General features: G+C 49.5%; 2 protein-coding genes and 1 long non-coding RNA gene across 4 annotated transcripts; 1 reads left to right on the top strand and 2 right to left on the bottom strand.

The window, feature by feature from the left end:
* Positions 1–119,771: 119,771 nt before the first annotated feature.
* SLC39A10 (solute carrier family 39 member 10) lies at positions 119,772–192,552 on the top strand. 2 transcript variants are annotated; one of them, XM_048483700.1, is made up of 10 exons: positions 119,772–119,883; positions 160,516–161,573; positions 163,096–163,303; positions 172,549–172,718; positions 174,572–174,790; positions 177,946–178,066; positions 179,889–180,263; positions 181,730–181,810; positions 185,710–185,900; positions 189,117–192,552. In XM_048483700.1, the coding sequence occupies exons 2-10, from the start codon at positions 160,524–160,526 to the stop codon at positions 189,273–189,275; spliced, it is 2,574 nt and encodes an 857-aa protein (XP_048339657.1). In that variant the 5' UTR covers positions 119,772–119,883; positions 160,516–160,523; the 3' UTR covers positions 189,276–192,552. The 2 variants fall into 2 exon arrangements, with proteins under 2 accessions (XP_048339657.1, XP_048339656.1); XM_048483699.1 differs by lacking the exon at positions 119,772–119,883 and adding an exon at positions 120,019–120,354.
* LOC125425909 lies at positions 140,227–153,657 on the bottom strand. Its single transcript, XR_007243475.1, has 3 exons — positions 153,647–153,657; positions 142,015–142,018; positions 140,227–140,328 (listed from the first exon to the last, which is right to left on the bottom strand). It is a non-coding gene; the product is annotated as an uncharacterized LOC125425909 (long non-coding RNA).
* Positions 192,553–192,711: 159 nt separating the features above from the next.
* Positions 192,712–252,168, bottom strand: LOC125425873 (dynein axonemal heavy chain 7-like). Its single transcript, XM_048483604.1, has 14 exons — positions 252,081–252,168; positions 249,567–249,752; positions 243,625–243,788; positions 242,896–243,050; positions 236,881–237,071; positions 233,940–234,073; positions 232,515–232,850; positions 227,628–227,754; positions 225,342–225,536; positions 224,573–224,665; positions 220,835–221,011; positions 217,811–217,972; positions 216,731–216,811; positions 192,712–192,918 (listed from the first exon to the last, which is right to left on the bottom strand). Exons 4-14 carry the CDS (start codon positions 243,026–243,028, stop codon positions 192,712–192,714), a joined length of 1,836 nt encoding a protein of 611 aa, XP_048339561.1. The 5' UTR covers positions 243,029–243,050; positions 243,625–243,788; positions 249,567–249,752; positions 252,081–252,168.
* Between the last annotated feature and the right edge of the window lie 2,832 nt (positions 252,169–255,000).

The following is a 255,000-nucleotide window of genomic DNA, read 5'->3' as shown; positions in this document are numbered from 1 at the left end:
GTTTTTATATAATTGATGGACACCGCCCTGAGCCCTTCGGGGAAGGGCGGTATAGAAGTTTAATTAATTAATTAATTAATTAATTAATAATTAATTAATTAATTAATTAATTAATTAATTAATTAATAATTAATTAGTTAATATTGTTGTTGTTGTTGTTGTTGTTGTTGTTGTTGTTGTTGTTGTTATTATTATTATTATTATTATTATTATTATTATTATTATTATTAGGCATAAAACCGGTGCCAAGAATTTCAAATACAATAAAAAGGTCATTATTGCGCAACTTGCAGTACACAGAGTGAAAATTTAGCAACAGCTTCAGAGATTTCAACATTAGAGTTATTTAGAAGCTTAGCCATTTTTATTTTATCAGAAAGGAGCATAAATCCTGTTGGTCATACAGTTCTCAAATCAGTTCTGATGTTGTTGTATTTTGAACAATGAAGCAGAATATGAGAAAGTGTATCAGTTGTATCAGGACAAAATCGACAGCAACGCTCATTTTGTGGAATACCAGAGAAGTGACCTTGAAGATGTACTGACGGAAAAGAGTTACACCTTGCTCTAGTCATGACCCATCTGCAATTGTAATTAATAAATTGTTCCAGGTATATAGCGGGGCTAGATTTCTGAAGGATAATCCCAAAGAATATTGGAGAGCAAGAGCTTTGCGCTTTGCTCAGGAGAAATTGGTACTCTTGGTCAAATAATCTACACTTTAAGCGATGGTAAATCTCCGGAGCGGTGAGCATTTGTAGGGCCTCCCAAGAGAAGCCCAAGGAAAAGATCTTTTTTTCAATATGTAGCCACCATTTCGAAAGCTGAAGCTCTCTCATTTCTAACTGGGACAAACTGTTAGGGTCAGTGCAAAAACAAAGACGCAGCCAAAACTTAAAAGTTACAACCCATGCCCAAATAAATAAATATCCAAAGCCCTGCCAGGAGGCCAGCAATCCCCTATCAGAGCTAAGCCTTTAACCATGCCACTTATTTTCATTTTTTCCATTTGTTTCTCAGTGCATCTAATTTCCCCACCATTGCACTCACAGCTCCTAGTGACTCCCTCCGGAAACAGCCTCCTGCCTTTTGCAATTAAACATTCGCGACTTAGGCGACCCTCTTGTGTCTGTTTGGTTTTGCTCTCTCTTTGGTTCATCTCTTTTTGCAGACAATCCGGTTGCTCTTGCATATTCCATTCATTTTGCCACAGGGGTGAAATGGGGAGGGGGGGGGAGGGAAAAGATCTTTTATAGCGGAGAGTTTCACATTACCCATGACAGTGTCAGGGGAAAGGGGGAGGAATTTCTACAGTGTAGTAATTTAATCAATTAATTGGGTGCCGGAAGGCTAAATGACTCTAGCTTTGGAAACAAAACAAAAATTGGGATTTCAGCAGCAATTAATATCTAATCCCCCGCCTAGAACATTGTTAGCGAACCTCAGTTTTAGATTTTAGGACCAAACTAGATGTAACTTTGGGGAGGCCGCTGATGGCCCCCCGTAACATCTGTAACATCTGTAACATCAGTGGATCCTCCCCCCCCTCCTTCTGGTTTTTAGGGAATTGATAGTAGGTGCCACCTATTATGCTGATTTTAATATGCTGTGTTTTAATGGGGTGGGGTTATTTTATTTTATATAGAGCCAATTTAATTAATATCTAATGGATTTTAGTCTTTGGTTCATGTGAAAATTTGCTGTGCCCCGGGACTGTTCAATAACCAGACTCTGTATTCAGTTGATTTCTTTGTTGTGAAACAGCATCAGGAATAAACATCTAGACTTCCATTGCCAGAACTCAGCCTAGCCAGTATTGCAGCCACCGTTATACCCCACGTCACAGAATACCACCTCGGACTACCAGTTCCCAAGGGGGGATGTGTCAGGAGGGTGTTTATCTGAGTGAAGGGGAGGCAGTCTTGAGTCCAGGCAAGCAGCATTGTGTAACCATCCGAGACCTCCTTTGATATATGTAACCAACTCTGTTATATGGAACCAATGCCATCGATGCATTCTTTCCTTGACCCGTGCTTTATGGCTTTGCATGCTTTGTAGTGAAGTAGGCCTCCCCTGCCTCGCCTGTCCTGTGAGAAAAGAGTTAACTGTTATCTTGTTGTGGGCAGGAGACCAGGTGGCTCCTCTGCTTTCTGTTGCTGACCTTGGGGCAGTCTCGGTTCCTCTGGGAAGATGGGAATGGGGATCCTCGGGGGGATATATGAGACTGTAAATGCCAGCTTTATTAGCACTGGCTTTGTCAAGTATGGTGCTTGTATACCTAATCAATAAATGCAGCTGATTGTTACCTTGGAGTCCATTCATTGGCTTAAGGTTTCGAGACCTAACAGGATGGCACCCCTCCAGTCCCATGGTCCAGAGATGAAGCAGCTTCCCTCAAGGTCAAGACAGTCCACACTACTGACTAAACTACAACAGCAGGAATTTGGCCATACAACCCAGAAAACCCACAACATCCTAGTGATTCCAGCCATGAAAGCCTTCAACAATACATTTTGTTTCCAGCTTGAAAACATTTTAAATGCATCCTCAAGAATATTCTTCTGCTGGAACGTTTTCAAAACATTTTGACTTGCTGCGCAATTTCTTCAAGATGTTCCCCATACCTCTCTGCAGTCCCTGGACTTACTTACTTACTTACTTACTTACTTACTTACTTACTTACTTACTTACTTACTTACTTACTTACTTACTTACTTACTTACTTACTTTATTTATTTATTTATTTATTTATTTATTTATTTATTTATTTATTTATTTATTCTATTTTTATACCGCCCGATCCCCAAAGGGCTCCGGGCGGTGAACAACACAATTCAACATCAAACAGGAGCAAGTCATACACAAATATGGATACATAGGCTCCATCCCATAATCAACAATAAAACAACCTAAAAACTCATGGAAAGCAGCGAATAACAGTTAATACATAAATAAACAAGAGGCGTCCAGAAACCCCAATTTAAAACCTACCCCCAAAAAGGGGGCGGCGGGCCCCTCGATATGAGGGGACCCTGATGTAACAGCACCAGGGCAAAGAGCAGTAAGACTTCCTCCTCAGTAACATTTTCTGAACTCACTCTGTTCCATCCTGACTGCTTATTTTCATCAGCTCCGGGGTTTTTAAATTTTATTTGGGGGGATAAAATCTACAAAGCATCAATTACACAAACTATGGTGAATTTCAGCACCAAGCATTGAAGCACTGAAGCATCCATGAAGAATTTTTTTAAAAAAAACCCAAAAAACACCCACATAATGGCCACCAGGAAGCATTTTGAAGGAGTGAGTTGCAGACCAAACAGTGGAAATCAAAGACATTTTGCAAATGTTTTGGGGGGACTTTGCAAAAAGGACCACTTTGTTGTTTCAAATTTTTACACAAAGTCTGCTGTGGAGACACCGCCACATACATCACTTGCGGGAACTTCTGAGAAACTTGGGGGCAGAGTCTAGGGAGCATGGAATTTGGGGAAGGGTTCACCTAGAACAGTGATAGCGAACCTTTTCAAGACCGAGTGCCCAAATTGCAACCCAAAACCCACTTATTTATCGCAAAGTGCCAACATGGCAATTTAACCTGAATACTGAGGTTTTAGTTTAGAAAAAATGGTTGGCTCCGAGGCATGCGTTACTCGGGAGTAAGCTTGGTGGTAGTCGGTGGCTTTGCTTTGAAGCAACCGTGCAACTCTTCCAACGGGTGAATCACGACCCTAGGAGGGTTCACTCAGAAGCAAGCCCTATTGCCAGCAACTGAGCTTACTCTCAGGTAAAGGATCGCACTTTAGTTCTTCACAGGAAAATCAGTGGGGTTTAACAGCCCTTAACAGGGTTACCTATACTGCTTCCCCAAAACTAGGTCTTAGGTTTAATGCTAATAATCATGCCCAGCGGCCCAGGCCAGCCTAGATGTGTGTGTGTGGGGAGGGGGCGATTTTCCCTCCACACGACAAACTCTGTGCGTGCCCATAGAGAGGGCTCTGAGTGCCACCTCTGGCACCCGTGCCATAGGTTCGCCACCACTGACCTAGAATCTACAGTATGCCATAAAGTCTACCCTTTGAAGTTGCCATTTCTCCACGAGAATTTATCTCTGTATCCTGGAGACCAGCTGTAATTCTTGAAGAGTCAAGCTGCAGCCAGGAAGTTAGCGATCACCCTAAATAAACTATCGCACAGGACGGAAAGGGATCAATCCTGGGATTCCCTATTTGTGAGCTCTCCCTTTCCTAGCCGAGAAGTACCCAAACCGTTTGGGCTGAATAAAGCCCAGTTCACTGTCAACCTTCTGTCTCAACACCGTCCACTCTGCCATATTGTTCTGCAACGACAAGGTTTTCATTTGACCTTCTTGTATATAAATTCAGCTAACAGTGGACGGCTCTTCCCTTTGTGATGCACGTTAAAAATCAAATCCGGGGGGGGGGGGGGGGACCAAACCATTCCAGCGAGCCAATGATCTATTAAACTCTCCAGTTGGAAGCATCAGGTGGCTAATAGAGAAGGTAAATGGGAGCTGCCCTCATTTCCAAGGCCAACTTTCAGGAGATAGGCCAGGGTAGCCTATTTAAATCCAAAGAGCATCCAAATTTCCTTTCCTAAATAAGGGTGGTAGAATCCTTTCAGACCTGTCAGGTTTCTTTATTGCAAACATCTATTTCCCGCTGTCACCGAGACAAATCATCTGTGATCCGAACGTGGAGAAAGAGGGACACCAAGTGGCACAAAATCATATTCCTGACAGCGTTCTCATCAATATCATCTGGTTTTCAATAAACACGTTTTGTTTTTTAAAAGACAACAAAACATTCCCTAAGCCTATTCTCGTTCATTCATTTGCAAACGGGAATTTTTCTTAGGGGCTCACTAGGAATCGCCCACTTTGGCTGCCTGAATAAAAACAAAATTGATAACAATAATCCCTATGTTGCTGGGACTGCGAGGCCTCCTGTTGCTGTTAATACAAAATGTCTCATCCGTAGAAAATGATGATTCAGTCAAAGGAATTCTTTAACACAAGCTAGCAGGATGGGCAGAAACCTGTCCAAGCAAGTGACCCTCACAGTGTTGCCTGACATGGCGGGCAACAATTTGACATCACTCCTGACACGCCCAGAAATGAAGAGAAGAAGAAGAAGAGTTTGGATTTGGAGGAGGAGGAGGAGGAGAAGAGGAGGAGGAGGAGGAGGAGGAGGAGTTTGGATTTATATCCCCCCTTTCTCTCCTGCAGGAGGCTCAAAGGGGCTTACAATCTCCTTGCCCTTCCCCCCTCACAACAAACACCCTGTGAGGTAGGTGGGGCTGAGAGAGCTCCGAGAAGCTGTGACTAGCCCAAGGTCACCCAGCTGGCGTGTGTGGGAGTGCACAGGCTAATCTGAATTCCCCAGATAAGCCTCCACAGCTCAGGTGGCAGAGCTGGGAATCAAACCCGGTTCCTCCAGATTAGATACACGAGCTCTTAACCTCCTAGCCACTGCTGCTCCGGCAGAAGGGCACCTTTGCTTTTTAGATTCAAGAAGGGTAGGTAAAATGGTTTTGTTTCAAAGGGGATTTGGTGAAGGGCAGATTATTTTGGCAGATCTGAATATACTTTTTGCTGTTTGCCATTTTTTAAATCTGATTGTTGCTGTGGGTTGGAAGCAGACTACCGAGAGGGGGCGGGAGCAATTTCTTCAGCATCGCCCAGCTGCATGATGTCCCTTTTATTTATTATTATTTATTTGATTTAATATACCGCCCTATCCCCAAGGGGCTCAGCATTAAAACTGGAATCTGAGACCCACTTTTTATATCATGTTTTTAAACAGTAAGGTTTCAGTCCTAATGACACGAGCACGTGGTTGAATTCTTGTGCCACAGAATTTGATGCAGAATGTTTATATTTTGTTGAAGGATACACACAGCCTTCCATTGTGCTGCAGCCAGGGTGTTGACTGGAGTGGATCACAAGGACATTCCGCACAAGTCCTGAAAATCTTTTGCAAACATTTATCAAATCCCTCGTTTGTCCGTACTCACCCCTCAAAATGATTCCTGGCCGCCATTTTGTGGATGTTCCATTTCTTTTTTGAAAACTCTGTGGAACTGATGCCACAAGGCTTCAAATCACCTCTAGGGGTTGTGTCTTCAAATCTGCATAAACACAATCCCCCCAAATTTAAAAAAAACTGACAAAAATACAGCATCAGATCATGGCTAGCGTGAGCTCAGAAAATAACACTTAAATTCCCCAATCTCGAATGATACCATATAGATAAACGGAATAAATAAAGATAGATAGAGGGTGGGAGATAAAGAGAAGGTTGGGACGGGAAAAGAAAAAACAGAGGATTCAAATCACTGGTTTTCCTTTTGTTTATTACATCTGAGTTTGAAGAAAGGTTAGCCAAATAAGGTCAATTTTGACGGTAATATTAAGTTATTAAATCCGAATGGGAAGTCAAACTGAGAGAGAAAATTATTTGTATTAGATACTTAAAATTTTAGAAATACATTGGATAAATTAAGGTATTTATGTATCAAAAATGAAATTTTGTAATTGTTATGTTTTAACGATATTGAAATTAATAAACTTTATTAAAAAAAAATTTAAAGAAAAGAAAATAACACTGACAAGGAAGTCCAAGAGACATGGGAAACATCTTAAAGAGATCCCACAACATGTGAAAACATTTTCAAAATGTTCTCACAAAAGAATGGCTAGGGAACAGCATGCAAATAAAGTGTTTTCAAGCTCAAAATAACATGTTATGGGCTAAAAACATTGCGGAACTCTATGGAGGAAACGTTTTATTTTCTGCCTTAAAACATTTTATTTGTGCTGTGGGGAATGGATGCATATCGTTCCAGTCTTGGCCCATCTATACTATCTCCCAGTTTGCTCCTGGGTGTAACAAACTAGTAAAGTCCAGGCAAAAGCAACCATTATGAGTTCTTTATTGAGCTGGCATTCTTAGTCGGGAACAAGCAATGCGAGAACTGAAACTCAGATCTCGATCAACAGCTTTTACAGGGTAACAGACAGGCTCCCGCCCAAAGAGTATAAACAAGGCAGGATTTCACACAGGGTTTCACACAGACAAGCAAGCAAGTGAAAGATAACCAAAACAGCGAAATCCCCTTTCCCAGGCGTTAAGCCAAAAACCTCCGGCGGGAACCTTTTCAAGGTCGGACAGCACACACACACCACAACCTTACACTGGGCATAATTCAAGGTGCTGATATTGACCTTTAAAACCCTATATGGTTTGGGGACTAACCACCTGCTCCATTATGAATTTAGCTAACCACTACAATCATATTTGGAGGCCCTATTTCATGATTAGGTGGGTGGCTACTTGCAACAGAGCCTTTTCAGTCGTGGCACCGAAATCCTGGATTTTTCTCCCTAGGGAGATTCATCTATCCCCACCTGTTGCCATCTAACATCAGGGGGTGAATACTTCTGTTGTTGCTGTTACTGATGTTTGGAGTTCCCTCTGAAAACCCTCCTTTGTGGACATTTTAGCTGTTTTTAATTGCTTGAATGACATCTCTTGGGAGGGTTGGTTTCAATGGCTTTAAAATGTTATTGAAGTATATTTTAATTTGTACGGGGAGTTGCAGCCCCGGGACAACAGTGTGACAGACACGCTGCAGTCATGGGGGCAGTGCAGAACTGTTCAGGAGCAGCAGTGGCGTAGGAGGTTAAGAGCTCATGTATCTAATCTGGAGGAACCGGGTTTGATTCCCAGCTCTGCCGCCTGAGCTGTGGAGGCTTATCTGGGGAATTCAGATTAGCCTGTACACTCCCACACACGCCAGCTGGGTGACCTTGGGCTAGTGTCAGAATCTCAAAAACTCACAAAAACTGTTGTTGTAGAACAGCAGCTTTATTGGTTCGGGATCTACCTTGGCAAAGCCAGGACTGGAGAAATCCTGCGCAAACTGCAATAGAACTGGCAGCCCCCCCCCCCCCCCAGCCTGGGAAAGCCCGCCAGAAAGTAAGTGCAAGAAGATAACAGGAGATGGGCAGGCAATGACCTTGACGCCACCTGGTATCACTACACATTCGCAAATATATACAGTCAAACCAATACTGAAAGATATGAGGCCAGCCAAGCCTAAAAAAACAAGGACTGTATATATAGGGATACAAGGCAATGAGGTATAAGCAGTTAGTTTGAGTATAATTTCAACAGATACTTCATAAACCGTTCATAAAGATTATTCATAAAGATATATTGTGATTATTTAACTGGATAGAAAGGTAATAAACACACATATAATGAGAGCATGTCATAAACATTGTCCATGAGGCACGAAACCTGCAATAGTCATATCGCGTTCCAGTCAGTTGAAAGAGTCAGTATCTCCAAAATTCAATGAATCAAAAATATTAAGATGAATTGTGGTAGTAGACAGCAACAGCTCCAGCAAGTGATGAAGAAACTACGGCGACAGCAGCCACATTCGCAGAATGCGTGGCGCGCTAGTCCACGTTTTCAACAGAAATTTCTTCAGTGCGTTCAGGTAATTCTATTAGAAATAGCTGCATAAATATAAAAGATTGAATTCTCTTATTTTTGTGTTTAGCTAAGTAAAGCAGCATACAGCTTCTACATTCAGTGAATCATCTAGTTATTTATGCAGCTATTTCTAATAGAATTACCTGAACGCACTGAAGAAATTTCTGTTGAAAACGTGGACTAGCGCGCCACGCGTTCTGCGAATGTGGCTGCTGTCGCCGTAGTTTCTTCATCACTTGCTGGAGCTGTTGCTGTCTACTACCACAATTCACCTTAATATTTTTGATTCATTGAATTTTGGAGATAGAAATACAGTTAACCCCTACCAACCTCCCCCCAATGAAACGAAACAGCAGCACAAGCAAAGTCCCAAATACAGGCCTCCTGACAGCTAGTCACAGTTCTTCTGAGCTCTCTCAGCCCACCTCACAGGGTGTTTGTTGTGAGGGGGGAAGCGTAAGGAGATTTATTATTTATTTATTTATTTATTGTATTTGTATACCGCCCTCCCCGAAGGCTCAGGGCGGTTTCCAACAAAATAAAAATTTAAAACATCATATATATAAGTTAATTAAAATACATAAAATACATAAAATATTAAACTAGAGATGGCTTCAGCTATTCTATTCCCCCTTTTATGAACCCACGGGAGGCCAGATGTTTGCTTTTTATCGCGGTTGATATCATCCCGGCTGGCCAAACGCCTGGCGGAACAGGTCCGTTTTACAGGCCCTGCGGAAACTTTGTAAATCCCGCAGGGCCCTGATCTCACCTGGAAGCCTGTTCCACCAGGTAGGGGCCAGAGCCGTAAAAGCCCTGGCCCTTGTAGAGGCCAGCCGGATCGCCTTGGCGCCAGGGATTAACAGTAGGTCCGCCTCCGATGAACGGAGGGGCCTAGAAAGGCGATATAGGGAGAGACGGTCCCTTAGATATGCAGGGCCAAGGCCGTGAATGGCTTTAAAGGTCAAAACCAAAACTTTAAACATGACCCGGTACTCGATCGGCAGCCAGTGCAGTTGGTATAGGACCGGAGTAATCCGGTCCCTTGCTGTTGCTCTGGAAAGGAGTCTGGCTGCCGCATTCTGTACGAGTTTCAATTTCCGGATCATGGCCAAAGGTAAGCCCGCGTAGAGCGAGTTACAGTAGTCTAATCTAGAGGTGACCGTGGCATGGATCACAGTGGCCAGATCAGAACGGGAGAGATACGGGGCCAGTTGCCGTGCCTGCCGCAGATGGTAAAAAGCTGCCTGGGCTGTCTGGGTGACCTGGACCACCAATGATAGAGATGGATCCAGAGTCACCCCCAGGCTCTTGGCGGACAAAGTTAGTTTTAACATCTCGCCAAGAAGGGTAGGCAGGCCAAAGGCCACCGGACACTCCCCCCCGGCCCAGCCACAGGACCTCCGTCTTAGTGGGATTCAACTTCAGCCGACTTGCACTCAACCAACCAGCCACAGCATCAAGACAAGCGGCTGGAGAGCATCAGGGGCCGAGGTCGGGCTGCCCTCCATTGTGAACAAGAGCTGGGTGTCATCAGCGTATTGGTGACACCGCAGCCCAAAACTCCGAACTAGACTCGCCAGGGGGTGCATGTAGATATTAAAAAGCATCGGGGAGAGTATCGCTCCTTGCGGCACCCCACACATAATGGGGCGACGCTTGGAGATCTCACCCTCTGATGCCACCTGCTGTCCCCGATCTCGGAGGAACGAGATCAGCCAATTTAAGGCTGAATCTCGGACCCCGATACCAGCGAGGCGGTGGACCAAAAGGTCTACCATATCGAACGCTGCGGTGAGATCTAACAACACCAACAGCGCCGAACCGCCTCTGTCCAAGTGTAGTTGGAGGTCATCCACAACAGTGACCAGCACCGTCTCGGTCCCATGACCAGCGCGGAAGCCAGACTGGAAGGGATCCAGTACGTTTGTGTCATCCAGGAATCGCTGGAGCTGAGCCGCCACCGCTCGCTCAATTACCTTGCCCAAGAATGGTAAATTAGAAACTGGGCGGTAATTGGCTGGATCTCCAGGATCTAAGTGCGGTCTTTTTAGGAGCGGGCGGACCACTGCCTCTTTAAGCCGACCAGGGAAAACTCCTTGCTCAAGGGAGCAGTTGACTATATCCAACAGGTGGCTCCGAAGCTCCTCCCTGCCGGCTTTCACCAACCAGGAAGGGCACAGGTCAAAAGGACAAGTGGTAGATCGTACAGCATCCAGGATCCTGTCAACATTCGTTGGGTCAAGTAAGCTGAAGTGGTCCAAGAAAGGACCCAAAGACGGCCCAGGGGCCTCTAGTTCACATACCGTATCAATAGTGGCAGGGAGGGATTGGCGGAGGGTCAGGACTTTGTGTGTGAAGTAGTTCGCAAAAGCCTCACAGCCTAATGCCAAATCAGTCTCTTTTGGACCTATCGAAGAGGTCGTCAACGTCCAAATTACACGAAACAATTGTGCTGGGCGCGAACTAGCAGATTCAATAGTGGAAGCAAAATATGCCCGCTTCGTCTCCCTCACAGAACTCTCATAGGACTTCATAAACGATCGATATGAGTGTCTTTGAGTCTCCTACAGGAGAGAAAGGGGGGATATAAATCCAAACTCTTCTTCTTCTTCTTCATTGCATCAGGGCATTCCTCATGCCAACAGAGGAGCGATTTTGGTGCCCCCACGTGTCCCCAGACCCAGGTTTGGAGAGAACCCGGCATTAGACGCCATGATGGTAGACCCAAATGATCTGTTCCACACAATGAAGGGAGATTTGAACAGAAGTAACGGTGTCACACAAAGTCGAATCGTCAGTCAATCTAGCCCAGTAACATCTGCAAAACCGACCACTGTGAGTTTTATTCGTTTATTTAAAACCACAGCACAATCACCGGACTTTTAAATTAGCAGTGACAGCAATAAGCGGCTATGAACTTCTCACTGTGGAGACACTAAAGCAGGCAACATAACTGATTTGCCCATGAAGGTTAGTAGCTTTTCACATAAACATGGAGTCTATTTGCTTTTAGCGGGAAGAATTATTTATACCAGAAATAAAGAATGATGAAAGCAAGATTATAGAAAGAGTCTCTTGCAATGAACAAAGAAAAGAAACCTGACGCCATGTGAAATCTCTAACACAATTCTTTCTCCTTGTCATTGAAGAGTTTCTTTCAAATATAAGTCTCAGAGGAACTTTAGCTAAAGTAAATCCATCTGTCTAGGAGGGGGATCTTGACTGCCCATGTTTACTTGTTAATCAGGATCCTAATGAAACCTATCCTTACACATAATTGCCTAAGGCAGGGATGGCGAACCTTTTCGAGACCGAGTGCCCAAATTGCAACCCAAAACCCACTTATTTATCGCCAAGGGCCAACACGGCAATTTAACCTGAATACTGAGGTTTTAGTTTAGAAAAAGTGGTCGGCTCTGAGGCATGTGTTACTCAGGAGTAAGCTCGGTGGTAGTCAGTGGCTTTGCTTTGAAGCAACCGTGCAACTCTTCCAACAGGCGAATCACGCCCCTAGGAGGGTTTACTCAGAAGCAAGCCTCATAGACAGCGACCGAGCTTACTCCCAGGAGCAGCAGTGGCGTAGGAGGTTAAGAGTTCGTGTATCTAATCTGGAGGAACCGGGTTTGATTCCCAGCTCTGCCGCCTGAGCTGTGGAGGCTTATCTGGGGAATTCAGATTAGCCTGTACACTCCCACACACGCCAGCTGGGTGACCTTGGGCTAGTCACAGCTTCTCGGAGCTCTCTCAGCCCCACCTACCTCACAGGGTGTTTGTTGTGAGGGGGGAAGGGCAGGGAGATTGTAAGCCCCTTTGAGTCTCCTGCAGGAGAGAAAGGGGGGATATAAATCCAAACTCTTCTTCTTCTTCTTCTACTTCGCATGAAAATCAGTGGGGTTTAACAGCGCTTAACAGGGTTACCTACACTGCTTCCCCAAAACCAGGTCTTAGGTTTAATGCTAATAATCGAGCCCAACGGCCCAGGCCAGCCTAGATGGGGGGGGGGGCGACTCTGCTTGCGCGTGCCCACAGAGAGGGCTCTGAGTGCCACCTCTGGCACCCGTGCCATAGGTTCGCCAGCACTGGCCTAAGGGATGGAATGTCCAACGACGAACTCCCAGCCAATGGGTGCGTAGGACTCATGACATTCCATCCCATTCCCCACCAACCTTCCCACAACCCAGGAGCCTCCCCCACCCCAAACAATATAGACTGCTCTCCTGGAGGGGAGGAGGAGGAAGGGACCCCCCTCCCTCCCTGAGCCCACTTTATTTTAATTTAAAATGGGCTTTAGTGCTAGTTATTTTTCAACATGCCACAGAAATAAGGAAATAGTTGTGCCCATGGTCGATGAACATGGCCAGTTTCATAAACTGACACCAAAAAAAACCCCCTCTGCCCCCTGCTTTGGTTCATGAACATATGAAGCCAGCGTGGTATAGTAAAGAGCAGTGGACTCTAACATGGAGAACGGAGCGCAATTCCCCACTCCTCCACGTGAGCAGTGGACTCTTCTCCGGCGAACTGGATTTGTTTCCTCTCTCCTGCACATGAAGCCTGTTGGTTGACCTTGGGTCAGTCACAATCCTCTCAGGATTCTCTCAGCTCCACCTACCTCACAAGATCCCTGCTGTGGAAAAAAAGGAAGGGAAAGGAGTTAGTAAGCCACCTTGTGACTCATTACAGGAGAGAAAGGCAGGGGATAAATCCACAGGGTTTTTAGAAACGGGCTTGCACTCTGCAACGTTTATGATTGCCCACTGGAGATCTGGTTGACTGAGCAGATTCAAATATCAACATTTCAGTAGAAATGGCCACTGCAACATTGGTTTTATTCTCTCTCTCAGTCCTTTTTTTCCCAGGGCATTTTTAAAAAAATTACTGCTCTTCTCCCCAAGTTTCCTGTGGGAGTGCACCTATGTCTCTACCTTCTGTGGCTACCAGTGGTGTAGCTGCCTCAGGGACATGTGGGGACATGTGCCCAGGGCGCACGCCAATTAATTACATAAGGGGGCGCAAAATGCCCCCATGTGACTATGTCACTGAGCTTGGGAGCAGGAAGCAGCATGTTATGCTGCTTTCCATTCCCAGCCAAGGCTGGAGTGCCCCTCCCTCTCAGAGAGGGAGGGGCTGTCCAATCAGCCTTCAGTGTGCAGCCTGGGCACTTTTTTGAAAGCCGAGGTCTCTCTCATCTTACAAAAAAGCATCCAGCAGGCTGGAGCGCCCCTCCCTCTCTGAGTCCCCTGGTGCCTCTCTCTCTGCTCTTTTTGAGAACATAAGAACATAAGAACAAGCCAGCTGGATCAGACCAAAGTCCATCTAGTCCAGCTCTCTGCTCCTCGCAGTGGCCCACCAGGTGCCTTTGGGAGCTCACCTGCAGGATGTGAAAGCAATGGCCTTCTGCGGCTGCTGCTCCCGAGCACCTGGTCTGTTAAGGCATTTGCAATCTCAGATCAAGGAGGATCCAGATTGGTAGCCATAGATCGACTTCATAAATCTGTCCAAGCCCCTTTTAAAGCTCTCCAGGTTAGTGGCCACCACCACCTCCTGTGGCAGCATATTCCAAACACCAATCACACGTTGCGTGAAGAAGTGTTTCCTTTTATTAGTCCTAATTCTTCCCCCCAGCATTTTCAATGAATGCCCCCTGGTTCTAGTATTGTGAGAAAGAGAGAAAAATGTCTCTCTGTCAACATTTTCTACCCCATGCATCATTTTATAGACTTCAATCATATCCCCCCTCAGACGTCTCCTCTCCAAACTAAAGAGTCCCAAGAGGTAAGTAGAGTGTGGGGGGCTGTGATGGGGGTGCACAACCAGTGGTGGGATTCAAATAATTTAACAACTGATCGTTTACAAGCACCATTTTCACAACCGGTTCTGCTGAACTGGTGTGAACTTGCTGAATCCCACTACTGTGCACAACCCATGTGGGGGAGGGCGGGAAACCTAGAGCCCTAGGCGCCATTTTAATCAGCTGCGCCTCTGGTGGCTGCCATCTTGTGGTTGGCTCTTTCTCCCATGGTAGCCATTTTGTTATTGCTCCCACAACCCTGTGTCAAAATTGCAACAGTGTCCCCAGACCCAGGTTTGGAGAGAACCCGGCATTAGACGCCATGACGGTAGACCCAAATGATCTGTTCCACACGATGAAGGGAGATCTGAACAGAAGTAACGGTGTCACACAAAGTCGAATCGTCAGTCAATCTAGCCCAGTAACATCTGAATTAACTGGAAGTGGTTCTCCAGAGTTGAAGGCAGAGAAAAATCCCCCCCCAAACTTCCTGAGATGTTCTAGCTCCGTGGTGGTGAACCTTTGGCACTCCAGATGTTATGGACTACAATTCCCATCAGCCCCTGCCAGCATGGCCAATTGAAATTTTGATGTTGCTAGCTTTAAAAACGCGCCCCCTGCAGGCCAAAATGCAAAAAACACTTTAAAAATGGGGGGGAACCACAAAAACAACCCTGAAATTTTGGTGCCCCCACGTGACCAAATGGGGGCACCCAGGGACATGGGATACCCCTTGTCCCTGGGCAAATACACCACTGCCTGAAGTCCCTTAGTGCCTTCATTTCTATTTATCTTTATACTTTCAAAAGGAACCCAAAGTTACAACACTGTTCTCGTTTGCTTTGTTTTATCCTCCCAACAGCCCTGCAAGGTGAGTTAAGTTCAGAGGATGTAACTGGCTCAGGGTCATCCAGCCAGTTTCCACAGCAGACCAGTGATTCGAACCTGGGCCTCCAGGATACCCGCCTGACACGCTCACTACCACCCCGCACTGGTTCCTCACGACAAAGATGGAAGCTGAACAGAGGGTGCCGATGACTTACCTGCTCTGCATAGCAGCTCTGGAAATGCGACGCACGGTAGATCCAGCACGTTCCTGTGAGCTTTAATCCTTAATAACCCGCACTTAAAATATGCTGTTTTATATGTGCATTTTACCCTCACTTCAAAAATCATATGGTGATTCATGCGGCACATTGCGCTGTCCTGGGGTCAACAAGGAGCTTATCAAAGAGGCCCAGAACAACCGGGCTTCCTTGCGCTCTGCGCAGGAGGCAAGGGGCAAAGAATCCTGACAGTTTAAAGACGGCTTGATGGCTCTCCAAAATTTCATGGTTCCTCAGTCACGCCTGATTAGACGGGCCCGTCGTGGCAGCCGAGCGCATATTAAACCGCCCGTGGCCTTTTCACTATGCAGGAGAGAGAGATACCAAAAATGCTTGTCATTGATTTAGTCTCCGGTTCATTTTTGTATTTTAATAGCTTTGGTAGCTGTCAGAAAATAATTCCCGAGTGCCTTGTAGGTGAAGGCAGGCCTAGCAAAAGGGTGAGCTCAGCAGTAGCAGCGGAGAAGGAGCCACGAAGCGTCTCGAAATCTTAAAACTGGCTGTGTTTTTAAACAAACTCATTTGATTTGAAAGTGCAAAGTGACACATTAGTGAATTATATTCCCCTAATTGTTCCGTCGCTTGTGTCAGTGGCGTAGGAGGTTAAGAGCTCGTGTATCTAATCTGGAGGAACCGGGTTTGATTCCCAGCTCTGCCGCCTGAGCTGTGGAGGCTTATCACAAAAGAATTCAGATTAGCTACACTCCACACCGCGCCCAGCTGGGTGACCTTGGGCTAGTCACAGCTTCTTGGGGGGGGGGAATTTTGGGGTCACTAGATTTAAAAGTACACCCCTGACAGGCACCCCAAGAAATTTGCCCAAGATTCTTTATTTTGCAATACCTTAGCTTCATTGTAATGGGGAATTTCTGAGTGTGTGGGCAGGCTGCATTTTTGAACATGCGAGGGCACCAGACTTTGGTGGCTCAGGAGGAGCTCTCTAGTAATAGCATCCGGGACTTTACGGGACTGCAGGGTTCTGGTACGTTTATCGCAAAGGTGCGGCGGTTACGCCAGAACTTCAGCAGCCCACCACCCCAAAGCAAAAGCTCACCAAGCTTGGATCTTTATTACCAGGAGAACCTCTTGAGCCGCAGCGAAAGTCAGATTGCCTCTATCTTCAAAATGTGCGGCCAGTGCTTACACACTCTACAAAATTCCCAGAATCTGCCAGGCTCTTCAACAAGTTCTGTGGTGGGAAAAATTGCTTTCCATCATGAACTTCAGTGAGAACTTTCTGTTGCCCAGATGGCTCTGTGGTATAGGGTTTCAATGGGAGGCACTGTGGTAGGGGTCTTTGCTTTCTGGGTGGGGGCATTTCCTGTAGGGCTGCTGGTGTGAGTCTCTGAAAGAGCTGGCCAAATTTGCTAAAATAATGCGTGGGAGAGAAAATGCGTAGGCGCAAGTTGAAGGTGAACCTGATGCCCTGGCGTCGACCCTTCGAGCAGCGCGCACAAAGTTGGCTGGAAGACTCACCTGCTGCTCTATCACAGAGCAAGACCCGGGGGGGTGCTTCCCATTGAAACGCCTGAGAGACAAAGGAGCTTCGGTATGATGGCGTCTGCCCAGTTGTGTCCAGAGACGGGTGAGATCCTGTCTATCTCCGCGCCCCAGCCGCAGCCAGGAGGTTGCAATCTGCCTACTCAGAAGAGAGGAGATCTTGCTTACCGAGCCGAGGAAGGAAACTCTTTCGAAGAAATTTACTTATACGACAGTCATTTCACCGAGAAAACCCGGACATAAGCCCGGAAGTAAGCAGCGCCATGGCTTAGAAGCAGCTCTAACCGCTGGGAACACTTACCAGCGATGAGAAAGCGAAGAAACTACAAAAGCGGTTTAAGAATCTTCATGCGCCTTCACACAAAGCTAACCAAAAAAAAAAAATAAAGCGAATAAATACCTTCAGCTGGAGCTTGGCGAGGAATTAGCGTCAACTGAAAGAAAGAAGCCCGAGAAAGAACGGCATGGATAAACCGCAAGTGCATCGCAGAAGGGCATCGGGTTGGCTGACGTTGCGGACGTTTCGGCAGAGACGGTGATGTGGTGCGAATAGGCTGGGACGGAGGATGTGAAAGACCTACAGAACGCCAGCGCAAAGGTGTACTTTCAGCAGATAATATGAAATGACCCGACTGGGAAAACAGCGGGAAGGAAGCGGCATAAATGAATAGCGATTATAATACCCCAGCGGAGGATCATCACCGGAACCAAATTAACAATACATGGAAAGGAGAACGAAGTGAGTGGTGAACAGAAAGGAGGAGGAAAATTAACGGCGTAAAACCATACAAAACCCCTGTGGAACTTTTAAAGGAAAATAATAGCTGACTAGAAGCTACAGCAGCGATAATAAGAGCATCAAGGTAATGCTGGGAGCAAAAGCACTGCAACACCACAAAGAAAAACCAGCATGACCCAAATTAGGACAAATGATGGAAATAATGATAGAACCACAAAACGAAATTAAAGAGAACATTTGGGTCTGCTGAGACAGAGATAACCGAGATAAAGAAGAATATTGAATTTAAAAAATGAAGCGATACTGGAAACAGATTAAATCAACACTAATGAGAATGCCAAGGCATATCAACGCGAAGTAGAGGATAAGTGCAAAACTTGAAGGACCAGTTTACAAACCAGATGGATGGCATGGCAATGCTAGAACTTCACGACAAAACATTCTTACATTATAAAGAGGCCACCGCCAGAAGAAGAAAAAGAAATCTATTGGAGCGCTTCGTACCAATGCTAAATAGATTTGGAATATGGGAAGAGCAACTGCAAAGAATTAGTAGACTGTATGGGGCGAGCTCAAAATTGCTAGAGACAAGCTCGAGAGACATTGTGATTAGAGATTTGTGAAAAAAATCTCTTGAGATAAATATTAACCACAATCACTCCAAATCTAAATTGTGCATAGATGGCAATCCACTAATAATCCTGAAGGAGATTTCCTACAACGTCTGAGGAAGGAAAGAGGAAAAAAGATTATATGGGACTGGCAGACACTCATTATGAACAACATCGATTCACAGAGTGGAATCTGCCAGAAGGACTCTCCTTCTCAACGAGAAGCACAATGTAAACAGCGTACCCAAAGCCAGGAATTTCTATCCAAAGAAAACAAGATAAATACGGAAACTTGTTTAATGGTAAGAACAATAGCTATTTCACCTTTTTTTTGTTTTAACTCTTTGTACGCTAATCCTACTATTTGGATATTTTTATTTAAAGGAACTAAATTTCTGTTCATATTTAATTATGATACAATATGGCGTGTAAAATACTAACTTGGAACACAAATGGATTAAACAACCTAACAAAAGAAAAACCTCTTCCATCGAAAAGCAGACTTGGGAAATAATGGGTTGTCTGTCTCCAAGAAGGCGCTACATTAAAATCGGCCAATATCTGATAAACCCTAAATTAGGAAAACTGACCTTTCCGCAGCGGAAATGAAGAAAAAAAAAAAAGGGGGGGTAGCACATATATTCAGGAATATTTAAAACCAAATTTAGTCCATATAGACAAAGAAGCAAAGATTTACCTGGTGTGGAAATAGAATGGAATAGCGAAAGATGTCGATTGTGGGAATATATGCACCAAATACCAAAAATCCCAATTTGCATCAAAACTATACAAATATTTAATTACAATACACTATGATTGGATATTACACTAGGAGATCTGAAGGCAGAATAGTTGATCCTAGTAGAGATAAAAAATAAATGAAGAATAAAGTATGCAGCAGTGAGAAAGAGAGAATAGAAATTACCCAAAATATTTTTAAAGATGATGAAAGAATCTGGGATTAATGGATGTTTGGAAGGGGATGGCTGCATTAATTCTTTGGAATATACATTATTCAGCAAGACATAAGTCACACTCTGGGATGGAAACATGATCTGGGCACCCAAATCATTATATATTACAACAAATAAAAAATTGAAATAAAATGTAGAACAGTCTCTGACCACAACCGGTTTATTGGGAGAAATAGGACCAAAAAAAAAAATAACATATGGAAAATCAAAGATTGGATATTCAAAATAAAATATGCTGCTCTGAAATCAAAATGAATTGAAAACAATATTGGGAAATAAATGCTAATTGATAACAAATAAGGGTATAATTTGGAGACGCACATAAAAGCAGTTGCAAAAGGGTATACTACTAAATAAGGAAATAAAATGAATAAGCAAAGGAAAGAAAAGAAGAAACAATTAGAAACGAAATTAGAAAACAAGAAAAATATCTAGCAGCCAGGCGGCAACAAAAATACAAAATAAAAAATCCAGAATAATAAAAGACCAACTAAATATGTTAATTACAGAGGAAGCCACCAAACAAGCAATTTATATGAAGCAATATTATACCTGCAGCAATAAGCCAGATAAATGGTTAATATAAGATTGAACAAACAAACAAAAAAAAAGAGAGAAATTATAAACTTAAAAATGGTACTTGAATATTGTAAATCAAAACCTGAAATTGAACTCGTTGCAAACGTGCTGGTTCTCTATGCAAAAAAATATACAAATAAGCGGATATAGAAAACTATCTGAAAGATAAAGACCTATTACAATAACAAGGAGAGCAAGCCAAAAGAACTAAATAAGGAAATATCTAAACAAGAGAGAAGTAGCGATAATAACAAAATTAAAAAATATGCTCCTGGCTTAGGCGGCATTTCAGCTATATACTATAAAAAGCGTTAAAGATATCATTCTTGATCGTACCAGGAAATAGTGAGAGTCTTTTAAGTGCAATCATGGACACAATTTTCTCTAATTCCCAAAAAACAGAGAGGACATAAGAACCAAGCGTTTGAGCCCAATTTCATTGTAAATGTTGATTACAAAATATACTTAATCTTAGCAAACAAGACTGAAAATACTAAACACTTATCACAAAAAGAACAGACAGGTTTCTACCGGGAAGACATTATCTCAAAACATAAGGCTAGCACTAAATATAATTGAGAGCTAAATCGGCCCTCAAAACAATTAGCGATAATATGCCTGGATGCAGAAGAAGCGTTTGATCCAAGGTGGATGGGGAATTTTATGGTAGCATGTGAAAAATGTGGAATCACAGATAACTTTTAAAGGGTAATGAATATATATAAAACCAAAAGGAAGCTGCCGTAAAATCAATAATGATCAGTTAGAATTTATGCTTAGCAGTACAAGAGAAGGAACAAGACAAGGATGCCCTTGTCGTCCCCTTGTGTTTATTCACTTGTGGAACCACTTTTAAGAAATATTAATAAATAAACGAATAAAAAGAGGTAAAGCATCAAGGTAAAACTACAAATTAAATGCTTATGCAGATGACATAGCATGTTTCATAGAAGACACTTTAAATGCTAATAACCACCTCTAGAATCCCATCACAAAATTTAGGACAGAGTCACAGGTTTAAATTAACACCGTGAAAAACTGAAGTACTAACAAATAATATGAACCCCAAAAGAGAAATTAAACAATTAGAGACAGCGTTCCCCATTATAAGAAGCAAGAAAAACAATAAAATATCTCACCAGAGGTCTTTGATAGGAAATAATAATAACAATTTGATTAAAACTATCTAACAATATGAATTTAAAAATTAAGCGAAATTCAGAAAAAATGGGGAAATATGAATCTGTCGTTTTATGGAAAATTTCATTAATCAAAATGTCAATATTACCTAGTTAATGTTCCTGTTCCCAGAATTTACCATTAATAGGGTTCTAATAAAATATTTAAACAATGGCTTAGGCGTGAGAGGAATTCTTGTGGGAGGCAAATTAGTAAAATTTTAATAGACACAAAAGCCAGGAGAGCTATGCCGTTGCCTGACTTTCACTTATACCATGAAATTAAAAGCTGCTTGCTCATGGGTGAAAACATGGATAAATCTAACAGATGAGGAAATGTTAAATCAGTATAATAACAGCCTTGGCTGGCGCCTAACTTCTTTATGGCCTAAATCCCACATGTAATCAGGCAGGGAGACAAAATTTCGAAACTCATTTTATTAGAAGCGGCTTTTATTAAAATCTGGACAATAGAAGTATGGGAAGATATTTTATGCAAACTTCCTCAATATGGGTCTCCAAGAATGGAAAGCCTGCAAATAAAAGATTAAATGAGAACGAGATTGGATTAACTTATAAAACATTACAGTAATAAATCAGGGAAAATCCAACTAAGAACCAAGAAACTTAATAATGATAAAGGTCAACCTTGCCATTGGTTCACCTGCAACTAGCGAATGTAGTTGGAAAAGTGATATGAAACATTGGGGGGATCAATACTAGTCTGATAAACTTGGATAAAATCTAATAAGGGAAAACAAAAAAAAACTTATAAGCAAAATATATGATTGTCTCCTGCAACAAAAAACTGAAACAAGAAGAAGTAAAACAAAACATGGTAAAATGGGCCCAAAATATTAACACAGTAATCACATTGGAGACAATGGGAGAACCTATATAATACATGTATAGATTCACACCAGAAAATGCAGACTTATGGGAGCAGACTTAAGAATGTACTATAGAACCTATCTGACCCCCTTACTATCTCATTAATAAACAGAAAACTCACCCAATTGTAGATGCCATCAAGAAACAGGAGACAGCACACCACATCTGGTGGACCTGTAAAGAAGGCTCTACAAAAAAAAATTCTGTGGGCATTAATTCACAAACATATTAGAAATCATAGGCAAACAATTTAAAACATCCATTAATCTACCTTCTGAACAGTAATGATAGAAACAGGAATGGATAAGCCATGATACATTTGATATATCATTTGATCATAGCAGCTCGACTTGTCTTTGCCAAACAATGGAAACTAAGTAGCTTGCTCAACAATGGACGAATGGAAATCAAGAGTGCAACAGCTCTGTAAATGGACAAACAAGCTCACCAAGTGAAACAGTTGCCAGCTGAGAGTATACAGAAAAAAACTGGCAACCATGAGACACTTTGTGCCAAAAGAAACAATGTCACCATTCTCCCAGTTGATTATTGAAGAGCGATTATATAATTTCTTATATATTAATTTTAAGGTAATTACGACAAGAGGTTATATATGTTATGATGATAATAACATAAATGAAATATATAAAGTTGGTTAGTAACTAACAGCCAAATATAGACAATAAATATAACCTTGAAAAGGTCTTATTGATACACAAATGGTTAGCTTATATATGTTAGCAAATAGAAATCAAAGTTGAAAGATGAAGCCCCTATAAATAAGAATGTTTAGACAAAAAGGACAGGAAACACAATGTGTGTCTCTTGCTACCTCTATCTTTTTAACTCACTATCTTTTGCTCGCTGCTTTCTCTTAAACTCATACTTTATTAAGGCAAACTTTATAATGAATCCTTTCCCCCTTTCTTTTTTTTCTTCTTTCTCTTTTAATTTCTATTAGAGGGTAATTCTGTGCGACTAGGAAGAAATTCTGTAATTATGTTTTGTTGAGTAAAACTGTAATTGGATGCCTATTTTAACAATTCTAACTATCTTTCTGTAACTGTTGTTGAAATTAATAAAGCATTTATAAAAAAAAAAAAGAAACCTCTATACCACAGAGCCATCTGGGCATAACAGAAAGCCCCATTGAAGTCCATGGTGGGAAGGTAATTTTCCCACCACAGAACTACTGAGGAGCCTGGCAGATTCTGCCAGAATTTCTGAGTGTGTAAGCAGTGACCACACATTTTTGAAGATAGAGGCTCCAGACTTTCAAGGTGGCTCCAAGAGGTCTCCTGGTAATAGCATCCAAGCTTGGTGAGCTTTGATTTTGGGGGTGGGTGAGGGCACGAGTTGAGAGAGTTCTGAGAGAACTCAGCCAGCAAGCAGAAGGGGAAACAAAATAAGTCTTTGGGGGGGGGCCATAAAATTGAACCTCAGAAACAAAGGTATCAAGCCTGGATGCCATTACAAGAGGAGCCTCCTGAGCCACCTTGAAGAATAAATACCTCTATCTTCAAAATGTGCAGCCTGCCCACACTCAGTCCCCATTGGCTAATGAAGCCAAAGGCATTACAAAATAAAGAATCTTGGGCAAATTTCTTGGGGTGCCTGTCAGGGGTGTACTTTTAAAAACTAGTGACACCAAAAAATTTCAGGGAGTATCACCTGTTAACTATTCTTATGATACCACCCAAGTTTGGTGAAGTTGGTTTCAGGGGGGGCCAGAGTTATGGACCCTCAAATGGGTAGCCCCCATCTCACCAAACTTGGGTGGTACCATCAGGACAGTCTCTGGATGACATCTTGTAATTTTGGTACTGCTAGCTTTAAAATCATGCAGTGGCGAAAAACATCAAAAAATACCCAAAAAAAGTCCGAATACCTTGCATTTTGGATTCGTTTATAGACATATTTAGACAATTTTTTGTCCAAATATGCTAAGTCGCCAGATTCTGTCCCAAATCTGGTATTTGTTTCATCAATCTCAACCCTAGAAAGTGGTGCTTTTTTCGGGGAGGGGTCCACCCAAACAACATACTTTCAATTTTTACACAACAAGGACTGAAGATTCTCCCTTTAAAAGTTGGATTTAGAAGAAGAATCTGACCTCCTGGTTTAAACACCATTAAAAGTGATGCTGTTTGGGGGGGTGGATTCCATGTTTTGTGTGAAAGATGGTGCTGACATTTGTTTGGTAAATGTTTTGCTGGGGGTGATTTGTGAGAGATGTACATGCTTAATACCCACTTGCACTGGCTTGGCACTGTTTCTCTAGCTAACAACCTACCTCCTTAGGGTTGGTGTGAGGACAAGAATTAGGAAAAGAGAGTTGGTGGAGAGAAAAGACAAAATGTATGTTTAGCTGGGGGTGGTGATTTGTGAGAGATGATGCTGACATTTTGTTTGGTAAAATGTTTTTTGCTGGGGGTGTTGTAGAGATTTACGTAAGCAATATCCCTTGCACTGGCTTGGAGTTGTTTCTCGGGCTAACAACCTACCTCATAGGGTTGGTGTGAGAACAAAATTAGGAAAGAGAGTTGGTGGGGAGAGAGCCATGTTTTGCTGGGGGGTGGGAGGTGTTTTGGGAGCTGGTGAAAAAAATCATTGTTTGGTCATGGTGGGAGAGGGTGGCCGCCCATACTGGAGGGGGGGCGCCAGCTCAGGTTTTGTCCCTAGATTCACCTCTGACTTCAGGTGACACCCCCCCCCCGCGCGCAGCCTGCTATACCTCACAGGGCTATTGGCTGACAACTGGCAGGAAGGTTGTAAAGAGGGAAGTGCACCAAGAAAAAAAAGTTAGAAAGAAAAATAAGGCCTCATCTACTTACAGGATGTTCTTACCGTAATGTTTCTGGCACTTCCTGGAGTTGCCCTTTGCCACTTCCAGATCGCTCTAGGAATTGTAAGGAATTCTGTGGTTAGAACTTCCCCAGCGGTGGCAGGCAATGGGGCTGGCGATTCCCCGTGCCCACTCGGCAGCCCTTTGGGGTTGTTGCAAGGATAATTGAGATGGGGTGTCTGCAGCAATCTGAACTAATAGTTTCCAAAGGGCTGTGTAAATTATTAAAGAGGGCCGATATTTTAATCATGACCTGTCCTCCTCTCTGGCAACGAACAACTTGCAGCCATGGGAGCAGTGGAACAAAAGCCACCTTGATCTATTTTCTTTCTTTTGTTCGTTCCCCCAAGGGCAGTCTCTTTTATACAGACCGAGCCTCCGAGGATCTTCTATCACGCCCAGCCAGATGAGCAAAGTCCGTTTCCACTCGCTTGTGCCCACCAAAAAACCTGTGCGTCACTTCAATAATGTAAAATGTGCATTCCCAGTTTATTTTCCTCAGCAAACAAAGATCTAAAGATTCACTCCAGGCATGCTCAAAGTGCTCGGTTGTCCCGAGTGGGGGTCTTTTATTTTCCTTTGAATCACAGCCCTTTTCTGCTTCCTATAAACTGTTTCGAAAGCCACTACCAATTCCCCAGCAGAACCGATCCCCGTTAAGAGGCTTGTTAATCTACTGCAAAACTCGGATCTAGAGGCCATGCTTGCAACCAGCTCCAACAGACATCTTAAATACAATTCCTTCTTCCTCCTAGATTCCACCGGGATGCAGATGACGTCCTAGAGTTGCCAACTCCACACCGGGAAATTCCTGGAGATTTGAAGGTAGAGTACCTTGGCCAGGTCTTCCCTAGACAGCAGTGTGGGGAGGGGGTTAGGATTAGGTACAGGATTAGGCCCCCTTTATTCCCTGCTGAAAGGCCCCCTCCCTGTTTCCCAAGAATTTGTGAAAAACTGTCTTTGGAGCCAAGGCGTCCCAAGGTCGGCGGCAGATAATGAGAGAGCTTCCTGCCCCACAAGATAACAGATGTAATTATTTTCTAATGGGACAGAGGTGCCAGGGAAAGCCTAATTTCCCACAAACCGTGTGAAGCCATAAAGTAGAGATCAAGGAAAGAACGCACAGGTGGCAGTGGTTACATATAGCAGGCTGGTTACATTTATCTTTCGAGCAGCGTTGATTTGTTCTTTTAGGTAGTTACATGGAATAGGGAAAGCATCTTTGGCCCTTCGGACCTGCAGTGACTCAGGTTCGACTTCGTGTTTGAAATATCGTTACCTCAACTTGAGTCCTCCCGTTCCTCCGCACAGCAGCCGACTCGTGTCTCCGGAGCCGAGCTCAGAGGGTGGGACCACTTCCATGCGCTGCATTCCGATTGGTTGCTGAGTCCCCGCTTCTGCATGCCCAAAGCTTTTGGCGCGCCGCAGTCTCCCGCTTCTGCGTAGGAAATGCTTAGCTGTGATTGGCTACATGGCAGGAGTCGTGGCGGAGATTCGCGCTCGTCGACCCGGCTCGGCGCCAACGAGTCGCCAGTCGACTCAACTCCCGAAGTAGAGTCGAAATTCAATGCCGAGGTGAGTCGAAGCCAGACACTAGTCCGGCCTTCGTCTGTCTCGCGAGGAGGGACTGGTCGGATTCAAAGTCAATCTAAAGGTGGAAGCTCGGCTAAATGCGGAACATCCATCTGACACATCTATAAAAGGACATTCTCCCTCCCAAAAAAAGACAACCCTGTAAAAAGCCTTATTTATTTTTATTTGAGTATTCACTTCTCTATTGAAAAGGGATTTGGGAGAAACTGAATCTTCTGAGAACGGAGAGCAAGAAACCCTTTTCAGAATTGCGGGGCTGTCCCGTCTCTTAATGACATGCAGCCGCCGTGTTAAATTCAATTCCCCTCAATTAGGAATTAGTATCCCAACAAGTATGGCATTTCAAAATATCTATTGTGTATAAATCAACAGCTTAACCTCGGGGTGAATTCGAGGGGTAAGCCATTTTGGTGGCATGTTGCTAATTGACAAAACCTTAAGTGGCTACTCATTATTTTTTAATGAGGCGATTATGTATGAAGCTGAGGCAAATCACCCCATGAAGCAGACTGCGGCGCATATGCCAATGTTCAAGTTGCTTCTTAAGGGGGGGGGGGGGTCGGTGGGAATGACAAGAAATAAAACAGGCCTTCTAAAAAAGATGGAGAAAAAAAGGGGAAAGCACATCAGATCTCCTATTCTTCCGTAAAAGCACTCCCCACCACTATCCACAAACTACAGAACTGGTCAATATCCCTACCCCCTGGATAACAGTCTCAAATATTGCCAAAGGTACATACCTTTGGCGATATTTGAGGCTGTTATCCAGGGAGTAGGGATTTACAGAGCAGATAAAGTTGCCTACTCTTTAGGAGCAGCAGTGGCGTAGGAGGTTAAGAGCTCGCATTAGCTTGTACCCTCCCACACACGCCAGCTGGGTGACAACGGAGCTGATCTAGCTTCTCGAGACTCTCAGCCCACCACCTCACAGGGTGTTTGTTGTGAGGGGAAGAACCAAGGAGATTGTCATCCCTTTGCTAGTCTCTGAAGGGGGGATATAAATCCAAACTCTTCTTCTTCTTCTTCTTCTGCTCTGGAGATTTTAAGGTTGACCGTGGGGGAAGGCCGGGTTTGGGACGGGACGGACTGGAATGGGGCATAATGTCATAGAGTCCAAGGTAGCCATTTTCTCCACAGGAACTGACTGCCATAGTCTTCAAGCCCCACCTACATGTTGGCAACTTTGCTAATATTGATTTTTTTTAACCTGCTCCTTATAGAAGCCCAGAATCTAGTTTTGTTAAACTTTCCATGTTTGTATGAGGATAGAATTGAATTTTTGCCAGCAGATGTCTGTCTTTCTGTCTTTCTGTCTTTCTGTCTTTCTGTCTTTCTGTCTTTCTTTATTTATTTATTTATTTATTTATTATTTAAGAAGCCGTAGCCCATCCCGAGGGCTCTGGGCGATAATGCACAATCTCCGTACAAATAAATGTCCACTTATTACTTATACTGTTGCCTCTTATATCCTCTGTTAATATTAGTGAAATAATTACGATAATCTTGATGCACCTGTTTAATTATTTTAATTTTGTCTGACTTTTCCTACTAATTATAGGTATTTTGCTGCATGTTTAGTTTTGTATCTATTTTAGCCTGTATTTACGCTGGCTATCTTGTTATGGCCTATGGCTACAATAACCATGTTATTCCATTTACCCTTTATAAGTTTGACTGGAGCAGCAGATAAATAATACAGATGCTGAGGAACACAACAGCTTAGATAACCATAGGCCAGGGGTCTGCAACCTGCAGCTCTCCAGCCACGCTGGCAGGGGCTGATGGGATTTGTAGTCCATGAACATCTGGAGAGCCACAGGTTGCAGACCCATGCCATAGGCTGAACGGGAGACCTGTATCTATATGCCACTTAACCATTCCATAGTGGTTTTGGAAAGATGGGGAATAACCCCCCACCCGTGCCTAGTGTTGCTGCAATTATATTTGGGTGAGGGGCAAAGGACAGTCTTCAATCCCATTTATTATTATTATTATTATTATTATTATTATTATTATTATTAATTGTATTTATAATATAATACAATTGATGATGATGATGATGATGATGATGATGATGATGATGATGATGATGATGATGATGATGATGATAATAATAATAATAATAATAATAATAATAATAATAATAATAATAATAATAATAATAATAATAATAATAATAATAATAATAATTTAAAGCCAGCTGCCTTGATGTTCTGTTATAAAAATCCACTTTGGAATCCCTACCAGTTTTTTAGCCAAAACTGAATTCGGGGGAAAAATAAATTTCAACAGTTCACATATAAATATGGAGCAACTGTGATGAAAGGGTGCTCCCTCCAGCATTGCTCTGTAACCATGGTAACACACATTTAAAAATGCCCATCATAAATACATAAACCATCCATGAAGGAAAGGTTTCGTTGCACCAATGGCTGATTTGTGAATATTCCAATCATGAAAAATGCTTCTTGTTAAGCTGTTTATTTTTTATTTTTAAAATGCAGCTGTTTGCAATTTTTCATACCACCAGCTTTACTGTTTTCCTCTACTTGGTATAACTTCACTATTTTGGATGTGCAATTTCCCTTTTGATTAATAAGACTTAATACTCCAGTGTTCTCTGCTCTGTTAGCTTTCTTGCGAGTGTACTGTTGAAGAGACTAGCATTCCTCTTCTTGAAAAATGTGAGGTCCTGCAAGCTTCAGCTGCTGCTGTTAAGTTCAGATATGCAAGAAGGGCAGTGACTTTTCCTACCCTTTCAGAACTGATTAAGAGACTGGACAGTTGAGTATTTTTTAAAAGATCCTTATTCTTTCTTTTTTACACCTGACCTTAGGAAGGATGTGTTTCAATGGGATACTAGAGGGACCATAGCACAAAATGTGGTCAATCCTACTCTTATCCCACAGCTCAACGGAATAAATTGCCTTGTTGGTTTATTAAACTACTAGCGGGGCCCGGCCACGCGTTGCTGTGGCAATTGTCCTTCTCATCACAGTCTGCAACCCACACAGATGTCCGTGCAGGTCCAGTGATCCCCAGCATAGCCTTTTGGGAGCAGCAGTGGCATAGTGGCTAAAAGCAGGTGCACTCTGATCTGGAGGAACTGGGTTTGATTCCCAGCTCTGCAGCTTGAGTTGTGGAGGCTTATCTGGGGAATTCAGATTAGCCTGTGCACTCCCACACACACCAGCTGTGTGACCTTGGGATAGTCACAGATTTTTGAAGCTCTCTCAGCCCCACCCACCTCACAGGGTGTTTGTTGTGAGGGGTGAAGGGCAAGGAGGTTGTAAGCCCCTTTGAGTCTCCTACAGGAGAGAAAGGGGGGATATAAATCCAAACTACTACTACTCCTTTTCCTGTGACTAACCCAAGGTCACCCAGCAGGAATGTAGGAGTACGGAAACACATCTGGTTCACTAGATGGAGGAGTGGGGAATCAAATCCGGTTCTCCAGATTAGAATCCACCTGCTCTTAACCACTATACCAGGCTCTCTAATTCCTTATTCCTGTGCTGGCATCCTCTGATAAAAGTCCAGGGTTGGCTTGGGTCAGTATTTCAATGGGAGATCACCAAGAAATTCCACGGTTGCGACACAAAGGAAGCCGATGGCAAACAATTTCTGAATGTCTCTTGCTTGGAAACTGTACGAGTCACCACAGGTTGTCTGTGACTGGATAGCAAAAAAAAATTTCCTTGTGGCTCAAAGTTGAAACCTTCCTCTAATCCAGGGGTCTACAACCTGCGGCTCTCCAGATGTTCATGGACTACAATTCCCATCAGCCCCTGCCAGCATGGCCAATTGGGAATTGGGGCTGATGGGAATTGTAGTCCATGAATATCTGGAGAGCCACAGGTTGCAGACCCCTGCTCTAATCTAAGAAGACTTAAGAACATAAGAACAAGCCAGCTGGATCAGACCAGAGTCCATCTAGTCCAGCTCTCTGCTACTTGCAGTGGCCCACCAGGTGCCTTTGGGAGCTCACAGGCAGGAGGATGTGAAAGCAATGGCCTTCTGCGGCTATTGCTCCTGAGCACCTGGTCTGTTAAGGCATTTGCAATCTCAGATCAAGGAGGATCAAGATTGGTAGCCAGAGATCGACTTCTCCTCCATAAATCTGTCCAAGCCTATTTTAAAGCTATCCAGGTTAGCAGCCATCACCACCTCCTGCGGCAACATTTTCCAAACACCAATCACACGCTGCGTGAAAAAATGTTTCCCTTTATTAGTCCTTATTCTTCCCCCCAGCATTTTCAACGTATGCCCCCTGGTTCTAGCATTGTGAGAAAGAGAGAAAAATTTCTCTCTGTCAACATTGTCTACCCCATGCATAATTTTATAGACTTCAATCATATCCCCCCTCAGACGTCTCCTCTCCAAACTAAAGAGTCCTAAACGCTGCAGCCTCTCCTCATAGGGAAGGTGTTCCAATCCCTCAATCATCCTTGTTGCCCTTCTCTGTACTTTTTCTATCTCTTCAATATCCTTTTTGAGATGTGGCGACCAGAACTGAACACAGTGCGGTCGCACCACTGCTTTATATAAGGGCATGACAATCTTTGCAGTTTTATTATCAATTCCTTTCCTAATTATCTCCAGCATAGAGTTTGCCTTTTTCACAGCTGCCATGCATTGAGTTGACATTCCCATGGAACTATCAACTAAGACATCCAAATCCTTTTCCTGGTCTGTGACTGATAGCACTGACCCCTGTAGTGTGTATGTGAAGTTTGGATTTTTTGCCCCTATGTGCATCACTTCACATTTTGCTACATTGAACTGCATTTGCCATTTCTTAGCCCACTCACCCAATTTGCTTGGAGCTCTTCGCAATCCTCTTCGCACAGTGTGAAGGAAAGTTGGAGAATGGCTGGATCCACCCAATGAAAGCAGTGACTAAGTATGTTCTAATAAAGTCCTCAAAGGCCATTGCACAAATGTGTGAATAGCTTGCAAGCTTAGAGGTTAATTGTCATCATACACCAGTCCATCACATTCTTCAAAACCGCTCATATTTTCTTCCACCTCGTCAGCTAGAGCTTTGTGTTGTGTTATACACCTCCATTCTCCTCTCCCAAAGGATAAGGGACTTGCCAGGAAGCAAGATAGAAGCTGTCCTGAATTTCACAGATATATAAGAAGTATCCTGCCAAACCTTTGGCCACAGAGTTCCAGAATTGCCTCAGTTCCCTATTAATCTTTAACAATCTGGAAGATTTCCTCTCCGTGATCGAAGTCTTGACTGAGTCACCCTTGATTTATATAAATTCACCATAAAGTTCATTAAAGACTTCATTACTTTTCACCAATCTGTAAAAGTCTCGTCACTCCTGCTGTTCACTGACAGCTAATTAACTAGGTTTCATATTTTAATTGGGGGGCAACCAATCCACCTGCCCCATCACTGGCATTATACTAATTACAATTTGCTACAGAGAAAAGAAGATAGCTTTAATTTTTACCTGTCGGTTCCAGTCATTAGGACTCCATATTTAATGCTAGATGCTCACACAGATTTTTTTTCCTGCTTCGCAGATCCCCACTGGGCTATCTAGGCACAGTAATAGCAAAGAACCAGCACAAAAGGCATCTAGCCTAAAATGTAACACCAATTATAGCCTGCTCTCTGGAATGTATCTCTTGCCTTTCTCTCAAAACATTCACCAGTTCTGGAGTCAAGCTTGAGGAAAGAGTGGCCAAACTCAAATAGGACGAAGATGGGATAAGAGAAGCAAAATTGTATTGCTGAAGGCATTCCCAGCTAGCATCCACTTCTTATCATGACCTGCCTCTGACGATGCGAGTGAAACGTTAGGAGCAAATGTAACCTCAGCTTGTGGGTTCTGTGGGGCAGAACTTGGAATGAGTTTGCAACAACACATTTTAAAAAACAAAATGGTTTACTTTCTTAACATAGAACATCAAACATCAACATTTAACATCACACTTCAAGGCCCTGTTCAGGTTGCATTTTCAAGTCCTTCTATTTACAGTCTACTGATACTGCCAAGTCCAATTCTTCTTGGCAAGTGGGTTGGCTCCTGAAGACTCCAAGGGCTTGGTGAACAGGATTCAACATGATGAAGGTTTCCAGGAGAACTCTCACCCATTACAACCACAAAAAGAAACCCTGAAACAATAAACTCCAACATTTACAACATAGCAAAAATAAACAACTACCTTTCCAGTAGTTCCCAACAACATTGTAGTTACCTTAACAAGGTGTTAAGGGCTTATACCAACCAAGGTCCGAGTCTGGTAGCCTTGTCTCCTCCAAACTACATGAGCTCTGCAGCCTTCTCTTGCTGCTTTGAGTCTCCACCCCTTACTGGGTCAACCCATTCTGAGCATGGGGGTTACACAAACACCACCAGACCCACAGAAAACCAGGCCCGGAGCGAGGGGCAACTGCACTGGGGCATGCATGTGCCCTGCACCCCTGCTACACCCCGGAACACCCCTGCCACGCCCCCGCACCAGCACGCGCCTGGTGCGTCGCACCCCTCCCTGTCCCCTTGGTGCTACGCCACTGCAGAAAACCCACAACACCCAGGTGAAAAATTGTACACCGCTGGTGTCTTAGTTAAACCAGATGTTCAGCCTTTTGGCTTGCATACTTTGGTATAGTGGTTAGAGGGACAGACTGAGATCTGGGAGAGCCAGGTTCATACCCACACACTGCCATGAAAGCTCACTAAGGGGCTTTCCGCACTACAGAAGGGAGCTAAGGTCGACTCGGTTCCCTTAAGTGGGGGGCGATTCCAGGCTGTCCACACAGCAACTTACTTGGCCCCCTGGAACCGAGCTAAGTGGGCGGGATCATCTTGGTGCCTGTTTCGCTCCTCGATCGTGATTGGAGCTTGTGTTACCATGGGAAACGGGAGTGTTCTCTTTTTTTACAGTTTTTACAGTTTACAGTTTACAGTTACATGCCCGCCACGATTCTCCCGTTCTGCGCATGCCACAAAAGCGGCTCCTGATTGGTTGAACGGATGAGGTGTCATTTCGATGCATCCGCACTTCGAAGCTTCGAAGTGGTATCGACCTTGTTCCAGCAGAAAGGTGCAGTTCATAACTGCGACAGGGATGTCGCAGTTCTGAGGGGGGGATCTGAGACAAAACAACGTTGAGCTCAGTTGCAGGGGCTTTCCGCACTGACAGAGTTGTACTGGTTTCTATCTAGGTTCACCTCAGTGTATCCGCACTGCAACTGAGCTCAACGTTGTTTTGTCTCAGTTCTCCCAGTTCTCTCAGTTCTTTAAGAGACTCTCCTAATGATAACACCCAGGTTTGGTGAAGTTTGGTTCAGGGGGTCCAAAGTTATGGACCCTCAAAGGTGTAGCCCGCGTCTTCTATTAGCTCCCATTGGAAGCAATGGGGGATGGGGCACCCCCTTTGGGAGTCCATAACTTTGGACACCCTGGACCAAACTTCACAAAATCTGGGTGGTATCAGTAGGAGACTCTCCTGTTGATACCCCCCAGGTATGGTGAAGTTTAATTCATGGGGTCCAAAGTTATGAACCCTCAAACGTGTAGCCCCCATCTTCTATTAGCTCCCATTGGAAACAATGGGGGATGGGGCACCCCCTTTGGGAGTCCATAACTTTGGACCCCCTGGACCAAACCTTACCAAACCTGGGTAGTATCATCAGGAGAGTCTCCCAACAAATACCTGAAATTGTGGTGTTACTAGCCTAAAAATGCACCCCCTGGAGGCCAAAAACCAAAAAACACTAAAAAATACCAAAAACCCACAATCGGGGGGCGGAGTTTCGGACGTGTAATGGGGGGGTTGAACCCGAGAACCCCCCCCCTTACCTACGTCCTTGCCAACCACCAGCATTCAATCCAAGAAATAAAGAAACTTGATCAAAGTTAATTACAACTCAGTCGACAAATACGAACGGGAGGCAATGTAATCTCATACATATAAGACCGTGGCAGGTTCTCTTAAAAGGGCAAAAGCTAATCCTGAGAGGCAGAGTCGCCCACCTGCTGATATATTCCATTTCACAAATGTAATGAGAGACTTAAAAATGCACCAGAGATGCGGCACGGCTGCTTGGATGCCACTAAGAAGAGCGCCCAAAATAACAGAAGCAAGACCAAAAAGAAGAAAAGATGAGCCAAATTGGTGAGAGAAAGTCTAATTAAAACACAGTCACGCAAAAGGTACAATATCAGCTGTCTCCATTTAAGAAATGAGTTTGGATTTTTTTTTTTTCAAAAGAGGGGGATTTAGGCATGTCAGGTATTTATGATTGGGAGCAAGTATACAAGATTTTCAAAAATGGATTAGAAGGCTCTAACTACAGCCGGGGCGGGGGGGGGGGAGGAGGAGGAGGTGTAAGGTTGTGTCTTTGTTATAGTTGGGAGTTTGGCCTTGGAGAGGATTCCTAAGCTGCGCTGGGCTGAATGCCCTGTACATCTGTTATCACTTGCTTAACCTTGCTTTCTGTCTGCGTGATATAGCCCTGTGTGAAACTGCTTTTGGTTTGTTAGGTGGGAACGGCTAATTGTTTATGTTCAGCTCTTGGCGGGAATAGAGGCCCGTAAAAGCGGCTGTCCGAAAAAGGGGGGGTCGGAATCTGCATTGCCTGTAGTCGATCAATATAGCCAGCTCAATAAAGAACTATTAAAGGTTGCTTTTGGACTGGACCTTGCTGATTCCTTACATTAGGTTTGGATTTATACCTCAACTTTCTCTCCTGTAGAGAGACTCAAGGTGGCTTACAAGCTCCTTTCCCTTTCTCTCCCCACCCTTGTGGGTGGGGCTGAGAGAGTTCTGAGGAACTGTGACTAGCCCAAGGTCACCCAGCAGGAATGTAGGAGTGCAGAAACACATCTAGTTCACCAGATAAGCCTCTGCCACTCGGGTGGAGGAGTGGGGAATCAAACCCTGTTCTCCAGATTAGAATCCACGTGCTCTTTACCACTACACCAGGAGGTGGCCTGGTACTGCCTGATCTCACCAGATCTCAGAAGCTGAGCAGGGGTGGCACTTGAAAGAGAGACCACCAAGGAAGTTTCTGCAGAGGAGGGCAACAGCGAGCAACCTCTGCTTCTCACCAGGGTCGGCTCAAGGGACCGGCAAAGGAGGGCAAATGCCCTGCGTGGCATGCAGATGGGGACAGCAGCAATGAAGCACCTGTTAATTCCCCACACACATACACACACTGTTTCCTCACCTGTCCGCAGCCAAAAGGTGCCTTTCCCCAAAGCCAGCATGAGCCACCATTGCAGTCAGAAGATCAAACCAGAATCTTGGAGACCCAGATTGAAATCTCGATTTGAGCTGCTATTAAGAAGAAAAGAAAGGTATGAATGTGCCTTTGGGGTTCATTCGTGAGTTTCAAATAGGATGTCATCAATGCTGTTCCTTTCCAGATCTGTATTTTTTGTGTAGGCAGCAGGATGCGTAGGAGGTTAAGAGCTCGTGTATCTAATCTGGAGGAACCGGGTTTGATTCCCCGCTCTGCCGCCTGAGCTGTGGAGGCTTATCTGGGGAATTCAGATTAGCCTGTACACTCCCACACACGCCAGCTGGGTGACCTTGGGCTAGTCACAGCTTCTCGGAGCTCTCTCAGCCCCACCTACCTCACAGGGTGTTTGTTGTGAGGGGGGAAGGGCAAGGAGATTGTAAGCCCCTTTAAGTCTCCTGCAGGAGAGAAAGGAGGGAGATAAATCCAAACTCTTCTTCTTCTTCTTCTTCTTCTTCTTCTTCTTCTTCTTCTTCTTCTTCTTCTTCTTCTTCTTCTTCTTCTTGTATTGTTGCCTTTGTTATTGCATTGTCTTCCAATTCTTGCAGTTCAGCTTTCCAACTGCTTATGGTAAAGTATACTTGTATTTTATTGTTTTCCAGTTTTGTAATCTACTTTGGGTCTCAGTAGAGTTGCCATCTGCTCACCTAAGGCAAGCTTCTGTCCCTGAGCTCCACCCACCATGCTCAGTCAAAGCAGGAGAAAAAATGTCACAGACAATGTTACAGATGATGCGATGTCCAGGTGGCTGTCCTCTCCATTCTAGTAGAATGTCTCACTATTCTTAGAGTGATGAGGAGACTGTGGCATCACTTCTACGTGATAAACCAGAACATGTCATAGCCTCCCCCGATAGATAGGGTTCCCAGGCCTGGCCCAGCAATTAGCAGGAGGCCAGGAGAGAACACCATGGGGGGGGGGGGGATATCACACATTGTGATGATGTGATATCCCTTCAGAGAAAATCTAGAAGTGATATCATGTTTCTCTCGGAATTGCCTAGAGTGGAGTGGAGTTTTTTCTTGGAAGTGACATCACTAAAGTTTTTCTTTTTAATAAAGTTTATTTAATTCAGATGCTTTAAAAGGACCATATACAAAAATAAGTTCAGTTAACATTATACAAAATTTTCAGTCCATAATAAATTATAATTCCTAACAATATAATAATATACTTATCCATATTCCTTTCATTAATGTGACTTCACATTCGGATCTAACTGAAACAGTTTTCTCGTAAAGTTTAACTTTCTTTAACTAACCTCTCGTAAATACCCAAAAGTAATAACCAACCACAAAGATTTTTAAAATTCTATAAAAAGAAATTTGTTTTTCCCCTTATTTCTTTGTAAGCAGGATCAGAAGGTTCATATCTCTTTAGACTGATTTCATTTTATCTCTCCAATCCCTCCAAAAGGGAGGGTTTACCCCTTAAAAGATATTTCTTCTTCTTTCCCACTTCCTGCTATTCTACGCGGAGATTCGATCTCCCTATTTGGGTATTTATTGTCATATTCCGTATTTAAATTTAATATACAGCTGGGTGTATTGCTACATCGTACTCATCTAGGATGTGAGGGCGATCTGGCTGCGACATCTGTCACCCCATTGATCGCCAGGGTTGATTCGGCTGATCTGGCTGGCTAGGCGGGTGTCCCCTACCTCCCTCACCGCTCCATGTGCGTCCCTCCCGAAGCTGCGCGCTCGGTGGAAGAGGACGACCATCCCAGATAGGGTATACATTCCCAGATAGGTACCGTTCTTCGGTCAAGGGTATACGATAGCTGCGCTCCTCTGCTAGAACCTCCAAACAAGCTCAAGGTCCACTAAAGTTTTTATCAGCAGTGTAAAACAGGCGACTTACACAGGATTTTGCATACCCAGAACTGCGCTCCGTCTACTTCAGGTTTCCATTTGGGCATCACTCAATCCCATGTGACCGCCCATGGCCCACACTGTCATACTGGTGTATGAAAGTGATAAACCGTTTATCCGTTAGGGGAAAGTGTGAGAGTTTTTGTATTTTTACTCTGACCCTTTCACCCTGCACTTTTTTGCACATGCTCGTAACGGCTTGACGTGCCCTTTTCCACGTGAGAGATGATGCGTGTATTTCTCATACACAGACATTCGCCAGACTCTGTGCCCTTTCCTTGCCTCTTCTCCACATGGAGGAATTGACTAGGAATTCACATGAGCCTTCGGAAGTCTTTTCTGCATTAGATTTAAAGCTAGGTTCACGGGAGTGACAGCTCGGTCTATTAATCTACTGTGCCACATAACCTCATAATAACACAGACATTTCTTCAAAGAGCACTTTCCTTTGCTTTCACAAGGTTTTCTTTTCACTTTACTCAGTGTTCTTATGAATATTTTATGCCGGCTTATACCTGCAGTACACATATTATTTCCCCTGGGGCCCGGTGAGCCATTTATATGCCATTTATTTTTGCATGCATTTTACTCTGACTTGAGTAGATATACACATTTGTAAGTCACCTAAACATTTTCTGTTCAATATACTGTACTGCCCTGGGTTGCTCTTCTGCTGCAGACGCCCAGCTGCGGAGGGGGGCCACGCATCTAATTTTGGAAGGGCCGTTGTGGAAATATTTCCTGCATCTAAAGGTACAGATGCCATTCATTTTCTCATTCTTTATTTTACAAAATGGCTGCCCCATAAGATTTACTTTCCATGTAATGGATGAGTGTATATATCGCTTTTTGAATTACTCTCTGATGTTCCACAATTTTGAAACTTCTACGATAAAGAACAGGTATATAGTAAATGTCAAAGATAAACAAAAATACTGTCAAAGGCTTTCACAGCCGGAATCGCTCGGGTGCTGTGGGTTTGCTGGGTTGTATGGCCAGTAGCAGATGCCCGGTAGCATTTTCTCCTGACGTTTCGCCTGCAGCTGTGGCTGGCATCTTCAAAGGAACTGATGGTAGTAAAGCAGTTGGAGCAGTGGTGGGATCCAAAAATTTTAGTAAGAGGTTCCCTCGCCAGCCCCCCCTCAGCAAAGGGGGCAGAGGTGTACCTAGGCAAACCTGAGCCCTGGGCAAAACCTGAGTTGGATGCCCCCCCATGGGCAGCCACCCTACCACAACCCAAAAAAAATTTTTTTGCACCAGGTCATTTCTAAATCATCATCACATTATAGAAAATGCCCCAAACTCACAAATCTGAACACAGCAATGGTGAAACACACAGGTTCTTTGATAGAGACTGGTGAGATAAAAGGTACGAAAGGCTGAGAATCAATGAATTGCAGTACCTGAAAGGGATTAACCCAGTTCAGGGACTTACATTATTAGTCGCAATTGCTATATGGAACCTTCACGTTCAAAGGCAGGATGCCTCTCGGGGAGGCGAGGGCGTGGAGATGGAAAAGTGGACCCAAATAGTAACCCCCTCTCGGCACACACAAATAATTAGTAACCCACTCTCGGGAACTGGTGAGAACCTGCTGGATCCCACCTCTGAGTTGGAGTATATCTACCTCTGGAATGTCCACTGTAGGAGAGTGAACCATTTGAATTGGTTAAAAGTGTTAAGGGTGCAATTTGCGAGTGTAATTTGCATGGTTTAAGTGGAATCCACCCATTTTAGCATATGTATGTAATACTGAAGTTGCATAATCAATTAGGGGGGGTTGGACTTGATGGCCCTAGCGGTCTCTTCCAACTCTATGATTCTAGGATTCTAGGATTCACTATCATTTTACTGAGATCCAACGGCCATCGACATGCATTTATTTATTTGTAAAGTTTACATTCCACCCTCCTCAAGTGTACAAATATCACTAAAATCACATACAAAAATTCCAAAATAAATTAAAAAATTTAAAAGATTGTGCTGGTCCTTCTTTGGAATCAAATACTTGTCTGTCTGGCTTTACACACAACACAAGCCTTTATTGGCATATAGTCTGGCTTTACATCATTCCCAAAGCCAATGGCTGGCTGACTGGCTGTTCATCCACTTAACAGACTATAATGCCCTTGTGGGTAAAAAAAGACGAGAAAGAAATTGGCATCCTGAGGTGAAAAACAGGAGTAATTGGTACCTGCAGGTAAAATTCATTCAGTTGTGTAAGACCATGACTATATGAAGACGTATCAATGCAGTAATTGCTTCCAGTAATACGGTGCTATTAAAAATTAATTTGCCTGGTAACTGCAGTCAATAAGAGTATGTATTTCAAATTGAAATTCAACTAAGAGATGGAGGGGCTCTCCGCAGTACAGCGTGGTGGTCCCAAACGGCCCAGAACTGGCTGAGGAGTTTCTTTGGGCCCAATTAATTTCACCTTCCATTTCAATCCTTAAGATGGAAAAGTGGGTAGACCAGACGTCATGCCAGTCCAGGGAAGCTCATACCTGTAGGGCAGTCTGGGCAATTGTACATGGCCCTGCAGTGAGGGCATCCTAATGGAAGGTGCAGTGATAGGGGGGAAATGGTAGGAAATGGACAAAAGTTAAAATACGAGCTGCAGTACAATTTTGAAGAGGCATGCATTGTGCAAATTAGACACTTTCCTTCTTCGAGAATGTGGGAATCAACATGATGTTCTCAACATGATACCCCTACTGAATGCTCATTTTCAGCCACAAGAAGACTCCTAGTGTCATTGCCTCCCCTGATTAAGAACATAAGAACATAAGAACAAGCCAGCTGGATCAGACCAGAGTCCATCTAGTCCAGCTCTCTGCTACTCGCACTCTGCTACTCCCACCAGGTGCCTTTGGGAGCTCCCATGCAGGAGGTGAAAGCAATGGCCTTCTGCGGCTGTTGCTCCCGAGCACCTGGTTTGTTAAGGCATTTGCAATCTCAGATCAAGGAGGATCAAGACTGGTAGCCATAGATCGACTTCTCCTCCATAAATCTGTCCAAGCCCCTTTTAAAGCTATCCAGGTTAGTGGCCATCACCACCTCCTGTGGCAGCATATTCCAAACACCAATCAGACGTTGCATGAAGAAGTGTTTCCTTTTATTAGTCCTAATTCTTCCCCCCAGCATTTTCAATGGATGCCCCCTGGTTCTAGTATTGTGAGAAAGAGAGAAAAATTTCTCTCTGTCAACATTTTCTACTCCATGCATAATTTTATAGACTTCAATCATAACCCCCTCAGACCTCTCCAAACTAAAGAGTCCCAAACGCTGTAGCCTCCTCTCCTCATAAGGAAGGTGCTCCAGTCCCTCAATCATCCTCGTTGCCCTTCTCTGCACTTTTTCTATCTCCTCAATATCCTTTTTGAGATGCGGCAACCAGAACTGGACACAGTACTCCAAGTGCGGTCGCACCACTGCTTTATATAAGGGCATGACAATCTTTGCAGTTTTATTATCAATTCCTTTCCTAAAATGCCAGGTACAAGACTGATCCATACCAGGTGCCCACAAAGAACTTTCCTGTAGAATGCTAGAGAAGCACTCCATTACAAAAAATAAAGATACAAAGGCAATGTTCCAATAAGACAGGGCCTCATCCCATATCCTAGAATTAAATTAAACAACATGACAGGCTGCATATATTTCTTGGTTGCTTGACATTTGTTTCACAAAGTCTTGTGCTCTAGTTGGATTAAATCACAGGAAAGCAACAGGCTGTCAGGAATGGGGTCCACAATTAACATTGAATAACCGTCTTTACAAGCACCTTCTGTTGCTTCTGAGATGATGGAAGTAGTTGCCTTCTGACCATTATATAATTATTGGACTCCTAATTCCTTTATGGCCAGTAATATGCCTTTCAGCCTTTTCCCATCCACCGCTGCAGCTTTAATTGAGTTTAGTAAGGAAGTGAATTATGGACTTGTCAGTGAGACAGCTGACGTCCCCATTTTTCAGGTTCACAAACAGCTACTCATGCAAACAGCTGTGCTACCTGGCACAAGATACAAAGAAGACCTTACTATGTGTGTCGTTTCACTGTGACGGTACTTTGATTTTGTTTTAAAACAGACGTGGTTCCCGTGCATCGAGGTTTAAATATATTTTATTTCCAACTGATACTTTTTGTTGATGCTGTATTTAATTGATTGATTGATTGATGGATTTGGTTTTAATTGTTAGATTGTTATTTATCTTTTTATTGGTTTTTATCTGCCATACGCCACCCAGAGCCCTTTGAGGGTGGGCGGTATAACAAGTGTAATTAATAAAATAAACAAATAACTACTTCCTATTTTTGATTTTTGAGCTGAGGTAACCCATTACTCAATAGATGTATCCATTGTGTCGTGTCGATCCTTCAAAAGCAGAATAGCCAAATGACCTGGGTGCCCGATTTCGATTTTAAACTTTGTACTAACCGCTGTTTTTAATGGGGATTTAGTAATCTATTTATATTGGAACTTAATTGTTTAGTTTTGATTGTGTTTTGTTGTATTATGATTTAACTTTGTTGTACACCGCCCAGAGCCCTTCGGGGATAGGGCAGTATATAAAACTAAACAATAAATAAATAAATAAATAAATAAATAAATAAATAAATAAAAATACAACAAATACAAATACAATACCTTTAATGGCATATAAAAAGTGGTAAAATGCAAATTATGTATAAATAAAAATAAATCTTGGAGCAGCTGAGATTCCTCTTGAAAGCTCGAGAATGAACAAGTAACTGTCCATGGAATTAAGGGTTGGCTACCAGGCTGACCTCGTTAATATTGCTTCTGTTGGGCTGCTTTTCCCCCCACAGAGGTTGCTTAGGTATTATCCCATCCCTACATTTATGTGTAGTGGTGAAGGGGAAATTCACCTGTTAGAATGGCTGACACCATTTTTATCTTGCTATGAGCTAAGAATGAACTTTTGTACCCTAGGAGTTAATAGAATAACAGACACCCTTAGAAGCAGTTCAGCCTGTTGAAGAAGGAGGAGGAGGAGGAGGAGGAGGAGGAGGAGGAGGAGGAGGAGGAGGAGGAGGAGGAGGAGGAGGAGAGGAGGAGGAGGAGGAGGAGGAGGAGTTTGGATTTATATCCCCCCTTTCTCTCTGGTAGGAGATTCAAAGGGGCTTACAATCTCCTTGCCCTTCCCCCCTCACAACAAACACCCTGTGAGGTAGGTGGGGCTGAGAGAGCTCCGAGAAACTGTGACTAGCCCAAGGTCACCCAGCTGGCGTGTGTGGGAGTGCATAAACTAATCTGAATTCCCCAGATTAGCCTCCACAGTTCAGGCGGCAGAGCTGGGAACCAAACCCAGTTCCTCCAGATTAGATACACGAGCTCTTAACCTCCTACGCCACTGCTGCTTATCAGTAGCCGGAGCCATAACTTTGTAGAAAAACAAGTTTTATACATATGTAGTAGACCCGTGGTGGCGAACCTATGGCACTCCAGATGTTTGTGGACTACAATTCCCATCAGCCCCAATTGGCCATGCTGGCAGGGGCTGATGGGAATTGTAGTCCACGAACAACTGGAGTACCATTGGTTCGCCACCACTGTAGTAGACCATCACCTATGAAAGTGGGCTTTGGTAGATGATTGGATGTGTTATGTCACTATGTCATATTCGTGGTGGAGAACAAGATTGTGAGAGTTGTTGGGGGTTTTGTTTAACAAGGCCTCTGGTTGACAACTATTTAAAAAATAACATTAATTAACTGTCTGTGAATCAGGGCGCTGGAGACAGGAAGGTAGTAAATTAGGTCTTTGAAGTTAGGGAGATTGGGAGTTATTGATTTCAGTGTGGCCATCCAGAAACTGGTACCGACTGATAAGATTGGCCAAGCGCAGGACATTCCAAAGAGGAAAACTGTCACGAAAAACAACGGAACGCTCATCAAAAATCACACCTCTGGTAGGAATTTATTTAATTATTCTGCCCCATTGCATATTATTTATTTATTTATGTATTTATTTCATTTATTTAATGTTTTTATTTATATCCTGTCCTCTTCAACAGGGCTCAGGGATAGTAACTGCCAGTAGGCATGTGCAAACTGAGATAATGATGATAATCAATGCTGACCAAAAAGGAGGATGCTAGTAAATTATAAATGCATATGGAAAAAGTGGGATGATATATAACAGCAAGTCTGCTTTTGTGTAGCTGCTTCTGCCTTTTGCTGTGGTACATGCCTATTTGTGATCACAAATAAAAATTTGTTCACTCAATCCTTGGTGTGACTTTATTGGCTTGGGCGGTACCAAATCCCGAATTGGGCAGTGGTAGAGCTACAAGGAGATGGGGGTTGCGCCACATGCAACGCCCCCCTCCCCACACTTACGTTAGTTCAGCCTGAAAAACTGCAGGCTGGAAAAGCGGCCTGTTCACTTCAGGCTGAAAACGGCCTGGTGGGAACTACACTTCCCAGGAGATCTTGCGAGCCCCAAGGTCTCCCGGGAAGTGTGTATAGCTCTCAATCTGAGCTCCTAAAAAAACCCCAAACCACCCTGATCTGCTGGTCTGTTGTGTATATATGCTTTAACTATAGCACCCAGAACTGTCACAACAGTAGGAGCAAACAGAATCTCAGTCTGCCACTCTTTCCTCATATTGGTAATGTTTTGTCACAGCAAGGACTGATGGATGTTCCTAGGCCTTTCTGCCTTACTCTGAAGGTAAACAATATCTTGATTAGACAGAACTATGTTAGAAGAAGAAGAGGAGCAGGAGCAGGAGCAGGAGGAGGAGTTTGGATTTATATCCCCCCTTTCTCTCCTATAGGAGACTCAAAGGGGCTTACAATCTCCTTGCCCTTCCCCCCTCACGACAAACACCCTGTGAGGTGGGTGGGGCTGAGAGAGCTCTGTAGAGCTGTGACTAGCCCAAGGTCACCCAGTTGGCGTGTGTGGGAGTGTACAGGCTAATCTGAATTCCCCAGATAAGCCTCCACAACTCAAGCGGCAGAGCTGAAAATCAAACCCGGTTCCTCCAGATCAGAGTGCACCTGCTCTTAGCCACTGCTCTTAGCCACTACGCCACTGCTGCTGCCGGCAATTCATCACAGCAACCTTACAGCTGAAGCACGTGATCCGTTGTGCCCAGTGTTGTACCAGGGCTAAATTGTGCCCAGGGGCATGACCACCTCCCTCCCGCCAGACTGGCTCATCACGGTGGGCCCCTGTGCCCCACTTACAAGAGCCAGGGAGCCAGCAGGGAGGGCAGGGGAGGGGGAGGAGGGCGGAGCTCAGGGGTGAGGCTCAGACAGGAGCCGTGGTGGTAGGCCAACTCCTGGGCTGCCCACCACCCCCAGACTCTCAGCAGGCCACTTCCTGCCATCCCCAAGGCCTGGGGAGGGCAAAAGTCAACCTGCAGGGAGGCCGGGGGCGGAGCTCTATAGCAGGTGGCTCGGGTGGGCACTGCAGTGGTAGGCCAGCCACCTGCTCTCCTCAGCCTCCATGGGGGGGGGGCAGGAGCCAGCCTACATCCACGGCAAACAAGTCAGCCAGCGAGCAGTGCCCTGGCATGGGGGGAGCCGCCAAGTGCCGGCCAGGTCACCACACCATGGGAGAGGCTGAGCGCGGGGACCCGGCTCACATCTGGTGTTCCCCCACATGACAGAATGGCATGCGACCTGGGACATGGGACACCCCATGTCCCTATTAGCGGTACACCGCTGGTTGTGCCTCCACTGTGAATTTGAGGTTCGTTTTCAAGCCTCAATGATTGCAAACATTATTGTGGTTTGTACTAAGTGCATAAGTTAAGAAAATGGCGAGACTGAAGGGAATTTATAATAATATTGTTCCTAAAAAAGAAAAGAAAAATCATTAGACTAATTATACTAATTAGACCCATTATACTATTTTCTTATTATTCTTATCGATTTTATGTTGTACACTGCCCGGAGCCCCTCGGGGACGGGGCGATGTAAAAGTCGAATGAATGAATGAATGAATGAATGAATGAATGAATGAATGAATGAATGAATGAATGAATGAATGAATGAATACACAAATAAATAAATAAATAAATAAATAAATAAATAAATAAATAAATAAATAAATAAATAAATAAATAATCTAGACTTAGAATTGAATGTTGTGGCTTATTAACAAGTGAACTACAAAGCTGGGACAAGGACCTCTTTGGCAATGTGCGTGTTACAAAGGCAAATATTTCAGAAAAGTGTTGAGAGGCGTGAAGATGATCCTCCAGGTAAAACAAACAGAATCATAATGTGAATGACAGTTTTTTCAAAGAGAGAGAGAGAGAAGGTTTCACCTAAGGCTAAAAATGTGGCGTAAGCGGAATAAAACTGAAGTAATCTTCTTGGTCATTAATGTCCTAATTATGCATTTCATTATGTAAAGTTTTATTGCAAAGGAATTCATTAATAACAATTAGTCTGCCATCCACTTCTAATTTCCATGCACCTGTTCCTAATTACAGTGCTTCTGAATCAATATTGGAAAAGGCTTAACCCTTTCAAGCAGAACAACCATATTTAAATTCTATAAACATGGATGGAACTTAAGCATGTTTCAGTTTCTCTGGATTGTCGCCTTGGTACCTATACCAAGGAGAATGTAGTGGCAACCCTGGACTTCCTTGATGGTCTTGAAAGCTGTAGAATGAATGACGCTGCCATCAGAAAATAAACTAGGGTCCAGCCAGGATGTCCATGTGCATATGTACATTAGGAACAACAGTGTTTACTACCCTGGTCTCTGAGAACTTTTTGGCAGACCGAAGTTAGTTGGCAGACTGACCCACCTTCAGACAATCTCACTAACTACTGTTGATTTAGGACAGTGATGGCGAACCTTTTTGAGACCGAGTGCCCAAATTGCAACCCAAACTGCACTTATTTATCCCAAAGTGCCAACCCGGCAATTTAACCTGAATGCTGAGGTTTTAGTTTAGAAAAAACTGGTTGGCTCCCTCTTCCTCTGCCACACCCGCTTGAGCCAGGGCCAGCCTGCTGTAGCCTCCAGCAAGTCCCACGCACACCGCTCTGTGCCCCTCTAGCATCTCTGCTTCCTCTGCGCCCCCCCCCTCAGGCAGCAGCCACCCGGAGCACAGGCACCAGGCCCACCAGCCGAGCTCCCTGCTCATCGTGGTGCGCGCACATCATGCTCAGTGGCCTAGGCCAGCCTAGATGTCTGTGTGTGGGGGGGTGGTGATTTTCTGCCCCCCACATGACAAACTCTGTGTGCACGTGCCCACAGAGAGGGCTCCGAGTGCCGCCTCTGGCACCCGTGCCATAAGTTCACCATCACTGATTTAGGAAGACCAGAGGTCCCCAACATAGAACACTGGAACATTTCCTGGTGCCCACTGAGTGTTTTCACAAAGTGTGTGGGGCTGGAGGAGGCTTTGGCTCAGCAGGTCATCTGACTAGCTGTTAGACATCTGATTGGCTATGCAGATTAAAATAGAGTGCTTTCATCAGCAGCTGCCACCACAGCATTGGTTTTATTGTCATGTGGTCATGGTCTGGTAGTTTTTGCTCCTGACATTTCGCCCACATATATGGTCAAAACCATCAGACCACAGCCACACAGCCCAGAGAACCCACAACAGCCAGTTGATTCCGGTTTTATTCCCTCTCATGCCTCTTTCCCAGGGTATTTTGTAAAATTACCCCTCTTCTCCACTTGGGTTTTGGGTGTGCGTGTGGCTCCACCCCCAGGAGTCATTTTGTGGTTGTGCCACATTCCACTGGTGTCCCCCAAAGCCATTTTGTGGCTGTGACCAAATTCCCAATCTGGGCCCATAACCTGTTGAAACAGCGTATTTACTTGGAGTAGACCACCTTGCAGGACGCAATGTAAACAAGAACTGACAGACACACAGTCACCAGTGCAGTTCTATTTATTGCTATCTACTGACAAAGTGCTTCGCCAGACCACACATGGCACACATCACTCTGTTGTCTGTGCTATCTATATACATATGTGGTACCAATCAGGTGCCCTTACCTTATCAGGTTTTGCACACAGTACATGTTGTGCACTCAGTCCTAATTATGCACACGGCCACCTGCTAGAAGGTGGGTCCAGCTGTCATTTCGATTTTGCTCATCTAAACACATGTTCTGACAATACCCTGGGCTGAAAAAGGTTGGGGGCTCCTAAGCTAAACCATTGTTTCACGGTGACTTGAATCCAAGCCTTCTTTATCCAAATCCAACACACTTTCTCCTACATTACATTAACATTTCTTTCAAGAAGGAGCTCCGATTATATATTTTTAAAAAGATCTACTTAGCATTTCCTGTATTTGAATGCTTGACATTCAAAAGCATTCAAAGTACAGATTATGCATTGAATCACGCCACAAGAAACGTTTCTGCAAGATGAAAGGAGAGATCCTTTTGTGTTCCCATACACACGTCAACTGTAGCAATGACAGCTGGCCCCCAATTATTACAGCCGTGAAACATCCCAGATTATAGGTAAGAATCAATGAGTGGGGGGTAGCTATTTTAAAATCCTGTTAATTTAGTGAATCACACTTACTCCGAGACTAATAATCATATTATAAAAAAGCAATCAGAGCAATGTAAAAATCACCCATCATATAATATTCAGCATGTCAACTTTATTGCTACAATTACAGGAATTTAATAGAGAAATATGACACACGGAGGAATTGGCGGAGATAAAAGCACAGGGCACTTAATAAGGCACTGCATTAAGCAAGGAGATGCCATCATTCGCTCCAATACTTAACAACACCTGTTGGTCTCACTTACACAAAATAATTGTTTCATTAATAGACTAATGGAACTCAGAAAATCAATTCAGGGATCATTTCTGTATGCACGGATTGATAGATAACTCGAGGCACTGATTTCCATACAAGCGTATGAAATAGCATTGCGAAATTATCACAGATGAATGTGTGCGGAAACCTCGACACGGCTCTGGCGCCGGCCTGATGGAACACTCTCCCTCCAGCTGTCCGGGCCCTGCGGGACCTTGGGGATTTCTGCAGGGCCTGTAAGACTGAGTTGTTCCACCGGGCCTTTGGAGAGACCGGCCGCTGAGGGTGCCCCTGCCCCCTCCTCTTTACCCCCATTGGCCCTAATACCATCAGGACCCATTATTTCGCATTAGGAGGGTTTCGTAAGGACGCGGGCGATGCTTTAAGATATGACTGTTGTTTTAATTATATGTATGTTTTTAGCTGATGTTTTATCTGTACACCGCCCTGAGCCCTTTGGGGATAGAACAGTATTCTAAATTTAATAAATAAATAAATAAATAAATAACAACAACGATAACGATAACGATAACGATAATGATAAAGGCACCCATAGATGCAATTCTGTTAGGGTTGCCAGCACCAGGTTGCAAAATGCCTGGAAATGGGTGTATCTGGGGGAGGGGAGAAACTCCAATGGGGTATAATGCCGTAGAATCCACTTTCCAAAGCGGCCATTTTCTCCAAAGGACCTGATTTCTGCCACCTGGAGGTTTAGTTGCAGTCCCCAGAGATCTCCAGCCAACACCTATTTTCTATTTTTTCCCAATTTCTATACATTCATCCCCCACCCTTTCCCATGGTCTCTGGGTGGGTCACAATAAAAACCATTCAACCGTAAAACCACAGCAGTAAAAATCCAACAACAATAAAATCACAGTAAAACCCCATTCTAAAAAACCCAAACACAATCTGAAATCTCCCTCACTCATCCCATTCACCCACCCACAAAAAAGGAAGGGATGTACAGACATCTCAGGGTCCCCCTCCCAAAGCGGGGAGACAGCCAAATGCCCAAATGAATAGGATGGTCTTCTCCAGGCACTGAAACTCCAAGAGAATAGGTGCCTGGCGGGAGGGCATTCTGTGGTGTAGGGGTCACTGCAGAGAAGGTCCTCTGGGCTGCCCCCACATCTCTTACCTCCAAAGGGGGTAGGACAGCCATGTGGGCCTCCCCGTCCAATCTCAGCATCCAGACAGGAATACATGGGCAGATGCACTCTCTCAGGTACCCTGGACCAAAGCTGTATAGGGTTCCATCAACTTGGAGGATAGAAACTCTCATGCCACGGGGCAGTACCCTTAACACCTGTCTGGCCTTTTTCTGATAGAGGGCGTGGCCTTAATTAAGATAGGAAGGGCCATGCTTTACTTTACGTGGGTGGGTGGGTGGGTGGATGGATGGATGGATGGATTGTCCAGCCAGCTAGACATTTTTTTCAGGGCTTCCGTTTATCTGATCAGCTTCTCTGCCAAAACCTCTTCCTTCTCCTTCATCCCAATGTGGCTTCTCACATCTGGAAGGCTGACCACTATTGAATGGTGACTTCAGATGATGCATTAACTGTTAGATGTCCAGTTGTTCCTAGTCATTGGGACTACTTTTAATCGTGAATGGGCCAACTCTTGCTTTTTTTAATCTACTCTGCACCTCTCCTCACAACTTCAAAATCCCACATGAGCAAATGTGAGCCTCAAATGTCTGCACAGCAGTCAGAGGGCAAGGCTGTTGCCTCATAACCTTGGGTTGGCATAGACTAGCATACAAAATGCAAAAGAATAATTTTTGGTGCTGAACATTTTTTAAAGCATTAGCATAATGAAGACAAGAAATGCTTTGTAACGGGCGGAGGGATTTGTCAGTGTTTCGTAAACGATCCCATCCTCCCCTTGCTTCATTGGCCCTTAATAACATTTGCCTTTTGCAAAGAAATGAAATCATGTTAGCATGACAAACATTTGGAAAGGAATCTGTTCCCTGAATTACAAGAACGATTTGCAGGGGTTTTGGGGTCTGGTTCTGTTGAACGGCGCTTCATTCAAACAGCTGGGCAGAGTTTTCCTCCTCAGAGTTTCAAGGGTCATTTTTTAAAAAAAAAAGAGAGAGAGAGAAACTTCAAATGTCAAATTTAAGTGACTTTAAAGGATGGGGAAGAGCGAGAAAAGCCGAATCAGAAAAGGGAATGAGGTCATTTAGGAAAGGCTAAGGCACAGGTGTCAAACTCGCGGCCCTCCAGATGTTATGGACTACAGTTCCCATCATCCCCTGCCAGCATTGTGCTGGCAGGGGATGATGATGGAACCAGAAACTATGATGAACATATCTGGAGGGCCACCACAGCTTGCTTGACACCTATAAACTAGAAGCAGGGGTAGGTATCCCGCTGACTCTCCAGATGTTCAGGAACTACAATTCCCATCAGCCTCTGTCAGCATGGCCAATTGGCCATGCTGGTAGGGGCTGATGGGAATTGTAGTTCCTGAACATCTGGAGAGCCGCAGGTTCCCTACCCCTGGGCTAGGGGGTTCTTCAAGAATATCTATTTCTTGGGCCAGTCACACACTCTTAGCCTAACCTGAATTCCAAACTTGTTCTGAAAATTAAATGGCCCTTTCCACACAATCCCCATCTCTCTACAGGAGTGATGGCGAACCTATGGCACGGGTGCCAGAGGTGGCACTCAGAGCCCTCTCTGTGGGCACGCGTGCACAGAGTTCATCATGTGATAATAGTGTAATTATTTCAGGGAAAATATTAGCATTAAACCTAAGACCTAGTTTCGGGGAAGCAGTGTAGGTAACCCTGTTAAGTGCTGTTAAACCCTACTGATTTTCATGGGAAATAACTAAAGCATGATCCTTTACCTGGGAGTAAGCTCAGTTGCTGGCAATGGGGCTTGCTTCTGAGTGAACCCTCCTAGGGTCGTGATTCACCCTTTTGAAGCTGCTGTAACGGGTTGTTTCCAAAAGCAAAGCCACCGACAATACCGCCAAGCTTACTTCCCGAAAGTAACGCGACCTTTGGAGCCAACCATTTTTTTCTATACCTTCAAAACCCTCAATATTCAGGTTTAAATTCGCCGGGTTGGCACTTTGCAATATAATAAGTGCAGGCTTTGCCTTGCAGCTTGGAGTACTTTCCGGTCTCTCAAAAAAAGGTTCGCCCATCACTGCTTCTACGGGTACATGATGCGAGAAGTTGGGGAGGGACGTGGAGAGTGAGGGAAACAATATGGCAATAACGCTGACAACCTCAATTTCCAGCTAGAAACCTGGAAGTAATTTTGCTGCACTGTGCAACACTGCAGGAATTCCTCCGATCTCTATAACAATTACTGTAGAGTTCCGGAGAAGCCCAGGAGTGCCACGCTACATTATGACATCACTTCCAGGCACAGAGAGAGAAGCAGTGGCGAATTTGCCTAAGGATGAGGGGTACCCTCTAATCCCTGGCTCCCCTACTGCTTAAAATGCCGTTTTCGAGGGCCCTCGACTTCACCCACGCTGTCATCAACATGGGTAGGGTCAAGGGGTGCCCAGCTACATGCTCTCTTGCCCTGCTCCTGACTGGCAGTCAGCCCGCCGTCCTTCTGCCCTCCCACTCCTAGGGAGGCTGGTGAAGTACTGTTATCCCTTGTTCTTGAGACCCTGCTTTTATAGCACCGAGGTACTGGGGGGCAGGGCTTGAGAGGTATGGCCATATGTCGGCCCTGAGCCCTCACCCCAGCCTTCAGCTATAAAGCAGCTCTCGGAGGCCAAGAGACCGGGAGGACCAGCGGGAGGGCAGAAGGGACTGACAACTGCTGGCTGGGAGCCAGGCTTGTGGCAGCAGTTAGGGGGGCACCTAGAGACAACCGGCTTCATTTCCTCGATATCCTCTGCAGGAGAAGTGAGATGGTGGCGGTAACGCAACGCCATTTCACCAGGAATCTCCTGTCCCCACTCCCAGTCTCCGGCCAGTTGCCAACACTGGTCTGGCAATCCGAATCATTTAAGAAAGAGATCCCAATTATCGTAGGATTTGAGACCTCTGGAGAGAGCACTCCAGTGAGAAATCTACCCCTCTTCAAAGGGACAACTGTTTTTCTTGAGTCATGAGAATTGCTGGGGATCGGGAAAAAGGTGCGTCAGAGGGCGTTTCCCCACTCACAAGGATCCCCCATGTCGCGACGTCCGGTGTCCCCAGCAACCCTCGCAGACCCTCACAAGATCGTTAGCGCCATTTCTCTAACCGCCAGGGATGTTTTCGTCGCAGCCTCTGTCATGGGGAGTGCAGGGGGACCCCACGCTACTTGAGGAGTAGCACGGGCTTAAAGGTAAAAGTGGGGAAAGGCCCTGTGTTACATGGGTTCCCTTACTGGCTTAGCCTCACCAAATGCACAGGGCGCATTGGCCCCTGTGCATGCCAACGCATCTGCCAATCTTCAGCTCCTGCAAACTCAGCAAAAATGTCGCTCCCAAATTCTTTTCCAGACAGCGAGGCAACGAGGCTACATTTCTGACTACTGCCTGAATAACCCTTCCGTGAGCGTATAGATTTAGGAAAGAAGTATATTAAAGTATAGATTATTTCGCAAAATAGCCCGAGGCTTACCTATGGTAAAATAATTAAAGGACTGCTCCTTTCTTTAATGAAGCTGCGGCATTAATGGATTTTCCCTCTAGCTCCCCCGGGATTCGTTTCTCTCTATTTTCTCCTTCGCCATTGATCCTCCAGTCGCAGAGGGCTCTAATCCCGCCACCTTTTCAGTGCTTATTTCACAGAGGAGTAAATCACTGTTTGTACGCAAGGTGAGCTTACAGTCTAACATAATTAACGTTATTCTGAGAAACTTATTGGTGTGGGGGGGGAAAATCCTCAGAAGTATGAAAAGCATTTAGGCAGTAACTGCAGGAAGGGTTATCTTTCCCCCAAAATGAGAATGTATGGGTTGGGATGGGAGGAAGGAAGGAGAATTCCAGCAATTATTTACAAGTGCAACATCATTAAATAATTAGGCCATCAATAATAAATGTGCTTCTTTGGTACCTTTTTATTACTTTTGGAGGGAGGGGGGGGGGAAGGCAAATGCCTGCTTATTAAGCCATCGCTGAGTTCCAAATCACAGCAGATTTTATAGGGCACGAGGAACTGCCGTGTCTTTCGTTTTGACTGTCTGTGCACCTCGCTTTTCACTCGCGCGTTCCATTTGGGATCAGCGTTTTTTCTTTCCCAGCCTTCCAGAATTGAATGGCAAGAGGGTGTTCCAACTAGCAAGTGAATTTTTGTGTACCTCTGAAGGCACAGCAATATACCTCATTCATTAGCACAATCACTGGCCTCACTATGATTAAATGATCGTTCGGTCTAAATAAATGTGCTGCGAACAGCAAAGGACAAGGTTATGTTCCCAATAATCCTTAGACACATTTGAACAGCGAATAACGAACTCAACATCTCTCAGTGTTATGTCTATACTTATTTTATTTTTTTGGACTGATTCCACTGTTGTCTGTTCAAATCGCATCCCATAGCGTAAATTCAGATCTGCTATACGAGGGGAAATTACAGTACAAAAGTACAGTACTGTTAGGGACAGGGCAGGGCCCTGTTCTCAGAGCTAAAGCTCTCTCCGGTTACTCACAAATAACCATCCATAAGCTTCTTCAGTGTTCAGAGTTTTATTGTTTCAATTCTACGCAGAAGAGGGAACTCTCCCCTGTTAGCAACAGGGAGGGAGGTTCAAAGGGGCTGTTAGCTTGTGTAACATAATTTATAAATCTCTTACAAACATCCCTCCTTGTCTTCTTTTAACCATTGGCTAGATTTGGAATACGTACACATTGCCATTTGAATCTTCTACTCCTCTCTAGGGCCCACCTCGCTTTCTACAATTGGGCGTGTATTTCTTATGTCATCTCGGCCCGTTCAGAAGTCTCGGTTGCTATGGTACTTTGCCCTTATCTGTGTTCTTCTGTACGCTTATCTTTCTGGTGAGAGGCTGTACCCAAATTCCACAGCATGTGTATCAGACTTTACTGAAAAGTGCAGAAATCTCCTTCTAAGGCAAAAGCCTCTCTACTAATAAAATTACAGTTCTTTGTTTAACTAACAGCATCTTACTAATCTTTTATAAATTACCTCTAATATACTTTATATGATTAAATATATGGCTTAAAACATTACAAACTATTTGTTCATATCAGTACCATCACCCTTGTAAGTCCATTAAAGGCAAAGGGTCTAAAACTCTGCTAGCTTTCCAGATTAGAACTCCGTGGAACTCACTGAAAGCATCTTTCTGTTTGAGCCATCTTAGCCAGCATGGTGTAGTGATGATGATGATGATGATGTTGATGAAGAAGAAGAGGAGGAGGAGGAGGAGGAGGAGGAGGATTTATACCTGTAAGGATTCTTTCCTGTAAGGAGTCTCAAGGTGGCTCGCAAGTTCCTTTCCCTTCCTCTCCCCAGAAATCTTGTGAGGTAGGTGGAGCTGAGAGAGTTCAGAGAGAACTGTGACAAGCCCAAGGTCACCCAGCAGGAATGTAGGAGTGTGAAATGGGGGATATAAATCCAACTCTTCTTCTTCTAACAAATTTAGATAGCCAGCCCCTTAGGAGAGACTTTATGCTGGCCAGATGTGCAGCTATGCATCTGTGGTGTTAGAGGGAAAATATAAGAAAATTCCCTATTCTGAAAGATTACGTTCTGCGAAAATGGAGAAGTAGAGTCTTCCGATGAACCTTATATAAGGATGAACAGATAAAGCTCTTATATAAATATTTTTCTACCTTGGATAAGGCTGGTTTAGAAAAATTGTTAATTGGTGAAAATTCTAATGTTTCCAGACCTCTGGCAAAATTCTGTGCCTGTTATTAAATTCATTATTGGTTGAATTTGTAGGTTATTTTAGATTATAAATATTATTTGTAACTTAATTATAAAAGTTTGATGGTAAATGTTTGAGACAGTTTTTTATACCATGTGTTATATATTTGATTTTTAAAAATCTCATTTAGGATCTATTCTTTGATGGAATGATTAGCTGTACTTTGTACATCACTGTTTGTCGATGACCGTAAAATAAATAAATAAGTAAGTACCCAGGGTATAAAAAGACACACACACACACACCCCAAATGCTGCTTTTCTTCTTGAATTTGCTACTGGGGATTTGCAGACACATGTGGACAGTTTCCATCCGACCCAGCAGATGGCAGTCACGGAGCCCACATCTGTTCCTGCTACGTCATAAAACAGGGCAATTGAGAATACTGTGGTGAAGCCAAACATCAGGTATCAGGCAGGCCTGCAGAGGGAGTGGCTCACAGTGCTGTTACTGGCCCCTTCCGCACATGCAAAATAATGCGTTTTCAAACCACTTTCACAACTGTATTGTCAAAGGCTTTCACAGCTCGAATTTCCACTGGGGTGCTAGAGGTTTCGAAGCTGTCACCCGGCCGAATTTTCACCAGCAGTATTTTCTCGATGCGTATAGCCTGTATTTGTGGCTGGTGCATCTTCAGAAGGATCTCTCTGAAGATGCCAGCCACAGATGCAGGCGTAGACGCCAGGAGAGAATGTTACTAACGCCACATGTATGTCTCGAAACCACACAGCTCTGAAGCATTTTCAGCCACAGATGCAGAAGCTAAACGCCAGGAGAGAATGCTGCTAGAACACGACCATACAGCCCGAAACCAATACAGCACACTTTTCACAACTGCTTGGTAAAATTGGATTTTGCTATTCTGCACAGCTTCAAAGAGCACTGAAAGCAGCTTGAAAGTGCATTATTCGCATATCTTGGAATGAGCCACCGGACAGAAATAGCAATGGAAGAAGAATACAACACCCTCCTCCTTGTAAATTTCATTTCTCCTCGCGGCCCCACTCAAACTCGCCAGTCTCTATAACGTTTACATCCACTGTCCATAGACATGGCCATGAATTCCCATCAAAATACTTCCTTTGGCCCTTAGTCAGATGAGACTGGTGACATCTTAGGGCAGTGGTGGCGAACCTATGGCACGGGTGCCAGAGGTGGCACTCAGAGCCCTCTCTGTGGGCACGCATGCACAGAGTTCGTCATGTGATAATAGTGTAATTATTTCAGGGAGATTATTAGCATTAAACCTAAGCATGGTAACCTCGTTAAGCTTTCGTTAAACCCCAATTGATTTTCATTATGAAGAACTAAAGGATCTCTACCTGAGAGTAAGCTTGTTGCTGGCAATGAGGGTTTTGCTTTACTGAGTACGAACCCCTCCTAGGGTCACGATTCACCCGTCAAGAGTGTTGCACAGTTGCTTCAAAGCAATGCCACCGACTACCACCCAAAGCTTTACTCGAAAGTAACACGCTACTTGGAGCCAACCGTTTTTTCTATACTAAAACCTCAGTATTCAGGTTAAATTGCCATGTTGGCACTTTGTGATAAATAAGTGGGTTCTGGGTTGCAGTTTGGGCACTCGGTCTCGAAAAGGTTCGCCATCACTGTCTTAGGGGCTCCAGTAGTAGCATAAGCGAAGCAGAGCAAACCTGAACGAAACAAAGAAGGCAGGCAACGGCTAAGACTTATTCTTTGTTATCTTCCATCATCTCAGATGAAAACTAACACTGAATAAGCATTGAGGAGCTGTTACTTACTGTCTGTGGCTGGGGAGGCCAGCTGAAATTGGGGAATTAAGGGCAGACAGTTGACATATGGCCATGCTGGCAGGGGCTGATGGGAATTGTAATCCATGAACATCTGGAGCACCATAGGTTGGCCGCCCCTGGCCTAAGGGTACCAACTAAGCTCCAAGCTGCAAGATCAGTTCTCCTGGGGGAAATTATTCAAATGGTAGGTTTTACCCTCTCGGCTTCCATTCCTGCCTGCACTCTGCCCTCTCCAGGAACTGCCCCTCAAAATCTCCAGGGTTTCCACTCCCCAACCATAGTTGCCAACGCTTTTAGTGCCACAGACCTGTGGGTTCAGCTACAAAGGATAACAAGAAGGGTTGCTAACCTCTGGAGGTCTCCCAGAATAACAGAACAAATCTCCAGATAACAAAGATCGGTTCCCCAAAAATGGCTACTTTGGAAGGTGAGCTGTGTGGCATTTTACTCCAGAAGAAGAAGAAGAAGAACAAGAACAAGAACAAGAAGAACAAGAAGAACAAGAACAAGAACAAGAAGAACAAGAAGAACAAGAACAAGAACAAGAACAAGAACAAGAACAAGAAGAACAAGAAGAACAAGAACAAGAACAAGAACAAGAAGAACAAGAACAAGAACAAGAACAAGAACAAGAAGAACAAGAACAAGAACAAGAACAAGAACAAGAACAAGAAGAACAAGAAGAACAAGAAGAACAAGAAGAACAAGAACAAGAAGAACAAGAAGAACAAGAAGAACAAGAACAAGAACAAGAACAAGAACAAGAACAAGAGTTTGGATTTATATCCCCCCTTTCTCTCCTGCAGGAGACTCAAAGGGACTTACAATCTCCATTGCCGCTTCAAATTAAACATCAACACGCCTGTGAGGTAGGTGGGAGCTGAGAGCTCCGAAGCTGTGACTAGCCCAAAGGTCACCCAGCTGGCGTGGAGTGCAGTCTAATCTAATCTGAATTCCCCAGATAAGCCTTCCACAGCAGCTCGTGGCGGCAGAGCTGGGAATCAAACCCGGTTCCTCCAGATTAGATACACACGAGGCTCTTAACCTCCTGCTCCACTGCTGTATCCTGTCTCTCACCCAATCCTTGCCTTCCCCTCTTTCCCACTCTATGACCAGATGGCCCAAACCCCTTCCCTCTCTCCTCCCAGGGGTGGGTGGGCCACAACCAGCATTTGACGGTCCCCCCCGCCCCCCTTCCCTCTCTCCCTTCCTACCTCCCTAACCCTTCCTGCCTGGGTGGGGGACCATGACCAGATGACGGTGCCCTCCTTCCTCTCCCCCCCAGGTGAGTGGGACTTCATCCAGGTATCCATGACCCAAATTTCCAGGTATTTCTCAAGTGGGAGCTGCCAAACCTATCTTCACTGTGTGTCCCAAATTCACATTTGCATTCTAGTCAACTTTACAGCGATCAAGTTCAGGTGACCTGTAACTTCCATTCTTAAACCACACACTTTAATTAGCTGTATGGCTTTAAATGCTGTTGGCGCAAATATTATCTTTGGGGCATTGAATGAGCTTATAGGTGCGTTATTACATGACCCTTCAACTCATCAGCGTCGACCTCTGCCATCTTCTCCTGACTGCCAGTGCCCTTTTCAAGAGGATTTGGAAAGGAAATTCCCGTTAAAAATAATGAGAATACCACTCTAATTTGAAGCATTGGTGACAGGCCGCTTTTATTTCAACAACTCTTATATAACCTTTGAAGCACAGAAGAAGAATATAATCTGTCTTAATAGCAAGACCAAAAACAAGAGAAGGAATTGACTTGACATTCCCATTTGCAAGGAGACCACTCAACCTTTTTATTGGGGGAGGAGAGGTAATTCCAAGACCCGTTTGAAGGATCTTTGCTTGCAAGAGTGAATGGCGACACGTTTCATCTTCCTTCAGAGACAGCACTTCTGTGTGTGTTAAAAGTTTGCCCTTCTGAGAGAACTGTATTAGAGATCTAGAAAGGGAGGAAGTTTTCTCCGAAATTAAAAGCAAGCCTTTATTATTTGCATAGACAGCAGTACAACAATAATAAAAAATGGATTAAAAAGCATATACAAAACAGGAAATAAATGTTAGGTCGAAGGAAATCTACTGGCGTTTAGTAATTTCCAGGAGAAAGTCTGCCACTATCATACAGAGAGAAGGATCAGGGATTGTCCCAACAAGTAGCGTAATCTAATTAAATCAGGGAGATGGGGTAAACGTAAAGGAATAAGATTCACATACTTGGATCTGATTTCCTTTGAATCTGAGACAGTTAATGGTCGTGAATTGGTGTAATAGAGATTCCAACTGAAGCCGTTTGTTACATGGGCACAGTCTTTTTAGCCTTTTCTTGTGCTTATTAAATCTGCCATGCAACAAGGGCAGAAGGGCATAACATTAAACCTGGCTTTAGTATTATGGCTCTCCTTTGAACGGGGGTTTATTAAGCAATACAGGTAGCGTACCAAGTGGCCCCGCTCAAACGGGGAGAGAAAAATACAGGGGGGGAGCACGTTTTCTTGGCTGCGGTGATTAGCAGTGAGAACTCTCTATCCAATAGTTGACCTTTAATTTCTATAAGCTTCTGAATAGGACAAAGGGCAAAGCGAATCCACTGGACAGTCCAATAGAGGTAATTTTTTTCTTCAATTATGGAAAACCAGGGGATTCCTCCCCAGAATTAAAAATCACTTGTCTGGTTGGCAGTTGAATAGCTACCATTCAGGTTCAGTAGTAGTAGAAGAAGAGGCATTGTCAACGGAGTTGACAAAAAAGAGTTTGGCTTTATTCCCTGCTTTTCAACAGTGAGGAGTCTCCCCAAGTGGCTTGCAAATTCCTCCCCTCCCACCACACAGACTTGTTGTGAGGTAGGTTGGGGCTGAGAGAGTTCAAGAGTGAACTGGGACTGACCCAAGGTCACTCCAGCAGGCTTCATGTGGAGGACGGGAAAACAAACCTATGGGCAGTGCGAGTCAAACACAATCACCGGGCTGGCTGAAAGGTCCACCGATGAAACCCACGGCCATTTTTTTAAAAGTGGGGAAACGCCTAGGAAAAGTGTCAGACGCCATTCCTAGCAAAAACATAAGAGCCCCCTTTTCCTCACCAAAATCCAGCTCCCAGGCTAGAATTCCTGCCTGGGACACAAATACCTGTGCACCAAATACTACTCAATAATGCATTCTTGTGTTTCTTTGTTCAACTCTAATAAATCTCACAAGATCTCTACAGGAAATGAATTTGCGGCCAAGATATCCTTAAAAATCCAACTTCTACAATTAACTGGCCATTGTGGGTTTTCCAGGCTACATGGCCATGGTTGAGTAGTTTTTGTGTAACCTCAGCTTGTGGGTTCTGGTAGAACTTCTGAATGAGTTTTGCAACAACAAATTTAAAAAACAAAATGGTTCACCTTCTTAACATAGAACATCAACATTTAACATCACACTTCACGGGTCCTGTTCAGGTTGCATTTTCTAGTCCTTATATTTACAGCCTTACTGAAAACCAATCTTGAAGACCTGGTTTGAAATTGATTCAATATGGAAGTGTCGAACTCACCCACAAAGAAACCCTGAAACAATAACCCAACATTTCATACCATAAATAAACTACCACCTTCCAGAAATAATTTTAATCAAGAAACTGTCCGTTCGAAATCTCCAACTGTTCTTTGTTGCCCCAATTTTACTGTCAACCGCATCTGGCATTTTAATTTTGTCTCGCATCCGAAGGATCTCTTGATCGTCCCCCCCCCCCCCCCCCTGATCCTTATTCTGATACCTGAAGAAAAGACTTTTAAAAGAGCTTTGTACCGTGAAAATCTTAACGTGAAATGGACTCAACCTCCACATGTGACCTGTCTAAACCGTTAAGGACCTGGCTTCAGAACCTGAACCTGCCTCATTAATCTGTTTACTTCAGTCTCCACAACTTTATAACCACCTGCTTGTCGCCTGACCACGTTAAGGACTAACTGTAATCTGGTCGATTTTGAAAATGAAGATATTTAAAATTTGTGGTCAGCCCTGCAGTAACTTCCACCTGCTTTCCAAACCTTAATTCCACCTGATCACGTTCCACCGGAAATCTGGAAAAATCCAACGTTTCTGTTCCCTGTCAATCAAACAACTCTTGATTTTGAGTCGATTTCAATACCTTAATGGCATAGCTTAACACTGTAAGATAACAACAGCCTAACTTAAATAACCATTTAAAATCTTTAGCTTCACCGCCCAATCTCGCTTGAAAAGATATATAACCTGTTTATCTGGCTTTCCACTCCACGGTGGAAGGAATTATGTTCATTCCTTACAATCCAACAGCATATGATACCGTTTAATGAACCCATGTTAATCGGTTTTTTTTTTATCTGCCCAGCGAGCAGGAATACACCCAGCGGGATGTTTCACGCTTCACCGGCTCAGCCAGGAGATAAAGGTACCGGGCTACACCACCTATCCATTGGTATTCCTGAGATCGGAACAAGCCTTGAACACTACTGGCAGCCCTCACACACCTCACGTTCTGAGGCCAGCACAGGCTGGAATAGCAGCAACAGCATCTGGTCTGATCTCTGAAGCTTGCACCACCGCCACCTCGGCTCTGCCTGCCAGCATTCATGCTGCTTTGCGGCAATGCACCTGGCCGCGACACATCCACGCAGCTCAGCCCCACCAGACTGGCTTGTGCAAAACAGCACTTTAAACATGGAACAACTCCATAATTTTACCTGCTCTGTTTCAGCTAATTTATTTGTCTGACACACTGACAAGGACTGACACCCAGAACAACTTAATTAAATGTTATATTGCCTTCCTGACTTCCTCCCTCCCTTCTCCCTGCTCCCTCCCTGCTCCCTCCTCCCCCCCTCCTCCCTCCCTCCTTCCCATGACTTTCTCCTCCTCCCTCCCTTTTCCTCCTCTTCCTCCCTCCTTCTTTTTTCTTCTCCCTTCCTCCTCCCCTCTCCCTCCTCTTTTTCTTCCCTCCTTCCTCCAATCTCCTTCTTTTTCTCCTCCCTCCCTCCTCCTCCTCCTTCTTCTTCCTCCTCCTCCTCCTCTTTCTTCCTCCCTTCTTTCCCTCCCTCCCTCCTCCTTTACTTTTTATTTTTCTTCTCCTCCTCCTCCTTCTTTCCCTCCCTCCCTCCCTCCTCTTTTTTTTTTTTTCTATTTCTCCTCCTCCTCCCATTTCTTTTTAATTTTTTTTCCTCCCTTCCTCCCTCCCTCCTCCTTTCTTTCTTTCCTCCTCCCCTCCTCCCTCCCTCCCTCCTTCCTCCCTCCCTCCTTTCCTCCTACCTCCTTTTTCCTTTTTTTTTTCTTTTCCTCCCTCCCTCCCTTTCTTTCTCTCCCTCTTCTCCTTCCTCCTTTCTCCTTTCTCCTTCCTTCCTCCTTCCTTCCTTCCTTCCTTTTCCTTCCTCCTTCCTTCCTTCTTCCTTCCTTCCTTCCTTCCTTCTTCCTCCTTCCTCCTTCTCCTTCCTCCCTTCTTCTTCTTACTGTAATTCTCTTATGCATCCAACGACATCCACTGATATTGATTTTAAACTATTTAGGCAATTTGAGTAAATTGGTGGGGAGGAACTGGCATTCGATTCCAGGCAATATTAAAAAATACATCCATGCATAATAAAGTCAAGATCAAGTGGAAATCCCATCCACTCCAGGATCGCCGCACCCTAAGCTAGAAATGCCTGGGGGATTTGGGGTTGGCATGGGAGGAGAAGGCTTAGTGGCAGGAGTTGAAGCCCTCCAAGGCAGCCATTTCTCTCCAGAGGGACTATCGCTGATGTCTAGAGGTCAGTTGTAATTTGGCCCCACCTGAAGCTGGGGTAAGTTTACCTCCAATTACTTAGATATTTAAATTTAGAGATCAGGGGAGGGCTATGAACCCCACTCCCACCCCCCCCCCAAAAAAATCTTGTAAATGTTTCCAGAAGACTAACCTATTGTTCGTCCCAAACACGGACAGGGTGGTCTCAGGGCGGTGCCAAGACAGTGTCCTTAGTAAACAGGGCAGGGGGGATTACATCAACCCAGCAACATCTTTCATACCACACAATGGTTTTGGTAAAGCACCTTTCAAGCGCTCGGGCAGTGTTTCCAAATGCTTTTACTGGGTATTTGTCCTGCCGACGCCTCAGCTGCCACAAAGCCTATTCCGGCGTGAAATAGTGCACCGCACAGCCTTGGATTGGTAAAGCTGCCTCGCTTGGGAAGAAAGATTACCTCCGAGAGCCGGTCCATTTCCAAAGGGCTGTCGGATTTTATCGTGGAAGACAGCTTGCCTCAGCTTCCGTATGAGCATCTGCTCAAACCTCGTATCTTTGAAATGACTGCTGTGCTAAAACTGGAAATGTGCAGAAATACGCAACCTGGAATCGAGCCTCCAGGTATTTTAAGTGTGAAAGATTAAAGCTGCATCTGGCCCAGCATTCCCATCTCTACTTTTGGTTTCTGATTTTTTTAACCTCCTTGTTTTCTGAGCAAGTTTCTTTTTTGGACTTGCAGCCGGCGTAAAAGATCATTCAGCCATACTCTGCAAGAGGCAGCCCTAAAATGGAAGCTGTGGAGGGACTTAGTTCCAGCCTTCCAGTTTTCCTGTAAGTGAAGCCTCCAGAATATCCCGTCTACAGCAGAATCTCTCAACCAGCCGGTTGATGTAACCTCTATCTGTGGGTTCGCAGAACAATTGTTTTCAAAATCACAAATTTTAAAAACAAAATGGTTTACTTTCTGCAACAAATAACATATAACATCAACATTTAACGTCATACTTCGGTCCTGTTCAGGTTGTGCATTTTCAAGCCCCAGAGAAGTTACAGTCTACTGATACTGCCAAGTCCAATTCTTTTCTTGGTAAGAGGGTTATTCCTGAAGACCTAAGGGCTTTGATGCATCAGGATTCAACATGATGAAGGTTTCCAGGAGAACTCTCACCCATTACAACCAAGCACAAAAAAGAAACCCTGAAACAATAAAACTCCAACATTTACAAATATAGCAAAACAAAACTACCACCTTCCCGTAGTTCCCAAACAACATTGCAGTTACCTTTAACAAGGTGTTAAGGGCTTATAGAAATCAAGGTCCGAAGTCTGGTAGCCTTGTCTCCTCCAAACTACAAGAGCTCTGCAGCCTTGCTGCTTTGACTCTCCCATCCTAATGCACCCCATTCTGAGCATGGGGTTAAGCATTGACTCTTAATTCTGAACATTCCCTGTGATTACATTCCCTCAGACCACAAAGACCACTCTGGAGAAAAATGGCTGCTTTGGAGGGTGAGTTTACATTAGACATCCCTCCTCATCTTCTGTAAAACTCCTCTCCCCAGAGTCCATTTCCAAATCTCCGGAATTTCCTAACCCATCATTTGTGCACTAACTCTCGTTGTTGATTGCTTTTAAAGTTTTAGACATCTGCAGGATGCCTGGGATTCATTAGATAAGGGAAAGGACTATCTAAACGAAGTGCTCGAATTCATTTGTTACGAGGGCTGGATAGGACATAAATGTGGCTTGACAGGCTGGCCCGCTGGGTATTGGTTGCCTTTGGCTATCTCAAAACAGCACTGGTGCCAATCAGGAATCCAGGAGAGGGATTAGGCCTCTGCTAGCTAAAGCAAGAAGAAGAGGAAGAGGAAGAGGAAGAGGAAGAGGAAGAGGAAGAGGAAGAGGAGGAGGAGGAGGATTTATATCCCCCTTTCTCTCCTCTAAACTCCTTTCCCTTCCTCACACAACAAACATTCTGCAGGCCGAGCACCAGAAGAACTGTGATCAGCCCAAGGTCACCCAGCTGGCATGTGTGGAGTGCAAAGGCTAATATGAACACCTCCTCGAGATAAGCCTCCCACACTGGCATGGCGGAGCAGGGAATCAAACCCAGTTCCCAGATAGTATACACCTGCTCTTAACCACCACGCCATCTCAGCACTCCCAGCTGGCTCCTCGTGAGGCCTGCAGAGCCCCCCGGAAGGAACCAAAGCACCCCTCGTATGTTGACACCCCTGATCTAAACCGTGACAAACCTGCTCAAGAGATCTACTGTGGTAGATTGTCAGAATCAGAATGAACTGATCCTATCAGGGTTGGCTACAACGCAGTGATGGTAAGGTAAGATTTATTTACGGGTCTTTGACCAGCATTTTACCACAGTTATGGTGACTTCTTGGCTACAAATAGGGCCTTTCACGCAGGGGTTAAGACCAGTGTTTAAAATCTGTTTTGGCTGTTCGGGTTGCCAACTGGGTAGATGAAAGAATGTCTTGCCCCTTTATCTAGGAGCGCCAATGTCCAGGGCTAGCTAGAGTAATCCCTGGGATTCACAGGCAGGGTCTGAGGGTTTGCCACCCACCAGACCATGAAAGCTCGCTGGGCAACTGGGACCAATCACCCACACCTAGGCTAACCTACCTACAACTTCCAACATGCACCAGTTCCCGCCATCCTGGTCCCAATGTGGGAACGCGACAGCCAATGAGAGCCAAGGGCGGGGAAAAGGAAGAAGAAGAAGAAGGAGGAGGAGGAGGAGGAGGAGGAGGAGGAGTTTGGATTTATATCCCCTCACCCAGGAGACTCAAGGCTGACAATCTCTTGCCCTTCCCCTCACACAACAAACACCCTGTGAGGTAGGTGGGGCTGAGAGATTCGGTGAAGCTGTGACTAGCTCCAAGGTCACCCAGCTACGCGGTGTGGAGTACACAGGCTAATCTGAATTCCCCAGATAAGCCTCCACAGCTCAGGCAGCAGAGCTGGGAATCAAACCCAGTTCCTCCAGATTAGATATACGAGCTCTTAACCTCCTATGCCACTGCTGCTCCTTCAAGGAAGGAGCAGTGATTGGACCACCGCCATTTCAAACTCAGTATTAAATGCTGAACTGAGGACGGATCCTCAATTCCAGCACCCTGTAGCTAGGGCTGAGCCAAATAATAAAGTTTTCCTTCTAAGTAAACTTTGTTCGAGTGGGTTTCACTGCCTTTACAATAGGGTTAGTCGTGAAGAAACAGTGAGGAGAAGAGAACAATGTCAGCCACATTCCTGTCTCTACTGGGAAAAGGTGGGGTATAAATGAGGTCAATAGATGAAGTAAAACAAACATTATCAGGCTTTAAAAATAAATATACATTCAATCGCCCCCCCTGTTTCCAATCTTATCCTCTGGCCATCCCCCCCCCCCCCCCCGGCAAGAAAACTACCCTTTGATTGTTTGGGTGGGCTCCAAAGGAACAGGGGTGTAACAAGGCAAACCGGAGCCTCTGGGCAACCTGAGTAGGGGATGCCTCCATGGATCTGCCACCCCACCATGACCAAAATTTTTTTGCACCAAGTCATTGGTGCCTGTAGGGTGCATTTTAGATTATATCACCACCTCAAAATTTATCCATCAGTCCAACGAGCAGCATTCTCTCAGGTTTGGTGCAGTTTGGTTCATAAATAAAGTTATGGGACTCCCTCAAAAGTGTAGCCCCCATCTCCTATTAGCTCCCTATTGGAAACAATGGGGATGGGGTATCTTTGGGAGTCCATAACATTGGACTCCCCTGAACTAAACTGCAATTCAAACTTGGGGTAGCAAAAGGACAGTCTCCCTTGAAAATACGCTGAAATTTTGGTGCTGCTAGCCTAAAACTAGGAAAAAATCAAATAAAAATACCCAAAACTAACTCCTGCATTTTTGGTGCCCTCATTGCTGTGGTGCCCCTGGGCAGCTGCCTTACCTTGCCCAATAGGGCATTACTCTGCAAAGGAATCACTAGATTCTCGCGGCATATGTGCAGAGAAGGGAGTCCGCCACTGCTAAAGGGCAAGAGCCATCCATATCTGAAGGAGAGAAATTGAGGAATTAGCCTCTTCAAGGAAGAACAATGCGGCATTCAAAACCCCAATCACCTGGGGCTTTGGCGGCAGAAAATACTAACCGAAAGGAACGGCAGGAGGGGAAATGTCCATTTTATTGACTTTGTTTCAAAGCAAGTAAAATGAGTTCTTTAGGATGTTATCTTGCTGAAGGTCTCATACAGAACAATAAATGTTGGTTTTTAAAAGCTGCTACAGACATTTTCTTCCCTCTTAAGGACTCCAGCGCTGAAAAGAACCTGCATTTACAAAGGTGTTTTATAAGCCAAGCTGCTCAATCTGCTTTATGCTTCAAGCGTAGAGGAAACTGATTTAGAGCACATCCCAAACCCATCACATTTATTACAGTCTGTCTTAACCTGGATGGTCCAAGCTAGTTAGTCTCATAAGATCTCAGAAGTTAAGCAGGTTAGCCAGAGTATGAAGCAAGGGGGAAAGTGCCCGCTAAACTAGTGTGTCCTCCGGCTTCCATCCCACCCCGCAACACCTCGGCCTGAACCAAACTTCACCAATCCCGGTAGGTATCATCAGGAGAGTCCCTCAACACTCTTCGAAAGTTTGCGCTGCTAGCTCAAACAATGCGCTCTGCAGGCCACAAACCGAAAAAAGCACTAAAATGTTTTAAAACCCACAAACGAGGGGCTGAGCTTCGGACATGAATGGGGCTGCTTTCAAACCCGGTAGAAACCTCCCTCCTTACCGCCCACATGGAGGGAAGGTGTCCTGAGGTATAATTGCCTAGGGATGGAGTGCATGGCGATGACTCACTGCCAGCCAATTGACCGCATTCCATCAGGGCCCGGCGCTCCAGTCTCCTGCTGACCTTCCCCTCTGCCCCAAAGAAGCAGGACTCATCGGGGCAGCGGGCGGCAGTTAATTCTTGGCCAGGGCTGCGCTACTTCAATACATCGCGACACGCCAAGACAATACCACCACCTTGGAGCTACCCCCTCTGGGTCAGCCCTGGTTAGGACCTTTGAGGGAAGACATCCAAAGAAACCCGGATAGCTACTTACTCAAACCTTCTTGATTCAAAGGCAGAGTTTATTCCAAACTGCTAGTCATTGGGCAAAACGAACCTTCTGTCTAATCCTTCTGGACCTTCACAAAGCAGGGACCCAACATCATAGAGCAGTGGTGTGGCAAACCTTATGGCACGGGTGCCGAGGTGACACTTCAGCCCTCTCTGTGGGCACACGCAGTATTCACACTTACCACACTAAACACATCTAGGCTGGCTCAGCCACTGGGCTCCTCGATTATAAGCATTTCAAACTTCAGACTCAGTTGGGGGAAGCAGTGTAGGTAACCCTGTTAAGCGCTGTTCAACCCCACTGATTTTCATGCGAAGAACTAAACTGCAATCCTCTCAGGAAAATGTAAAGGCAGTCCAGACATAATGTGCTGGGTTGGGGGAAGTGATAGCTCCTTCTGCCCCCACTCCCATTTTTATTGCAAATTATGAACCATGTGGGCTGCTTACTGTGGAGTTCAAACTGGTTCATCTGTTAGAGATGCCAACCTCCAGGCGGGACCTTGAGATCTCAGCTATTACGATTGATCTCCAAAAAAACAGAGATCAGATCCACTGGAGAAAATGGCTGCTTTGGAAGAAGAAGAAGAGGAGGAGGAGGAGGAGTTTGGGCAGGGGAAGGACTCCATTGGTATATAATCCTATAGAGCAGTGGTTCTCAACCTTCCTAATGCCGTGACCCTTTAATACAGCTCCTCATGTTGTGGTGACCCCCAACCAGTGGTGGGATCCAAAAATTTTAGTAACAGGTTCCCTTGCCACCCCACCCCCACCCCCACCCCTCAGCAAAGGGCAGAGGTACCTAGCAAACCCTGAGCCCTGGGCAAAACTCCTGAGTTTCTTGGTGCCCCCCCCCCCACATGGCCACCCTTCCCCACCACACTCTACCAAACAATGATTTTTCCACCAGGTCATTTCTAAATCATTATCACATTATAGAAAAATGCCCCAACTCACAAATCGAACACAGCAATAGCCCATGCCACTCAGCAGAAATCAAAAATTTTGACAACATTCTCAAAATGCTTTTAAAATGTTTTTACTGTGAAAAGTGCTTTAGAAAATAACTTAATAACAATAACTTAGTCTTTGTAATTTAATAACTTAGGAGAACACTCAGAGTTAAACATTTGACAAACATGTCAGAAACCTGCTACATCAGGGGCACCTTCCTAGCTTTGCCACTGCAAATGTGTTGATGAGGTCTCTCAAGTTTGCTCTCACCCTTCTTTCTCACACTCCTAGCACCAAGGATTATAAGGGGTTCTGGGTTCAAAACCCCGCCCCCCCCCCATTCATGTCTGAAGTTCGCTTCACCCCTTTGTAGGTTTTAAACATTTTGCTTTTATTGTTGGCCTGCAGGCGACATAGGGATAGCAGCACCAAACTTTCAGAGATTGTTTGGGGAAGATGATGGCCAATTGGCCATGCTGGCAGGGGATGATGGGAATTGTAGTCCATGAACATCTGGAGAGCCACAGATTGCAGACCCCTGATAGTGTCTGGGAAACTCTGGTTTGAATCTGCACTTTGCCTTGGCCTTGAGTCAGCTATGGTTCTTTCGTGTTGTTCATCACACAGGGCTGTTGCTGGGAGAATAAAATGTAGAGTGAATTATTATGTTATAAACTGCTGTTGTGTCCCCCTGAGCCATGAGGTGACATCACATGGACCATGAAATGTGTAGCCCCCATCTTCTATTGGCTCCCATTGGAAACTCCCCCTTTGGGAGTCTATAACTTTGGACCCCCTGAACCAAACCTCACCAAACCTGGGTAGTATCATCAGGAGAGTCCCCCAAACAATCCCTGAAAGTTTGGTGCTGCTAGCCTAAACAATGCGCCCCCTGCAGGCCAAAAACCAAAAAACACTAAAATGTTTTTAAAACCCACAAACGGGTGGGCAGAGCTTCGGACATGAATGGGGGAGGGTCTGAACCCGAGGAAACCTCCCCCCCTTACCTACGTCCTTGAGGCAGACTATGTTTTGCCATTGCCTTCCCCAGTCATCCAAACTGTACCCCTAGCAAGCTAAGTACTCATTTTACCAACCTCGGAAGGATAGAAGGCGGAGTCAACCTTGAGCCGGCTATCTGAAACCGACTTCCGCAGGAATCAAACTCGGTCGTGAGCAGAGCTTGGTCGGCAGTGCTGCAGCGTATCACTCTGTGCCATGGGCTCCTCTGTGTCAAGGGCCCTCCCCTTACATCGCCCATCAGCAAAACGCTCAGTGGCATCAAAGGTTTAAAAGCTGCATCCACTGATTCCAGTAAGCATCTGGCTGAGAAGGAAGTTAGACTTCACAGAAAGTAGGGATGCCAACCTCCAGGTAGAATCTGGAGATCCCGCGGAATTACAGCTCATCTCCAGACAACCAAGATCAGTTCCCCTGGAGAAAACGGCTGCTTTGAGGGCGGGACTCCGGGCGACAGCTGTACCCCACTGAGGCCCCCGTCCTCCCCAGGCTCCGTCCCCTTCATCTAGGAGCAGCAGTGGCGAGGAGGTTAAGAGCTCGTGTATCTAATCTGAGGAACCGGGTTTGATTCCTTGCCTGCCGCCTGAGCTGTGGAGGTTTCTTGGGAATCGACAGTCTGTACACTCCACACAGGCCAGCTGGGTGACCTTGGTTAGTCACAGCTTCCTCGATTTCAGCCCCAACTTTCACAGGGTGTTTGTTGTGAGGGGAAGGGCAAGGGAGATTGTCAGCTCCTTTGAGTCCTTCCTGCAGGAGAGAAAGGAGGATATAAATCCAAACTCTTTCTTCTTCTTCTTCAGCCTGCATCTGGCAACCCTACTCCCTTCCGGTGGCCAGGGAGGACCTGGCTACCCTAGTAGCAAGCCCTGCCTTTCAGCATCATCTTTCTGGCATGGCACAGGAGACTGCTAGAACAATTGGCCAATTGGACATGCTGGCAGGGGCTGATGGGAATTGTAGTCCATGAACATCTGGAGAGCCGCAGGTTGTAGCCCCCTGTGCTAGAAGATGGGGAAGAAAGTTTGAAAAAAAAAAACCACTCTCCCAACCGCCTCCGCTACAGAAGCTCGATCCCTCTAGATATCGACATAAGTATTTCCTTTGTTCCCATTATTAAATTTTGGAGAGCAGCCTGTGGACATATTGTGCAGTCCACTCTGTGCCGAAAACTAAAGAGTCGGCCCAGTTGGCCTATCAGCCCAAGGAGTCCTTCGGCTTGGGGAAAACGACTTCCTGTCAGCAAAGCCAGCAAAACCACTTTTGGAGTGCTCTTTGTGGGTCTCATCGAGTGCCAAGAGCGTAGCGCATTTGTAACCGTGTGGCTGGATGTCCTGTAGCCACCCGGCTGCGTCCTTAAACTAATTGGTGTCGAGGAGCTGAAGAGTCAGGCATTTTTTCTGTGACATTTACGGCATTCGGCTTGTTCCTGCAAAAGCAATAAAGGAGTTCGGGCTGCTTCCTCTCATTATGCTAGAGGAGGGAGACCTGCAAGTTCACAGTAGGGGAGAGGCAGCTATTGCTCCGAACAACCCTGGGCATTGAAGGTGCTACATCAATTTAACTTTGCAGCTGGTGCATGACAAACCGCTCTCAACCTTGGTACGGCACTGTAGTTATTGCTATTGCGCCCACTGCAAAAGTGGCAGCGTCAAGAGTATGAAACAGAGGGGAGGCTATGAAAAGCAAGCATTGAAAGGCTAGGGGAATTGAAGAAATTATTTTTTGTATTGTCCTTCTATGATCTCTGAAGATGCCAGCCACAGATGCAGGCTAAACGTCAGGGAGGAGAATGCTAGAACACGGCCATACAGCCCGAAACCACACAGCACCCCAATGATTTATGTTTTATGTGGGGTTGCTATCAAGTCACAGAAGCTACTTTATGTATAAGTCATAGGTTCTTGAAGGCAAGAGACACTGGAGGCGGCTTCTGCCATTGCTCGCCTCTTTGTCATCATGACCTCTGGCATTCCTTGGTGGTTTCCCATCCAAATACTAGCCAGGGGCTGACCCCTGCTTAGCTTCAAACACCTGAACTCTCTGACTTCCAAGATCTGACTTCCCAATAGCCCCAACTATCTGTGTCAGAGAGCAATAGCCACTTATAAAGATATAAACCCTTTAGAGCAGCAGTGGCGTAGAGTTACCGTATCTAATCTGAGGAACTGGCTTGATTCCCAGCTCTGCCGCCTGAGCTGTGGAGGCTTATCTGGGAATTCAGATTAGCCTGTACACTCCGCACACGCCAGCTGGGTGACCTTGGGCTAGTCACAGCCGAGCCTTCAGCCCCCACCCAACTTTCACAGGGCAGGTGCTTGTTGCAGAGGGGGAAAGGCAAGGAGATTGTAAGTCTCCTTGAGTCTCCCAGGATATCATCCAAACTCCTCCTCCCTCCTCCTCCTCCCTCTTCTTCTTCTTTAAAATCTTTAAAATATTTAGGAGATTGTAAGCTGCGCATGATAAATAGATCCACTTTTATCATTCTTTGCAGTAATCCTAGCATCTGGGTCATTTCTAATCCTACTATATGGATGGGGAAATGAGGTTGAAGGTGACGTGTCAGCACGGGAATCTGATCCCACACCTTCCAATTTAGACTCGCTTGTTTATTTAAAAAATATACACACTGCCTCTGACTGAGGTGCTTTCAACAGTTAAAACAATAATGCACAAGTTAGGAAAAATAACCCGCTTAAAACTATCAGTATAAGCTGTAAAACAACCAAATACTCCATCAGGGATATAAAAAATGTTAAGCAGCCTAAAAAATCATAAATTCTTAAACACAGAGCCTAGCAAGGGGAATTGCGCCCGTGCGTCCCTGGCGGCTCCCTGCTCAGCCTGGCCGCATTCCCCTGCTATGTTCCGCATCTAAGTAAGATGCCCTGAATCTCTACCCCTGGCAGCTACACGTCCGTTTTAACAACCCACAGCCAAGAAGAAGACCTTCACAATAGCTTTAAAAAAGATGGAACCCCCCCAGTTGAAATTCAGAATATGCTGCCCTCGGAAACCATTGTTCAAGTCAAGTTTGATGAAACAAACAAACAAAAGATAAGATTATGCCAGCATACAATCCCATGGTATAAGCCAGAGGTGGGCACTTGGAGCTCTCTGCGCAACGCCGCGACACAGAGTTCATCATGGGGCGGAAAATCACCGCACACAATAATAATATCTAGACTGACCTGGGCTAATTGAGCACAACATGCGCGCATTCACGCGAGCAGGAGGACTCGGCCGGGCGGCCTGGTGCCTGTGCCCGTGGCTGCTGCACAGAGGAGGCAGAGATGCTAGAGGGGCACAGAGCGTAAAAGCGCCAGGACTTGATGGAGGTTAGAAAGCAGGCTGGCCCCTGCTCGAAATGGTGGGGCAAAGGAAGAGGGAGCCAATTGTTTTTCTAAACTAAAAAAACCCGTATTAAATTCGCTCGGGTTGGCACTTTGGCGCATAAATAAGTGGGGTTTGGGTTGCAATTTGGGCACTCGTCTCAAAAAAGCGCTCGGCCATCACTGGATTGGCGCTAAAGGTGGACCCAGAGAAACAGGATGCAGACAGTTAATGAATCAGGGCAAACCCTCTTTGCGACGGACATAGCCCCAAGTAATTGTCACCAACAACACCCAGGACGATAAGAGCCAGCAGGTGAAACATCTGGCGCTTATCACAAGGACAACTATCCAGAGAGATATTTCCTCACCAAAAGATAAGAGCTGGACGCCTGAGCAAGCTTGATGGCCCCGATGGTCTTTGTATTACATTGTATAATTCAATCTATGATTTACTATCAGAAGTCTGAACTTTCTTGTGTTCAGGGGGGCTTTGCCAGGCTTCAATCTAAAAAAACTCTTGACCGCGATTAAAACTTTATTTTATTTTTTCCTCACTTTGAATTTTGTGGCTTCAATTTCTTATTTGCTGCCAAGCTGAGATCTCTGAAATCACTATTAAAGCTGCCCGTGGCAGGGTAACACACGACGCGACGCGACGCGACATCGCAGCGCATGTAACTCTGTGTCAGGAATGGGGATGACCTTGTGCTGCGGAGTCTGAAAAGAAGCAGAAGGCTGCAGAACTCATGAGGTGGAAGAAGCAAGGCTACCAGGCTGACCTTGATTGATTTTTATTAAGCCCTTTAACAATCTTGTTTAAAAGTAACTGCAAAGTTGTTGGGAACTAGTGGGAAGGAGTTTATTTTTTGCCATATTGTAAATGTTAGAATTCTATTGCTTCAGGGTTTTGTGTATGTAAATGGTGAGAGTTTTCTGGGAACCTCCATCCTCTTTGAATCCTCGGGTTCACCTTTCCTGAAGTTCCTCAAAACCAACCACAGCAAAGAAAGAATTGACTTGGCAATATCAGTAGACTGTAAATATAAGGATTCTTGAAAAATGCAAACTTACCAGGACTGTAAAGCGCAAATGTTAAATGTGTTAAAAGTGCTATTTGTTAAGGAGAAGTAAGCGTTTTGTTTAAAATTCTTAGTTCTTTGCAACTCCTTCCAAGTACTGGCCCCACAGAACTCCCAGAAGAGGTTACACGCTACGTTATTACACGCACACACACACACGCTGTTACTACTGTTTGGCTCATAAAAGAGCTAAGCTCATGAGATATAACCACAAAATTGGCAAATTGGCAAAATTCTTGAAGCAAAAGAACATCTTCGTGCAGACTTGAATGGAAGGGCTTGCAAGCTGAAAAGAGGAGCACCTGAACAGAAAACCATCCACGCTTGTTTGAAGTACTTTAAACTGAACCAGGAACCCCAGAATAAAGCCTTTGCACCGTCAAGGCCCCCCCTCATTTTGGTGCTGGGCAGTATTGGCTGCATACATTTTTCTAGTGGGATCCAATATAGCTATATTCCCTCTCTGTTATCATGATCACTCTTTATTTCAGAATGGTATAATGCTGATCTTTAGAAAGGTTGAAGCCATTGGTTTCCCCTTGGAATCAATTCTCATGCCTGGCACAAAGTTGTGAAGCCTTCAGACCAGTTTAAGAATGGCTCTTGGATCTTGATTTTCATAATTTGACTCGCGGCCGCTTTTCAAGACAACCTGTTCTCCGACTACATTATTAATAAATTACAAGCGAAGCGCGAATTATGGCAGCATATCTTCGCTCGCTGATTAATCCCACCCAGAGTGAGAGCTTCGGCTACCGCAAGATGTCATAAAGCTGCCATCAGCTCTGCTGGAGGGAAGATTTAAGCAATATGGAACGTTCTAAAAAGAGTTTGTTCATGTGATATGACCAAGCGGCTGTTGAAACACTTGACCATTCCTCTGTTTCTAATGCCTAAATACAATAAGATAATGATGAAATACACGTAATCTCCATTTCTTGCAATGTTCTCAGTGGCATGAGTGTTATAAGATACCCGCAACCTCCTGAATGCAGCTCTGATGTGCTCTTTTGTGTACCCTGTGGCAAATTTTATACTGGAAATTAGTAATTTTAACTGCATTTCTTTAACCCTTGATTTTGTTTTTTTAAAATTTTGTTCTGTTTTATATTCCAATAAAGGCTTTTGTTGTTGTATTGTTGTTGCCATAAGTAGAAGCAATCAGCTACATTAAAAGCTAAAGGTTTCTGTTAATTTGCAGCTGATAGAGCTGGGATCTAAAAGATGTGTGTTTCAGCAATCCATCTTCAAGTGGGTAGATGTACCTCTTAAATGCAGTAATCTTTACTGCAGAGTTCATCTGTCACAACATCCAGCCGCTGGCTGGAGGGAAACCCTCCGATGAGGAAAGATAGCGCTCCCACTCTCTGGGCGGGGAGCTGTTTCCGCCAGAGCTACTGAGAAAAAAAAAATTCAAGGAGTAGAAAGGGAAGAAGAGAAAGCTTTATAGTATGCTGGTGTAGTCGCCTTTCTGCTGCATTCAAATATTCATTTGTTTCAGCCAATGAGCTGCAGCTGTTTGCAGAAATATGGTTATATCGACAAATGCTTCTCGGCTGGCAAAACTTTTATCTGTGTTTAATTCAGACGGGGAGGATGGAATAAACCCGGGTTGCGGCAGGAGTCGGGTGGAGGTGTACGCGAGAAAGAAGGAAACTTCATCTTAGCCAGAGAGTTTTTTAAAAGATGCACCTGTTTTCCTAATATGATGCAAGCCGCTTCTCTTTCCTGTGTATTTTGGCGAAGGCAAAGTCTTGAGGCACAGGAGATAACCCTGCGTATACGGGGAGAGCATCGTCTTGCCCACAGCTATATTATTATTGGGGTGAGGGGAGAGAGCAGAAATATGCAATCTATCACTACAGTGGGGAGAAATGAGCATCCCTTCCGGGATTGATTAGGGCAGGGTGGGGCTAAACAATTGGCCATGCTGGCAGGGGCTGATGGAATTGTAGTCCATGAACATCTGGAGCAATCAAGACGCTACACTCCTAGATTAGGGGAAACAAGGAAATGGTCCTTAAACGGCGCAAAATATATTACATTGGAGCATTTTGTAGATATATTACATTTGTATACTCTGGTTTCTCTTCAGATCGTGATACATTTTGTAGATATATTTGTAGATACATTTGTAGATATATTACATTATATATTACATTTTGTAGATATATTTGTAGATACATTTGTAGATATATTACATTATATATTACATTTGTAGAAATATGGTTATATCGACAAAATGTTTCTCGACTGGAAAAACTTTTATCTGTGTTAATCTTGACATTGCGGAGGATGAAATAAAACTCTGCCGTGGCAGGAGTCGAAAGTGGGAGGTGTACAAAGAGAAAGAAGGAAACTTCATCTTAGCCAGGAGAGAGTTTTAAAAAAAGTGCAACGGGTTTTTCTAAGATGTACGGCATGCAGCTTTTTTTTTTCCCTGTATTTTGCCAAGGGCAAAGTCTTGAGGCACAGGAGATAACCTTGGCACAGGAGAATGTCTTGTCCACGGGTTGTATTATTATGGGGGGTGGGGAGAGAGAGCAGGAAATATGCAACCTATCACTAGAGTGGGAGAATGAGCATCCTTCAGATTGATTAGGGCAGGGTACTAACCAATTGGCCGCCATGCTGGCAGGGCTGATGGGAATTGTAGTCCATGAACATCTGGAGTTAACCGTACGCTGGCCACCTCCTAGATTAGGGGGAAACAAGGAAATGGTCCGTGAAATTGGGCAAACATTGGAGCAGGAGGAGATCAGGTCCTTTATTCCTCGCGACATGCAGAATAACAATGCACTTTCAATCTCAAGCTTTCAGTGCTCTTTTGAAGTTGTAAGCTGAATGGCAAAATCCGGCTTGCAAACAGTTGTGGAAGTGGTTTGAAAACGCATTATTTTGGCGAAAGTGTGGAAGGGGCCTATGGCAGTCTGTACAAGCAACAGTAAATCTATTCCAGATGACTGTTAGCTACAAAATTGCCTGCTGTGATGGGTGAGTGGGTCGGTCAGGTATCTATGCTGTCTGAGGCCCGGAACAAAAAATAAAGCACTCCACCCCAGTCAATACTTGGAACTGTTGAAACATTAAAAAAGTATAAATATAAACCGTCGCAGAAAAGACCATTAGGATGCCGGGCATCCTGATGTTGTACCTCGGCATTACTCATACATTTTTTAATGAAATCAGATTGATCTTAATATTATTCATTGCTCCACGGACTAGATGCAAGAACCGGGCCATCAAAGTGTGCATTCTACTCAATGAGCCCAAGAGACTGATAATTTGAAGATGCTCTCATTCCCAACAGATTTCCATAAAGGCTGGCATGAATAAAACTTTGATAATTGGAACCTTCCCTGAAAAATGGGACAGGCGGCAGAGCCGGTACGTATGCTTCAACAGATTGCCGGAGCAGATTACCGATTTAAAATGAAAGCGTGCCATTTGAATTATTTGTGCTAGAAGAAGAAGAAGAAGAAGAAGAAGAAGAAGAAGGAGAAGGAGAAGGAGAAGGAGAAGGAGAAGAAGAAGAAGAAGAAGAAGAAGAAGAAGAAGAAGAAGAAGAAGAAGAAGAAGAAGAAGAAGAAGAAGAAGAAGGAGAAGGAGAAGAAGGAGAAGGAGAAGAAGGAGAAGGAGAAGGAGAAGAAGAAGAAGAAGAAGAAGGAGAAGGAGAAGGAGAAGAAGAAGAAGAAGAAGAAGGAGAAGAAGGAGAAGAAGGAGAAGAAGGAGAAGGAGAAGGAGAAGGAGAAGGAGAAGGAGAAGGAGAAGGAGAAGGAGAAGAAGAAGAAGAAGGAGAAGAAGAAGAAGAAGAAGAAGAAGAAGAAGAAGAAGGAGAAGAAGAAGAAGAAGAAGAAGAAGGAGAAGAAGAAGAAGAAGAAGAAGGAGAAGGAGAAGGAGAAGAAGAAGAAGAAGCAGCAGCAGCAGCAGCAGCAGCAGAGGAGTTTGGATTTATATCCCCCCTTTCTCTCCTGCAGGAGACTCAAAGGGGCTGACAATCTCCTTGCCCTTCCCCCCTCACAACAAACACCCTGTGAGGTAGGTGGGGCTGAGAGAGCTCCGAGAAGCTGTGATCAGCTCCAAGGTCACCCAACTGGAGCGCGGTGGAGTGTACAGGCTAATCTTGAATTCCCCAGATAAGCCTCCATTGAAGCTCAGGGCGGCAGAGCTGGGAATCAAACCCAGTTCCCTCCAGATTAGATACACGAGCTCTTAACCTCCTAATGCCACTACTGCTCCATGCTAAATGATTACAAGTGGGGAAAAATTATACCAGTAATTTTTTTTTTTTTAATGGTCAGATTACCAGAAAGGAAGTCCAAGGCAGGGAGATGCATTTTATTGATTCAGAGCACCCGGGCGTGAGAATCCAGCCTGTCACATACTCCTAATACCCGGCAAATGAATCGGATCCACAGTGATCCATCAGAAGAAGGAATGCAGATTTTTTGCCCTTTTCTCCCAACACATCATCTTTTCATTTCTAGGATTCTGCACTTAGATTGGGATTTGGGGTGAAGTATTGGGGGGGGGGGGATAAAACATTTATCAAGGGAAATAGAAACAACGCTATTTGAAAGTTCAGATGTTTGCATCTTTTAGCTGTTGCTGCACTCTCAGTTACATGTCAGCTTTGCAACTTTTCTGGATTTAGCTAAAAATTGTGCCTGCAGGGCAAATAGCCGAAGCTGATATGCTGCATCGCTCATTGCCAAGAACCATCTCCGCTGGAAACACAGGTGGTTGTGAAAATCCTTTGTTTCAAGCAGTCAACACAGCCTCTAGCCATCGAAGTTTTTAACACAGGCATAAAATGCTACTTAAGGACTGTGTGATCTCTTCAAAATGGAAATCATGCAATGATGTAAACTGTAGGCTTATAGCGATGCTCTGTTAAACAGCAAAGATTTCTTCTTGCCCCCCTCTTAGGCCCCTTCCAAGACACGCTAGGGCCATCATGCTTTCAAACCACTTTCTCGGCCAACTGTTTGCAAGTGGATTTTGCCATTCAAGACAGCTTCAAAAAAAGCACTGGAAAGCAGTTTGAAAGTGCATTATACCACATGTGCGAATGAGGCTTTACTTTCTTTCTGTAAAGGGGAGTTGGCAACCATAATGCAGCTGACCAAAGTAAAGATGCGAGGGCCTTAAGAATCTATTCTCCTTTTCCTGTTACTAGGCAAGCTTGATAGCCCAACAGAATGCCCCTTGTTCAGAGTCATACAGAATGTGCCAACTCAACTGTTTTAAGGTCTCACTGCTCCCTGACTAGATACCTTGAATTTGCTCTTCTTCTAGGAGACAGAAGAAAGAAACATGAAAATGTTTAGGCTTTGTCTAGGAAGAAGGGCAACAAAAGGCAAGAGATAAGAAAGAAACAGGCCCTAGTTCATCTCTTTAAAGTCAATGAATCAGGGGCCTTCCACACCTTCCAATAAGGGTCTTGGACAACCCCAAATGTTTTGGGGAAAAGCGGAAAATCTCCACCTTCTGTATGATTGATTGATGATGCGGTACTGGGGTGTATTCTTTTCTGCCATTTTGAATGTAACCTGCTATAATGCTATATAAAGTAGGAACACACTGCCATTTTGACTACCAGAAGCTTCCTAATATAAGACAGTGTCTTATATTAATTTTTGCTCCCAAAGATGCGCTATGTCTTATTTTCAGGGGATGTCTTTATTTTCTTGTGTTCTGTTCGCCAGGCATGCTTCCAAACAAAAATCCTTTGCTATGTCTTTACTTTCAGGGATGCCTTTATATTTTGCACTTCAGCAAAACCTCTACTATGTCTTTTATTTTTTTCGGGATGTCTTATATTAGGGGAAACAGGGTAGGCTCCTCTGATACTATTTTCTTGCCCCAGTTGGCTGAATAAAATTCAAACCGATTTTATTCCCAGATCGGCTTGAGCTTTGAGCTTCTCTTTACTTTATTGGTTAACCCATGTTAACATAACTCGTTTCAATCGCTTTAGTCGAGTATTAGAAGCCCAGATAACACACTTATCAGCTTACCAGCATGGCCAATTGGCCATGCTGACAGAGGCTGATGGGAATTGTAGTTCCTGAACATCTGGAGAGCCGCAGGTTCCCTACCCCTGGTCTATACAATACAACTGCATGAATCAGTCTTAAGATTCCAGACTGAAATCCTGGTTCGAGCACTTGGGAGGGTCTCCTTGCAGGGAACTCTTTTGTGCCTCTGTTTTGCCATGAAGGACAACAGAGGGGAATGGCAATAACTGCAGACGCAAGGAGCAAATGACCCTGCACCTGGCCAAATCAGAGGCAAGATGGATTGTAAGTACTTTGGTTAGAACCTTTCCTTTTGCATTGTCGAAGGCTTTCACAGCCGGAATCACTGGGGCGTTGTGGGGTTTCCGAGCTGTATGGCCGCATTTTAGTATTTTCTCCTGATGCTGCTTCCGTATCTGCTGGTTATTTTCAGAGGATCTGGTGGTAGTATCTACTCCACTTGCTTTACTACCATCAGATCCATTGATGATGCCAGCCACAGATGCAGGCCAAACATCAGGAGAAAATGCATTGTCAATAAGCCAACGTCGATCATTATGTTGTGGAGTTTAAGGGTATTTTCTCGATGCTTTTCTGGCTTGGCATCTTCAGAGATCCTCTGAAGATGCCAGCCACAGATCCAGCAATGTCAGGAGAGAATGCTGTAACACGCCATGCTGTTCGAAACCACAGCACCCATCAGGAGAAATGCTACCAGAACACGCCATACAGCCCGAAAACCACAATAACAGCCCAATTTTCCTTTGAAGAAGAAGAGAAGAGTTTGATTTATATCTTCTCCTGCAGGAGACTCAAAGGCTTACAATTTTTCGCCCTTCCCCTCACAACAAACACCCTGTGAGAGGTGGGTGGGGCTGAGAGAGCTCCGAGAAGTTGTGACTCAGCCCAAGGTCACCCAGCTGGCGTGTTTAAGTACGTACAGGCTAATCTTGAATTCCCAGATAAGCTCTCCACAAAGCTCAGGCGGCAGAGCTGGGAATCAAACCCGGTTCCTCCAGATTAGATACACGAGCTCTTAACCTCCTACACCACTGCTGCGCTTTTCCCCGCCGTGAGTTTCCCGTTCAGCGCATGCCCAAAACACTTATCTGTGGTTGGTTGAACGGGAGAATCACGGCGAGGAAGATCCCCCACTTCACCAGTTTCCACCTGAGTTCGACCAAAGTTGGCAGAAAAAACTGTACCTCCCTGGTGGTGTCAGAAATTTAACAGTAAGAAGGGACAGAGCTGGAACGAGCCCGGGTTTAACTCAGCGGATGTGGGGAGTTCCTAGGTCGAACTTAGGTCGATCCTAGGATGATTCCGCAAATGGGGACTCGACCAACATGACAGAAACCATGTCAATTAATTTGTCAGAGACCTAGTGTTTACTGGGATTTTCAGTAAATACGGTTGCCAATTTCTGGTTGAAAAATTCCTGGAGATTTGAGGGGGGAGGGAGAGCCTGGAAAGGGTGAGGGTTGGGAGGAATCTCAGCAGGGCATAATACTATACAGTCCACCCCACAGAATAGCCATTTACTCCAGGGGGAACTGATCTCTGCAGTCTGGAGATCAGTTGTAATTCTGAGAGATCTCCAGGCTGGCAACCTTGGGTCACTGTCAGGACTACAACTCCCAGCATGCAACGGCTCCCGCCTTTTTCCAACAAGAGCGGGAAAACAAACTGAGAAGCTACATCCCACCGAGCTTCATGGCCAATGAGAGGACAGAGACTGGGCAAGGGGAAAAAACTGATTGGCTGTTGTTAAGTTCAGAAATAAAATAAATACTGGAACTGAGGACACGAATCCTCAGTTCCAGCACCCTGGATTTAGGGTGGCACAAATCAATAAAGTTATTGTCTTTAAGTTAACTTCGTTTGAGTGTGTTCAGCCTTACAGGTCACCATGAAAGATTTCTGGAAAGTGGTGGGGCAAATACTGGTGGTGACCATTATAAATCATGAATGTTTCCCTCGGAAGTAGCAATCAAGAGCGATTAGTACAGAGGTTGTGAGCAGCAGTGGCGTAGGAGGTTAAGAGCTCATGTATCTAAGCTGGAGGAACCGGGTTTGATTCCCAGCTCTGCCACCTGAGCTGTGGAGGCTTATCTGGGGGATTCAGATTAGCCTGTACACTCCCACACACGCCAGCTGGGTGACCTTGGGCTAGTCACAGCTTTTCGGAGCTCTCTCAGCCCCACCCATCTCACAGGGTGTTTGTTGTGAGGGGGGGAAGGGCAAGGAGATTGTAAGCCCCTTTGAGTCTCCTACAGGAGAGAAAGGGGGGATATAAATCCAAACTCTTCTTCTTCTTCTGTCAGAAGACAAACTCATTCACAGAAGACAAACACACAAACGACGCTGAAATGTTGGCGCCCCCCCCCCCCACATGACCAAATGGTACCCCCTGTCCCTAGGCAGGTACGCCACTGCATTCAGGGAGATCCTAAGTTGATCATCTCCATGGGGGGGGGGGGGGAGTGTGATTTAAAAACTCCTTCTTTTTCTTGTTGAAGCTCAAAGAACATTTTGTACAAGAAAGTTGCTGTCTCTATCAATTCCTCTCAGGCCCCATTCCCTCCTTCCGCTGCAAAAAGGCTGTTTATCTTAACTGAAAGGAGATAACCTTGAAAAGGGAAGTTAAGGCTTTGGAAACTGAAGCCTTCGGTGCCCGTCTGAGCTGCACCATCTTCCCAGTCTTAACTTGCAATTGTATGTACATTGAACAGAACTGGCAATTTTGGGGGCAAAATCTACAACTCCAAACTTAATCCATCCAAAGTGTCAAACTCTGACATAAGCAAGGAACTCCGAATAAATCAAGTTAATCTTTGCTTTGGGGAATGTACTATAGAATCTAAAGGTGGTAAACAGCTATTTCTCACAGAACTTGAAACCTGATGGGAACATTCAACATTTATTTATTTATTTATTAGCCATATTTACACTTTCTTTTTTTAATAATCTTTATTCAATTTTAATTTAAAAACAAACAATAAATCACAGTTTCTACTATACTTCATCTCTATATCAATAACACATACTTCTTCCATCTTAATATACATACTTTCGTAACCAAATTCGTGACTTCACCTTGTCATTATTTATATTAACTTAATAGTTAATAGAAAAATTTGGAGTAAATATTTATTTAGAGAGACAGTGTGGTTTAGTGGTCAGAGTGTGAGACTAGATCTGGGAGACCCAAGTTCGAATATCTACTTTGTCATGGAAGTTCACTCATTAAGTCTGGGCCAATCACACACTATCCACCTAGCCAACCTCACAGGATTGTTGTGAGGTCCTACACTACACTGCCTCATAGTTCAGTGGTCCTACACCACACTGCCTCATGGACCCTAGATCAGAATACTTACACCAGGGGTCCCCAAACTTTTTAAACAGGGGGCCAGTTCACTGTCCCTCAGACTGTTGGAGGGCCGGACTAAAAAAAACTATGAACAAATTCCTATGCACAAATGATTGTAAAATGTTTGATTTCACCTTTCAGCCTTTCTGTCATGGTCTATTTTTAGAACAGTGACCAAAGTATGTCAAGTACAGGGTGGCCTCCAAATATTGTTGGGGAAGCTATGGAATACCTTCCCCTGTAAAAAAAAAAAAGCAGAACTTTCCCAATGAAGCATTCCATCTAACCCAGGATCAGGTATCTTCCTGGGTTCTTTCCTCCCTAGCAGCCAGCGAGCAATTCACCAGCCTGGCTGATGCCAATGGGAGTGAGGCGGAACAGAAAGCCTGAGAGCAACACATGGACTAGCTGAGAGGGAAGGGCGGAGCAGGAATTGCCACGTGTAAGGTTTCCAACTCTGGGTCAGAAAATGCATGGAGATTTGAGGGTGCCATCATGTAACTGCAATCAACAGCCGTTGGGGCCGGTTCCTCCTCTCCCTCGAGCCCCCACTGCACATGAATGAAGCCATTGCCGCCATGCCTGGCGGGCCGGATAAATGCCTTCAGGGGGCCACATTTGGCCCCCAGGCCGTAGTTTGGGGACCCCTGACTTACACTCTCTCCAAACTACAATCCTCACGATTCTCTGGAGGAAGCCAGAATCATTGACCAGTAATAAAAACCAATATACATTCACACAGCAAATCTGCCATTATAGGCTTTTAAAAATAAGGGAAATAAAGAGAAGCAAGTTTGTAAATGAGCTATATTCCATCACACTGGCTCTAAGAAGAAGACTGGAGGAGAATTGTGTGACCCACTGAAGCAATATCTACCTCTTCCATGGCCCTAGCATTCCTGGAGGAAAAACAGGGGTCAACGACAACAACAGAAAACACGCAGGAGGATTTCAAACATCACTAACAGCTTGGATTTCTTTTGCCACGATGTGTACATATTTATGGGGCTCTTTCATTTACCGGCAAGGTCGCCCAGAAAATTTAACTTGGTGCTCCGTCGGTAAGTAGTTTCTATTAGTATTAATGGGAGCCGAATGGCAGGATCTGAGCACGCTGAAGCGTGAAAAGAGACCCTGATGCTTGTCACAGATGCATTCGAAATGTAGCTCTGATCTGTACGATTAATCTGCCCTGTTTGCAGCTACCGTGTTTCCCCGAAAATAAGACAGTGTCTTATATTAATTTTTGCTCCCAAAGATGCGTTATGTCTTATTTTCAGGGGATGTCTTATTTTTCTGTGTTCTGTTCGTCGGGCATGCTTCCAAACAAAAACTTTGCTACGTCTTACTTTCGGGGATGCCTTATATTTCGCACTTCAGCAAAACCTCTACTACGTCTTCTTTTCTGGGGATGTCTTATGTGGGGCCAGGACCGCGTCTCTGGTCCTACACAGCTGTATTAGTTTAAGAAAAACTTAAAGTTAGAAAACACCCAAGAAACAATTTTGAAACAGAAGATAAGTTTACTGGACAGCATAAGTATCTGACCAGGGTGTCCCCTTAAGGGTAAGAGGCACACCCTTGATACAAAGGGACCAATTTTTATAGACGCAAAAATACAGACGTCACACAATCATCATCATTTCTGTGTTCATTCAACATAAATAGAAAAACACTTTTTCCTTATTTAATTAATCACATTGATTTAGCTATCCCGTATTGCTGGTTCTAACCCAGAAACCAAAGTTATAAATTGCATATTTCTGCTGTCACCTTTAACCTTCAGTGACAAGATCTCAAAGATGTTATCTTTGCTTGCCTGCATAATCACTAGCAAGCTGGTAACATTCCTTTTGACCTGTTGCTTACAAGCAAACCTGCTGTCTCTTTACACAGAAACCATTTTGATTCTTCAAATCTTTGGTTCTAAACAGAATCCATATTCCTTGATTAAATACAAATTTTATACATTCTGGTCCATCTCCACACTTATATTCGGGGAAACAGGGTACCTGCAGAAGTCCATGAGAAGACAAATCTGGGCCAAACAGCTAAAACAGTTTCCGGTTTCTCGTGCAACGTACACACTACTTTGCCCCGAAATGCTGTGGCAGCGTTTTCGAAATGGCCTCTGACGAATTATGAGGTCAGACTTCAGGGGGTGCAGTGGGGGGGTTCCATCTCCTGGAGAGCTTGCCATTAAAAAGTGCGTGCAAACTGCCAGCGATGTGGGCCATTAAATTGGCTTTGGCCTAGTTTGTTTTGGTTGCAGGGGTTCCCCCGCTGATCTCCGCAAGCTGCCCACTGTGCGATTCGTTCGCTTGGCCTCATATAATAAAACGCAGAAGCGTTCTGTCCCAGCATGTTCCTACCCCGTGAGACGGACCCGGGATGATTAACAGGGCATACCGAACTCCCTTCTAAGTCCCCTGAAGTCAATGGGCCTCGAAAAGGTGAAAATCTTTTTAGGATTTCTCAGTAGGTCTCCTTCAACACCCGCAATTCATAATGCCTGCATTAATTCTAATGAAGTCTGCTCTCCAGGAAAACTGTGGGGAAACACAAGCACTAGGAAGACAAAGAAGCACATCGGCATTATAAATCCACCAAAATATACGTTGGGGCCGCGTACATTAACAAATTTCGTGACGTTCTTGTAAACAATGCACAAAATGCATAAATACGAGGAAGAAAAGATATGTTATTTGCAGGTCAGTGCAATATTTCTCTAAAGCCACCTAATAACAGTGTACTGAAAACGGAATGTTCCCTTTAAATAGTGTTGCCAACCTCCAGGTGGTGACAGGAGATTACCTGGGATCACAACTGATTACCAAGCAACAGAGACCGGTTCCCCTGGAGAAAATGGCCGCTTTGGAAAGTGAATACAATTATACCCCGCTTGAGACCCTCTGCTCCCCAAATCCTCTGGCTCCACCCCCGAAATCTCCAGGTATTTCACAACTAAGAGCTGGTAACTTCAAGGTGTGCTCAAGCCGGCCCTGTTTCAGGGGGTTTCTCGTCTTTGGTGAAGGTATAACGAAGAAGAAGAAGAAGAAGAAGAAGAAGAAGAAGAAGAAGAAGAAGAGGAGGAGGAGGAGGAGGAGGAGGAGGAGGAGTTTGGATTTATATCCCCCCTTTCTCTCCTGCAGGAGACTCAAAGGGGTTTACAATCTCCTTGCCCTTCCCCCCTCACAACAAACACCCTGTGAGGTAGGTGGGGCTGAGAGAGCTCCGAGAAGCTGTGACTAGCCCAAGGTCACCCAGCTGGCATGTGTGGGAGTGTACAGGCTAATGTGAATTCCCCAGAGCTCAGGCGGCAGAGCTGGGAATCAAACCTAGTTCCTCCAGATTATATACACAAGCTCTTAACCTCCTACGCCTCTGCTGCTCCAACTAAATTGATGTTAATCTCACCAAGCAAGTGGCGCAGTGCCCAGTGGCGCAGTGCCCAGGGGCGCATGCCAGTGTGAGGGCGTGGCGGGGGCATGGCGGGGTGTTCTGGGGGCGTTCCGGCGTGGTGGCGTGGCAGGGGCGCAGAGCACACAAGTGCCCCAGGCACGGTTCCCCCTCACTCCGCCCCTGCACCTAGTGATAACCTTCTGGGAGAAAGACAGCAATGGATAAAATAAAATCTGGTCAACAGAAGTTCATGAATTTGTTTCTAAAAAAAACTATAGGTATAGAATTTGAGAGGGGCTGAGAAAGGCTGAGGGGCTGAGAGAGTTAAAGGGGCTGAGAGAGTTCTGAGAGAGCTGTGAGATCTGGGTTCTTAGGGAATTTGGGGAAAGGGTTATAAGCATAAGCATAAGCATAAGCATAAGCATTTTTATTGTCATTGTGCACGCACAACGAAATTTACAGCAGCATTCCTCGATGCACACAATTTCAGACTCATACATCATCCTCACTTCCCCTTCCTCCACCCATCCCTACACAGCCCCAAATACATCAATATGAAGCAGCGGAGTTTAGCATAGCCACAGCTCTAGAGTAGAAGCTGTCTCTAAGCCTCTTTGTCCTAGTTCTGAGAGCCCTGTATCGTCTGCCAGATGGTAACAGTTTGAAAAGAGAGTGTGCTGGATGAGACGGGTCCCTCAGAATATTTTGGGCTTTATTTAGGCTTCGGGAATTATAGATTTCTTCCAAGGAGGGAAGAGGGCAGCCGATAATCCTTTGTGCAGTAGTGATCACCCTTTTGAGCGCCTTCCTATTCGCCACTGTGCAACTGGAGAACCATACACAGATGCAGTAGGTTAAGACACTCTCTATAGCACAGCGGTAAAAGGACACCAGAAGTTTTCCATCTAGTTGTTGCTTCCTTAAAAGTCTCAGAAAGTACAGTCTTTGCTGGGCTTTCTTAACCACCGTGGCAGTCTGTACGCCCCAGGTCAAGTCCTCTTTAATCATAACGCCCAGAAATTTAAAACTAGCCACCCGCTCCACTTGATCTCCATTTATAGTCAAGGGCTGAATTTCTGAGCTATTCCTTCTATAGTCCACTATGAGCTCCTTTGTCTTGTTAGTGTTAAGAACCAGGTTATTTTCCCTGCACCATGAGAGCAGTCGGTCCACTTCATTCCGATAGGCAGACTCATCCCCTCCAGAGATGAGCCCCACCACCAGCAAATCAGCAAATTTGATAATGGTGTTACTATGATAGACAGGAGTACAGTCATATGTATAAAGGGTGAACAGTAAAGGACTCAACACACAGCCCTGTGGCGTTCCCATATTTAGAGTAAGAACTGAGGAAACCCGATTTCCCAGTCTAACCCTCTGGGAACGTCCAGACAAGAAGTCCCTAATCCACAAACAGATTGAATGTGAGAGTCCAAGATCCACGAGTTTCGTCACCAGTCTTTGTGGCGAGATTGTATTAAATGCGGAACTAAAGTCCGCAAAAAGCATTCGCACATAATTCCCCTGATGTTCCAGATGCGTCAAAGCAGTGTGGAGGCTAATGGCAATGGCGTCCTCCGTAGATCTATTAGTCCGATATGCGAACTGATGTTTATCAAATGTATCTGGAAGGCAAGAACTAATATGCCTATGGACCAGTTTTTCAAAACACTTCATGATGATGGGGGTGAGTGCCACTGGTCTATAATCCTGAAGATTGTCAGCAGGAAATCTCTTTGGTAGTGGAACAATGGTGGAAGCTTTCAAACAAGATGGGATGGTGGACTGGGATAGAGATCGATTAAAGATCCCAGTAAAAACACCAGCCAGTTGGTTAGCCCATTCCTTTAACACCCGACCGGGAATACCATCCGGTCCAGCAGCCTTCCTTGGATTCACAGCCCTCAAAACTTGCCTCACCTCATGTTCCTCCACAGTGAGGTGTGAGCTGCAATCACCTAGTGGCTGTGTGTCATCTCCTTCTGATAAACCTGTTTCAAAGCGGGCAAAAAAGTGATTTAGCTGCTCTGCCAGAGAAGAAGAATCCCCATCTACAGAGATGTCATTGGTTGGTTTATGATTGGTGATTTGTTGAATCCCCTGCCACACCTGCCTCATGTTGTTATTATTAAAATAATCCTCAATTTTTCTCTTATAACTCATCTTGGCTTGTCTAATACCTCTCTTGAGACTAGCTCTCGCCGCACTGTATTTTGCCTCATCACCAGATCTAGAAAGCAATATTCCTGTCATGCAAAAGTCGCTAAACCTACGTTGTCAACCAGGGTTTATGGTTTGTGTAATACCGGATGCGCTTATCCACAGTAAGAGTGTCTGTGCAGTAGGTGATATAACTCAGAACAGCAGTGGTATACTCTTCCAGATCTGGGTGGTAGAAAACATCCCAATTTGTTGTCTCAAAACAATCTTGAAGTAGTTCGGAGGCATCATCAGGCCAGGATTTCACAGTCTTTATTACAGGCAACACCCGCCTCCCAAGTGGAATATATTCCCAAGTGGAATATATGCTGGTGCTAGAAACAGTGACAAATGGTCTGACTGACCCAAGTGTGGTAATTGTATCACCTTGTAGGCATCCTTAATGTTGGTATACACTTTATCCAATGTATTGGATCCTCTCGTAGGGCACCTAACATGCTGGTAGAGTTTAGGGAGCACTGTTTTTAAATTAGTATGATTAAAGTCTCCTCCTATAATGAGCACAGCATCAGGATGCTTTTTCTGCTGGTTGTCAACAATGTTGTACAGAGAGCTCAAAGCCATGGTAGCATTAGCATCAGGTGGAATGTATACTGCAATGATGATAACCACACTGAACTCCCCGCGGGCAGATATATGGGTCTACATCTAACAGTCATACTTTCCAAATCCTTTGAGCAGTGACGCGCCCGTGAGGCTTGCGTTAGTGCAGCAGCTTTTGTTCACATAGAGATTTAACCCCCCCCCCTTTCAGCTTGCCAGAATCTTTACTGCTTCTGTCCTGCCGGAAAGAAGTGAAGCCAGATAGTTCAACTGCCGCATCAGGAATGTGTGATTGAAGCCAGGTTTCTGTAATTAATAAAACACAGCTGTTCTTGCCAAACCTGCTCTTCACAGTCTGTAGCCTTAGTTCATCCATTTGTTGTTAAGAGATCGAGTGCATTAGTAAGAAAATGCTTGGAAGTGCAGACTTGAATTGATACCTTCTCAGCTTAGTAAAAACACCAGCCCGGCACCCTCTCTTGCTCCTTCTCTCACGCCTTCGTCTCAGCCTCCTACAAGGAACTGTCATGCAGGGTTCCCCCCGGGTCGTACCTGCCTCTTCCGGTATATTGTGAAGACCCATGCAATCACCTGTAATAGCCATTTCACATTTCAGCCCAATTTGCATTAAGACTTGCCGACTATAAAAACTCCTTGCTCCACGTAGCATGTTTAAAGAAGCAGGAAAACACAACACAAAAACATAAAACACAAAACATCCACACCACATCGAGGAAAAAGCAGCCAGCCGCAGCAGTTTTTTGCGCAGCCTTCCTTGCCTGGGGATGGGGAACCGGGAAGCTTTATCTTTCAACCTGGTGGGTTTTTAAAAAAACCTTCTAAATCTTAGCAAAATGAATGCACTTTCCAGATTAATTTAGAAAAAGTTGGCAATGCCACTAAGCCAAAGTTTCCCAGCAGCAGTGGCGTAGGAGGTTAAGAGCTCGTGTATCTAATCTGGAGGAACCGGGTTTGATTCCCAGCTCTGCCGCCTGAGCTGTGGAGGCTTATCTGGGGAATTCAGATTAGCCTGGGCACTCCCACACACGCCAGCTGGGTGACCTTGGGCGAGTCACAGCTTCTCGGAGCTCTCTCAGCCCCACCCACCTCACAGGATGTTTGTTGTGAGGGGGGAAGGGCAAGGAGATTGTCAGCCCCTTTGAGTCTCCTGCAGGAGAGAAAGGGGGGATATAAATCCAAACTCTTCTTCTTCTGTGTATTGTCGAAGGCTTTCACGGCCGGAATCACTTGGGTGCTGTGTGGTTTCCGGGCTGTATGGCCGTGTTCTAGCAGCATTCTCTCCTGACGTTTCGCCTGCATCTGTGGCTGGCATCTTCAGAGGATCTGAATCCTCTGAAGATGCCAGCCACAGATGCAAGCGAAACATCAGGAGAGAATGCTGCTAGGACACGGCCATACAGCCCGGAAACTCACAGCACCCAAATCTTCTTCTTCTTCTTCTTCTCTTTATATCATATTATTCAGATTGGGAGTTAGACTTTTCAGACTCAGCCAATGATATGTGCAGGCCAGCTGGTAAATTGTACAGTAGCTTTCTACTGAACGAAGTTGTTCCCGTAGCATCTTAATTAGTGAGTTGTGCTTCTATCTGTCCAGACTGCAAATCTATATTGTAATGCAGCGTTTCAGAAACAAACTTCGAGAGAGAATGCTGAAACGTACAGCTTAGGGGAATGTGCAGCTGAAGCGGTAACGTGCTCCCCAAAACCGTAATAAATATCAGTATCACCAAAACAGCATTTCTGTCTCTTTCTCTCTGATTCATAACACCACTTTTTCACAAAAATCAATATCTTTTGACCAATGAGAACATATGCTCAGGAGATGCTGTGGAAAATAACTATCCCTTACGTTGGTTACGTGCTCACCGCAAAGTTATGGACCCTCAAAAGGGTAGCCCCCATCTCCTTAGCAAAGAATGGGGGATGGGGCACCCGCTTTGAGGGTCCATAACTTTGGACCCCCTAAACTAAACTGCACCAAACTTGGGGGGTCCCATCAGGATAGTTTCCAGATGATACCCTGAAATTATGGTACCGATACATCCAAAAATGCACCCCCTGCAGGAACATCCCAGACATTTGCCCAAGAATCTTTGTTCTGCATTGAGTTTTCTGTATTGCTGTCAATGGGGGTTGCAGGCTGGGGGGGGCACATTTCTGAAGGTACAGTCTCAAAACTTTCAGGGTCTCATCAGGAGACTGCCCCGATGATACCCCCCAGGTTTGGTGCAGTTTGGTTCAGGGGTGCCAAAGTTATGGACCCTCAAAACTGTAGCCCTCATCTCCTATTAGCTCCTATTGGAAACAATGGGGGATGGGGGCACCCCCTTTGGGAGTCCATAACTTTGGACTCCTTGAACCAAACCTCACCAAACATGGGGGGTAGCATAAGGACAGTCTCCTAATGATACGCTGAAATTTTGGTGCTGATATGTCTAAAAATGCACCCCCTGCATGCACCAATGTCCTGGTGGGGAAAAAATTTGGTCGTGGTGGAGTGGCCGCCCATTGGGGAGGGGGCATCCAACTCAGGTTTTGCCCAGGGCTACAGTTTGCCTCGTTACGCCCCTGCCTCCACACCACGGCAACTGCAGCTGCCTAGCAGCTTTACAACAACTTACACTTTCTTTCGCCCGGGAATCAGGGGGAATACAGGACAGCCTACAACCATTCATTTACAGATACATAGGAACCAATTAGAGTCCAGAGGGCAGTCCCTTCTTGAATTTCGCGGCAGAAGCGGGCAAGGCGATGACGTAGGCACAGGCGGGAAAAACACAAAAGGGTCCTTTGGGTGCTTGAGGCCAGGAAACGAAACCTAACGATGAAGGCACCCTTATCTGCCTGCTGGTGGGATTAAGGCAGATAGATGTGCTTCTTCCGGGGTCCACTTTGTCAAACGTCCATTCATGGCTTTTGCAAATGAAAGGGACATGCCCAGGTGGAGCAGGGGTGGATTCCTGCCTTGAGCAAAGGAGGTTCCATATGGATACAAATGCAACATACAACTTTAATTCCTACATTCTACCTAATACAACTTATCCCTATCTAGCTTATAAAGAAAATAAAACATAAGTTCACCTTTATTAAAGAGCAAGATCAGAAATGGAATAATTCACTTCTGACTCCGCTATCAACCTTAGTTTAAAAAACAAACAAGAAGTATATTAGTTTAAAAACTGTAATGTATAAGTTAGAATGAGTTGCTTTTAAATGGATAGATTTTTTCACTCCCACACATGCCAGCTGGGTGACCTTGGGCTAGTCACAGTTCTTCGGAGCTCTCTCAGCCCCACCTACCTCACAGGGTGTTTGTTGTGAGGGGGGAAGGGCAAGGAGATTGTAAGCCCCTTTGAGTCTCCTGCAGGAGAGAAAGGGGGGATATAAATCCAAACCAACTTCTTCTTCTTCTAATGGGCAACTTTTTTTACCTGTAAAAAACTTATATGTAACGAATTTCTGTAAATCAGTTGGCTCTGGAGGCAGCGTAACTGAAATTCAAATTTGGTGGTAATTGCGTTTTCATACTTTGAATAACCATGCAACTCTTTCCAACGGAGGGTTAATCGGTGAAGCAAACCCCATTGCTAAAGCAAAACCAGAAGCAATTCTGCGTAGCGATCACGCTTTTTAAGTTCTTTCCCTGAACATTTCATTTTGGTTCAAGATCGCTGCTTAACCGTGAAGCAACGTCATTGCTTCCCAAACAAGGTCTTTAGGTTGAAAGCCGTCGCGAACGTGGTCAAGGGTGAAAACCTACCTGTGTGTGGTGGTGGTGTGGGTCAAATATTTGGCCATCCAGTTAGGGGCGATCTCTACCCCAACCAGCTCACCTTTGTTTCAAGGGTCTGAGAGCAGTTTTGGGAAGGACTATGAAAACATAGGTACTTTCCACCCTCTGAAACGGCAATTTTCTCCATGGAAATTGATCTTGGCCGGCTGAGTATCAGCTGTAAACCCAAGAAGACTCCAGTTCCCACTTGGAGGTTGGCAAACCCATGAAGGAGGATTTCACCCTCCTTGAACACACATCAATAGACCTAAAAGTTATAGCAGCTGAGCAGAACCATGTCAAAGGGAAAATCCAGCTAGAAGCTGCTGGATTGGAATTCGTGTGCAGATCGGAAGCTCTCTCAGGTTTAGATTCAGTGGAACGGAAAAGGACATAAAGCCATTCTCCTTGCTTATGCACCCTATTCACATGCATCCTAGTTCATCAGTTCATCAACAGTTAGGAGTGGTTCACATTTACTGTTGTGAGTAGAGAGTTGATGCTTTTGAATGGATCTTGATTACATCCCTGCTCTACACTATAATGTCAGATACGAAACTGAGTCTTTGGGCCTTCCTACACCACACTGTTGTTTCTAGCTCCGGGTGTACAGCTCTCAGCCAACTGTTTTTCATACTACATGCAGTGACTGATGCGGAGTCTAGCTTCCGAAGACTTCTAGTGCCATATATTAGTTTTTAGGGTTCCACAAGACTATAATTTTGGCTGCACAAACACACTAATGGGGTTGTTGTGAGTTTTCCGGGCTGTGTGGCCGTGGTCTAGTAGATCTTGTTCTTAAGGTTTCACCTGCATCTGTGACCGGCATCTTCAGAGGTGTATCACAGAGAGAAGTCTGTATAACTTTCTCATTCCGCACATGCAGAATAATGCACTTTCAAACTGCTTTCAGTGCTCTTTGAAGCTGTGCAGAATAGCAAAATCCACTAGCAAACAGTTGTGAAAGTGGTTTGAAAATGCATTATTTTGCGTGTGCGGAAGGGGCCACTGTGTCCACAGAGACTTCTTTCTGTGATACACTTCTGAAGATGCCAGCCACAGAGGCAGGCGAAATGTTAGGAACAAGATCCACCAGACCACGGCCACACAGCCCAGAAAACCCACCACAACCAGTTGAATCCGGTCGTGAAAGCCTTCGACAATACACTAATGGGGTTTCCCTTTTATAATTCCTTTATTTGCCCACTTCATTTATACCTCGTCTTTCTTACCAAAAGGAAAGAGGAATCTCACCGGCAAGAATAGGAGTATATGACAACAGGTAGTTCTCTTCTGAAAGCAAGATGCCCTTGAGTCTTTCTTTGTGTATGGTATTGAACTTATTAAATAATGCCACCTTTCTTCCTTTATGGGATTCAAATGGCACAGGTAGGTTCTGCAAAATCTCCTGAGTAGGCGCTTTCTCGAAATGGATAAATTCATTCCTGTGTTATTAGAGCATCTTAGTATGTCTCAGATCAGGCTCTTAAAAGATAAAAAGAGTGGCTTCCTGAATTGATTGTTTCAGTCAAAAGGCCTGCAAAGAATTCTGGGGGGGCGGGGGGGGAGCATCTATTATAAATGCTATTGTCACTCTACCTGGCTAGCTTAGCCTCAGGTTTGCCTCAGGTAAATCTCCCCTTTCTTCCCCTCAGATTAACTCTCCCCAAACCCCAGAAGTGTTCTCCTTTGAGAATCAGATCTCTTTACCTCTGTCTACAGCTTTTTGCACAACATACAAAGAGGCCTGTATTTCTGTAGTTCAGCTTTTTAAAAGGAAAAGGGCGGGGGGGGGGGGGCTCCATTCAAAGGCTCCTGCTGCCGGACCTCTTTCTCTCCATTCACGAGGAGCCAGGATGCCTTCCCACCTTTCACCAGAAGAGTCTCTTTATTGAGCTCCTTCTTCCGTGCTTTTCTGCTTGTTTGTTTCAGCTGTTAAAACCTCTTTGGTCTGGGATCTATCAACTGGACCTAAAGGCCTTACATGAGCATTAAGGGGTTAATACATGCCGGGGCATACATAAGTGTTAATGTAACCTCAGCTTGTGGGTTCTGTGGGGCAGAACTTGGAATGAGTTTGCAACAACAAATTTTAAAAACAAAATGGTTTACTTGCTTAACATATCACATCAATATTTAACATCACGCTTCAAGGTCCTGTTCAGGTTGCATTTTCAAGTCCTTCTAGTTACAGTCTACTGATACTGCCAAGTCCAATTCTTCTTTGCAAGCGGGTTGGCTCCTGAAGACTCCCAGGGCTTGATGAACAGGATTCAACATGATGAAGGTTTCCAGGAGAACTCTCACCCATTACAAACATAAAAAGAAACCCTGAAACAATAAACTCCAACATTTACAACATAGCAAAAATAAACAACTACCTTCCCAGTAGTTCCCAATAATATTGCAGTTACCTTAACAAGGTGTTAAGGGCTTATACAACCAAGGTCCGAGTCTGGTAGCCTTGTCCCCTCCAACTACATGAGGTCTGCTGCAGCCTCTTGCTGCTTTGAGTCTCCACCCCTTATTGGGTCAACCCATTCTGAGCATGGGGGTTACATAAGCCAGCTACGATCTTGCACCAGAAGAACTAGTACAGTGTGGTTGTTAAGAGCGGTGGACTCTGTTCCGGAGAACAATATTTGATTCCCCACTCCTCCACATGAAGCCTGAAGGATGGCCTGGGGCCTGTCACAGTTCTCTCTGAACTCTCGCAGCTCCACCTACCTCACAAGGTGTCTGTTATGGGGAGAAGAAGGGGAAGGAATTCGTAAGCCACTTTGAGACCCTCTTACAGGAGAGAAAGGTGGGATATAAACCCAACTCTTCTGCTCCTAGCATTCAGAGGCCCTTTTGTGCATTATCGAGAGGCAAAGCTTCAATTTCTTACCAAAACTTGCATTGTACACTTAACAGAGGGCTGCAAACTCAAAATAGTTCTCTTTGAACAGACCTGTACTATACACATTCAAAAACAACTATTGGTCACATTCAAACTTTAAGTTTGAGGATACATATTGGCTTGGGTCCAGCCATGCACAAGTGGAAACAGACTTGGCCCATTTCCACTTGTGCAGGGTCTTAGGCAATATCTACACAAATAATACTATTAGATTACATAAATGAACTGAAATTGGAGGTGAGCAGTATAGCAGTTAGAGAGCCAGCGTGGTGTAGTGGTTAATGTATTGGACTAGGACCTGGAACATCAGAACATCAAAAAAGAGCCTGCTGGATCAGACCAGAGTCCATCTAGTCCAGCTCTCTGCTTCTCGCAGTGGCCCACCAGGGGCCTTTGGGAGCTCACATGCAGGATGTGAAAGCAATGGCCTTCTGCGGCTGCTGCTCCTGAGCACCTGGACTGTTAAGGCATTTGCAATCTCAGATCAAAGAGGATCAAGATTGTTAGCCATAGATCGACTTCTCCATAAAGCAACCCCTTTCCCCTATCCAGTCCCCTCTTCTTTCCTCTGCCTTTACTCCACTCACCCCCCCCTGCAAATGTCAGGCACTCGTGAGACCCTGCAGGGAGGAAGGGGGTGCATGGTGTCATGCCACCGCCCCCCCCCCCGCCTTGTGCCAAGAGGAGGGGAGAGAGAGGGCGCACCCCTCCCTCCCTCCCAGGCTCTGCAGTGGGGCGCCTTTTCCTGAACAGGGGCCCCCGACACCCCCCTTCCACCTACCCCCACCTTTCCCAGCTTCTCCACCCTACCCCCACCCCCACCCACCTGCCCCCAAATCCCCCCCTTTTTGCAGCAGCTGAGGACATGACCTACAGTTTCATCAGCTTCTTTCCACAATCTTCACCTTGCATCATCCAAGGATTTTTCGATTCCGGCCTTGATCGAATTTGTTGCTGCAAACAAATTGCCCAGACTGAGTACAATCAGGCACAACTCAGTGGCCAAGATGATCCACTGAATGATCCACGCAAGAATTACAACGTAAGGGCAGCTAAAAACTGGTGGGAACATTCACGGGCACCCTGCTGGCTCTGCCCCCCCCCCTTTGCAAAGCCAGGATCCAGCTTTGCAAGCAACAATTTTCTAGACCCCTTTGGGGATAGGGCGGTATAAAAGTCTAAAGCATAGATAGATAGATAGATAGATAGATAGATAGATAGATAGATAGATAGATAGATAGATAGATAGATAGATAGATAGATAGATAGATAGATAGATAGATAGATAGATAGATAGATAGATAGATAGATAGATAGATAGATAGATAGATAGATAGATAGATAGATAGATAGATAGATAGATAGATAGATAGATAGATAGATAGATAGATAGATAGATAGATAGATAGATAGATAGATAGATAGATAGATAGAGCCTATTGTACTTTCTCACTTAACGGGCTTTATTGCTAGAGTGATATAAAGAACACATCTATCTGAAAACCTCCAAATGATGTAAAACAGGCAAGGGGAGTGTTATGAGGTTATTCCCATATTGCCAGTGAATGACAGCACCCAAACTAGGCACACTTACATAAAAGTAAACCTCATAAAGTTCAGTTGGACATCCTTTGAAGCAAATGGGCATGCGATGCAGTTTTGGCCACTTCCTAGCCAAGGAGAGATCTGAATGTGGACGTAGCTGGTTTAGAAAATCGCCAGCAAGTCCTCCCCATTACCAAATATGGTCTATAAGGCCACCCAGTAGTAGTAGATAAAAGTCATTATGGCTGCATTCATACCTCATAACCCAACTTCAGTTTACACATGACAAAAATGAAGATGACATTCATTTTGCATCTTTGGGCGTGGCCATGTTTCCTCCCAGCCACACCCCGTAATTCTGTGCGGAACCTGTTTGTCTTAACATCCACATTGGACACTTTAGCAAATGTTACTTTGCTTTGCTGTCTACAAACCAGGAGTCTCAATCCGGAGCCAACTGGGGCTTAGCCTCCTTAATAAAGAGTTATGTGAAACAGCCGGATTGTGATGTTACAACTAATGTTATTATTGAATTAATTCAAACATTTATGTCCTGCCTTTCTTTGAAGTCCAAGGCGGCTTCCAATAATTCTTAAAAATATTTCAGTTAAAAGCCAAAAATAAAATTGCAACCCCCACATTTCTCCCCCTTCCCTCCCCTCAAAATATGCCTGCCAATTCAAACTCCTTCAAAAGCCCTGGCAAACAAGCACAGCTTCCAGAGTGGCCCTTTCCGTACAACCAAAATTAAGCATCTTGAAGCAGGAAATAAAATGTTTCCTCTGAAGAGTTTTGCATAGTCTTTAGCCCAAGATGTTTTATTTCCAACCTCAAAACAATTTATTTGCATCCTGTTCCCTAGTGATCCTTTTTCTGACAACATTTTGAAAACATTTTCACTGGTTGTGCGTAGGTCTTTAACACATTTCTCACACCTCCCTCGCTGGAGCCATTTTCTGAGCTTTCACCGGCCATCTCACATTGTATTTTTGCTAGTTTTTGTTTTTAATTTGGAGGGGTCGTGTCTCCATAGTTACGTAAACATGACCCCTAGAGAATCATAGACCCACTCCGCACTGGCCAATAAAGCCAGGTTGGGGGCAGTATAAACACCGTTTGGGGTGGAAACATCGCATGGTTCCTGCCCTGAACATGGCTCCAAACCGCCCCCAACCTGTGCCATCGGCTTCAGAGCGGGTTATACGAGAATCACTCAATGAGCGATTCTTTTGTTTTACTGCAGAGCACAGCTGGGGCCGAGCAAACAGCTGCGGCTGTCAGCTGCTGAAGAAGAAGAAGAAGAAGAAGAAGAAGAAGAAGAAGAAGAAGAAGAAGAAGAAGAAGAAGAAGAAGAAGAAGAAGAAGAAGAAGAAGAAGAAAGAGGAGGAGGAGGAGGAGTTTGGATTTATATCCCCCCTTTCTCTCCTGCAGGAGACTCAAAGGGGCTGACAATCTCCTTTCCCTTCCCCCCTCACAACAAACACCCTGTGAGGTGGGTGGGGCTGAGAGAGCTCCGAGAAGCTGTGACTAGCCCAAGGTCACCCAGCTGGCGTGTGTGGGAGTGCACAGGCTAATCTGAATTCCCCAGATAAGCCTCCACAGCTCAGACAGCAGAGCAGGGAATCAAACCCGGTTCCTTCAGATTAGATACACGAGCTCTTAACCTCCTACGCCACTGCTTTCCAGTACTTTCCAGCCTGACTGGATTGTTTTTCTAAATCCACAGGTACATCCAGTAGGTTGAAAACCCCAATCGCCACTCCTACGAGTGGTTTGGGGGAACGTACTCAAAAGCGGGAGAGTGTGCTTTTATAGGAATGTGGATTGATTTGTCGCAAGGTCCGTGGACTCCCTGGGTTTCTCAGTAAAATGCCCCTTTCCAACCGGCTGCAATTGCTACGTTTTCCTCACAAAATCCTCACACCTGTCATTGTTACCAATTGTTAACAATCGAAAACGCCAAACAAAACTCTGTCAGGCTTGCACCGGTTAAAAAACACACAGGCCTGCCCCAGCGGAGGGGCGATGTCACTCAACAGTCCTGTTCGCAAGTAACAGGATCCCGAGTGCTTTGCGAAAACCAGTTCCAGAAAATTCAGAACATCGAGCCGGTTAAAAGGCAAATTATCAAATTAGAAGGAAAGGCTCTAATCAGATGGCAAGCTAATTATTAAAAATGTTGCAAGAACCAACCTGCAGGTTTCTCAAGGCAACGCCCAACCCCACATACCAGCCCCATAAATCTGGAGCAGATTCTCAGAATTCAGAGGCCTCATCGCGCCCTCGCATTTGAGAAGAGGATTTTATGAAGAGAGAGAAAAAATACTGCCTTTTCGGTTCTCTCAGTTCAATTACAGTGTCACTGGGATTGGTTCAAAGTACAGTCAAGTGGGATTTTCTGTCGGCTGTACCCAGACAGACGACTAAGAATGTGTTCCTTATATAAAGCCGTGGTGTGACCGCACTTGGAGTCCTGTGTTCAGTTCTGGTCGCCACATCTCAAAAAGGATATTGAAGAGATAGAAAAAGCCCCTTTGAGTCTCCTTATAGGAGAGAAAGGGGGATATGAATCCAACTCTTCTTCTTTTTCTTCTTAAGTGCTCCCTTATTTGTGACATGTGTCCCAGATCATCTTAAATTAAAGACAGAAAGAACTTGTGTTGTACATTGTTTAGGCTAGGATCCAAGAGGTAAAAAGGCAGACTTTGTTTTACAGGATGGTTTGCCATTGCCTTCTGCAGTCATCTAGAAGAAGAAGAAGAGTTTGGATTTATATCCCCCCTTTCTCTCCTGCAGGAGACTCAAAGGGGCTGACAATCTCCTTGCCCTTCGCCCCTCACAACAAACACCCTGTGAGGTAGGTGGGGCTGAGAGAGCTCCGAGAAGCTGTGACTAGCCCAAGGTCACCCAGCTGGCATGTGTGGGAGTCCACAGGCTAATCTGAATTCCCCAGATAAGCCTCCACAGCTCAGAATCAAACCCGGTTCCTCCAGACTAGATATACGAGCTCTTAACCTCCTACGCCACACTTTACCACCCACCACTCCCAGCAAGCTGGGTACTTATTTTACTTATTTTATTGACCTTGGAAGGATGGAAGGTGGAGTCAACCATGAACCGGCTACCTGAAACCAATTTCCATCTGGATCGACTTAGGCCAGAAACCCTAATCAAGCTCTAGGAGTCTTCTGCAACTATGGTTCTACCACAGAGCTTTTGGTTGAATCCTAGGCGTATTCCCCACGGCCAATATATCCTGTGTTAAGGAAGTGAAGTGAACCATCCTGGTTTGGCAACGACTTCCGTATGGCTTCTGGGTCTCACTGCCTTATCCCGCGGCTTTCAAAAAACGATAAAATTGGCGGTTCTTTTGAAAAAGCCCACACCAGAAGAACATAAGAACATAAGAACAAGCCAGCTGGATCAGACCAGAGTCCATCTAGTCCAGCTCTCTGCTACTCGCAGTGGCCCACCAGGTGCAATTGGGAGCTCACATGCAGGATGTGAAAGCAATGGCCTTCTGCTGCAGCTGATCCTGAGCACCTGGTCTGCTAAGGCATTTGCAATCTCAGATCAAAGAGGATCAAGATTGGTAGCCATAAATCGACTTCTCCTCCATAAATCTGTCCAAGCCCCTTTTAAAGCTATCCAGGCTAGTGGCCATCACCACCTCCTGTGGCAGCATATTCCAAACACCAATCACACGTTGTGTGAAGAAGTGTTTCCTTTTATTAGTCCTAATTCTTCCCCCCAGCATTTTCAATGAATGCCCCCTGGTTCTAGTATTGTGAGAAAGAGAGAAAAATTTCCCTCTGTCAACATTTTCTACCCCATGCATAATTTTATAGACTTCGATCCTATTCCCTCTCAGCTGTCTCCTCTCCAAACGAAAGAGTCCCAAACGCTGCAGCCTCTCCTCATAAGGAAGGTGCTCCAGTCCCTCAATCATCCTCGTTGCCCTTCTCTGCACTTTTTCTATCTCTTCGATATTCTTTTTGAGATGTGGCGACCAGAACTGAACACAGTACTCCAAGTGCGGTCGCACCACGGCTTTATATAAGGGCATGACAATCCTTGCAGTTTTATTATCAACTCCTTTCCTAATGATCCCCAGCATAGAGTTTGCCTTTTTCACAGCTGCCATGCATTGAGTTGACATTCCCATGGAACTATCAACTAAGATGCCCAAATCCCTTTCCTGGTCTGTGACTGATAGCACTGACCCCTGTAGCGTGTATGTGAAGTTTGGATTTTTTGCCCCTATGTGCATCGCTTTACATTTTGCTACATTGAACTGCATTTGCCATTTCTTAGCCCACTCACCTAAGCGTTCCACCAATCCGCTCCCGTGCAAATACTGCGAGAGACGGGCCGGTTTATTTTTCTGGCTTCACCCCCTGCTCTCCACGCCCTTTAGCCGCAGCCAATCAGAACATCGGGAAAACGGAATATACGTAAACTACATAAACCTGCGCAAACGACATAAACTACGTCAATGACATAAAAGTAAACGTTCGTGTGGAACATGAAAATAAACAAGGGCTCGTGCATAATTCACTGGAGTTCCTCCTCCCAGCCTGAATGCGCTGATGGGCAGCCGTGCGAAGGGAGAAACCGGGATAAAAACACCCTGGGATATATGATCCCAGGTCTACCCCAGGATATTTTGTCTGTGGGGAAAATGCCCTGGTGGCGAACCTATGGCGCTCCAACTGGAGAATATGGAACTCCAATTGGCCATGCTGGCAGGGGCGGATGGGAATTGTAGTCCATGAATATCTGGAGTGCCATAGGTTCGCCGCCACTGCGAGTGTCATGCCAGTTCAATAATATCACTTTCAGGTGTGTGTTGGAAGTGATGTTTTAGCAACACCTACTCCCACCCCAATTCTTGCCCTACCACTCTACTAAGTAGCAGCAGCAGCAGCAGCAGCAGAAGAAGAAGAAGAAGAAGAAGAAGAAGAAGAAGAAGAAGAAGAAGAAGAGGAGGAGGAGGAGGAGGAGGAGGAGGAGGAGTTTGGATTTATATCCCCCCTTTCTCTCCTGTAGGAGACTCAAAGGGGCTTACAATCTCCTTGCCCTTCCCCCCTCACAACAAACACCATGTGAGGTAGGTGGGGCTGAGAGAGCTCCAAGAAGCTGTGACTAGCCCAAAGTCACCCAGCTGCCATGTTTTAGAGTGCACAGGCTAATCTGAATTCCCCAGATAAACCTCTGTCCTGGGAGAGGAAGGGAAGGCAATTGTAAGCCGCTTTGAGACTTCTCTACTTCCAAAAGGAATAAAAAAATGTCTCTTCTTCTGCAGTAGCCATCTCCATTTGGTTCTTAGTCATGCTTTTCCCTTCTTGCACTAGGCAAGAATATACTGAAGCTGAGTCTTCCTGGATATCGTGTCAAGTAAGGTAGATGGGCTTAAAACCAGGATAACTCACCCCTTTACTGCTTTACTGCTAGTGCCTGGAACTTGCTGCCTTTTGTTGCTTAGTGCTTGAAAGCAGACTTCCTGCAGGGGGTTTTGCAAAAAACCCAGGATCTTGGTGAGAGCATCAATTTACCTTGTCCTCAGGTGTGCATTCTATTTCTTTTTTACAGGGAGGAGTCTGCCCTTCCCTCCTGCTGAGTCATCTTTTCGCTCTGCCCCACCAGTATCATTAAGCAGAATCTGAGGGCCATAAATAGAAGGCTGAACAGAGGAAGACTCCAGAACTTGTGGGAGAGAAAAGTCTCTTATTCTGCCCTGGAGCTGAGTTAAAGGGTCTTCTGGGGGCCTGAAGGGAAGGGTGGGGAAGGGGGTCCAGCATCTGGCCGTGGCCCGTCCACCCACTCACCCACCCTGAAGGGAGGGCGCTATAAAATTCTTAATTCTGGTCTAGTCTGGACCATTCAGATCATTATTATTTATTATTATTGTTTATTGTATTTCATAGACCACCCATTCTCCAAAGGGCTCATGATAACATCCACCACCACCACCCATGTGTATATCCTACATCTGCTAAATTTTGACAACCATATATATTCTATAGGAGAAGGAGCACCTCAGAACTGTTGCATCATGATGAGCAATTGTAACCTCTTTCTGTGGGTTCTGTGGGGCAGTACTTGGAAGGAGTTGCAAAGAACTAAATTTAAACAAAACAGTTTACTTCTCTTAACAAATAACACTTTTAAAACATTTAACTTTTGACATTTGCACTTTACAGTCCTGTTCAGGTTGCATTTTCAAGTCCTTATATTTACAGTCTACTGATATTGCCAAGTCCAATTCTTCTTTGCTGGTGGCTGGTTTTGAAGACTTCAGAGGCTTGGTGAACGGGATTCAAGATGATGGAGGTTCCCAGAAAACTCTCACCATTTACATACACAAAAACCCTGAAACAATAAATTCTAACATTTACAATATAGCAAAATAAATAAATAAACTCCCTTCCCACTAGTTCCCCACAACATTGCAGTGACCTTAAACAAGGTGTTAAGGGCTTAATAAAATCAATCAAGGTCCCAGCCTGGTAGCCTTGCTTCTTCCCACCTCATGAGTTCTGCAGCCTTCTGCTTCTTTTCAGACTCCACCCCTTTCTGGGTCATCCCATTCTTACACAGGGGTTACACAATCACATAGTCAGCTATTCAATTAGGTGCATTAAGATGTTTATAGTTTTGCTGTGCTTCTGCAACCTCTGCTTGGGGGTTCTGTGGGGCAAAACGTGGAAGGAGTTTGCAACAACCACATTTTAAAAAATTATTTACTTTTCCTTAACATATGACACTTCTCCAACGTTAACATTTAACATAACACTTCAAGGATCTGTTCGAGTTTCATTTCCAAGTCCTTCTCATTACAGTCGGATAAGGCCAAGTCCATTCCTTCCTGCTGGTGGTTGGCTCATGAAGACTCCAGAGGCTTGGAGAACTGGATTCGAGATGATGAAGGCCCCCAAAAGAACTCTCACCAATTACATACACAAAAAGCCCTGAAACAATACATTCTAACGTTTACAAAATAGCAAAAATAAACAGCTCCCTTCCCACCAGTTCCCAACAACATTTCAGTTACCTTGAACAAGGTGTTTATAATATAAAACAAGCTTATAATAATAATAATCTGTCAAGGTCCCAGCTGGATAGCTTTCCTTCCTCCAAATTCATGAGCTCTGCAGCCTTCTACTGCTTTCAGTCTCCACCCCTTTCTGAGTCATCCCATTCTGAACAGAGGGGTTACACTTCAACAAAACATTTCCAAACATTTCACTGTACAAAACCCGAATTATCATAAAGTAGCTGGAAACATTATTTAAAAACTTTAGTCTCCAAAGGCATGGAGAAAGCAAATAGTTGGCCAATTGGCCATGCTGGCAGGGGCGGATGGGAATTGTAGTCCATAACATCTGGAGTGCCAAAGGTTCGCCACCACGGCCCTATCTGAAGACCGGCATCCCTAACCCCATCTCAGCCAGACTAAGCCCAAAGCCATGGCAACATCTCTCAAAAGGTCATCCCAGCAGTAAACTGTCCATCTCAAGGATGACAGTGGAGTGGTTAGATCTCAGATATCGGCACAAAGATTGAAAACTGGAGTGGTGTTGGGTTTGGAGTGTCAAACTAGGATTTGAGAGATCCGGGTTCAGTTCTCCACTCTGACATGGAACTCACAGAAAGACCTTGGGTCAACCAAACGCTCCCAGTCTCACCCACCACAAAGGGCTGTTATGAGGATGAAAAGGAGCTGGAACGTCGAAAGCTTCTTGGAGTTCCCAGTGGGGAGGAAAACGGCACAAACGAAATAAACAAGGCTCAGGGGTTTTATCCATTTATTTTATTTATTTAAAACATCTCTATGCCACCTTTCCACCCAAGTAGGGTCCCCGAGGCAGCGAACATCAAACTGTTACAATTTTGTTGTTGTTGTTGTTGTTATTATTATTATTATTATTATTATTATTATTATTATTATTATTATTATTATTATTATTATTTTATTGGTACAAAAACAGTTATGCACAGCAAACAAGATCAATATGCTGGATTTTGTGTTACATCACACGTCGGACACTTCCCTAGCATCTAGGACTGTGTGATGTATCGACGAATAATGCGTGCAGAGCCGTATTATTATTATTATTATTATTATTATTATTATTATTATTATTATTATTATTATTATTATTATTATTATTAATTAAATTTAATATACTGCCCTATCCCCGAAGGGCTCAGGGCGGTGTACAAATAAAACATCATCTAAAAACATAAATATAGTTTAAAGCAGCAATCCTATCCTAGAGCAGCATCCCACAAAACCCTTACAAAACCCTCCTAATAAAGAATGGTGGGTCCTGATGGTATTAAGGACCCATGGGGGTCTTTAAATATTAAAACATTTAAAATATTAAAGAGGCATTTGAAATAAGGTATATATAAATCATTGAAAACGTTTCAATAAAAATGTGTGGACATGCACACATTTTAACATCTTCCTTTTCAAGGTCTGCAGGGGAAGGATGGAGGGAGAAGACAGTGTGGCACAGCCCAGTCTCATCAGATCTTGGCAGCCGTTGGATGGTTGACCACCAAGGAAGGCTCTGTAGAGGAAGGAAAATACCCTCTGCTTCTCACTAGCGTTGAAAGCCTCTCGCTGGGGTTGCTGTAAGCCAGTTGTGTGATTTGGTTTCACTCACGCATGTATGGGATAGAGTAGGAATTAAATGTATGGATGGATGCATATGGGGGAGGGGAGGCAGATTTCAGCCGGGTCAGTACTTGGTTGGAGGTCCACCAAAAGAAGACTCCACCTTTGCTTCTCGCTCCCCTGGAAAACACTTTCCTGAGGTTGCCGTATGTCAGTTGCAACTTGAGGGCAGGTTTATAGGGGAAGGGCTAGAAGCCAGGAGAGCCCCAATAACCAGAAGGAAGATTGTTCTCTGTTGAGTTTGGGCCCTTGTGACATTAACTCCATTCCTCCTTGTCCTTTAGCCCCCAAGCGTGTGAAGAAGCTGTACTTTTCTAAAAACCCTGCGTATTGACTTAGCAGAAGAGGGGCCATTTTATTAAGGATTTTAGCAAAAGTAAAATGGGTCTTTCCATGTTTTATTTTATTAGATGCAGCTGCCAGAGCCAGGCTCTTCAAGGCCACAAGGACCCTTAAGAGATAACTGGATTTTGCATTCCTATGTTAGCTTGTAATGGATGGCACCTGTAACAGATAAGATAACATTCCACCAGTTGCACTAATTAATAGAAATGCTTTGATTGGAGGTGCTATGTCACATGATACCCAGCTTTGTCTATAATGCTTAGGAATAGTCTAACCCAGGCATCTATCTTTTGTTCTGTGATTGTCAGCTTGTTACTAACTGAATACTTCATGCATTTTTATTGATGATAACTTTGTTCCTGGCTTAGGATGATTTTTTTTCTGCTTGTTTTTGTGTAACAACGGCGGCGCTACTATGAACATTGCAGACAGGACAATTTGGGGATTCTCTATTCTTTTGCTGGTATTAGCAGCCTTTTGAATACTTTTTTGTTCCTCCTGCAAATGTAGTTACAGATGGCATTGATTTTTGCTCATTTTGAAGAAACTAAAAATAATTTTTGAGTGAGCTGTGTGGTTTGTGGTTCAGAGAGAGAACTCACACTAGAGTTTTTGATTTTAACCGCTGTTTTAAAAAGGGACGGGTAATTTATTTGTATGGACGTTTAATTGTTTAATCTTGTTTGTGTTTAGCTGTATTATGATTTGATTTTGTTGTGCACCGCCCAGAGCCCTCCGGGGATAGGGTGGCATATAAGATTAAACAATAGATGGATGGATGGATGGATGGATGGATGGATGGATGGATGGATGGATGGATGGATGGATGGATGGATGGATGGATGGATGGATGGATGGATGGATGGATGGATGGATGGATGGATGGATGGATGGATGGATGGATGGATGGATGGATAGGGCATCTCTGGTCCTTGGCAAAGCGTTTACTGGGATTCGTTCCTATCCCACAGGATTCAAGAGGGCATACCAACCCGATGTTGCATGGGGGATTTTGATATTTTGCTGCTCAACAGTCCTAGGAGGCAGATAGTAATGGAGAACAACAGCTCCCGAGCTCATCCATTGGACCTCATCACCAAACAAGGATCTGAGCTTGGGTTTTCCACCATTCAAGGCCGACACTCATATCTAGGACAGCACATTTGACGTAATCTAGCTCACCTGCTGCCAGGGAGAGTCTTCCGCCCACTGAATGAGCTCCTCCCTGCACAGGTGAATGTAGACAATGCAGACCACAATGTGAGTCACACAGAGAGGATGTACTGTGGAAAGGTGAGGGGAGGTTTTGCAGGTTAACTCCTTGATATTTACCTTCCTACATGAAGCCTGGCCCCCATAGACGTCGTTGCCTGATGAAGACTCTGCGAAACGTGTATCTAAGCTGCGGAACTCGTTCTGTTGAGCCCAGTTAACAATTAGGCAGCGGTTTTGAATAGGAGAGATCCCAAGTTGCTAATCTTACCATAGGACAGTTGGAAGTCATCACATAGGCTGAAACTGCCAAGAAAAGGGACTGCTTTGAAGAAGCTGTCAACTGGGACTGTGAGCTTACCTCATTTATCCATCTTTATGTTTGGAATGTAAAATGGACAATATACAACTATGCAGGGATTAAGTAATATTATATATTGTTCATAGGAATAGAGGATTGTGTCTAAGGGCCAGAGCTAGGGGAAACTGTGCCCAGGGCACTCGAGCGTCCTGCACCCCTGCCATGCTCCGCCCCCCCCCCCCCCGCCATGCCCCCATACTAGCGCGCACCCGGTGAATTGCATGCACGCCTTCCCCCTTGGCGCTACGCCACTGTTGTCTTTCAAGTGCTTGTTTTGTTTTGTTCTGTTCCATGTGTTGTTCTACCACATATAAGTCGAATTTTTCAGCACATTTTTTGTGTTGAAAAAGCCCCCCTCAGGGGTATTTTAAAAAATATTTTAGGGTTTTTACTTTGTCGGCCGCCAGGGGACGCACTTTTTAGGCTAGCAGCGCCAAAATTTCAGGGATTTTTCAAGAGACTCTCCTGATGATACCACCCAGGTTTGGTAAAGTTTGGTTCAGGGGGTCCAAAGTTATGGACCCCCAAAGGGGGTGCCCCATCCCCCATTTTTTCCAGTGGGAGCTAATAGTAGATGAGGCTACATTTTGAGGCTCCATAACTTTGGACCCCTTGAACCAAACTTCACCAAACCTGGGTGGTATCATCAGGATAATGTCTTGCTGATACCAGCCAGGTTTGGTGATATTTGGTTCAGGGGGTCCAAAGTTATGGACCCCCAAAGGGTGCCCCCATCCCTCATTGTTTCCAATGGGAGCTAATAGTAGATGGGGCTACATTTTGAGGGTCCATAACTTTGGACCCCCTGAACCAAACTTCACCAAACCTGCGTGGTATCATCAGGAGGGTCTCCTATAGAAACTCTGAAATTTGGTACTGCTAACATAAACATTCCTCCCCTGACCAAAAATCTAGTTTTGAATGATTTTAACTCTTGTGTTTTAGCTTGGTTGCTAATTGAGCTAAGGTTTTTGTACTTTTAAAGTTATTGTTGAGACCATATTGTTTTTGTTGACCCTCTTTTCCACTTACACAGCTAGTTTGCTGTTTTTCTTTGAAATAAATATTCAAAAACATTTAACCTACTGATGCCTCAATTAATGTAATTTTATTGGTATCTATTTTTATTTTTGAAATTTACCGGTAGCTGCTGCATTTCCCTCCCTCGACTTATACGCGAGTCAGTATAAGTTTTTCCCAGTTTTTTGTGGTAAAATTAGGTGCCTCGACTTATATGCGGGTCGACTTATACACGAGTATAAACAGTACCTTCAACCAGTGGTGGAATCCAAAAATTTTAATAACAGGTTCCGATGGTGGTGGGATTCAAACAGTGGCGTCGCCGCACACACGCACCTCCGGTCCCTATTAGGCAGGGAGGTTGCTTTAGTAACCCCTTCTCGGCACTCAGAAAAAATTAGTAACCACTTCTAGAGAAGTGGTGAGAACTGGTTGGATCCCATCTCTGCCTTCAACCAGCTGCTGCTTTGAAAGGCAAGAGCCCCTCCTACTTTCTATGAATACTTTGTGGGCACCTGTCTTAACCTTTCACTTTCAAGGTTGACAGGTGCCAATCAACTGATCTATCCTCTCTGTATGGGAAGCAGAGAATGTGAAGACGTGTTTATCGATGGCCAAAGAGGAAGAACCCAAAGGGTTTTCTGGAACATGGGAAGATTTATTTATTCATTTTAGAATATTTCTACACAGCTTCTTCGTGGTTCTGATAGAGGTGGTTTAGAAGTAAAAACCACGACATTAAAACAGAAAACATTGGAAGACGCTGCAAAACCCAGATACCTCCTAATAAAGGTTGTTAAAAGTTTATGAGACCCTGCAAATGGAACTGCTAACACCAGTGCGTTGTTTTGGGAATGTAAAATATGGAGAAAAAAGTTGGCATCTTTGAATTAGATATTTCAGTTTAGTGGCAGAGTAATGGTGCAGGTTGTTAGTTAGGAATGAAGGTCGTGCCGCTGATTTTCAAACTGAACATTGCTTAGCACAACTATAATTTATGTAATGACGTTATAATTGCTAGCCCTGACTTGGATGGCCCACGCTGGCCACATCTCATCAAATTATATACAAATCTATTTTAATGAAAATAATTTAAATATTTATATACCAGAACCACAACAACAAATTATAAACAACAACAACAAAACTATGAACAATGCATACACAGAGGATCCCAAATACAATAATATCAAGTCTCTGTAATGAAGTAAGAGATCCACTAATGGTGTAGAACAGTGGTTCTCAACCTTCCTAATGCCGTGACCCTTTAATACAGTTCCTCATGTTGTGGTGACCCCCAACCCTAACATTTAATCCATTTTACAGATGGAGAACACTGATGCAGAGAGTCTTAGGTGACTCCCTGTGAAAGTGTTGTTTGACCTCAAAGGGGTCGCGACCCACAGGTTGAGATCCGCTGGTGTAGAAGGATACCAATGTCTGATGCTTTTAAAAAACTCAACTTCCATTGATAGGTTTCATGTATATATAGATGAGCAGGATGTTGATAAAATCCTTGGCTGAGGGTCAATGGAATGTGGGAGTATTGACCCAGGGAAAGAACAATACTTTTGACAAATATGTCTTCTTCAGCCTTTTGAGGCATCATGCAGCAAGAATGTTTCACCTTGTGATTAAAATCCACCACAACGCACAGTACCAATAACTGCATCACATGTAGAGGCGACAATCTAAGTGCTGTGTAGCGATTAGAGTGCTGGAATAGGACAGTGGTGGCGAACCTATGGCACGGGTGCCAGAGGTGGCACTCAGAGCCCTCTCTGTGGGCACGTGCAAACAGATCCCCCCCCCCCACATCTAGGCTGTCCTGGGCCACTGGGGTCGATTATTAGCATTAATCCTAAGACCTAGTTTTGGGGAAGCAGTGTAGGTAACCCTGTTGAGCACTGTTAAACCCCACTGATTTTCATGCAAAGAATTAAATCATGGGAGTAAGCTCAGTTGCTGGCAATGGGGCTTGTTCCGAGTGAACCCTCCTAGGGTCATGATTCACCCGTTGGAAGAGTTGCATGGTTGCTCCAAAACCGACTACCACCAAGCTTACTCCTGAGTAACACACTCCTCGGAGCCAACCTTTTTTCCTAAACTAAAACTTAAGTATTCAGGTTAAATTGCCGTGTTGGCACTTTGCGATAAATAAGTGGGTTTTGGGTTGCAATTTGGGCACTCGGTCTCAAAAAGGTTCGCCATCAGTGGAATAGGATGTGGGGGGGGGGGGGCCTCCGGGTTCAAATGCCCATTCTGTCCTGGAAGCTTGCTGGGTGACCTTGGACCAGTCCCATGCTCTCTACCCCTCACAAGATGGTTGTGAAGATAAAATAGAAGAAGGGAACCTTATATGTTGCTTTGGGCTCCCATTGCAGAGAAAGTGGCCTATAAATGAAGTAACGAAAACATAAAAACAAATGTGTGAAAGCAAAAGTGTTTAAATAAATACACAAACTAGCCCTCTGCAGGGGCAACGGTATGTTATTACAACAATCCAGTAGAGATTTATAACTTGGGAAGGGGAAAAACATTTCAGCATAATTAGGGTTCTCAATCCTGACAAACCCAGACATCCTGATCTACATATTTTAAGTGACGGATAATAAATTCAGCAATGTAGTGGTAGGGAGATCCACTCTGGCCATGGGACATAAACACAGTCTTGAACTGGAGGCAGGTTGTGACAGAAATAAAGTGTGCCTTTCTGAATGGACCCTGTAGAACATAGGGTGTCAAATTCGCGGCCCTCCAGATGTTATGGACTACAGCTCCCATCATCCCCTGCCAGCATCATGCTGGGATGATGGGAACTGTAGTCCATAACATCTGGAGGGCCGCGAATTTGACACCTGTGCTGTAGAAGGTCTTGCATTCTGTGAAAACAGTCAGTTCAGTAAAAGCAATATAAATATGATTCATCGCAGTAATAAAACTCTCACCCTTCCTGCCTATGGCTGACAGTGTTTATCTTTTTTTTAAAAAAAAAGGTGACTGATACAAAACTGTTGCACTGTATTTCTTTTTAATAATCTGCATATTTGATACTGCTTTCAGTGAACTCAGGGTTTTGGAGAGAGCAGAGCAAACCTCCCTGGATAGCTGAGCAGCTCGCGTGGCAAGAGGACAGTCTTCCCGGCCTCTTATCTTTCGTTTTTTTCCCCTCTGTGGAGCCTGTCGAGTCATTCAGCAGCCTCCGTTCAAATACATTTGGAGGTCAAAACGGGCTCTGAATGTATGATGTTCATAATACGGCACGGGGCCTCCGGCAGCAGCTTCTTGAAAAGGCAACCTCCAAATAACGTAATTTTAAAAGTAAAGAAAACGCTGCTTTTTAAAGCTTTCTCTTCACAGTCTCACAACTGGCAAACCACAAGTGTATTATACTTGTAAACAACATAGATATCAAATACCCAAGGGGGGGGTAAAATTGTTGCTGGGGAGGGGGGCTGGGATGAGTGAGCATTTCCCACACTCTGCAATGAGTGTAATGCAGTCATACACACCTTATGCCCCCGCCTACATTTTTTCAAAAGGTATTAGCATCAGTGGCGTACTGCCTATAGCCGTGGTGGCGAACCTTTGGCACTCCAGATGTTATGGACTACAATTCCCATCAGCCCCTGCCAATTAGCCATGCTGACAGGGGCTGATGGGAATTGTAGTCCATAACATCTGGAGTGCCAAAGGTTCGCCACCACTGGCCTATAGGGACAGGGGGTAACCTATGTCCATGGGCACATGCCTTTGGTCACATGGGGGGGGGGGTGTTGGGCACTGGTCAAGTCACTCACCTGTCCTCTCCCGCAGCGCGGCAACCCAGCTAGTGCCTCACGGCTCCCTGCATGCTGGGGCGCTGCTCGCCGGTGCACGAGGCTGGGACAATCTGCGCAGCCAGGAGGCCTCTCCCCGGCAGGGGGGTCATGCCGGCGTACAAGGCTGGGCCCAGCCGTGTGGCTGGGAGGCCTCTCCCCCCTGCAAAGGGGGTGCTCTGGGCTCCTGTCCTCCCCGGACCCTCTGCTGACGGGGAGAGCAGGAGGCAGCCTACCCCCGCAGCGCCCACTTGAGCCGCCCACCAGAGCCGCTGCTGTAAGTGGGGCCTGGGGGACATGGGAGGGGCAAGGGGCAGGTGCGTGACTGGGTGTTGCCCCCAGGTGCTGTTCCCCCCCCCCATACGCCTCTGATTGGTGCTGAACCAATTTAAAGCAATTTACAGGATGGCATCTGTATAAGCTTAGTACATCAGGATCATACACAAGCTGTTTTAGACTTCAGTTTAGTTACCTCTGCCATGGGCAAGTGTAACCTCAGCTTGTGGGTTCTGTGGGGCAGAACGTGGAATGAGTTTGCAACAACACATTTTTAAAAACAAAATGGTTTATTTTCTTAACATATAACATCAAACATCAACATTTAACATCACACTTCAAGGTCCTGTTCGGGTTTGCATTTTCAAGTCCTTATATTGACAGTCTACTGATACTGCCAAGTCCAATTCTTCTTTGCAAGTGGGTTGGCTCCTGAAGACTCCAAGGGCTTGGTGAACAGGATTCAACATGATGAAGGTTTCCAGGAGAGCTCTCACCCATTACAACCACAAAAAGAAGCCCTTAACAAGGTGTTAAGGGCTTATACAACCAAGGTCCGAGTCTGGTAGCCTTGTCTCCTCCAAACTAGCTCTGCAGCCTTCTGCTGCTTTGAGTCTCCACCCCTTACTGGGTCAACCCATTCTGAGCATGGGGGTTACACACGCAGTACAAAGAAGTGTGATTTACAAAGCGGTCCAGCCTCAGCGAAACAGGCGAGAACCAGAAACCCTGTCTCTTTGCTATTTTTGAAGAGAAGGGACTTCCTTGTTTCTCTAATGCAGTGGTGGTGAACCTATGGCACAGGTGCCAGAGGGGGCACTCAGAGCCCTCTCTGTGGGCACACGCAAATAGAGTTGCCCCCCTGGGGCCTGGGCCACTGGGCTCAATTATTACCATTTAACCTAAGACCTAGTTTTGGGGAAGCAGTGTAGGTAACCCTGTTAAGCGCTGTTAAACCCCACTGATTTTTATGCGAAGAACTAAAGCGTGATCCTTTACCTGGGAGTAAGTTTGGTTGCTGACAATGGGGCTTGCTTCTGAGTAAACCCTCCTAGGGTTGTGATTCACCCGTTGGGAGTGTTGCACGGTTGCTTCAAAACAAAGCCACCGACTACCACCAAGCTTACTCCCGAGTAATGCACGCCTCAGAGCCAACCGTTTTTTTCTAAACAAAAACCTCAGTATTTGGGTTAAATTGCCGTGTTGGCACTTTGCGATAAATAAGTAGGTTTTGGGTTGCAGTTTGGGCACTCGGTCTTGAAAAGGTTCGCCATCACTGACCTAATGTCTTTGCAGAATTAAGGACTTACTTGCTTTGAGGGTTCGCACCCCAGGACTTGCCTTATTCTTTGCATTCATATCTCCCTATATTGTTCGTTTTGAATGTTGCCTTGTTTTTACAACTGTCTGTTCATGGTTATTTATTCACCACACACATTTCACTTCATTTGCTTTCTAGACACTTATTAAGTAAGTACATTTATTTATTGTTGGTTGGTGTTGTGTTGCCTACAGCTGCGGTGTAGCAGGTTCTTCTTTGTATTTTGACTTTTCCTCTTGTCGATATTGCATTGCATGGTTGTTCTTGTGTGCATGCAAGCAAGGGAAAGCGTACAGCGCAATCTAAGCTCTGCAGCACGCACAAGTCCTGCAATGCATTGCCAAGGCTGATGTTGAGTCCATTAATTAACTGATGGAGGATATCTGGATTTCTCTCCCTGCAGAATTGCCTTTCTAACCGCTGAAGTTTCCCTCTTGATCCGATTAGCGTGACCAGCTTGTGAGGGCTCGGGACAAAACCCAAAAAGATGCTTGGGAGATTTCCTAATGACACTCAGGGGATGGTCTGTGGCTGAGCGTCAGAGTATCCGCTTGGCATGTCGTCCCACTTTTAGTTCCTGCCTTCCCCAGCTGAAAGGATCAGGTAGGAAGTGATGGAAAATATCTCATTTGAAGAGCTGCTGCCAGTGAGAGTAAATAATACGGACTATTTAGTGTACTTTGGATGGCAACCCAGGATTCACGATGCTGGGATTTGTCAGTTTGCTGGCAGCCTTCCTGAAAACTGCTGACGTGGACATGAAAGCCTTGCAAAACTTAAAGTTCAAGGACTAGCAAATCCCTCCTAAGGTGATCTTAGAAATCCACACAACCGATGTCAGATGTCCAGGGGAAGCTGGCAACTCTACAGCGTGCCATGGATAACGGGTGAGATTTCTCTTCAAATATTTCTCTCCACAAGCCCCGCCCCCAAATCTCCAGGAATTTCCTTGGCCAGAGTTGGCAACCCAATTAGAATTAGTCCATAAACGTAGGTAAGGGGGGGTTCTCGGGTTTGAACCCACCCCAATCATGTCCGAAGCTCCACCCCTCCATTCGTAGGTTTTTTAAACATTTTAGTGCTTTTTTTGTTTTTGGCCTGCAGGGGGTGCATTGTTTGGGCTAACAGCACCAAACTTTCAGAGATTGTTTGGGGGACTCTCCTGATGATACTACCCGGGTTTGGTTCAGGGGGTCCAAAGTTATGGACTCCCAAAGGGGGTGCCCCCATCCTCCATTGTTTCCAATGGGAGCTAATAGAAGATGGGGGCTACACCTTTGAGGGTCCATAACTTTGGGCCCCCCAAACCAAACTTCACCAAACCTGGGATGTATTGTCAGGGGAGTCTCTTATTGATACCACCCGGGTTTTGTGAAGTTTGGTCCAGGGGGTCCAAAGCTATGGACTCCCAAAGGGGGTGCCCCCATCCCCATTGTTTCCAATGGGAGCTAATAGGAGATGGGGGCTACACCTTTGAGGGTCCATAACTTTGGACCCCTGAACCAAACTTCACCAAACCTGGGTGGTACCATTAGGAGAGACTCATAAAGATACCCTGAAAGTTTGGTGCTGCTAGCTTAACAATTGCACCCCTGACAACAGGCATCCCCCAAATGTCCCCAGATTCTCCTTTTAAATCCACCCCCTTTTGCATGGATTTAAAGGGAGAATATGAGGTCCTCAGTTTAGAAGAAGAAGAAGAGTTTGGATTTATAGCCCCCCTTTCTCTCCTGCAGGAGACTCAAAGGGGCTTACAATCTCCTTGCCCTTCCCCCCTCACAACAAACACCCTGTGAGGTGGGTGGGGTTGAGAGAGCTTGAAAAGCTGTGACTAGCCCAAGGTCACCCAGCTGGAGTGTGTGGGAGTGTACAGGCTAATCTGAATTCCCCAGATAAGCCTCCACAGCTCAAGCGGCAGAGCAGGGAATCAAACCCAGTTCCTCCAGATTTGAATGCACCTGCTCTTAACCACTACGCCACATTGAAAGTGATGCTGTTTCAGGGTGGGGGATAATCCACCCCAAAACAGCATCACTTTCAATGTTGTTTAACTAGGGACCCCAGATTCTCCCGTTAAGGTGGATTTAAAAGGAGAATTTGGACTCTGTAGTTTAAACACCATTGAAAGTGATGCTGTTTGGGGGTGGATTCCAGCATCACAGCGGCTGCCAAAGTGCTGCACAAAACTCAGATTTTGCACCATGCTCCATTTTCCCTCTATGCCTCTGCCCAGAGGGGAGGGGCAGGGGAGGGCAGGGCAGGGGAGCTGCTTTTTATAAGCCAGGGTTAGGGGGGGCTTGGGAAGGCATGGCCATGCCCTAGGCGGTGGGGGGTGTGCCCCACTCTAACCCTCCCCATAAAAAATCTATACCTACCTCCCTGAATTAGTCAGAGGCGATTCGATTCATTTTAATAATTCATATCCTGCCTTGTTCACCCCCCCTTCCCCCAAATTTCATCATAAAATCTTCTGGGGGTCTGTGGGCCAGCCTAGTCTACCTCACAGGTCTGTTGTAAGAATAAAATGGAGACAGAAGAGAGCATATTTGCCACCCAGAACTCTTTGGATCAAGGGTGGGATTCAGGACAACGTACTAAATAAAGAACTGGGCCAGAGGTGTCCAACTCTGGCGCTTCAGGGGCTGATGGAATTGTAGTCCACGAACATCTGAAGTGCCGGAGTTGGACCCCCCTGAACTAGGCCAAGGATACCTGAGGCACTCGTGGACCATTTTCTTTAAAGCAGTTCCACTTTAGTATTTTCCGGTTAATGACCGTATAAAATTATACTACTACACCTCAGAGTGGTATAGTGGGTAAGAGCATTGGACTAGTATCTGGGAGAGAGACAAGGGGAAATCCCTGCTTGTGCAAATGGAAGGTTGCTAGGTGAACATGGGAGGGCCATGAGTTTGACACCTGTGTTCTATACCATACTGAGTTCCAACTGGAAACATTTTTTCCCATTCCTTTTGTAGAGCCTACTTAGGAATCAGGCAGGGCTGAAGAAGATCCCAAGCATTCGGCAGTAAAGACACTAGGATTAAGCACTGTCATTTTATTCAAAAATATTTTCCAGTCTTGAAAATTAATAGGCCATTTCAGATAATCAGAGGTTCTTAAGCCAAATTTGTAGTTTGACAGTCGCCTTCTGACTTCTGAAATGTGTTCTGGGAAAGGCCCCCAAGTTGCGCACCAAGATCCAGCTTTTCCTCCAACTTTTAAAAAGGAGCCATCTGAACAATGCCTGGTGCAAGTTATAATGGCTGTAAAGAAGAAGAAGAAGAAGAAGAGTTTGGATTTATATCCCCGCTTTCTCTCCTGTAGGAGACTCAAAGGGGCTGACAATCTCCTTGCCCTTCCCCCCTCTCAACAAACACCCTGTGAGGTAGGTGGGGCTGAGAGAGCTCTGAGAAGCTGTGACTAGCCCAAGGTCACCCAGCTGGCGTGTGTGGGAGTGTACAGGCTAATCTGAATTCCCCAGATAAGCCTCCATAGCTCAAGCAGCAGAGTGGGGAAATCAAACCTGTTCCTCCAGATTAGAGTACACCTGCTCTTAACCACTACGCCACTGCTGCTCATTTAGGTGACTCAGAGCTCTTTTCTGCAGACTCACCAAAGCATCTGCTGGGACAGATTACTGTGTTCAGCTAATGAAAATCTGCTGGTGATCTCAGGCCTGAGAGCGATCCGGCCATTCTCAACTTGGACCAGGGCCTTTTCGGATGTGGCCCCTATGTGGTGGAACATGGTCTGGGAGTCCAGGGCCCTGCAGGATCTACTGCAATTCCCCAGAGCCTGCAAGATGCAGCCGTTCCACCAGGCGTATAGTTGAGGGCACAATGGCATTCCAACATAGCTATCCTCTCTTTATCCTTCTTTCCTTTTCATTTCGTTCCCTTTCTTATCGCTTCCTTCTTTCCTTCCTCATTTATTCCTGATTTCCTCCCTTCGGTGTTCGCTACCGCCTCCATTCTAACTCAGCTACAAACATTATTAGAAATGGGGCTGCAGAATTTGGACAAGTCTTACTGCTTAATCTCTTGGTTAGATTTTAAGCAGTGGTGTAGGAGGTTAAGAGCTCGTGTATCTAATCTGGAGGAACCGGGTTTGATTCCCAGCTCTGCCGCCTGAGCTGTGGAGGCTTATCTGGGGAATTCAGATTAGCCTGTGCACTCCCACACGCCAGCTGGGTGACCTTGGGCTAGTCACAGTTCTTCGGAGCTCTCTCAGCCCCACCCACCTCACAGGGTGTTTGTTGTGAGGGGGGAAGGGCAAGGAGATTGTAAGCCTCTTTGTCTCCTGTAGGAGAGAAAGGGGGGATATAAATCCAAACTCTTTTTCTTCTTAATTTAAGTTATATTTATATTGTATTTATTGCACCAGTTGAAAACCACCGTGAGCCTGAAAGGGCAGTATGGAAATCACACAATCCAGGAATTAATAAAGAAACAAGGTTAGTCTTTCTGGTGCTACTGGACTCCTGGCTTGTTTTGCTGCTGTAAGACTAACAAGGCTGCTGGGGGGGCGGGGCAGGAATGCCATGAATGGCCCTTTTCGGATGGAAATAAGCGAACAGATACGGGGCTAATTCAAGGTGGAGATTTGCAAAAGGAAATTCGGGTGGGGGCTGGGGGAGGCAATTTGCATCTGGCTCCCGGGGTCACGGCCTCAATGTGCCTCCCTCCTTTTCCCTTCCAGCCTGACCACACTCACTTAAAGCTTCTGATTCTCCGCCCCCCCCCCCGCCCAATTGTCTCCTGGAAGCTGCAAAACGACCCCTCCCCATTTGTAAAGCAAAAGTGGGCAAACGAGAAGAGGGGGCGTGCTTCAGCTTCCTTGCACGTTCCCCCCATCCAGCCTGGATTCACTAGTGTGGAGGTTAGTCTTTTTTTCAATTGCAATAGATATATATATATATATAACATAAAGGGGTTGGTTTGTGCACGAGAGAGCGCGTGGAGTCTCGTTCCGGCAGCCGGCCCCGACTTGCGCATGCGCCCCGCCGCTAAGCCACCGGCGTAGGGCCTCTCCTCGGCAGCGTGGCCGCTACGCCAACGGCGCAAGGGCCCGTCCGCCGTGATGGGGGTGGTCGGGGGAGAGCCGGGGCCTCGCGTGGCGTAAGCGGCGTTGAAGAATGGCGTAACGGGCGGAGAAGGCCGCGCGGCGCCGGAGAATTGGACCCGTCGGGGCAGTCGCGAGGGCGAGGAGCGCAGCCCGGCCGCCGCAGCCTTGCGCAGTGGGAGGAGAAGGAGGCGCCCGCCCCGCTCGCCCAGCTCGCCCGCCCGCCCGCGCGGCGGCTTTTGGTACCGAGCGGAGAGGGAGAGATGCACACGGCACGCTCGCGCTGAGGTAACTATAAAAGCCCCGCCGGACGACATGGCCGCCGCCTCCGCCTCCTCCTCATCCGCGCGCGCGCACCCAGGCCGCAGCCGCCAGGCCCCGACGACCCGGAGGGGAAGACGCCCCCCTCGGCCCGGCGCTGAGAAGGGAGGGCGGTGGGGGGGGGGGGTTCAGGCGCGGGAATAAGGAAGGGGGGGGCAGTGAGCGCGGCCGGGAGAATAAAGGGGGACTCTGAGGGACGACCGGGAGAATGAAAGGGGGGGGGGACTCTGAGGGATGACCGGGAGAATGAAAGGGGGGGGGGACTCTGAGGGATGACCGGGAGAATGAAAGGGGGGGGGACTCTGAGGGATGACCGGGAGAATGAAAGGGGGGGGGGGGCTTTGAGGGACGACCGGGAGAATGAAAGGGGGGGGGCTTTGAGGGACGACCGGGAGAATAAGACGGGGGGGGGGGCTGTGAGGCAGACCGGGAGGCGGGGGGGGGGGCTCAATGAACCGCCCCAGAAGGCTTTATGTTTTCAAGCTTGGACAGTGGCTCCCACCCCGAGGGGCCACCTAGGGCCGTGGTGGCAAACCCTTTGGCACTCCAGATGTTATGGACTACAATTCCCATCAGCCCCTGCCAGCATGGCCAATAGGCCATGCTGGCAGGGGCTGATGGGAATTGTAGTCCATAACATCTGGAGTGCCAAAGGGTTTGCCACCACTGTGACCTAGGGCCTCACTATACACTCTCTAAACCCCTCCCCATACAAACCAATCTCTCCCCCCCCCCATCCCAGGCCTTTCCCGCCTGAGAGAGCCTGGGGGTGGGGGTCCTTATTGGGAGGATCCTTAATGGTCACGCTTACCCCCCACCCCATACAAGCTGAGCTTTCCCCCCCCCCCCCGTTCTGGGACCCCCACCAGCCCCAGCTTTCTCAGGCAGGAAAGGAGCTGGGCTGATGGGAGGGAAAGGTTGGATTAGATGGCGATGGGTCAGGGAGTGGGCATTGAGGTCCTTCCTGGGGGGCAGGAGCCGGAAACTCCCTCCTCTTCCCGAACTTGGGGAGCAAGGTGGTCCTAACCCCGCCCCTCCCCCAGAGGGGGGGGTCATCTTTTAAGTGCATTGACCTGTGTTGTTGCAACTGTATTTTAAAATAATTTTGTTCACTTCGTTGATGGGTGTGTTCATTTGACGGGGGGGGGGGGGGGGGGTTGTAGGTGAGCGGAAAAAGGGATAATCTTTGTTTACATGCAGGGACTCTTATTGCTGCCACTGTTTTTTAAAAAAATGTTTGTTTTTCTCTCCATTAATGGGGGGGGGGTTCAGTTTGAGGTGTGGGGCATGTCGGTGAGCAGGAAAGGCTATTCCATGAAGGGCCAGAGTGGGTCATGCCATCAGGGCCTCCTCGTGAGGAGGGCCACAGTGCTGCTGCAGGGATGCTGCCTTCCCCCCTCTTCTCCTGTCCTCCCAAGCCTCCAACCCACACACAACCTGTTGTCTTGCTCTTATGTTTTAAATGATCAGGTCTTGGGGCTTCACGTGTCTTGGACCGTCTTTTGTTCTCCAACCCTGTTCTCCAACCCTGCGGGGTTTAGTTTTTGTGGGAGGGTCTCCTTTTCGAAGAGGTTTGGAAGGGCAGTTGCAGCGCGGCCATTTTCAAAAGGTTCCCCCCCACCCCAGTTTTGTTTCTCTCTCTGTTCACTTTCGGTCCCATCCTTTTCATGCTAGCTCAGAAGCAAGTTTTGGGTTTTGCTATTTTACTTTTGGTTTTAACTGCAAAACCATTTTCACTGTGATTGTAAACTGCCTTGAACCACATGAAACTGCCTTATAATGAATGGGACCCTTGCTCCATCCAGGTTAGCAGGGAATTGAAATAGATGGCCTGTTTGCCCCCTCCCAACACCATAATCCTATTTACAAACCCTGGCACTGGCTTGTCGGGGTCTCTGTTAGAGCTCCTTTGCATCACCTACCACCTGATTTTATTTATTTATAATTAAATTTATATACTGCCCCTTTCCCTGGTCCTTATCTGGAGATGCTGGGGAATCACTTCCTGGATGCCAACCAGATGTTTTGCCACTAAATGACCCATTACGTTTCGTTTCGAGGTTTGTGTGCACCGTGGATTTCAAATCGTGGCTTTCTTTTCTTATTCTCGCCCCATACAGAAGAGAAACTTGAGAGAGATAATTATCAGTTGCTGTGCTCTTAAAACAAGTTCTTATAATGACTTGCACATTTTAGGGGGCGGGAAGCCATCAAGGTATAAAACTAAAGGCATGCGTGATTTGCAGCTACTGGAAAATGGATGATTTCATATCTGGGGAAGGTGGTGATGGTGGAAGAAATCTCCATGTTTCTGTCCCAGTGTTGATGGATTGAAGGAGTCAGAAAGGCTAGACATGGATGCTGACTTGTTTGTAGTCATGTGCAGCCAAGGTGTTAATGTGATGCTGGATGCACTAAGGAGACGCACATCTGAATACACATCAGAATGTGCCTCCTGTTCAGAAAGTGCTGTGGAGATAAATCAGTGATGGCAATTTTGGACTCAGCATGTAAAAAATTCGGGAGATGCCTAACTTGACCGCTGGCGTGTCACACCCCCTCCCTCAAGAAAACAGAATCAATTATTTACATATTTACTTTTAAAAGGTACGGTCCAGTCATTTGTGGTGCTATGTATTAGTAAAGAAACATGAAATAATTACAAAAATGGCTTCGGATAGAGAACTGTTCTGTTCTGTAAGGAGACTCAAGGTGGCTTACAAGCTCCTTTCCCTTCCTTTCCCCACAACAGACACCTTGTGAGGCAGGTGGAACTGAGACAGTTCTGAGAGAACTGTGCTAGCCCAAGGTCACTCAGCAGGAATGTAGGAGTGCGGAAGCACATCTGGTTCACCAGATAAGTCTCCACTACTCAGGTGGAGGAGTGGGAAATCAAACCCAGTTCTCCAGATTAGAATCCACCTGCTCTTAACCACTAGGCCACGCAGAGATACAGTGATTTGGCCATAGCTTTTCCCTCAACACAGGCTTTGCTACCTGCAGAGCACCCAGGAATGGCATTTTGGACAGCAGTAGGAGGGAACGGCATTTCAAGGGGATTTGGGGATGCATTTGGGATGGAGTGGAGGAATGGAGTCATATTCTGCTGGCTGAAATTCTACTGTGGATCTGATACAGCACCAAGAAGCAAAGTAAGGCCCCTTCCGCACACACAAAATAATGCGTTTTCAAACCACTTTCACAACTGTTTGCAAGTGGATTTTGCTATTCCGCACAGCTTCAAAGAGCACTGAAAGCAGTTTGAAAGTGCATTATTCTGCATGTGCGGAATGAGCCTAAGTTACTTTTCACCCCTGGCCATAATCTGGGTTTTCAGTGTGTGTCCATCTGATGAGTGTAATTCCAAATCCAGTAAGCCGCAGCTAAATGTCTCTCTTACATGCTTGTTTCTTTCGGATCATCTGTGCTTAACTTGCTGCAGAGGATAGCTAGTTGAGGTTACGGCTTGTTCTAGTAGAGTGGTGAAGCACTGCAGTGATGTAACAAGCGCATGGTGTCTGGAATCACAGCTCACATGTTTTTCCTGAAGCCTGGTAACAAAGTGACTCTTTTAAAAAAAAATGGAAGCTGACGTTGCTATAATATCTCTTGCGTTGGTCAGCAGCTGTTGTGTCCACAAGAGAGGCAGGCTATAGTTTGTCCCATTTGTTGACATGGCAGATGTTTATATGCATGTGATCCCCCCTCTCTCTCTCTCGCGTGCGCACACAGAGTTAGCCTAGGTGAGAAACTTATATTAGCTTTGAAGTATAAATTAGGATGTTTTGACATTGCCCTTCTAGTGTTCCTTATATTGTAGTTACCATAAAAATAAAAGTGAACCATTCTCTCCTTATCTTGCTAAACTTGCCCCATAGGGTTAGTTTCAACAGGTTACCTATTCAAGGCATAGGACGGGGAACGTGGAAATCAGAATTCTCATGCAAGGGAGGGGAGAGAGTGAAAGGTGGCATGCAAGGAAGGGGAGGGGGCCCGGCATCTGGACCTGGCCCACCCACCCTAGTGGACGGAGAGGATGGGGAGAGAAGGGGTGGCATGCAAGGGAGGGGAGGGAGTGAGGGGTGGCATGCAAGGAAGGGGAGGAGGCCTGGCATCTGGACCTGGCCCACCCACCCTAGTGGAGGGAGGGGAGGGATGGCAAACAAGGGAGGGGTGAAGCATTGCAGTGATGTAACAAGCACATTTGTACCCCACCTTTCTGTTCTGTAAGGAGACCCTACCCCTCCCTCCCCTTCCCTTGCGTGCCACTCTTCCACCTCCCTCCTCTCCCTCCACTAGGGTGGGCGGGCCATGTCCAGATGCCAGCCCCCTCCTCTTCCTTGCATGTCACCCCTCACTCACTCCCCTCCCTTGCATGCCACCCAGTGGTGGGATCCAAAAATTTTAGTAACAGGTTCCCATGGTGGTGGGATTCAAACTGTGGCGGCGCCAATGGGGCTGGGCAGGGCACGATGGGGCGTGGCCGGGCATTCTGGGGCGGAGCTGTGGCAAGGACGCAGCCGCTGCGCCGGTCCTTGGGCGGGAAACGAATGCGCGCAGACTGCCACGCACGCCCGTGCACATCCTGCTAGACTGCTTCAAGTTCTGTGCACTACTGCTGAGAGGAGGGACGTAACTAAGGCAAAAATCACGTGGCAAAATCACCAATTAGTAACCCCCTCTCGGCACACACAAATAATTAGTAACCTACTCTCAGGAACCTGTGAGAACCTGCTGGATCCCACCTCTGATGCCACCCCTCCCTTCCCCTCCGCTAGGGCAATTAATGGTTAAAGAGTACATGCTGAGATAATTGGCAGAGAGTCTGTGAAAAGTCAATTGGACTGCTGTCTAGTGGAGCATATTTATAGATGCACAGCCTAAGCAACAGTCCAGCAGACACTTTGTTGGGAGTAAGCCCCACGGAATAACATTGGAATACTTTTGAGTAGACTTGCTTAGGATTGTTCCCAAACTTCTTAGTTATAGACTGCAATCTTATGTACACTTACAGTGGTGTAAGTCGGGGTGTTGAGTTCATTTGTTATGAGGAGGGGATATGACATAAATGTGACTTGGCTAGGCTGCTCTTTGGGGGAGAGGGGCTGCCTTGGTTGGCCCCCAAATGGCGCTGCGTGGGTGTGTGGAATGCCTGGATTGGCTGCAGCAGGGTAAGATGGCTGCCATCAGAGGGCTTATTAGGCCCTTGGGTTTAAATCCTATGGAAGACAGTTAAACTTAATTCAGAGTAAACATGAAGACCATCAGGCTGTATAACATTATGCTAAGAGGACTTCTATAATTGCCTCATCAAGCTGTTTGATTAATGGAAAACATTCAAAAACAAATGGGATTTGTGAGCAGTGTGGTACCATCTGGATGTCTTCTGTTCAGTTTTTTCTTTTCAAAAATGCTTTTCCCTGAATAAAGTCTTAATTGCGCTTTTGTGTGACAAACTTCATCTTTCACTTTTTGCCATGTCTTTCTTTAAATTCAAGTAGTTTGGCCAGGCCGTGTTGTACTCTTGCCATGGAATATTAATCAGCGCTTGCTCTGAATGTTTACTTAGACTTTTGCACTGTGTATTTTTCTGTCACATCTTTCAGCGTAATCTTAACAAATCAGTCTTTTCAGTTCTCTTTTGGCAGCCTGGCAGTGGTTGCTCATGCCCAGCTCTTCTTGCTTGTCCTGCTGCTCGTCAGTCAACTTCACCTGCTTTCACTCGCCACGCCTTCAGCCTCTCCCTCTTTCTCCTCTGGAGGATAGCTGCCCCTGGAGGCTAGAACAGAGTTGCTGTATATTCTTGGCCTATTTGTGTTGCTCACTTCCCAGTCTCTGGGAGTTGATGGCAGCAGTGGCGTAGGAGGTTAAGAGCTCGTGTATCTAATCTGGAGGAACCGGGTTTGATTCCCAGCTCTGCCGCCTGAGCTGTGGAGGCTTATCTGGGGAATTCAGATTAGCCTGGGCACTCCCACACACGCCAGTTGGGTGACCTTGGGCTAGTCACAGCTTCTCGGAGCTCTCTCAGCCCCACCTACCTCACAGGGTGTTTGTTGTGAGGGGGGAAGGGCAAGGAGATTGTCAGCCCCTTTGAGTCTCCTACAGGCTCAGGGTGGTTTTCAACTGGTTTTCAATAAATTGCAATAAATACAATATAAATATAACTTAAATTAAGGTTTAAAATCTAAGAAGAAGAAGAAGAAGAGTTTGGATTTATATCCCCCCTTTCTCTCCTGCAGGAGACTCAAAGGGGCTTACAGTCTCCTTGCCCTTCCTCCCTCACAACAAACACCCTGTGAGGTGGGTGGGGCTGAGGGAGCTCCGAGAAGCTGTGACTAGCCCAAGGTCACCCCGCTGGCGGGTATGTGGGAGTGTACAGGCTAATCTGAATTCCTCAGATAAGCCTCCACAGCTCAGGCGGCAGAGCTGGGAATCAAACCCGGTTCCTCCAGATTAGATACACGAGCTCTTAACTACTGCTGCTCCAAGAAATTAAGCAGTAAGACTTGTCCAAATTCTGCACCCCATTTCTAATAATGTTTGTAGCTGAGTTAGAATGGAGGCGGTAGCGAACACCGAAGGGAGGAAATCAGGAATAAATGAGGAAGGAAGCGATAAGAAAGGGAACGAAATGAAAAGGAAAGAGGGATAAAGAGAGGATAGCTATGTTGGAATGCCATTGTGCCCTCAACTATACGCCTGGTGGAACGGCTGCATCTTGCAGGCTCTGGGGAATTGCAGTAGATCCTGCAGGGCCCTGGACTCCCAGACAGTGTTCCACCACATAGGGGCCACATCCGAAAAGGCCCTGGTCCAAGTTGAGAATGGCCGCTCTCAGGCCTGGGATCACCAGCAGATTTTCATTAGCTGAACACAGTAATCTGTTCCAGCAGATGCTTTGGTGAGTCTGCAGAAAAGAGCTCTGAGTCACCTAAATGAGCAGCAGTGGCGTAGTGGTTAAGAGCAGGTGTACTCTAATCTGGAGGAACAGGTTTGATTTCCCCGCTCTGCTGCTTGAGCTATGGAGGCTTATCTGGGGAATTCAGATTAGCCTGTGCACTCCCACACACGCCAGCTGGGTGACCTTGGGCTAGTCACAGCTTCTCAGAGCTCTCTCAGCCCCACCTACCTCATAGGGTGTTTGTTGTGAGGGGGTAAGGGCAAGGAGATTGTAAGCCTCTTTGAGTCTCCTACAGGAGAGAAAGGGGGGATATAAATCCAAACTCCTCCTCGTCGTCGTCCTCCTCCTTCTCCTTCTCCTTCTCCTTCTCCTTCTCCTTCTCCTTCTCCTTCTTCTTCTTCTTCTTCTTCTTCTTCTTCTTCTTCTTCTTCTTCTTCTTCTTCTTCTTCTTCTTCTTCTTCTTCTTCTTCTTCTTCTTCTTCTTCTTCTTCTTCTTCTTCTTCTTCTTCTTCTTCTTCTTCTTCTTCTTCTTCTTCACTTGCACCAGGCACTGTCCAGATGGCTCCTTTTCAAAAGTTGGAGGAAAAGCTGGATCTTGGTGTGCAACTTGGGGGCCTTTCCCAGAACACATTTCCTGCAATCTTCTGTCAGAAGGCGACTGTCAAACTACAAATTTGGCTTAAGAACCTCTGATTATCTGAAATGGCCTATTAATTTTCAAGACTGGAAAATATTTTTGAACTAAATGACAGTGCTTAATCCTAGTGTCCTTACTGCCGAATGCTTGGGATCTTCTTCAGCCCTGCCTGATTCCTAAGTAGGCTCTACAAAAGAAATGGGGAAAAATGTTTCCGTAATAAAAGGAGTTAGTATTAGTATAGCCAGCAAAACCTTATTGGTTTGGTCTTTTCAGACATCGAGTCCCTATAAAAAAGAGGGGGATGTCTTACCTTTGCCTACAAGTTGGTTGTGTCCAGTAATTTTTCTTGGTGGGTGGGCAGGCAGGCAGGCTGGATATGAAGAAGAGGAGTTTGGATTTATATCCCCCCTTTCTCTCTTGTTGGAGACTCAAAGGGGCTGACAATCTCCTTGCCCTTCCCCCCTCACAACAAACACCCTGTGAGGTAGGTGGGGCTGAGAGAGCTCCGAGAAGCTGTGACTAGCCCAAGGTCACCCAGCTGGCGTGTGTGGGAGTGTACAGGCTAATCTGAACTCCCCAGATAAGCCTCCACTGCTCAGGTGGCAGAGCGGGGAAATCAAACCTGTTCCTCCAGATTAGATACACGAGCTCTTAACCTCCTATGCCACTGCTGCTCCTGAAATAAATAAATAAAAGAAATAAATGTGATATGGTTAGGCCGGGCTTGGAGGACTATTTTATTTTGTCCAGGCTGTTTTTAACATGTGGCTGTCTTACATTCAGGGTTGTCTTCTGAAAAGGAGGTTGTTCTGCAGGGGGTGGGGGTCGGGGGGGGGGGAACAGCCACTCAGCTGAGCTTACAGGATTGTTGCTCCAGGATCCAGCCACCTTTCAGAAGGAAGATAGAAAGTTAGAGGGGATAGTCCGGAGGGCAGGGCTTCAGTTAAAGAGCAGACCATTTGTAGGGTAGCTGTCTCTAGTAGTCTGGTGAAGTGGCTGATCTGATCTCTGGAAGAGGAGAGTGACTGGTTGTTAGGTCTGTCTCTGGTGATGAGCGGACCTTGTACCATTTAGTTTGACTTGGGGAAAGCGCAGGTTGGTGTGGGTGGAATCCTGCATGTGTGAGATGATCCACCCAGGAGCTAGTCAATAAAAGCTTGTTTGGGCCTGGAAGCATCCAAAAGAATCCAGACCATACTCTGAAGCCAGAAGTCGCTTGAAGTTATGTCCCTCAGCCAGGTTTCTCTGGAAGCCTATGCTGCTGATCTATCCTTTAAAACCAACCCGCAAGTGAATAAATCTTCTACATTCATATAAAATTCCTGCCCCTGCAATCTCTGTATTCTACTTGTTGCAAAGCTTATCATACAGAAGCAAGCCTAAAGCCTGTATACTTGTCACCTGTAGAACACCTGGTAACCGAGGGGACAAACTCAGATTGGTGAGACCCAAAGAGATATTGGGGAGTGGGGCTCTTTCTGCAAAGTGGGATGCTTTAAACCCGCTTGCCTCCACTTTTCCTGAGTGGGTCCCAGGAAGCAAATTTAGAAAACAGGGTACTGTCCTCCACACCAGTCAGAGCCAGTGATGGTGATTTTTAAACACAGGAATATTGCATGTCAGTGCTCATCAGGATAAAACAAAATAGTCACTGCAGTGGCCCTGTTTGACATTCTGTGTACAGTTCTGTTCCCCACATCTTGGAAAGGATAGGGAAACCTTGGTCAAAAGAGCTGAAGACAGCAACCAAAATTACTGTGGGACTTCTTTATCAGACCAAGCTGCAGCACCTCGGTCTTTTTAATTCTGAAAAGGGGGAGTGTGGGAGTGGCCTCATAGAGGCCTACAAAATAATGCACGGTTTGGAGAATAGTGAAACTTTCCTCTCTCCCATATTATTGCAACTTGGGGTAACCCAGTGTTTTTGGTTGGTAGTAAATTCAAGGCAGGCTACACAGTCTGAATACTCTTGAGAGCCACTGGGAGTAATCAGTGGCTGAGGATCATTGATGGCAGATTCTGCTTGTGCTGGTCCTTGTGGTATGTGACCAGCCAATGTAGGGAAAAGGATGCTGTACTGTATGAACCCTCACTCTGATCCATCCTGGCTGTTCTTATCTTCTAGATCTCCTGTTTGAATGAGAGCCTGTGTACAACTGCTTTGAACAAATGTGTGTGACTCCCTGGGCTCCAGCCACCTCAGAACTGAAATTCAGTATTCATTCTTCTGTTTACTTCATGCATAACCTACCTTTTCTTGCTGAGACGCACTGCAGACTACAGAATTTAAAAGAACCTTTGCAGGCCACAAGGACCTCCAATAAACAGTGCTGTAGGTCATCCGAGAACAACAAAAGCCAAAACACAAGCAATAAACTGCGGGAGGTGAGGCGAGACAGTGTGATAAGGCAGCAAGTGGGTTGCAAAGAGCAGAGCGCAGTGCAAGAAAAAGGAAGGGATTCCATTACAAGAGATTGCAAGCCTATTTCTTTGCAAACGCAGCCTCCTGAGCACTATGGCTGATTTTAGCGGATTCTGCGTTGATGTGTTTAGGGGTGGTGCGTTGCAGCTACAACTCTAAGCTCTATGCACTCTGCAGTTATGCAATATTTAGCAGATAATTAACTTCGTGTTCCCATTCTGCTCAGAATGCATTTTGCCTGGAAACAGGAATGTAATTACAATGCACATAATCAGCATATTGAAAACAACTTGAAATTCATGAGTCGAAAGCAAACAAAATATTCTTCAGCCAGAGTCAAAAAATTGAGTGTGCAGAATTTAGGAACTCAAAAGCAACTTAGAGGTGTAGATGATCAAGTGGTCTTATCACATGGTTGCCAGAGAGCAACAAGTCTGCTGCTTAGCTGCAGGATCTGAACGGTGGATATCCAGGGTTCATGATGGGGCAACAGCAAAACCCCAGCTCAGTTGTACAAAAATATGTGGGGTTAGAATTATATAATTCTGATTTCAAGACATACAGGTCACAAAAACAAATGGGAAAGACACTTTTGAGCCTCTGTCCTTCAATATTAGGGGTGTACATTCGGATGTGAAGAACTGGAAAAACTGTTTCAGCTTTGGGGAGGGGGTGTGGGAAGAAAAGGTACCATTTTAATGGAGCAAAAATAGTAAAGTCAAAAAAAGCATTTTCCCCCCTGGCTTTTTCAGGTCCATTATTTATTTATTTATTTATTATTATATTTGTAGACCGCCCCATCCCCTAAGGGCTCTCTTATACTTGCAGAGCTCGGAGAGGGCATTTTTTTTTTGAGGTAGAGCAACCACATTTGCAGCATAGCTGCAAATTATTCCTTATGAGAACCTTCGAGCTTGGTGAAGATTGGGTCAGGGTGTCCAAGTTTGTGGGCCCATGAAGAGTATGCCCTATCTGTCCTCCATTGAAAATAATGGAGGAAAGTTTGGGGGTCTGCCGCCTGTCAGCCTCCTCCAGCCCCCCCAACCCAACCATCTATATTCCACCCTCCTACCATCCCAATACTCACCTTGCCACCCTCCCACCACCCCTAGCCCAACCTTCTAATCCTCCCCCCACCTCTAGCCACCTCTTCCAACCCTCCCCCACCCAAAGCCTCACCTCGCCATCCTCCCCATTCCAATACTACCCTTCCAACTCTTCCCAACCCAATACTTACCTACCAGCCCTCCTCCCTCTCCAAGCCTCACCTTCCAACCCTCTCCCACCCCAAGTCTTACCTTTAAATCCTCCCCTACAAGCCTCACCTTGCCCCCCTTTCCCACCCCAATACTAATCTTCCAACCTTCCCCTACACCTTCCAACCCTCCCCCACCCCTAGCCTTAACTTGTTATCCTCCCACCACATCTAGCCACACCTTTCAACCCCCACCCGGACCCTCACCTTGCCACCCCACTCCAAGCCACTCCACTCCTCCCTACCCGGACCCTCACCTTGCTGCCCTCCCTCCATCCCAAACCAAGCCAATCCTCACCACCCTCCCCCTTATCCTCACCTTCCCACCTGCCCCAAGCCACACCTCTCCCACCCCCAAGCCACAGAACAAAACCCAGGTAAGTGGCATGCTGTGAGGAAGGGTGGTCTGGGGGCCACTACAACTCCAGTAAAGCCCATTGTGGGGGAAGATGCTCCCTCTTCAACTCTTTGCTAGGTCCCATTGCTAGGTCCCCTGCAATGGGCTTTGCTGCTAGTTTAATGTACATTTGTGCAAATCTAAAGTTAGTGGAAGTCTCAAATACCTTTGCAACTTTTATTTTGATTTCAGTGGTCTTCTGATCAAACACAATCCGCTAGGCCTTTTGAATCTTTCCAGGAGCATAAGCTCCTGAGTGAAGTTCATCATATTCAATATCAATCCTTTGTAAACACCTCAGAAATTAAAGCTTCTATTTCAGCCATCAAGAAAATGGCAGCGAACCCACTGGCTTAAAAAAATCTTTTTCTAGTAAAGTTAATTACGTGTGATGAATAAACATTTGCAAAGTACATCTAAAGATAATAGATCTTGTCTCATGCATGTTCTGAGTGGAGACTGGATAGCTAAGAACATTTGATAATTTTCCCCATTATACTTTCGGCAACGTATCTTTCTACTGTATGAAAACTGGAACAACTTTTCAAGTAACTTGGTAACTAAAGGCAAGTTGCTTTCATTGTGACTGTCACGTAAATTCATGCTACTGTTTTCTCATCTCAAGCATGCAACTTTTTGTTGGAAGAATTTCATGTGTGGGACTCCGATCTCGCAGATGAGTCAGGGAGTGATGAGTTACATGCATGTGTGACTCCGCTGTAGGCTGCACCATAAATACCTTTTTTACCCTTGGGGTGTGGAGGGCTGAAATTACACCCCTCCAATCTACACACTTGCCTCACCTGGTGCCCTTTGGTTCTTTCTCTGATCCCTATTCTCTTGCTTGCATGAGGAGTGGCTGCCTCAGCTGCCTTCCAGTAAGGTGGAGCTGCTCAGCCGGCTCCCATGCTAGTCTCCCCTCTGAGTAACACATCAACTGTTTAACATTCATGTTTGTATTTTCTTGCTTCTTGAAAGGTGGTCTCAGATGCTTTGAGGAGATATTTGGCAACAGGAAGCAGGGTGTACTTTCTTAAAATACGCAGGTTGTGAAATGTACCCAATTTAATTTGGTTAGCACATAGTTCATGCCTGTAATATCCATGCACTGAATTGAGTCCAGCCTAATTTGAAACAAAACCTTAACGTGCATTGTTGAAGACTTTTCGCAGCTGTAATCAACTAGCTGTTGTGGGTTTCCTGGGCTGTGTGGAGTTTTTGCTCCTACCGTTTCACCCGCATCTTCAAGATGCCAGCCACAGGTGCCTGCCAAACTGCCAGACCCTGACCACACAGCCTGGAAAACCCACAACAGGCAAAACTTTCACATCTCCCCTTTTTTCCTACGTTGTGCAGCAGTCGCGTAGGAGGTTAAGAGCTCGTGTATCTAATCTGGAGGAACCAGGTTTGATTCCCTGCTCTGCCGCCTGAGCTGTGGAGGCTTATCTGGGGAATTCAGATTAACCTGTACACTCCCACACACGCCAGCTGGGTGGCCTTGGGCTAGTCACAGCGAGAAGCTCTCTCAGCCCCACCCACCTCACAGGGTGTTTGTTGTGAGGGGGGAAGGGCAAGGAGATTGTCAGCCCCTTTGAGTCTCCTGCAGGAGAGAAAGGGGGGATATAAATCTAAACTCTTCTTCTTCTTCTTCTTTTTCTTCTTCTTCTTTTTCTTTTTCTTCTCCTCCTCCTCCTCCTCTATAATGCTCTAAGAACCTGTATCCCAGTTTTCAGCCGCACTGGCCATCCAACACCCAGATGGGCCTTTTCAGTATATGTCCATGCTGAGCAGAAGAAGCAGACACATGTCACCGCACTTGAAGCACACCACGATGCGGTCTCATGCAGGCTCAGAATTTTTGGGGGGAGATCAGAGGGGCAGATTTGGAGACCGAGTGGTGTAAGGAACTCTTTTCTTCTTATGGGGCTACTGCCAGTGCTGTAATCAGATGCTATATGATTACATGTTCAAAGCAAAGGAATGCTTTCATTTGATGATGTCGTTTATTAAGATACTTACAGTCTGCCTTTCTCCCCGGTTGGTGCCTACAGCAGCTTATCACATATTTCTTCACCCTTCATTTTATCCTCTCAGCAGCAGTCTTGCGGGGGTTGGTTAGGCTAAGGAACAGTATCTGGCCCGAGGCTGCCTTGTGAGTGTCTGTGGCAGAACAGGAAGGGTCTCTCTGGGCCTAGTCTGACACAGCGCTGGCTCTTGCAATATGTACACAGTTGTTTCCCCCTGCCATTATGTCCCATTCAGTCAATTCTTGTAGCATTGTTTATCTGTCCTGATTATCTCTCCTCAGCTTTCAGTGGAGCTCAATGTAGTCTTAATAGCACCATTTTGCACATTCTTATTCAGAAGAAAGCTCCCATGACTTCTGCAGGTGAGATGGTGGGTTGTTGTTGTTTTTTTAAAAAAACACCATGTTGCTGCATGATGCTGGAAGTATTCAGAGAAAGCAAGATAGCAGGGATTAAGTAGCTTTTTCTGGACAGAGACCAGGGTTTTCACAAAGGCAAGAAAGAGGCTCATGAGAATCCCTTTTTGAAATGGCTGTCCTTGGCATCTGGGGATGGACAAGCAAATGCCATTGCTTGTCCTGCTCACAAAGACCCAGGTTGCTTACCTTTGACATCATCAACCCATCAGTGGTGCCTTGGGTGAGAACAACCGACAACAGAAACCTCAAATAAAAGAATAACCCTTCCTGCCAATAAAATGGAATGGCCTGGGATAACGGGCGTAATTTTGAATTTTAGGAATGCTACTTACCGGTAATCCACACGGCACAATGACAGTTTCTCAATTTTTTTTGTAAAAGAGAAGTTGACAAAAATGTTAATTGTTACAGAAATGGGCAGAGAGTGGGAGAAGGTTGTCAGATGGACGACTGTTGTGGTTGTGCCTTTCCCTGCGACGATCTGCTTTAGTCCCAGTTACAGGAGGCCGATCTCTTGTGCAGTTTGGCTTTCAACAGGCGCATCTTTCCCCCTTCTTTGTTTTTTGTGTGTCTGTGTGAGCAACAGAGTTAGAACTGCCTGGCAAACTTGTGAGTATTGTTACACTTGTGTCTATACCTTTCCTGCAAGGAACTGGCTCTTCCTTTCCCATCTTGTCCCAACTATAATCCTGTGAGGTAGATTGAACTGAAAGGAAGTGATTGGCTGAAGATCATGACTTGATGGGTATTTAAATAAGTGTCATATGTTGTTGGGTATTTAAATATCAGGTTTCCCCCATTCCACATCTGACTACATCATACTGGGGGTGGGGGGGGGACTGGACAGGGTGGGACAGCTCAGCCGCTAATGGGCCTGTCTTCCCTTATTAGCAGTCATTCAACACTGCCTATCTTCCTCCTAAAACTTGCCAAAAGCAAAAGTGGGCTAACTACTCAGATTCCCCACTCATCTCCCCTTCCCTGTCTTGGCTGTACTCAGCTGTACTCTTCTGCCTTCTCCAGAGCTGGCAATAGTTCAGAACCATTCAGATGGGAGAGATTGTTGTTTGTATTGTCGAAGGCTTTCACAGTCGGATTCAACTGGGTGTTGTGGGTTTTCCAGGCTGCGTGACTGTGGTCTGGTAGATCTTGTTCCTAACATTTTGCCGGCATCTGTGGCTGGCATCTTCAGAGGTGTATCAAACAGAGAAGTCTGTTACACACTAGACACAATGCCATGACCCCAATTCATCTTCATATAAACCTGTAATAGTAGCACAAAATGGTGGCAGTTGAATAAAAAAACGGGCAGTGGAGGAAAGTGCCATCAAGTTGCAGCAAGTTATGATAACCCCACAGGGTATTCATGTCAAGAGGTGGTTGGCATTGACTGCATCAGTGTATCAAGCCTGGATTTCCCTGGGGGTCTCCCACCCAAATTCTAACCACAGCCGATCTTGCTTAGCTTCCAGAATCTGATGAGATCAGGCTAGCCAGTGCTGGCCAGGGCAGGGTCAAAAACAGTTACAGTAGTTTAAAAAGTTGTTTTCCTGCACCTGTGAGTCACTGATCTTAATATCTTTCAAATGTAATTGTGGGTGGGTGGGTGAGGGGTTAGATTTTCTTAGTACTTGAACAATTTTTCATCGCAAAAGAGAAAGAAAAATCGCTAAAATACCTTTTCCATGAAGACTCCCAGTTTCATCTGCACTGAGTATTAGCACTTTAAAAAAAATTACCACTTGTTCTTCAACAGCGTAGGTAAAATTGGGTCTTTAAAACTGCTACTGATAAGCATCACACTTTTCCATATTAAATCTTATTTTACAATCCCTACCTTCAAAGCAACTAATCATCAATTTACTTTTTGATCGAAATAAATTTTCAGTTATCCAATAATTTAAAATTATTTTCTTTAGGTAATGAAATGAGTTTGGCCATCTCTGCCAACTTTAATATCTACACCCACCATTCTGCAATTGTAGATACAGCTGCGGTTTGCCATTTCTCCACATCAAGTATGCTTTCTGCTGCTGTCGTATATAAAACCACAGTTCCATATTTTCTTTCCAGAGATCTATCCATAAGTCCCAGCAGATAACCCTCAGGTTTCATTTGTAATCTAATTGGTGCTGTCTGTGGTTTCTGAAGTTCCTTTTCCATTGCGTTGCCATGCCTGCCCAAAGTGAACGCTTAAACAAGATGAAATGCCACCTTTTACGGAAAATGGCATACAATTTGGGAGCCTCACCAGACTCGTTATCCTTGAAAGTGCTTCACAAACCCTGACATGTAGGATCAACTGGAATCACATGCCTTCAACAATCCCGTTTTATACAGCTTTGACGAAAACTTGTGTTGACTTTGCATGTTACGGTTTGCATTCCTCCCATCCAAAGCCCTTCCTTGTCTCAGGACTTCTAGATTTATGTTTCCTCAGCAGGGAAGCTGCTGGTGTAATTCTGTCTACTTTTTCTTGAGACTCCTGGCTCAGAAGTATCAGTAGAGAGTCCAGCGGCTTTCATTAATCAATATAATGAGTCCGTATTTGTATGTATGTGTACTTTATAAGCAGTGTGTTTGTTAGAAGTACCAAAGGGTTGTGAAGCTTGTAGAAAGGATGCTTTGGTTTGCAGTTGAAGTCATGAAAACACAGATCCCTTGTCAGTACTCTGTAAGATAATTTCAGTGAGATAGTTCATAGCATCTCTGCAAAGTATTGCCCTGTGTGTCTATTATTATCTGTTATTATCTACTATTAGAGACACCATTTTGTTCTTTTACTGCTGTCTGGCGCTTCTTTCTAGTGAGGACTCAGAATCTCTGCTCTTCTGTGAAAATTGTGTCCTATCAGGGAAGATACTAATTAAAGAAAAATTGAACTCTGGGCAGGCAGGAAAGTGAAGGTTAGTATGGCTTGAGAGGTTTGGAAAAGATCTGAGGCCCCAGACAGCTGGCTGTGGACAATCTTTGTCACCTGAGCATTTTGAAATGCATCAGTTTAATAGCATGTACACAATCTTCTTGATGATTAACCATTTTTGAAAGCCTGTGTTCCCAGGAGTATTCTGCTTCTGTATAAACATATTATAATTTTGCAAATCTAGAATTCCAGACACCTTCTGTTGTAAGGAAAGATGATATAATGTATTAGGTTTAGAGGTTAGGTTTGGATGTGGTGAAGTGGTTAAGAGCAGTGGACTCTAATCTGGAGAACCAGGTTTGATTCCCCACTCCTCCCAATGAGCGGCAGACTCTTATCTGGTGAACTGTTTCCCGACTCCTACATATGAAGCCTGCTGAATAACCTTGGGCTAGTCACTGTTCTCTCAGGACACTCTCAGCCCTACCAACCTCACACGGAGTCTGTTATAAGCCACCTTGAGTCTCCTTGTGGTTGAGAAAAGGGGGTAAATTCACACTCTTTTATCAGGGTTTTCTTCCTTCTCAAACATAAAACGCTCCTCTGGTTGACCTTCATAAAGGTATTCCAAGCCAACCTACATCACAACCTGTGTTTGTGAGGAGAAAATGAGAGATGACCTGAACATTTTTATAGAGAAAGATGGCATATCACTAAGATGAAATTTGCCTTCTGGATTACTATAGTTAGACTGTCATGGAGTGTTTATCACTTCTAATGTTGCTTCAAGCTTCTCATATTCAACTTCAAATTTGTTTATGATCAGATCTCCTTACGAAGGCAACTAAATGCAGTGGAATAAGCCATAAGTACCAGAATCATCCTCTACTGGACCATATCTCAGATAATTTTTATCTGCCTTGATCTGAGTCCATAAAGAAAAAACAAGATTTTGGGGGCAAGAGCTGTTAGGAGCATTAGCTTCCTTCATTGGATAGGGGCAACATATCTGATGGAAGCTTTGACTGAAGGTTTATACCCCTCAAATCTTGTTTGTCTCTGAAGTTCTAAACAGATGTTTCCCCTGAATTAAAGGGGAAAATAATTTTAAAAGTTATTCTTGCTTTTAACATTGTATAATGTTGCTTTTAACATTGTATAATGTGGATATTATAATTGAAGGTGCTCTGGGCAAGCAAGCACCGTGGCATTACAGACCCATGGGGTAATGTCACAACATGACGTTTACCCGGTAGTTTGCCATTGCTTTCTCCAGTTACCTATGCTTTACCGCCATTAAACTGGATATTCATTTTGCTGACTATGGAAGTCTGAGTCAACCTTGAGCTGGCTAACTGAAACCGACCTCCCTTAGGATTGAGCTCAGTTGGTGAGCAGAGCTTTGAGTGCAGTATTGCAGTTTACCACTGGGCTCCAATGTTAGGCATTTAGTGCGCTATTTTTAGAAAAGTGCTAAAACCTTATTACTAATTTGAGATATTTTATTTTTGTGGCACAAAATGAGAGAGCCCTGGGCTAGGAGTGTCCTGGAGTTCTAGGTGACACTTGTCCCCTTCGGTAGTGCAGAATCAAAAAGCTGTATTTAGTGATAAGAGTGAAGTTTAAATTCTCTGTGATTTTTCTTCACGTTTAGGTCTTGATTGTCGTTGAGTTAATTCATCCCTCTCCTAATTAAGCCCTGCTTGCCAGACCCAACAGCCATTCTCAAAGAAAAATACATCCAGTAGCGTAGAAGATTAAGAGCTCGTGTATCTAATCTGGAGGAACCAGGGTTGATTCCCAGCTCTGCCACCTGAGCCGTGGAGGCTTATCTGGGGAATTCAGACTAGCCTGTACACTCCCACACACGCCAGCTGGGTGACCTTGGGCTAGTCACAGCTTCTCGGAGCTCTCTCAGCCCCACCTACCTCACAGGGTGTTTGTTGTGAGGGGGGAAGGGCAAGGAGATTGTAAGCCCCTTTGAGTCTCCTACAGGAGAGAAAGGGGGGATATAAATCTAAACTCTTCTTCTTTCCACTAAGGGGAGTAACCTGCAACAGAAGAAGCTTGATAGAGAGCCTTGCTAGCGTTCCCTTAACTGAAAATGTTTTGGTGAAGACTGAAATACATTCTTTCCTTTTAGGGAACCCCGGATTAGCAGTTGCGCTGCCTCCAAATTCACCATATTTTTACCTGACTTGTATTAGTGGGAATTGCTTTTATGTACAAAATGCTGCTTAAGTATACAAAGCAAATTACAGTTTAAAAAAAAATGGTTTCCAGGTAGAAGATTTCCAGCTCAGTTCTCAGCATGTGTTTTTGGAAGAAAGTCCCAGTTCATCCATTGAGGTATTTCTGAATAAAAAAGTTTAGAAGTTGGCTGTAAGTTCAAAATCTTTTTCACAGATGAATTCACAGAAGAAAGCATTCTTCAGCCATATCTGCCACCTCCTGATTGCGTCCTCCCCCAAAACCAGTTACTGACCACTTTTATTTAAATGTATGGTTTTATTTGCATGTAGGTCCAAGGGTGTGTGCAAGAATGTGAAGTCTATTATTCCATTTCCTGTCTTAGTGTTAATGGAACCAGTTTCACCAAAATTAAAATTTCTTTCCTACACACATTTAAACTTAATTTCCTGACCTTTCTATTTCCTCCTAAGCGTAGGATGTAGGGACATCTAGTGAAGTTGATGGGCGGTCGACACAGGACATTCTAAAAGAAATGCTTCTTTACTTAAGTGTAATTTGCTGCAGAGGGTGTACTGATTGCCACAGGCATAGGCTTTTAACAAAGGAGTTACACCTGTGATGAAGGAGAGGTCTATCAGTGGCTACTCGGCATGGTTACTAAAAGCATCCTCTATGTTCAGAAGGAGTAAACCTCTTAATATTGTGCAAACTCAGGGGAAGATCTCAGCTTTTGTACCCTGTTGTGCCCTCCAGAGTAACTAGTTGACCACTATGTGAGACAGGATGCTGGACTAGATTGACCGCTGGGACCTGGTCCAGCAGTACTTCACTTAGTTCTTACATCATGTTCCCCTGGGTAAGTAACTGCCAAACCCATCTGCCTACCTTTTAATTTTAAGGTCACAAAATATGCATGCGTTAAGAAGACTGATATTCATTAATCTGGTTGCATAAGCACACAGATTGAATGTGTACACACAGCAGCAATGAAGTACAATCAAACAGCTTTGCCATTATGGTTTAAAAACAGAAGACATGAGGTGTCTGATGGAACTTCCCACATATTGTTCCATTTCCAAGCAATGGAAAGCCGGAGACTGCAAGAAGTTCTTGATAGAATGCGTTCTCTTCAGGATGAAGACAATTGAAACTCAATTGCAGATTCTCTTTTGTTCTTTTGGAAGCTAGGTTTCCACTGTTTATCTGCTAGATAGTTCAAACTGAAATGATTTTTAATTGTGGGGGGCAGGGGCGTTGTTTTCTCTTTGGTCTTTTCCATACAGCACAATTATAACGTTTTTGGGAGGATGTTTACACAGCTCTCTCTCAAAATATTTTCATGTTTTATTTTTCTCAGTCTGGGTTTTTCAAAAATTGCCAAACAAGCGATTCCTTTTCTTCATGCCAGGTTGAAGACGTTTCCTGCTTGCTCTGTGCAAACAAAGCAGGCAACGTTTTATTTCTCCCGCACAATTTTTCTCACCTGAATTTGCAGCTTTCCCCTTTCCATTCTGCTACTTATATTTGTCCTGTCGCCCGCCATTTTAGCTAGATTCTCTCCCCGTCCGCCATTTTGTGAAATTCCCCAAGCACATTTTCTCCTCTGGCAGCAATGCTGTGCACCATTTCCCTCTGCGAAGTACAGTGACACAATCATTGCAGCATGCCAGAGTCATAGTTCCCTTAAAAAAAATTCTGTTGAAAATGTGAAGCTACGAAGTTGCACATGAGGGTAGAAGAAGAAGAAGAAGAGTTTGGATTTATATCCCCCCTTTCTCTCCTGCAGGAGACTCAAAGGGGCTGACAATCTCCTTGCCCTTCCCCCCTCACAACAAACACCCTGTGAGGTGGGTGGGGCTGAGAGAGCTCCGAGAAGCTGTGACTAGCCCAAGGTCACCCAGCTGGCATGTGTGGGAGTGTAAAGGCAAATCTGAATTCCCCAGATAAGCCTCCACAGCTCAGACAGCAGAGCTGGGAATCAAACCCGGTTCCTCCAGATTAGATACACGAGCTCTTAACCTCCTACGCCACTGCTGCCGCAACGGGGCAGTTGTGAGGGGATGGGAAAGATTCCAGTGTTTGTTAATACCATACTTTTATTGATTATATCATTAATTTTAAGAAGGGTAGGGGTGAGGAATTATTTTTGTTGTGCTATACTGAACTGGAGAAAAAGGAAGACAAAGTATTGGTTGGGCCACACAGGTCTGCTGAAGAAACTCACCCCCAATCGGAAGTCTTCTCTCATCTGAGGGCAGGAACCAATGGAGGCAACAAGTAACAGCCAATCAGATTGCTGGAAAATCAACATGGTTGCGAGGATTACTATCTTTGTGGCTTCAAAGCGATGCATGCGTGGGTTAAAATTGCAAAAAAATTGAACCAAATTATTTTCAGGACCTTAACATACTTGCAGAACGTTATGAAAGGCCCCTGTGTGAACAAGATCCATGAAAACGATTTTTAAGTAACGTTTGCAAGACATCATAATTGTGCTGTGCGGAAAATACCTCTCTCCTCCTGAAGAGATCTAACTGGGGAGAGAGAACAAGAAAGAGCAACCAGATATACTGCATTCTTTTTGAGACCAAAAGTTCCTAATGAAGATGCAAATGAATGTTGGTCACAGACCAGGTGCTGTGAAATTCTTAAAGGTGCCGTGAAGCAAATTCCTTTATCCTAAAAGACACTTGGCAGAATGGGGAAGCGGAATTCCTAGTCCACAGAGTCTCAAAGTAGTTACGCCTATGCAAGGAAACCCTCAAAAGGTTATTGGTTGAGAACCACTGTTTTGGGATGTGATGAAAACCCCACAAACATTTTAGGTTCACACCCTTCAAAGTCTAATTGCCTCGGTTAATTAATATTTTGCAGTGGTACAATTTTATTGTATTTGGCCAAAGTCCTCATAGAAATGAAAGAAAAAAGCGAGTAACAAAAAGAGAGAAGAATAAAAGAATTAATATTATGTAGATTATTTTTTCTTCTGGTAGATTTATTGTATGCTATTCTAGGCCCAAGGATCATGCAAACACTGCCCGAGGATTTCCAGTTTTCCTAGCTCCCCACCACCACCACCACCAGTAGCTGTTTCTTTCCCCAAGGAAGTTTATTCCTGGGGCTTCAAATCCCTTGTGGACCAATCACCATGCAGGTTGAGAAGCTGTGGGTGAAAGGAGGCGAAATTGTTTTCTTCTACCTCCTTTGCTCAATAAAGTGCTATTGATATAAAAGCTAGAAGGGAACCATTTTGCCCTTTTCTGCTGCCTTTTCCCATTCTGCATGGTTATTACTCTGTGTATTTCCTATGGCAGTGATGGCGAACCTTTTTGAGACTGTGCCCAAATTTCAACCCAAACCCCACTTATTTATCACAAAATGCCAACCCGACAATGCTGAGGTTTTAGTTTAGAAAAAAACCAGTTGGCTCCGCACCGCTCTGTGCCTCTCTAGCATCTTTGCCTCCTCTGCGCCGCCCCCGCCCCCCCCAGGCAGCAGCCACCCGGAGCACAGGAACCAGGCCCGCCAGCCGAGTCCTCCCTGCTCACCACAGTGCGCGCATGTCGTGCTCAGTGACCCAGGCCAGCCTAGGGGGGTGTGTGTGTGATGATTTTCCACCGCCACATGACAAACTCTGTATTCGTGTGCCCACAGAGAGGGCTCCGAGTGCCACCTCTGGCACCCGTGCCATAGGTTCGCCATCACTGTCCTATGGTACTGGGAACAAAGTTTCCCAGGATCTGAAAGGACTGTTGCTAGAGGGGAAAATCAGTATCATCTACTACAGATTGTGAGATCCATTCCTATATAATGGTGGCCAGTGGTGTCAGGTCACAGCTGACTTATGGTGACCCTATGGGATTTTCAAGGCAAGAGTCATTCAAAGGTGGCTTGCCATTGCTTCCTCCCCATCACGATCCTGATATTGCTTGGTGGTCTGCCATTCAGAGTGGGTGACTCTGTTTCCATGGCAAAGTGGAGATTTGAGCCTGGTTTCCCAAGTCTTAGTCCAACACCTTAACCACCACACCCCATTGTCTCTCATGTCTGTTAGGCTCATTCCGCACATGCAGAATAATGCACTTTCAAACTGCTTTCAGTGCTCTTTAAAGCTGTGCGGAATAGCAAAATCCACTTGCAAACAGTTGTGAAAGTGGTTTGAAAACGCAGTATTTTGCGTGTGCGGAAGGGGCCTTAGTCTATAATAGCTACATTAAAACATCTTGAACAGTCAAATATGGCCTTGGAAGTTTTGTGTGAAGGTCCGTAAGGTTGTCTTCCCCCCCCCCTCCCCCGTTTGTGTTAGGTTTCAGCATCGGGCAAAACACTTCCAGTTAAATGATTTGCCCAGCAATGCAAAAAGTTTGGATAATACTGAGAAGAATGTGTGAAAGGTTGTTAAGGACTAAAATGGGGAAATGCTCTTAGTAGAAATGAGGTGAGGTGAGGGATAGATAAGCATGCCAGTTTCTTCCAATAGCTAAATTTCTGGATTGAATCCAAAGGTCATCTTCTGATCTTTCCAGCAATGTAGGAAGGAGGTTATTTGTCAGTTTCCCCTTCTCCCCACAGACCCCTGTAATACCCCACACTACTCTGGTGGGTCCATTCCCCCCTCCCAATACTGTTTTCCCCCGCCCCCGAAAACCTGTGAGCAGATTAAGTGCATAACAAAATATGACCAAAGTTTTTCCTTTAACTCCTAAACATCTTTCTGATTTATTAATACTAAACAGCTTAACATGGGCCATTTACCCTTTTCTTCCTTGGAAGGATAAGCTGCTGTATTCCTTTTACAGTTTAATACTTTGTACAAAAGATTTAAATTGTTTACCATTTGTTCAGCTACATGTTATTCTGCTACATCAGTGTCCTGCGAAAATAGCAGAATTACAAATAAAGTATTTTGTTTTTGTTATTTCATTTCTGTTTTGCTGCTTTATTTTTCTATTCAAGGCGATGAAGTCATTTCACAGAAAAATAGACCAGTGTCTAGTCAGAGCTGGAGTTCTCTTTATCATACACAAATTCATTCTCATGCATGTGGATTACTGAGGGATATGTTTGCAATGAAGGCTTCAAATTTGGTTTTGAAGATAATTCACTAACTGCTGTGGGCAATAAGGGTATCTCTAAGAGACTGCAAATACACCGATATTAAAAATCCTGTTTGAAATAGGATGGATTGACTGCATCAAGGTCAGTAAAAGCATCAAGAGAAAAAATGAATTTAAATGACTGATTTAAATCATGTTTTCCATGATAATTTAGACATTAGCTATCTTAGCAGAGAGTACTGAATTATCTGCTATAATAATTAACAGTTGTAGACTTGCATCTAAATACAGTCTCTGTGCTAGCAAAGAGCATAATTCAGAGCTGTTGGTCATGCGCCCCACATATCTTTTCTGATTCACAGTTGTATCTCTTTGTGGATAGGGGAGCTGATTGAAGTTGGTGGATTTCCGTGTGGCACATGTGGAAAAACCCTGAATGCAATTCTTGAAGTCAAGGGCCACAGTCAGGCCCAGAGTTAAGATTGTGGTAACTTAGAATTTTGCAGCTGTGTTCCCTAGGCAAAAAAAGAGTTTTTTTTTTCTGTGAGGTGGGAAAGTCTGTGCTGTCCTGATGAGTGTGACAAACTTTCATATTTGCTGCAACAGTAAATACAATAGATGACTTGCTGTACATGGACAGTTCTTGTACTCGGAGCTCTTTTTTTTCCTTGTGGAAAGTATCCCATAGTCCAGACCTCACAGCTTGTTCTTCTGTGTCGTGAGAGAGATCAGAACTTCCAGCATGTATTTTAAGGAGGTTGGCAACCTTATGTAGATCACAAATGGGAAGGTGCTCTCAAGTCACAACTGTCAAAAGACATGGGCTGTTTACGCACGGCCGTGCAGGCGCCTCCACGCCGGCGAGAATTCCGCCGGCGTGGAGGCGGAGGCCGTTCGCATGCATGCATGCGGGCGGCCTCAGCAGAGGCTGGCAGGCGGCTCCGCACGGAGCCGCCTCTTCCCACTTCTCTGTCCCACTCACCTTGTCCCTGTCGTCGCCTGCTGGCCGTCGAAGCCCCGCCCACGCTGCCCTCCGACCCCAGCAGGCGACGACAGGGACAAGGTGAGTGGGACGGAGAAGGGAGACAGCATCTTCCCGGCGGTGCAGTTCGCACCGCGCCGCCGGGAAGACGCTTCCCCCTCAACTACAACCCTTTAAAGGGTTGTTGTTTAGGGCGGCCTGACGCCGCCCTGGTGGAGGGGAAGCGCAGTCAGGTCTGCAGCAGACCGTTGCAGCAGCGGCGCCTGTGCGAACGGCGGCCTGGGGGCGGCGTTTTTACCGCCCCCAGGCCGTCGTTTTGGGCCAATGCGGAAACGGCCATGGTTTTCTATTGCATGCCTCCGAGTCATTGCCCTGGTCTTCCTTGGTGGCCTCCCATCCAAATACTAATCAGGGCCCACCCTGCTTAGCTTCAGACAAGATGGGACTAGCTTGGAATATCTTCTGCTTTTTCACAAATTGACCCTTCCCAACTGCTGTGGGGGAGAGGGATAGGTATTGTGCCTGGCTTTCCCTCCAAGGGTTAAGATTGTAGAAGTTTAATAACAATTTTGGTGGTGGAATGGCTTCCCCCCTTCCCCAAGCAGGTATCATAAATTGGGAGGACTTAAAAATTCCAGAGGGACATCAGGAAGAGCTACCTGACCCAGAGGGAGAAGATACCTTGACCCAGCCTGACCAGGTCAAAAGAGGGTGAGACCTGGGAACTGGTAAAATGCTGGGAACAGAGGGGTGAGGTCTCTTTCTGCTGAGTCACTGAAGGGAACAGACCCCTTTCCTGGGCTCTGGGAAGACATTTTTGGACCCTGTGCTCATCCAGGAAGCTCACTCAGCCTTCTAGGTAATGGGAACTCTTTGAGAATTGCAACCTTCTAAGCTTTAAGTGCAGCAGTCGCGCAGGAGGTTAAGAGCTCGTGTATCTAATCTGGAGGAACCGGGTTTGATTCCCAGCTCGGCCGCCTGAGCTGTGGAGGCTTATCTGGGGAATTCAGATTAGCCTGTACACTCCCACACACGCCAGCTGGGTGACCTTGGGCTAGACACAGCTTCTTGGAGTTCTCTCAGCCCTACCTACCTCACAGGGTGTTTGTTGTGAGGGGGGAAGGGCAAGGAGATTGTAAGCCCCTTTGAGTCTCCTGCAGGAGAGAAAGGGGAGATATAAATCCAAACTCTTCTTCTTCTTCTATCCTATTTTTGACAACTTAGGGTATGTTTACAGAGAGAGATAGAGGATTTGTGTTTATATCTGTTTTGGAAACCCTTGCTCAATCTGGTGCAGTGCTAAAACATACTTGTAACCATTTTATTTTTAATAAATACTTTTAAACCTTAGACGTGGGGAACAGTTTTCTGTACCACATATGCCCCCAAATGCAGAGAGAGGAGGAAGGCTGGCAGCTGGCAAGTAGTTTTTCCTCCAGGACCTCAAAACTACAGGCGAGGGGAACCAGGGGAAACTGAGGCTAGGCGTCACAGTTGGAAAGGAAGCTGGGGAGCACTGACCCTCCCCAGCGGGCAGTTCCTCAAACGGTCAGGTGGTGGCAGCGGTTTACCCGGGGAGAAAGCAAACCCTCTCCAGGGAAAAGCGGCAACCCCTGGTAGAGGCTTGGGAGTGGAATAGGGCTTGCCAGGCAAAGCAAGCCGGTTCCGCCATAGTTTTAAAAACAAACGTGCAGAATTAAGGGCAGAAATCCAGATGTTGGTAAACCTTAAACCTTGTGATGATTATTTTGGGCTTCTTCTGGCTGGTGTTGAGATCCTTCTTGGAATGGTGAAGGCCACCACCTGCCAATTAGATCCTGATCCAACTTGGCTGATTAAATCTCACTTGGAGGATGTGCAAGACTTGTTGACTTGGATAATTAATACATCTTCGCTAGAATCATCCTTCTGGCAGACTTTGAAATAAGCATTGGTTAGGCCCTCTCGAAAGAAGCGACAAGAGAGGAAGAGCTGACCAAGTGTTGACTTGCTGTCAGCTTCCAAGATGATCAAGCATGTGTTGGGAGAACAACTCCAGGTATTTCTTAATTACACAGCTTTCCTGGACCCTCTTCAGTCTGGCTTTAGACAGGGCTGTGTGAAAGAGATGATCAGTGTTTGCTGTTGGGTACAGGTAATGTTTGTTTGTTTTTTCATCCGGTGGAATATATCAGTGGCATTCATTACAAGTGACCGTCCAACTTTGTTGGATCAGTGGTAGTAAGCATTTCAGGTCCAGGTACACCTGGTTTGGGTCTTTTTTGTCCCAAGGCTCTCAGACTTTTCACTGGAGAAGGCAGAATCATTTCTTTTGGAGATGTACAAGATCCAGAGTTTGAGAGCTGAATATCATCAATATGCAAATTACTCTTGGCTCTATTTATCTTAATTCAGTAGCCAGGGACAGCCGTTTCTGTCTTGCATCAGTGTCTGAAGATAGTGGTCAAATGAATGAAGCTAAAACATGGATGATGCTGTTTGGAAATGCTTATATTCTGGAGGGGGTTGGCGTTCTAGTTCTTGATGGGTTGCAAGTGAGCCGTTTGGTTCAAATGAGGAGTTTTGTGGGTGTCTCGGTATAAAAACAGGTTGGTGGTTGTTTTGTAAGAGTGTCTCATCATTTTAATCGGGCTTGTAGATTATTCTCTGTGGAGAAATTGTCTATATGTCTCCCTTTCAGGCTCAGTAGGCCACGCCAAGTTGATCCATACTGCTTGTAACTCAGAGGCGTACCTAGACAAACTGGAGCCCTGGGCAAAACTTGAGTTTGATGCCGCCCTCCCCCACCGTGACCAAACAATGATTTTTTCCACCAGGTCGTTTCAAAGTCACCATCACATTGTAGAACATCCCCCAACTCACAGATCTGAACACAGCAATGGGCCATGCCACACAGCAGAAATAATTTTTGGAAAACATTTTCAAAATGTTTTATTACTGCTATGAAAACATTTTATGGTGTTGTATCCAGTCCCCCCAATTGGGGGAAACAGCATCACTTTCAATGTTATTTGAACTGGGGACCCCAGATTCTCCCTTTAAGGTAGATTTAAAAGGAGAATCTGGGCTCCCTAGTTTAAACAAGTGATGCTGGAATCCCCCCCCCCCCCAAACAGGCAGTTTAAACAACATTGAAAGTGATGCTATTTTGGGGTGGATTCTCCCCCACCCCAAAACAGCATCCCTTTCAATGTTTAAACTGGGTACCTCAGATTCTCCCTTTAAATCCATGCCGAAGGGGGTGGATTTAATAATAATAATAATTAACAACAACAACAACCTTTATTAGGCATTGAGAGAATAAAAGAAAGAAAGAAAGAAAACAAGCATTGGCTTGTTTTAAAGATTTAAAAAAGAATCTGGGGAAATTTAGGGGGTGCCTGTTGTCAGGGGTGCAATTATTAAGATAGCAGCACCAAAATTTCAGAGTATCTTTGTGAGACCCTACTGATGATACCACCCAGGTTTGGTGAAGTTTGGTTCAGGGGGTCCAAAGTTATGGATCCTCAAAGGTGTAGCCCCCATCTCCTATTCACTCCCATTTGAAACAATGGGGCATTCCCTTTGGGAGTCCATAAGTTTGGACTCCCTAAACCAAACCTTACCAAACCCAGGTCATATCATCAGGAGAGTCTCCCAAAAACTCCCTGAAATGTTAGTGCTGCTAGCCTAAAATCTGCGCCTCCTGCAGGCCAAAAATGGAAAAAAACACTGAAAATACAAAATCACCCACAAACGAACCTGCATTTTTGTCGCCTACCACAAGGTGGCATCCTGGGCAGCTCCCTACTTTGCCCAATGGGAGGAATGCCTCTGTTGTAACTTCAAGGCTGGTTAACTGCTGAATTTGGGGCTGCCCTATTGAACGACCTGGAAGCTACAACGGATATAAACTAGAGCAGTGAGTGGAGTGGAGCAACTTAGTCAGTTTCAGAACTATTTCGACCGCCTGGCCTGTTAGGCCCGGTTTATAGTTGAGGGCATGGATGGTTTGAGCCATCTTTCTAGCCTCCTTCGCTTTCCCCCTTCACTTGCCTTCCCCTTTCTCCTGTTTTCCTTTCCCCCACTAGTAATTATGCGCCAGGCTGAATTTGTTACGGGATGTTTTATTATTATTGATTTTATATTATATCGTATTGATGGTTGATAGCCGATCTGAGCCTTCTTCGGCTGGGAGAACTGGATACAAACTAAAAATTAAAACAAATAAATAAAAAGGAAACAAAAATGAAAAAGTAACAATTCCATACAATTTCTGATGCCAGCTGAACCCTACTCTCCTCTCCATTCCACAATTTAAAATGGCTGCAAAATTTTAATGTATACAGAAACACAACTTTAAGCTAAATGGACACTCGTTGCGGTGTAAATATATCTGCTTTCACAGTGCATGCTTTGAGACCTGGGCTAAATAACTCATGTCCTGTTCCAGTGTGATGTAGTCGTTACAGTATCGGACTAGGATCTGGGGGAGTCAGGTTTGAATCCCCACTGAGCCATGAAAACTAGGTGATCTTGGACCAGTCACAAACTCTCATAAACTAGAGGAGAGGAGAAAGATGCAAACCTCCTTGGGGTCCCATTGGGAAGAAAGTAAATAAATGTAAATACATAACTCGTTGCATATCAGATTATTTTAAACATTTGTCTGGCGTCACTCTGAACTTTGAAAAAGCAGATTGAGTTTTTTTTTAAAAGCAAATGGAATGCTAGGATTAAGTCCTGGTAAATAGAGGGGAAATTTGAGGATCTCAGAGTCCATCAGTATCATCTGCCACAGATTGTGAGATCCATTCCTATATAATGGTGGCCAGTGGTGTCAGGTCACAGCTGACTTATGGTGACCCTATCCTAGCATAGGGGTTGCCCCCACAACTTTGCAGCGAGGGCCAGTCCCAGCCAATATTAAGCAGTGCTTCCATTGGACCAGGGGAAAATGTAACCTTGTTTGAAAGGGCAATGTTAAGATGTCTCACCTTGTACCATTATCTTGTTCTCATCTCGTGCATCCTCGGATGATTTTTCCAGTGTGTTTTCATGGTTCTGTCCTGTTTCTTACCTGTTACAGTTGTTTGAAGCCTGTAAGTGTGGTTGAGGCTTACAGAAAGATGTTAGGAAATGTCATTGCTGCTGAATAAAAGGACAGCCCGAAATGGTGTTGAAGCAGGCCTCGGCATGCTAGCATCAGGGGCTGATTAAAGGTTTTGCATCTGCTGATTTGTAGACTTATTAAATTTTTAAAAACAGTCTCTGAACTGTAAAATTTTTAAGAATACTTGTTTGAGGGACTGGTTATTTCACCACATTTAAAAGATTAACTTAGCACTTCTGCAGTTGGAGTGGCCGGTAGTGGTTAGAAAAACCCAAGGTATTTAGCTGTTCTTGTGAAGCAGTGAAATTGTAAACCTTTGTATTGATTTCATTTTATTGATTAGCTCACAATGGTTTGTGAGTGTAAGGCTAACAAAGGTTATCAAGACACTGAGCAGTTGCCCTTGGCTTTTATCCCAGAACTCCATGCATCCTGTCAGCAGCTGCAAAATCTTTTTAAAAGGGATTTCCGTAAGTCGCATGTTACTGAACAACAATAGCAAGCAACGATCTGTTTAAAAATTTGGATCTGGGTACAGCGCAGGGCACAGCGAGTCCCTTCCCTTTTCCTGAATGGTATGTGAGAGAAGCAGTGTGGTGTAGCGGTTGACAATGTCGGACTGCTATCTGGAAGACCCAGGCTGCAGGGGCATGCTCGATTAGTGTGGGTAACCTTGGCCAATCTCACTCTCTCAGCTTAACCTACCTCACAGGGTTGTTGTAGGGGTAAATTGGAGGAGATAAGCACATGTAAGCCACTTTGGTCCCCCTCTAGGGAGGAATATGAAGTGTAAAGGAGATTAATCAGTCATTAAAAATATGAGTGCAGATCTTACAGCAAGAGGCCTTGTTTCTGGTCTTTACTGTCAGGCATCAACAGGATGCAGTTGAACAGGTAAGCTACCACCTACACATGGGCAGGAACTCGGCTTCATTCTGTATTTGACTACATCAGATACGGTCATCTTGGCTCTGTTTTTGAAGTAGTGAAGTCATTAATGCACTGTACATTTTTGAGATAAAAGTGAAGATGGCACTCTTGAAAACAGCTCCTCAGTCCTGCCTGTTGAATAATGAACATGCCTATTTCATTTTTTTTAAAAAAAAATCAATTTTGCTTGTTAAAAATGGCTGGTTTGAACTCTTAAACATGTTGGTATATTAATTGAGTGCTTCCTTGGTCAGTTTCTTTTGGCCAAAGGAAAGGCAGGGCTGAAGGATTGCTGTCTGTTTGGCAGAAACTGACAGCTGCAAATATGGAGGGCAAAGGAGCATCCTAGGGTTTGGTACGGAGCGTGGAAACTAATTCGATGCAAAGTACAGCACTCCAGGGGAAAGCATCTACACCCACGGCTGGAAGATAGAGGAGATACCTCCACTGTTCCCTTGCTGTCTGTGGCAGAAAGATAGCAACCATGACAACAGGGAATCAGTTCTTCTGGAGAGGTAACACTAATACAGATAAATGGCTTTGTTGAGGTGGATCGTTAGGGTTTGCAGATAATGGCTGAAGTAGAAACTGGAGTGTTCAGAAATGTTAGGAAAACTGCTTAATCTGGGCTAAATAGGTTATGGAATCACATAAAAGAGGTAAGTCTAATTACCCAGTAGGAGTTTCTTCCCACATGGAGAGACTGATCATCCTCAGTCACGTACCATTACGAACTACCGCGTTGCATTACAACACCATTTTGTTCAGTCCATTTGCCAGAATGACGAGTTGGATGCATCTGAGAAGCTCAGCAGCAGCTTATCCTGGCTCCTGTTCTGGGGTGCACATTGTCTGGTATATTGCCCCAGACCATGGAGGTTCCATGGTTCTTTATTATGGCTAAATCTGTTCTCCATGGAAATCAAGTAACTTTTAAAAAAATCATTATATCTTGCAATAGTGAATTTGAGTCACGTGTGTGTCTTCTGAAGAAGACATTGTCTATCCTGAATCTTCTGCTATGTGACTTCATAGGGCAGTGATGGCGAACCTTTTCGAGACCAAGTGCCCAAATTGCAACCGCAAACCCACTTATTTATTGCAAAGTGCCAACACGGCAATTTAACCTGAATACTGAGGTTTTAGTTTAGGAAAAACGGTTGGCTCCGAGGTGCGCGCTACTCGGGAGTAAGCTTGGTGGTAGTCAGTGGCTTTGCTTTGAAGCAATCGTGCAATTCTTCCAACGGGTGAATCATGACCCTAGGAGGATTTACTCAGAAGCAAGCCCCATGGCCAGCAACCAAGCTTACTCCCAGGTAAACGATCACGCTTTAGTACTTCGCGTGAAAATCAGTGGGGTTTAACAGCACTTAACAGCGTGACCTACACTGCTTCCCCAAAACTAGGTCCCCAATTGGCCATGCTGGTAGGGGCTGATGGGAATTGTAGTTCCTGAACATCTGGAGAGCCGCAGGTTCCCTACCCCTGCTCTAGCTGCTATCCTAAAGACACTTCCGTGGGAGCAAACTTCTCTGAATTACAAGGGACTTACTTTGGAGTAGGACTACTTAGGATTGCTTCATCTGCATTCTTCTGTGGCAAAACCTTCCTCTTTCCATTTCCCTTCTTTATAGTTTTATCACAGCCCCATTCAGGAGGTCCAGAAGGACTTGAGGGAGCAGCACAGTTTTGTGCCAGCATGTTTGTCCTCCCCTGGGTACTTACCCTGGCAGAGGAGCCAGCCTGTGACCACCTACCTGCCCCTCAGCCCCGCCGCTGCAAAACCTGGAAATCCAGCCCCACCACTGCAAAACCTGGCTGTGCTGGCATCCTGATCGGATACCAGTGGGGGTGGCATCTCCAAGGGCGGAGCCAATGTTAGTCAACTCCTACCCATGGTTTAGGGCCAGGAGCGCAGCACCCAGACCCTCAGACTTCCTGTAAGCCCTATAAAGGGCATTCTGGCAGCAGAGGGTGTTTTTGCAGTTTTTGCTCCCCACATTGCAGGAAAAGAGGTGGGGGGATGGTGCCACAGCAGTGCCGTGTCGTGTCGCTCAGGGTTTTGTATGGGGCTGAGACACTCTTATGTTCTCTTACCCTTTTGAATATGTTTAGGAGTATATGCATACAGAATGGCACATCTGCCTGGGAGAGTATATGCATTTAGCAATAGATAGATATTTATTACGGCCTTTTGGCCAGCCAATAGTTTAAAATCAGAGTACATGTGAATACATAGCACTCCACTTATACAAAAATATAATATGCATTTAGCCCTGCTTCAGAATCTCGTCCTCTTCTTCCTTCTAAATACCGTATATACTCATGTATAAGTCGACCCCCATATAAGTCGAGGCACCTAATTTTACCACAGAAAACTGGGTAAAACTTATTGACTCGTGTAGAAGTCGAAGGTGGGAAATGCAGCAGCTACTGGTAAATTTCAAAAATAAAAGTAGATACCAATAAAATTACATTAATTGAGGCATCAGTAGTTTAAATGTTTTTGAATATTTATTTCAAAGAGAAACAGTAAACTAGCTCTGTAAGTGGAAAAGAGGGTCAATAAGAACAATATGGTACCAACAATGACTGTAAAAGTACAAAAACCTTAGCTTTTTTTGTAAGGAAAGGTTTTAAACAATGGATCTTACAATAAAAACTGCAATGAACACGCCTGTTCACTGTGACTCAAAACTACCCTGCTTTTTAAAAGAATAGTTCATTATTTTTAGTGTATATATTTTTAAAATTGCATGTGGCCGGTGTCATTTTAGTAGGAACATTCACACAACCTGTCAGGGGAGGAATGTTTATGTTAGCAGTACTAACATTTCAGAGTATCTTTAAGAGACCCTCCTGATGATACCAGCCAGGTTTGGTGAAGTTTGGTTCAGGGGGTCCAAAGTGATGGACCCTCAAAATGTAGCCCCATCTACTATTAGCTCCCATTGGAAACAATGGGGGATGGGGCACCCCCTTTGGGGGTCCATAACTTTGGACCCCCTGAATCAAACATCACCAAACCTGGCTGGTATCAGCAAGAGATTATCCTGATGATACCACCCAGGTTTAGTGAAGTTTGGTTCAAGGGGTCCAAAGTTATGGCAAAAATTTCAGATTCCACATTTAGTAACTGCTTCACTGTTAAGTAAATTGTGTGTGTGTGTGTGTGTGTGTGTGTGTGTGTGTGTGTGTGTGTGTGTGTGTGTGTGTGTGTGTGTGTGTGTGTGTGTGTGTGTGTGTGTGTGTGTGTGTGTGTGTGTGTGTGTGTGTGTGTGTGTGTGTGTGTGTGTGTCAGATTTTAAGAAGCCTCCAGATTATGAACCCTGGTGATTTAAGTGTCCCGCTAAGTGGCTTTAAACCAGACATTGGGAAGCTGATATCACTACATCAGTGGTGGCAAACCTTTGGCACTCCATATGTTATTGGCCATGCTGGTAGGGGCTGATGGGAATTGTAGTCCATGACATCCGGAGTGCCAAAGGTTCGCCACCAAGGCACTACATCAAGCCCATTACGAATTTACTTAACAGTGAAGCAGTTACTAAATGTGGAATCTGAAATTTTGCCTAAATGACTATGAGATTTTGAACAGCTAAACTAAGTTTTACTTGCTTTTGAATAAATGTGCCATCAATTGTTACTATTTTGAATGTTATACCTTCTGTCTTCCACAGTGAGTTGTGTAAACCACTGTTCTGAAGACTGTTTTTTATAGGGTAGGCTGGGGTGCCCCAAGAATGAGTTTATGGAACCAAGGTGCTGGTGGCCCAAAAAGGTTTGCAAATCCCTGATGTAGATCAGCACCGTGTTATTGTGTGCAACCAAGTTCCATCTTTTGCTTTTTCTGGTGGTTCTGGGTTTGAAAGTAGGCACCGTCATTTCCACTGCAAAGCCTAGTCACCATCTTCATACATAATTCTGCACAAACGTTCTCAAATAAGGTAGTCCAAAGCAAAGCACACTGTAAGAAGAGAAGAACTGCCATTCCAATGATGTGTTATCCAAAACTAGATTAGTCTTCATTTCAGAGATTTTTCAATAAAGGGCCCAAGGTTGGATCCTGGGGAAAAAAAGTGAATTTACAAGGCTCGTAAGTTTGTCTCATGAACAAAAGGTACAGTCTAAAATTAGAGATCGCAGGGCTCCGTTTCCAAGAACAATTCAGTTCTGCCATATGTGGTAGTCACATGAAACTATCTGGTCATGAGCTAGCAGGAAGGGATCATACTTCAGTCCAAGGTGAGATCTGGGTAAAGAACATTCTTAAAGCCTTCTGCGTGGCCTGCTTTGAACTTTCATGCTTTGTGAGAGAGTTCATTGGCATGGGAAGAGATTGGGAGTGCTGCTCATAACAGGCAAGATTTTGGTAGCAGCTGAAATGGTCGCTCTGTAAGTGGTGTCTTCATAGTGTCTCTCAAAAACTAGTGTCAATCTGTTTCTGGCCCTTCTCAAGACGTGGGCCATGGCTTGCACACGGCACCCTGGGGATGGCAAACGCCCGTCCTCAGGGGAGCCAAGACAGGCGTTCGCACAGGCGGCGCTGCTAAAATGCAGCAGCGCCGACCTGGCTCCCCTCCACCCCCAGAGCGGCATCAGGCCGCCTCCAAAAACCTCCCTCCTGGAGGGAGGTTTTTGGAAAACAGCGCATTCCCAGCGGCGTGGTGCAAACGGCACTGCCAGGAACACGCTGTTTTCCCCGTCCCTCTCCCACTCACTTCGTCGCCCTGCTGGCCTCCTAAGACCCTCCCTCGCTGTCCTCCGACCCCTGGAGGTCGGAGGGCAGCGTGGGTGGGTCTTAGGAGGCCAGCAGGGCGACGAAGGCGACGAGGTGAGTGGGAGAGGGACGGGGAAGAGGCGGCTCCGTGCGGAGCCGCCTCTCCCGCACCGGCCTCTGCCGGGGCCGCTCACACGCTCCTGTGCGAATGGCCCCCACCCCTCCACCAGCAGAATTCCTACCAGTGCAGGGGCGCCCTTTCCGCTGTGAGTTGTGTTGACACTGCTCACGCATGCCATCACGAGAGGACTGTCTCCATTCCCTATCCCTGGGGTTGGCTCAGTTTCATCCCTCAAACCTTCATCACTACTCCTTAGGTCACTACCATGGATCTTTGTTTTTCAGTCGGTGTTGCACAGCTGTGAGACACACACCAGCAAGGCAGGGATGGGTGAGAGAGAGGGTGGCAATCAGCTGGAAGGGATATGGGAGTGGGATATGGGGCAGGCAGGACATCATTGATGTCTCTGTGGTTTCCAGCTGTTTGCAGAGAGCCATCCTTTGACACTTCCAGGTTGTACCTGGAACAACTTGACATTATGTCACTTCTGGGGTGTACCTGGGAGTGGCATAACGTCAGTCATCACTGGTTTTTATTGATCGTTGATTTCCTGCTACCGCTCCAGACAGTAACCGGTAACAAAGGCCTGGAAAACCTAGCAAGGGAAGAGTTTTAGATTCCCATCGTACCATCCATCCTTGCTTTACTGAGAGATGCATGTGTCAAAACAAGAGTCACTATATGCGAGTGCGGATGTTTCATTCTATTCTGCCGGTCAGTGTTGCTGGCTTGATATTCTCTAGTGCCAGGCAGACCAGGCCCTGGATGGGTTAAGGAGCAGCAGTGGCGTAGGAGGTTAAGAGCTCGTGTATCTAATCTGGAGGAACCGGGTTTGATTCCCAGCTCTGCCGCCTGAGCTGTGGAGGCTTATCTGGGGAATTCAGATTAGCCTGCGCACTCCCACACACGCCAGCTGGATGACCTTGGGCTAGTCACAGCTCTTCTGAGCTCTCTCAGCCCCACCCACCTCACAGGGTGTTTGTTGTGAGGGGGGAAGGGCAAGGAGATTGTCAGCCCCTTTGAGTCTCCTGCAGGAGAGAAAGGGGGATATAACCAAACCCTCCCTCCCTCCCTCCCTCCCTCCCTCCTCCCTCCCTCCTTCTTCTTCCTTCTTCTTTCCTTCCTTCCTTCCTTCCTTCCTTCCTTCCTTCCTTCTTCTTCCTTCCTTCTTCTTCTCCTTCTTCTTCTCCTTCTTCTCCTTCTTCTTCTTCTTCTTCTTCTTCTTCTTCTTCTTCTTCTTCTTCTTCTTCTTCTTCTTCTTCTTCTTCTTCTTCTTCTTCTTCTTCTTCTTCTTCTTCTTCTTCTTCTTCTTCTTCTTCTTCTTCTTCTTAAGGGAATACCTGGCATACTCAGACCAAGAACAGAAAGAAGCTTCCAAGCATTTCAGAGGCTTTCAGTTAGTTCTGAAGATACTTATGGAAGCTTAATATAAGCATAAGCATTTTATTGTCATTGTGCACGCACAACAAAATTTACAGCAGCATTCCTCGATGCACACAATTCCAGACTCATACCCCATCCTCACTTTCCCCTTCCTCCACCCATCCCTACACAGCCCCAAACACATCAACACGAAGCCGCGGAGTTCAGCATCGCCACAGCTCTAGAGTAGAAGCTGTCTCTAAGCCTCTTTGTCCTAGTTTTGATAGACCTGTATCGTCTGCCGGATGGTAACAGTTCAAAAAGAGAGTGTGCTGGATGAGACGGGTCTCTCAGAATATTTTGGAAAAAACTTTTAGGCTTGCTTTGGGCTTGGGGAATTAGGTAGATGTTCTTCCGGAAGGAGGGGAGAGGGCAGCCTTCCATACAATCCCCTCTGTGCAGTAGTGATCACCCTTTGGAGCGCCTTCCTATCTGCCACTGTGCAACTGGAGAACTATACACAGATGCAGTCGGTTAAGACACTCTCTATAGCACAGCAGTAAAAGGACACGAGGAGTTTTCCATTCAGTTGTTGTTTCCTTAGAAGTCTCAGATAGTACAGTCTTTGATAGTACAGTCTTAGTACAGAGCTAAGGAACCCTGCTGGTTAACACTCGTGGGCTGTCTAGTCCAGCATCCAGTCTCTCTTTATATAAAACATATCACCACACGTGATTGGACTGGGTTTTTTTTTTTTTTTAAGATGAATATGTAAAGAACTGTTTCTCTTTTGTTCAGGGTAGGGATGACACACCAACAGAATCAAGTCCGGCATTTTGGTGGGAAAGTTATGGGCTCAGCCCCTTGTTAGGTGGTTGGGATCCATTACTGTCTTTCGCCCAGTTTCAGTTCTGGAGCAAGGACGCTCTCCAGAGTTCCTTGGAGGGAGCCTGGTAGATGAATAAAGGATTGAACGTCTTTGCAAGCTCCTGGAGCTTCCTTGTGGTTTAGCTTCTGGGGGGTCATTCATAGGCTGCGTTGCGTCCATTCTTCCTCCAGGAGGAATTTTTTAAAAAACAAATTTTGTCTTAAGACCACAAAGAGAGGCATATGTTAGAAATAAATAGGTGCTTGTTCTAGAGGTCTGTCAACAATGCTGGGTTATGTAATGGCTTCATGGAGCCTTGTGAGCTAACAGAGGTCTTTTTGTACATGATGCTGACTTCCTCACTTAAATACCTGCCGGCTTTGACAAGCTGACAGTATGTGACCTCAACGAGGTTAGCGGAATGTCATTCTGCATTTATAAAAACTGAGCAGGTAAGCGATCGACTTGTACTTTGGCCACCCTTGAGTTGGGAAGAAGCAGCACTCTGGAAGCTGATTCTGTACAAAGTGATTCTGATTGCGAGTGAACGCTTTCTGCAGTGAGTATATATGCCCGTGTTTGGGGTTTAGCGTACTCTTCTTTGTATCTGTGAGCAAACGTAGCTTTTATTTTTTTGCTGTCAAGTCAGAGCTGACTTGTGGAAACCTCCTCGGGGTTTTCATGACAAGAGGGGTTGAGAGGTGGTTTGCCACTGTCTGTCTCTGCATACAACCCTGGACTGCCTTGGTGGTCTCCCATTCCAAGTGCTAACCAGGACTGAACCTACTTAGCTTCCGAGATCTGATGAGATTGGGCTGGCCTGGCCCATCCAGGTCAGGGCTGAACCTGACTTTAGGAAAATTGACAGCATTGTACTTCTCTGTCAGTTGGTGTTGTGAAGTCTTCTAATGAATGGGCATTGGATAAGAAACTTTGACTCACACTGATGCCCAGCTTTTACTGCAGGGAAAAAGTCTTTGATCATTAGACCTTTTCATTAAACAAAATAAGATTCCCCCTTCCCTTCTTGTAATAAGGGTTTTATTTGAATCTGTATAGGTACCATAAAAGAAATTGGTGGCTGGCCAGTGTTCTGTATACAGACTTCGTGCCTCAGTTCCTTTCCCATGGTTAAAGAAGCTGGATGGCTGAGTCCTAATGTTTATCCTAAACTCAGTCATTCCTTGCAGTTGGTTCCTTGGAATTAGCCAGCAAGCTCTAAAGGAATTGCTGTGTTAATTCATTGAAATAATGAAAAAAACGCTACTGGTACCTTAAATACTAGGAAATGTATTGTGGTACACATTTTTGTGAGCTAAAACCTGGACACAATTAACAAATGGAATTGTGGGCCACAAAAGCTTATGTTGCTGTATGTTTTTTAGTCTTTAAGGTGCCATGACTTACTTAACAGTAAGTGCTAGTAGTTGAGCACTTTTCTCCACCAGCCCCTATCTGAATGTTCTGTAATAATGGTTTATACCAGCGTGCTGTAGTGCCTGGGAGTGGTGGGTTCTAATCTGGAGAACCAGGCCACATGAGTAGTAGACGCTGATCTGGAGAAGCAGGTTTGGTTCCACTCTCCTACACAGGAAGCTTGCTGGGTGACTTTGGGCCAGTCACAGTTCTCTCAGGACTATCATAGCCTTAAAAAGTATCTGTTGTGGGGAGGAGAAGTGAAGGAGTTGTAAGCCACTTTAAAACTCCTTGTGGTAAAGAAAAGCAGGGTAGAAAACTTCCTCCTCCGCCGCCACCTCCTTCTCCTTCTTTGTTTATGAAGGAAATTGCTGCTTGGTTGAATAGTAAGGAGCTGCCCAAATTCATGCATGTTCCAAAGTATTTGGAGGCTATCTTGAGATTTTTATTTCTTTTCTTGCAGAAACAGAAATGAAGGTACACATGCACACACAATTTTGCCTCATTTGTTTGCTGACATTCGTCTTTCACCAATGCAACCACTGCCACGAAGACGGGCACAAACACCACCACAATGACTATCAGATCTCCGAGAAACCGTATCTCCATCACGGAAGGACGGAGCCCCTGCCAAGCAAAGAAGCTGAAGACGCACAGAAGTACTACATTGAAAAACTCTTTGACCACTACAGTGAAAATGGAAAGTTATCATTTTGGGGGCTGGAGAAATTGCTGACAAGCTTGGGCCTTGGAGAAGTAAAAGTGGTAGAGATGAGCCACGAGGACATTGGCCACGATTATGTTTCTCATTTAGATGTAATAGAGGTGCAAGAAGGAAGGCATTCTCACTCACATAACCACCCTCATCCTCATAGTCACTCAGGTTCAGAAAATCAGACTGCAAGTGAAGGGTCTGCCAGAAGATCCCAGAAATGTGACCCAGAAAAAGGAGTCACAGAGTCCTCTTTGAAACCTGACGGCAAACATGCCCGTGCCCGTGACCACAATCTCAGGCACCGCGGGCACCGCCATCAGCACCCGCACCGTCACATTGGTCACAATGGCAGTCACCATTCCCATAACGATTCAGCAAGGGCTGGTGACCACGGGGAGCCAAGCCACGAGCCTTCCACAGAAACCAACACTACTCAAGAACAGGGCGAAGGAAAACCACGCAAGCCCAAGAAGGCCAGAGAGAAAAAGAAGAGTGGCGACACATTGACAGACACGTCGCAAGACGTCGCCCCGGATCGCGACTCCAACGAACAGACGGGACACAATCATGTGCATAAGCACGGTAACGTGCATCGTATATCTGCCTCGCACCCGCAGCTTCAAGATCACGGTAATGATCACGCAGCTGCTCATGGGCACCAGGATCCCAACCCAGCCAGCGGGGATGGACATCACCACGCCAGAAAGCGGGAAGCCCCTCATAAGCAGATTAGCGTGGAAAAGCAAGACATTTTTTCTGCACATAATCACAAAGCCCATAATGAAGATGAACATCACCACGAAGAGGTGAGTGTATTCCCGGGGCTTCCAGTAATGTAAAGTGATCTATGTGTGAAAGCTGGCAGTCATATGGCTAAGTCATATGGGAGCAGCAGTGGCGTAGGAGGTTAAGAGCTCGTGTATCTAATCTGGAGGAACCGGGTTTGATTCCCAGCTCTGCCGCCTGAGCTGTGGAGGCTTATCTGGGGAATTCAGATTAGCCTGTACACTCCCACACACGCCAGCTGGGTGACCTTGGGCTAGTCACAGCTTCTCGGAGCTCTCTCAGCCCCACAGGGTGTTTGTTGTGAGGGGGGAAGGGCAAGGAGATTGTAAGCCCCTTTGAGTCTCCTGCAGGAGAGAAAGGGGGGATATAAATCCAAACTCTTCTTCTTCTTCTAAGTGGGAGGATTGTGAAAATGTGCTTTTTCAAGCTTGCAAATACTCCATTGACTGTGACAGATGACACTTTTGACCAAGAAGAGTTAGATTTTTTTTCCTTACTGATAACTAAGTGATATAGCTGGGGAAGCAGATTAATACACATTTGCATTGGCCAGTAACTTTTTTTTTGCAGTGTTATTATCGAAGCTGTTTCAAACTGTACTGGTGTGGCATATAAAATAGTAGGAATTGTGCTGGTCCCACACAAGATAGCTTAATGCATTGCTTGAATGGTATGCTTTTTGAGTTATTTCTCTTTATAAGCGCCTCCCTCTCTTCTGAGCAATTAGAGGACCAAAGAACCCCATACAACAGTGATGGCGAACCTGTGCCATGGATGCCAGAGGTGGCACTCGGAGCCCTCTCTGTGGGCACGCACACACAGAGTTTGTCATGTGGGGGGCAGAAAATCACTCCCCACACACACATATCTAGCCTGGGCCATTGAGCACAACATGCGCGCACCGTGGTGACCAGGGAGGACTCGGCTGGCTGGCCTGCTGCCTGTGCTCCAGGTGGCTTCTCCCGAGGGGTATGTGTGTGCAGAAGAGGCAGAGATGCTAGAGAGGCACAGAGCGGTGCATGCAGGATTTGCTGGAGGCTAGAGCAGGCTGGCCCCTGCTCGAGCAGGTGGGGCGGAGGAAAAGGGAGCCAACCATTTTTTTTCTAAACGAAAACCTCAGCATTCAGGTTAAATTGCCCGGTTGGCACTTTGCGATAAATAACTGGGGTTTGGGTTGCAATTTGGGCACTCGGTCTTAAAAAGGTTCGCCATCACTGCCATACAACCTGAGCTACCTGAAGGATGAGCAAAATAAAGATGTAATAAAAGATTAAGGCTTTTTGTCTGCCCAGTTATTTCGAGGGCAACCATCTTCTGCTTCCGGGATTCACAGACGTTGGTGGGCTTTGGTAGCTAGCCAAAGTCTGTGGCTGCTCAGGCCATGGCCCCCTCTCAGTGGTGGTGCCACAGCCATACAATCGGAAAACCCACAACATCCTAGTGATTCTGACCGTGGAAGTCTTCGACAATATATATGTCTTCTAATGCTTCGTGGGACTTGCCCCGGAATGTTTAATTTTCTCTTTCCTGTTTCATCCACAGTGCCTAAACATCACTCAGCTGCTAAGGCATTACGGTCTTCGCCCCAATTCTCCAATTTCCCCCAGTTTGTTTACATACCTGTGTCCCGCGTTGCTGTATCAGATTGACAGGAGACTGTGCATTGAACATTATGATGATCTGCTGATTGAAGACTTGAGTAAAGGAAAAAATGCATCCCTTGGAAACATGGATAAAACAGGCGCATCAGGTGAGAGGGGGTTGTCTAAACATTTTGCCAAAGCACCTTGCCAAGACCGTTTGTGTATCAGTAAGTAAATATTCAGTGCAGAAATTGTTAGCCAATTAACGTTCCAGTTTTGTTCCATTTGGTTTACAACAACGCCTTGTGGTCCATTGGCCCCATTAACGGTACCGCTGGAGAGGCAGGACCCTGTAGAGATCTTCTGCCGCCTACTCTCAGGCATGGTGGTGATGGAAAATGCCATCAAGTCACAGGGATGTTCACAGGTGGTTTATTATTTGTTTATTTTCATTTATTCCCTACTCTTTACCACGGTTTTAGGGTGGGTTACAATAAAAACGATACAAAATCTCACAATAAAACCCCATTCTAAAACTCCTAAAGCAGTGATGATGAACCTATGGCACGGGTGCCAGAGGTGGCACTCAGAGCCCTCTCTGTGGGCACGCGCACACAGAGTTCGTCATGTGGGGGGCAGAAAATCACACACACACACACACCCACACACACATCTAGGCTGGCTTGAGCCACTGAGCACGACATGCGCGCACTGCGGTGGGCAGGGAGGACTCGGCTGGCGGGCCTGGTGCCTGTGTTCCGGGTGGCTGCTGCCCGAGGAGGGGGGGGCATAGAGAGGAGGCAGAGATGCTAGAGGGGCACAGAGCGGTGCGCACCGGATTTGCTGGAGGCTAGAGCAGACTGGCCCCTGCTCAAGTGGGTGGGGCGGAGGAAGAGGGAGCCAACCGTTTTTTTCTAAACTAAAACCTCAGCATTCAGGTTAAATTGCCACGTTGGCACTTTGAGATAAATAAGTGGGGTTTGGGTTGCAATTTGGGCACTCGGTCTCAAAAAGGTTCGCCATCACTGTCCTAAAGCAATCTAAAATCTCAAGCACATACACCCACACAAAAAAAGGAGGGGTGTATGGACACCTCGCCCCTTCAGTGGAGAAAGTCAGCCAAACACCTTGGTGAAGAGGACAGTCTTTGCCAGGTGCCAAAGCTCCAAGAGAGTAGGTGCCTGGTGAGCCTCTGGAAGGAGGGGATTCCACAGTGCAGGGGCCACTGTAGAGAAGGCACTCCAGGCGGCCCCCATTCCCCCCATCTCCAAAGGGGGCGGGGCAGCCAGGAGGGGCTCCCCCTCCACTCTCAGTGCTTGGCCAGGAATATATGGGCAGATCCGCTCTCTCAGGAACCCAGAACTGAAGCCACAGAGGGCTTTGCAGGTTAGCACCAGCATTTTGAATTGAGCCCAGTTTGCCATTGCCTGCCTCTGCATAGTGACCCAGGACTTCCTTCATGGTCTCCCATCCATGTACTAACCGGGACTGACCCTACTTAGCTTCTGAGATCTAGAACAGTTGGGCTGGCTAGCCTGAGCCATCCAGGTCAGGGCGTCCTTGGGCTTAGCTTAATGCAAAACTTTTTTCACATCCATTGATGGTACCCCAAGCTGTTTTGGAGAGGGGGGAGGGGAGGACACCAGGAAGCTGCCATTTCCAGAATCAGGCCATTAGTTCATCAAGGGCAACTGCTATCTGCTCCAGTTGGAAGAGTAGCACTTTATTATTATTTTTCAGGGCATAGTGGTTGGACTAAGATTGGGAAGATCTGGATTTGAATCCTGCTTCAGCCATGGAAACTTACTGGGTTCTCCACTATGGGGACTTCCCCGCCCATCTCTGCAATTTTTGCACTGTGTTTTGGCATCTTTCAGCACAGAATTTGTTAGTGCAAGTTTTCCACGGAGTGCCAACAGACACGTCGTTGCGTCATCTCTAACTTTACGGGGGTGGAGGGGACCTTAGAGGGAATTGGCCTTATTTTGGGAATTATAGTATTTCTAATGGCAAATATTGATTGGTCATTTTGCCAGCGTTTATTAGCATTGTCAGAATTAAAACCCAAATTAAGTAGGTTATGGTAGAGGTTAATGCTTGTCAGGGAAGTGTGCCCTGGTGGTAATTATTTTTAATGATTGCAGCATCTTTTAAGAAAGGTTAACTTTTTGTGTGTAAATCTACTGTAATGGCACAACCGCTACCTCATTAACTTTGTTCAAAGATCCTGTAAACCAAATACTCTATATGTTGCATATGGTAGCAAATCATTTGTTTCACAGGGTAGTCTTGTTTTAGGCAGAGCTGACCCGGGTTTAATTGCCAGGGGAGCTTATGAAAGGGCTGCTAAGCATTTTCTGCCAATTAAAATGTGGAAATTCTTTTTTTTTAAAGAACCCTTCATCCCAGCTTGCATCGTCTCTATGCCTTTGAACCAAGTTAATTAGAAAGTTTCCACAGATGAGCGCTTCTTTTTAAAAGGAGCGTTTTCTGTCTAAATAATGAGGGTGGGAATTGATGAATAAGTAATCTGGAAGACCTTTAACACGTTAAGCAACCTGATTTTGCAAAATAAGTGAAATGCATGGCAGGCTTGTCTAGGCACTTTGTGGAGGTGGTGTTCGGAGCACAGAGTTTAAAACGAAGAAGAAGAACCTTCCAGCTCACGTCAGCAGCCTGTTGCTGTGCTGGAAACAGTCTTGAGCCCGACTTGTTTTGAAAGGGTGGGGTCAAAAGTGAACAAATAATTTGGGGGGATTTTTGCAGAAGCTCCAGACAGCACGCGAAGACCAACAGGCAAGCCAGGAAAAGTTTAGAAACTCAGAAATGCATAAAATATTTGTACGGTATCGCATAACAACACATATCTTTTAATACCATACATTTTAATACATACATTTTATGTGGATTTCCAGATTGTGGGAGGTGCCACGATGTGGTTATTTCTGTGTCGAATGCTATCCCTGCATCATGCAGGATCACTCAGTCTGTGGCCGTTGTCAGTCTCGGCATTTCCCTTCATGGGGCAGAAGTTGACATGTTGGATAGGGCTGTCTTGTTGCAGCCAACTTACAGAGACCCAGTATGATTTTCAAGACAAGTAATGTCTTGCCATTGCCTGCCTCTGAGGTGGTTTGCCATTGCCTGCCTCTGCTGGGCTTCCTGTGGTAGTCTTCCATCCTAGTGCTAACCAGGGCCAATCCTGTTGAGCTTCTGAGATCTTTTAGAGCTAGCCTGATCCATCCAAGTCAGGGTGATCTGCACATAGAGATGTCACTTTGAGTAGCATCTCCTTGGAGCATGCTTGTCATTACAGTGACGATTTTATAGGAATCACAATAATCGTGTGTGTGTGTTAGGAAGTTGCTTCTACCACATGGCATCCCTATGAATCAGTGCCCTCCAAAATGTCCTATTGTTGACAGCAATAGTACCTCTAAGCATTCTGTAGTACTGCACCGAACTGAGCCATCCAGGAGAGCTCCCCCACCCAGGCAACTCATCTGCACAGCACCAGTACGGTGGCCATGCGCCTGCACACCCTCCAGGAAATGTTGGTCCACAGTGTTGTATAGGTTTTGCAAACTGGGCCATTCCGTTTGATATCTTGCCCATTCCGTTTCCTCCCCATCCCTCCATTCCCCATTTTTATCTGTGTTGTTCTCGAATCTTGGATCAATAAATGGACTCTGTATTGTTGATCAGCAGCGTTTATTGGAAGGCAGCTCTGACGAACCTGGCTTTTGCTACCCCCTTTATCCAGAAATAATCCCCCTTCCCATTTTCCCAAAGAATGTGAGAAAAAGTTATTCTGGAGCCAAGGTGCCCCAAGTCGGCAACGGATAGAGATAAAGCAACCTGGCCTCCTGCCCCCACAGGACAACAGAAACATCCCGTTTCCCATGAGACCAGAATTGTCAGGGATAAGCCTAGTTATCTACGTAGCGTGTGAAGCCATAAATAAAAGATCAAGGACAGAATGTTCCATTACAGCAGTGGTAACATATAGCAGGCTGGTTACATATATCTTGTAGCGATATCAACTAGATACAATCACCGACAATATATTTTTGCAACAACTACATTGAGCTAGGAATGCATCTCAATCAACTCGGTCCCATCCCTGACAATCTGCACGCTTCTTTTTAGTTTTCAGATAATAGACTTAGATCTACCAAATAATATCAGCTGGCAGAAGGAATTTCTGCCCTTTCCTTCCCTTCTCCTGTTGTGGATTTTGCTACTGGAGGGCAGAGTCCCGAGGAACACATGAAAAGGGGAGGGATCATCCTGCAGTAGAAACGGGGAAATCAGAAAAAAAACCCGACTTGCCTGGAAATCTTCTGGTAGTTCCAAGATGTCCAGCAAGGGTCTCCAACGTGGGGCCATGGTATTGCCAACACCTGTCTTGCCCACTAATTGTCCTTGGATAATGAGCAAAACAAGATGGGGCTCTTGTCCAGTGAAGCATGGGGTAGAAAATGTTGACAGAGAATTTGTTTCTCTCTTTCTCACAATACTAGAACCAGGGGGCATTCATTGAAAATGCTGGGGGGAAGAATTAGGACTAATAAAAGGAAACACTTCTTCACGCAACGTGTGATTGGTGTTTGGAATATGTTGCCACAGGAGGTGGTGATGGCCACTAACCTGGATAGCTTTAAAAGGGGCTTGGACAGATTTATGGAGGAGAAGTCAATCTATGGCTCCCAATCTTGATCCTCTTTGATCTGAGATTGCAAATGCCTTAACAGTCCAGGTGCTCGGGAGCAGCAGCCGCAGAAGGCCATTGCTTTCACATCCTGCATGTGAGCTCCCAAAGGCACCTGGTGGGCCACTGCGAGTAGCAGAGAGCTGGACTAGATGGACTCTGGTCTGATCCAGCTGGCTTGTTCTTATGTTCTTATGAAGCTTCTGATTGGCCACTGGAGATCTGTTTGTGCAGATTTTTAAAACTGTTGCTTTAATAGCAACTTACACAACACAAAGATCTTCATGGTGTCAAAGGCAATCTGCAGCTGCAGCCGTTTTTTAAGTAATATTTCAATTGGTTTTCTCATTTTAATTGACAAAACAAAAATATAGAACAGAAAAAAGAAAGGAAAAGAGATAAAAATAATACAGCTACCCGAGAACTGTATGAGTATTGACTCTGGCACATTGGATCTCAAGGTTACAGAACTGATATCATTAGTCAGTACATTACTTAGTTTTAAAATTCACTACCTTCGATCCGTTGGTTCTGAAACATCAGTAATAAACAATTTCTTGTATCTTAATCATTAACAAATTAGTGTTCTTACGGTTATTATTCTTACATGATCTATTCAGCCTCAAATAACAAATAAAGTTCCCATTTCTCACCAAATTCTTGCTTCGACCATCCGACTACAGCCATTTTGTGGCAGGCTGAGCCTCCAGTAGCAGTCATTTTATGTCAGAGTTCCAAGGGGGCTTAAAAGGTTGTTTTTCAGAGCCATGCCACTGCTATTTGAGCTGCTGCTAATAAAATATATTAACATGGTTTTTGTTTTTAGCTTTCTCAGTCTCAGGGGAAAAGAGGGCATGTAAATATTTGAAATAAATAAAAATAGAATACTAAAAAAACCCTAAGCAGAGTAAATTTTATTTATTTATTTTGTTGGATTTATAACCCGCCCTATCCCCAAAGGGCTCTGGACAGGATACAACCTATTTTAAAACATTCCATGAAGAGTAAACATTAAAATAGAAATCCTAACCAATTAATAATTTAAAAATGTAGAATTAAAAAAAACGCTTGAGATAGATGATGTAAATTCATCCTTCCCACCTTCTACCCCTCCCCCTCCCCCTGGAGACCAAAAGATGTTACAATCAATAGAGAGAAAATGCATATCCAAAAAGATACACAAACCAGTGGATGGGCTAATGATCAAAAGCAAGTTCTTTGCCTCTTTTCAGAGCATCTGAAAAGATGGTTCCAGGTGGGAAGGGCGTTTTGGTCACCCAAAGTGTGAATCATCGCCATCTGCAAACGTGTAACACCTGTAGTACTTTTTGGAAGGTCTGCCACCCAAGAGAAGGGAATATCCATGGCATGCTTGCAGCACTCAAGTTTGTGTATAATCACTCTGTTCCCCGTATTTAACCATACTTGTTATTTGTCAATTTTTTTGTGTGAAATGCGGCTTAGAGCCCCATTTCAAAGGCAGGGGAAAGGGGCTTGTGGGAGGAATATGCCCTTGCACCAGCGTGTTTGCCCCCCCCCCCCTCCCCGGCACTTAACCCAGCGGAGAGGCGAAATGGCCAGCGTGCGGCAGATGCCTGCCTCCCCGGGCTCTGGGCCACAATGCAGGACATTGTACCCATGTCCCAGCGCCCCTGCTGGCACAGCAGAGGTGGTCCAGGGGCATGGCCAAGCGAAGGAGCTAACATTAGTTGACTTCCCCCCCAGCCATTCACGGGGTTATTGTCAAACCCAGGAACTATGACCCAAATCAGACTCTGTAACTGGAAGGTTGAGAAGCCTTTGTTGGTGGACACATGGGTTAGAGCAGACCTGGGCATTATACGGCCCGGGGGCCACATCCGGCCCGCCGGATGACCCTGACTGGCCCTTATGACAGACTTGGCCCTGGCCTAAGAGGACCTGTTTAGAACCGCGCTGCTCACGTTAACCCTCCCCCTTCCCCCCTCACGCAGCGGCTTCTGGGGTGATCTCCTTTGAAAGCCCCGCAGAAGCCGGTTGCCTTGGCTGCCTGCTTCTGCGGGGCTTTCAAAAGCGCCTCGTCCCTCTGCCTTGCTGGGGAGCAAGGCGTCTTTGAAAGCCCCGCAGAAGCCGGTTGCCTTGGCTTCCTGCTTCTGCAGGGCTTTCAAAAGCACCAGTCGATGAAAAAAGTAGGTCAAGGGACTTAAGTCTCCCCACTTGCTTGATTGTCACAGTGGACAACTATGCAGGTAGGTTAAGCCTGTGATTCTTTGTGCCAAATAGTGTTGTATGCAGAACTGTTGCCACTGATTCCAAGTTGATCTGTGCACCTGTCTGTCACTTATCAGCCCCTATTATGCAGAATTGAGTTCAGCCTTTTGGCCCAGCCCTCCACAATATTTTCTGTTTCTTATGCGGCTCTATGGAAAAAATAATTGCCCACCCCTGGGTTAGAGGGGAAAAGTTGGTTCTGCCAGAACATTCAAACAACCCCAGTATATCAAACCCTGTTCCTCCTCCCGCCCCCCCAGCCCATAATACTATCCCACATTACAGAGACAGGAATGCAGGATGGACTCAAGGTCAGAAGCGATTGTTTAGCTCTGGGAACCTCTTCGCAGTTACATCGGGAAAACGAGAGTATTTTGCCAGCAACTGGAGCCCCCTGTCCCCCCTGGTGCTTCTCTGCTTGATGCCAGGCTCCAGCCTGACAGTTATGCTGATGGAAGGACATTCAGACTTGCGCAACCCTTTTGGGTCCCGTATGTCCATTCAGCCCAGAGAGGTTTCTTGGGCAGCAGGGAGACTGTTTTGTTTTGCAAGGCTTCCCGTGCCCACCGGGAAGCCTCTCTGGGAGAGGTGGGGTGGCATGGGCCCGGTGCTGCAGCCGTCCGCCTGATCCGTTGGATGGGACTGCCTGTCTTTTGGAAAGCATTTGAAATCTAATTATTGGAGGTAAAATGTTGATGAAGGATAAGCAGCTGACTCTGCAACAGACGGAACGAGAACTTGTTGCACTAAGTAGCAGTTAATTTTGTTTTACTCTCCAAATAGAAGTCCTGCTTTCCAGCCTTGGCTGATGCTTCTATTGATTGTGTGTTATCTTACCCTGAAGTCTTCCTCCCGGCTGTTTGTTTTAGCCTGAACTGCGTGGACCTGTGCAGTTGACTAAACAGTTGTCTTCCTATTAATGAGTAGTTCACAACCAGAACTGGTGACAAAACAGAAGGAACGGGCGTGGGGTTCAAATAGTTCTTGCACAACACCGAGCACATGACCCAAGCCTTTTGGGGTGGGGGTTATGAAGCCATGGATCTTCCCAGAAATCTCTTGTCTGCTTTACTCATCTCAGATGGCAAGGATTTGTGATCTGGCTCAAAGACTACTGTAAACATTTTAAGGAGCAACAGGGTGAAGCATGCAATCCAAATTTGAAAGTGTAAGGGTACATAACCATTGAGGCTGTCCAGAACTGTATATGTCTGCACATTTCACCGAAAGGCTGGCTGTGTAAGAACTGGAAATGCCTCATAGGGTTTCACAGCAGCCTTCCCATCCGCCCCTCACTTCATGGAATTCTAAAGAAGAATGGGCTTCTGTCCCAAATCTAACTATTCTACTGCAGAATTGGAATTGGTTTGTCCAGTTATAGATGGTCCCATCCGCCCTATGAATAGGTTGGGATCTGAAGCCGTTCCTACCGTGTTTCTCCGAAAATAAAACAGTGTCTTATATTAATTTTTGCTCCCAAAGATGCGCTATGTCTTCTTTTCAGGGGATGTCTTATTTTTCCGCTCCACAGCTGCATGCTCTGGTGTTCCGTTCGACGGGCATGCTTCCAAACAAAAACTTTGCTACATCTTTCTTTCGGGGGATGTTTTATATTTAGCCTTTCAGCAAAACCTCTACTACGTCTTATTTTCAGGGGATGTCTTATATTCAGGGAAACATGGTTGCAGGTGATCTGTTTGTATTAAGCAGAATTCTGTGATCCCTTCTGGGTGGAGGAAGTATATGAGCATAGCTTGTTAATGGGAGCTTGTGTTGGATTTCATAAGAACATAAGAACAAGCCAGCTGGATCAGACCAAAGTCCATCTAGTCCAGCCTCTGCTACTCGCAGTGGCCCACCAGGTGCCTTTGGGAGCTCACATGTAGGATGTGAACGCAATGGCCTTCTGCGGCTGTTGCTCCCGATCACCTGGTCTGTTAACTCTGGAATAGTTCTTCATTTCCAAGGAAGTAGCATATGCTACAGTTAAGATCATGAGGTTTTTGCAAACACAGGTGCCCAGCTGACTAGGGGGAACAATTCCAACACAGTGAATGCTGCTGATCGTTACGTCTGAAGGCGCTCTATTTATGTGCTCAGAATTTTTGTTACTGAGAATCCAGAAGTCCTCAGTGGTTGGGAGGGGGAAGTAAAACATGGTATGTTGTATCTTTATGGTGTAACCCTAATGGAGTCATCTGGATCATTCAAAGAAGAGTTGTCCAAAGAATTGCTTTGCTGTTCTCATATAGTGGATTATTATTATTTTTTTAGAAAAACAGCACCTTGTTGGTTGGATAAACATTTTATGTTTCAAATTTCATTTCAAAGGTTTACAATACATAAAGTCTAGCATCCTTGTTTCTGGCCGGTTGGGTTGATGTCCTTTGAGCCATAACTGCCGTAACGTCTTCCTGATTCATCTTTTTCCTTTTCCCTCTGCTTCCTCAGCCTGGATTTGTGGCCTCATTTCTATCACGGTCATCAGCCTGCTGTCCTTGCTAGGTGTGATCTTGATCCCTATCATTAACCAAGGGTGCTTCAAATTCCTGCTGACCTTCCTGGTTGCTCTTGCGGTAGGAACCATGAGTGGAGACGCGCTGCTTCATCTGTTGCCACATGTAAGTTCTGTTCCGTCTCTACACTTCTGTGTCTTCCCTCCTTTTTGAAGGTTCTTAAGCACCGTCAAGCACACATTCTCACAACATGTTGAAGATGTCCGTTGATGTGCCCTTTTGCTGACCTGCCTGTTATTGGGTCTATCTGTTGGCACCTTACAGACCAACAAGGTTTTGCAGGTATCCGTTCTTGGGGATCAGATAACAAGTAGTCATAGCGGTCCCTGTCTGACAGAGGGAGCATTGATTTCAACAGCTCATATTCCCCAAAAAGTTGTTTGCCTCTGAAGTGCTACTGGGCTCAAATCTAACTATTCTACTGCAGACCCACAGGCCTTTCCCTCTGAAACTGAATTCTCCAGTTGGAAAAAGGGGCTTATCTGCAGCCGAAATGTCTCCCAAATTTCACTTTTGCTTGATAAAGAGAGTTGTCATTTTCCCCCCAGCAATATTTCTCAGGCATCTGAATAACTAGGCCCTCAGTTATCAGTGAAGTTCTCTGAATCTTGGGCTTACAATCTACAATTCTAAAACATTTTATTGATTTAATTTCAGAAGTAGAAAAACTCAGGCTTCAGGCTTTGCCCCTGGGTACATAGGGGGTGGGTGGGGGGATGAAAAGCAGAAGAAGAGTTTTTGGACTATGAGGCAAAGGTTGCCCTTTACATCTGCTTTACAATTTACTGATCCTGCATTGCTTAGCTAGATATCAATCGAGTAGCACCTTAGAGACCAATAAGATTTTTGGGCTGTGAACGTTTCAGAATTAAACTTCCTAGGAGCCGCAGACCAGCATACCTACGCTCTGAAATTGGATTGCTCAGTGTATTTGAAATGTATCTTGCAGTCCTCTTTTGTGGCCCATCTCCAAACTAGTTCACCTGCCTTTCCCTAGCAACCCTGGGCTTCCTTGGTGGTCTCCCATCCAAGGACGAACCAGGACTGACCTGCTTAGCTTTGAAGATCTGTTGAAGAAGAAGCAAGCCTTTATTGGCATAGACAACAGTACAACAATAATAAAAACGGATTAAAAAGCATATACAATACAGGTCGAAGGAAATCTACTGGCGTTTAGTAATTTCCAGGAGAAAGTCTGCCACTATCGTACAGAGAGAAGGATCAGGGTTGTCCAACAAGTAGTGTAATCTAATTAAATCGGGGAGATCGGGTAAATGTAAAGGAGTAAGATTCACATACTTGGATCTGATTTCCTTGAATCTGAGACAGTGTAGTAATTGGTGGGCCAGAGATTCAACTGAGCCATCGTTACATGGGCACAATCTTTTAGCCTTTTCTTGCTTATTAAATCTGCCATGTAACAAGGCAGAAGGCATAACATTAAACCTGGCGAGCATTATGGCTCTCCTTTGAACAGGGTTTATTAAGCAATACAGGTAGTGTGCCAAGTGGCTCCGTTCAAATGGGAGAGAAAAATACAGGGGGGAGCACGTTTTCTTGGCTGCGGTGATTAGGGTAGAGAACTCTCTATCCAATAGTTGACCTTTTAATTTCCTATAAGCTTCTGAATAGGACAAAGGGCAAAGTGAATCCACTGACAGTCCAATAGAGGCAATTTTTTTCTTCAATTATGGAAAACCAGGGGTTGGAATGGGTGTCAGAGAGCAGGCGGTGGACCAGGGAATTACAGTCTGAGAGAAAGTGAATTCGCAGAAGATCTGTTGAAATTGGGCTAGCCTGAGCTATCCAAGTCAAGGCAGTGCAAAGTTCTCCAATAATCTGCAATAATTAAAACAATGTCAGCAGTAATTAAAACAATGCTAGCAAGTTACACACAGCATTAATGGCAGTAACGAAAGTAAACATCACTTGTATGTCTTTCTCTTCCCCCACCTTAGTCACAGGGGACCCACAATCACAGTCAACCCGAGGGGCTGGGTCACGCTCACGAGCACCAGCATTTTCACGGGCATTCCCACGGGCACGAAGGAGTGGCCCAGAACTTCCTAGAAGAGTACGATGCTGTGCTGAAGGGGCTGGTGGCGCTCGGTGGGATTTACCTTCTCTTTATCATCGAGCACTGTCTGCGGATGTTCAAGCACTACAACAAACAAAGGGTACGTTTGGGCAGCTCTTTTATCTTGAAGCAGGGAAAAAATGTTTTCTTGGAAGAAGTGAATTTTTAAAACAGTCTGTTACACCCCCATCCAAAGGGAGGAGGGTGCAAAAGGACTCATAAGAACATAAGAACAAGCCAGCTGGATCAGACCAGAGTCCATCTAGTCCAGCTCTCTGCTACTCGCAGTGGCCAACCAGGTGCCTTTGGGAGCTCACATGCAGGATGTGAAAGCAGTGGCCTTCTGCGGCTGTTGCTCCCGAGCACCTGGACTGTTAAGGCATTTGCAATCTCAGATCAAGGAGGATCAAGATTGGTAGCCATAAATCGACTTCTCCTCCATAAATCTGTCCAAGCCCCTTTTAAAGCTATCCAGGTTAGTGGCCATCACCACCTCCTGAGGCAGCATATCCCAAACACCAATCACACGTTGCGTGAAGAAGTGTTTCCTTTTATTAGTCCTAATTCTTCCCCTCGTCCCGGCGTAGTTGCCGTCCTCAAGGCACTTACCCCAGCAGAGAGGCAAAACCACCGGTGTGCAGCCACTGCCAGCCTCCCTTGGCACTGGGACATGGCATAGGATGCTGCACCAAGGTCCCAGTGCCCTTGCTGCCAGTGCAGTGGGAGTGGTCTAGGGAAATTGCTGTGGGAGGAGCTGACATTAGTCAACTTCCTCCCAGCTATTCGTTGGGTTACGCTGGCAGTTGGAAATTCAGACTTGCACGACCCTTTTGAACCACGCGAGTCTGTTCTGCCCCATCGAGGCTATTTTGTTTTGCAGACCTCCCCGTTCTGCTGGGAAGCCTGTCTGGGAACGGCAGCACGGCACAGCGCTGCAGCCACCCACCTCACTGCTTGGATGGAGCTGTGAATGACTGTGTGATAGAGTTGCTTATTATTGTTATTATGTGCTATCAAGTCACAACTGACTCATGGAGACCCTAGGGCCGTGGTGGCGAACCTTTGGCACTCCAGACGTTATGGACTACAATTCCCATCAGCCCCTGCCAGCATGGCCAATTGGCAATCTGTTCGTTTTCCATTGTCCACTCTTATCCCCTGGTCCCTAAATCTATCAGCTGCTGATGCGCCTTACTTTCTTCTGCCCCAAAGCCGCTTTCTTGCTAGACTGGCTAAGGCCCACTTGCGTGAGGCTCAGGCCATTCCCGCACGGCCACGCTGGGGGTTGGGTCGGCGTACATGACGTCGATCCAACCCCCCGGTCCCGGTAACGAAAGGGAAGACGGCGCCGCAGAGCGCCGTCACCCAATCGACCTACCTGCCCTGCAACCGTCCGGCGCGTCGCCGAGGCCAGGGGACATGCCCCCTGCCCTGCGCAACCGCTCCGGAGTCGCAGGGCAGGGGGGCGTGTCCCCAGGCCTCAGCGATGTGCCGGACAGTCGCAGGGCAGGTAGGTCGATCGGGCAAGGGGGGAGGGATGGTGCCTTCCAGCCGCTGCTGTTCGCACGGCAGCGGCTGGAAGCCGCCGTTTTCCCCAAACCTTGCTCGGGGAGTGAGCAAAATGGTGGCTTCGCGCCGCTGGGGAGGAGCGAGGGCGGCGCGGCTGCGAAGCAGCTGCACCCCCCATGCGAACAGCTCCCTGGGGACGCCATTTTTGCCATCCCCAGGGCGCTATATTTGGCCCGTGCGGAAAGGGCCTATGAGTCATAAAATCAGGCTTTTGCCTTTGTGGTTCCTTTTGGTATTAAAGCAGTTTTGGTCTTAAAACATGATGGCATTTTCCAGGAGGAATGAGCGTTGGTTGACCTTGAATCTTAATTCCATCTTCCTCCCATTTGGTTTTGTGTCGCCATCAAGGCCAAGAGAGAATCTCCATCACCCATGAAAGGTGGTTCTTTTTAACATTTCAGATGGGTCTCTTTTTTTGGAAGCAGCTGCAACAGCCAGCTGTGGTGGATGTGTCAGTCCAGATCAACTGAACAGACTTACTTCTTCCCCTTGGAGGATAAAGGGATTGAGCTTTAGAAGCTAAAGAAGGTGAAACCAGCAGAACAGGAGTTACCACCACAGGAGGAATGTGGTTATGATAAACCCTAACAGCTGGAATCAGAAGCCGAATGTGAAAAGAGGCTTCCAGTTTGCCTTTTAAATGCCTGTGCTGGTTTTCCAGTGACAAGGACTGTTAATTTTAAACAAGAGAGAACCACAGTGTTACAATTCCTTGAAGGCAGAAAGCATGTGTTTTCCTGCCAGCCAAATTGCTCTGATTTGAAGTTACGATTTCGGTCCACCTTTGAAGATACTCCTTTGATCTTCAGCCAGGGCTGGAAAGCTTCCAGCCAGTTGATCACTTGAACATCTGAACATTTGCTGTGGGTATAAAGAAACGCGGAAAGAAAACCAAACACTAAATGTACCTGTAGACCAAAAGCAAAGGCTCAGTCTCCCAAGCGTTAAAGCAGCTTTGGGTCAAGATTCATTAATCTCCCAAAGTGCATCAAGTAGTGGGTGATGTGACACATTGATCTATCTAGTACTGGGAAGAAGTAGGCAAAGGATATTGACTTTTTGAAATGTTGTGATCCGATATGGTCACTTTCAGAGCCTGACCTTTGACCAGCAGTGGCGTAGGAGGTTAAGAGCTCGTGTATCTAATCTGGAGGAACCGGGTTTGATTCCCAGCTCTGTCGCCTGAGCTGTGGAGGCTTATCTGGGGAATTCAGATTAGCCTGTGCACTCTCACACACGCCAGCTGGGTGACCTTGGGCTAGTCACAGCTTATCGGAGTTCTCTCAGCCCCACCTACCTCACAGGGTGTTTGTTGTGAGGGGGGGAAGGGCAAGGAGATTGTAAGCCCCTTTTAGTCTCCTGCAGGAGAGAAAGGGGGAATATAAATCCAAACTCCTCCTCCTCCTCCTCCTCCTCTTCTTCTTCTTCTACTTCCCTCAAAAATGTAATTTGGAGCAGGAATATCACTGAGCATCCTTTCCTGCCTGCTTTTATGGGTCCTGATTTATGTGAGAGGCTTTGGACTTGCAGCTCTTGTAAGGGAATATCCCCCTGATAACCAAGCAAAATAGGCTGGTGGGTGTTGTGGTTTTCTGGGCTGTGTGGCAACCGTTCCAACTGAGCCCTTTGCCTTCACATCCGCTTTACAGGTGAATTCTGACATTCCGCGTGTCTTGTCTCTTCCAGACCAAACAGAAATGGTGCAAGAAGAAGCAGAAGGTTGACGAGTCTCCAGTCGGGAGGAAACTGTCTGATCACAAACTGAACAGGCCTGATGCTGACTGGCTACAGCTGAAGCCTCTTGCAGGTAACTATCCATTACCCGTCTCGGCGCGTCAGTCGTCTCAGACCAGCCATGGATCTGGCCTCGCAGCCTCACGTCAGCCTTAGTGAATCAGTGTTTTGAAAACCAAATTACAGCTCCAGTCGGTTAAAGCAGTCTTAAATCTTCTTAAGAGTCCCGATCATGTAAATATCTTCAGGCACGTACATATCAGTGTAAAGTAGTTCTGGAGAAAGGATCATTCTTTTCAGAAAAGACGAGAAACGTGGAGATGGGTTGGTGCTTGCCTTTTGCTTTTGCAAGGTTCTTGTCCAGTGATTGACTTTTGCTTTTCAAACACGTTGCAGCCCAGTTAATCAGGGGAGCCTTTTTAGTCACTTGGAAGAACCGGATTGATCGGCTGCAGTCCTTCTGAAAATGGATTTCATTTTGACTTGCCTGACAGAATCTGGTTTTCCATTAGGGGGGCCACAGGCAGACAGAATGTTAAACCATGGCTTGCTTTGCTTAACTACGTGTTAGTGATAAGAACTGGCTACAAGCTAGGGTGCTAAATGGTGGTTTGAAGTGGGTCTGGAAATGGTTAAACATCAGCATATTTTCCAAGCAAATCACAGTTAACTAGTGAAAACTGCTAAAAAAGACCCTATTTTAAAAAAATCATTTGATTTTCAACAACAACAACAATAATAATAATCTAAAACAACTTACTGTGACCCATACTGAGCCTTTGTCTGAGGTGAACCTCAGAGAAAAGTATCCATTGTACACTTGTAATAAACACTCTCTTGTGAAAAAACCGATGGTTCTCACAGGAGTAGCAGTTCTTTGTTAGGAAAGAGGTAGACCAGTCAGAAATGTGCGCTGGGGTAACTGCAGCACAAGCTTTTGTGAACTGGCTCCACTTCCTCCGAAACATGAAGCCCAACACTGATAGTGGACATTGCTGTCAAGTTGCAGCAGACCGGTGGCTTCCAAGGCCAGAGACCAGCAGAGGTCATTGCCTGCCTCTGTGTAGTGACAGTTGGCTTCTTCGGTGCTCTCCCCTCCAAGTACCAAGCAGGGCCGGCCCTGCTTAGCTTCCGAGACGTGACCAGAGGAGACGAGCCTGGGACATCCAGGTCAGGGCTGATGCCTTCCGTTGGCTGGTGTTAAATCACAAAGAGGGAAGGGAGGGTGAATAAAATATTTAGGCCCCACAGCGGTGATCTGAAAGTCACTTTCCGAAGACCAGCACAAAATTGCCAGGTTAGTTTATCGGCAGGTTTCCATCTCATTCTTTCAGGATCTACTCGGGAATAGAATTTTCTCTGCCTTTACGGGTATAAACATTATTGTAAGAAAGTTTGAAGAAGCCTGTGTGAGTAGACAGTTTCCATATTTTCTGTACAGTTGAGCTCAGAGGAATACAGATTCTGATTAAGTGGATTTGTGACTGTGCACGTGGTGCCCCGAGACTCTTCAGTATCAGACTTTTGGGAATGCTGTTGAGGTTGTAGCCTGCTTGAAAAGATTATCCTGCCTCTGCATGTGGAGTCAGTGCTGGAGCAAAGGGCTTCATCTCCCATTATAATCAATTCACTGCTGTGTGCCAAACTTGACGTCCCATTTCTTTGGCTCCTTCAACACCTGGTCTTCCTCTTTGATCCTCTTTGATCTGAGATTGCAAATGCCTTAACAGTCCAGGTGCTCGGGAGCAACAGCCGCAGAAGGCCCTTGCTTTCACATCCTGCACGTGAGCTCCCAAAGGCACCTGGTGGGCCACTGCGAGTAGCAGAGAGCTGGACTAGATGGACTCTGGTCTGATCCAGCTGGCTTGTTCTTATGTGCTTATGTTCTAACACAGGAGCAGATGACTCCACTTTGTCTGACGATCGACTTCATGAAAGTGAATTAACTGACCTCGACGGTCAGCTCGACTCACTGCAAAAGACCTTCCTGTCTGTGGAAGAGGAAAACAGCATGCTCCATTCCCACAACGACATCTCCCATGTTGTTCGCGACAACAACCTCCCTGAGGCTACGGAGTACGCCAGCAACCACCAAGAAGACAAAATCATCGTGCGGAAACACAACCACCTTTGGTCGCACAAACTTTCCCATCATTCCCATGGTCACTGCCATTCTGGCAAAGACCTGAAGGATACAGGAATAGCAAATATCGCTTGGATGGTCATCATGGGGGACGGCATCCACAATTTTAGCGATGGTTTAGCCATTGGTAAGTAAAGATCAGGTATGCAGCCCTCAGTTTTCTGTAAAATGAGCTGTGGATAAGCACCTGGGTTGTCTGGCAAATCACAGAGTGCTTCAGTGACCAAATCAAAAGAAACTGAAATATTTCCACCCTTTTGACCACCAGTTGCTTACAGCTGTAGAATAGAAAAAGGCAACTATGGTGGAAGGGAGAGCCTGTTGGGCAAAGGCTCTTCCTAGTTCACTGGGAGGGGATCCTTCCCATTAAGAAGGATCCTCTTCAAAGGTAGCTTCAGGTGAATAGCCATATTGATCTGCAATAGAGTCAGAGTCAAGTCCAGTTGCATCCTTAAAGACCATTCAGATTTCCAGAGTATAAGGTATTGAGAGTCAAAGGTTCCCTTTGTCAGATAAAAAGAGGAAGAGTTCGGATTTATACCCCAACTTTCTCACCTGTAAGGCATCTCAAAGCAGCTTGCATACTCCTTTCCCTTCCTCTCGTACAGCAGATGCCTTGGGAGGTAGGGCTGAGAGAGCTCTGAGAGAACTAGGTCTGGCCCAAGGTCACAGCAGCAGGCTTTATGTCTAGGAGCAGGAAACCAATCCAGTTCACCAGATATGAATCGACTGAACATGTGGAGGGGTAGGGAATCAAACCCAGTTCTCCAGATTAGAGTCCACTGCTCTTAACCTTGGCACCAGGATGGCTCGTAAGATGAAGCTGTTACCCCGAGATTTGTGGATCTCTAAGTTGCTCCTGGACTGGAATCTTGTTCTTCCACTCTGAGATTCCTGGAGCATTTTCTAACTTATCAGGAAAAGTGCAGTGTGGTGACAGAGGGCTGATGCTCACGCTCCCAGAAGGCTGTTCAGTTTCTTCAGTTTCCACCAGGTCAGGGGTGAATAGCTGTTTCTCAGCAGGAAAGCTGAGGCAGTTCCACTGCCTTTTAGCCAAGTCGTCAGTCTTTTGTGACCAACGATTGCAGTTCTTTAACTAAAGACACACAGCTTCTGGAAATGTTGTGTGCGCGCGTGTGTGCGCGCGCTGGCTCCAGAACAGCACTGGAGTGGGGGTGCCTGGACTGGCAATTCTGCAGGAGGTGGGGTGGCTTATCAGGCCTGCAAGCCAGCTGAAGCAACCCCTCCTCACTCTCGATTAGATCCGGGGGGGGGGGGGGCGCAAGTCAGCTGGCTCGCAGGCCTAATAAACCACCCCAAGGGGCCAGACCCAGTCCCTGGGCTGCATGTTGTAAAGGCACCCCTGCTGTAAAGGATTTCAGATTCTCCTGGAAGCTGGTCTTTATAGGGCATTTCTTAAAATGTGTTTCTGATATGTCGGACAGGATTCCTAAAAAGAGGCATCAGCACCTCACCTGTCTGTTCCATTGCACAATCTTGACCCTGGAAGGCTCTCTCTGTTGCCTCTGAGGATGGTCCATTTTAACAGTTGCCACAACCATTCTTTTGTTCTTTTTCTTTCTTCCCACCCAGGAGCAGCGTTCAGTGCCGGCTTGACTGGAGGGATTAGCACGTCCATAGCAGTATTTTGTCATGAGCTTCCCCACGAACTGGGTAACTGATTAATTAGACATCAGCTATGCATGCTTTCCTCTTTGCCCAGGCATAAAGCACAGTCATCGTAATAGATGCGATTGTTCGGGTGGCCAAGAGTTTCTTTTAATCGATTAATTCTGGTAATACGGGGGGGCGGCTTTAGCTGTGTTGAGGTGGCCTGGACTGGATCAAGAAGAAGAAGAGTTTAGATTTATATCCCCCCTTTCTCTCCTGCAGGAGACTCAAAGGGGCTGACAATCTCCTTGCCCTTCCCCACTCACAACAAACAGAGAGAGCTCTAAGAAGCTGTGACTAGCCCAAGGTCACCCAGCTGGCATGTGTGGGAGTGCACAGGCTAATCTGAATTCCCCACATAAGCCTCCACAGCTCAGGCGGCAGAGCTGGGAATCAAACCCGGTTCCTCCAGATTAGATACACGAGCTCTTAACCTCCTACGCCACTGCTGCTCCTGAGAAGAAGGGAAGCTCCTGTGTGTACAAAACGGTGCTTAGTTATAGTGAAAATGAAATCTATCCCTTGGGCTTTCACACCCGGACTGTAGACTGCTGGACAAAGAGGTGTTTGAGAATGGCATGAAAAGATGGGGAGGAAGGAGGCCTCGTAGTCGCTGTAGCAGCAGCTGTGAGCGATGCCTTTCAGCACCTGTAGATAACCCTAAACCCATGGTGGCGAACCTTTGGCACTCCAGATGTTATGGACTACAATTCCCATCAGCCCCTTCCAGCATGGCCATGCTGGCAGGGGCTGATGGGAATTGTAGTCCATAACATCTGGAGTGCCAAAGGTTCGCCACCACTGCCCTAAATTATCTCTTATCTGCAGTGCTCCACATTCACTCGCTTATGACTTGTTGTGTTTCTCCTTGCTGTTGAAAGGAGTGGAATGCTCCAGGAGAATTGGGTGAGCAAGTGAGCAGCAGAACCGAGGACGGTTTTCCATAGATCCCTGTAGCTGGGGTGGGCAATTATTTTTTCAATGGGGCCGCATAAGAAACAGAAAATATAGTGGAGGGCCGGGCCAAAAGGCTGAACTCAATTCTGCAAAATAGGGGCTGATAAGTGACAGACAGGTGCACAGATCAACTTGGAATCAGTGGCAACAATTCTGCACACAACACTATTTGGCACAAAGAATCACAGGCTTAACCTACCTGCATAGTTGTCCACTGTGACAATCAAGCAAGTGGGGTATGACTTAAGTCCCTTGACCTACTTTTTTCATCGATTGGTGCTTTTGAAAGCCCCGCAGAAGCTGGTTGCCTTGGTTGCGGCTTCTCGCGGGAGCCAAAGCCGCCCCCCAGCAAAGGCAGTGGGGTGAGGAGAAAGCCTCGCTTGAAGCCGGCAGCCAAGGCAACCGGCTTCTGCGGGGCTTTCAAAGGAGGGGAATGCCCCAGAAGCCACTGCGCGAGGGGAGTGGCCTTTCTCAGAGGCCCGTTCCGGTGCAGTGGCAAGGTGAGGGGGGAAGGGGGAGGGTTAGCAGAAGAATGAGCAGCGCAGTTCTAAACAGGTCCTCTTAGGCCAGGGCCAGGTCTGTCATACGGGCCAGTCAGGGTCATCCGGCGGGCCGGATGTGGCCCCCGGGCCGTATAATGCCCAGGTCTGCTGTAGCTGTTGCTTTTGACAGCTGCTACTGCTACAAGAACATGGATGCCTCTGTCCCCTGTGGCGCCAGTTCATAACCTGTGGCATCAGTCAGGCAGTGGATGGCATTTTAGGACATGGATGCCAACTCTTGCTGCTTTGCAAATTAGCATGGAATACAAAGAAGAAGAAGAGTTGTGATTTATGCCCTGCCTTTCTGGCCTGTACGGAGACTCAAGGTGGCTTACAAACTCCTTTCCCTTCCTCTCCCCACAACAGATACCTGGTGAGGTATGTGGGGCTGAGAGAGTTCTGAGAGAACTGTGACTAGCCCAAGATCACCCAGATTAGAGTCTGCCGCTCATGTGGAGGAGTGGGGAATCAAACCCGGTTCTCCAGATTAGTGTCCCCCTGATCTTAACCGCGATGCCACACTGGCGCATGTTAAAGAAACAGTACTTAGCAAAGGCGGCCTTGCCATTGTCTGGATTTTATTTATGTACAGAGAAAAATTGCATAGTACCCTTCTGGAGTCCTGCTAGAAGCAGCTCACAGGGATGAATAACATCCTAGAATCCATAGACAGAGATTATCAATATTAGACATAAAAACCACACAGCTGATAGATTATTTTAAAAAAAACATCTGGAAAAGATAGAAAGCTTTGATTAAAATCTTAGGTAAAAATAAATGTTTTGGCCTGGTGTCTCCCTTAAAGGTGGATTTAAAAGGAGAATCTGGGCTCCCTAGTTTAAACAATATTGAAAGTGATGCTGTTTTGGGGTGGAGCCCCCCCAATCAACAGCATCACTTTCAATGTTGTTTAAACTAGGGAGCCCGGGGTGTGCAGATTTGTGTTCTATAATGTGATAGTGACTTTGAGATGATCTGGTGCAAAAAAAATCATTCTTTTGTTGTGCGGGGGTGGGGGGGGGGTGGCCGCCCATGATGTGTGTGTGTGGAAAACTCAGATTTTGCCCCGGGCTCCATTTTCCCCAGCTATGCCTCTGGTTTTCAGTCCACCGTTCTAGTCCGGTTTCCTGAGTAGCAGGTAGATGGCTAGCCACCCATTTGACTTGACAGTTTGTGCTACCAGAATGAGATGAAACCACCCAGTTTGCCAGTAATGAGTGGCAGATACCTAAGTAGAGACATGCATTTGGGAATGATGCCATTATAGCAGTGCCAGTTGTTTCTAGCTGGTCACCAAGCCACTGGGGGTAGGTTTCTTTCCCCGGTTCCTCTTAGGGTAAAGGTTCCTGGCACCATTAGTCATAGCTGGGATAACCAAACATCCTTGCATAATCAGTATGTGAAATCCTGAACTTCCTCAGTGGTCTCCCATCTGAGTACTAACCAGGCCGAACCCTTCTTAACTTCTGAGATCCGATGAGATCAAGCTAGCTTGGGCCATCCAGGTCAGGGCAGGAGGTGTTCAGAGGTGGTTTGCCATTGCCTCCCTCTGCACATCAATCCCAGACTTCCTTGGTGGTTTCCCATCCAAGTACCAATCAGGGCCAATCCTGTTTGGCTTCTGAGATCTGATGAGATTCGGCTAGCCAAACCAGTGATGGCGAACCTTTTCGAGACCGAGTGCCCAAATTGCAACCCAAAACCCACTTATTTATCGCAAAGTGCCAACACGGCAATTTAACCTGAATTTAACCTGAGGTTTTAGTTTAGAAAAAACAGTTGGCTCAGAGGCGCGCGTTACTCAGGAGTAAGCATTAGTGAAGCAACCGTGCAACACTTAGAATGGGTGAATCACGACCCTAGGAAGGTATACTCAGAAGCAAGCCCCATTACCAGTAACCAAGTTTACTCCCAGGTAAAGGATCGTGCTCAGGCCAGCCTATAGATGTGTGTGGGGGGGGGGGGTGATTCCCCCCCCCCATGATGAACTCTGCACATGTGCCCACAGAAAGGGCTCTGAGTGCCACCTCTGGCACCCGTGCCATAGGTTCGCCACCACTGGCCTAGGCCATCCAAGTCAGGGTAGAGATGAACAGAGGTGGTTTCCCTTGCCTGCCTCTATGTGGCAACCAAGAATTTCCTTGGTTGTCTCCCATCTAAGTGCTAACCAGGGCTGAACCCTGTTTAGCTTCCAAGATCTCTGAAAATCCAAGTTTGTTTCCTTTTAATGCGAGATATAAAATAATGGACTAATGGAATGCTGCTTCAAAACCCCTTTCTTATCGAGCTGCTTTCCTTATACAGAAATTACTCTCAAAAGTATCGTTGGCTTTTCCTTGGGCAAGCCATGTTCTTTGACTAGCCTGAATGAGCCCTTGGCAATTCAACTGTGCTGTCTTCCAGGGGACTTTGCTGTGCTCCTGAAGGCGGGCATGACTGTGAAGCAGGCCATTGTTTACAACCTCCTCTCGGCCATGATGGCTTATGTGGGGATGCTGATAGGAACGGCTGTGGGTCAGTACGCCAACAACATCACGCTCTGGATCTTTGCTGTCACTGCCGGCATGTTCCTCTACGTAGCCCTGGTGGATATGGTAAGAGTTTTTTTTATTGATGATCGCTCCTTGCTGCCTTGGGTCGAGTGAGTTGCTCAAAGCAAGCTGTGGTGACTGCCTGTCATTTCCCTCTTTGTCACTCTTGCAGTGTTTTTGACTTGGGTCCCTCCCCTGGGAGGTCTGCAAGGGTGCTTGAGGGATGTCTGCAGGTCTGTGGTGAAGATGAAGAACACGTGCCTCTCACATCCAGATATCCAGCATGAAAACGGCACCCTCTCCATTTTCTAGCAATGGGGACATGAATGCTGTACCTTGGAGAAGGGGAAAGGAAAGGCTTTCCTCCCGCCCCCAAGGGTGGAGAGCTGACAGATTGGGTGTCACTGGGAATCCCCATAGCTTCTAGAGTCCTAGACAGAAAATACTCTGATTGGTTACTGGGACCCCAAAGCTGAACCCTGTCTAATTCAGGGGTCTGCCACCTGTGGCTCTCCAGATGTTCATGGACTACAATTACCATCACCCCCTGCCAGCATGGCCAAGGCTGATGGGATCTGTAGTCCATGAACATCTGGAGAGCCACAGGTTGCAGACCCCTGGTCTAATTGGTTGGGTGGCACCAAGGAAGTACCATCCTGGTGGAGTTGTCATAATTAATTATGGTATAAAATAGAACTGCATTGCACTCTATTTAGCCCCATTTATATGTGCACTCTGTGTGGGTCTGTGTGGGTGTGTTTGCCATCAAATCACAACTGCCTTACAGCAACTCCATAGGGTTTTCAAGGCAAGAGACGTTCAGAGGTGGTTCCAATTGCCTGCCTTCCCGTGACATCCTTGGTATTTTTTGGAGGTCTTCCATGCAGATACTTGCTAGGGTCCGAGCTGAGACTGTGTGACTGGACAAGATCACCCAATCAGTTTCCATGGCGCAAGTGAGGATTCGAATCTGGATTTCCCAGGCCCTAGTAGTCCAACACCAATCCAATCCAATCCAAGGCCTTTATTGGCAGCTAGGTTATAAAGTATTACATAATATATAAACGTTTTAAAACTAAACAGAGATTTAAAATTGATTATTTTTCCTGCATTGCTGGGGGTTGGACTTGATGGCCCTTGGGGTCTCTTCCAACTCTATGATTCTATGAAAATAGATAAAAGACATACAATACAACATTGCATAAAGTTTAAAAAAGAGTTAATATAATCATAAAAAGGAACTGAGTAAAAATTAGCACCCTTTCTTTTGGAAGATGGAGCTGAGTTGCTTCCTGCAGAAATTTAGCTACACTCTTGCACATTTCTAAAATGGGGCTAGTTAATAAGCAGATCAGCTTGGAGCTATCAGAAAAAGACGTTCTGTCTTTGGGGTTCTGTGGGGTTTATATACTTTGCTCATTTGCACAGTTGCACAACGTTGCTCATTTTTGCACAACTTTGCACAATTTTTGCTCATTTTTGCACAACTTTGCTCATTTGCACAACGAATCAGTGTATAAACCAGTGGAGCTAATTTTTCCTTCAATAGAGGCTAAGCGGTTAGAAAGGTTGTATTCAGAAAGCATCTGATAAATGAGGCTAGCTAGAGGGATCTAGGTTGTAGTGAATTCGTAGCCAATATTGAAGTGTTCTAAGCCCCACTGCAGTTTCCAACCTACTCTGGCCAGTTTCAATGCAAAGAGCTGCGTATGGAACACATCTCGGCATCGCTATGATTTTACGCAAGAATTCTGATTGAATACGATCAAGGGAACGATTAACCGCTACAATCCATAGTGGGGTTTCATACAATAGTTGAGCACCTATTTTAGTGCTAAAGACTTTCAAAGCTGCAGGAATATATTGATTACCATTGTACAAAAAAAACGGGTAATTGCTGAGGAACGTGCATTAGCAATTGCTATTGCTGATCTACAATGTATAGTTCAGGATGCGTTATACTGGAACAGAATTCCTAGATATTTAAATCAGTTAACCTGTTCCAGTTTGTGACTATTTTCCATTTATAGTGTTTCCAGGTTTCCAGATCTCTCATAATTCAGTTCCAGACTATTAGCCAAGCAGTTTTCAGAACAACAGTTCAGTAGTCGGTTCAGGCCTATCTGTGCAGAAGATAGCCACACTGCGTCCTCTGCAAAAAGTAGAATGGGTACATGAACTGATCTAATCTTGGTGAATGCCCATTGACTTTGAAAAGAAATGGGGGGAAATAATTTAAAAACAAATTAAACAAGAAAGGAGCCAAGATACACCCATTTAACTCCTTTGTTGGTGGGTGTCTTTTTGGTTCAGCCTTCCAGCAGTAGAGCATTTAATTTGACAACTTGTGGATGTGTAGCTTTTTAATGAGAAACAGAAGTCTCCTAACTATATTCAAGAATGCTAATTTCTTGTATAACAGTTCCTTTGGGTGTCCCGACACCTTAACTACTACATCATGCTGGCTCTCGTAATGCTATTACAGGTCTCCCCCCCTCCCCCCCTTATATGCAACATGGATAACTGTCAGTTTTGTTTAAGTCTGTTTCTGGTAATAGAAACTGTAGCAAGCAATTCAAATTTTTCTGCCATAATCTTCTTTTAGCGTTCATTTCACCTTATATGGATTTAGGGACCTGACCCTGGGGAATTCAGCCTTTGTATCAGGGACAACGATAACCTCCAAAGAGAAGGACTCTCCCATACCCACCACAGCCTAAAGTTCCAGAAGCTCTCCTCTCCAGTGATTTTTCTTATGGAGGCCTTATGCCCAGAGCATAAGTTGACCCCAATTAGTTGACCCCAATTAGGGATCTGATAGAGATGGTGACCCAGGAATCCATTGACTGGACCCATCTATCTCCAGAACGCCCACAATTCTACCAGGAGCAAAAAAGGGGTGGAGCTGACAGGAATTGTGGACCAGGAAGAGCAGTGCACTTTTGGAAAATTCAGGTCGCCTGCAAGTTAGTCCCACTTGACAGGAGGGTGCTGCATTCTTAATCTTAGCAGGATCAGGGTTTGTACTCTAGCAACAGGAAGGGTGGAATAGTCAGTTCCTGTGAGAGTCCTTTGTTATGAATCTAACACCTGCTGGTTCGGTGCAGCATAAAACCAGCTCGTGTACTAGTCTGGATTGACAGCTGAAGGTACAGACTTGCATAAAACGTAGCTACATTTGGTGCCTATAAAATGTGCCTATTTGGTGCCAGTGGCTTTCCCCAGAGGTCTTACCAATGGATGTCTGACCATTATTCCTCTGGTTTTTGTCTCTTTCAGCTTCCAGAGATGCTTCACGGCGACGGCGACAACGAAGAGCACGGCTACTGTCCGGTGGGGCAGTTCGTCCTCCAGAATTTAGGGCTTCTTTTGGGATTTGCCATTATGTTGGTGATTGCCCTCTATGAAGACAAAATAGTGCTGGACATCCAGTTTTGACCATTCCCACCCTTCTGCTATGGTCGCAGTGCCACTCAGCGTATGGCTTTCAGTCTGCACGGCTGTACTGTATGCACATTGTTCCTGAGCAGACCCGTGGCTTGCGCCACTGACAAGTACAGTGCTCCGACGTCTGCGCAACCGAGCTCCTGCTTTCTAGCTCAAAACAAACAACCAACCCGATTTGGAGGCGGCGCAGCTTCTCAAAAGCAACAACTACATCTCAAGCAGGCAGCGTTGGAAGCAGAAAACACGGACGTGCTGTTTCGGCATTGTTCCGGCACATAAGTTGTCCTCCCCTTGGCCAATGCAATGTACAGTAGGAGCTGGGCCCCTTGGGTGAAAAGGCCTTTCGCTGTTATGCTTGACCCAGCAGTGACCCGTGCTCCTCTGCTGGACCAGACCTGCCGTCCTAAGTGGAGGATAAAAAAGGTCCGTCGCTCTTGTCTCAGGCCCCTGCTTAGAGTTTGTGTGTCCCCTCACCCGCAAAAAAATAAATAAATCTGTCAGTGCATGACCAAGAAGCGCTGTGGATGGGGTGCTTGCCAATTGTTTTTTAAAAACGCCCCTGCATGTGGTCACGGATGGTCTGACAGCAGCGTGAGCATTATAGTTGCTGCCGGCACTGGTGTCTGTCTGCTGTGGCTTCCCGGGGACTCTCCTGTCATCTGTTTTGACCTGTGCTGAATGGTTGTCGACCAAAGTGAAGCCCCGCCTTCGCCTGCTTTCCTCATTGGACGGCCAGTTTCCCTGCCAATCGACTGGGCCAACACAGAGAGTCTCTTATTCCACTACCACCGCCACCACCACCCTTCCACAAACAGCTGTGCAGCTTCACTACAGGGAACACTTCTGATCGTTCTGTACTCTGTTCTTTTGAAGCCTAAGGAGGACCGGGCCGAAAGGGTCTGCGGTGAGCCCCCGAGACCTGCCTTTTCTGAAATGGGGGAGGGGTGACAAAGTTTTATGTTTTTGACCTTAGCTCATGTATGTTGTCGCTGGATAGTGAATACTGCTGGGGGCGGGGTCTCTTTGGCCCTTCCCCTGAATTGCTTAAAATATTGCGGGCTCCTTGAGCCCCGAACTACTGACAGGGTGTGTGTGCGTTTGTTGCTTTGTTCCTCTTACGGAATGGCTGAGTTTGGACTTCCTTGGTTGCAACGGCCAAATCGGTTCTCACTTTATCCCCTTCCCAATTCCAAGTTGAGAAGTCCCCACCCGAGCGACCCTTGGAGGCAATCCTGGTGATGGTTGACCCAACGTCCCAGGAATGGTTCCGAGTGTATCGCTTTGGCATTCCTTGCCGCCTGGGCGCAAAGTACCCATCAGTGCGTGGAATTGGGACTGTGCCACAGGAGGCCCACTTCCAGCATTTGCCGCGTGGGTATATTTTAAAGTTTTTGTTACGTTTTAGGTATCTTACAGGTCCATTCCTATCTCATTTCTCAAGTGGGGGGTGGGGCGGCTCCTTCAGGAATCCTGTGGTCATGTGTTAAGTGTTGGTGCAACCAGACTGCTGTTCTGTTGTGTGTGACCAGAAGGTTCCTGTGACCGTGGAGCATTATGGGAAGGAACCCCAATGCAGAGAGAACGTTGGGGTCTATCCCTCCAGCAAGGCAGCTGTTGCTGAGTTCTTAGTGGTGTGTGTGGGACTGGGAGGATGGGCTCCGCCTAAATCCTTAACCTGCAGGGGAAAGCTTTAACATTAGCAAGCGTGTGTTTTCCCAGTCCAGGTGAGTCTCCTCCACGCTCTTTCTTGTGAGTTCCCCAGGAGAGCAAACCCTGTACTTCCTCCATTCTGATGGGATGCCAATACGGTCTTAACACGGCTAGCGGAACAGGGCGGCTGAGTCTTCTCCGCCCTTCTTCTCTTTGTTCCTATCTCCACAGACAAGCTCAGCTGCATTCTCAGTAGGTAGAAAAAGCCAAGCTCTTGTGACTTGTTTGGCTCCTAAAAATTAACTTGGCCGGAAAGAGCCTTTCATTCCAAGTGAAAACCGCCTTCAGGCCTTTTGTCCGATTCTTTGTTTATTCTCAGTTGTCATTCCTTTTCACGTGACCACGGTGATTTTCCTTCAAAGGTATGTCAGATGCCAGTTTTGGGGCGGCCTTCTTTGGTGCAGTATTAAGGGTCAAGCTGGATCCAGCGACGTTTCCAAAGGGAGGCTCCGCGCTTACAGTTGGCGAGCGAGCAGAATTCCGCCAGATTCTGGGGGAGGGCCGTGTGGTGGGCCACTTCACTCATAAGCTCCATAATCAGTTCTGGTCGAATCCAGGCAAAGCTGAGTCAAGCTGAAATCCTATCGAGGTGCCCAGGCCTTCCTTTCTCTGGCTCTGGGACTTTGGCCACACAATTATGGTTAAATCTGCCAAATAGTTTTTTTTGGGGGGGGGGAGGGGAGGGCTGATGTCCCTGAAGTAGATTTTAGTCAGGAAAAAAAGGACACGGGAGGAACCTGGCTTTTAAGGTTTTATTTTTGTAATTATGAACAAAGCTACTTCAGGTAGCTCCTTTTTAATTTTGCTGGAATGTTGCTATAGTGTACGTCGCCTCTCTAAGGAAGCAAAAAAAATTAAGTAATTCTTCTTTGAACAGAAAAAGAAAACCCACAAGACTTGCTGGGAAGCACGAGGTCCTGTATTTCCCATTTGAACGGGAGGCTTCATAGCTTGCTTGTGTGTATGTGTGTGCGCGTGTATGTGTTACACTTTGTGACGAGCAATTCAGCCGCCACGGCCTCTCGTTTGCTCAAGTGCTGAATTCCCAGGCCGTTTTCTTTGAAACACAAGGTTTTTAAATCGGGTTTGGGACAACCGCAATTCCGCTACATTTCTAACCTGGCCTTCATCATTCCGTTCTGCTGAAGTCCAGTCTTAGTTAACTGTGTACTTGTCGGAGGGCATAAGTGTTCTTTGTCTCCTACGATGCTGTCACTGTGTGACATCCCGTGAGAATTTTGCTGTCAATCACGCTGTGCTCGAATCAGCTGTGATTTATTATGCTTAGAAAATACTGTAGTCTCCTAGGAAGCAGCGTGGCTTCTTTCCTAAAGGGTTGAAACAAATGTGATTATGGTCCTGAAAGATATTTGAGATCAGCTTCTTCTTCTTTTCTTTTTTTTTTTTAACAAAGTCATTTTTTACAAAAAAATAAAATAAAAATAAAGCTGGAAATGATGGAATGCTGTTTTGTTCCTTGTCAATGGTGTTGTGTTCATCTTATGTATGTTCCTTATTCATGAGGAATGTCAGAAAATAAAACAATTGAATAAGCAAACAGACTTCTCTGGATTTTGTTAAAATAGACCTTTAATGTTTTTGTGAATGAATAAAGGCACAAATTAAATATATTTTAAAAGGTTTTGATGTCATAGTTAAAAACTATAAGTTTCACAAAAACGGTTTTCCGTCTCTACCGATGCTTTTGAGCTTCGGCTTACGAGTTGAGCTGGCACAGAAGGGCCACCCCTCGACCAATCCAGTGCTGCTGAGGTTGGTCTGAAGGGAGGATCATGGCAATCACAAAATTGGTGGAGTGGCCTGTCGTGGACAGGGTTCCTCGTCTCTCGCTGGTCTTGTACACGGGGGCCAGGTAGCTCGGCCTCTCCGGAATCTCTGACTTTTTGCATGGTTTCAGCCACATCTGTGAGAAAGAAGGGGCATCAAAAAGACATTCTGACGTGTCTTCTACAAACTGCTTTATTCTGTTGCAACCCTACAGATGGACCAACCACTACTTTATATGCTGCCCCAGGAGGTGGTTATGGCCACTAACCTGGATAGCTTTAAAAAGGGCTTGGACAGATTTATGGAGGAGAAGTCAATCTATGGCTACCAATCTTGATCCTCCTTGATCTCAGATTGCAAATGCCTTAGCAGAACAGGTGCTCGGGAGCAACAGCCGCAGAAGGCCATTACTTTCACATCCTGCATGAGAGCTCCCAAAGGCACCTGGTGGGCCACTGCGAGTAGCAGAGAGCTGAACTAGATGGACTCTGGTCTGATCCAGCTGGCTTGTTCTTATGTTCTTACTTTCTTTTACTTGGCAAGAAGAAATGCTGGGTCCTTCCACCCACAGAATCCTTCCTGATGAGCACCCTTCGGCAGCTCTGTCCGAAATATTAAGTTAGAGGCAGGCGTTTCTGTTAACGTGGGTTAACCAATAGATTTAAAGAAGCTCAAGAAAGCTCAAGCCGATACAGAATAAAATCGATTTGATTTTTATTCAGCCAACCCTGGGCAATAGAGTATCAGAGGAGCCTACACAAAATGGCAGTGTGTTCTTACTTTTATAGCATTATAGCAGGTTACATGGCAGAAAAGAATACACCCCAAAATGCCCACATCATCAATCAATCATACAGAAAGGTGGAGTTTTTCCCTTTCCCCAAAACATTTGGGGTTGTCTAAAACCCTTATTGGAAGATGTCAACACCTGATTCTTTGACACAAGATGAACTAGGGCCTGTTTCTTTCTTATCTCTATTGTCTTTCGTTGCCCTTCTTCCTAGACAAAGAGCCTAAACATTTTCATGTTTCTCTCTTTTGTCCCCAGAAGAAGGGCAAATTCAAGGTATCTGGTCGGGAACAGTAAGACCTTAAAACAGTTGAGTTTGCACATTCTGTATAACTCTGAACAAGGGGCATTCTGCTGGGCTATCAAGCTTGCCTAGTAACAAGAAGAAAATAGACTTTCAGGCCTGCATCTTTACTTTGTTCAGTTGCATTATGGTTGCCAACTCCCCATTACAGAAAGAAAGCAATGGGGGGCAAGAAGAATACCTTTACTTTTAACTAGAGTGCCTATCCACTCTTGTACACTTCATGCGCTCTAAGATATTTCCACACAATCAGCTTGGCTAAAATAGCTGCCACGTTCTAAAGCTGATGTGGCACAGCTGCTTCCAAGCTTCAAAACTGCCCGCCTAATTATCTTATGTTTCACGCTAGCAAAACGATTTCAGACGGGCAGCTGGGCTAGCCTGTAATAGCTGAGCAAAGTCCGTGTCCTGTAAGCCCCCTTAAGGATGAACCAATTGTTCTGAGTGGGAGCTCATTTTGTCAGCTACAAATGATGAAAGCTGGTCTCTTGGAATTTTTAAATTATCCCATGCTCCCAGTCTCAAATCTTGCGTTGACATTGTGCATGTGGGAAGAAGAGGAGTTTGTTTATACCCTGTTTATCTCAGCTGTAAGGAGTCTCGAAGCCATTTACAAACTCTCTCCACAACAGACCCCTTGTGAGGTAGGTGGAACTGAGAGAGTTCTGAGAGAACTGTGACTGCCCCAAGGTCACCCAACAGGCTTTGAAAAAAAACATCCAGTTCGCCAGATTAAAGTCAGCCACTCGCATGGAGGAGCAGAGAATCAAACCTGAATCTCTAGATTAGACCCCACCGTCCCTAATCGCTATACCATGCTGCCTCTATAGCAGACCTGGGCATTATATGGCCCGCGGGCCACATCCGGCCCGCCCGATGACCCTGACTGGCCCCCCTGCCTTTGGGGGGGGGGGGGTGGGGGGGGGGGGGGGTTTTTGGGGGGGGGGCGTGGGGGGGGGGGGGGGTGGGGGGGGGGGGGGGTGGGGGGGGGGGGGGGGGGGGGGGGGGGGGGGTGGGGGAGGGGGGGGGTGGGGGGGGGGGGGGGTGGGGGGGGTGGGGGGGGGGGGGGGGGGGGGGGGAGGGGGGGGGGAAATGAGGAGGGTGGGGGGGGGGGGGGGTGGGGGGGGGGGGGGGCTGGTGGGGGGGGGGGGTGGGGGGGGGGGGGGGTGGGGGGGGGGGGGGGTGGGGGGGGGGGGGGGTGGGGGGGGGGGGGGGTGGGGGGGGGGGGGGGTGGGGGGGGGGGGGGGTGGGGGGGGGGGGGGGTGGGGGGGGGGGGGGGTGGGGGGGGGGGGGGGTGGGGGGGGGGGGGGGTGGGGGGGGGGGGGGGTGGGGGGGGGGGGGGGTGGGGGGGGGGGGGGGTGGGGGGGGGGGGGGGTGGGGGGGGGGGGGGGTGGGGGGGGGGGGGGGTGGGGGGGGGGGGGGGTGGGGGGGGGGGGGGGTGGGGGGGGGGGGGGGTGGGGGGGGGGGGGGGTGGGGGGGGGGGGGGGTGGGGGGGGGGGGGGGTGGGGGGGGGGGGGGGTGGGGGGGGGGGGGGGTGGGGGGGGGGGGGGGTGGGGGGGGGGGGGGGTGGGGGGGGGGGGGGGTGGGGGGGGGGGGGGGTGGGGGGGGGGGGGGGTGGGGGGGGGGGGGGGTGGGGGGGGGGGGGGGTGGGGGGGGGGGGGGGTGGGGGGGGGGGGGGGTGGGGGGGGGGGGGGGTGGGGGGGGGGGGGGGTGGGGGGGGGGGGGGGTGGGGGGGGGGGGGGGTGGGGGGGGGGGGGGGTGGGGGGGGGGGGGGGTGGGGGGGGGGGGGGGTGGGGGGGGGGGGGGGTGGGGGGGGGGGGGGGTGGGGGGGGGGGGGGGTGGGGGGGGGGGGGGGTGGGGGGGGGGGGGGGTGGGGGGGGGGGGGGGTGGGGGGGGGGGGGGGTGGGGGGGGGGGGGGGTGGGGGGGGGGGGGGGTGGGGGGGGGGGGGGGTGGGGGGGGGGGGGGGTGGGGGGGGGGGGGGGTGGGGGGGGGGGGGGGTGGGGGGGGGGGGGGGTGGGGGGGGGGGGGGGTGGGGGGGGGGGGGGGTGGGGGGGGGGGGGGGTGGGGGGGGGGGGGGGTGGGGGGGGGGGGGGGTGGGGGGGGGGGGGGGTGGGGGGGGGGGGGGGTGGGGGGGGGGGGGGGTGGGGGGGGGGGGGGGTGGGGGGGGGGGGGGGTGGGGGGGGGGGGGGGTGGGGGGGGGGGGGGGTGGGGGGGGGGGGGGGTGGGGGGGGGGGGGGGTGGGGGGGGGGGGGGGTGGGGGGGGGGGGGGGTGGGGGGGGGGGGGGGTGGGGGGGGGGGGGGGTGGGGGGGGGGGGGGGTGGGGGGGGGGGGGGGTGGGGGGGGGGGGGGGTGGGGGGGGGGGGGGGTGGGGGGGGGGGGGGGTGGGGGGGGGGGGGGGTGGGGGGGGGGGGGGGTGGGGGGGGGGGGGGGTGGGGGGGGGGGGGGGTGGGGGGGGGGGGGGGTGGGGGGGGGGGGGGGTGGGGGGGGGGGGGGGTGGGGGGGGGGGGGGGTGGGGGGGGGGGGGGGTGGGGGGGGGGGGGGGTGGGGGGGGGGGGGGGTGGGGGGGGGGGGGGGTGGGGGGGGGGGGGGGTGGGGGGGGGGGGGGGTGGGGGGGGGGGGGGGTGGGGGGGGGGGGGGGTGGGGGGGGGGGGGGGTGGGGGGGGGGGGGGGTGGGGGGGGGGGGGGGTGGGGGGGGGGGGGGGTGGGGGGGGGGGGGGGTGGGGGGGGGGGGGGGTGGGGGGGGGGGGGGGTGGGGGGGGGGGGGGGTGGGGGGGGGGGGGGGTGGGGGGGGGGGGGGGTGGGGGGGGGGGGGGGTGGGGGGGGGGGGGGGTGGGGGGGGGGGGGGGTGGGGGGGGGGGGGGGTGGGGGGGGGGGGGGGTGGGGGGGGGGGGGGGTGGGGGGGGGGGGGGGTGGGGGGGGGGGGGGGTGGGGGGGGGGGGGGGTGGGGGGGGGGGGGGGTGGGGGGGGGGGGGGGTGGGGGGGGGGGGGGGTGGGGGGGGGGGGGGGTGGGGGGGGGGGGGGGTGGGGGGGGGGGGGGGTGGGGGGGGGGGGGGGTGGGGGGGGGGGGGGGTGGGGGGGGGGGGGGGTGGGGGGGGGGGGGGGTGGGGGGGGGGGGGGGTGGGGGGGGGGGGGGGTGGGGGGGGGGGGGGGTGGGGGGGGGGGGGGGTGGGGGGGGGGGGGGGTGGGGGGGGGGGGGGGTGGGGGGGGGGGGGGGTGGGGGGGGGGGGGGGTGGGGGGGGGGGGGGGTGGGGGGGGGGGGGGGTGGGGGGGGGGGGGGGTGGGGGGGGGGGGGGGTGGGGGGGGGGGGGGGTGGGGGGGGGGGGGGGTGGGGGGGGGGGGGGGTGGGGGGGGGGGGGGGTGGGGGGGGGGGGGGGTGGGGGGGGGGGGGGGTGGGGGGGGGGGGGGGTGGGGGGGGGGGGGGGTGGGGGGGGGGGGGGGTGGGGGGGGGGGGGGGTGGGGGGGGGGGGGGGTGGGGGGGGGGGGGGGTGGGGGGGGGGGGGGGTGGGGGGGGGGGGGGGTGGGGGGGGGGGGGGGTGGGGGGGGGGGGGGGTGGGGGGGGGGGGGGGTGGGGGGGGGGGGGGGTGGGGGGGGGGGGGGGTGGGGGGGGGGGGGGGTGGGGGGGGGGGGGGGTGGGGGGGGGGGGGGGTGGGGGGGGGGGGGGGTGGGGGGGGGGGGGGGTGGGGGGGGGGGGGGGTGGGGGGGGGGGGGGGTGGGGGGGGGGGGGGGTGGGGGGGGGGGGGGGTGGGGGGGGGGGGGGGTGGGGGGGGGGGGGGGTGGGGGGGGGGGGGGGTGGGGGGGGGGGGGGGTGGGGGGGGGGGGGGGTGGGGGGGGGGGGGGGTGGGGGGGGGGGGGGGTGGGGGGGGGGGGGGGTGGGGGGGGGGGGGGGTGGGGGGGGGGGGGGGTGGGGGGGGGGGGGGGTGGGGGGGGGGGGGGGTGGGGGGGGGGGGGGGTGGGGGGGGGGGGGGGTGGGGGGGGGGGGGGGTGGGGGGGGGGGGGGGTGGGGGGGGGGGGGGGTGGGGGGGGGGGGGGGTGGGGGGGGGGGGGGGTGGGGGGGGGGGGGGGTGGGGGGGGGGGGGGGTGGGGGGGGGGGGGGGTGGGGGGGGGGGGGGGTGGGGGGGGGGGGGGGTGGGGGGGGGGGGGGGTGGGGGGGGGGGGGGGTGGGGGGGGGGGGGGGTGGGGGGGGGGGGGGGTGGGGGGGGGGGGGGGTGGGGGGGGGGGGGGGTGGGGGGGGGGGGGGGTGGGGGGGGGGGGGGGTGGGGGGGGGGGGGGGTGGGGGGGGGGGGGGGTGGGGGGGGGGGGGGGTGGGGGGGGGGGGGGGTGGGGGGGGGGGGGGGTGGGGGGGGGGGGGGGTGGGGGGGGGGGGGGGTGGGGGGGGGGGGGGGTGGGGGGGGGGGGGGGTGGGGGGGGGGGGGGGTGGGGGGGGGGGGGGGTGGGGGGGGGGGGGGGTGGGGGGGGGGGGGGGTGGGGGGGGGGGGGGGTGGGGGGGGGGGGGGGTGGGGGGGGGGGGGGGTGGGGGGGGGGGGGGGTGGGGGGGGGGGGGGGTGGGGGGGGGGGGGGGTGGGGGGGGGGGGGGGTGGGGGGGGGGGGGGGTGGGGGGGGGGGGGGGTGGGGGGGGGGGGGGGTGGGGGGGGGGGGGGGTGGGGGGGGGGGGGGGTGGGGGGGGGGGGGGGTGGGGGGGGGGGGGGGTGGGGGGGGGGGGGGGTGGGGGGGGGGGGGGGTGGGGGGGGGGGGGGGTGGGGGGGGGGGGGGGTGGGGGGGGGGGGGGGTGGGGGGGGGGGGGGGTGGGGGGGGGGGGGGGTGGGGGGGGGGGGGGGTGGGGGGGGGGGGGGGTGGGGGGGGGGGGGGGTGGGGGGGGGGGGGGGTGGGGGGGGGGGGGGGTGGGGGGGGGGGGGGGTGGGGGGGGGGGGGGGTGGGGGGGGGGGGGGGTGGGGGGGGGGGGGGGTGGGGGGGGGGGGGGGTGGGGGGGGGGGGGGGTGGGGGGGGGGGGGGGTGGGGGGGGGGGGGGGTGGGGGGGGGGGGGGGTGGGGGGGGGGGGGGGTGGGGGGGGGGGGGGGTGGGGGGGGGGGGGGGTGGGGGGGGGGGGGGGTGGGGGGGGGGGGGGGTGGGGGGGGGGGGGGGTGGGGGGGGGGGGGGGTGGGGGGGGGGGGGGGTGGGGGGGGGGGGGGGTGGGGGGGGGGGGGGGTGGGGGGGGGGGGGGGTGGGGGGGGGGGGGGGTGGGGGGGGGGGGGGGTGGGGGGGGGGGGGGGTGGGGGGGGGGGGGGGTGGGGGGGGGGGGGGGTGGGGGGGGGGGGGGGTGGGGGGGGGGGGGGGTGGGGGGGGGGGGGGGTGGGGGGGGGGGGGGGTGGGGGGGGGGGGGGGTGGGGGGGGGGGGGGGTGGGGGGGGGGGGGGGTGGGGGGGGGGGGGGGTGGGGGGGGGGGGGGGTGGGGGGGGGGGGGGGTGGGGGGGGGGGGGGGTGGGGGGGGGGGGGGGTGGGGGGGGGGGGGGGTGGGGGGGGGGGGGGGTGGGGGGGGGGGGGGGTGGGGGGGGGGGGGGGTGGGGGGGGGGGGGGGTGGGGGGGGGGGGGGGTGGGGGGGGGGGGGGGTGGGGGGGGGGGGGGGTGGGGGGGGGGGGGGGTGGGGGGGGGGGGGGGTGGGGGGGGGGGGGGGTGGGGGGGGGGGGGGGTGGGGGGGGGGGGGGGTGGGGGGGGGGGGGGGTGGGGGGGGGGGGGGGTGGGGGGGGGGGGGGGTGGGGGGGGGGGGGGGTGGGGGGGGGGGGGGGTGGGGGGGGGGGGGGGTGGGGGGGGGGGGGGGTGGGGGGGGGGGGGGGTGGGGGGGGGGGGGGGTGGGGGGGGGGGGGGGTGGGGGGGGGGGGGGGTGGGGGGGGGGGGGGGTGGGGGGGGGGGGGGGTGGGGGGGGGGGGGGGTGGGGGGGGGGGGGGGTGGGGGGGGGGGGGGGTGGGGGGGGGGGGGGGTGGGGGGGGGGGGGGGTGGGGGGGGGGGGGGGTGGGGGGGGGGGGGGGTGGGGGGGGGGGGGGGTGGGGGGGGGGGGGGGTGGGGGGGGGGGGGGGTGGGGGGGGGGGGGGGTGGGGGGGGGGGGGGGTGGGGGGGGGGGGGGGTGGGGGGGGGGGGGGGTGGGGGGGGGGGGGGGTGGGGGGGGGGGGGGGTGGGGGGGGGGGGGGGTGGGGGGGGGGGGGGGTGGGGGGGGGGGGGGGTGGGGGGGGGGGGGGGTGGGGGGGGGGGGGGGTGGGGGGGGGGGGGGGTGGGGGGGGGGGGGGGTGGGGGGGGGGGGGGGTGGGGGGGGGGGGGGGTGGGGGGGGGGGGGGGTGGGGGGGGGGGGGGGTGGGGGGGGGGGGGGGTGGGGGGGGGGGGGGGTGGGGGGGGGGGGGGGTGGGGGGGGGGGGGGGTGGGGGGGGGGGGGGGTGGGGGGGGGGGGGGGTGGGGGGGGGGGGGGGTGGGGGGGGGGGGGGGTGGGGGGGGGGGGGGGTGGGGGGGGGGGGGGGTGGGGGGGGGGGGGGGTGGGGGGGGGGGGGGGTGGGGGGGGGGGGGGGTGGGGGGGGGGGGGGGTGGGGGGGGGGGGGGGTGGGGGGGGGGGGGGGTGGGGGGGGGGGGGGGTGGGGGGGGGGGGGGGTGGGGGGGGGGGGGGGTGGGGGGGGGGGGGGGTGGGGGGGGGGGGGGGTGGGGGGGGGGGGGGGTGGGGGGGGGGGGGGGTGGGGGGGGGGGGGGGTGGGGGGGGGGGGGGGTGGGGGGGGGGGGGGGTGGGGGGGGGGGGGGGTGGGGGGGGGGGGGGGTGGGGGGGGGGGGGGGTGGGGGGGGGGGGGGGTGGGGGGGGGGGGGGGTGGGGGGGGGGGGGGGTGGGGGGGGGGGGGGGTGGGGGGGGGGGGGGGTGGGGGGGGGGGGGGGTGGGGGGGGGGGGGGGTGGGGGGGGGGGGGGGTGGGGGGGGGGGGGGGTGGGGGGGGGGGGGGGTGGGGGGGGGGGGGGGTGGGGGGGGGGGGGGGTGGGGGGGGGGGGGGGTGGGGGGGGGGGGGGGTGGGGGGGGGGGGGGGTGGGGGGGGGGGGGGGTGGGGGGGGGGGGGGGTGGGGGGGGGGGGGGGTGGGGGGGGGGGGGGGTGGGGGGGGGGGGGGGTGGGGGGGGGGGGGGGTGGGGGGGGGGGGGGGTGGGGGGGGGGGGGGGTGGGGGGGGGGGGGGGTGGGGGGGGGGGGGGGTGGGGGGGGGGGGGGGTGGGGGGGGGGGGGGGTGGGGGGGGGGGGGGGTGGGGGGGGGGGGGGGTGGGGGGGGGGGGGGGTGGGGGGGGGGGGGGGTGGGGGGGGGGGGGGGTGGGGGGGGGGGGGGGTGGGGGGGGGGGGGGGTGGGGGGGGGGGGGGGTGGGGGGGGGGGGGGGTGGGGGGGGGGGGGGGTGGGGGGGGGGGGGGGTGGGGGGGGGGGGGGGTGGGGGGGGGGGGGGGTGGGGGGGGGGGGGGGTGGGGGGGGGGGGGGGTGGGGGGGGGGGGGGGTGGGGGGGGGGGGGGGTGGGGGGGGGGGGGGGTGGGGGGGGGGGGGGGTGGGGGGGGGGGGGGGTGGGGGGGGGGGGGGGTGGGGGGGGGGGGGGGTGGGGGGGGGGGGGGGTGGGGGGGGGGGGGGGTGGGGGGGGGGGGGGGTGGGGGGGGGGGGGGGTGGGGGGGGGGGGGGGTGGGGGGGGGGGGGGGTGGGGGGGGGGGGGGGTGGGGGGGGGGGGGGGTGGGGGGGGGGGGGGGTGGGGGGGGGGGGGGGTGGGGGGGGGGGGGGGTGGGGGGGGGGGGGGGTGGGGGGGGGGGGGGGTGGGGGGGGGGGGGGGTGGGGGGGGGGGGGGGTGGGGGGGGGGGGGGGTGGGGGGGGGGGGGGGTGGGGGGGGGGGGGGGTGGGGGGGGGGGGGGGTGGGGGGGGGGGGGGGTGGGGGGGGGGGGGGGTGGGGGGGGGGGGGGGTGGGGGGGGGGGGGGGTGGGGGGGGGGGGGGGTGGGGGGGGGGGGGGGTGGGGGGGGGGGGGGGTGGGGGGGGGGGGGGGTGGGGGGGGGGGGGGGTGGGGGGGGGGGGGGGTGGGGGGGGGGGGGGGTGGGGGGGGGGGGGGGTGGGGGGGGGGGGGGGTGGGGGGGGGGGGGGGTGGGGGGGGGGGGGGGTGGGGGGGGGGGGGGGTGGGGGGGGGGGGGGGTGGGGGGGGGGGGGGGTGGGGGGGGGGGGGGGTGGGGGGGGGGGGGGGTGGGGGGGGGGGGGGGTGGGGGGGGGGGGGGGTGGGGGGGGGGGGGGGTGGGGGGGGGGGGGGGTGGGGGGGGGGGGGGGTGGGGGGGGGGGGGGGTGGGGGGGGGGGGGGGTGGGGGGGGGGGGGGGTGGGGGGGGGGGGGGGTGGGGGGGGGGGGGGGTGGGGGGGGGGGGGGGTGGGGGGGGGGGGGGGTGGGGGGGGGGGGGGGTGGGGGGGGGGGGGGGTGGGGGGGGGGGGGGGTGGGGGGGGGGGGGGGTGGGGGGGGGGGGGGGTGGGGGGGGGGGGGGGTGGGGGGGGGGGGGGGTGGGGGGGGGGGGGGGTGGGGGGGGGGGGGGGTGGGGGGGGGGGGGGGTGGGGGGGGGGGGGGGTGGGGGGGGGGGGGGGTGGGGGGGGGGGGGGGTGGGGGGGGGGGGGGGTGGGGGGGGGGGGGGGTGGGGGGGGGGGGGGGTGGGGGGGGGGGGGGGTGGGGGGGGGGGGGGGTGGGGGGGGGGGGGGGTGGGGGGGGGGGGGGGTGGGGGGGGGGGGGGGTGGGGGGGGGGGGGGGTGGGGGGGGGGGGGGGTGGGGGGGGGGGGGGGTGGGGGGGGGGGGGGGTGGGGGGGGGGGGGGGTGGGGGGGGGGGGGGGTGGGGGGGGGGGGGGGTGGGGGGGGGGGGGGGTGGGGGGGGGGGGGGGTGGGGGGGGGGGGGGGTGGGGGGGGGGGGGGGTGGGGGGGGGGGGGGGTGGGGGGGGGGGGGGGTGGGGGGGGGGGGGGGTGGGGGGGGGGGGGGGTGGGGGGGGGGGGGGGTGGGGGGGGGGGGGGGTGGGGGGGGGGGGGGGTGGGGGGGGGGGGGGGTGGGGGGGGGGGGGGGTGGGGGGGGGGGGGGGTGGGGGGGGGGGGGGGTGGGGGGGGGGGGGGGTGGGGGGGGGGGGGGGTGGGGGGGGGGGGGGGTGGGGGGGGGGGGGGGTGGGGGGGGGGGGGGGTGGGGGGGGGGGGGGGTGGGGGGGGGGGGGGGTGGGGGGGGGGGGGGGTGGGGGGGGGGGGGGGTGGGGGGGGGGGGGGGTGGGGGGGGGGGGGGGTGGGGGGGGGGGGGGGTGGGGGGGGGGGGGGGTGGGGGGGGGGGGGGGTGGGGGGGGGGGGGGGTGGGGGGGGGGGGGGGTGGGGGGGGGGGGGGGTGGGGGGGGGGGGGGGTGGGGGGGGGGGGGGGTGGGGGGGGGGGGGGGTGGGGGGGGGGGGGGGTGGGGGGGGGGGGGGGTGGGGGGGGGGGGGGGTGGGGGGGGGGGGGGGTGGGGGGGGGGGGGGGTGGGGGGGGGGGGGGGTGGGGGGGGGGGGGGGTGGGGGGGGGGGGGGGTGGGGGGGGGGGGGGGTGGGGGGGGGGGGGGGTGGGGGGGGGGGGGGGTGGGGGGGGGGGGGGGTGGGGGGGGGGGGGGGTGGGGGGGGGGGGGGGTGGGGGGGGGGGGGGGTGGGGGGGGGGGGGGGTGGGGGGGGGGGGGGGTGGGGGGGGGGGGGGGTGGGGGGGGGGGGGGGTGGGGGGGGGGGGGGGTGGGGGGGGGGGGGGGTGGGGGGGGGGGGGGGTGGGGGGGGGGGGGGGTGGGGGGGGGGGGGGGTGGGGGGGGGGGGGGGTGGGGGGGGGGGGGGGTGGGGGGGGGGGGGGGTGGGGGGGGGGGGGGGTGGGGGGGGGGGGGGGTGGGGGGGGGGGGGGGTGGGGGGGGGGGGGGGTGGGGGGGGGGGGGGGTGGGGGGGGGGGGGGGTGGGGGGGGGGGGGGGTGGGGGGGGGGGGGGGTGGGGGGGGGGGGGGGTGGGGGGGGGGGGGGGTGGGGGGGGGGGGGGGTGGGGGGGGGGGGGGGTGGGGGGGGGGGGGGGTGGGGGGGGGGGGGGGTGGGGGGGGGGGGGGGTGGGGGGGGGGGGGGGTGGGGGGGGGGGGGGGTGGGGGGGGGGGGGGGTGGGGGGGGGGGGGGGTGGGGGGGGGGGGGGGTGGGGGGGGGGGGGGGTGGGGGGGGGGGGGGGTGGGGGGGGGGGGGGGTGGGGGGGGGGGGGGGTGGGGGGGGGGGGGGGTGGGGGGGGGGGGGGGTGGGGGGGGGGGGGGGTGGGGGGGGGGGGGGGTGGGGGGGGGGGGGGGTGGGGGGGGGGGGGGGTGGGGGGGGGGGGGGGTGGGGGGGGGGGGGGGTGGGGGGGGGGGGGGGTGGGGGGGGGGGGGGGTGGGGGGGGGGGGGGGTGGGGGGGGGGGGGGGTGGGGGGGGGGGGGGGTGGGGGGGGGGGGGGGTGGGGGGGGGGGGGGGTGGGGGGGGGGGGGGGTGGGGGGGGGGGGGGGTGGGGGGGGGGGGGGGTGGGGGGGGGGGGGGGTGGGGGGGGGGGGGGGTGGGGGGGGGGGGGGGTGGGGGGGGGGGGGGGTGGGGGGGGGGGGGGGTGGGGGGGGGGGGGGGTGGGGGGGGGGGGGGGTGGGGGGGGGGGGGGGTGGGGGGGGGGGGGGGTGGGGGGGGGGGGGGGTGGGGGGGGGGGGGGGTGGGGGGGGGGGGGGGTGGGGGGGGGGGGGGGTGGGGGGGGGGGGGGGTGGGGGGGGGGGGGGGTGGGGGGGGGGGGGGGTGGGGGGGGGGGGGGGTGGGGGGGGGGGGGGGTGGGGGGGGGGGGGGGTGGGGGGGGGGGGGGGTGGGGGGGGGGGGGGGTGGGGGGGGGGGGGGGTGGGGGGGGGGGGGGGTGGGGGGGGGGGGGGGTGGGGGGGGGGGGGGGTGGGGGGGGGGGGGGGTGGGGGGGGGGGGGGGTGGGGGGGGGGGGGGGTGGGGGGGGGGGGGGGTGGGGGGGGGGGGGGGTGGGGGGGGGGGGGGGTGGGGGGGGGGGGGGGTGGGGGGGGGGGGGGGTGGGGGGGGGGGGGGGTGGGGGGGGGGGGGGGTGGGGGGGGGGGGGGGTGGGGGGGGGGGGGGGTGGGGGGGGGGGGGGGTGGGGGGGGGGGGGGGTGGGGGGGGGGGGGGGTGGGGGGGGGGGGGGGTGGGGGGGGGGGGGGGTGGGGGGGGGGGGGGGTGGGGGGGGGGGGGGGTGGGGGGGGGGGGGGGTGGGGGGGGGGGGGGGTGGGGGGGGGGGGGGGTGGGGGGGGGGGGGGGTGGGGGGGGGGGGGGGTGGGGGGGGGGGGGGGTGGGGGGGGGGGGGGGTGGGGGGGGGGGGGGGTGGGGGGGGGGGGGGGTGGGGGGGGGGGGGGGTGGGGGGGGGGGGGGGTGGGGGGGGGGGGGGGTGGGGGGGGGGGGGGGTGGGGGGGGGGGGGGGTGGGGGGGGGGGGGGGTGGGGGGGGGGGGGGGTGGGGGGGGGGGGGGGTGGGGGGGGGGGGGGGTGGGGGGGGGGGGGGGTGGGGGGGGGGGGGGGTGGGGGGGGGGGGGGGTGGGGGGGGGGGGGGGTGGGGGGGGGGGGGGGTGGGGGGGGGGGGGGGTGGGGGGGGGGGGGGGTGGGGGGGGGGGGGGGTGGGGGGGGGGGGGGGTGGGGGGGGGGGGGGGTGGGGGGGGGGGGGGGTGGGGGGGGGGGGGGGTGGGGGGGGGGGGGGGTGGGGGGGGGGGGGGGTGGGGGGGGGGGGGGGTGGGGGGGGGGGGGGGTGGGGGGGGGGGGGGGTGGGGGGGGGGGGGGGTGGGGGGGGGGGGGGGTGGGGGGGGGGGGGGGTGGGGGGGGGGGGGGGTGGGGGGGGGGGGGGGTGGGGGGGGGGGGGGGTGGGGGGGGGGGGGGGTGGGGGGGGGGGGGGGTGGGGGGGGGGGGGGGTGGGGGGGGGGGGGGGTGGGGGGGGGGGGGGGTGGGGGGGGGGGGGGGTGGGGGGGGGGGGGGGTGGGGGGGGGGGGGGGTGGGGGGGGGGGGGGGTGGGGGGGGGGGGGGGTGGGGGGGGGGGGGGGTGGGGGGGGGGGGGGGTGGGGGGGGGGGGGGGTGGGGGGGGGGGGGGGTGGGGGGGGGGGGGGGTGGGGGGGGGGGGGGGTGGGGGGGGGGGGGGGTGGGGGGGGGGGGGGGTGGGGGGGGGGGGGGGTGGGGGGGGGGGGGGGTGGGGGGGGGGGGGGGTGGGGGGGGGGGGGGGTGGGGGGGGGGGGGGGTGGGGGGGGGGGGGGGTGGGGGGGGGGGGGGGTGGGGGGGGGGGGGGGTGGGGGGGGGGGGGGGTGGGGGGGGGGGGGGGTGGGGGGGGGGGGGGGTGGGGGGGGGGGGGGGTGGGGGGGGGGGGGGGTGGGGGGGGGGGGGGGTGGGGGGGGGGGGGGGTGGGGGGGGGGGGGGGTGGGGGGGGGGGGGGGTGGGGGGGGGGGGGGGTGGGGGGGGGGGGGGGTGGGGGGGGGGGGGGGTGGGGGGGGGGGGGGGTGGGGGGGGGGGGGGGTGGGGGGGGGGGGGGGTGGGGGGGGGGGGGGGTGGGGGGGGGGGGGGGTGGGGGGGGGGGGGGGTGGGGGGGGGGGGGGGTGGGGGGGGGGGGGGGTGGGGGGGGGGGGGGGTGGGGGGGGGGGGGGGTGGGGGGGGGGGGGGGTGGGGGGGGGGGGGGGTGGGGGGGGGGGGGGGTGGGGGGGGGGGGGGGTGGGGGGGGGGGGGGGTGGGGGGGGGGGGGGGTGGGGGGGGGGGGGGGTGGGGGGGGGGGGGGGTGGGGGGGGGGGGGGGTGGGGGGGGGGGGGGGTGGGGGGGGGGGGGGGTGGGGGGGGGGGGGGGTGGGGGGGGGGGGGGGTGGGGGGGGGGGGGGGTGGGGGGGGGGGGGGGTGGGGGGGGGGGGGGGTGGGGGGGGGGGGGGGTGGGGGGGGGGGGGGGTGGGGGGGGGGGGGGGTGGGGGGGGGGGGGGGTGGGGGGGGGGGGGGGTGGGGGGGGGGGGGGGTGGGGGGGGGGGGGGGTGGGGGGGGGGGGGGGTGGGGGGGGGGGGGGGTGGGGGGGGGGGGGGGTGGGGGGGGGGGGGGGTGGGGGGGGGGGGGGGTGGGGGGGGGGGGGGGTGGGGGGGGGGGGGGGTGGGGGGGGGGGGGGGTGGGGGGGGGGGGGGGTGGGGGGGGGGGGGGGTGGGGGGGGGGGGGGGTGGGGGGGGGGGGGGGTGGGGGGGGGGGGGGGTGGGGGGGGGGGGGGGTGGGGGGGGGGGGGGGTGGGGGGGGGGGGGGGTGGGGGGGGGGGGGGGTGGGGGGGGGGGGGGGTGGGGGGGGGGGGGGGTGGGGGGGGGGGGGGGTGGGGGGGGGGGGGGGTGGGGGGGGGGGGGGGTGGGGGGGGGGGGGGGTGGGGGGGGGGGGGGGTGGGGGGGGGGGGGGGTGGGGGGGGGGGGGGGTGGGGGGGGGGGGGGGTGGGGGGGGGGGGGGGTGGGGGGGGGGGGGGGTGGGGGGGGGGGGGGGTGGGGGGGGGGGGGGGTGGGGGGGGGGGGGGGTGGGGGGGGGGGGGGGTGGGGGGGGGGGGGGGTGGGGGGGGGGGGGGGTGGGGGGGGGGGGGGGTGGGGGGGGGGGGGGGTGGGGGGGGGGGGGGGTGGGGGGGGGGGGGGGTGGGGGGGGGGGGGGGTGGGGGGGGGGGGGGGTGGGGGGGGGGGGGGGTGGGGGGGGGGGGGGGTGGGGGGGGGGGGGGGTGGGGGGGGGGGGGGGTGGGGGGGGGGGGGGGTGGGGGGGGGGGGGGGTGGGGGGGGGGGGGGGTGGGGGGGGGGGGGGGTGGGGGGGGGGGGGGGTGGGGGGGGGGGGGGGTGGGGGGGGGGGGGGGTGGGGGGGGGGGGGGGTGGGGGGGGGGGGGGGTGGGGGGGGGGGGGGGTGGGGGGGGGGGGGGGTGGGGGGGGGGGGGGGTGGGGGGGGGGGGGGGTGGGGGGGGGGGGGGGTGGGGGGGGGGGGGGGTGGGGGGGGGGGGGGGTGGGGGGGGGGGGGGGTGGGGGGGGGGGGGGGTGGGGGGGGGGGGGGGTGGGGGGGGGGGGGGGTGGGGGGGGGGGGGGGTGGGGGGGGGGGGGGGTGGGGGGGGGGGGGGGTGGGGGGGGGGGGGGGTGGGGGGGGGGGGGGGTGGGGGGGGGGGGGGGTGGGGGGGGGGGGGGGTGGGGGGGGGGGGGGGTGGGGGGGGGGGGGGGTGGGGGGGGGGGGGGGTGGGGGGGGGGGGGGGTGGGGGGGGGGGGGGGTGGGGGGGGGGGGGGGTGGGGGGGGGGGGGGGTGGGGGGGGGGGGGGGTGGGGGGGGGGGGGGGTGGGGGGGGGGGGGGGTGGGGGGGGGGGGGGGTGGGGGGGGGGGGGGGTGGGGGGGGGGGGGGGTGGGGGGGGGGGGGGGTGGGGGGGGGGGGGGGTGGGGGGGGGGGGGGGTGGGGGGGGGGGGGGGTGGGGGGGGGGGGGGGTGGGGGGGGGGGGGGGTGGGGGGGGGGGGGGGTGGGGGGGGGGGGGGGTGGGGGGGGGGGGGGGTGGGGGGGGGGGGGGGTGGGGGGGGGGGGGGGTGGGGGGGGGGGGGGGTGGGGGGGGGGGGGGGTGGGGGGGGGGGGGGGTGGGGGGGGGGGGGGGTGGGGGGGGGGGGGGGTGGGGGGGGGGGGGGGTGGGGGGGGGGGGGGGTGGGGGGGGGGGGGGGTGGGGGGGGGGGGGGGTGGGGGGGGGGGGGGGTGGGGGGGGGGGGGGGTGGGGGGGGGGGGGGGTGGGGGGGGGGGGGGGTGGGGGGGGGGGGGGGTGGGGGGGGGGGGGGGTGGGGGGGGGGGGGGGTGGGGGGGGGGGGGGGTGGGGGGGGGGGGGGGTGGGGGGGGGGGGGGGTGGGGGGGGGGGGGGGTGGGGGGGGGGGGGGGTGGGGGGGGGGGGGGGTGGGGGGGGGGGGGGGTGGGGGGGGGGGGGGGTGGGGGGGGGGGGGGGTGGGGGGGGGGGGGGGTGGGGGGGGGGGGGGGTGGGGGGGGGGGGGGGTGGGGGGGGGGGGGGGTGGGGGGGGGGGGGGGTGGGGGGGGGGGGGGGTGGGGGGGGGGGGGGGTGGGGGGGGGGGGGGGTGGGGGGGGGGGGGGGTGGGGGGGGGGGGGGGTGGGGGGGGGGGGGGGTGGGGGGGGGGGGGGGTGGGGGGGGGGGGGGGTGGGGGGGGGGGGGGGTGGGGGGGGGGGGGGGTGGGGGGGGGGGGGGGTGGGGGGGGGGGGGGGTGGGGGGGGGGGGGGGTGGGGGGGGGGGGGGGTGGGGGGGGGGGGGGGTGGGGGGGGGGGGGGGTGGGGGGGGGGGGGGGTGGGGGGGGGGGGGGGTGGGGGGGGGGGGGGGTGGGGGGGGGGGGGGGTGGGGGGGGGGGGGGGTGGGGGGGGGGGGGGGTGGGGGGGGGGGGGGGTGGGGGGGGGGGGGGGTGGGGGGGGGGGGGGGTGGGGGGGGGGGGGGGTGGGGGGGGGGGGGGGTGGGGGGGGGGGGGGGTGGGGGGGGGGGGGGGTGGGGGGGGGGGGGGGTGGGGGGGGGGGGGGGTGGGGGGGGGGGGGGGTGGGGGGGGGGGGGGGTGGGGGGGGGGGGGGGTGGGGGGGGGGGGGGGTGGGGGGGGGGGGGGGTGGGGGGGGGGGGGGGTGGGGGGGGGGGGGGGTGGGGGGGGGGGGGGGTGGGGGGGGGGGGGGGTGGGGGGGGGGGGGGGTGGGGGGGGGGGGGGGTGGGGGGGGGGGGGGGTGGGGGGGGGGGGGGGTGGGGGGGGGGGGGGGTGGGGGGGGGGGGGGGTGGGGGGGGGGGGGGGTGGGGGGGGGGGGGGGTGGGGGGGGGGGGGGGTGGGGGGGGGGGGGGGTGGGGGGGGGGGGGGGTGGGGGGGGGGGGGGGTGGGGGGGGGGGGGGGTGGGGGGGGGGGGGGGTGGGGGGGGGGGGGGGTGGGGGGGGGGGGGGGTGGGGGGGGGGGGGGGTGGGGGGGGGGGGGGGTGGGGGGGGGGGGGGGTGGGGGGGGGGGGGGGTGGGGGGGGGGGGGGGTGGGGGGGGGGGGGGGTGGGGGGGGGGGGGGGTGGGGGGGGGGGGGGGTGGGGGGGGGGGGGGGTGGGGGGGGGGGGGGGTGGGGGGGGGGGGGGGTGGGGGGGGGGGGGGGTGGGGGGGGGGGGGGGTGGGGGGGGGGGGGGGTGGGGGGGGGGGGGGGTGGGGGGGGGGGGGGGTGGGGGGGGGGGGGGGTGGGGGGGGGGGGGGGTGGGGGGGGGGGGGGGTGGGGGGGGGGGGGGGTGGGGGGGGGGGGGGGTGGGGGGGGGGGGGGGTGGGGGGGGGGGGGGGTGGGGGGGGGGGGGGGTGGGGGGGGGGGGGGGTGGGGGGGGGGGGGGGTGGGGGGGGGGGGGGGTGGGGGGGGGGGGGGGTGGGGGGGGGGGGGGGTGGGGGGGGGGGGGGGTGGGGGGGGGGGGGGGTGGGGGGGGGGGGGGGTGGGGGGGGGGGGGGGTGGGGGGGGGGGGGGGTGGGGGGGGGGGGGGGTGGGGGGGGGGGGGGGTGGGGGGGGGGGGGGGTGGGGGGGGGGGGGGGTGGGGGGGGGGGGGGGTGGGGGGGGGGGGGGGTGGGGGGGGGGGGGGGTGGGGGGGGGGGGGGGTGGGGGGGGGGGGGGGTGGGGGGGGGGGGGGGTGGGGGGGGGGGGGGGTGGGGGGGGGGGGGGGTGGGGGGGGGGGGGGGTGGGGGGGGGGGGGGGTGGGGGGGGGGGGGGGTGGGGGGGGGGGGGGGTGGGGGGGGGGGGGGGTGGGGGGGGGGGGGGGTGGGGGGGGGGGGGGGTGGGGGGGGGGGGGGGTGGGGGGGGGGGGGGGTGGGGGGGGGGGGGGGTGGGGGGGGGGGGGGGTGGGGGGGGGGGGGGGTGGGGGGGGGGGGGGGTGGGGGGGGGGGGGGGTGGGGGGGGGGGGGGGTGGGGGGGGGGGGGGGTGGGGGGGGGGGGGGGTGGGGGGGGGGGGGGGTGGGGGGGGGGGGGGGTGGGGGGGGGGGGGGGTGGGGGGGGGGGGGGGTGGGGGGGGGGGGGGGTGGGGGGGGGGGGGGGTGGGGGGGGGGGGGGGTGGGGGGGGGGGGGGGTGGGGGGGGGGGGGGGTGGGGGGGGGGGGGGGTGGGGGGGGGGGGGGGTGGGGGGGGGGGGGGGTGGGGGGGGGGGGGGGTGGGGGGGGGGGGGGGTGGGGGGGGGGGGGGGTGGGGGGGGGGGGGGGTGGGGGGGGGGGGGGGTGGGGGGGGGGGGGGGTGGGGGGGGGGGGGGGTGGGGGGGGGGGGGGGTGGGGGGGGGGGGGGGTGGGGGGGGGGGGGGGTGGGGGGGGGGGGGGGTGGGGGGGGGGGGGGGTGGGGGGGGGGGGGGGTGGGGGGGGGGGGGGGTGGGGGGGGGGGGGGGTGGGGGGGGGGGGGGGTGGGGGGGGGGGGGGGTGGGGGGGGGGGGGGGTGGGGGGGGGGGGGGGTGGGGGGGGGGGGGGGTGGGGGGGGGGGGGGGTGGGGGGGGGGGGGGGTGGGGGGGGGGGGGGGTGGGGGGGGGGGGGGGTGGGGGGGGGGGGGGGTGGGGGGGGGGGGGGGTGGGGGGGGGGGGGGGTGGGGGGGGGGGGGGGTGGGGGGGGGGGGGGGTGGGGGGGGGGGGGGGTGGGGGGGGGGGGGGGTGGGGGGGGGGGGGGGTGGGGGGGGGGGGGGGTGGGGGGGGGGGGGGGTGGGGGGGGGGGGGGGTGGGGGGGGGGGGGGGTGGGGGGGGGGGGGGGTGGGGGGGGGGGGGGGTGGGGGGGGGGGGGGGTGGGGGGGGGGGGGGGTGGGGGGGGGGGGGGGTGGGGGGGGGGGGGGGTGGGGGGGGGGGGGGGTGGGGGGGGGGGGGGGTGGGGGGGGGGGGGGGTGGGGGGGGGGGGGGGTGGGGGGGGGGGGGGGTGGGGGGGGGGGGGGGTGGGGGGGGGGGGGGGTGGGGGGGGGGGGGGGTGGGGGGGGGGGGGGGTGGGGGGGGGGGGGGGTGGGGGGGGGGGGGGGTGGGGGGGGGGGGGGGTGGGGGGGGGGGGGGGTGGGGGGGGGGGGGGGTGGGGGGGGGGGGGGGTGGGGGGGGGGGGGGGTGGGGGGGGGGGGGGGTGGGGGGGGGGGGGGGTGGGGGGGGGGGGGGGTGGGGGGGGGGGGGGGTGGGGGGGGGGGGGGGTGGGGGGGGGGGGGGGTGGGGGGGGGGGGGGGTGGGGGGGGGGGGGGGTGGGGGGGGGGGGGGGTGGGGGGGGGGGGGGGTGGGGGGGGGGGGGGGTGGGGGGGGGGGGGGGTGGGGGGGGGGGGGGGTGGGGGGGGGGGGGGGTGGGGGGGGGGGGGGGTGGGGGGGGGGGGGGGTGGGGGGGGGGGGGGGTGGGGGGGGGGGGGGGTGGGGGGGGGGGGGGGTGGGGGGGGGGGGGGGTGGGGGGGGGGGGGGGTGGGGGGGGGGGGGGGTGGGGGGGGGGGGGGGTGGGGGGGGGGGGGGGTGGGGGGGGGGGGGGGTGGGGGGGGGGGGGGGTGGGGGGGGGGGGGGGTGGGGGGGGGGGGGGGTGGGGGGGGGGGGGGGTGGGGGGGGGGGGGGGTGGGGGGGGGGGGGGGTGGGGGGGGGGGGGGGTGGGGGGGGGGGGGGGTGGGGGGGGGGGGGGGTGGGGGGGGGGGGGGGTGGGGGGGGGGGGGGGTGGGGGGGGGGGGGGGTGGGGGGGGGGGGGGGTGGGGGGGGGGGGGGGTGGGGGGGGGGGGGGGTGGGGGGGGGGGGGGGTGGGGGGGGGGGGGGGTGGGGGGGGGGGGGGGTGGGGGGGGGGGGGGGTGGGGGGGGGGGGGGGTGGGGGGGGGGGGGGGTGGGGGGGGGGGGGGGTGGGGGGGGGGGGGGGTGGGGGGGGGGGGGGGTGGGGGGGGGGGGGGGTGGGGGGGGGGGGGGGTGGGGGGGGGGGGGGGTGGGGGGGGGGGGGGGTGGGGGGGGGGGGGGGTGGGGGGGGGGGGGGGTGGGGGGGGGGGGGGGTGGGGGGGGGGGGGGGTGGGGGGGGGGGGGGGTGGGGGGGGGGGGGGGTGGGGGGGGGGGGGGGTGGGGGGGGGGGGGGGTGGGGGGGGGGGGGGGTGGGGGGGGGGGGGGGTGGGGGGGGGGGGGGGTGGGGGGGGGGGGGGGTGGGGGGGGGGGGGGGTGGGGGGGGGGGGGGGTGGGGGGGGGGGGGGGTGGGGGGGGGGGGGGGTGGGGGGGGGGGGGGGTGGGGGGGGGGGGGGGTGGGGGGGGGGGGGGGTGGGGGGGGGGGGGGGTGGGGGGGGGGGGGGGTGGGGGGGGGGGGGGGTGGGGGGGGGGGGGGGTGGGGGGGGGGGGGGGTGGGGGGGGGGGGGGGTGGGGGGGGGGGGGGGTGGGGGGGGGGGGGGGTGGGGGGGGGGGGGGGTGGGGGGGGGGGGGGGTGGGGGGGGGGGGGGGTGGGGGGGGGGGGGGGTGGGGGGGGGGGGGGGTGGGGGGGGGGGGGGGTGGGGGGGGGGGGGGGTGGGGGGGGGGGGGGGTGGGGGGGGGGGGGGGTGGGGGGGGGGGGGGGTGGGGGGGGGGGGGGGTGGGGGGGGGGGGGGGTGGGGGGGGGGGGGGGTGGGGGGGGGGGGGGGTGGGGGGGGGGGGGGGTGGGGGGGGGGGGGGGTGGGGGGGGGGGGGGGTGGGGGGGGGGGGGGGTGGGGGGGGGGGGGGGTGGGGGGGGGGGGGGGTGGGGGGGGGGGGGGGTGGGGGGGGGGGGGGGTGGGGGGGGGGGGGGGTGGGGGGGGGGGGGGGTGGGGGGGGGGGGGGGTGGGGGGGGGGGGGGGTGGGGGGGGGGGGGGGTGGGGGGGGGGGGGGGTGGGGGGGGGGGGGGGTGGGGGGGGGGGGGGGTGGGGGGGGGGGGGGGTGGGGGGGGGGGGGGGTGGGGGGGGGGGGGGGTGGGGGGGGGGGGGGGTGGGGGGGGGGGGGGGTGGGGGGGGGGGGGGGTGGGGGGGGGGGGGGGTGGGGGGGGGGGGGGGTGGGGGGGGGGGGGGGTGGGGGGGGGGGGGGGTGGGGGGGGGGGGGGGTGGGGGGGGGGGGGGGTGGGGGGGGGGGGGGGTGGGGGGGGGGGGGGGTGGGGGGGGGGGGGGGTGGGGGGGGGGGGGGGTGGGGGGGGGGGGGGGTGGGGGGGGGGGGGGGTGGGGGGGGGGGGGGGTGGGGGGGGGGGGGGGTGGGGGGGGGGGGGGGTGGGGGGGGGGGGGGGTGGGGGGGGGGGGGGGTGGGGGGGGGGGGGGGTGGGGGGGGGGGGGGGTGGGGGGGGGGGGGGGTGGGGGGGGGGGGGGGTGGGGGGGGGGGGGGGTGGGGGGGGGGGGGGGTGGGGGGGGGGGGGGGTGGGGGGGGGGGGGGGTGGGGGGGGGGGGGGGTGGGGGGGGGGGGGGGTGGGGGGGGGGGGGGGTGGGGGGGGGGGGGGGTGGGGGGGGGGGGGGGTGGGGGGGGGGGGGGGTGGGGGGGGGGGGGGGTGGGGGGGGGGGGGGGTGGGGGGGGGGGGGGGTGGGGGGGGGGGGGGGTGGGGGGGGGGGGGGGTGGGGGGGGGGGGGGGTGGGGGGGGGGGGGGGTGGGGGGGGGGGGGGGTGGGGGGGGGGGGGGGTGGGGGGGGGGGGGGGTGGGGGGGGGGGGGGGTGGGGGGGGGGGGGGGTGGGGGGGGGGGGGGGTGGGGGGGGGGGGGGGTGGGGGGGGGGGGGGGTGGGGGGGGGGGGGGGTGGGGGGGGGGGGGGGTGGGGGGGGGGGGGGGTGGGGGGGGGGGGGGGTGGGGGGGGGGGGGGGTGGGGGGGGGGGGGGGTGGGGGGGGGGGGGGGTGGGGGGGGGGGGGGGTGGGGGGGGGCGGGGGGGGGGGGGGGGCGGTGTGGGGGGGGGGGGGGGCGGGGGGGGGGGGGGGGGGGGGGGGGGGGGGGGGGGGGGGGGGGGGGGGGGGGGTGGGGGGTGGGGGGGGGCGGGGGTGGGGGGGGGGGGGGGGAGGGGGGGGGGGGGGGGTGCAACCTCAGTGCACAAAGCAAAATGTGTGTTAAGAGAGACGGAGGAAGAGCAGCTCCTGGGGCAACGGGCTACTGTAGAGGGCGAGAACACACACACACACACGCCCTCCAGGCCACCAGAGAGTGTACTGAAGGGAATCAGTCATTTGGCAGGGATCTCCAAGGGACCCAATACACCAGCGATGGTGAACCTTTTCGATACCGAGTTCCCAAATTGCAACCCCAAACCCATTTATTTAACGCAAAGTGCCAACATGGCAATTTAACTTGAATACTGAGGTTTTAGTTTAGAAAAAACGGTTGGCTCAGAGGCACGTGTTACTCGGGAGTAAGCTTGGTGAAGCAACCGTTGCAACGCTTCGAATGGGTGAATCACGACCCTAGGAGGGTTTACTCAGAAGCAAGCCCCATTGCCAGCAACCGAGCTTACTCCCAGGTAAAGGATCATGCCCAGGCCAGCCTAGATGTGTGTGTGGGGTGTGTGTGATTTTCTGCCCCCCCCCCACATGACGAACTCTGTGCACGTGTGCCCACAGAAAGGGCTCTGAGTGCCACCTCTGGCACCCGTGCCATAGGTTCGCCACCACTGCAATACACCAAATGAAGGAACATATACAGGTGTTTTTTCCTCTCTCTCTGCTGCTCATACATCTCCCTCGTCTGCATACAAGAGCTCTAGGCGGCTACAACATTAAAACACTCCCAAACATAAAATCATCTCTTGAAAATTGTACGACGTACAAAAGTTAAAATCCCTATCCTAACCCTCAACCCCAAGGGGGCGGGGTGGGGCATGATGCACCGGATGAACACCTGTGCGAGGGCGTGGTGTGGCGTTCCGGGGGCGTGGCGAGGGTGTTCCGGGTCTGGCAGGGGTGCAGGACGCAGGCATGCCCCAGGCGCAGCTCCCCCTCGTCCCACCCCTCAACCCTCAACCTCCAATCCTCATCCTCCATCCTCATCCTCGCTCTGCCCCTCAACCCTCATCCTACCCCATCCTCAAACAGCAGCATCATAGTCCATGGAGACTAACCGAATGCCTGGGTGGAAAAGAAAGCCTTTTCCAAGCACCTAAACCCATAAAGGGTAGACGCCCAGCAAAACTCTGAGGGGAAATTATTCCAGAGCCTGGGGGCAATGTCAGAGAAAGCCCTTTCGCCATGCCCCTGCCCCTCCCCTTATCTCAGCGGGAGGGGGGTACTAGAAGAAGAAGAAGAAGAAGAAGAAGAAGAAGAAGAAGAAGAAGAAGAAGAAGAAGAAGAAGAAGAAGAAGAAGAAGAAGAAGAAGAAGAAGAAGAAGAAGAAGAAGAAGAAGAAGAAGAAGAAGAAGAAGAAGAAGAAGAAGAAGAAGAAGAAGAAGAAGAAGAAGAAGAAGAAGAAGAAGAAGAAGAAGAAGAAGAAGAAGAAGAAGAAGAAGAAGAAGAAGAAGAAGAAGAAGAAGGAGTAGTTTGGATTTATATCCCCCCTTTCTCTCCTGCAGGAGACTCAAAGGGGCTGACAATCTCCTTGCCCTTCCCCCCTCACAACAAACACCTTGTGAGGTGGGTGGGGCTGAGAGAGCTCCGAGAAGCTGTGACTAGCCCAAGGTCACCCAGCTGGCGTGTGTGGGAGTGTACAGGCTAATCTGAATTCCCCAGATAAGCCTCCACAGCTCAGGCGGCAGAGCTGGGAATCAAACCCGGTTCCTCCAGATTAGTTACACGAGCTCTTAACCTCCTACGCCACTGCTGCTCCTTCCCCTGTGACCTCAGCGCTCAAGCAGGTACCTACAGATGCAGGCGTTCCTTTAGGAAAGCAGGGACCAAGCCATTTAAGGCTTTGTATGTTAACATCAACCCCTGGAAGCAAATGGGGTCTGGAAGCAAACTGGGAGCCAGTGCAGTTCCTTGAGGACCAGGGTGACGTGTGTCCAGCCAGATGTACCAGCAAGCAGCCTAGTTACAGCGTGCTGCACCAGAGCCGGCTTCTGGACTGTCTTCAAGGGCAGCCCCATGTTTTTACACTCCTTGACCAGCAGAGAAAACTAACAAGTTCAATACACACTCAGCAAGATGACACTTCCGTTACATCAGTCAGAGATCTCCACATCCTACTGGTTATATAACAGTGATGGCGAACCTTTTTGAGACCGAGCGCCCAAACTGCAACCCAAAACCCACTTATTTATTGCAAAGTGCCAACATGGCAATTTAACCTGAATACTGAGGTTTTAGTTTAGAAAAAACGGTTGGCTCCAAAGTGCGCGTTACTCGGGAGTAAGCTTGGTGGTAGTCGGTGACTTTGCTTTGAAGCAACTGTGCAACGCTTCTAACGGGTGAATCACGACCCTAGGAGGGCTCACTCAGAAGCAAACCCCATTGCCAGCAACCGAGCTTACTCCCAGGTAAAGGATTGTGCTTTTGTTCTTCCCATGAAAATCAGTAGGGTTTAACAGCACTTAACAGGGTTACCTACATTGCTTCCCCAAAACTAGGACTTAGGTTTAATGCTAATAATCTCCCTAAAATAATTTCACTATTATCACATGATGACCTCTGTGCACATGTGCCCACAGAAAGGGCTCTGAGTGCCACCTCTGGCACCCGTGCCATAGGTTCGCCACCACTGCTATATAACAAAACTTTATAACAGAACTTTATAACTGTATGACATAATTTTAGCCTAATACTGTCCTTATCCTTTGAGCATTTAGCCCTGTGGGGCAATTCCCCTTCCTCTGTCCACCGCAAGCAGGTTCTTATTCTTCTCTCTTTCACAGCTGACGTGTTGGTCAAAATAACTCACTTGGTGCACTAGGGAGTGCCCACTTTGAAGTGATGGCTACACAATATGATCGCCTCCGTTCTGACTGCCTTTGCCTTCTCTGTAACTAATCTACCACAGCCTTTGCCTTGGTGGTAAATCCAGCTTTATTCATTGGGAATTAGTCCCCAATGAGCGGGCCCAGGACCACTGGGTCAGATGTCTTCTGCCTCATGCGCAGCTCTTAGCTTCCAAGAGACAATATACGGAAGTTGTTTACCTCGCAGACTTTTTCCAACGTTGGCATCCAGGATGTGGCCAGGTGGCAGTTCTGAAGGACCACCCAACTGCCCTCCTTCACCGCCTTCTCTATCATGCGCATGGCGATGGGGCCCTGACCTTGGCCCAGGGACAGCGAACTCAGCTTGGATGCGCCAAAGCCCTGTGCGGACAAAATGGTTGGACAGTGAGGGAGGGGGGAGGGCAAAAACTGCACAAGGCCCACATGTTTATTGAGAACATGTTAATGCCCCCTCTCAAGGAGCCTGCCCGAGGCAACTTACAAAAAAGAATGCTAAAAATGTTAATTTAAAAAGGAAAAATGTTCAAATATTAATTTAAAATGTCCAGCATAAAAACATGGACCACTGACCACAAATTAAAACAGTGTTTAAAAACCCAACCCCAGGGACGTAGGTATAGATTTTTTAATGGGGGGGGGGTCGGGGTGGGGCCACGCCCCCACCTGCCCCTAGGGCATGGCCACACCTCCCTAAGCCCCGCCCTAGGCCTAGCGCTTATAAAAGCAGCTCTCCAAAGCCGGGGATGGCAGACTCCCCCGCCCTTCCCTCCCCTGCCCCCCACCAGCTGGGCTCCCAGCCGGCAGCCGGCAGTTCCTTCTGCCCTCCCCTCTGGGCAGACGCATAGAGGGAAAATGGAGCCCAGTGCAAAATCTGAGTTTTGCGTCCCGTCCCGTCCCCCCCCCTCCCCGCCCCGGGCAGCCGCTGTGATGATGGAATCCACCCCCAAACAGCATCACTTTCAAAGGTGTTTAAACTAGAGAGCCCAAATTCTCCTTTTAAATCCACCTTAAAGGGAGAATCTGGGGTCCCCAGTTAAACAACATTGAAAGTGATGCTGTTTTGGGGTGGATTATCCCCCACCCTGAAACAGCATCACTTTCAATGTGGTGTAGTGGTTAAGAGCAGGTGCATTCTAATCTGGAGGAACTGGGTTTGATTCCCTGCTCTGCCACTTGAGCGGTAGAGGTTTATCTGGGGAATTCAGATTAGCCTGTGCACTCCCACACATGCCAGCTGGGTGACCTTGGGCTAGTCACAGCTTTTCGGAGCTCTCTCAGCCTCACAGGGTGTTTGTTGTGAGGGAGGAAGGGCAAGGAGATTGTAAGCTCCTTTGAGTCTCCTACAGGAGAGAAAGAAAGGATATACATATAAACTGAGGACCCCATATTCTCCCTTTAAATCCATGCCGAAGGGGGTGGATTTAAAAGGAGAATCTGTGGAAATTTGGGGGGTGCCTGCAGTCAGGGGTGCAATTGTTAAGCTAGCAGCACCAAACTTTTAGGGTATCAGTAAGAGAGTCTCCTGATACATTTCTGTTAGAGTTTATGAGGTTTAATTCAGGGGGTTCAAAGTTATGGGACCCCTCGTGCTGTGTAGCCCCCATCTTCTATTAGCTCCCATTGGAAACAATGGAGGATGCGGGCACCCCCTTTGGGAGTCCATAACTTTGGATTCCCTAAACCAAACCTCACCAAACCTGGGTAGTATCATCAGGAGAGTCCCCCAAACAATCCCTGAAAGTTTGGTGCTGCTAGCCTAAACAATGCGCCCCCTGCAGGCCAAAAACCAAAAAACACTAAAAATATTTTTTAAACCCACAAACGGGTGGGCGGAGCTTCGGACATGAAGGGGGGGTTGAACCCGAGAAAAAAAACCCCTTACCTACGTCCTTGCCCAACCCCTCAATTAAAAGCAAAACTGACACATGTTTTATTCTGGAGTCTAATAAAAATCAAGGGGCGGGGGGAAGCATCGTAGAAGCCAGAAGAGATTCAAGGGGAACAGCATTTCCAGAAGCGAAGGGCCACTACTGAAATAGCCCTGTCCCTGGTCACACACACACACCGCATCTGCTGAACTATGTTCAAGGTGGGGCGAATGTCTGTCACAGCAAGATTTCTTGTACGGACGTATTTCCCTGAGCCCCACTTTCAATTTCCATTCTCTCTGTGCCAAGCGACATCACTTTAAGGGCGACTTTAATTTTCTTCACTGCCAGAGTTGGAGAGATTTGCCAGCGAGCATAGTTTTGCCCGGAACATCTTCCCTCCACCCACTACCAGCCCCTCCCACTCCCCCCACACTCCCCTGCACACCTCTCCCTTCCCCCTTTTCAGATTTGTTATTACTTCAGTGTTTGTTATTTATTATATTGTAATATGGATATGGCAGTATAAACAGAGGATCGATGCAAAATCGCTTTTATTGCATTTGAAAGCCTCCAAATGGCAGATCAGCCGTTTTCTTCCCACTCTGTTGCAGTTAAACAACAAGCCAGTTAAACAACAAGCAGCAGCAGCAGCAGCAGGAGGTATGTGTGTCTGTGGTGGTGGCGGCGGCGGGGGTGGGGGGAAAACGTGGTGCAGAGAGAGAATATCAGTTCGAGGACATGACCCCCTTCTTCAGCAGAGTGCGATTCAGTGAATTGCTTTGTCTCCTTCTTTTGGGGGGTTACTTTTGGAAAGGGGCCACAATATCGCTGTGACTGTGGTCAGAGGTATACGAATACAATTGCAATTCAAAGGGCTTTAACAATCTTGCAACTCCCGAGTGTGATGAGATCTGGGCAATTTAGGGGGAATTGGTGGGTGGAGTTCAGAGAACCAGGAAAAGCAGAGGCCTGTTGAGACTTCAGCAAACAAGCTGTGGAGCAGGCAGTGAATGCCTCCTCGAGTGTAAACAGAGAAATGCAAGGAGACCATACTACAGCCCCACTGCGCAGCTAAGACCCCCAGGTAAGCATTCCATGTGCAATGGGCCGAAGTCTCATTGAATGAAGCCACGTCAGTTTATTAAGCAAATGCAGTCATGTGGAAAAGATGAAGTTTAATTCCTATTGGGGGGGGGGGGGGTTCTGAAGCCATTTTATCATGAATCAGCCCGCTGACAAATGATTCCAAATGTCATCTTAATGAATATCTCTCTCTCTCTCTCTCTCTCTCTCTCTCTCTCTCTCACACACACACACACACACACACACACACACACACCCACACCCCTACCTGATCATCAGCAAACTTGAGGAGGGCTGCCATAGGATCTGCCCCAGGAGACAGCACAAAAATCAGCGGTGCACAACAGTGACTGTCACCAAATGCTTTGGACAAATCAAACGGAGGTGGTTCAATAAACATACGTCCCAAGCTCCCAGTGATAAACTCCTGCACCATTGGAATAATCTAGGAAGTCGAGAATGAGAAAGGGAGTAAAGCAAGTCAATTACCAACAGGTAGAAATACAAGCATGTCAAATCAAAGCAAGGACTCAGAGGCACAATGCAAAAGGTCTTCAGCTCGATTAGAGCACGGCAGCCCTGCATCCTAACTCCCTGTTTTGCACCTTGAGACGGGGATATAAATTCTCAAGTGGGTCACTATCCACTCACCATAAGCCGCGGGGTCACCTCTTTAAAAGCCACGGGGGTCCTGGACGCTCCCCACATCTCCGGCGCTCACTGCGCTGCTGCCAGGGATTTACCTCTCTCCCGCCTCCTGGCTGCGCGGCAAATTAGCTCCACTAAAAAGAGCAACTTTTTTAAAAACCCCGCGGGTGCCGCGGGGTTGTGGGGAACCTCGGCTGTTTGCGCGCGGCTGATTCGCTGTGACGCGCAGCTCACAGCCAATCAGGGAACAGGGAGCCTTAATTCGTTAAGTGGGGGTGTCCCCGCCTAAAAGTGCTAGCTGTGAGTGAGGATCGTAGACACGGTTCCATTACCCAGTCGAAGTCACGCCTTCACGCCTTCAATCTTGTTCAAAGCCCGTACCGAAAGCAAATGGAAAATGTCGGGCGCTCGGTTTAATGAGGAAGTACAAGAGGCGTATGCGAAGCTGGCTTCTGCTTTCACTTCCAAACACTGCTGATGACGCAGTCTCCACAGAAAGCGCAGCTAACGATTTATCATTGATCGCCAGCATGTGTCAATGCCTTAATAGAGGGCTGTTAGCGCATCTTTGATTGACGCCGCGACTCACGCTCGTGCGCTTAACCTATCATAAAACAACCTCTTCCCAGCCAATCATTACTGGAGACCACCGGGCTGGTCAGCCACTTTCACATTAACTCATGACGCTATCAATGCCTCGACGGCCAATCGGAGCGCTCCATTCCCCTCATTGCAACGGAACTCCCGCTCTTTGCTGCCCGCGTTATTTCAAGAATTGCAACCGTGTGGGGAACAAATGTCTCCGTGGTCAGAAGCCACGGAGGCTTTTCATTGCGGGGTCGCAGCGGCGTTGCAGTTTAGTGAGGTAAGTGGGTAGTGGCCCAAGTGTCTCCAATCCTACTTGAAGACAGCTTGGACTCTTGAAAACCTTGGTAGTCCATAAGAAGCTATTGAGTCTAATTGTACTAATGGAAGACGTAGCATATGGATGAGTATTAACAAAGTAATGAATGGTCTTGTGTGTGTGTGTTTACTCAGGAGTATGTGTTAAGACCCCCACCCCTAGGGTCTGGCCATACTCACCCAGGAGAGCCTGAGAGACAGGGGCACCAAAGAATCGCTGCTTGTGATAGACACGCAGTGGTGGCGAACCTTTGGCACTCCAGATGTTATGGACTACAATTGGCCATGCTGGAAGGGGCTGATGAGAATTGCAGTCCATAACATCTGGAGTGCCAAAGGTTCGCCACCACGGATATCGGGTCTCCCAACAATGTTCCTGGATGTAAAAATCTATCACTAGAGTGGGAGAATGAGCATCCTTCAGATTGATTAGGGCAGGGGTGGCCAACCAATTGGCCATGCTGGCAGGGGCTGATGGGAATTGTAGTCCATAACATCTGGAGTGCCAAAGGTTCGCCACCACTGTGTGTCTATCACAAGCAGCGATTCTTTGGTGCCCCTGTCTCTCAGGCTCTCCTGGGTGAGCACGGCAAGACCATAGGGGTGGGGGTCTAAACACATACTCCAATTGGCCATGCTGGCAGGGGCTGATGGGAATTGTAGTCCATAACATCTGGAGTGCCAAAGGTTTGCCACCACGGCGATAGAGCTTGGCTTGTTTTTGAGGCTCATAGAGGCTTGCAATAAACTGATTTTGGTAAATCTGAGTCTGGTTTTTGGGAGGAGGTTGACGGGCACAACAGGGCTGATGCCAGCGCTCTGACTTGGGACGCCCAGGCTGGCCTGACCCCGTCAAATCTCAGACACGAAGCAACTATTTGGATGGGAGACCACCAAGGAAGTCTGGGGTTGCTATGCAGAGACAGGCAGCGGCAAACCAGCTCTGGATGTCTCTCACCTCGAAAACCCCAGCGGGGTTGTTATAACTCTGGAATTGCAAAAAGATGAAATAAAAATGCTGCGGGTAACACAGTTCGGTAGTGAACCAATCACGGTAAGTGCGCAGGCACTGGCCTTATGGGCATTTTACTGATCATTTTGGCATGGAGATCTCGTTCATGCAATGCAGTTCTAAGTATGTACTATAGCACAGAGGTGTCCAACTCTGGCGCTTCAGATGTTCATGCACTACATGAACATCTGAACTACATGAACTACAGCAGGGGCTGAGGGGAATTGTAGTCCATGAACCATGCCAGCAGGGGCTGAGGGGAATTGTAGTCCATGAACCATGCCAGCAGGGGCTGAGGGGAATTGTAGTCCATGAACCATGCCAGCAGGGGCTGAGGGGAATTGTAGTCCATGAACATCTGGACACCCCTGTGCTATAGGATTGTTGACCCCCAGATGCAGATCTCTGCTTTGGTGGGCAGACTGGGTGGCATTACAACCCACTGAGGTTCCTCCATTCCTTAATGTTGACCCTCCCCTGGCTCTGCCCAATTTTCCGGCCTGGAGTTGGCAACCCTGCTTGCTGCTTAGGGTATGTGCTTAGAATTGCTGCTTTAAAATGATTGCTATGGACATCAATAGCCATTAAACACTATCAATATCTCCATCTTAAGCTACTGACTCTCCACTATCAAACGAAGGGTTTTTATTAACAAAACGTGGCCCTGTAAATGATGCTTCCAGTGTAAGAAGAAAGCAGGATGATGGATTTGGGGAGAGGGATTGGGAAGGGGGGGATTTGGGGAGGGGAATCAAGCCTATATCACTTGCATTCTACTTTGATTCTTGTACCACTGCAGAATTGCCTTGGGGAATGGACACAGCAGCTCAGACGCTGCCTCAATAACGAATGAGATCTTTGGCTCAACCAGGTCAGCACCGTCTCTCCAGGTTTTCAGGGAGGGGCCATTAACCCAGGAGGGGACTTTCACCCAGGAGGGGCCCTTCACCCAGGAGCAGCAGTGACGTAGGAGGTTAAGAGCTCGTGTATCTAATCTGGAGGAACCGGGTTTGATTCCCCGCTCTGCCGCCTGAGCTGTGGAGGCTTATCTGGAGAATTCAGATTAGCCTGTACACTCCCACACACGCCAGCTGGGTGACCTTGGGCTAGTCACAGCTTCTCGGAGCTCTCTCAGCCCCACCTACCTCACAGGGTGTTTGTTGTGAGGGGGGAAGGGCAAGGAGATTGTAAGCCCCTTTGAGTCTCCTGCAGGAGAGAAAGGGGGGATATAAATCCAAACTCTTCTTCTTCTTCTAATCTGCTTTCAGATTCCTTATGGCTGAGAAAAGCAGGAAGTGGAGCCCCCAGAGGCAGGCCTGTTCTAAGATCTCAACAGCGCCCTCATTCAAAATGGCGCACATCCAACCTGAAGACCCTCGTGCCCTTCTCTTTAAGCTTCGAATGCTGCTGCCCAGCTGAGCTTCTGCGCTGGAGCAGACTTACTTTGTCGGGCCTGAGGCAGCGAATGATGAGCATCCTTTGGAAGTCGCCCACTTTCTCTTGCCAGACCTCCGGAAAGTCCTCGTGGTGCGGCTCCTGCAAACACACAAAGGCATCGGTTCGGCTTAAGAGCCTGCGCGGATCGCACTCCAGTTGTTAGAAGCCTGCTAGGTGGACCACATTCGGAAGATCAGCTCACATATCAAGTGGGCCATTGACCTGCTAAGCAGCAGCCATCCTGCCTCCCCTAGCATGACAGGGTGGTTAAGAGCAGCAGACTCTAATCTGGAGGATCGGGTTTGATTTCCCCACCCCAGAGGACAGAGTCAGAATTCAAAATGACCTAGACAGATTGGACAGCTGGCCCAAAACAAACAAAATGAGTTTCAACAGAGATACATTTGTCGGGTTGGTTTGAGTACTGGGGGATGGGAACTCTGGTCTGTGTAAATTTGCTGTGTGAAAGTATTATTCTGCTGCTTCCTGACTTCTTATCTCGCCTCTGCTAGCTAGTGAAGGCCACATACTGTGGTCTGCAGTGCAGCTGTGGAATTGCAACCTGCTTGTCCCTTCTTCATGGTACTCTCAAAAGACAAGAGTTTTATTTGAATGAATATCAAGTGCTATCGTTCTTGCCCCCACCCACCCGCCCGCCCACCCACCCGCTCTTTGCAAAATAATGAGTAAAATCTGTGTATCTTTTTTTGAGAGTGGGGTGGATTTTGAGAGTGGGGTGGATGAACCAACCGAAAGGGGGCAAGGGGCCGCCTACCAGACTGTCGTAGACCAGTTTCCATCCTTCCTTCAAGTGCATGAATTCCTTTCGGATAGATCTGAAGGTTGGCAAATCATCGAGGCGGCAGGTTTCGTCCCAGGATTTCTGAGGCAGCCACGGGCAGGGGTTCGAGTAAGGGTTGTCCAGGCCGATCCCGCCGGTAAGCAGGAACTTCCATTCCGAGTCATCAATCTGCGATCGAACCAAACAATAAGAAACGCAGGAACTTTTAACACACAGCAACATGAGAGCTACCCGATACGTTTGGGAAGGCCTGCAACACGACGGCCTCAACCAATAGAGGTGTCATGAAGAAGAAGAAGAGTTTTGGATTTCTATCCCCCCTTTCTCTCCTGCAGGAGACTCAAAGGGGCTGACAATCTCCTTGCCCTCCCTCCCCCCCCCCCACAACAAACACCCTGTGAGGTAGGTGGGGCTGAGAGAGCTCCAAGAAGCTGTGACTAGCCCAAGGTCACCCGGCTGGCGTGTGTGGGAGTGCACGGGCTAATCTGAATTCCCCAGAGAAGCCTCCACAGCTCAGGCGGCAGAGCTGGGAATCAAACCCGGTTCCTCCAGATTAGATACACGAGCTCTTAACCTCCCACGCCACTGCTGCTCATGCATTCACAAGTGGGTGTGCAGGGTACCACAAGTGGGTACCAGTTTTCTGCACATCTGCGCTAGCTCAAAAAGCTGCTTGTGCAAAAAGCTAGTCACAACAGTGTTTGGGGTCTGCCACTGAAGGTCACACATGTGCTTCTGCTTATTGTACCAGCATGCACACACTGTTGTTATCCTAGCACAGCGCTAGAACCAATACTCCCCACCGGCCCTGATATCCCTCTGTAAGATATGCCGGTGGCAGGAAGGGAGGTTTCTCCCTAAGCCTACACACTTTCACTTCTATAGGACATCAGGGCAGCTTAGCTTAATCGGGCTAAGTTAGAGGTTTCAGCACCATTCAGCAAACTGACAACCGGCTGCTGTTCATTGGCACCCTGATTGTCTCACCTGATGAACACTGCTAACCTCACAATGCACTGGCTCCTTTCTCCACCACAGAAAGGACATACCAGCGCTTCTGCTCCAGCAAGTCAATAGAGTACAAACCTTCTGTACTTTGTCATGTGCCAGAAGTTTTGAACCCAGGCTGCAGTCTTACCCTCTGGAGCAGCAGTGGCGTAGGAGGTTAAGAGCTCATGTATCTAATCTGGAGGAACCGGGTTTGATTCCCAGCTCTGCCGCCTGAGCTGTGGAGGCTTATCTGGGGAATTCAGATTAGCCTGTGCACTCCCACACACGCCAGCTGGGTGACCTTGGGCTAGTCACAGCTCTTCGGAGCTCTCTCAGCCCCACCTACCTCACCGGGTGTTTGTTGTGGGGGGGGGGGGGAAGGGCAAGGAGATTGTCAGCCCCCAAACTCTTCTTTTTCTTTGCTGTCTTCAACCAGGGACCTGTTGGAACAGCTCTGTCTTACAGGCCCTGCAAAACTGTACTGTGGCAGTCCTAACTGCTCACAATCACAATCACAATCACCTTTATTGCCATAAAGTATAAGAATGTGGTTATACACTGTGTTAAGTTTAAAAGAGATCATATATGCCATCTTTGGGTTTTACATTCCATCGTGATAGTTCATTTCTAGAAGATATAAAATGGATTAATAGGCTTTAACCGTTCAGTTATAATATATATTTGTAAAACAACTACAATACAACTATGTTTAAAATCCGAAATCAGCTTGTATCTGACTCTTCCCTATTCCCTGTGCACTCCCACACACGCCAGCTGGGTGACCTTGGGCTAGTCACAGCTCTTCTGATCTCTCTCAGCCCCGCCCACCTCTCAGGGTGTTTGTTGTGAGGGGGAAGGGCAAGGAGATTGTCAGCCCCTTTGAGTCTCCTACAGGAGAGAAAGGGGGGATATAAATCCAAACTCTTCTTCTTCTTCTTCTTCTATGGCACCACCGTTAGCTAGACAGAAGAGGAGTTGCTGGTCAGTTTTCTTCCACACTACAGCGCCACCACTGCAGATGGCAAAGGGCGGTACTGCAGCTACCCGCTCCTCAGGCACCGAGTGAGCCCAAGAAGCCAGTAAGGTCGTGCATGATCCTGACAGACTCTCATCTGGCACCCCAGCCTGAGCAAAGGTTTCCGACAGGCTGAATTTCCCATCTTCAACACCATGCTGAAACCAGCCGAACGGTCCCATGGAGACAGGAAGCGACAATTAACACATTATTACACAGAAGACTGGATAGCGGCCCGAGATGCAGGGACTGACCATTTTTTCATGCTTCAAGAGATTTACATTCAGGCAGAAGGAGAAGAGCAGCTTGTCTTTTTCAAAGAGCGAGCGGCAGACATTTACATACAGGGAGTAAGTGAAATGATCTTTGAGAATCTTCAGTCTGTATTAAGAGAAAAAAAAGAGAAAAAGCCAAATTAATCTCACTTCACAGTTTGCCACTCAATAAACACAATTAGAAACCACTTAGATTTCAGTCGTTCTGGTCAATTTACTCACAAACAATCAAAGATACTCATTAACTACGTGCACCAACTTGGGGAGCAAATGGAAAATTCCTGTGGAACTTAAGAGTTTGGATTTCTACCCTGCTTTTCTCAGCCATAAGGAATCTGAAAGCAGATCACTAACTCCTTCCCTTCCACTCCTCACAACAGTCGCCCTGAGACGTATGGGGAGCTGAGAGTTCCAAGAGAACTGTGACTAGCCCAAGGTCACTCAGCAGGCTTCATGTGGAGGAGTGGGGAATCAAGCCTGGTTCTCAGCATTAGAGTCCACCACAACTCCATGCTGTAACGTTACTCAGGATAAATAAATGAGTGTTGACTCAACACTCTAGAATGGGCTTCCACTGGAAAGAAGGACAGCCTTCTTATTTCTTCTGTGGGGGAGGGGAGGGGGAAGGGGTAGGGAGGGGACGTGGCATTATGTTGTGGCCCACCCATCTTGGGGAGGGGAGGGGAAGGGAGAGGGAGGGGCGTAACGAGGCAAACTGTAGCCCTGGGCAAAACCTGAGTTGGATGCCCCCCCCATGGGCGGCCACTCCACCATGACCAATTTTCTTTTTGCACCAGGACATTGGTGCCTCCAGGGGGTGCATTTTTAGACATATCAGCACCAAAATTTCAGCGTATCATCAGCAGACTGTCCTTATGCTAACTTTGGACTCCCTGAACCAAACCTCACCAAACCTGGGGGGTAGCATAAGGACAGTCTCCTGATGATACCCTGAAGATTTGGTCCCGCTAGCCTAAAAACTGCGCCCCCTGCAGGCCAAAAATGGAAAACCACTAAAAATACCCCCAAACGAACCCTGCATTTTGATGCCCCCACAGGGTGATGCCCTGGGCAGCTGCCCACCTTGCCCAATGGGCATTACGCTTCTGGGGAGGGGGCTTGGCCCCTGGTCATGGCCCACCCACCCTGGGGGAAGGGAGGGGCCCAGCATTTCCCCCTAAAAGTTATTCAGTAGTGCAGATGTAGCTGAGGTTTTTTTATTTTTAATTCTCTCGCTCCTCCTAGGTGTGGCGATGGGCAGCTGGGGGGTGGGGGCAGGCACCCCTATCCTGAGATAGTAGAGATTTGGACAACCTGCCCTCAGAGAAGGACTCCTGCTCTTGACAACTAGAAAATGAAATTATTTTCTGTGTAACATTTCCCCCCACCACCACCCTTTGTTCAAAAGTCTCAGGTTCTCTCTGGGGAAATGTTCCCCATCTATGTCTTATAGCTCCTTAGAGGGAGAGGGTGAGATGAAAATATGATTGCCTGAAAATTGGCTACACTTCTAACACTGTCTGCTTGTGAATCCCTTCCGTGTCTGTGACAAGGAACCAGAAAGACATCCCAAGGTGCTGCAAAATGCTTGGTTATCCCCCTCCTGTAACCGTCAGCGCAAGCCCAGCCTGTCCACCTAATGTCAGGACCATGACTGTCAGTATCTTGATGTCTTGCTGTGTGTGATTTGCAATTGTTTTCCTGTTTCCCTCTTCCCTCCCTAGCAATCTCCTGTTAGCAATCTCCTGGCGCCAGCCCATCTTCAAAGAGGTGTGAAAGGTTCCCAGGTTCTTTGTAGCTTTGTAGTAAAAACTGTAATGGACATTTGGCGTGGGGCGAAACGGGGGGGGGGGGATTAAAATATATAAGTCCTGGATCTGAGCTCTCTAGCTCAGATCCTGCTTTACATTGTTACTCTTCGCATCACCTGGAATAAACTGCTTTTGGACTTTCCTACGGTCTCTGTTATTTCCACATTCGAGAGTCTGACACCTATGACGTCGTCACCAAGTTAAACATTGCAAGAGATCTCTAAATTACTGGTAAACACAAGAAGGCGCCTCAGAGGGGGCAAACAGTGAACTTAACCCCCAAGATCTCGTTTATTATTTATCTTGCTTCGGCAATAAATGAGTCGCAAGTAAAAATCTGACACTGAACTCAATCTCCACAGCATATTATTTTTTAAATGAGTTTCTAGTGAAGTCACCTTAAAAAGTTGGGTCCAATTAACTGAAGAGACTGAGATTAGTCAGGCTGGCCTTTGCGCAATTTTCTCAAGGTCTACAGCATAAAGCCTATTTTGACATTTATCCTTTATATTTAATTTAATCTAAAAGAAGCTCAAGAGGCAATTCTGCCTTAAAAGTTATGAGTTTTCCAATTACTTCTGAATACTTGTTACATGCAATAATTCATTCATTTTTAATGAGAGTCTGTTCTTGGATGGTGCTTCCAGGGCTAATCGCTAAATTGTTTAGTTGCACTGAATATGTCACTCCAACTACTTGCCACAAAGATGTGCCTCCAGTGGCTGTTTATCCCACCCCCCTTGGGAACTGTAGGAGGGTGGCGTGGGGTATAATGGAGGCTGCATTGCTGGTCATGCTCAGTTCTGAAAATACAAGTCTAAATGCTTGTTCTTGATGCTGTCGTAATAAAAAAATCAAATGAATGCAGAGTCTTGTTATTAAACACTTCAGGGGCACAACACCCAGGCACTTTGTATTCTGGGCCATAGCAATACTTGTACAATAGCACGCTCATGTCGGGGTTGTGATGCCACGCCCCCTTCTCCCTTATTACACCTCCACGAGCGCTCCAGTCGTGATCTTGACTGCGTGTGCTCGAACCTTTCCACAAGCCACTGGGACCAGCCAAAGCAGTTTTTATTTATAATTTTTTTTAAAGAATAAATGGAAGCCAACATGTACAAGCACAGGTCAGGATTTCAAAAGAAAAAAAGAAAAAGAAGAACGATTGCGCTGTAAGGAAAGAGGTTGGCCAACTTTATTTCAACTGGATATTGTAAGGTCGCAATGCAACCTTATTTATATTTATTTATATTTATTATTTATTTATTTATTTATTTATTCCACTTTTATACTGCCCTCCCCCAAAGGGCCTGGATGGAGAGCCTGCTGGAGATCCTGGCAGGGTGCCCGGAATGGTTATCCGTTGCTGTCTGCTTGCCTGTGTGAGTTTCAGTGTAAGAACTTTTCTGTTTATGTTTCACTCTTTGGCGGGAACTTGTCTGAAGCCCGTAAAAGCGGCAGTCTGGGTTCTGGAAGTTAGTTCCCGCATTGCCTGTATTTGACGAAGGATGCCAGCTCAATAAAGAACTTGCTACAGTTGCTTTTGACTGGACTTTACTGGTTCATTACAGGTATTGATGAATACGGAACATATAAATAACGGCACAAGTACCTGAAAGTGCAGGGGCCCAGCCGTGGATTAATACAGCCCTGCAAGTTTCGAAAAGGCTGGGGACCCTGCTACAGGAAAACATTGTCTTGACGCCCTCTTAAAGGGCAACCGTTATCTATTTATTTCGCTGACATGCCAGTTTTCTTTTAAAGAATTCAGTCTTTACATCTGGTCTGGAGGAAGTCGCTCATCCAGACAGCTTTCTGGGCCAGACCTGGTTAGTTACATCAGGAGGCTTATGCCCTGTGCCTCTGAGCAGCAGTGGCGTAGGAGGTTAAGAGCTTGTGTATCTAATCTGGAGGAACCGGGTTTGATTCCCCACTCTGCCGCTTGAGCTGTGGAGGCTTATCTGGGGAATTCAGATTAGCCTGTGCACTCCCACACACGCCAGCTGGGTGACCTTGGGCTAGTCACAGCTCTTCTGATCTCTCTCAGCCCCACCCACCTCTCAGGGTGTTTGTTGTGAGGGGGAAGGGCAAGGAGATTGTCAGCCCCTTTGAGTCTCCTACAGGAGAGAAAGGGGGGATATAAATCCAAACTCTTCTTCTTCTGTCCCACTGGGCAGAAATATCTGCCAGCAAATGTCCTCTGGGGCACAGCAGGAATGAAAAAGGGTTGAACCGACCGCGGAAGAGGACTTCTGTCAAAAGGGTTTATTTATTAAGTCTGCTTGACAGGTACCACTGATTGTCTGCAGCAGAGACGTATATCTTTTTTAAAAAGGCACTCTGTCCCACCTCAAGTGCCACGGAGAGAAAAGTAGAGACAATTCCTTCAAAAGTGACACTGAGGAGAAGGAAGAGGAGCCAGTGTTGAGGGGGCGCTTCTGTTGGTCTCACATAGGTGTCTGGAGCTTCACCACCTCAGATGTTATCACTTATTCACATCTTCCTTTCTGGCTAGCTTCTGAGCCTGTGATTTACATGGTTTAATCGCCTTACAGTTTCACCACAGGGATTTAAAATGACATCAGATTTCAGGGCATCATGTTAAAATCTCAGTTCTCACAACTCCAGTTCTTTCCCTGCTTCTCATCTCCATTTGGTGTTATTTAACATTTTGATGATTGCTTCCAAACAACAGAAAGGCGATACCAGTCTTTTCCCATTCTCCAAACGGTAGAAATTCCAAGAGATGAAGCATTTCCAAATCTCTACAATTTCGATAGGGAAATTAAGAAAACGTTTCCGTCTCTCCTGGAGAGCTTCCTAGCTGTTTGTTAGTTCTCTCCCAGAATTGTTAAATGTAATGAGTGACTAACTGCCCAGTCTCAGGCGAGTTTACTCAGAAGTAAATTCTACTGGATTCAGTCGGAATTATTCCCAGTTAAGTACATAAGATTTCAGCTCTACTGGACAAATTAAGCCTCGATAACAAATAGCCACCAGCTATTCCACAAGCATTTATAAAGGAAAATTAAAAGAGAAGCATTTTTCTTACCTTGTTTGTAAAATATCAGATTTCTCAGAATTGTCTATGGACATGACAAAAAGATTGATAAACCACGTTAGGGAATACTGGTACATTGGCTCGATATTGGCTAGATCAGCAATGGAAAAAAACAGAATTGATGAATGAACCGCAATAGGACGGTAGCCCATTCGGGTGGCATCGATCTTCTTTTCCGTTTCTTCGGCTACTGCTTGTTTTTCTGAGATCTCGTTAGCCAGAGCCTTGGAAGAAGACAGAATCTTGATGGCGGTTTCATCCTCTAAAATATTCCCTTCAGAAGATGACAGAACTTCTAAAATTTTGTCCTCTATTTCTTTGAGCTGCCTGTAATAAAATAATAACACATGCAAAAAAAAAGAATAAAACATTTGCAGAATGCTGCAAATGGCCTCGCAGTGATAGCTGCGCATGTAAAGGGCTGTCACAGATGAGGTATGGCAGTGCCACAGGGTTTCAAGGGAAGAGACATTCAGAGGTGGTTTGCTCCTGCCTGCCTCTGCATGACTTATTTTTTTGCAACTGAGCAAAAATAATTCATTTAGAGAGGTTAAGAGTGGTGGACTCTAATCTGGAGAACTGGGTTTGATTCTCAACTCCTCCACATCAAGCCTGCTGGCTTTTCTCAGCCCCATTTGCCTCACAAGGTGTCTTGATTGTGAGGTAGTTTGAGACAAAGGTCTTTCTGCACAGGTTAAGTGAAGTGGTTAAGGCCTGTCTCACCATTCACACAGGGGCCTTCCGGGATCGCTGGGAGCCCAGCAACAGGATATGAGAAGTTTCACACAGGAAACTTTCTGTTTCCCTGCAAAATGTGCATCCAAGAATCTCCCCACCCAAGAATTCCCCGCACACAAACATATCGGCACAAAATGGCGGCCACCTAGAGAATCCACCCTAATGGTGGCTGCCTACAGAATCCACCATAATGGCGGATGGAAGTGGGGGGGGGAATAGAATGCCTCCTGCTTGCTGTAGTTCGCACTGGCAAACAGGAAGTGTGTGAAACCCAGGTTAAAGGGAAAAAGCAGGTACTTTCATTTAACCCAAGTTCAGCAAAATAAAACGAGTTAGAAGTGTTTTGGGGAGCGAGTTCTGTGGGACCTTCTCCCCCATAATGCTTTTTTCACACCCCTTAACCTGTTCTATTTTGCTTGTGTGGAATCATCTGAAGATAGACAAAAGTAGGGTATAAAAACTATCTCTTCCTCGATATGTAGATAAAAGGTTGTGTGAACCCTCCTTATAAAACAATCTGTGGAGAGGCCACATTCCTGAAGGAATATTTAATTCACCCCACAATTTGGTAACTCTAGATTTAAATCCTGCCCCTGGGAAAAAAGTAACTCCATCAGCAATGACTGCCCCACCATGCCTATTAAGACAAGTTTTTCACAGCTAATAACAATCTAATACCTTTTATTCTCAGCCCCTTGCAAGATCAAGGCTTGTTTTTCTTCTTCAAGATCTGGTCTCTCCCTTGCAACGACGATCCCAAGAAGCTGATCCTGCATTCCTTCTGGGGTTATCATGAAGTTCAGTAACGTTACCTGGATATTTTAGAAAAAGAACAGCTGCAAAACAGAGCTAGGACAACATAAACCACAAATTTGCAGTAACCTCAAATAACTGAAATATGGGGTTTTCAAACGTAGGAGTCTTTCAAAGCTATCGTGAGAAACAGTTGGCCATAGGTAAGAAAATAAAATGCATCTTGCATGTAAATTTCCATCCGTCTTCAACACAAGACATCCCCTGTCTGATGCCCCATAAAGTGCTACAAACTCTTTATTTGAAAGGGAATCATTAATTTGGGTTGGACATAATACAAAACCCATAATGCAAAAACAGGAAATGATTCACAGACAATCCCCCAAACCCTGATTTGTTTTGACAAACGCTGATTTCCCTCCTTCCCCTGACTCCTCAGGTGACAGGCCAACCTGCACTATGGTAACAACCGTGCAGAGAACATGCCAGGATATCTGTATCTGAACATCATGCTAAACCACATTTAAATCGCAAACTACATTCATTTGGAGTTGGTTTCCAAATTCTTGGAAAAGGTTCTGATTTGCTGACCCTCTCCTGAAGTTTAGTTTTGTTTATTGTCTGTTTGCTTCCGGATTTTGTATATAATGGATGCCTATTTAAGGTTTATGATGATAATGATAAATTTTGGTTAACAATCATCTTCAGCCCGTACCATCAGATCCTGGGCTGACAGACCCAAATTACATTCAGTGGATTTGGATGATGACACAAACCACAGTTAGAAGAAGAAGAAGAAAAGTTTGGATTTATATCCCCCCTTTCTCTCCTGCAGGAGACTCAAAGGGGCTGACAATCTCCTTGCCCTTCCCCCCTCATAACAAACACCCTGTGAGGTAGGTGGGGCTGAGAGAGCTCCGAGAAGCTGTGACTAGCCCAAGGTCACCCAGCTGGCGTGTGTGGGAGTGCATAAGCTAATCTGAATTCCCCAGATAAGCCTCCACAGCTCAGGCGGCAGAGCTGGGAATCAAACCCGGTTCCTCCAGATTAGATACACGAGCTCTTAACCTCCTACGCCACTGCTGGTTTCACAGGTAATTGACACTGAGACAACGTATATGATAAAGCTTGGGATAATTTTGTCCCATTAATTTATTAGTGGACAGCCAGCGCGGTGTAGTGGTTAAGCGCAGTGAACTCTAATCTAAAGAGCTGGGTCTGATTTCCCACTCTTCCACATGAGTAACAGAACTAGGAGAACTAGGGTTGTTTCTGCACGGATGGATAACAGCGGCCCAGAGATGCTAAAAACACTGTCCCTGGGGTGGCGTTCGCATGGCAGGTGCTGCTGCAACGCAGCAGCGCCATGCTCGCAATGCCCAAGCGGTGTGAAGACGCCATTCCCCCCACCAACACCTTCCCCAAACAGCTTTCCTTCGTCTCTTGGCTTCCGGTGCATTGGAGAGGCCAGGGGACACTGTAAGGTTGCAGTTCAACCTTGGAAAAGTTCCCGCTGGAGGTTCTGGCGGAAAAGCCCGGGAAGGGGAATTTCACTGTCTTGGTTATCTTGCTTTGGCTCGCTTGCCTGTGTGAAACTGTCTGTGTGAGATTCTGTGTGAGAACCTGACTTGTTTATCTTCTTTTGGCGGGAGCTTGTTTGATGCCCTGTATAAGTGGCTGCTTGAGATTTGGGGGTCAGTTCTCGCATTGCCTGTGCCAGCTCAGAATGCCAGCTCAATAAAGAACTTAACACGGTTGCTTTTGACTGGACTTTACTGGTTCGTTACAGACACACACCCCTGGCCTGCAACTCCAGAGCCGTCGCTCAGGTCAGGGAGTGTGTCCCCTGGCTTCTGCGACACGCTGGAAGCCAGGAGACGAAGGTAAGGTGTTCGGGGACGGTGCAACCTGTGTGAAGGCTCTGCTGTCGCCTGGACCCCTACCAGGACCGTCCATGCGAACGGTCCCCGGGGGGGTGCACTGACATCGTTTATGCCGATGCACCCCCGCTCGGCGCCCGTGCGGAAAAGGTCTGAGTTTGCTTCCCTGCTCCTCCACAAGGAGCCTGAGGGGGTGAGTCACAGTTCTCTCAGAACTCTCTGAGCCCACTCAGGCACGCAGTGGCAAACCACCTCCAGACATCTTTGGCCTTGAAAACCCTACGGAGTCGCTCAAAGTTGGCTGTGACTTGGCAGCACTTTCCACCACCAATTTATAAGCGTGATGCTCCAAAATGCAGATTTAAGTAAGGCAGGCAACCAGAGTAGAGTTTTAGTTGGGCACTGCCTGGTTTCATAAAAACTGCCCTGTCACCAAGCCTTCATTAATCCAATGGGAGGAGACGGGGATTATAGGAAAGACAATGGAAGAAGAAGAAGAAGAGGAGGAGGAGGAGGAGGAGGAGGAGGAGGAGGAGTTTGGATTTATATCCCCCCTTTCTCTCCTGCAGGAGACTCAAAGGGGCTTACAATCTCCTTGCCCCTCCCCCCTCATAACAAACACCCTGTGAGGTAGGTGGGGCTGAGAGAGCTCTGAGAAGCTGTGACTAGCCCAAGGTCACCCAGCTGGCGTGTGTGGGAGTGCACAGGCTGATCTGAATTCCCCAGATAAGCCTCCACAGCTCAGGCGGCAGAGCTGGGAATCAAACCTGGTTCCTCCAGATTAGATACACGAGCTCTTAACCTCCTACACCGATGTTGGAAAATACAAGTCATTAACTACAACTTACTTCAAAATTTTATCTAAAAAAGTAATGCATTTGTCCATGCAACCATAAGGAAGACAATTGAAGAAATGGAATAGTTGCTGATTTACTTCATTGCTCATTATAGAAAAACAACACGATGTTTTCATGCAAGCGCCTTACTTTGACGGATGTTTCCGGAAGGTAATGTGGGTTCCTCAGCTTGGTTGTGATATAAAAGCGAAAGTCAGGAGCGTACTCAATGGTGGAATCCCCCAGGCGGATGCAGATACTACCGGCCTGCTTGAACGTCTGTTTCAGCAGAAGGGGCTCGAGGATAGGATCCAGTTCTTCACCCACATTTTCCAGCAGCACTTCGGTACAATAAAGAACAAAGTTTCTTAAACCATGAAGCCCAGACTTATGATTTGCAGGGAAAAGGAAACAAATACAGAGCAAAACTAGTCTTTGAGAAATATCACCAGACAGGCAATCATTTAAAAACAAAATGGAAAACAGTCTTGGACCCTCACTTGGCTGAAGATCAGCAAAAGAAATATTTTTATAACCGCACCAGCTGCATCTCTGCACATATATTTTAAAGAAAACCACAATAAAATCTTATACCAGTGATATTTTAGCACTCAAGAGAATAAAAAGGTCCTCCTACAGGACAAGACAAGACAAGCAAAAGTTGGGGGATCTTTGGGCAACCTCACCAAATATGTATTAAATCATCATCCAGTGATTTTACACGTATTCTGTGGGGTTGCCCAAAGATCACAGATATAATTAAAATAATTAAACAAATCAAAAGCATAGCAGAATGTGTGATCCCATTAACAGTGGAAGCATTAAAAATCCAGCACGGAAGTTGAATAAGCAGAGAATATGTTTCTGAATGCAGATTCCAAATGGTAGAAAATTAATATTTAAAGAGGACTCTATGCTGGCTTTCCTAGCATGGAGCATAATGTGTAATTCTGTTCCATGTCTGCTCAGTGCTCAGGAGCAAATAAAGTTGATGCACTTAGTGACCATGTCCTCTGTAGCTGGGGTTTCCAGCTGGGAAATTCCTGGCAATTTTTTTTTTTTTGGGGGGGGGGGGAAGCCTGAGAAGTGAGGATTTGGGGAGGGGGTAGGACCTCAATGGGGATATAATCAGTGGTGGGATCCAAAAATGTTAGTAACAGGTTCCCATGGTGGTGGGATTTAAACTGTGGCGTAGCGCCAATGGGGCTGGGTGGGGCACGATGGGGCGTGGCTGGGTATTCTGGGGGCGGGGCTGTAGCAAGGACGCAGCCACTGTGCCGGTCCTTGGGCAGGAAACGAATGCACACAGGCACAGGCTGCCACGCACGCCGGTGCACCTCCTGCTAGACTGCTTCAAGTTCTGCGCGCTACTGCTGAGAGGAGGGGCGTAACTAAGGCAAAATCACCAATTAGTAACCCCCTCTCGGCACTCACAAATAATTAGTAACCTACTCTCGGGAACCTGTGAGAACCTGCTGGATCCCACCTCTGGATATAATGCCAGAGAGTCCACCCTCTAAAGCAGCCATTTTTTCCAGATAAATTCAATTCACTCTTGAGATATCTCTGTGGGCCTCCTCCTAAGTTCCCGGCGCATTCTCCTCACTGGAGATTTATCCCAGGATAAGTCCCCGGGCCGACGGTGGGCTCTCTCTAGCGAACCTCCCCACTGCCAAAACCCAAACCCCAGTTCAATCCCGGCTCTGTCGTTCCTCCCCCCCCCTTATCCCACGTTCCCTCAGAACCTGGTTGCTTGTGCGACTTTTTTGAAGAACACAGTGGCGTATCTAGGCAAACTGGAGCCCTGGGCAAAACTTGAGTTTGATGCCCCGCCCCATGGAAGGCCACCCTCTCCCACCACAACCAAACAATGATTTTTTCCACCAGGTCACATTATAGAACAGTGATGGCGAACCTATGGCACGGGTGCCAGAGATGGCACTCAGAGCCCTTTCTGTGGGCACACATGCACAGAGTTCATCATGTGGGGGGGATGGAAAATCACCCCCCCACACACATATATCTAGGCTAGCCTGGGCACGATCCTTTACCTGGGAGTAAGCTCGGTTGCTGGCAATGGGGCTTGCTTCTCAGTAAACCCTCCTAGGGTCGTGATTCACCCATTCGAAGCGTTGCATGGTTGCTTCACCAAGCTTACTCCCAAGTAACGCATGCCTCGGAGCCAACCATTTTTTCTAAACTAAAACCTCAGTATTCAGGTTAGATTGCCATGTTGGCACTTTGCAATAAATAAGTGGGTTTTGCGTTGCCATTTGGGCACTCGGTCTCAAAAAGGTTCGCCATCACTGTTATAGAACATGCCCCAACTCACAAATCTGAACACAGGGATGGTTCATGCCACACAGTGGAAATAATTTTTTTGACATTTTCAAAATGCTTTCAAAGTGTTTTGTTACTGCTGAGAAAAAGCATATTAAAATAAAATAAAAGGACACCAAAAGGAACTTCCGAATGGCTTTCATTTGTTTTCCCAAATGACACTAACCCTAACCCTGTGATCCATGGACAGGGAGGTGTGCTGGGGATGGGGGGAGGCTGGCAGAAGGATGCTCCAGCCTCAGAGCTTTTTTTTTAAAGCCAAGAGAGGGATCCTCTCTCAGCTTAAAAAAAAAGCACCAAGGAGGAGGCTGGAGCGCCCCTCTCTCTCTCTGATAACCAGCCACAAGGCAGCAGCACCAAGAGGGTCAGGGTGGGTTGGACTGAAGGAGAGGCCGCAGCATTTGGGACTCTTTAGTTTGGAGAGGAGATGGCTGAGGGGGGATATGATCGAAGTCTATAAAATTATGCATGGGGTAGAAAATGTTGACAGAGAGAAATTTTTCTCTCTTTCTCACAATACTAGAACCAGGGGGCATTCACTGAAAATGCTGGGGGGAAGAATCAGGACTAATAAAAGGAAACACTTCTTCACGCAACGTGTGATTGGTGTTTGGAAGATGCTGCCACAGGAGGTGGTGATGGCCACTAACCTGGATAGCTTTAAAAGGGGCTTGGACAGATTTATGGAGGAGAAGTTGATCTATGGCTACCAATCTTGATCCTCCTTAATCTGAGATTGCAAATGCCTTAGCAGACCAGGTGCTCAGGAGCAGCAGCAGCAGAAGGCCATTGCTTTCACCTCCTGCATGTGAGCTCCCAAAGGCACCTGGTGGGCCACTGCGAGTAGCAGAGAGCTGGACTAGATGGACTCTGGTCTGATCCAGCTGGCTTGTTCTTATGAAAACAAGAAGACTGTTGGATCTACTGGTTCCAAGGGACAAGGGTCAATGCTCTGCATGCACCTAGTGGGCGTGTTTGTACTGCAAGCTGTTCTGGGAGACTCATGAAGGTCCAACATTTTAACAGTACAAAATCAATGTGTAACTGTTAAATGTTCACTTAATCAGAAGCAGATAAACACACTCCGATACTATCACTCAGAATCAGACAAAATTTTGATTTCAATACTAGTGTCTCAACACAGTCCACTCTTTTCTTGATGACATTTCTGAACGCTGGTTAACCTTAAAAGGCCAAAATATGGGGTATAAATACTTCCACGAATAACAACCCCAGGCAAAAACACCACCTTCACCACAAGGAAGGGGTGCCGTCTTTCCAAGCGTGTCTGTCACCCTTCATATCCCTCTTAAGATCAGCATATGTTAAAGTTAACTGTAGACTTTCCTTCTTTTTATCACTTTCCTAGAGCAGCAGGTCCACAATGATGCTTACTGAACTGATGCAAAATCACCTTCTAAAGGTGTTTTGGAAGTGAGGCCAAGAAGAAGAGTTTGGATTTATATCCCCCCTTTCTCTCCTGCAGGAGACTCAAAGGGGCTGACAATCTCCTTGCCCTTCCCCCCTCACAACAAACACCCTGTGAGGTAGGTGGGGCTGAGAGAGCTCTAAGAAGCTGTGACTAGCCCAAGGTCACCCAGCTGGCGTGTGTGGGAGTGTACAGGCTAATCTGAATTCCCCAGAGAAGCCTCCACAGCTCAGGCGGCAGAGCTGGGAATCAAACCCGGTTCCTCCAGATTAGATACACGAGCTGTTAACCTCCTATGCCACTGCTGCTCCCAAGGGCACTTCCTCACATGCAGAATAATGCATTTTCAAGCCACTTTCAATGCACTTTGCAGCTGGATTTTAGGGTCCCTAGTTTAAACAACATTGAAAGTGATGCCATTTTGGGGTGGACTCTCCCCCACCCTGAAACAGCATCACTTTCAATGTTTAAACTGGGGACCTCAGATTCTCCCTTTAAATCCATGCCGAAGGGGTGGATTTAATAATAATAATAATCTTTATTAGGCCTTGAGAGAATAAAAGAGAGAAAGAAAACAAGCATTGGCAGGAAGGGGGGATTTAAAAGGAGAATCTGGGGAAATTTAGGGGGTGCCTGCTGTCAGGGGTGCAATTATTAAGATAGCAGCACCAACATTTCAGAGTATCTTTGTGAGAACCTACTGATGATACCACTCAGGTGACGTTTGATTCAGGGGGTCCAAAGTTATGGACCCTCAAAGGTGTAGCCCCCATCTCCTATTAACTCCCATTGGAAACAATGGGGAATGGGGGCACTCCCTTTGGGAGTCCATAACTTTGGACTCCCCAAACCAAACATCACCAAACCTGGGTGATAACATCAGGAGAGTTTCCAGAAAAATCCCTGAAATTTTGATGCTGCTAGCCTAAAAACTGCACCCCCTGCAGGCCAAAAACCGAAAAAACACTGAAAATACAAAAAAACCCACAAACGAACCTGCATTTTTAGTGCCCGCCACAAGGGGGCTTCCTGGGCAACTGCCCACCTTGCCCATAGGCAGGAACGCCACTGGCCAGAGCACGTTGCCAATCCAGATTCGTGGGAAGATTTGGGCGTCTGATTTGCTTTTCAATATCTCGCCGTGCACAGTGACGCAAATGCTTCCAGCCAATCAGTGTGGCGGCCAATGCGCGATGCGCGCAAAGGTTTTTGTTTGTTTGTTTCGTTTTCGTTTCACTCGGTTTCTTATGTTCTTCTGATTCGGTCTCATGCTTAACCGCTCTGACGAGGAAACAAGAGAACGGGAACGCTCAGGAACAAGACTTTTGGTTTAGTTTTTTAAAATGTGGCGCTAAAGAAACTCCACGGTAATCGTGCTCGCGAGAGACGATAACCAATTAGAAGACAGGGGGTGCCGCATTCACGTTAGGCCTTGACATTATGACATGATGACATTATGGTGTGATGAGAAGTTCCCGCCCCAACATGGCACGACAGCCAATCAGGAGAGTCCTGGCAAGCCGATCACGCCGCAGTGGGGATGGTTGCATTGCTGGAATCTGAGGCAAGCCCAGATGTCTTCAATTGAAACATGGCACAGTGAGGACGATGAAACCGCGATTAAAAGGTGTAGTTTACTTTGAAACTTGGATCAATCTACATTTAATTTTCAGTGGGAAATCGGCCTTAGTGGCTAGCAACCGTTTCTCTAGCACAGCTATCGGTCATTTCCCCCCTGACCACAGCCCCCTTTAGACTTTTCAATGAAGGAAAATAACTAGCCCTACATAAACTTTTTTATTTCACTCGCTGTTTCTTATTAAACAGACCAATGCAGACCAACAGCCGCAAAAAGAGGGTTGTATCAATCCTTACGATCCTACCCTGTTTCCCCAAATATAAGACATCCCCAGAAAATAAGACGTAGTAGAGGTTTCGCTGAAGTGTGAAATATAAGGCATCCCCCGAAAGTAAGACATAGCAAAGTTTTTGTTTGGAAGCATGCCCGTCGAACAGAATACCAGAGCATGCAGCTGTGGAGCAGAAAAATAAGACATCCCCTGAAAATAAGACATAGCGCATCTTTGGGAGCAAAAATTAATATAAGACACTGTCTTATTTTCGGGGAAACATGGTATGAGGCATTGAATATGAAGTCTGCTGAAAGTATCAGACCACGCAAGATGGCCATTTTGAAGATAAACACACCCTAGGCAGGAACTGGGAATTAGATATCATGAGCTTTATAGCTCGATGATATTTCAGTTGTGACAACTGGAATCTGACGACCTACGACGAATCTGATAAAGCTGGTAGCTCATATATTCCCTGAGCTAACTCCAAGTTAATCTTGCCCTTGGGCTTGTTTGCAGACATTTCAGTGTCTGGCCGCTTACCGGGTGTGCCGAACTGTACACAGTTTTCTAGTGTTCTCACATATTCGGAATCGTTGAGCTTGATGACGTGCAAGCTGTTTGCTTTTTCCATATTCTTCACCCACTTGTTTGCTTGCCCCTGCGGATCAATCATGAGTGGCCACCTTCTTGCATTCCTGGAGAGAAAGAAAGAAGGAACGCATGTCAGGGTTCATATAGGGTCTCTCAACAATGTTCCTGGATGCAAAAATTTTCAATAAAACAATCATCATGAATAAGTACTGGTGGGCCACTGCGAGGAGCAGAGTGCTGGACTAGATAGACTCTGGTCTGATCCAGCTGGCTTGTTCTTATGTTCTTATGTTCTAGGTTGCTGATGTCCACATTAGGACTGCAGCAGCCTAGCAAAATGGCAATGCAAAATGCACTGCAGCTATTGGCCAAATTGAAAAGTTCCAGGGAGCTCTCCTTTAAAATGCCTCTCCCCATGTTGGGGAAAGAACTACGAATATATGGGTCAGGTCAGTGGTCCACCTGTGACTCCAAGGCCACTGCAAAAGGTTTTTCCTAGTCTGACTACCCAAGACTAAATGGAAATGCAAGGCCTTAATGCTAGAATTAACAAAATGTAAAGCAAATAGGGCAAACTCTTCTTTAAAAAAATATGAATAGTAACCTATTGTGTCCTTTCTAAATCTTTATGAAACAAGTGAAACAAAACCACATCTGTCTGAAGTATCTTCCACTTACGAGATAATGATGCCATTGTCAATGGAAAAGGAGTCAGAAGGCAGCCCGGCAATGTTCCAGGCTCTGATTTTCACCGGTTCTCCTAAAGTGCTTGTTAGAGAAAAGTCATCTGAGCAAGGGATGCCTCTCGCTTTGCAGGTCAATACCCAATCATGTGCTTGGTTCTGAAAGGGAAAAAGGCCAAGGCCCAGTCATTCATACCAAGGATCACTGCTAGATTTGCATGACATACAATGTCCATTTCATTGCACCAGTGAAGCGTTGGAGTGCAACACCAAAGCCTCGAAAGACCCTCTACACCAGTGGTGGCGAATCTATGGCACGGGTGCCAGTGGTGGCACTCAGAGCCCTCTCTGTGGGCATGCGCACCCAGAGTTCATCATGCGTAGGGGGCAGAAAATCATACCCCCACACACAGAGACATCTAGGCTGGCCTGGGCACGATCCTTTACCTGGGAGTAAACTCGGTTGTTGACAATGGGGCTTGCTTCTGAGTAAACCCTCCTAGGGTCATGATACATCCATTCGAAGTGTTGCACAGTTGCTTCACCAAGCTTACTTCTGGGTAATGCGCACCTTGGAGCCAACCGCGTTTCCTAAACTAAAACCTCAGTATTCAGGTTGAATTGCCGTGTTGGCACTTTGCAGTCAATAAGTGGGTTTTGGGTGGCAGTTTGGGCACTCGGTCTCAAAAAGGTTCGCCATCACTGCTCTACACCCTTGGGGTTACTGCGCAAATCTCTATCCCTCATAAGGTTCCTTTTTCATTTCAGGGATCCCCAGCCTTTTGGAGACTATGGGCACATTTGGAATTTTGAGAGCGGTGGGGTGGGCCATCCCCAAAATGGAATGTGCAGACAAAACAGGAAGTGCTAACAGGAAGTGAAGACAAATCCAAAACGGCTTCTGCAGAAGGCAGAGCCAAGCAGAATACCTCCCCCCCACACACCACCTGAGAAGAAAGCAACCACACAGTGACAATAGAAAGCCCACATGCTTATCAGTCCTCCTGATCTTCCAGTGGAAAACTCTTTTGTCAAAATGAGGGCAGCGAGTAACAAGCCCTGCTTTATAATGGCCGCACACACTTTCTGCAAAGCTCAGCCAGTACCAAGGGAAGTACTGGTGGGCACCCATGAGCACCATGTTAAGACACCCTGGTTTGTTCCATATAGCCTAAATAAGACATCCTGGGGATGCTAAACAAGGCACCCTGGGAAGGGACTCTGCACAGCTTTCTTCCCAAGACGTCCTCAGGACACAGTATTTCAGCTCAAGGCATCATTTTCTGAAAACACTTCGAAGTGCACCTTTTCCCCTGAAGGCGCCTGCAAGACACCCCATGCTTGGCTGTGCGGAATGCAGAGCTCAGGAGGCGTCTTTCTTTTTCCTGCCCAACCATTTCACTCTCTGGTCAGTTTCACCCTCTGCTGGGGTAACCCCCATGCTCAGAATGGGTTGACCCAGAAAGGGGTGGAGACCCAAAGCAGGAGAAGGCTGCAGAGCTCATGTAGTTTGGAGGAGACAAGGCTACCAGACTCGGACCTTGATTTCTATAAGCCCTTAACACCTTGTTAAGGTAACTGCAATGTTGTTGGGAACTACTGGGAAGGTAGTTGTTTATTTTTGCTATGTTGTAAATGTTGGAGTTTATTGTTTCAGGGTTTCTTTTTGTGGTTGTAACGGGTGAGAGTTCTCCTGGAAACCTTCATCATGTTGAATCCTGTTCATCAAGCCCTTGGAGTCTTCAGGAGCCAACCCACTTGCAAGGAAGAATTGGACTTGGCAGTATCAGTAGACTGTAAATATAAGGACTTGAAAATGCAACCTGAACAGGACCTTGAAATGTGATGTTAAATGTTGATGTTATATGTTATATGTTAAGAAAGTAAACCATTTTGTTTTTAAAACTCATTCCAAGTTCTGCCCCACAGAACCCACAAGCTGAGGTTACACTTGCACCCAACATTTTGTGTGCTGATGAAGGGATTCTCTCTGCCCCCATCGGCTGAAGGTTGCCCCAGGGGGTTTGCTCTGCAGCCTCCGATCCTGGGCATCTTTTCAGCCCGAAAAGCACATAGATGCACTCAGCTCTTCCTGCCAGTTTCAGCAATATATAGTTTTCCTTTTGGGAGCGGGGGGACGAGCTGCATTTGAAGATACACAGACATGGAATCTCTTATGCATGTCTATGTATTTTTGAATACAGCTCCTCCCCCTCAAAGGAAAACTATATATCAGCAGGAAGAACTGCTGATGGCTGCAGGGTGAAGGAGGAGGAGTTGGTGGGCGGAGCCTGCAACCAAACCAGCAGTTACCTCTTTTTAAGATGTCCCCCAGACATCTTATTGTAAGGCTGCTGTCTAACCTTGGAGAGTTCTCGTCTGCCAAGGTTGGCGCGCAGCCCAGATTTGGGGAGTGCTCTCAATATCTGCAATTCCTAGCTGTGGTATTTTCTTGCCTGTCTGTGTGAAACTGTCTTGATGTAGTTTTCGGATGGGAACTGCAGGTGCTTATCTAACTTCGGCGGGAACTGGGAGGTGAGCCCGTAAAAGCGGCTGCTCTTGCATTGGGAGGCCAGTTCCCGCATTGCATGTGTTTGACTTAGAATGCCAGATCAATAAAGAACTACAACGTTACTTTTGGCCTGGACTTTGCAAGTTCCTTACACTTATTTTGGGTGCGCAGAGTGAAAAGAAGCGGTCGCTTCTTTTTTAGACATCCCACAAACGTCTCTCTTTTTTTGCGCTGCGTGGAACCTGTTCTACACCAACGGTCAAGAGCAGCAAAATGGATTCTCAATATGGAGACTCAATGAATTGCTTGACTCCGTTGGGATAGCGGTCGAAATTCCTGTTCCTCCTATGTTTTAGTTATATCAGGGGTCTGCAACCTGCGACTCTCCAGGTGTTCTTGGACTACAATTCCCATCAGCCCCTGCCAGAATGGCCAATTATAATAAATCATTCCAACAACATTTGTACAAAGTTATTTTTTCAATTATTTTTCATATAAATATTAACACAATAATACCAATACCCTATTCTAATAACCTATTGATGACATAAATAGTGCAGTAGACTGCACAATTATACCAATACCCTATTCTAATAACCTATTGATGAAAGTAATAAAGTACAATACTTTAACTTAAAGTGCCAGTGTCAATAAAACAAATCAATGTACAATTTTCATCATGTCATTTGTAAAGTGTATATTCAAAAGTCCATATGAGACTTCAAATTGATGAGTTCCAAGAAATTTTTACATTTCCATTTTTTATGTGGTTCCCAAATGGAACTCCACAGATTCTCATCACATATATTATAGAACAAATGTTCATAAGTCCATATGGGACTGTACAACATTGATTTGTTTTATTGACACTGGCACTTTATGTAAATGTATTGTACTTTATTATTTATGTAAATGTATTGTACTTTATTACTTTCATCAATAGGTTATTAGAATACGGTTAGTATTGGTATAATTGTGTTAATATTTGTATGAAAAATAATAACTTTGTACAAATGTTGTTGGAATGATTTATTACAATTGTCATATACACATAAGTCCAAGTTAGTGTGCCAATTTGGTTTGTTCATTCCTGTCATAATATACTTGGCACGCTACCCTGTTTCCCCAAATATAAGACATCCCCTGAAAATAAGACATAGTAGAGGTTTTGCTGAAGTGTGAAATATAAGGCATCCCTTGAAAGTAAGACATAGCAAAGTTTTTGTTTGGAAGCATGCCCGACAAACAGAACATAGAAAAATAAGACATCCCCTGAAAATAAGACATAGCGCATCTTTGGGAGCAAAAATTAATATAAGACACTGTCTTATATTCGGGGAAACACGGTAGTTTCAATCTTGTTTGCTGGAATGGCCAATTGACCAAGAAGGATATTGTACAAGTAGTGTTCTGCTTACACGGTATGTTGGAAGGAGGGAGTGGCTATGGAATGTCTTTGTCTTTCAGAGAAAGGATCCTGCAGATGTGAACACTCAGGAGAGCATTTTCATAAAGGGATTACAACTACGGAAAAATGGAATGGCTCTGGAGGTCGCTTGTAGGAGGGAAGAGGACTGCAGTCTACTGCACTATTTACATTATTGCTTTTACTGCATTGTCATCTACCTTTGCAACCCATTTTCTGTATGTTACGCTTTCATTTGCATTTGCACTGTTTTCCAGTAATGCAATAGAACTGGTGAAAAGAGCTGTATGGCCACCCAATAGGGCTTTCAAGGTAAAAAACATTCAGAGGTGGAACTACTACCCACAACCGGCTTCTATCAGGTGGCTGCTGTTGAACAGTGGCAAGCAGCCAGGCTTAGAGAAGTCACACAAGGGTCAAGTCACCCAGTGGTTGCTGTTAGGCCTGGCTCTGGGGAGTCTTCCCTCAAAGGGGCCAAACACACCTGGAAAGGACCTTATCTCTTCCTCATGCCGTTTACTCAGAGATGCTGTGGTTTCCTAGCAACCGCTGCTGAGGAATCAGATTCTTAATACTGCAGGTGATCCATTTATCATTTTAGGCTTTTAATGCCCCAATGCCTTTTTCACAGTTCAGATTTTTCAGTAAACTTGAGGCATATATAAGGAAAATATATACGCACAGATCTCTGAAGCAAAGTTCTTCTTTAGAAGTACCCGATAGCCTGTTTTTAAATATCTAATAACCAGTCTTTTTTCATGTAGATGTCACGCTTTCCTTAACTAGGCTTAAAATGGATTGGAATTGAACATAGAAGACCTCCCCACACCCATATTCTGTGTAAACATACAATTGTGAACCTCCACATTTTACGAGAGGTATTTGTAGAGACAATCTCAATACTTTCGGTGCGGCAAATTTAAACATGAACTGATCATTAATCCCCAGAGTATAAACTAAATTAGACACAATTTGAAATGTTGGACTTTGGAACCAATTTAGACACAGCAAATGAAACTGCAAGGAATTTTAATGTCCCCTGGAAATTAAATCCAATTAAATATTTCTGGATTTATCTCCCAGGCAACTTTGAAACACTTTAAGGACAATAGTCTGCCACTTAGTAGTAAAATAAGCAGGACGGGGATAAATCAAAGCAATTTTGATGCGATACAATGTCAGCTAAAAAGAGACATGAATTTACACAAATTTTATTTGTGTCCTACAAGTTATAATCCTCTACCAGTCCCAAATCATTTGTTAAAGAGTTGACAAAAGTTAATTTGAAAAGTTTTGCTAAGATGGGAAATGAAAGAAAAATCATGACTGTAGCACATAGGGCATTGAAACTTAAAGAACTTGTATTGATTCGTTGGCCCCTTTATCAGGTTTATTTCTCCTCTGCTCAATAACCTCCCTAGTTAACTGGACTTTACAAGCTAAGATCCTTCTCATAGATAAAAAGCCACAGGTTTCACTACTGCACCTTGCTACGTTAAGGTTTAAGTGAAATAGAGTTCCAGAATAACGGGGGTTATGTTTTGTAAGATGTTTATGTCATTTTTAATCTCATATTTGTAATGTTATGAGTAAATTGTTGCTGGCCATTGACCATAATAATAACAATTTATTTGATTTTACTTGATTTATTTGATTTTACTTGATTTTTTAATCATTTTATCACCGCCCTGAGCCCTCTGGGGGCGGTATATAAGTTTAACCAATAAATAAATAAATAAAACCACTATTTCCCATCAAGACATTTTTAGCCCAGTTCTCACTGGTAAACTGAGGAATCTCAGTTTACCAGTGAGGAGGCTGATGGGGAACAAGAAGATTATTGCCCACTAGCCGCTTCTGCCCCCAAGTGATAAGTAGGAAGGGGCAATGCCAATGGCGAATGACACAGGCCGGTACGCAGGAAAGCATTTCCCAAACACTCCTGCGGGGAAAGTGGATTATGTTTAGATCCCCCAAACGCCATTCCCTCATTCCTTACTTGTCTGTAGCTGGACGTGAAAGCTCCCAAGTAGGCTACAATGCCTGACGAAATGAGGATATCGCCTGTCAGATTGACATACTGTTTCCCCAGCTCCAAAGCAGTCTGGCTCCAGCGAGTTTTCTCACCTCCAAGGCCGCCAAGTAATTTCTCCGCTCGGTCCAGTTTTTTGCTGCACAAGTCGACCTTAAAATCAAAACATAACATTTAAGGCAAAGCCATCGCATCTACCTCGACCGCAAACAATTATACGTTTTGCTTGCAACACTTCGGAGGGATAATACACACGCATCGATTTTGCCGGATGATATTATTATTATTTTTCAATAAAAGGAATGGCCTTTGGATTGGATGCTACTGTATCGCCTGAAGGAAAAGAAAAAAAGGAGGAAATGTGTGTGACAATTATGGCTGAAGAAGGCAAGGTCTGCTTCGTTTCGGTTTTCCTCTTCTTCAAATAAATTACTGCTCTCTGTCTGCAGTGTGGAATTGATAATGGATTTATACGCAATGTTGAAAATAAGAGCATCCAAATGAACAATACGTAACTTATGAGAGAATGATGCTGACGTACGAAGGTTGTTTTCGCGTGAATAACCTGCCAAATATACACTGCCTTTTTTTATAAAGCGGTCCTTCAAAGTTGTTTCCTGATGTCCGGGATGATGAAAATCTTGCAAAAGCTGGCAGCTCCCGTTGGAATCAGAAAAACTGCCGGCTGTGAACTGATTTTAAAAATGTTTTTCTTTTTAAACTGAAGATGAAGAAAGACAATCTGGGAAGGGTCTGTGTGCAACTCTCTAATTACGCTCCATCTCTCCGCTCCCAACTTTCCCAAGTGAAGCAGAAATAATACAAGCATCGGAGTGTTGTGGGGTTTCTGGGCTGTATGGTCATGTTCCAGTAGCATTTTTTCCTGATGTTTCGCCTGCATCTGAGAATCAGAAGATGCCAGCCACAGATGCAGGCGAAACGTCAGGAGAAAATGCTACTGGAACATGACCATACAGCCTGGAAACCCCACAACACTCCAGTGATTCCGGCCATGAAAGCCTTCGACAATACAATACAGGCATAGGTAAAGAAGATTTCCTTTGATTGGATTAAACCCACAACATATGGGGGCAACAACTGGGGCAAAAGATCAAGGGACATCCCCCCCTCCCCGAGAGTCCGCTGCTCCTGAGCTTTATTCAGAAGTGTCCCCTTCAAAAATTTCAAAATGTCTGCATCCACACACTGATGAGTGTTGTGCTATCATTTCATAACAGTGCATATTTTGCAACTGGATTTCCACATGTGGCAAGACAAGGCCATTGCAAACGATTGTTATGCACAATGATAGTGCTCTATCTAACAGTGTTAGGATGCAGTTGCCTTTCCATCGGCTTTGTGTGTCTGGCTGACCTTGCAACAGCGATTTGGTCTGCAGAAGTACGATTTTTATCATTCAACAAAAATAAATATACAGATGTTATGAACTACCAGATTGTAAATATGTGTTCTCAAGGTCGGTGTTTTCCAGACTAAGTTGCTAGGAATCGTGTCCTGCCTTGGCTGTTTTTCCAGGGACTCTTTTGTAAGAAGACCAGAAGTAAGTCAGAAGTCACTCTGTCTGACGTGACTGGATTTTTCTTGCAACGGCCAGCCACTGGAGACCTCTGGAGGTTTTTTTTTTCATTTTCATTTCACATTTAATTTATATCCCGCCCTCCCCCAAAAGGCTCAGGTTGCTCCAACGCACATTCTCAGTTAAAGGGTAGCAACGAGAAGACATTACAGGTTGGATCACTGCCCTGCAGTAATTGACAGTGCCCTGTAAAATGCCCCAGAATCCTCCGCAGTGCTATTTGAAAAAGTCTGGATTGAGCAGCCCTGAGGGGCCCAATGTCTTGCAAGGCAGGCAGGTGCATGGGCAGGCTGGCAGGCTGGCAAGAATGGCATCCCCCTTCAGGTTGCACCAGGGCATATGCCCTGGATCGTCCCAGGCTAGATATGCCACTGGGTCCAATTTAAACAATGTCTCAAGAATTCATGAAATTGCGTATGTCATGTCACACAACTAGAATTTATTTTAGGAATTGCATTTTGGATCCAACTTTTGCTTCAAGGAATACACATAGTTATACCATTCAATCCTTTAAAAGACTCCTATGAGTTATTTTAGGCACAGAGACAGAGATTGTCTGCCGATCATGGCCAAATGGACTCTATTGTTGAGTGGAGATTTCAACCCAATTCTCCTTCTGTTTTGCTTGTTCCATTGCACTGGCTTTAGTAGCACAAAGACTGAAAGGCCCCCGCCATTCTTGGAATCTACACTATGAGAAAGCAACGGGGAGCTATTTTTCATGGTCAAACACTGGAAAACTCAAGAGCTATAAGATGGGATCTTTCTAAAACCACAGAATGGAAGTCGCTCAAATGGCCTCCTCCACAATGTTTGCCCAAGCTGATATTTTTCACAGCTTTTGTAACTTCTGAACCAGCTCTTTGTAGCAGTCTGTTCCATACCTGGTTCTCTAGGTCAGCTTTTTCTTGCTTCTTCGATTCTAGCGTCTTTTCAAGTTTAGCTAGCTTGTCCTGGACTTCCTTCAGGGCTGCTTGTTTCTTTCTCAAACCATCCATCGCAATTTTAAGCTCCCCTTCGGCTGCATTGAGCTTTATTTTCTTAGGGGCAACAATTTTTGCCACTCTAAAAAAAAGCAGAAACACAAGTTAAATATGTTGTCTACATGGTCCACATACAGAAGCAAGGGCTGCCATCCTCCAGGTGGGGCCAGATAATCTTTGGAGTAAAGAAATTAAATTTACTGAATGTCAAAAGTTAAGCAAAAATTGTTATAAAACTTTTTTTTAGATTGTACAATACCCAAAGCTAAAACCAAAAATGATTATAATGGAAAATGTTAGAATTGTCAAAATTCAGATACAACCTTTAAGGCCTGGGACCCTCGTACCTTCGGGATCGCATTACCCCATATGTCCCGGTTTGACCTCTGCGTTCAGCAGAGGCCAATTTACTGGAGATCCCTGGCCCCTCAATGACGCAGCTGGCCTCCACTTGGGCCAGGGCCTTTACGGTCCTGGCGCCGGCCTGGTGGAACACTCTACCACCATCTGTCCGGGCCCTGCGGGACCTTGGAGAGTTCCGCAGGGCCTGTAAGACCGAGTTGTTCCACCGGGCCTTTGGAGAGACCAGCCGCTGAGGTGCCCTGCCCCCCCCCTCTGCTTTACAGGGGTCCCCAACATCATCGGGACCCATTATTCTTTTCTGGGAGGGTTGTATATAGGTTCCGTGGGACATTGTTTTAGAATGTAACTGTTTTAAATTGTATGTATATTTTTATATATGATATTTTATATTGTTCACCACCCTGAGCCCTTCGGGGATAGGGCCGTATATTAAATCCAATGAATGAATGAATGAATGAATGAATGAATGAATGAATGAATGAATATGTGGTGGCCATGTCAAAAAGCAAGGAAATACTGAATTAAGATTCATGATGAGATGCAAAAGTCAAAATTTGCATTAGATCTTAAAAGTATGTTGTTAAATGTTTTGCCAATTAATGTACCAAAAGCATAGAATGATTTGTTTAAGTATATGGTGACTGCGGCCTCCAGATCTTATAGAATAGATCAGTGATGGCGAACCTTTTTGAGACCGAGTGCGCAAACTGCAACCCAAAACCCACTTATTTATCGCAAAGTGCCAACACAGCAATTTAACCTGAATACTGAGGTTTTAGTTTAGAAAAAAACGGTTGGCTCCGAGGCGTGTGTTACTCTGGAGTAAGCTTGGTGGTAGTCGGTGGCTTTGCTTTGCCGCAACCGTGCATCTCTTCCAATGGGTGAATCACAACCCTAGGAGGGTTTACTCAGAAGCAAGCCCCATTGCCAGCAACCGAGCTTACTCCCAGGTAAAGGATTGGCTTTTGTTCTTTGCATGAAAATCAGTGGGGTTTAACAGCGCTTAACAGGGTTACCTACACTGCTTCCCCAAAACTAGGTCTTAGGTTTAATGCTAATTATCGAGCCCAGCGGCCCAGGCCAGCCTAGATGGGAGGGGGCGCTCTGAGTGCCACCTCTGGCACCCGTGCCATAGGTTCGCCACCACTGGAATAGATGAATACTCACAGAATATGTGTCTTTTTGGACTATATAGATCAAGATCTGGGACAATAACAGCCTAATCCTACGGGGAGGTGAGGGTGGTGAAAACTTAGGCTGTTTCCGCATAGCTCAATAACAGCACCCTAGGGATGGTAAAAACACCGTCCCTTAGGTGCTGTTCACACAGCAGGCGTTGCTGCATTGCAGCAGCACCACGCTTGTGCCAGCCAAGTGGCACGAAAACTCACTCAGGGAGCGAGGTTTTTCAAAAGTGGCATCTTTCACCCACTGACGTGCGAATGGCACCGGGTGGGAGGCAGTATTTTCCCTGTGCCGGCCCCAAATGCCTCCTTACCTCCTCCTGGCTTCCGTCACTCTGTGGAGGCCAGGGGACACACCTCCTGGCCTCCGTCCCTGCAGTTGTTGCTCTGGCCGTTGTGGGGCCGGCCTCCACAAAGCAACAGAAGCCAGGAGGAGGTAAGGAAGCATTTGGGGGGCTGCACAGTCATGCGGAGCCTGCTCCATCCGCCAGCTGCGAACCCAGTGGGGCCGTTCGTGTGAACCCAGTGTGAACTGCGAACCCAGTGGGGCCGTTCGAGCCATGCTGATGGAGCCCCCCTGCTCTGGCCGTGCAGAAACAGCCATAGTTTCCCCACCCCCAGGGCTGTTTCAGCATTTTAAAATGTGAAGCCACTGCGACTGCACTCCCTATGGCAGGAAACAAAACTGGGGAGAGGAGGACAAGCAAGGCACAGAGGGAATCCTGGGAAAAATTTATGCAAATTCCTGCCTCCCTGATTGGTGGATTAGCAAATACCCAGATGTTCCCTCGCTCAATGGAGAACAACAGCATCTCAGGCCACCACCCAGTAGCATAGTAAATTTTAAAATGGTCAGTGTCTGAGGGTCAGACCCATGAATGCCTCTGTAACCCATGCCATCTTAGTATTTTTTGGTTTGGTTGGATCTTAGGGCCCAGGGGATAAAAGCTCACTGAGCATGTGCAGTTGGTAAGCCTGCTTACTTATTACCAACTGCAAGAGCCCCACCCTCCTCGATTGATCGGGCCTGCAGCAGGAGAAGGGAACGACTTATTTTTTTCACAGGCCCAAATTGAGGGAAGACCCGCAGCAGCTACATCAGATGCAGAAGGCCAGATGAGAAAAAGAAGCCCTGCTTGATTCATAGTTTGGACTTTATTGCTATTCTTTCGTTACTGGACACTGTTAGTGGTGGAAACTGTTCTGAGTGCTCTTTCTTGAAACAGCACTGAAGATTTTGTACAATTGAGTTGTGCTGTATATATATACTCACT

This window comes from Sphaerodactylus townsendi, linkage group LG02, assembly GCF_021028975.2.
Source record: "Sphaerodactylus townsendi isolate TG3544 linkage group LG02, MPM_Stown_v2.3, whole genome shotgun sequence".
In the NCBI taxonomy this organism is placed as follows: domain Eukaryota; kingdom Metazoa; phylum Chordata; class Lepidosauria; order Squamata; family Sphaerodactylidae; genus Sphaerodactylus; species Sphaerodactylus townsendi.
This window is presented reverse-complemented; position numbering and strand designations above follow the sequence as displayed.

Bases quoted from the DNA above. Each gene is read 5' to 3' on its own strand.
- SLC39A10 (XM_048483700.1), top strand. From the start codon at position 160,524: ATGAAGGTACACATGCACACACAATTTTGCCTCATTTGTTTGCTGACA. The intron at 172,719-174,571 runs GTAAGTTCTGTT...CCCCCACCTTAG, and splicing joins TGCTTCATCTGTTGCCACAT to TCACAGGGGACCCACAATCA. The intron at 178,067-179,888 runs GTAACTATCCAT...GTTCTAACACAG, and splicing joins ACAGCTGAAGCCTCTTGCAG to GAGCAGATGACTCCACTTTG.
- LOC125425873 (XM_048483604.1), bottom strand. From the start codon at position 243,028: ATGATTGATCCGCAGGGGCAAGCAAACAAGTGGGTGAAGAATATGGAA. The intron at 225,537-227,627 runs GTCAGTCCCTGC...GTTCGATCGCAG, and splicing joins TCTTGAAGCATGAAAAAATG to ATTGATGACTCGGAATGGAA. The intron at 192,919-216,730 runs GTAACTAGGCTG...TCTTTCTCACAG, and splicing joins CGGCTCTGGTGCAGCACGCT to ATGTGGCTGAAACCATGCAA.